At 42.2% G+C, this 288,358-nt stretch overlaps 6 protein-coding genes and 2 long non-coding RNA genes across 20 annotated transcripts in view; 5 read left to right on the forward strand and 3 right to left on the reverse strand.

Moving 5' to 3' along the window:
• Positions 1-4,735: 4,735 nt before the first annotated feature.
• SRGAP2 (SLIT-ROBO Rho GTPase activating protein 2) lies at positions 4,736-206,249 on the reverse strand. Of its 8 annotated transcripts, XM_083745470.1 has the most exons (24): positions 205,996-206,119; positions 202,666-203,231; positions 145,866-146,058; positions 116,340-116,502; positions 90,370-90,432; positions 79,188-79,403; positions 78,513-78,641; positions 67,780-68,004; positions 63,762-63,863; positions 63,127-63,324; positions 52,830-52,914; positions 49,942-49,969; positions 44,770-44,797; positions 41,733-41,793; positions 35,162-35,239; positions 33,355-33,489; positions 31,179-31,284; positions 27,363-27,587; positions 20,883-20,962; positions 17,440-17,620; positions 16,145-16,291; positions 15,173-15,500; positions 14,866-14,932; positions 7,249-10,705 (listed from the first exon to the last, which is right to left on the reverse strand). In XM_083745470.1, the coding sequence occupies exons 2-23, from the start codon at positions 202,730-202,732 to the stop codon at positions 14,867-14,869; spliced, it is 2,904 nt and encodes a 967-aa protein (XP_083601596.1). In that variant the 5' UTR covers positions 202,733-203,231; positions 205,996-206,119; the 3' UTR covers positions 7,249-10,705; position 14,866. The 8 variants fall into 8 exon arrangements, with proteins under 8 accessions (XP_083601595.1, XP_083601594.1, XP_083601593.1 ...); XM_083745469.1 differs by lacking the exon at positions 14,866-14,932 and having other exon boundaries at positions 4,736-10,705; positions 44,770-44,794; positions 67,780-68,001; positions 205,996-206,120; XM_083745468.1 differs by lacking the exon at positions 14,866-14,932 and having other exon boundaries at positions 4,736-10,705; positions 44,770-44,794; positions 205,996-206,120.
• LOC310847667 lies at positions 17,627-19,668 on the forward strand. Its single transcript, XR_014565957.1, has 2 exons — positions 17,627-18,315; positions 18,417-19,668. It is a non-coding gene; the product is annotated as an uncharacterized lncRNA (long non-coding RNA).
• Positions 205,066-220,243, forward strand: FAM72A (family with sequence similarity 72 member A). 6 transcript variants are annotated; one of them, XM_083745644.1, is made up of 5 exons: positions 205,066-205,101; positions 207,351-207,550; positions 212,602-212,679; positions 213,912-214,036; positions 216,108-219,324. In XM_083745644.1, the coding sequence occupies exons 1-5, from the start codon at positions 205,081-205,083 to the stop codon at positions 216,200-216,202; spliced, it is 519 nt and encodes a 172-aa protein (XP_083601770.1). In that variant the 5' UTR covers positions 205,066-205,080; the 3' UTR covers positions 216,203-219,324. The 6 variants fall into 6 exon arrangements, 3 of the variants coding, with proteins under 3 accessions (XP_083601770.1, XP_083601771.1, XP_083601769.1); XM_083745645.1 differs by having other exon boundaries at positions 205,079-205,101; positions 207,455-207,550; XM_083745643.1 differs by lacking the exon at positions 205,066-205,101 and adding an exon at positions 206,390-206,628 and having other exon boundaries at positions 207,455-207,550.
• Positions 220,244-249,092: 28,849 nt separating this feature from the next.
• Positions 249,093-252,259, forward strand: AVPR1B (arginine vasopressin receptor 1B; the record flags this gene model as incomplete). The annotated part of the gene is made up of 2 exons (XM_083745287.1): positions 249,093-250,065; positions 251,511-252,259. 2 exons carry the CDS (start codon positions 249,093-249,095, stop codon positions 251,831-251,833), a joined length of 1,296 nt encoding a protein of 431 aa, XP_083601413.1. The 3' UTR covers positions 251,834-252,259.
• Positions 252,260-255,355: 3,096 nt separating this feature from the next.
• On the reverse strand, positions 255,356-267,462 carry LOC310847641 (uncharacterized protein). Its single transcript, XM_083745653.1, has 6 exons — positions 267,308-267,462; positions 263,796-263,870; positions 259,674-259,774; positions 257,139-257,340; positions 256,340-256,376; positions 255,356-255,633 (listed from the first exon to the last, which is right to left on the reverse strand). The coding sequence occupies exons 2-6, from the start codon at positions 263,804-263,806 to the stop codon at positions 255,487-255,489; spliced, it is 498 nt and encodes a 165-aa protein (XP_083601779.1). The 5' UTR covers positions 263,807-263,870; positions 267,308-267,462; the 3' UTR covers positions 255,356-255,486.
• Positions 267,463-269,948: 2,486 nt separating this feature from the next.
• Positions 269,949-283,060, forward strand: CTSE (cathepsin E). The gene is made up of 9 exons (XM_083745607.1): positions 269,949-270,042; positions 270,581-270,737; positions 271,766-271,883; positions 274,300-274,418; positions 275,224-275,423; positions 276,481-276,603; positions 278,490-278,631; positions 280,452-280,550; positions 281,623-283,060. The coding sequence occupies exons 1-9, from the start codon at positions 269,987-269,989 to the stop codon at positions 281,785-281,787; spliced, it is 1,179 nt and encodes a 392-aa protein (XP_083601733.1). The 5' UTR covers positions 269,949-269,986; the 3' UTR covers positions 281,788-283,060.
• Positions 278,464-280,445, reverse strand: LOC310847649. The gene is made up of 3 exons (XR_014565935.1): positions 280,294-280,445; positions 278,661-278,850; positions 278,464-278,575 (listed from the first exon to the last, which is right to left on the reverse strand). It is a non-coding gene; the product is annotated as an uncharacterized lncRNA (long non-coding RNA).
• Positions 283,061-287,949: 4,889 nt separating the features above from the next.
• The window catches only part of RAB7B (RAB7B, member RAS oncogene family), a 14,271-nt gene continuing 13,862 nt past the window's right edge, over positions 287,950-288,358 (forward strand). The window contains exon 1 of the mRNA XM_083745648.1: positions 287,950-288,291. The gene's annotated coding sequence lies outside the window, so the exon portion shown is untranslated. The remainder of the gene's footprint in view (positions 288,292-288,358) is intronic.

Genomic DNA, 288,358 nt, shown 5'->3' on the forward strand with positions numbered 1-288,358 from the left:
AGGAATGGGAAGAAAGCTCTGCGTCCACATTTTGTTAAGATGGTGCACGTGTGAAAGTCTCTGGAGTGCCCAGATACCTTAACATTGACAAGAAGGGCCTGTTCAGATGGTAGCCTTCCTTGTGGCTGGTTTTGTGTTGTAGAATGAAATTGGAAAAGTGTGTGTGTGTGTGTGTGTGTGTGTGTGTGTGTGTGTGTTGGGGCAACTGTCCCAGAAAAACCAGGACATCCTGATTTTTCCCATGAGAGCATAGCAGCCATTTTGGGTGCCATGATCTTGCCCTGAAAAGGTGTTTTTGGGGTGCCATCTTGTGTGGCACTCATTCTGGGGCACTGTGTCCAAATTTCTGGAGCTGCAATCTCACACAGATCATGTGACTCATGTAGGAATGTGGCGCTGGAATATGGCGTCCCTGTTTTCTCCCGAGTCATGTTGGAGGTTATGCAAGGTCGTGTTGGAGGTTATGTGCCACCTTAGAGGAAATGACTAATTCCCACTACCAGTTAAAAGGTGACATATGAGGTTTTCTTTTATTGTATTAATCATATTTATTCCCCATCCTTCACCCTAAGGTCCCAGGGCAGGTTACAGCACTGAAACACAATATTAAAAACAATTTAGAACAACCCGTTTCTTATGGCTCACAGGTAACCCATCAGAAGGCAGATTAACACAAAGCCCTTCACAGACATTCGATTTATGTTTATTAAACTGGTATATCACATCCCACTAGAAAGTCCCAAACTAAAACACAAGCAAGTAAAAATAAAATAAAATAAGAAGACAACACTCAAAACCCTTTTGTCCTGGAAGCAACCCCAGAGGTGATTCATCTAGACAAGTATAAACTCACACCTGGAGGGATAGATGTGGTTAAATAGTTTGAAATGTAGCCACAGAAACATTTTACATTTTAAATTATAATATCAAATTGAAGCTCTATCAGTCATACAGTAATAATAATACAGTAATAAGTAATAAATTTTGACATTGCACAAACTGTAAACATGCCACTATCATCACAAACAGGAAGTGATGTCAAAAATTGTTCTGTCTCTTATCAATTATGGTTGAGATCAGTCTAAACATCTGGATGGCATCAGGTTGGGGAAAGCTAGTTTAGACCTATCACAGTCTTACAGTGCAAAATCATTGTTCACCTCTGTCTTTTTAGAAGTACGTATTATTAAATATTTGATTAACTCTAAATAATAATAAAAGAATCCTTCTCTTCCTCCTAAAGTTACTTTTCCTTCCAAGTACTTCTCAAGCCCTCTGGTCTTCCTCTATTTTACAGCAGAGAAAAATGTGCTTTTAACTCATGTTACAGTCTGTGTTTTGAAAATTCCCTAGCCATAAAATATTTGACAGCTCTTCAGGGCTTATCACAGTTCAACAGCTAAGACACACTGGGGGTGAGGGGGGAGAGTGAGTTGTAAAGCAAAATCCTGATTCTTTTTTTTTTTTAAAGGACACACAGGAGCAAAATATCTTCCTTATTTCAGCAGAACCCAGAATACCCTTCCACGTCAGCTTTGTCCTATTCAAAAGTGAAAGGCATTTTTGAGACAAGGAAATCCTAGTTAACATATTTGAGATTATACATGAAGGGAAGCTACTTGGAAGTAAACTCCATCAATAGCAGTGAAACCTCCATGTAGGGTAGAATTAGGGTCTACAACAAAATGTTGCAGCAGTGGCGTAGCGTGGGGGGGTGCAGGGGGGGCCGGCCGCACCGGGCGCAACATCTGGGGGTTAGGGTTAGGGGGCGCAAATCCACGGGTTAAGGGGCGCAAATCCACGGGTTAGGGGGCGCAAATTACTTGCCTTGCCCCGGGTGCTGACAACCCACGCTACGCCACTGTGTTGCAGCATATATTCCCAGTTCCCACCCACTAAAAAGGAATGCTCTTGTTCAGGGCTGTCGTCAGCCTTGATGTCTTTGCTTCTTAGAGTGGGGAAAATTTTAGGAGAGGAAAAAGGGAGAAAGGGATACTGCTTTCTTGGCTGTGCTTTACAGCACTATAGCGCTTTAGACTGGGGACTGGCTGCTGACCCCAAACTTGAGCATTTTAGAACTATAAAGCAGGAAGGAAGCTGGTTCTCAAGAGTGAGAAAGGAAAGCAGTGCCTTATTTATTTTTCTTCCTCCCCAAATTCCCCTGTATAATGCAAGGAGGGAATTTTTTAAACCATACAGCATGGATTCCCAACCATAGATATAAATGATAAACTCACACAGCTTCTGGTCTCTTAGGTGGAAGTTAAGTGTTTCCCGACAGAAAACCATGCAAACCCCCCCCCCAACAACAAAAGATAGCAAGAAAGACAGGTGGTTTCTGTCTTTGACATTCAATATGAACCTGGAAATTCCATTTCCAAACAATTAGGTGAGTTAAGATTTCCTATCTCTATACACTTAATATCAACAGTCTAAATGATCATGCATTTTCCTCTGGCCATTCTGGCATTTCAAATATTTTCTCCCTTAATTAACTCATGAGTATACTTCTGAATACCAAGGGAGCTTTTCCTTGCATATGTAGAAACATACTAACTCACTTGGGGGTAGGGACACTTTGCACTGACTCATCCATGTTTGCTATTGGACATTATAATTCCAATGAATATGTAAGACTTATTCTCCTTGTAAGAAATGGGCTTTCCTGGCTTAGGACTAAAGAACAGCGACACACAGGATAGTACAGGAGGTCATGGAGACAGAGCAGTGGGGGTCATTGCGGTTGGGGAACCAGAATAGGAGTGCTAATATGAAGGTCATCAAATCCTTTCTCCCTGGACGTTCAAATCTTCATTAAATGTTCTCAGATTTCAACCAAGAATGATTAGGGCTTAAATGTTTGTTTTTAAATATGTTGCAGTCCTTTCTGAAGCAAGTGATTAACAAGTAATAATAATAATAATAATAATAATAATAATACCTTCAGTGTGAAATTCAGCTTTCCTTTTTACCCCCTGGCAAAGTCAGCTCCATCTTGGATTCTCAGAACACAAAGGGATGCTTTTTCGGTGTCCTCCCACCTGGGAATAATTTATGATTGACAACTCCTGCATGGCTGGGTGAACCCATGAATGACCCATCTCCCATAGGACTGGAATGGGTAGGAGCAATCACACAAGCCTCTCCAAAGAAACTGGCACCCTGCTGGAAAGACCTCCATCAACAGGCTCTGCCAAGTAGTTGAATCATGTAAGCATTATCCAAGCCACTGTAGGAGCTTCTCAACCATAAGCCACATGAACCATTTGTTGACACAGAAGATCAAAGAAGCCTGATATGCTAAGCCATCCCTGAAGGATTGCCTTCAGGAGTGGGATTTTGTTAATGCATTTGATTTATTTGATTAATTTTTCTCTTGCCCTCTCGGGGCTGTTTTAGGTGGTTTCCCCTTCGGTTGCAGGTCATGTCTAGCCCTGCTGAGCTTCAAACACGGAAGAACATCAGTTGTCTTCAGATCAATTTCCCTGTATTTCCCCACTGCCACCCTGCTCCAGAATCTTGCTGATTCCGTCTCCCCAACTCATCTGTTTTTCCTTTATGTGGATCATGCTGACAGTATCTCCCTGCGGGCTTCTGTTAACAAACACCTAGCTGAGTTTCCCCACAAAACAATGCCAGTCATTTTCCTCTTATGGATGGCTGCCTTCCATGCCACATGGGGATTCACCCTCCAGTTCTCAGAATGCTTAAAGCAGGACTGAAGCAGGAAGCAGATTGCAGCTGTGCGAGGCAAAGCAGACATTGGTTTAGCATGGTTGCAAATCCCATCTCATATGAATGTATTGGCAGTTTATCTGTGTGTGAATCATCAGAAGGAACTCAGTGGAAATAATAGCAGCAGATTCATAGCCAGTTGTTGGGGCCTCACTGAAGACGCAGTGGGAAGAGAAAGTAAGATGCCCATGGGTTATATCTTTAGATATTTTTAAACTGCATTGCCAACTCAGAGGAGAGAAGCATATGGACAATTCTTTGGTTAGTTATCTTCCATACAGTCACATCACTGTGCAACCAACATGCAACATGGGGGCTGCTTCTCCCCCTACATCTTTACAGAAGTGGTTGCTCACCCCCCCCCTTGCCACTACCTCTTGATCTATGGTCAAGATGTAAATACATTGCACAAAGGTAAGATCCAAAAATTAGGTCCATGAGTGCCGTGACCAGAGGTCTTGCTTGTAGCTCCAATTAGTAGCCCTTCTGTTTCAGCAAAGCAGAGCTAATCCATGGGTTGAGATCCCCACTCAGACAGTTACTGTCTCTTAGCCTATCCTATCTGCAGCGCAAACTATGATATTGCTACAAGGGTAGTGAATGCCATCAACTTGGATGGCTTAAAAAGAGAATTGTACACATTCATGGAGCGCAAAGTGATCAATGGCTATGTTCTACCTTCACTGTTGAAGGCAGGAAGGCTCTAACTGCCAGTCGCTGGGAATCGTAGCTGGGGAGTGTGTTGTTGAGCTCAGCTGCTGCTTCCTGGCTTCCCATAGGCATCTGGTTGGACACTATGAGAACAATGGCCCAGGATGGGCCATTGGTTTGATCCAGCAGCCCCTCTTATGCTCTCATGTGCCTCACAGGATTGGGGTGAAGATAAAATGGGAAACTGGAAAACCTTATCTCCCACCTTGAGCACCTTGGAGGAAAGGCGGGTTGTGAATGTAATAGTAAATAAACAAACATATTTCACACAGAACAGACATCAGACAGGTTTGTCTGTAGGCCAGCACTTCCACCATACCCAAACATTTATTTTTCCAAAACTATTGCTAATGACAACAGATATATTTGTTTCCCCTTAGCACGGATTTAACAGTTCCAACACATTTACTCCTCTAATACTGTACAATACTGTACCAAAAAGAAAGAAGAGATGTACCTCCAATATTGTACATAGTAGTATATATACAAAGTACAATTTTACAATTTGCTTGGGTTTTTTTTCTTTTTCTTTTTACTTTGAAAGGAAAATATATACACCATATATATAGATTGGTGTAGAAGATAAACAAACAAATGGAAAATTGCTTTTAAAACAAGAACATTTCATTCCAAACCCATTAAAACAACAGTTGTTAATTTAAAAACAACAACAACCCATATAATCTAATGCACTGAATGGACCCAAACCTGATTTTGCAGGATTAGATTTTAAAACATAAAAATTGAAGACTGTTAGACTGTGCAACTGAACTGTGTTACATACAGTAGAATAAAGACATCACTGCGATTCCTTTTCCAAATATATATATGTGTTAGCATTTTGGCTACATGGATTACTGTCTTTTACGTCACCTGTTCATATTTTAAGTATATTGCTCTAGCAATTTGGCACCCGCAGAGCCCAATCCAGGAAGCTCTGTTTAGGCAGATTATAGCCTTCAACTTCCAGAGAGAGAAATCTTGCTAGTCCCACTATAACTTGAAGCTTTATTTCCATCATATGGACCATCTCACTTGTAAAGAAGAAAACACAGTCTGAAAGATATTGGTTCAAAGGCGATTCTAAGATTGCATTTTTTTAAATAAAAAAAATTGGAAATATTTGCATTGGAAGCTCACATATTGTTTATTATTTTATTTTAAAGAAGCAATAACCCAGACCCTTAAATAGACTCCCTCATGCTTGCCAGATCAACTATGATGGAAATTTCTATTACATTTTGCTTCTTTTGCATTTAAGCATTCAAACAGGAAAAGTTGTTGAAACCTTCGAAAAGCAGCTACTGCACGTGCATATTTGGTTGTGCGCTATGCAGCAGAGAGGCAAGATTGACTTTTCCAAAGCATTGTGCGGTCCAAGCTTCATTCATAATTATCTGAGGTGGGAAAACATTTCTAGAAGCTATTCATAAAGCTATAAGCAAGGCAGAATTCTTCCCAGGAATACAAATTTTTAGGACCCATCTTTCCTAGCCATGTCTGAGACAATTTAGCACCACATTTACATCCAAACCATTTGCTTGACACACACATATGTGTTGGTCTTTTGAGAAATTGCATCCTAAAAGACACTCAAGCCAGAGACTTTCTGGGTAAACATGTCTCATATATGACTTTGCAGGCTTATAAGCAAAGAGAAACTTGGTTCTCAGTTTCCTCCCTGTGTCTTAGGTACGTATTTCATTATAGTTTTGTAGCTACCCTAATGAAAGCTTGCTGTATTTTAAAGCACAGTATACATTACACCCTAGAAAAGTCAGTGAAAGGAAAGATTAGTCCTGAAAGGTGTTCAGCCCTTTGGACTGTGACCCAGAAAACAGCTAAAATTTGTTATCAAAGAGAACGGCTACATTCATGAGGCTCTAGTGTTTTCCATGCAACAGGGCCAGATACCAGAATCGGGAGATACCAGCACCTTAGGAGCGAAGTCCAAACCAGTGAAGGATATGATCAGACAAACTCTTTCCCTTTCCTCTTGAAACAATCCAGAAGCAGACCAGATGAAGGCATAGGAGGCAGACATGTTAGAGGAAATGAGAGACCCTGGACTCCTTAGCAAACTCCGAAGGGAGAATGATACTTGGGGGGGGGGGGGTCAACTGTGGAGGGTCTCTCTTCTCCCTGGTATGCTCCTCCTGTTTCAGATCATTAATAGGGGAGCAATTTGGAGAAGATGGGCAACTAATGTCACCTGCAGCCCAAAATCAGAAAGACAGTTGAGATGCAATTGTGCTGGTCTTAAATAACAGTGCTCTGTTCAAGTGAAAAGTTACAGAGAGTTACAGATACAGACGTTATGCACTGTTATGCAGAGACATAAATCTTTGGAGGACTGAACCTTGTGGGCAGCAATGGCAGCTTCAGGGAAATTCTGACTTTCGCCCAGCCAGGGGGCCCAACCTTCGTGGAGGCTCATCAAAAGAAAGCAAAATGCCATTGGCCATGGCTGTAGGAAGAGCAAAAGCCCCTGCTTTGTTTCACATCTGGCATTTCTACTTTCTATTGGGGGTGGGGCAGGAAGTTACCTGAACAGAATATTATTCAAACAACTGTATACTTGTAAGAGAATGAGGGTTTGGGGGATTCCCGCCCCCCTCAATAAGTATGTAAAGGATAGATTTGTTCATGATCACAGTGTTATTTAATATCCAGTGCTTCACCATTCAGTCAGTAGAGATATAAGGGAAACGCGATGTTTTAGCATTGGGGTGTGTGGAAACTGAATGGGACTACAGCATTAAAATCAGGTTTTGGTGGTGTTGGGTTTTTTTGTTTTTTAAAAAGTCATGCCCTCTTTCCAGTGAACCTGAGTATCTGTATGTTGTGTATGGGCATGTTTGTAATGAAGATATGCCCTAAATCAGAATTTGCCAACCTGGTACCCTCCAGATGTTTTGGTCTGCAACTCCATGGGCTGGCTGGGGCAGATGGGAGTTGTAGTTCAAAGCATTTGGAGGACACTGGGTTGGCAAAGGCTGCCCTAACCACAGTAATTCATGTACCAGAGATATGTGGGAAGCGCCCTTTCCATTAACGCAAGGGCATGAAAATCTATGCAAGAGAAACTGATCCAAATTGCCTAACTTAGAGATTTTAAACTAAGCAATTTAAGCAATTTTTAAATATAAAAAAATAATGAACATTCCTTGGAGCTTGCCTGTGGAAAGTTGTTTTCACATATACATGTTCAATATAGATCATGGTGCATGTTTTAAAATTCCGGTTGGATAGCATATGATATGGTGTACATCCTTTGACATTTCTACTTCCTTTTTAGTAGGTCCTCCCTAGTGCTGAGTTCAGCCAAAAAAAAGGGGGGGGAAGCAAGTTATATACAGAAAGGTCATAAAAATATCAAGCCATTAATCATTATTTTTTTACCAGTTTGCACCCATATACCAAAACACTTTGAAGACTTGAAATCTCATTTTGTTCCAATGTGCCTTGGGTGGTCGGCATGCCCTTCACTGGTACAAGGCATGGTATAAAACCTAGACAAAATAAGGCATTGCTAGCATGTGCTCAATAGCTTTCCTATGAATAAATTCTGCCTCCATCCCTGCACCCCACCTTGGGTAGCGACATAACACTAGGCCTGCTAATGCCTTGTGCTAAAGGGAGCCCCATGTGCCTTCCAATGACACTAGTTAAAGTGTGCTGCAGGAAAGGGAAAGGTTGCACCTAACTAAACTGTCACGTTGCTGCTATAGGCACAGAAGCCCTGCTCTGGCCAAGAAGCTGGAAACCCTAACATGAACTTACAAAACTAAAAAAAACAGTAGTTTTGCCTGAGTGAAACACTATTCTCTTAAAAAAAAGCAGAAGAAGAAGCAGCAATAATAAAGAATTAAGATTCCTGGATTAGAAGTCTGTCCCATCCTGAGAATGAATGATCTGGTTGCAGCGCTCAGGTCTTTCACTTGAGCTGGCCAAGGTCCAAGATGCAGAGGTAATGTGCACACACATACCAGGGAGTGAGGTGGGTGGGTGGGTGATGTCTGTGTATTTAAAAGGCAACAGCTAGTAAAATGTTAAGGAACAGAACTGCCCCTCCATTAAAAAAATGCAAAAAACATTTTACATGGTTTTGTTTCTACCACCGTTTGTGAGATTGTCAAGTCTTTCTAGACATAATTTAAAAAAAACAACACAATTTCCCCCTAACTTGTAGGGAGCTTAAAAGAAAATGTCTGACTAACAACCTTAGATTAATCTGAAGACTACTGCAATTTTGTTTACATAAGATTAAGTATTTTGCTTCTATTAAAATATCAAATACCAACGATTTCATTCATAAAACCACAAGAAAACAGACTGCAGTTCAGACCTAGCGAATGAAAGAAAACACATTTCAGTTCCTTATCTTGCCCTCAGCTGAGGATCAAAGAAGGGTGATGGAATCCATATTAATTCATTGTTCCTTTGGTTGGTGGTGATAGAGGCAGCAGAGAAATTCCCAGTTGCTTATGAAGTCTGCATTTCTTCTTTTTTAAAATGGTTACCCTCTTGAAAAATATATTCCCATTCAATGCAAACATGAGTCCATACAGTCTGTTGGAATTCAGAACAATTGCAGTCCATCACTGTAAATGCCAGATGTAAAGATGATTCATTTTACTGTCTGTACTTATAGACATGGTGACCTGGCACAGAAATATGCTGAATACTGGACTATGTCCATGTCCCACAACAGCTTTTAATTTATTTGCCCTATGCTGCCATATTAGAAGCTCATAGGAGACTGAGCCACAAGCTGAGGAGGGGGTGGGATGTGGGGCAGAGAAGAGAGAGACAGAGACAAGCAGGGTCAAGCTGCTAACTAGGATTACCAGATCTTGAGTCTATGATTGTTCAGAACTGGAGTGGTTGGCCTGAAACTATCTCATTTTGCAAAGACGATTAAAGATGTACACACTTGGAAATGCCAGAAGAGAGACAGAGAAAGACTGATCAGTAGTAGCTGGTTTTCAAAATTTAACCTATGTTTTCAGTTTTGTCTCCTGGGTGCCCATGAAAGTGCAGAGAGGCTGTTCTAGAGACACTGTTTGAAAATCTCCTTTCAAAAGCATTCGCGCTGCTTTTAGATCTGGAAGCACCAAGCAAAGATATAAGTAGGGGATGTTTAACCATGCAAGCTCTAATGCTCTTTATTTCCCCTGCAATATCAGTTTAACTTTAAATGAACACATGCATATGTGCATGTAATATGCCTCATTTAAACCAAGGCTAAGCTTGTGCGCTTTTCATGATTTCTTTTTTAAACACAGGACAGAAAACGTATGTCTGAGAACATGGACCCCTGAAAAAAAATGATGCAGGCTGTAATGGAAACTGACCTGACCTTGTGTGGCACCATTATGCACTGTAATAGTGCACAAAAATACGCCCCAGGCATACCCAGCCATCTAAACCAGTGAGATCAAAAACATCCATGGGTGAACAATATTGTATTGTATCCCTGTAGTGGTTGAAGCACAGAAGTCTTTTCTGCTAACCTCTAAAAGATGACCCTGACGGTTTCCCTTAGTGACCAGACGCTCAAACAAGGCATTGACTGTTTACCACTCAGTTCTGTCTTTTCCTCACTGATTTCACAGCAACCTGATACAAGACTTTCTATGTCTCGGGCTACACAGAGCTGTGATGTCCTAGCATCACAGGTGATGGGAGGTGCAAAATGAGACTTAATTAGTTGGGGCTTTCCTGTCGGGAGAATCCCTGGCGTGGTAACTTCCAAACTAATCTTTAGCAGAAGTTCAATACTAATTAAATAGAAATTTCTAACATCTCCTTAACAGGGTCCCGTCATCTGAAACAAAACAAAAAAAATTGCTATATTCACAGTAGGCTTTCAAGTTCAGACAGTACAGGACTTGTCAGTAGACTGTTGAGATGCTGAGGCAACCACAGGGCTTGTGGTGTTTGTTTTGGGGAAAACCGCAGGCTTTGGCCTGGTTGCTGGAGGTTTGACCGGGGCGGCCATTTTGACGGACTTTGCTGGCCTGAAGGCGCAGGGAATGTCGCTTGCTGTGCTGGCACTCCGCTGGAAAGCTGGTTCAGAGTCTTTGAGGATCTGAGTATGCAATGGGCTGGAAGGCTCCGAGGTGGGGGCCACAACAGGGGAGGTTTTCAACGGCTCCAGGGTGTCCAGGACAACATCTGGCGCGTGCTTCACGCTGCTTTGCCTTTCCAGCTCCCGCAGCTCATTCAGAGCAGAGTTCATAGTAGCTTCAATATCCTGCAAAAGAGAGACGTTGGAAGCAATTAAAGGAGCTAGAAAACAGCTCGACTAATTCTCTGTGGTGTCTCAAAAATATTAAGCAAAAGCAGACAGTGGCAGATGCTGCTCCTGTCGTAAGAGGAATAATATGGCATGGAAAATCTCTTCCTAGTGGCATGACCAGTCCCACTATCACCCTTCCCTGCAAGGTAATATGGACAGGGTGGGAAACTATGTGGCCAGAGGACCAGCCTGTTGCTAACTGTATGAGGCCAGGCATCCAACCAACTAAAAAACTATTGTATTTAGAGTTGAAGACTTTAGCTAGATTATACATACAGCTTATACATATATAAGCTGCATGGGTGGACTGGAGCTATATCCTCCTTCCTTTCCGATCATCAATTCCCTTCTCTTTGAAACCTTAAGAACTAGAGCTCAGCAAACCAAGAGGCCTCTATGATCTTATTCTGAGCTTGGTGCCTTTTATCATTGGTAGGGATGTTGGCTTTATGTGTGGTACTCAAGACAAATTGCTGCGGAATTTCAGTCCAGAGTGCATTCCAGGTAATAACACTTTTCTTTAAACCTTTTCCCTGGTCGGATGGCTGGTAGGAAATGACTGAAACACTGGTAGATAATAGCTTGGAAAGCAAGGAGATGGATAAGAGGAACAAGAATGATGCCTGAGAAAACAGACTCCTCAAAAAGTGTAGAAACCCATTTTGCTGCTAACTATGTGGCAAATGAGCAATATGCAACTCTAAATCTGGAACGTGACACATATCAGCATTTCCTCACTGAAGCCACTTGCTATTCTAAAGTGTTTTTAAAAGATATATGAAAAAAGGTTGCTTATATGACACTTCATTCTTGCTTCACATGAAAGATGCAGGAAATAATGCAAAGGTCACAATTAGGAACAAGCATCAAGTCCTTTGTTTTTTTTAAGATCTTGGCTGGATCATGACCTAAGTTTGCTTAGAAGTTCAGCTGTAGATGTGGCCTTGACTGGTGCAATATGATTCTTGGAGAGCTCAAATGATTTAGCGTTTCCATGACTCACATCTTGGCTACAACATTTTCGTTTCCTCATAGGCATTTTAAGGCACACATGGAGGTAAATCAGTCAAGGAGGAGGACGAACCAAAGACGGTAACCAGATTCCTCCCATCACAGTCTGAAAAGATCTTAAAGCAAAACACAGATTTCAGAGATACTGGTGTCAAATGCAAGAGGTGTAGCTCACACTGTTTGAAATGACACCTGAGAGTACATGAAAGGGGAGCTCTAATTTAATGCAGCCCATTTTTCTTTTATTGAGTGTATTTCCCTATGGAAACAATAAATTACATAAGGGCAAAAAGAGGAGGGTGGATAAAAGCAGAATTTAACTGAAAGGCAAGAGAGGCTGCTATATGTCATTCAAAGCATTGCAAAAAGATATAACCCACATGCAGCCTTCTCATATAAACAAAAGGAGGAAATGCACCATAAGGGGAAAGGACAGCTTTTCAGAAGAGGACCACAATATGTATTATAGACAAGGCAGAAACTGTAGAAGCTAGATCCTGTTCCCAGGGCTGGTTAGTATAGCCAAGATCCAGCCCTAATGGTGACCTCTATTTACAATCCAATCTGTGGTGTCCAAGAATCTGAAATGCCTTATGAAAAGTTCAGCATCAACTCCAGCATGAATCATATGCTATTGAAACAGGTGAGATGAGAATGCATGATGGGCACAGGATTGCAGCCCAAATGGTAAATGACTTGGTGGTTGGTTCTGCTCTTATTGAGTGCCTTACAACAAATAACTGGACAGGAAAAGAAATCTGTCTCATGCCCCACACCCCAATGGGTGGCATGGAACAACAGATAAAGACAATGTGTGCCTGCTTATTTCCAAGACCAGATTTCTGGATGCTGTGATAATGGGCTTCAAGGAATTATCTATTAGTATTCGAAGGGACTTTATTCTCTGATGTTTTAATACAGTTTCTTTCTCTCCCTTTAGAATTAAGTGGTTATATAGTTCCCCCCCCCTTTAAAGTGAGTGGGGTGTGTGTGTGTGTGTGTGTGTGTGTGTGTGTGTGTGTGTGTGTATCTATCTCTATCTCTATACACCTGCCCTAAGGCAGAATAAACAATGAAATAAAAGTAATTGCACACAACCAGGAGGTATAAAAGCCAAACATTCAAACAACAGCAGCATCGGATAGCCTAGTGAGTTCCTTCACCCCGTTTCTTTTCTTGGAATGCCCAACTTTGTAATATGAGATTCAAGTGCGTGTGAGCTTTTGACAGATTCATCACATAGTGAAAAGCAGAAGACCTGGCCAAGCATGTAAGTGCAGTACACCTACAGCTGGAGAGGAAACCAAGAACCAAAACCTTCTCTGAGCACACAGCATAGCACTGACAGACTTAGATGGATTGCCATTTCTGAAGAGTGGCAGAATACTTCAAGTCTCGAGCAGCTTTAAACAAATGATTTCTAATATATTCTGCAACTGCAGACACATGATGAGATTTTTTTTTTTGTAGTGAACCAGTTTTGCACTGAAGAGAAACTCCCGCTCGGTTTTTAGAAGGTGAAAACACATTATGTGGCTATGGAGTAGTTAATTGAGAAAAAAAATTATGCAAGGCTTCCTTAGTGGTCCAAAAGAACACATTTTTGTGGGCTTGTGTTCCACTCTGGACCAATGTCGCACTATCAAGCTTCTTTGAAAACAGTGCTCATTTCAAAAATTAGAGGAGGAGGGGAATCACATGATGGCTTTACGCTAACATGGTCTAAAAGTCTCAGCGCCCACATCCAACCACAGCTGTGTACACACCAGTGAAACCATCCCCTATCACTGCCAACAGAAACAATCACTGCCAACAGAAACGACGAGATGTGCTTTGTTTGAAGGTAGCTCCTTATCACTGACTGAAACTGAGAAGAAAGAGCAAAGCTACTACAAAAATTCCATGGAAACAGGATAGATTGTTGTGTTCTTTTCATGATCCCTTAACCTCTAAGTGCAGTTAAACAAACTCACAGATCTGGGCTGTGGGTTCAAAACAGAGGCAACAAAAACTCAGTTTTTCAAAAATCCTGGGCTTTGAGATTCTAACACAGATTCCTGAAAGCATAGAATATTAACACTGCATATAGCTCTGTTTTCACCAAAGCCTTTGCCAACATTTATCCCAAATGATTTAGGGGAAACAGAGTTAGATGATGAGGATGATGACAATAAGTGGAAAGAGCATACAGTGAAGAAATAAAATGTGATTTTTAATTCAGATAAAAAACAGGACTGGGGAGAGTGGTTATGATGGTGTTATGGCCCTCATTCCCTGACTGTTAGTTTCAGCAAGGTCCAACATTATCAACTGTAGAAACAGAACAGTAGGAAAAAGGATATATAGTGTTAAAGCAGGTATGTTTCCATGCACTTTTCACCAAGGTGTATCCCTTGGGTGGCAAGAGATTTGAGTGTATTATACAAGATGATAAAACTCAATGGAACAGGTATACACCATATAAAAATGCAGGAGTTCTAGACAGTCTGTGGTCCCTTTCACATTTGTATCTCAAAGTCCTGGGTGAGCAGAAAAAGACACAGTTAAATGGCTTTCTGCTTACCTTAGAGGACTTCTGTTTCTCAAAGCACAGGAATCTAGCCAGATCCCTCTGTTCTACATTGCCTATGAAAACTGCTTATGTTTTCTAAAACCATAATCATGGGAGTTGTAGTCCAAACATCTGGAGGACACCAGATTGGGGAAGACTGTCTAAAACTAACAGGAAACATACTCTGCCGTTAGTATTTTGCTATGGGTTAAACTAAGAGCACTAAATTCCCATGGCTTTATCCATTTCTACGTTTTAGCAATTTCCTCATGGACATGTGAAGAGCAGAAACTCAAAGTTTAAGTGAGTCACATGTGATCAAAATTTGGTCATGTAGCCAAGGTTCTCAATCAAATGCATCTTAACTGGGATGCTTTGATGCAGGTAGTTTCTAACCCTTATGAATCTTTGAAAATTGGTCTCAAGTTGATTAAACATAGGCGCTGTTCCATGCTTTTTTGATTGACTAGGCATGCAGCAATCACAAACCGAGCTGATGTTTTAGAACTGAACAGAAATTTAAATGTTCGAATTTTAAAAATTCAGAGGTTACCTCAGAATTCAAAACTTGACTTGTTTTGATCACCTCTAAGGGGACGCTTCCTGATCTGAAGCAAATACTGAAGCAAAATATAAAATATTGATATCAAATAACACATGTTGCTAAATATACAACATTCACAGAACAGCTGGAACATATTTGAGTATTAGATGAATGTTTTAGTGAAAAGTCAACATCAAAATTCACAAAGGAGATTTTTTTTTTTAACAGAATGGGTAACATGGGCTGGAGATATTTGTTTACCACTGTATGCAAGTTAAGCCCCATCTTACCTCAACCTGGCCTAGCTTCTTATTACCTGTGCAATGACTTCAGGGTCCATGGGCCGGTGGTTATTAAAGCTCTTTGACCTTCCAGTGGTCACATTTTTCCGGATGTGGGGGCTATCTATCCTGTTCTTCAGAGAGGCATGTCGGCTGAGCGAATTGAGGCTCCCATGGCCACTGATGGAAGATGCATCTGGTACCTCTTTCGGGAGACTTTGGCTCATAATGGGTTGTGAGGAGGGACGTGAACTGGCCACAGCTCCTGGTGGGACTGGTTCTCCCAGGGAGCTGGGCAGCCCGTGGCTGTCACTTTGACGGAAAGCTCTTCGTATGCTGCCAGACTCTGGTCTCTTTCTTTGCCTGTCACCATAAAAGAAGCAGGAGGTGGGGTGGGTGGGGATCACGTGTTATTGAAGTTGCATTTCAACACAGGAATCCCAGAAAGGCAATGAAAGGATACTGAAATTGCAAAATAAACATTCTGAACTAAATCACCTTTTCCACTCTGCTTATAATAACAAGCCACCATGAAGGTTAGCGCGTCAGAACAGAAACAGGAAGGACCCAGGTTCTACTCTCCACTTAGCCACAAATCTCACTGGGTGATTTGAAGCCAGCCAGCTTCCCTCAGCCCACTTTATAGGGTTATTTACTTTATAGGGTTATTACAGGGGGAAAGCAGGGCAGGAATCAGGCACACTGCTTTGGGTTACTTGAAGGGAAGGTGGGCTAGAAATGTAAAATATAAATGATTGATTGAAACAAACAGTTTCAACATTATTGGCAGCCAAATGGGAAGTGTTTCAGTACTGCGAAATGTTGGCCTACTGACCTGGATGTCAGAGCTGCAACTAGTAGTATACCCCCCGGTGCGACAAAACATTACATAAAACAATACAAATAAGCTAAACTAGTTCAACAGCTCAAAACTAAACAAAAGGGAAAAACCAAAGCTCAACACATACATTAAAGAGTAGTAATACAAAACCGATATTAACTCTTACTTATTGATATTTGCAAGATAAATGTCTGCAACATGGCTCCCACTTGGGCAGTTGGAACCAGCTCTGGCAGTCACCTTTTCTTCCGGTGGCTCTGAATTTACTTCTATTTCAGATTTTGGGCTTGATCTTTCTGATACTCCATCCTCACTAGAGAAGAAAAGAGCCACAACCACAAAACCTATGTTACATCCTCAAGGTAAGCCACAGTAGAAGTCGCAATAGCCGGAACAATTTTATCATCAGGTTTTTTTAATGCTCTCAAATTACAAGATCTCATTTTAATGCTTTACTTAAAGGCTGGGTGGTGTTCTTGGATCCTGAGAGCAGTCATAATGCAGCTGGTAAAACTAAGATGCTCTTTTCTTGGGGGGGGGGCGTGATGTTGACTATATGATCACATGAAGCAGCTGAGCATGTGTATAGGGCAGCATTGAGGGATCTGGAAACCAACTATGAGGAATAGTTGGAAGACCTGGGCATGCCTAGCCTCAAAAAGGTTAAGGGGGGGGGGCGGACTTTGGTAATATGGTAATATGAGTGAAGATAAAATCCCCCCAATCCCTTTTGGTACAGTTGTTTTTTAGAAACTTTTTTACTTTTAATATTATGTTGCGCCCCCTTGGCTTAGCACCCTGTGCGAGGGAACCACCCACACTGCCCTAAATCTGGTGCTGAAAGGAGGCATGATAGGCACCTTGTATTATCTGAAGGGCTGCTATGCAGCAGATGAAGCTGACCTATTCTCTGTTGCTCCCGAGGGCAGAATTAGAACGCATGGGTGGAAATGATAGGGAAGCAGATTTCGGTGACACTTCCTAACAGCTAGAGCTGTCTGATGGGAAGTGGTGTACCCTCCTTCCTTGGAGGTATTTAAACAGAGGCTGGATGCTAATCTGCCAGGAATGTTATGTTTGCGAAATCCTGTATTAAAGCATGGGGGTTGGACTAGATCAGCGCTTTGCAAACTTTTGATGTCAGTGACGCACTTTTTAGACACACAAAATTTCATGACACAGTAATTCAGTTTGACTAGCAAACTGGGGGTTAAACTAACCCTTTTCCAGTCCTGGGAGCAGCACGGGGAGTGTTCACACTACGCACTGCTACCAGTACGCACTAACACGTTGCGACAAACAGTTTGGAAAGCTCCGGGCTAGATCCTTCCCAACTCTTTGTTCCTAATACTTTAAGGCGCAAATAGACATTACTAGACATCCTCTTCCTCAGAAGCAAAATTAAATCTGAGCCCTGTTTATCCAAGTACCATGCCCCAATGGTCTTAAGAGGTAACATACGTGTCCTGGACAACGATGTATTGATGGGGGATCAGGCCATCAATTCCATTGTGACGGCCCTCCCACCAGTCGTCAGAGGCCCGGTGATAAAGCAGGAGGGAAGCCCCCTTTTTAAAAGAGAGCTCACGTGCTGTTCGGCCGCTGTAGTCAAATTTGGCTATTGCTTCAATAGGTTCACATTCTGCAGGAAAAATAAACAACATTTCAATGAATTTGCATATCAGTATTTAAACCATTCACCTTAAAAAGTAAAATAAAAGTGAGGAATTCAAATATCTATATATGTTGTCAGCTGAGATACTGGAGGTCAAATGCACCTGGCAAATGAGGCCAGGCCATTTAGAAGCACGTTATACACCCTCCAAAGCTTTAGAGGTCTACTGCTACCAGTGAAATGTTCACGGATGCTTATCTCTATGGTGAACTCAACATAACTGTCCTGGCAGCTGAGGACAGGTGGGCTGGTCCACAGGATTTCCAGACACACAGTATTTTCTGTACTATGCAAAGAATTGCTCAGATGGGAGTAGTCAGGTCAGAAAATGGTAGAGCCTGTTGAGACCTTAATGGCTTCTTAGGATCTGGATCATGCTGGGCCTGAAAGTGGCAGTAGAACAACTTGCCAACTGCTGCATGAGGGGAAGTTAAATGAGGCACAAGGGGTTCACAATCCACATGAAGCTAAGGTATGTACAGGCCTTTGGTCTGACTTGTCGTCAGGGTGGCATGAGATTGTGAGATGCTTTAGTTGAGATTCCTGTTTTGCAGAGGGTTGGACTAGATGGCCCTTGGGGTCCCTTCCAATTCTACAATTCTACAGTTCTATGCTTATTGACAAAGTAAAGGCTCTAAGGGTTTCTTCACCTAGGTGTGCACGTAAGAGTACACACACACACACACACACACACACACACACACACACATCCTCTTCAGTGGATACCTAAATATATGCAGTCTAAATAAACGTTGTGAAGAAGATGCTTGGAAACTGTATTGTAATAGGTACACCAGGGACCCAAGAATGCCTGCAGCTCCCTGCAGAGTATACAGTTAGTGGCAAAAACAGGTTTGTTTCTGCACAGTGGAATGGCCTGCTGGACATACTCCTCCACAGGGTGGAAGTTATTCCAAATTATTATGTTCCCAAGCAATGAATCCCAATAAGGATCATGAGCAGAGTCTCCCTGCACTGAGGTCCCCCCCCCCCCGCCTTTGTAATCCAGTCCATGGTTCTCGTCTACACTCTAATTCTTTGGGGGGAATTCAACATCATGCTAAGTGGGTTGTTCCATTTGCACAAGCATTTTGGCTTCCCGAATGAAGTGATCCCACCTCTCCTAAACTTCCTGAGCCAATTTCAGGGGAAATACCGGGTACTCAGGGGGTGGGGAGGAAAGTCCTGTTGCATATGCAGAAGTCCATGTGGAAGGCATCTGCTGACAGGACTCATTAGTTGAATCCCACCCACTGTATTCTACCTCTGCCTCTCTTTCTTGACTGGTTATCCCACTTCTTTCTACCTTACCACCTCTGATGACCTCTACAATTGACCTCTCAGTCTTGATCCTTGCTCTTTCCTCCCTTCCTAGTCTTGGCAAATTTTGCTTGGCTCAGATGAACACACTCATTCAAAAAGACATTTTTATTATTACTGAATTCACTCTCCATTTGGATAGCCTTTCTCCTTGGCTGATTTTCATTATGCAATAAGTCACTACCTAAAAGCCCAACAGCATGAATCAGGCAAAAACTTAAGTTATGCCTCAGAAAAGTTGCTTGTTCGAAGAGGAAGCCCTTCTTTGGGGAAAGACAATTGTGATCTGGGTAGGCTCTCTCAGGAAGTACAGGGTGAATGTGTCTGAGACAAAGAGACTTCAGCACCGCTGCCTTTGGAGCCCCTCGAACCAAGAAACTGAGCTTTACCCCCAAGGCTGCAAAGTACAGAGACTGGCTGAAGGCCAAGCAAGCACATCTGTAAGACTGAAAATCCAGTAATGGATTTTCCAGAAAGAGAAAGAGTTATCTGAACTATGCATTGCAAAGTAGTTTGTAGACAGAGAGCTCGAGTAATCAGCTCACACTAGTTAACAAGGTTTTACCTGGGTAACAAATCATGGTTGTTTTTAGCTGGGTTGGAGTGTTTTTTTAAATGAATACTCCTTGAATTGTGTGCTTCCCTGTTTTCCTCTTGCTTGTTTAGTTTCTGGCACCAACTAACACATTTCTTTTTTTTTTTTAAAAAAGGGCCTCCATTGTGCGTTTTATTACCAGCTAGGGAATTGTATATTTCAAATAGCAATTGTTTATTATACCAAAATCAGCAGGCCACTTAACTTCCAATATTCCCTTTTGGAATTTAGCCTTTAGCTTGGTGAGGGATAATGACCTCTAATGCCCAGCAGGCCTGCACTACAGCTGGGGGATAAAGATAAAAAATAGCTACTGGTCCTCCTTTCAACCTTGAACCTGTTGTTGTTGTTTAGTCATTTAGTTGTGTCCGACTCTTCGTGATCCCATGGACCAGAGCATGCCAGGCACTCCTGTCTTCCACTGGCTCCCGCAGTTTGGTCAAACTCATTATTAGCTTCGAGAACACTGTCCAACCGTCTCATCCTCTGTTGCCCCCTTCTCCTTGTGCCCTCCATCTTTCCCAATATCAGGGTCTTTTCCAGGGAGTCTTCTCTTCCCATGAGGTGGCCAAAGTATTGGAGCCTCAGCTTCAGGATCTGTCCAAAAAGCCAGTGATCCTCCTCTCAACTTTGAACCTAGGCGTGGCCTATTAGTCTTTGTCCATTAATTATCATTCAATGGACCAGGAAAGGCTCCAACATTATTGCAATTCACACTTGACATAGCAAGAGACAATGGAATTGTCCATCTAATCCAATTCTCAGTCTTAAGGCACGACTGTTAAACCTATTAACATAAACTTCATGATTACCTGATGATTACAGCTAGGATGGCTTACAGATTATAGTTAAGATGCTTTAACACAGAGTTAAGATGGTTTAATATCATAGGCAGGAAAACAGGAGTAAAAAAGAGCCCCATGCCAGAGGCCAACACAGCCTAATTACTAAAACTGTGCACTTGGATTTCCAGATAGTTCAAGTAAGCAAGTCATAGAGATGTTAACAAGAGAAATTCAGAGACCACAGCCCTTCTCCTGTAGTACATCTCCATCTTGCTACCTTGACAACAGCTCACTGAAATCTTTGTGATCAGTGAAGTATTAAAACTGGCATACCAGATTTGTGGCTCTAGCTAAGAAACATGAGGAAATATCTTAAACCCACCTTGCCTTGCTGGTAATTTCTGTTTTGTCCAATAAGCCTATATACACAGGGATGACACCCACCTGCCGAAACAGCTTTCCCATCTCATGCCAAGCTTGAAAGTAAATGGGCAGCCAGCTTTGAAACAGCTGTCAAACAACTTCTTACCATCATCGCTGGTATGGTGTTCAGTGACCATATCCTGAGCTGCATCTTCTGTGGAGGCTGTCTCTCCATGGGGGCTTTCACTGCAAGAAGAAAGACAGAGAGGGCTACGTTGACGGGGCATGTTTTCCTGGTTTTTTTTCCAAAAAAGAAAAGAACTGGCTGGTAAATGGTATGTGGCACCAGGGGTATCCCAATGACACTTGAACTTTTGGGTGGAAGAGCAATGTACTTTACTTTATCACTTTATTCTACTTACTTTACTTGAAGAGCAATGTTTGATGGAGACATGCAAAGTATGTAGTTTGGAGAGTAGCAACCTTTTGAGGCTTGGGTGGCAATAGTAACTTCTCTCCTTAAGCTTAACTCTGCAGGGGGGGGGGGGGACAAAAGCTCCTACACCACACAGACGTGTCATAGATGGGGCTTTTGAAATAGGTCAGAAGATGGGAGGCACATGTCCTGGTCCTACATCCCGAAGAATATGTGGTGGTCCATCTACTCCAGCACAGGTCAACATGTGAAGTTGCCTTACGGTGAATCTGACTCTTGGTCCACCTAACCCAATATAGTTTACTCGGATTTGCAGCAGCTTTCCAGGGTCTCTGCTACCTGATCCTTTTACCTGAATATGCTGGTGATTAAACTTGGAATCGTCTGCATGTGCTGTACTACGGAGCTATGGGCCCTCCTAACAGTTTAGCTGGTGCCATGAAATGCTTGAAAAACATGGGGCATGAGGTGTGTTGTGTGAGAGCTGGGAACAAAGGCTTGAAGGTCTATCAGCGGGTGCCACATGAGGTGACGTTCACATTGCTAAGCTCTGAATGGGACCTGTCTAAGATGTAAATTCTTTGCAAGTTTTGTGACATGGTAGAAAAAGTTCTTAATTAAATAACTAAAGTCCCCCTTGCCTGTCTCACAATGGCTTCTCTACAAACAATTTAAAATGATAGCTTTGACTCCTACACTGCTTGGGATCCCCATACCTAAAGGAATGCTCCTTACCATATGTACCTACCCAGGCCCTGAGGTCATCGGTGGAGTCCCTTCTTCAAGTTCCCTCTCAGAATGGAGGGTAATTCCAAGGGAGATGGCCTTTTCAGTAGTGGCCTCCCCTTCGTGGAATGCTCTTGCTAGAAAAACTTATCTAAAGTTTTGTCTACTTTATAAGATCTTATTAATTAATTAATTTTGTATATGGCCTTCCGTCTGTAGATCTCAGGTCAATTCACAAAGGTTTGACATCAGGAAAAGACTTTTTTTTGTTCACTGGGGCTTTATTATTTATTATTGTTTTATTATAGTATTTGTCGAATGGTGGCATTATGTTCAGATTTTAGCTTTTGTAGCTGGGCTGTATTTTGTGGCTTTGTGTCTATCTTGGATTGTGTGACTGGATTTAAACCAATGTGGGTCAGTTTTACTGATTTATGTCTTTATTGAGTGGTTTCTTTTACACCCCCCCAATTTTACTGTGTATGCCATCTAGATAGTATTTTTGTCAGGCAGTTCATAAACTGAACTGAACTGAACCAGCAAAATAAACACATTTTGTTCCATATACTCTGCGTCAGGCCCAAGGCTCAGGATAGACAAGTAAATACTTTAGTTATGTTGGTTCAAATTTCAATCCCCCAACTCAAAAGGACATCAGTCATTCTGCAGCAGTAGATTTCTTGCATCATTAGGAGTCTGGACTAGAAGATCTTTGAAGTCCCTGTCAACTCTGTGGGTGGGATTCACCTAAACAGCCCCAGAAGTCAAAGCCTACTCAAGGACTTTTGTTCATGCAACAGGGTTTCCCCATATTATGTGATCCAAAATTGCCTGGGGGAACATGTTCAAGAGAGGGGCAAGCTGCAATGCTTGCAGAAACAGAACAATAAATTCCACATTATGATTCTGTCTGGAAAAACTAGATGCTTTCCTACTGTTTAGTTTCCCCCTCCTGCACAATTTTTCTTTCCTTTTTAAAAAATTCACCAAGCTGCCCCCACCATTAAGCCTCAAAAGCTCTTCCAGATACAGATGGCACTTGGCACAAGTTGTGAAAATATATCAGACCACTAAAATAATAGTTGCTGTGTATTTTTTATCTAGCCTGCCATAGGTGCTGTGCACTCAATGCAGACACATCCAGAGATAGGGCGTAACAGAGCTTTGTTCCCCTGAATGAGAAGACCAGGATATAATAGGAACTAGACAGCTTCTGTACACTTCCATAACCGGACTTAGCTTTCCACCAAATCCCTTGGTCAAGGCAGCAAGATAAGGGGAGTGGGTGCATGTGTAGAACCTAGAGAGGAAGCCACAGTGGTGGCTGGTGCCAGTTGGGAGTGGTGGGGGAGAAAGTAGGGAGGCAAATGGTGGGTGGAGGCAAAGGCAGAGACAGCAAATTCTAGTTTTGTCCTCCTCCTCCCTGCTTAGTTCTACAAAGGCAAAACTGAGACTAAGGAGGAAGAAACCATTGACCAGGGCCATCCCCTGGGGGAGGTGGATTTGGCTGAACACAGACTGAAGTTGGGGGGGCAGTGCCCCATTTACCCTAATGAATCAGCCTCCACTGTCCTCCCATTCTCTCCCCCCCCCCAGTAAGTAGATGTCTGACATGCTAAGTACCCATACAGTACATCTGGAAGGAAAGATAGGATTTGTTATGCCACCCTACCCCTCATTTTGGGGTAGATCTGGAAATGTAAGAAGCTGTTGTGGATGCCACAAAATAACCAATTCACAGAATTAAAACTGGTGATGTTCAGAACCCCCCCCAAACAGGGGCCCTCACCCCAATAAAGTAGACAAAAAAGCAAGCAACCGCCCCTCCCAGCCCCCCAAAAGGTACACTTTGAACTGAACAACCACCCACACCCAAAAATCCATTAAAAATAACTGGGAGGGAAAGGGGACCTTAGTGGGCACAGAATTCTTCTGTGATTGAGCATGACACCTGCAGTAGACTATATTTAGCCTTGTAGCTTACTAGATCAGAAATGGGAAATAGATAAGACAATTTAGACATTTACAGAGACTTCAGTATTAATCAAAAGGCACGATTTTGCCCTATTATGATTATACCAATATCAACTGGGTGGCTGGGGAAACCCAGCCAGATGGGCGGGGTATAAAAAAATAAAAAATTACTTGTTTGTGTACAGTTGTAGACTGATTTTTGGTCTCTCTAAAATCCTCAGATTTCTTCACAGTGGGATGCTTTGTATCATCTTTTTTAGGAATTAACTGACCGCCATTTTTAATAAAAGTGTGTGTATGCATATGCATGTTGAACAAAATGGAACATCTCATTACAGTTAATCTATATGAAACCCCAGCTTTTGAGTTGCATCCAGAATCTGCATCTTAGGAGATGACAGGCAGTCCTCCTATATTTATCAAAGCATGGTAAGTAAGACATTTAAAGGCAATGGCGAACATTTCAGATTTTGAGATAATGAAGCTTATTATAAATATGTACTGATGTACAGTGCAAAGATATGATCCCATGACATTCCTGCCCCCACCCACAAGCTCAATTCTCATTCAGAATTAATTTCCTTGGTTGAAAGAGATATTGTTTTTCTAACTCTTATGTGGCCATTTATGTACTGTACTACAATGAGGCAGAACACTAGAAGAAATTTACGATGAGAAATACTGTTACAATATGTTGAGAGAACTAGCTTAGCCGCTAGGGGATCCCTATGCCATGTATGGTAGAAACCTCTGAGGTTCAGAGCCCTCCACACACTATGACTTAATCCTATGATACTTATGAAGCAAAGGTTGTATTTCTCCTAGCTTAATTACTCTGAACATAAGATGATGAACTGAACTCCTTTGCCTTCAAGGGAAGAAATGTCTGGTGAACTCACATGACCTAGTGTTTTTTCTAGAAACACAATCATTCCTATCACCTTGTGTTGGATAAATGGTCTTGTGGTGTGTGCAGGCCAATTTGTTTCCCAATGTTTCACAAAATCAAAACTTCTCACTACACTTTGTCCCCAAAATGTTGAACCATGCACAAGGGTTGTGGTGCACATGGACATCCGAAGTGAATGGAAATTAAGTTCATGGTAGAAAATTAAATGGGCACTCAAAGTCCATTTAAGACAAATAGATTTGAGATAAATAGATGTCGAAAAGAATGAAAGGAAACCCCAGAACACCTGCAATGTATAAGGTATTCTTCACATTCATACTGAAAAGGATGAGGAGCATCTGCCCAGCAATCAAAGACATGTTCAATGAAAACTGAACAAGATACATGTTACACAATGGAAACAGAATGTATGAACAATTGCTTTATCTGAGATACTAAGAGGGTACATGTCCTGAATAATGCATTTTTCTAAAACACTCAAATAAACATCCTGATGATTGGCGCCCACTGACGATGCATTAGTCTTCTGTTAAGGGGGGAGGAGGGTGGGAATGGGGAAAAACCAATTGTTCTGTTGATGTCATGTTTATATTTTTGAAAACTAATACAAATCTTTTAAAAAGAAAAAAGAAAGGTGGGCAAGATAGCAAGGTTACTGCTATTTTTTTTAGTTCAGCAGGCTACATATCTGAGGTACTCTTCAGGCAATACTTTGCTCTGCCACCATTTCTCTCTCTCTCTCTCACACACACACACACACACACACAGAGAGAGAGAGAGAGAGAGAGAGAGAGAGAGAGAGAGAGCACAGAAAGATTAGAAGGAAACCTCAGGCTTGAATACTCTGTCCCTTACTCTCTTTACCACAAGATGAAAACACTCAAATTGAGAGCTCCCTGCATTATTTGAATCTGTTATCTTCTTTGATCCAGGAACTTTAAAACTCTCCTTAAAATATTGTTCATTGCCCCACATCCCACCTTGTACTGTTTATGATTTTGGGACAGCAATCATATTGTGACAAGAGAGGGGGGGAGGGAGAGAGGATGCAATGAGACATAGCCACTGCAAATTGCTTCAGGACTGAAATGTGAAAATCTTAAGTGAAAGGCATAAACCTGGCCTAATCCATGGAGAATAATGGAACCAGATGGCTTCTGAAGCAGCCTTTCATACGGAGTTTGTTTGCAAGCCATACAAAGTGCATAATGTTAGGTATATTATACTTATCATATTATATTTCCATCATTATTTATTTTATATAACAATTTTTATTTTCATAAAAATAAAATAGAAATATTGATACAGATAATATCTGTCCAGAAAGAAGGTTACAACCATAAAATTCATGATACAACATTTAGGATTTCTTGGCAAATTCTTTCATTCCAGTACAAGAAGGATCTTCAACTGTCCATGACTGTAGGTTGTATAATTTCACAAAGTCTTTTAACACAAGTAATTTTTTTTATCATCACCAAGGTCTGCTGGGCACTTCAGAGCCCATTGTCCAAAGTCAGCAAGTTTGATTTCTTCAAACATTTTCCATAATTTTTGATGCTCTTTTAAACACCAGCTGCTGAAATACCAATAAACTAGTTTCTATACCTCTTTCCCAGCTGCAAATACCACTGTGTGGTATCTTGAAAACTCTAAGTAAAGGCACTAATGGAGGCACATATTTTCATATAGTATTGTAGTCATTTTGCGACCAAGAGTAAATAGCAAAAGGGGCTTAACTAAACAAAATAAAATTAAGATCAGTAGCAAACGAAAGCAAAGAAAGGCTCCACTTTTTGGAAGTATGAATACAGTACGAGAATGTGCTGTGTGGCCTTGCAGTCTGGGGTTCAGTGTCTGCACTGTGCATAGTAGCTGAGAGGAAAGGGGTTGTTCTGATGAAGATGCAACCAAGCGGGTTATTTTCACATTCTTCTTTTCAGGTAAAATAGTGGGGCAAGCTGCTCCACCACTACAACTCCCCCCCCCCCCCGCCACCAATCTAATGACAGGAGCTGCTCTGGCTGAATTGTTTGCAGATGTGGGCTTCAGACTAAATGCGCAGCCAGGCCCCCTGTGCACTGGGCAGGAGAGAAAGGAAGGCTTCAAGTTTCCCCCACTTGTTGCTGCTGCCCTGAAATTAACCCATGCTGCAGCTTCCTAAGTTCAGCTGCTACTGACCTTGTCTCTGAAGCAAAGTCGCTCAAGACATGTGGAAAAATGAGAAGAATGTCAGCGATGAATTCAGGCTATGTGTCTGCTGTGCAGCTTTCGCCAGCAGATTACGGTAATTACCATAACACCCTTATGGACAGTTTCATGGGCATTATCCTTTGGTATAATGAAGTGCAGTCATGCAATGTGCTTTCTGAATCTTCGGGGCCTGCAGGTTTAGGGTGGGGAAAATCTGTTGCACTCAGGACTGTGAACCTCACCAATCTTGCCTCTGCTCAGTATGTGACTCACAATCGGGATAAGTTCTGGGGCCAGCATTTGAAACGGGGAAACGATAGCATTGTCGAAATATGCAATTTACTAGTCAGACTACAATCTAGCGCTATATACCCCCTTCACTCGTTACCCATTATCTCCTACCGTACCAGTAATCCTCAGTGCTTCCACCCCTGGTGTATATAGGGCCCTCCAGCTCTCTTGGTCCTGGGAAGACATTCTCGTGTTGTATGATTATAGTTTTGATGAGCTCATTGACATGGGCTTGGCAGGAGACCTGATCATGGCCTTCAGGCACTGACATCAGCGTGGGCCCAAAGCAGATGGCTAAATTGTAGGGGTCCATCATGTTGTCTTCACTGAACTGAGATAAACTGCAGAAGACAGGAAGGAATGAGAGGAAGAGGGTGAATTAGGAGCAATGATACCTACAGTACAGAGCGAATTGTTAAAATGGAGGGAGGTTAGCTCTGCTTGCTCGGATTTTAAAACTTGATCTCATGTGGCAAGAATGTCTTGAGGCTACTTAGGGAAAAAGGACCACCACCCTCAACAGTAATGGTATTTACCAAAAGAACGGCGAGTTTTTCTGGCTGTACCGCTTTGGATCAAATTCAGTTTTGTTTGCATAGATGGTGCTTCTCTGAACATTTGCACTGAATGCATATTCAGAGCACTTCCCTGCTGACTAGCGCATTGATTTCTTTATTAAGCAGCCAGCCTCTTTTCCATTTTCTGAACATCCCTTCAATTAACACGTAGGGCATTTGTTAAAAGCGTGTGTGCATGTGTTGGGAAGAGTCATCATCATCTAGCTCCCTTTTAAGGAGGCTTATTCTCCGTGCCGATTGAATGCTGTTGCCAGGGATTTATTTCTTGGCATGTCGTTCAGTGCACCCTGCCTGGATAGCAGCTGCAGAAGCAACACCTCCTATCCAGCCAAGAAACAGATGAAAGTGTGACTGAGCCACGGTGCCGCATGGTTCACAGCACAAGGCTGCAAAGAACCTGGCAACCAGCACACCCCTCTGGCTTTTTCCATTTGCACCCTTCCTCACAGCCAACATTTATCTCTCTTTCAGCTGCCCAAGAACTGCTGAGAATGCTAAAATGCCATGCCAACATTCAAAATGGAATGTCAGTCATGGGTATTTTGAGCATCTGTCAGTGTAACGCAGTGAAAATGTTTGAAGTTAAACAAGGCTCAGAGGGACAACTTTGCTTTGAAAGGTTGGGGGATCTCACAAACCCCACCTTACTGTGGCTGCCTGGGGTATTATGTTTGCCACTGCCAAGAGCATGCAATTCAAGTGCTGCTGTTTAACCCCTGTAACCCACCAAAAGGCAAAAGAAAAGGCCTCTCTGCCCCACACTTACGTCATTTAAACAATTTATATGCCGCTTAGCTACAAGAGTCGTTTGCAAAGAATGCAACACGGAAAATAAAAACCAGTTAAAATTAAACTTCAATTTAAATGGCTGCTGGAACAACAAAATAGGCAGGGCCTCCCTAACCTCATCTGCAAGGGAGTTCCATGAAACTGGCCCTACAATACTAAACGATATAGCTTCTGGTGGATATGAGCTGGGCATCTGAGCCATGACTCCACAATGATCAGGCAGGGACAAAAGAGATTAGGCAATTCTTGAGGTACCCTGGGCTCCGATTGTTAAAGGCCTTGTAAATTAATAAAAAAAAATTTAATTTTTTGGCCTGGTAGTGTATGGGCAACCAATGCAGACTTCTGAGCACTGAAATTGCGTGTTTGCGATAGTTTGTCCCCATTGACAATTTAGCTGCAGCATTTTTCACCAGCTAGAGCCTCTGGACTAGGCCCAAGAGTAACCTCACGTAGAACACAATAATCAAGTCTTGCCACTGCATTGATCACTGTAGCCAGACTATCCTTGTCCAATGAAAGCTGTATGCAGTTCTCTTTCCACCAAGGCCCATCAAAACTCTTTTACAAGCATTCATCTGAACATGTGAGGCTTAAAAAATGTGTAGAACGGTGCGGGACACATATGCAAACTAAGATCCCCAAGAACTCGGGCTCCTCCAAGACCTTTGTGTGTTTGGCTGAACATGCATAGGAACCTTGTCACGATAAGGAACCCTGCCTTATTACTGCTCTTCACTGGGCAAAGGCTTCTAAGCATGATCATCCAAATCGCACATGGACATCTGTGCTGAATGCACAAAGGTTGGAAAGGAATCCACATGCAGGGCTGGGGACACAGGGTGGGGCTTGCAGGCATGACTACATCCTCTACACAATTTTAACTGTCACATGTTCAAGCAAATGCCGAAAGGAGGCTGGAGTCTCAGTTTCCTTTGCAAGCATTTAATTAAGTTTCTGGAAATAAGGTTTTAAGTGGGGGAAAGAGTTATAGAATAAAGCTTGATTTTTAACCAGATATGTTATCACATACTTCATTCCTTCCAACATATCTTACTGATAAAAAATGTAAAGGACCGCTGACAGTTAAGTCAAGTCGCGGATGACTCTGGGGTTGCGGTGCTCATCTTGCTCTATAGCCCGAGGGAGCCGGCGTTTGCCCACAGACAGTTTTTCCAGGTCATGTGGCCAACATGACTAAGCCGCTTCTGGCAAAACCAGAGCAGCTCACGGAAACACCGTTTACCTTCCCGCTGAGGCGGTACCTATTTATCTACTTGCACTTTTTGATGTGCTTTTGAACTGCTAGGTGGGCAGGAGCTGGGACCAAACAATGGAAGCTCACCCTGTTGTGGGGATTCAAACCACCGACCTTCCGATCAGCAAGCCCAAGGCTCAGTGGTTTACACCACAGCGCCTCCTGCATCATATTTAGAGCAAGCTAAATATGAACTCTGCTATATGAACAAAATATGAACTCTGCTAGCTAGCAACATCCAGTGGCTGGCACCTGCTTTTTTAGCCCCTCATGTTCATACACGGGATTCTCAAAACCAAACTCCTTCCCTCCAATGTTGGGATTGTCCCCTGTTTAGAACCCCTCCAAAGCTATATATTTGCCAAATTAAAATGCAAAGTGAGAAGAGTGAGTGTCCTCCGTGGCAATACAGTTTTCTAAACGGTCAGGTTTGTGTGATTAAATCTTAAAAGCAAATTGCATCAGTTTGGGCATTTCAGGGCACCAAGTTAATGGTTAAGCACAAAACAGGGTTATTTGATGCCTGGACAATTCTTCTTGAAACAAACACAGTTTTCCAGTCCAGTTCTTTGAATAATGAGACACTATTAAGGGCGGAAGCAGCCATTCACTTCAGTGACTTAGAAGCGGCATCTGAGGGAAGGGAATCCCAAGGCATGGAAGAATTTCCTAACACTGCTGTGGAAAGTTCTGTTCCTGAGCTGCAGGAAGTGGGGTCTTTCCTATCTAACAGTATCTGGAGGGGTGGCAGGACAATGACACACTGTGTGGGGATATGGTTTTGAATTTTCCAGGCCGCAATCAAGACCTCATTGTTTTCCAGAGCAATACTACAGGAAGTCTCAAGACAGGCCTTATTTCATCCGAACAAAAATTCTCCAGTACCCTGAAATGATGGCTGTCCCTAAAAGGTAGCTCTTTTAGCAAGATTTCCCCTTAGAAACAGGAACAGCAATACTGGTCATGGTGATTTTTGCCAACAGAATGCTACCTGAACAAGAAAAAAAAGCCCACAGGTTGGCAGTAAAAATACAAGTGACATTCAGAGATGAGCTCAAGCACAGGCTCCAACTAAAAAGAAACAAATGCTTTACACTTAAGTGATCAGGAACTCAGTTCTGTGCAGAATCTGAATGACTGGGAGAGCCTCTTTCTTGCAGGTCTCATGGAAGCCTTCACACAAAGGGTGGAGAGTCATCTCTTGAGGCTTCTGGACTCCTTGAACCAAGCAAGGCCCATCAACTTTATGATTCTTACTTGGCAAATCAACACTACAGACCTATCTGTTGTGCTTGAGGAATACTTACTGATTGAGGAATGCAAAGAGGTATCTCATTACAATCAAAGTGGTTTTAGGCAAAGTCAGGAGGACTTTCCGGATGTGTAGAGCTCTCTCCTGCAAATTGTCCATTGCTGGGAGGAAGGAGAAAAAAGAGAAGCAGCTGCTGTTTAATCACACAATAAGTGGCATTGCAATATCTATGGAAACTTTACATTGCTACTTTTGAGTACTGTTTCATATTTATATGGGTGCAGGAAAAATCCAATGCATGAAGACTGTGCCAGAGTCTATTTTATCACATGGGAAGTGAGAACTTACTGCCACCTGTAGCCCCTCAAGATGACACATGAAGTAAAACAGAAACGTGACTTCAGTGTCATTTGTGAAATGACCCTTAATTTGGGGTGGGATGGGGGGGGGAAAGGCAACAAAAGCAACTTGGAAGGAAAGGGTCTGAGCAGTTCTTGAAAACATTCATGAAGCCCTGCACAGAAGATGACAGAGGCATGATTTCCTATCTGTTATGAAAAAGGTCCTTCAAAGCAGATGAGAAATTTATCTTCAAGGTCCATGCAGTGCGGGTGAATTGAGTGTTGTATGTTGCACAAGCCGCAACACAATAGCCCATTAAAGTTAGCTCTGTAAAGTGGGTGTCTTAAGCGAAACCTTTGGCACAGTATTCCACAGATAGATTAACATAACTGGAGGGTGAGGTAAAGAGCTCTGTCTGCAGCAGTCTAATGGGAAAAAGTGGGCAGCATATATCCTTGGCTCTGGAAGCCCAGAATTATTTGGCAACAGACTGCTCTTTTCATCTAACAGGAGTAAAACTGTGTAGACTAATTTGCAGGGAGAATGAAACCACAGATCCTTTTAAAAGGAGCTCTCCTACATGCTACTTCAAAGGCTGCTTCCATCACTGACATTCTTACACTCGGACAATGGATTCATTGTTTGCTCTCTGAATGAGTCAGGGGGAGTTCATTGCAAACTTGAAGTCATAAGAACATTAAAAAGCACCCTTGAAATGATAAAGTTGTACGTTAACAGCTTAACTAGTTGAAAGTCATTTTCTATGTTCTGTACAGAAACACCATAAGGAATTGACTCTTATGGTTATGGAAGGTACCCGGCCAAAAAAAGACACAGCTGCTGGGTTTCTAAATATACATACAGCCCAAGACACATTGCAACTACTGTGTCTTCAAACAGGATAGACAGCACGTTCTCCCCCCCCCCCCGCCTTTTCTTTCTTTTTTTAAGGGTGAGTCAACTAGGAGACTTCCTGTACTGCTTGTCGGTCAGTTTCTCTTTAACATAGTATTTCCCTGATGTTTCATTAGTAGTTCTAATCTGTTAATTGCTATGGAATTCTGGGCTGAAAGGCAATATAGAAAACATTTTAAATGAATTAATACAATAGACATATTGATGACTTAACTGTCAACAGGCCTTGGCTAATGAGAAGCAAACAGAAAGAGGTCCTCTTTCCAACTCTTGTTCTGCGTTTAATGTTGCCACCTCAGCAACAAACTGGGGCATCAAATTATAGTGGGTTCTAATACAACCTTGTACAATTCCGGTTTCTTCCTCATTTTCCTTGAGATACTATCAAAGTATCAGGGAATGTTCTAAGAAGCCAGCAGCATGGTTTTAGAGAGATAGCTGAAGTCTTACAAGTGCTGGGGGGGGGGGTGTAAAGAGGGGAGATTTGTGTAGACACAGAGGATGGATAATGAGCAAGTTCCCACAGATATATAAAAAAGGCTGAACTATGTAAGATGTTATCATTAACTGACTTTTATGGGGGCAGAGGGCACAGAGAGAAAAATGTCAGAAGGTGCAAGAATCTTTATTATATGTATTATAGAAAATGTGCTTTGTGCCAGATATATTAAGAATTCTGTCTGAAGAAGAGCGCGTTCAATTTTTGTTGGGGTTAGATTTTGCATTGGTGAATGGCATTAACATTTTGATTATTGTTTTCATGCATTAAAATTGTCATTTTAACATATCTCCTGAAGAAAAACATTTCCACTTCAATGCACATTAGAATATGTGTTACCTTCTACGTTAAATATTTTTACACCTTTGTGGTTTGCTACTCATTCTGTCACTCGACAGGGGCAGCTATCTCCTTGTGTTGTGTTTCTTTGCATGCCTTATCTTCAACTGACTCATTTCATCCTTGTGCTACTTACTGACACAGGCAATCAGGTCATGAAAGATTTCCTTGGGGAAGAGGGGATGCTCTAGCCCACGAAAGTAGAGCTTTAGTACACCTGCTATTGAGTCCATATCATGGTCATTTTGATCTCCAGCCAGTGGATCCTCCCCTGGTTATCACAAAACAAGAATGACAAGAGAACAGACAGAAAAGGTGCATATTAACAAAATAAAATAAGTAGTAATCTATCAGAAGCTTGAACCTCACAGAAGGAGAAATAACAGGCAGGAGCCCAAGCGGCTCATAATATGTAACCTATAATGACTTCAAACCCCTCCCCTCCCCCCCCCCAAATAGGTATCCAACAAAAGATTCTATGTAAGTACATTGGGTAAGCAACACCTCTCAGCAGCCCCAACTCCTATCCAAAGACAGACAACAAAAGGTTAACATATGTACATGGGGCAACAGGAGACAGCATGGCGCAGATAACACCAAGGTTGCAGGTTTGATCCCCGTATGCAATAGCTGCATATTCCTGCATTGCAGGGGGTTGGACTAGATGATCCTCAGGGTCCCTTCCAACTCTACAGTTCTATGATTCTAAGTTGCAACATGAAGGCCCTTCTGTCTTTCAGCAGAGCTGAGTTGCTGTGCTTCCAGTAAAGCCTTACATGCAACTGATGGAGAGCTTGATCACCAGCCTGCTCAGCTTCAAAGGCAGGTGGTGCTAGACTAGCAAAGCTAATGAAGTGCACAAGCACACAGGTCTCTGGTGTGACTCGTAATCTACTGGAGTTTATAGGTTTGGTTTTGGCCAAAGACAAAGGAAAGATTTGCACCGAAGCAGAAAGTCCCAAAGGAGAACTTGCTGTTGGACCTAATCAGATTTGATGATGGGGCAAGCCTTCTCTCTTGCTCTCACAGAGATATCCAGAGAGAAATAGTCAAGGAACAGCTATTATCTTAACACCACAGAGTATAATAAATAGGCAACTATGAATTAGAGCATTATCCCCAATATTAACTGTCACCAAGGGCTCTTGATGAAGTAATAAACTCACATACATTAAGGTTAACTTCATTAGTTTAGTACCTCACTGGATTTGAGGCCATGAGCGATGAAATGGGAAAAAATCAATGTTATGAATGCAAAGATACTAAAACAGTTATCTATTTTCTCTAAGCAGCCTTCCATAAATGCTCCATAAAGTGTGACCTTTTGCATCTGACATCCGCCCACCACAAAACAGAATTCCACGAACCCTTATTGATCATCTCTTATTCTCAGGCAAAGGACAAATCCACAGCAATCTCCATAACCTCACGACTGATAAAGTTACACACATACGCACTGTTAGCTAGAGGCCCTTTGACATGGGTTGGACATGCTGCTCTGCTTTTAATAGGCAGATAATTTGAAGGTAAAATATTGTGTGATATCAAGACCAGCCTTCCAAGCTGACTGGAGAATACAGGTGCCATGTTTTGGAAAGAAGAGAATGGTGACTTGAAAGCACCACTCTGTTTTAATGATAATGGGCTTAAGGTATAGTATATATGATTCTAAGGTAACTAAGGACAACTAAAGGCTCTGTTTTCTGCTTCCCCTTGCAGCCACCTGTGCCCTCCCAAACTCTTCAGCGTGTTGGGGGTCTACTTAAACAATCTGAGATGCAGTGTGTGGGAACCGCTGGGGGAAGTGGGAATTGCCTAAGATTGGGCAGACCTTTGAAGTCTTCATTTATGACTTCAGTCTCAACTCGCTTAAACTAATAACCCAGAAGCATGAAGACACATTGCAGAGAATTGTGCAATACAAAAAACCCAACTACTCTTACCTCTCTCAAATGCATTTTTTATATCATTCACCTCAACCTGAGATCCTGACACCCTGAATATCCCTTCATGCTGCAGCCCTGCAAAGAAAATAAGAGAAATCCATGAAAACAGAAATACCTAAGGAAGTACACTTACAACATTCTTACAATCCTTCCTTCAGTCACTGAAATTCAGTTATCTGTCAAATTCAACAACATGATGATATAAGAACACGCTAATCCAAATCGAGATGACATATCATTACCCGACCGTTAATCCAACTTGTTTGACAGCTAAAATTAATTAAAAGTGGCACACCAGCACTGGTGTAATTAAATCCACAGCAATAAGTTGGCACAATTCATACGTTGCTAAAAAGTATTCGTTTAATTTTTTAAAATTCACTTTAGCATTTAGGAAGCCAATAAGACTGATTTTAATGGCTTCTAAAAGACACACAGCACTGAGGAAGCATCCATGGTTCCTAGAACAACGGGGCTCTTAGGGTAGCAATTCTGGAATGAGACAGATTCTAGAGAGAGAAAGGAAGGGGGCGAGGAATGACATCAAGGCTTGCTAAACTTATCTTGGCCTGAAAGAGAAACAGATGGCGCACATTTGCACACAGATTGTGCTCTATTAGAAGCAATTCCAAGGAACTACTTTCAGGACGACAAATAACATGTTTGACTCTTATAGATGGTGGTGCCTTCATGGGACATTTCCCGCTCCCAGAAGTTTGAAGTAATCACTGTACTTTAGAGTGTACTAAGGCATTTACTGTATTTTTTGCACCATAACACTCACTTTTTTCCTCCTAAAAAGAAAGGGGAAATGTCTGTGCGTGTTATGGAGGGAATGCCTACGGGTAGCATGCCTACGGATTTTCCTCCTCTAAAAACTATGTGCGTGTTATGGTCAGGTGCGTGTTATAGAGCGAAAAATACGGTACTTTATCATTTTCAAGCATATGAGAGGCGATTCTGTGAAAGATTAGGCCTGGGGAGAAAGGGAGCAAGTGATCATGTGTGTGTCTTTCCTGAGTGTGTCCTGCATGCGCACCATCACGTGGCTGCAATGGGATGGAGCTTTGTCAACAAATTCTAAATCAGCAAGCCCCAAAAGAACACCGGTCACCAGCCCCAGCCCTACTCTGCCCCCTTAGGGCCTTTCTCCAACTTGGCATTGACTTCTTCCTTCCTGTCAGGAATCCACCTCCTGCCTGCTTGTAGGAGTCAGATGATGCTGGAGGCAAAAGCCTGCAGCTTTTCTCTGATGCTTCAAAAGGGTGAGATGGGAGGAGAATCACTTGCAATCTTGTCCAGTGCCGGCGATGCTCCTCCAATGATGACTGAGTGTTCCTGAGACCAACAGAAATCACAGAAGAGAGAACACTGGGTGGTTTGTTTGGGTTTTCTTCATTGCTGCCAACACCACCACAGCCAGGCTGTTATAAAAGACAATGGAACATTGGCGCAACAAAGGAAATTGGGCGGTTGACTTTCTTCTGCTTTGGTGCAGCTGTTGCTGCTGCCAAGAAAATCAGCAGAAGGCTGTTGGGCTTTACAGACCACTTGCCTACCCCTGCTCTAATTCTGCATTTCCTGGACAACCAGCGTCTTAACGATAGTGTAATGTGTCTTCTAAATTAATAATAATTAAGCAATTGTTCAAGAAGTGTTATATACTAACACTACCATCATTGAAAGAGGATTTTTGGTAGCATCAATAAATTTTCACAATGCAAGATGAATTAGATGGCAGTTTTTCAAATGGGGTTCACTCAGACTAGAAAATCAAATTAAGATAAGATTTTGTTGAATCAGCGGCTTGCTTTGGACACCACACTAAGCCAAACCATGGCTTAGCTGCAAATGTGCAGGTTCCGGGAGAGGAGATTGTGAGTGCTGTGCTCCTCTCTGGCAATTCTACTGTTGTTGTGCTAAGCCGTGGTTTGACTTAGCACATTGTCCGAACCTGGGGTCATGATTTAGCTCTTCCGGAGAACCCATTAGCCTTAAATCATAGTACAAACCTTGGTGGGAATGTGGTGCTGAATCAGAATCCTGTGCCTTTCCATGCAGAGCCTTAAAAAAACAAAAGGCTAAGCATAGAGAAACAACAGTGCCAAGTCAATTAAGATGACCGATTTTCTAGACAAAGGTCACACTTCAGGTCATTTAATTAAGATCAATTGTCAAGGCAGAAATTCTAGGGGAATCTATCAAATGGTTTATAGAAAATATGTTGCTACATAGTATGAAAGAAAAGCAAATCATAGTGATGGTGGTCCTAAGGCGTTAGGGTAAGGAGCTCTCTACTAGGAAGGATAATCCCTCATCACATATCAAGTGCAGACGCTTGTTTGATTCTTCATAATATTTTAGTACCAAAAACAAGAAGGGGATGATAACAGCAGCAGAGGAAATTCATATTATCTCCAGTGTAGACAAATCTTGCTTTTATTTAAAGATTACTTAAACCAATGCTAAAAGGAAACAATAAAGGAGATCAGTAGTTTGCTTTCTTATATATGAATCCCATAACTGTATAGGAATAATTTTACTGCCCAGGAGTAATCACTAGAGAAATGTTTCTATTCTTACATATGTCCATCCCTAGGCCAGATAAGCCTCCAGGGAAAATCCCCTTGAGGAAGTAGAAAAGAGAGACTAGAGAAAACTAATAAGAAGAAGAGCTTAAGATAGCTAGATAGACTCACCTGGAACACAGCTGGTGGGATAACTAAAATAGTACTTAATTTTAATGTTGGATAGTATAATTACAAATATTGTTATCCAGGGAACAGGCTTATGTGAAAGGAGAATTCTCATCACTATAAATGGGGAATTATTACTGTTATAAATCCGATTAAACCTTTTCAATACTCAGATCCATACTGAATGAGGGAGAATCTTGGGTGGAAAATCTGGAGGTGACAGCTAATACCATACCTAATGTTACTTTTTCACAGGAGACAACCACCTACGTTCTACAAACAGCTTAGGAAGTTGAGGTTTGGGGCATGGTGGGCAAGGATGGGCCAGAAGCTGTTCAGAATTGTTTCTTTAAGACCTTCAACACTATACACCAGTGTGATGCCTTGATGCCTTCCAGATGTTGCTGGACTCCAACTCCCATCAGCCCCAGCCAGCATGGGCCAAATTGACAGGACTTTTAGTCCCAACACCATCTGGTGGATGCCACTTTGGCCATTTATACACCCTTCTTCTTCTTCTTCTTCTTCTTCTTCTTCTTCTTCTTCTTCTTCTTCGTCTTCTTCTTCTTCTTCTTCGGTGATCACTCGTAGCCGAGTAAGATTGTCTTCCATAAACAAGGTTTTAACAATGAGTCCGTAATCTCGCCCAACTCTTGCATTAAAATCACCCAGGAGGCTAATTTTATCTTCCTTAGGCATCTCTGATAGGACGGTATCCAGCTGAGAGTAACATTCTTCTTTAATTACAGATAGGTAGCCGTGTTGGTCTGCCATAGTCAAAAAAAAAAAAAAATCCTTCCAGTAGCACCTTAAAGACCAACTAAGTTAGTTCTTGGTATGAGCTTTCGTATGCTTGGTATGAGTTTTCGTATCTGAAGAAGTGTGCATGCACATGAAAGCTCATACCAAGAACTAACTTAGTTGGTCTTTAAGGTGCTACTGGAAGGAATTTTTTTTGTTTATTCTTCTTTAATGTCTTCATCAGCATCCAGTGTTGGTGCATATGCGCTTATAATAGTAGCCTGTTGGTTCTTGGTGAGCTTTATTTGAAGGGTTGAGAGTCGCTCATTAATGCAGGTAGGGACTTCTGACAGGAGCTTCACAAGGTCGTTTTTGATAGCAAAGCCTACCCCATGTATTCAATGTTCTTGTTCAGATAGACCTTTCCAGAAAAATGTGTAGCCTTCTTTTTCTTCCTTCAGTTGTCCCTCACCTGCTCTTCGAGTCTCTTGAAGCGCTGCAATATTGATGTTAAAACGTCACAGCTCTCTTGCAATGATGGCAGTTCTGTGTTCAAGACGTTCGCTGTCTGTGTTATTTGACAATGACAATATTCCATGTTCCAAAGTTCACCGCTAGGTGGTGACTCCACTGGGCACGCTAATCCAGTCAGGGGAAAAGGGAGGCAGACTATGTTTAGGGCACCTTTTCTAGCCCCTCCCCCCCCTTTTGGGGTGAGCAGAGTGGATCCTAAAAAGGGATGCTCAGTCATGGATACAGCTGCCGAGCTGCTCAATTGCCTTGTCCCTTGAGTCAGAACAACTGAATCTGTGGCCTGGGACTATTGGGAAAGAAGGAGTTGGCAACAGCAACCAGAACGGAACTTATACACCCACAACCATGATGAAAACCAAGAACAGTTTTATACTATAAAGATCTAAGCCCATCGTACCTTGCTATCATATTGGCTGATGTTGCATAGAGGAAGCAGGGTTACAAAAGACCTGCCACTAGAGCAACTTGCAAAAAAAAGCACCCAGAATAACTGAGCCAAGAAATCTGAAACTTATTTAAAATTCTGAAACAGATGTAAAATGTAATGTTTATTTTAAATTATAAGTTAGTTCCAGATGAACTGAAAGATTTAACTGTTAATGTGGGCAGGAAGCAGGTCCCAAATTTGATAACATCAGGATGTTCAATTGGATATGGAATATATTTTTACCTTGCCATCCGCAGAAGTGGTACAACTTCTTAAAAATATGCTCAGACATCCTATTTAACCACCTATCCCAAATGAAGGCTTCTAGACTATACCCAGGGAACCTCGTCTGGCACTGTCGTTGGGTACCTTTAGGAGCCAGGTAAAAGCATTCCTGTTCTCCCAGGCCTTTGGGCAATTGAACAATCTGTAGCTTTTTAAACTGTGTGTGTTGGGACGGCAGTGTGTGGGGGGGTACTGTTTGTTACTAAGGTATGTATTTTTGTGTTTTTATATTGTAAACTGCCCTGTGGTTCTCAGATAAAGGGCAGTATAGAAATGTAGGTAGTAAGTTAAAATACCAGCAGCATAACTGAAAAGATGTGTCAAAACTTCTATTAATAAATTGTTTGCATATATATGGTGAGCAATTTTTGAAGACTGTAGTGCATTATGTTATTCTACCATATATGGGTTGGATCCAAAATCTTTGGTCTTTGAATAGAAGGGCCCTTTGATGAGCAGTGGGGAATTTCCATTCATGGAGCAAAGACTGGATCTGACTCTATGTTCCCTAAGGAACACTTCTTTCATAGATCATTTTCAGAAATGCAGCCTGTAATGACTTGGGAGAAAATCTGCTATTTGTTATCAGATAACAAAATGTCTCTTACACATAAAGTATGTTTGTGTTCGCTAGAAGAAGATAGGGGTGTGGAGGGGGGGATCAGCAACATGCAAAGCTTTGATCTAGAGCCATTTATGTTAACATATCATATAGCCAAAGATAAATTAATTATCTTAGAGTATACCTTATTTCCTGTGGAACAGTGTTTATTTCATAAATCTTTTAAATTGTGGTAATTATGATTTTTGAACAAATAATCTTGCTGAGACTAAGCATGTCTGGGTCAGTGATTGGATGAGTAACCACACAAATCTTGGGTCTCATGGTGGAAAAAAGGCATAATACAAATGGAAGAACATAAATAGATAAATGATATAAATACATAGAGTAGCATCTTCCTGATACATGTTTCCTGATCCAATGAAGGCTTCCATCTCCACAATGTGAGAGAGGAATTCCCCCTATGTGCACCCAAATTCTGTTCCAGAGGGTTGGGAAAACCTTTCTGGAACAGAGTTAGAAGTGACATGAAAGGCTGCAGGCAGGAGGAAGACTTGGCAGAACTATGACAAAACAACCCTAAATAGACAAAATAGCCTTCTGATAGAACAAGGGATACCATTCCACTCTGACTAAAAGTTCAGCAATACACAGGACGTGCCTGCTGAAATCTCAGAACTCATAAGGTGAAGGAAAAGATAGATTTGAAAGGAATAAAGAAGCAACACCTTAATGCTAAGAGAGAGCAAACAGGAAGAAAAAGAATCACGTATCAGAATTCCAGAAGGACCAAACATATAATATGTGTGTATACCTTTGGCTCCTGTGTCACAGTTCAGAAAACAGAATGGCTCCATAAAATATTATTACCCATTTATTAAATACTTATGTAAATTTATTAATACAAATGTATTAAGTTATTGATTAAATTTTTAAAATAAGAATGCAGTTAGCTCGAGTGGAAAAATCACCGTATGCAAACTTTACAGATTTATTTAAAACATTTCTATACTTTAATTCAAAATGTCCAGGGCATTTTCTAAAAGGCAGTCCTACAATCACAAGCTGTGCTCTACTTATGCATTTTGATTCTGTCCTGCCTTTTATTTCACTTATATTTCCTGCTCTTTCCAAGAGGAAACTCAAGGCAATGTCCACAGGGTTGACTGGAGGTCTCTCATCTAGGACCAAACAAGACTTAGACCAGCTTTAGCTTTAGCTGCCTCCTGTGTTTTCAGATCACAGTCCTGACTATGCTTCTACAGGCTACTCGAATACTTTGCAGAACAAACTACACTTTAGCTTGACTATATCCAAACTCACCATGTCTGCTAATGAATCGTATGCAGCTCTCCACCACCAGGGGAATCGCTTGGCTGGAATCCTGAACAACAAAAGGAGAAATATGCGATGAAAAGAATATTCAAATGATAGTGCAGCTTTAAAAAAATGATACAGTTCCGAAATGAACATTCTTCGGAAAAGGCTACAGGTGGAGGGATACTTCCCATCACAAAATTCCTACACGGCAGACACTGTGCAATATATGCTTTCTTTGTGTATCCACACACTGGGGGGAGTCATTAATAGCTATTGGATTTTCTGTATTTTAACTGCCAGAACACACTCAGTCTCTCGCACTCTCTCTCTCAAAGAAAGTCTAGGTTAAACCTGGAGTTGGAATTTATTCACCCTCATAGAGAATGCTTAAACAGGGATTATTGCCATTATTCAGTATTGTGGTTATATTGAAGGTGATAATTCCCTGCTGTTTCAGCTATCTTTTCATTATAGTACCTTAGTCTGCAATCCCCAGCATGGCTAGGGAGGACTGTGTGTATGTGGAAGGGGGCAGGAGGACAGCAATAGAAATCTCTGCACCAACCTTTGAATAGGCTCCAATCAGGCCCCATAGTGCTGCGGTGGCAGTGGGGCTGGTTGGGCATCTAGGGGATGCCAGGCTGGCTCATATATCCCTCCTCCCCCAGAATGCTCCATTTTGAGGCTTTCCATCAGCAGGCAGAAGGGGGAGCTCACTATGGGGTGGAGGGATGCTGGGAGGAGCAGAGACAGGTAGGGTGTGACAAAGAGCTCCTGTCTCTAGCCCAAGCTGCTCCTCCACCCGCAAAGGGGGATTTGCAGCATTTGGTGTGACTTGACAGAAAACAAACACTGGTGAATCCAATGAGAGATCTTAGAAGTTCTACTGAGTTTTTTTCAAGTGCGTAAACACAACCACACAGCCTCCAGAAATTAAGTGTTTCAGGTATTCAAAGATTGAGATTTGCAAGAGAAAAACACGTAGATGGCAGGAAACAACCCCCCCCCCCCATAAGGGCACTTAGAAAATAAAAGAGCCTCTAATTTGTATAGCTTGGAAGGGTGAGGCAAGTATACAAATCATGGCAAGCCTTTCCGCCATTTCCCAACCATGTGCGTTATGTAAACAAAAATAAATAAAATCAAAGGCCTTACAAATCCTTTCATTCTACTCCAAAAAAGAAGAAGAAAAAGGCTTCATGGTACAGGAGGATAAAAGCAAACATTTGCATGCAACAAGGAATTGGATTTACAACGAGAAAAAGCTCATTGGAATTTTTACATATCTTATTTGGAATATGTTATGCCAAAATATTTTGTCTTTAATTTCTTCAGTGGCAAAGGTATCATCAGTAATAGACACATGGAGCTGGTTATCCTGATATAGAATTGACTTCAAAATAGAAACAGACTACTTTATGGAGAAATTAACTTAATATTCCTGTATGCTTCAAGTTATTAACAATATAAAAACCAACTACTACATGAACAAGTGAAGCCTCAAATCAAAACTGGCCTAGAAAAAGATATCAGGTCCTCCCTGTCCCATGACAATATGACCTAGCTTCTTTATTCTTGTGCCCAAATTACAATGCTGTAAATCATCCACCAGGGACAAAAAATATATATATTGGATTTTCTCTTATTAGTGGAGCACACGTGCACATTTAACAAAATCCTATCTAGCAAAGCAGAAGAGGAAGGCAAGCTGAGCGGCCAAGAACCCTAGTAAAAAATTAGAGTAGACAGAAGCAATAAGCTGAGTAGCATAAATGTGAGTATATAGGAGAATTATGATACACTGCTTATACTGGCTAAAGCCATTAGAGGGCAATAGCTTCAAACTCAGAGGCCCCAGACAGTAGAGGATAAGGGGAGAGAACACACACACAAAGTGGGGAGGGCATGAAAGTTTTCATCTATATGAAACAGATCACACTGCTGTGTTACATCCAAGTGAGTCAAGGATAAATACTAAGCCTACAACAAAGTATACTAAAATATCATCAAGGGATGCTCTTGCCCAGGACCCTTTAGCCTGCCAAGGCCCCTCTCCCTCTCTGTGTCCCTGGAGTTCCAATGTCATGTGAAACAGCTTAGGACCACAGAGCAGCCCTGTCTATTGAACTCACTGACTATGCACTCAGTTATCTGAATACATTGTCTCAAGATGACCTGCCCACTCCAGAGCTTCCCCTGGACAATTTGAAAGCAATTGCTTTGTTTTGCTTACACTGTTTTTGAGCCAGAGTGTTGGCTTATGGCACCAGGGGTGTCCAAACTTTTTTCAAAGAGAGGCCAGATTTGATGAAGTGAACATGTGGGAGGGCCGACTGAAGTTGTTGACCTTTTTTAAACAATTTCCCCCAAAAGTTGTTGAGCTTTTTTAGGATTTTTGCCATAGAGGCTAGATTAGGCCCCCAAAACGGACTTTTGCACATGCCTCCCTCCCTCCCAAGCAAATGGATCAGAGCGGAGTCTCTTACTAAGATCTATCTTCCCCTAGCATTCGGCTCAGCAAATCTACAACATATAGTATCATCTAGAGAAAAAGGAGGGAGAAGAGGAAAAAGCAAGAGATGTAGACAATTAAATATTCCCCATCAAGTATAGGCTTGAAGTTTGGAGGCCCTTATGTATCAGATTGAGGCAGCTTGCTGTTGTATACTGTGGACATAATCACTCCCCAAAAGGGTTCAGTGTTGCTGCTAGTAATGACTAGGTCTGAGGCGTCTCTGAATAGAGAAGTGTTCATTTGGAGCTTCATAAGCTTAGTGATTTATCAAACACAAAACTAATATTGGTTTAGGTTTTTTCCTTGAAACAACAATCCATTATGCAGATTCTTTTGGGTAAGGAGGAGATTATGGGTTCCCTCCTTTGAGGACTGCACTTGGTGGCTGTCTTGATCTGGCCAAGGTAATTTGGGTTGGTCCCATCATTTCCCCCGCTATGAAATATTGGTGGCAAGAAATAACATCTGGCAATTATATAAATGGCATCAATTAATCTTTCTGTAATTGTATGAAGTCTTTATTACCTGCTTCCTTATGGTAGAACTGCGTCTGCTGTTGATCCCAAAGTCAAGACGAGCCATGATTGATCAAGGAGCAAGAAGAGGAAAAGAAAGCAAAGGCATATGTCAACATAATCACTTACAATCCAAATGCCACCTCACTTGGTATATAAATGGTTCTTCTGGGGGGGGGGGGGAGAGGAGGCAGAAAAAAACCCACTCATTTACTCCTGACTTTCAGAAACATTAAGTGGTCTAAAATAAAAGCCCAAAATGGACGCAGCAAAGCTTATTGCTAACATAAGGCTATACTTAACCTTTTACTTCCAACTGCAGAGAAACCCATTATAAACCTCCATCATTCTTGTGTCAGTTAGTGATAATTTACAGTCAGCACCACACTAAGGTAGGTGAGTTCTGCTGAGTGATTTAGAACCACAATGGGGAGGAAAAAACACAAATTTGTTTCTCTTGTGGAGATTAATATAAACCTATTAATGTTTCTTTATTAAAACAAGTGCCCAAGAAAAGGAAAGTGACAGACAGATTAAACCACACTGAAATGACAAGCTATGTTACAAATGGCCTCGTGATTACTGTTTGTGTTCTCGGATGTTGGTGTATGATCCAAAGAGGAAGGAATGTCCTTTTATGGGGTTTTTTCCGCCAAGCCTTCTCCACTAGGGAGGGAAGGAAATGAGAACCTTTTGTATCATTTCTCTGTAGACAGTTCTTGTCCTGACTGCATTTCATTTGAGGGCAGAAGCACTTCAATTCTTTGTTAAGTGCAAGGAACTATACCACCAGACGGAGCTGATAGTTAAGCAGCATACATATACCATTGCTATAAATAGTATGGGAGTAGCCTTACAAAAGAGTAAACAAGTTGTGTGATGTGCAGCCACCCATTCTGACCACATTCAGTGTGAGCTGAGGATGTTGCCTGGATAGAAAGCAATAACAGACTTTCCAGGCTGTGAATTTCTGAGGAGAAGCAGGAAGGGTACCTAGATGGTATATGCTTGGTACCAACAGAAGGACTAAGAATCCTTCTCTGGAGTCCTGAAGGTCAATGGAAGTTCAGCTAGTCCTTTGTAATTCCCTTATTTAAGGATTTTTGCATGTTCCATCTATGGAACTCAGGTACTTACTCAGCCATGTGAGTGGCTCATCCTGAGAATGTTTGAAGCTACATTTGGTGTGACTGTCTCACAGAGTTTTCTCTAACTTCTGTTGTGCCTGCTTTCATTGTAGAGAGGAACGCAGTAAGCTACCTTATATCTGTTGGAAGCTGCCCAGAGTGTCTAGGGCAACCCAGTCAGATGAGAAAAGTACATAGGAGGAGGAGGAGGAGGAGGAAGAGGAAGAGGAGGAGGAAGAGGAAGAGGAGAATCCAATCAAGCTCACTATTGTCTACAACACTGAGCAACAGTGGCTGTCCAGTTTTAGGCCAGAGATTGAACCTGAAATCTTATAGCTCTAGCTATGCCCTTCTATTTGCTTCTCATATAGTCGTACCTTGGCTTTCAAACAGCTTAGTTCTTGTACGTTTTGGCTCCCAAATGCCTCAAACATGGAAATGACTGTTACGGTTTACAAACTATTTTTGAAAGCCAAATGTCTGAAGGGGCTTCCGCTTGGCTGCAGGAGCTTCTGGCAGCCAATCAGAAGCCACACTTTGGTTTCTGAACGTTTTGGAAGTTGAATGGACTTCCAGAACAGATTCTGTTTGAATTCCAAGGTACGACTGTAGTAGTTTTAAGGATTTTTTAAAAAAAACAACCTGCCAAAGGGCAGCAGTCCACTGCATAGGAGTGGGATTTCATATTATCAAAACACACAAGTTGATAGAAGCTTCTACTCCAGTGGAAAGTGTAAATATCCCCTTAAGATATGGACAGATCCATGCATTAACAAAATCTGTTGTGGCTCAAGGGAATGTGAGGTGGTAAATGCAGAGCACAAGGGCAATGCTCTAATGCACGGGTGACCATCAGAGTGATATTCAGATGTTCTGAACTACAACGTCCACCATTCTTAACCACTGGATGTTCTTGCTCAGAAATGGAATCCACAACATCTGGAGGGCTACCTTGCCCAACCTTTATTGATCTTATGTCAAAAAACTGTCCTCAGGTATCTCTCATTCAGCTCATCCACCTGTTATGTGGGAGCATTTCTCTTTAGCCTTGAAAAGATGTTTCAAATCAGCTCTAATAGCCTTGATCCATTTGTCTTCTCTCCAGCTTTGCTTCTGATTCAGCCATTTCTGTTCTGCCAAATGAATTGCAGAAGATACAAACTACTGAAAAGTCCCTGGATCATGAAACCAAACTCCCCGCCAGGACAGATGGTTGCTGAGTCTGTGAGGAAAGCAATCTTGCTTGCACACTTAAGAATCATAATGGCACTTTTAATATTGAGGTATTCTGATGAAAAAGAAAGGATGACCAAGCTGCAGGGATGGTGTTGGGGGCAGGCGGGGGGGGGGGAGAGAGATTAATGTCACAGGAATGTAATATATTTTAAATTATCAACCCTAAATGATTCCCCAATATTTAATGTTGTTCTGCAATGAATAATATTTTATTATTACAGCTGTCAGACCCTAATTAGGACCTGTCAGCTCTGCTTTACTATGAGAAATGCAAAATGAAGTAATGACTCCAGATATGGAATAATCACCCTCCCTTTGTTAGAAAGGCTCATGTATGCGCTCACACTCTCTCCACATGTACATGACTTCTAAGCCAACACAGAAAGGCAATTTGGAGATCTGCAATGTTTCAAAGAAGGCCTCATCAAAAGTCATATTTTTCTATTATTATTTCCACATATACGGTGACATTTATGATAGCATGATTGATGCCGGGCCCAGTTATAACAAAACGTTTATTTTCTCCACTGCTGCAATCCAATTCCATGTCAGACCAGATGAGGTCAATAGGCCAAAGTGAAAGAAAACCCCTTCCATGACTGATCCCTCCCCATCCCCATTAAACAATCAAAAGCTCTTCAGGTATTTATTTCAGGGCTTTTTATCCCCCATGACAAGAGGAGTTCCAGCAGAGCACAATGTCTTCTCTAGCCTGGAAAAATGGAAGGTGTTTAGACCAGGGGAAAAAAGAAGAAAAGAGATGACAGCATATTAACTAATTGGCACACCCTTTCCAAATTGGCAAAAACCAAACCCTCTCCTCGTGTCATTGAAATATAGATATTTATATTGTTTCCCAGTTCCATTAGGCATCAAGGATGATCTCACAATGTGTGTAGATTTGCCTAAACTTTATGGGGCTGGGAGGACAATTTGACATGAGTTTCCACTTTTGGTGGCATCCCCATTGTTGTTTAGTGACAGGAGTGAGCCAGCAGTAAATCACACTGAGCATGTGGAGTTAACTCCTTAATAGCAAAAACAAGATCTGCACAGGAATGTCAGGCCTAATGAGCACAGCAACTCATCTCCAGTAGGTCTTGCCCCGATGAAGGAGTTGTTGTGACAGAGGTCCCCACTTCCCCACAGCTGCGTAAGTCCTCTCCTCTCCAGGGCTTTCCCCAAGCAATCTGAGATTTCTTCTATGTGAAGCTTACTTATCCTCCTCCCTTTTCATTCCTCTCCTGGTTCTTGGAGACCAGGGGGGGAGGGGAGCTCATCGCAGTGAGAGACACCCATGCCTCATCTCTGGTCTCATCTCTGTCTCTTGGCCTCCCTCCTCCCCTGCTTCAGCTTCTGCCTCTGGGTCTAGACTTCTTTGCCACAGACTCTCCCAGCTCACTAAACCCTGTTACCTCTTCAGCTTCTGACACCTCCTCCTCCCAGTTTTCTCCCTCTTCTCCTTCTGACCACTCATCGTCATCCCACCATCAATCCCCAGGCTCTGAGCCTTTTTCCCTTGGTGGTTCCCCAGCTGGTTCCTCCCACCATTCCTGTGCGTCCAGCCAGTTCCTGACATCTAGTATCTATTTCTGCCCTTAGACCCAAGTTAGACAGCACAACCCATGTGTAAGAATTCTCGGTAATTTATATCAATTTATCCAAATTGCCCCAGGTAAACACAGTCGTAACAACTCTACTTAAATAGCATGTCTTATTTTGGGTCCGTTCACACTTAATGCTAAGCCATGGTTTGAATGCAGTCGCTGCCATCCTGGTGTCTTCTGAATGTTTAAAACCATAACATCCAATAAACTTTGCCAGCAAGCTTTGAAAACTGGGAATTATGGTGAGAGTTGCAGCTGAAAATATGTGGAGGGCACCAGGTTAGCAAAGACTGGCTTAGTGATATGCACTCAAGCTCGAGTGAGGCCAAGGGAAGGCTTGTGGTCTCCCCGCTCCTCTCCCCTCCCTTCTGTGCAGTCAGGGGAAAGGAATTCTGAAACATTCATTTTCTGTTTCTATGAATGGTGACTTGTTACGTACGAACCAAAGACAGTGGTTTAAAACAGTCCGGCAAGTTTCAAAATAAGCCAATTTCAAGCCATCATTTATGAAGCTAGTTTGTTTTAACTAACCAGAGTTTGAACTAACTAGTGTCTGCAAACCACAACACCCAGTTCATACATAACAAGAAGCAAGGATTCATGGAAGCCATTCCCCAACATCAGACATGTCGTCTTGGGGTGGGGGTGAGGAGCATACAAGCCCAAGGTTCCATGGGCTCATTCTAGCTTATGCACATAGTGCTAAGCCACAGTTTAGCATTGCATGTGACTCAGTCCTTTCTTGTGTTGTGGTCGTTGTGTGGGAAGAAGATTTTGGATTTGATATCCCGCTTTATCACTACCCTAAGGAGTCTCAAAGCGGCTAACAATCTCCTTTCCCTTCCTCCCCCACAACAAACACTCTGTGAGGTGAGTGGGGCTGAGAGACTTCAGAGAAGTGTGACTGGCCCAAGGTCACCCAGCAGCTGCATGTGGAGGAGCGGGGAATTAAACCCGGTTCACCAGATTACGAGTCCACCGCTCTTAACCACTACACCACACCGGCTCTTCAAAGGCTTTCATATGGAAGCTTACATTTCCAGAAGCTGCATTTTTGTTTTTTGTTTTTAGGAAAAAATACAAACATAAGAAATGCCATCAAAATGAGTAGCAGTTTGAAGGAGGATTGGCAAGTGCTTTGTTTGCAAGAAAAGGACTGTTTGGGTTAGTGGAAGATACTGAAACAACAAAGCTGCTTGGAACCACACCTACCTGGCAAGAGAGCAGTCAGTCCTTTGACCTGTTAAGAGAAAAACAGCTATGTTTCAAAAAGAGAGAGACTTGTAGCAGACAGGAGGAAGGATGGGTGTGATTTCAACCTTGGTTTGGAGGCAAAAGGGACAGGGGGGCTTAAATAAATAAAGAAGTGTGACTGAGCATCCCCCCCCCCCACTCTTCGGCTGCTTCTGTTGTTATGGAGATCAAGAGAGCACGTCCCCGCAGGCAAGGCTCCTCCATGGCTGACCAGGAAATGCACAAAGCAGCTCCAAGCTGCCTGAAGACTCTTTGGAAAGCATTGTTTTCAGAAATTGGTTTTCTAGAGATGCAATAATTGTTGACTGCTACTGCCAAAGGAGAGCCACGCCACTTCTCCCTCCGACATCTTCCCAGAAGGAATCAGCAGTGAAGAGAGATTGTGTTTTATGAAACCACTTGGAGAGACTGAAAACATTCACAAATTTGCTAGCCCGCAAGCACGAGGTGCCAGCATCCCATCTATTCCAGGAGTCATGGTTTTAAATGATATTTTCTGGAATCATATTTCTATACAAAAAGAAAAAGAAAAAAAGAACCACCAATCTTCCACCAACCTTGTTATGGCTTGGAAGGAAAGGGCCCAAACCACTATGCCTAGTGCTGATACAGGCAATATTTAAAAATACTACACTGAGGGTTTAAAAAAAGGAGGACAAATTATTTGGCACATATCAGAGCTCAGACAGTTTTTAAGTTGCCTTATGCAATGGAATGTTGCTGATTTGCATCAACTAAGGACTTGGCCTCATAGCTCAAGATTAAAAATGAAGTGATGGGAATGAAGCTAATTGTTGATCATGGAAAATAAATAACCCATTTTGAACAGTCACTTTCTCCCTCCCAACATAAACCTCAATTACCCAGAATGGTGCATAATTTATAGCAGCATTATTCCAAACCAGAGTTTCTTACCATCTGTCCTACTTCCATCACAGAATATTCATATGTATAAATTACACGGCTGTGGCAGCATCAAAGGGCTATAGTATTACAGTGACAAATGCAGATGGAAGGCAGGGAAATAATTACTCGCAGATAGAGAGATCTGCTGGTACTTTTTATTAACGGAACTTGTCATCTTCAGATTAAAATAACTGGCAAATGAAGCCAAACGTCACCTTAAAGGGAAGTGGGGGGTGAGGCAAGACACAAACCCCTATCAAGTTGCTCCAAAGTTAGGCAAGTCAGGCACACTGTCAAATGACCTTTCTCAGCGCTAAAGTTGTAGAAGGATGATTCTATGATTTCAGCCACCCACTATCTACTGCAATAGCATTTATAAACTGGTTAGGATTGGGATCTAAAATTGCTTCAGTTTATAGTGTTCTGATTTGAGGTTGCAAGGAAATACATTTTTCTAAGTTCCTTGTTCTGCAATACAATTGCACCCATGTTGTTGTTGTTTTAATGGCTCAAACTCAGGGACAAAGACCTTTGCAACCACATTTCAACCCAATCCACAACAGCATTATAGAAGCAAAAGGGGCTCTCTGACATTAGAAAGCCAAAAAAGAAAGACATTTAGCTTTCTGTCTTTTTCCTCTGCAGGAGTCAGTTTGGCGGGTCAGGCAGGTTAAGAAGAGCCATACGCTGGAATGCAGAAGTCAGCTATGACCCAGGAATGTGATTCATCACAGGAGCAGCATGAGCATTATATTCAGACACTCAGAGGGAGAAAATACTCCCAGGAAATGGCATGCCTTGTTCTACTTTTTTGATAGACAAATAGTTTCTTGTGCCAGAAAACCTGGAAAATGTGTCCATTGCTTCATTTCACTTCCTATGGATCAGAGTCGATTTAAAAATAACAAACAGCTTTATCCAACAAATTTGTGGATTCAGAATGCAAAGCACTTTCCAAACTATTCACATTCATGTTCATAGGCACACGTAGATGATTTGAAGAAATAAAAAATGTCATGTCACTGTATTCATTGTACCAATACGATGCTGTACTCAAAGCAGCTAATTCTGGGCCAGAGGCATTCAGCCATATGGCTCAGAGCAGATTTCGCAAGAATGAAAGGAAGTGTTTGCAAAAAGACTTTTATAACGTATTACAGTTCAGAACAAACCCTCTGATTTAGCTCCTTTCCCCAAAGACCTGAATCCTGTAAATGGGAAACAGATCAACAAAGACAGCTATAATGAAAGCCGGAGCTGGTCTTTGTTGTGATATGAACAGATAATTCTATCAAGTCTAGGATTGCCTTGCCTTGCCCTTCCCCAGAAGCTGGACAGATGGGTTTTTCATGGGCAGTCAGATACATAAACTTCTGGTGGCACCTTGGTTCAACGTCAGTGTCATAGACAACTAATCATTCCAGCTCCAGCTGCTGGTGGTCCAAGTAGTTTAATGAAGTTACAACAGGCTTTGCACTGGTAGAATGGTTACCTCCAGATCTACCTAGGAATACCTCTTTTATCCTGGATTTCTTAAAAGAGTCCACACAGAGATGAAAGGCAAGCAAGTCCATGGGGGGAAAAAATTTCCTTAAACGATAAGAATATTTGCATGCTAGGAGAAACAAAGTAATTACTAGGATTACCCCAATTTGATTCTGTGGGATTGTTATAATCGATAGGGAAAGCGGGGGGGGGGGGGGGAGAGGAAATAGGCATATGCTTCAGTTAAACAAATAGATGATGCACATTATTGGCTCATTAAGCACTTCCCTTTCATCATTACTTAAGCAGTGCAGTAGGGATTGAATAATAAATTCATAAAACATGACTTTGTCCACTTAGCATTGATAATCCAAGTCTGTTATGCTCAGTCAGCTGCCTAATTCAGTAATTACGAAGGATGGGCTGACACAATGACAAGTGATTCCCAGACTTACTTTCTCCCAGAGTCTTCTGAAGGAGGTCATGTTTTGCCTGAAGCTTGGTGATGAGGTTCCGCCCTTCCAGATACTCCTTCAACTTCTGTTGGAGCAAAAAGAAGCCAAGGATCAGCATCTATGTCTAGGACACAGGAGGACTATGGACCAAGAGACTGGAACGGACCAAGATACCCCCTGTGTGACAAAGAGCATCATGGTTCCCATGCAATAACTAAATAAGAGCTAAATAACCGTGACCCTTCACAAAAGCACACACAACCTAACACAGAGCAGCTCAGTAGAATGAAGGAGCTTTCACAAATACAGTGGTACCTCAGGTTACATACGCTTCAGGTTACAGACTCCGCTAACCCAGAAATAGTGCTTCAGGCTAAGAACTTTCCTTCAAGATGAGAACAGAAATCGTGCTCCGGTGGTGCGGCGGCAGCAGGAGGCCCCATTAGCTAAAGTGGTGCTTCAGGTTAAGAACAGTTTCAGGTTAAGAACAGACCTCCAGAACGAATTAAGTACTTAATCCGAGGTACCACTGTAATTATCATTGTGGTTGTGCATCAAATGAAAAGTAGTATCAGCCAACACAAGTATCATTCATAGCTCTGGCCTAACCTCTCTGAATGATACCATAGCCTGTCTCTTTGTCATCTTATGGATTTTAAAACAATACCTTTTGGACTAGCAATCAGATTGTACTGCAAATCTGGGGTAGTGCTGGCAGAAGAATCTGTGTGGGGCTCAGCCTACTGAAGAGAACATTTAAAACAAGCCATTCAAAAAACCCAAGGACTTTATCCATTTCTGGCGCCATATAGAGACATGAGATCTATAGAATTTTTAAGGGTGAAAGTGGAAGAGCACTCATCCCTACTGCAATTTCCAGAAACTGGCATTCAGAAGCAAACTTCCGGTGTGGTGTAGTGGTTAAGAGTGGTAGTCTCATAATCTGGTGAACCGGGTTCGTGACTTTGAACATCAACTGCTGGGTGACCTTAGGCCAGTCACACTTCTTTGAAGTCTCTCAGCCCCATTCACCTCACAGAGTGTTTGTTGTGGGGGAGGAAGGGAAAGGAGAATGTTAGCCGCTTTGAGACTCCTTAGGGTAGTGATAAAGCGGGATATCAAATCCAAACTCTTCTTCTTCTACAACTGCAGTGGCACAGAACTGCCATCATGGCTAGCAATCACTGATAGCCTTTAATAGATCCCTTCAGCTTTGCACTACGTACTGAAGTTACAAATATGCTTGGGACTTAGGGTACCTCATTTGATTGGCTCATGGCCCTCAGCCCTGCTCCCTATGAATATCCTGTCCATTTTGTGGTGGGAAACATAGGAATTCCATGCCTGGCAGTGGCTGGAATCAAATCCATCTATTGCCTCAGATAGCTCCTCTCCTTAAGTAACACAATACTTTAAAGTGTTTGTCCCCAAGGGACTATATTGTTCCATGTGCTCCGTTTCCAAGGGTCTTTCCTCATTCTGACTATTTGAAGCCAATTCAGCCTATCCAGGTTAACAGTCTCACGAGAACTTCCCTTGGATGGTTTGCTACAACATCAGCTAGAGCTCCTTTCCTTGCTTCATCTCTGTGTTTGTTGCTCTCCTTGGGTTAGTCAGGAACCTTAATAAGACATGAGACCCTGTGTTCTCCCTTAAAGAAACTATAGCCATGGGACTGGTTTGGGTTCCAGCAGATACCAAACTGGTAACCCACCCATTTTCTCTGCCTCTGGAATGCCCCACTGGCTACGCCAGTGAGAATCCTGCAGTAGTACTTTTGCCTTCCCACACATTTGGCATGCAGGAGAAGCTCTGCCCTGGTGGCAGCTGGCAGGAAGTATGCTTAGCAGGCAAAAGTGGGCAGGGCAGAGGGACACCTGCACCCAATCCAACATGTACCTCTCACCCTCCAACCCAGTGTGTGTTATATGCTGAATTATTCTGCAACAGAAACTTGAAAAATTCAAAGGACAACTCTTAGGCCCCTTAAGCAGCACATTATCAGGGAAAGGTCTTTATTTTCAGGGGAAATGTCTAGCTATCATTGTGACATTTTCACATTTACTTCTTACTTCATTTTAACTTCAAATGTTTTTATTTCAGTGTCCTAGCTCATTACAGTGTTACGGATTACAACTCTGTGCAGTTAAAATAAGCAGTGTTAAATTCCCCACTTTAAAGGGCAAAGCTTTCAAAAATCAACGTAATGGGGGGAAAGGGGGAGGAAGGGAGGAAAAATTAATATCAAGTATTACCAATGCTGATTTAATAGGGGGGAAAAATCCAGAAAACAGATTGTCCATAAATTCTCAAGAAGCCTTAAAATTAAGAGCATTGTATAGCACAAAACTAATACAACTGCAAATAAATTTAGGATTTAAATGAGCAGTCAAACCAACCCACACTCTCCTAAAAAGTGGAGGAACACAATGCCAAAGCACAGTGTCATTAGAGAAACCTTTCCTTGCAAGCATGTTCACAGTTCAGTGGTTTGCTCCCTGCTGTCAGTCAAGGCCCCATTAAAATAAATAACCACTTGATAATAAGACATGACAGATTGCCTGCCTGGAGCCAATTTAAACCTGAAGATGAGACTCTGAGCCCTAAACTATTAGATAGCTATATGCAGATTACAAAATAAAATAAAATAAGGTCCAATATGCAGCCCAATGATTAGAACTAACAGTTCAATCCCATATTAATATTGGCGTTTAGAAAATTATAGTATGCAGCATTTGGACGTAATGGCAAACTATGTTTCACCACTCATTAGAAGTGGACTGATCTAATCATTTCCCCTTCTGTGCAGAGGAAAGGAAGAAGGGAACAAGCAAGCCCAAACCTACTGCTACATACTCCTGATCCTCCAAACTAGGATTTGGAGATTGGTTAAATGCAGCTACAGGCATGAAACAATGCAGCTGATAGGTTTATTGTTCAATGCAAAGGCCATGACAAATTTGTATTAAGCAACACATGGAGGCCCACTCTATTTGTTACAAACCTATTATTGTCACTCAAAAGAAACCATGCATGTATGAACAAAGGTTAACAGATAATGAGTGATGTCTTTCACCTGTGGCTGACCACAAATATGAAGTCTGTCTGCGTATGGGATCTTGTTGTAGCATCCATCTAAGACTTCAGTGGGCATCACTGAGAAATACAGCTCAATAAAGGCATTTCTTACTGCAGCTGGTGAGAGCTTGGTCAGATAACTAGCTCTAAAAAGCTCTGCTCTCAAGAGTGGACAACAATGGGGAAATTTGGTGTCTCTAATTAGTTGTAGGTCCCTTTTGGACTCTTTCTAGAAGAGCCAATCCTTTAATAGACACTTAATCAAGGTCAAAGCAAAGCTCAGTTCTGGAAAATAATAATAGTCTAAACATCTTAACGAGCTGCTTTCCAGAGCTGATTATCATGCAACTCCATATAGCACAGAGCAGGAAAACACTCAATAGGCATAGTAGCAATTTTTAAAATATACTTTAACTGAGCGCAGTCCGCTCTTGCCTCAAGTGTTGGCCACCTGGACTCTGTACAAAGTGCTGCTGAAATTCCTGATGGTAAAGAGCATAGCGTCGTGTAACAGAACTTTATCAATGCCCCTATGGTTTTCTGTACTTTGACTTTCACTGCTTCCATATGAAACCTTCCAAGAGAGGGTTTCACTAATGAGTATACCCAGGTGTCTAATAGACTACGTTTGTTCTATAAGCACCATTTATACCTAGGACTGTGTTTGCCAAAAATCATAATCATTGTCTTAGAGTATTTTATAGACAGACTTTCCTGTTAACAGTATGTGCCAAACACCTCCAAGAGATTTTTGAGCCCAATCTGGAAGGAGAGAGGAGCGCCAAATCATCTGCATACATCAAAATTGAGATATTTCTGTTCCTAATTATTGGAGGGGAGAGTCTGCATTGGCTAAATATGGCACCAAATCATTAATTTGGGGTAAGAATGCAACCTTGCATTCCTCGTGATGTTTTAAAAAGCATCAGTCATACCATCATTTAAAAACTACTCTGACCCTCATTTCTGCATAGTTCTTGGATCAATAGCAGAAATCTGCAGTTGATGTTGGCAATTTGAAATTTCTCCCACACTCTGTATTGATTAACAAAGTCGAATGCAGCAGAAAGATCAATAAAGGCTACATAAAGATTATTCTTAATGTTCTTAGTATATTTCCTTATAATATGGTTCAGAGTAAAACACTGATCAATGGGACTGTGCCCTTCTCTGAATCCCACTTGTACTTCATGAATAATGTTGCTACTCTGCAACCAGTCGGATAAATTTTTGAAGGCGATACTGCTCATATAGCTTTGAGGAGTTGTATAACAAGCTAACTGGCAGATAGTTTTGCAGGTCATTCCTACTGCCTTTCTTATAAACTGGGAAAAGAATACTAATGCCATCCGAGGGCATTTGGCCTATGTTGTTTATGGTGGTAAATAAGCCAGCCAGGATAGGCACCCACTATTCTATGTATTCCTTACATAGGAATATAGAGATCCAGGAGCTTTATTTGATTTCAGAAAGGACATAAGGACCTTTCTCTCATTACGGGAGACTGGTTGCCATTCAGGTAGGTGGATAAATCATTCTATGCTACTGGTATATATGATTGTCCAGGCAGGAATTGAGGCTTTTGTGATGGTCTCGCTTCATTTAAACCCTGGGCCACCAAGTCCCAGAGTTTGTTTTCCCTCTGTTCCATTTCTGCTAGTCCCAATTCCTGCCATGGGGTTATCGAATATCCAGCTTTCTTGTTTTGGAGCAGACTCTTGTATTCCAATTTAGGTCCATGGATTCCTCTGACGGATTCTTATTCAAATCTCTAATTGCTTTAGCCAGAGTTTTCTTACACTTCACATTGACTGTCAACCAGCTATGGCATGTTGGTGGAAAACCAACTTCATGGGCTGAAGGATGTTGTTGTAGTAGTAGTAGTAGTTGTTGTTGTTGTTTAGTCGTGTCTGACTCTTTGTGACCCCATGGACCAGAGCACGCCAGGCACTCCTATCTTCCACTGCCTCCCACAGTTTCATCAAATTCATGTTGGTAGTTTCGAGAACACTGTCTACCTTCACCCAATCCAATATGCACCCTGCCCTCCAACCCTGTGTCTGGTGTGTGATGGGGTCTTAGGCAGTGGAATCAGCACATTATCATAAAAAGTTATTTAAATACCAAAGTGCCTAGCTGTCAATGTGACATTTTCACATTTATTTATTACTTCATATTGGCTTCAAATATTTTTATTTCAGTGTAATGCGTACTAACTGTGAAGTTAAAATAAGCAGTGTTAAACTCACCATTTTAAAGGGCAAAACTATCACAGTAATGGGGGAAAGGGGTAAGAAGGAAAGAAAAATTAATGATTCATAATGCTACATCCTACCTTGAAAATTGGTAGCACCAGCCACTTTTGTCCTATTCAAGTTGCACTCCCACCTCTGAGCAATTACAAGCGACTTAATGACAAACTGCTGCACCAGCTTTCCAGCATATAAGTCACTGTGCCTGAGGGCCTACCTCCTGCATGCTACAGTCAACAGGTAAGTATACAGGTAAGCCTCTATGTGAACTAGTGCTGATGTGGGCACTCACAGCATTGGGCTATAAGCCGCTTGTTTTAATTCCATCATCTGCAGCATCAGTCCAATTTGTTTTGACCATCAACGACAAGTATTTCCACTGAAAAGCCATTGTATGCCTGTGCATACAAACCAAGTTAACATTTTGAAATAAATACAATGCCACCTTAAGACGATAGCACTTCTGGCCCAGGTACAATACATTAGAAGTCCTATACCAGGAACCAAAAGGCAGCCTAAAATCACAGTGCTGTTTCTGTACTGCCAACTTCTCTGATGAAAGAATGTGTTACTCTATACCAGAGGAATCTTAACGGTGCTCCCTCTCCCCACCCTAACGCTAACCCACAACTGCACAACTATGAACGCTATCTCCTACCTTGGTATTTACCAGTAAGAAGCAGCTGTCAAGAGAAAAACATAATAGGTTAATGTGCAACCCAATCTAGGTCTTCCTGCCTTGCTGGCAAAGCAAGAGTGTTACGCTTTCGAGGCTGTATGGAAATACCTTCTGTCATATGTCTCATATCCTTAACCCTCTCTCAGGAATCCCAATCACTCAGCTCATTTTTGAAAAAGCAACATCAAAGCTGATGCAGGCATTCAGCTTGAGGAGAGATATTCCCAGAATGCACTGGGGGAGGGGAAGGAAATCGGGAGCACCACAGTGCTACTGTTGATGATTAAAAAGGGAGAAAGAACAGCACGTTGATAAAAAGCAGCATGGCACTGATTACAGGCAAGGTTATAAATAATATTTTCATAAGTCTCACGGATTTTGTGCAGATTAACAAAGTATTTCTGCCAAGCACTTTGAAGATGAAGGACTCCATAGTGGCTTGATATTTTTAACAAGTGATAGCAGTTAGCTGTAAACTACATCCTTTCTTCAGATGTCTTACTTATTTTGCTACATGTATACCTCCCTCACCATACCAGCACCTCAATTTCATGTGCTTATTCTAACGGCCATTGTGAAGTGTGAAAACTCTCTTAACCTTGTTTTACAAAAGAGATACCGAAGCACAGAAAACAAGCAATAGGGTTATGGTAGGATCAGAAGTGGGGATTATGGGAACCCAAGGATTGTGCACCAGCCACCAATATTTCCTCTCTCCCCCTTCAGTAATAATAGTCATTGTCTTCCCTACAAACTAAAAATTGGTGTTAAATGTACTGCATCTACCAGAAAACATCTCCCAAGAAAATCAATGCTAAAACTGGCTGTGAAAAGGATTGCTTGAATCACAGAATAAAGCAGCAATTCAATGTTATTTTGTCTTTGACATTTTATAATGGAAGTTTAAAAGTGTGGGGGCGCATAGAGAAATGTGTTGCATGCATTCTATATTTCTTGTTCTGAGGGTACTAAAGAGACAAGGATTGGGTTTACATAAGGAACACATAGTGTGAGCTGCTAATGTGAAGTGTCAATCCATTTCCCCTTTTGCACCTTGTTCCATCACACTTCCCTGAGAGGGAGCAGTTTTGTGTGGAGAATAGAGCAGTAAGCACATACAATTTGAGTGTTTGCTCCTGAAGGGAAAGAGGTTTTCCAGATATATTTGTAAGATTAATGGTCCTCCTTCACTCCCTCTGCTGCTGCAATGCCTTCAATAAATGGGAAGGGTGGGTGAGAAAGTATTTTCCATCCTGGGGATTCTTGTAGTCTTGCCTTTTTCCTATGTTCCTGCGGTACCTGCGTCAACCTGCTGATATTTGAAACCTACTAGCATTTTATTATGGTTTTTTAAAAATGACAATCTGTACAAGAGAGCCTTTATCTGTGATTGATGTTTCTGGATACTACTGTAATGGACAGGAAAACAACAGCAACAATTTATAAAGGGGGACTACAGTATATTGAAGTTACTTCCATTGCCACATACCTATGAACATCCTATTGCCCCAATAATTCTCCATAAGAACCACAAGTCTGTACTTAAAATGAGCCACACAAGAATTACTTACAAGCATTCAAGCTAGCGCAATAAACAACAAGCCGAGTCATTTTCTTCAGAAGGGATTGACCAGTGAAAAAAGCACAAATCTACACAGTGACATGACAGGAACCTATCCTAACAAGCAGCCATCTTCTGCCTAGCTAATTACAGTGGTACCTCCTGTTATGAACTTAATCTGTTCTGGAGGTCCGTTTGTAACCCGAAACCGTTCTTAACATGAGGTGCGCTTTTGCTAATGGGGCCTCCTGCTGCTGCCGTGCGACTTCCGCTCGCATTCCGGGGCAAAGTTCGCTACCGGGAGACCTACTTCCAGGTTAGTGGAGTTTGTTACCTGAAGCGTTTGTAAGGAGGACGGTACGTAACCTGGGTTCCACTGTACAGAGTTTGGAAGAAACAGCTCAGTTCTTTTTCTCCCTCCCCCTTAGCACAAGGGTTGCTTGCAACTTGCCACCAGAAATAGCTGGCCAGGGTGTCCATGAGTTTTCAGAATATGCCCCCTATGCCACTTCAAGAGGCAGGCCTGCTTGTAACAACATTTCTAGCATCAAGCCTACCCAGACTGGATTAATGAAGAGGAGGTGCTTCTTTAAAATATGACAAAACCCAGAACTGGAGCCCTACTCATGATCAACCCTGGCTGCATGAGCTGATCCAACGACATATTTTGAGGAAATTAAAATCGACAAGATATGCAAGTGTTGTTGTTTGACAGATCAAGCCTCAGGATAATTTAGGTGTCTGCTGAAAATATCCCGAGTTAGGTGGTGGCACGCCTGTAGAGCCATTGCAGACAAGCATGTAAAAAGCTCCCATAATGCACTAGAGTTAGACAGGAGGAGAAAAGTGCAAAATGAAAAAAGACCTTTCCGATGTCAAGTTTCTAACATCTAATTTAGACCCACCCCAGGATGCTGCAAATATCTTCAAAGCGGTGCATCTTTTGTGTCCTGCCAAACTTATGTCATATGAAAATGCAGTTCTACTGATGGTTTACCTTTGTTCCCTGCATTTCCTCCCTTCATTAACAGGAATGCTCAGCCATTACCCATTTTTATGTCAAGAAACCCCAATCTAATTGTTTAAAATCAAAGCCTCAAATTCTTATTAAGGTTATTTATAAGTCTCTCACATAGCAGATCTATCAAGTGTTTGAACTAATAAGAAAAAAGGCTGTTTATACAACAGCCTCTTTCAATCCCCACTTCTTTATCCTGGGTACATGTATATGACATGACAAACTCCACTTTTATTCCCTGGAGACAAAAGTCTAATATTTTTGGCACGGGTTGTGGGTAAGCATGGTACAAATGAAAACAAAGCATCGTGCATGGGTAAAATTAGTATGTGCTTGTTAGAAAAGAGAATATGTTTTCTCTAGAAAAAGAAGACCTGCAAGTTCAATTAAATAGCCATTTGCACAGCCAGGGAAGTCAATTGCTTCTTAATTGAATCACTTTCCCCACCCACATTTTTCTGATAAATTCTCTTTCTAAGCAGACCTTTTAATTTAATGCGGCATTTGAAGTATTTTGAGTGCTTGCCTAAGGGAGTAATACACTCTCCGGTAAACCTATTTATAGGCAAGACTCAACATAAACCATCCTGCCCAAAGTAATTTACCTAATATATAGCATTTATTCATGAACACTATCATTCTTTTAAGAGGAATAAAAATCTTTTAAATACTGCAAAATTCATTAAGAAGGGCAAGTTTTTATTTAAAAAAGAAAAACCTTCTATATACATGCCCTGATCCAAATGAATGCCCATGGAGTCCTGTTTTTAGAATCTAAAATATCACTAGTCAGCTGTTAGTCATGGAAAATGGAATGGGGCTGGGGATAGAAGCGTCCCGAGCAGCCAATGATCAGGGTTTTAGGTAAAAAAACATTAAAAGGAGACTCCATGTGTACAACTCGGGTTGTTAGAATGGAGAAGGCAACTGTGCCACATGGCTTCTCATCCAGTTAATACACATGCTGATGGCAGGGAACGATAAGGAAGGGTAGTAGGTCAATGGGAGGCATTTGCAGAAGAACCCAGGTTTAGTTCCTGGCATCTACCAGTAGAGCTGGGAATGTGCTCATCTGAAACCCAGCAGAACTGCTGCCAGTCAGTGAAGACAATACTGAGCTAGATGAACCAATGGTCTGACTCTGTATAAGGCAGTTTCCTATGTTCCTTCCATGTTTCTTATGGTCCTAGCTGTAATTTCATCCACTTTTCAGGAAAGCTTTGAGGAAATGTGTACTGAAACAATGGATAAACCGATGAACAATTTTCAGTGAAAGATTTTTTTCTTTCACTGCAAAACTCCATCCTGAAATCAAATCAACCCCAGATTTAACTTTATCAACCTGTAAGCTTATAAAGTGATAGAGGAACAAAGACACCTTATTGTGATGTGTAGTTTAGATGCAATGTTATTTTTGCTTACATTCCACTTAACAAGACGCAAACAATATTAACAACGAAGAGCTCTGTGGCTACTTAAAGACCAACAAATTCATTATGGTGAAAGCTTTCATGGATGAACATAGGCTTTCAAAGGGGTGGGGGGAGATAATCACACAGACACTGAACTTGTAGGTGGGCCATTCTCATTATTCCTCTCAAGAATTATGCTGACAGCTTGTTAGCCAGAACTGCAGACGACACATACAGTTTTCCAGCTGCAACACATATCAGCTTTGCTGCAAGCGTGTTAAAAGTCAGGTCTCTTACCGTGAAGTAGAACTGTTCTGTCTCCTGCTGATTTGCCCGTCTCTTAGCAATGCTTGGCTTGCTCATGAAGGTTTCAGAGACTGTTGATTTTACAGACTCCATCGAGTTGCTATACTGGAAGCAGTCAGAGACATCGAAATCCTCAATGGTGACGATATCCTGGATAGTCTGCAGTGTGGCTTCCATTGTTTTCTTAACCTGACAGAGTGAACACAAGAGAGGAATTATAAAGGGGGGGAGGGAGAAGAGCGAAGGTGAGAATGCAGAGGAAAATGCCTTGTTATCACTCGGTTTGTCATTTACTGCAACTGAGGGTCTGTGATTCTCAAACATAACACAACACAAGAACAGGGTCTACAGAGAAAAGTGGCTGAGAGGAGACTGAGGATTTAATCTTATGCACACTTTCAGTTAACATTATAGCATAGGTGGAACAAATTCATGAAACTTGGACCAAAACGTACACAACTGTACATCTAACATTTGCTGTTTGGTTGCCTTAAAAAATTGTGCCTGAACAGAAGCTTATATGTTTTTATCTTCTCAGCTGCCTTTACTTTCCTCCAACATATTGTCCAGACTATGGTAAAACAGCAAGGGAAAAGACCAATAAAAAATGGAATTTGTTAGCTTACCTCTTCATTTTCTATCTTCAGCGTGGATAGCCTAGACTGCAGCTGCTGACACCTCTGCACTAACTCACTCTGCACGGGCTGCTGGGCACACAGCTGGGACACCTGGAAAAGAAATGGAACTTTCTAGACATTTGATTCTTCAGCTCTGCACAAGCATGAGAGGTGTGGACTGGGCCACGGAACAAATGGAGTCCTAGGGTTTCATAGGAGAAACGGCTCAGGAACGCAATATCTCAAGAACTGCAGCTCTCCATATGAACCTACCCAGAACATGAGATCATCTTCTGAGGCCCTTCTTTGTGCACCTCCTCCATGAGAGGTCTTGAGGGTGGCAACACGAGAATGGGCCTTTTCTGCAGTGGCTCCCCATTTGTGGAATGCTCTCCCTACGGAGGTTTGCTTGGTACCCTCATTACACACCAGGTGAAAACATTCCTCTTTAAACAGGCCTTGGGTTGACTTGACACTGAATGTCCTTTTCAAATGTGCTGTAGAAGGGGTTTTATTGGTTTGCTTCTGTTCTAAGTTTTGTTATGTATTTTATATTTTTTATATTGTAATGATATGTTGTGTAAACTGCCCTGAAATCTACAGGTGTAGGGTGGTATACAAATTTAATAAACAAACAAACAAACAAACAAACAAACAAACAAACAAACATTTCAGTGCAGGGGCTTTTCCTTGGGCAATGGAACAATCTCTCCATCTCCTCACCATGTACCTCCCTAAATTCGTTCTGGATTTTCCTTCAACCCTCCAGATTAGATTTGGGACTGGTGAGAGGAGATAGGGAGGGAAGTCATTTTGTGCTAGCATAAATATTTAATGCATACTGCATATAGCTTTTCTTGAACCAGCATTGACCTGTGAGCAAGGATGAGAGACAGGGTCAAAACTGTCCCTAAAAAGGATTGTGGAGATACATGTAACATGTAGGTGAACCCAAAGACTATGCCAGGCTTTCTCAACCTCGGCCCTCCAGATTTTTTGAGACTACCATTCCCATCATCCCTGACTACTGGTCCTGCTAGCTAGGGATCATGGGAGTTGTAGGCCAAAAACATCTGGAGGGCCAAGGCTGAGGACCATGCTGTTTGGTTCAAGCAAGATTTCTACCCATTATTAACAAAGATAATTAAATATTTAAGCAAATTTAATATATTATAAGGAAACACAAGGGACAAGGACTCACAAAAAAATTCCATCCACACAAAAACTGCCGAGGACATGATTGGCTTGGGTTGGTTGATTTATCTTGGCTTAATAAACTGAGGTATGAGCCTTTCACCTGTATTCACAGGCCTCTTCTTTCTGCCCTTTGCACAACTCATGATCAAACCATGATGAAGTCTTGAATTAAACATAGTTTCCTGTTTTGTCCTAAGTGGGAAAACATGCTTACCAGTTTCAGACAAGCAACGATCTTAAAGCAATTCCAAACCATGGTTGAAATTCTGCTTCTTACTGAAGCTGGTAACTATAACTTCCCAGTTGGGATGAAATGGCAAACTGTGATTAAATTCCTGGTTTAATCGTGGTTTATAACAAGCAAGAAGAGATGGGACTGATGTGCTGAAGAAGAAAAAGCTTAACTTATGAAGCCAAGATATGATTATCCCAATGTAGTAGCTTAATCTTCCATTCCCTGCTCAAACCTGTTACATTAAGGGTAACTCAATATCTGCATGCTCAAATTTAAAGAAGCAGCCTATTTTTATTTTTTATTTTTAATCCTGAACTTCAAAATACATTGTTGGAGGAGAGTTTCTTTCAAGCTTTGATTGCCAGTTAAATCCACTGCTGGATGTGCATCTAGCCCTTGGGCAGATTTCAAAGCAACAAGATGATGCTATAAAAAAGACAAAAATCCAATACAGCTCTGTGGGGGGTAAAAATCAATGGAAGGTTCATCATTTGCTCCAACATTTGAACATATTTCAGAACCACCGTAAGTCTCTATTATTGGGACAAATATGGGGGCTGATGGCTACATGAACTACTGTATTTTCAGATTTCACTGAAGTATTAGAATATTAGAATATATTAGGATATTTTACATTTGCTTATAATCTTGGGACACCCAAATTCAAATCCTTACTCAGCCAGGAAGCTCAATGAGTGACTCTGGGCCATCTCTTAGCCTAACCTTTCTCACATGGTGGTTGTGATGATAAAATGGTAGAGGGAAGAACTATACATGCCACCATAAACTTGGAGGAAAATTGGGATGTAATTGTAATAATAATCATAAATTTTAGGTTATAGCATATACATGAGATTACAATTACCAGAGCAGATATGGAATTTAATGAATTTTATAGTATAAAACAGAACTCTTGATGGTACCTGCATCACTGAGATATTCTCACTTCCCAATGAATGCAGACATACAACAACAAATTTAACATTAAGTAATAAAGATTTTCTAACACTTTTGTTCTCCATAATAGTGACATGAATCAAGATAAGAGATTGTGCCCCTTTGAATAAAGTTGTAACACCCTGCATGGGATCCAATGGTGCTTGCTTCTTCAACAACATGAACTCTAATATATCGCAGCTGTGTGCAACAGCTAAGAAAATTCCATGGATAAGAACACTGAAAAAAGACCTAATGCAAAGCATCTGTGATAACAGTCTCTTGGGAGTAGATACACTAGATGAAGGAAACATGCAATAAATACCAGAGGAATATGCAATGAAATACCAGGCTTCAGTTTTATGGCTCACCATCCAGCATGCACAATTATCTGCCTTTACAAGGTATCTTGTTATATAGGCAGAGCTTGGGGGAGAGGGGGGACAAAAATGGATGACTTTGCTATTCTTAGTTGGCACGTTAAATTCAGTGACAGGTTTTACAGAGGATTCTGTTTCCTATGCTGTGAATTAGTGGGGGGAAACTCAACTTGGGTGACCCACTGGATATATAATGCAAACAGTCAGAGTTTTACATGCAGATATTAAGGGGGAAAGTCTCAAGAAACAAAAAACTAACTTACAGGTTGGGATGAAACATGTTGATACCCACCTTTGAATTACCCTAACTCTTGTATATTTTCAGTAGGGCACAAAGACTCCTTTTTCCCCGGTGGCTTTTAATAGTTAATATAAACTGGGGTTATAAATTGGGGCTATTGTGCTATGGTCTGTAGTTTATCTCAACGATGGATTTATTTATTTTTTCCTTTAGTATTACTATGAAATTGATATTTTTAAAGTTTTTTATATTGTACTTGGATTTGTATTTTTGTATATACAAAAAGTGGCCTATAAATCCATTCAATAAATAATAAATTAAAGCACTGAATTTGAGAGCTCATTTCTCAGGCCTGATTCACAGCCATTTTCCAACATTTGAACAACAGTGATCACCATGAGGAGACAGATTCACAAGACAATAGTTGTACAAGTTAGGTCTTAGAGAAGCGAAAGAGTCTCTTATGAAGGAAGGAGACCAGCTTGAAGAGGATATCATTAGAGCAACCAGCATAGAAAACATATAACTAAATAAATTAATGGCCAACAGAGCAGAGTTTGTACTACTGAGTTTTCCAAGAGAGCCACCAAAAAGATATGCAATGAAATACCAACCTTCACTTTTATGGTTCACAATTCAGTGAGCGATTCCTGTACATACTACACAGTAATGACATTGAGCTTCAACTCTCTTATTTATCATGGTGCTAGGAAATACTGACAATCTCTACAGTAAATTATTTCCCCAATTAATTTTATTCTAAGGGTGAAGCAAGTGGATCATTTCTTTTCTAAGAAGCCATCATTATTACAAATGAGAAGATACCACAAACTGATACTACAAATTCACTTTCTCTTCTTACCCATTAAGATATATAATTAGGACATTCTTCCAGAATTTGATGCCCAGGCTGAAGGCCAAGATGCCAAGTCACTGACCAATTCAAGACAATTTGCTTGATTCCCCTCCACAATCCTTATTGTGACTGGACTGGAAATTCCATTAAATGCTTATTTATGAAAAAAGAATAAAACTAACCATGTCTCCCATGTGCGGCTGAAACTCAAACTTCATGGGTGGGCAGAAGACATTGTTACACATCTCCATGAGGCGCTGCTTGTCGCTGTTGGCATCCAAGTTCTCCACAGCATTCTCAATGGCATCCAGGCCCTCGTGCTTTGATTGTTCTAAGTTCAGCTCTGCTGACAGGAATGTCCTGAGTGCCCTACCCAGGCTGGCATGATATCCCAGGTCACAGCACTGCTGGAAAATAAAAATAAAAAAGAAAGGCCATCTGAAACTCAAGAAGCTCTACAGGACACAGAGGTTATAATTTATCAATGTTTTTACATGCATTACTCAACACGTTTATTTCGGTCTCAGAAGGTCCAATCCACCACACAAGAAACATGAAACTGATGTCCAGAGCTACGTAATTTATGTTTGTACCAAAAGCTTAAAATCTTGTTTAATAGTTACACCATGTTTAAAAGTTACACCATGCAGCCAATTTTGGATTGTATCAAATTTTCTCATGTGATTGAGCAAGTCTTAAACTGCCAACATGGGTTTCTTTGGCTGCTTATCAGGTAGAATCAATGAAATGGACCCAGCTCAATTAAACAATCTAGAACTCTCTGCTTAATATTGATCTGCCTTACCAAGTCTAACTCACACTTGCAGATGTACTCCAGCATTCTGGATTGGTACCATTGTGTGTGTTTCTCTCCTGCTCTCAGGTCTTTCAGACTCACTCCCTCTCTGGATGTTGGCCCTGACTGCTGGGTAATTATGCTCATCTTGCAACTCTGATCTGTTAAGCCTGGGTGACCTGATTTACCAGCTCCTGCTCATATCCTAGCTGGATTGCTGCTGTTTCTTTTCCCAAATGCCAGAAAGCAATATGAGCTTAGGCTCCTCTTTAAATAAACTGTACTTGTTGGCGACAATGGAGAAGAGTCTCTGAAGAGGATCTTAAGTAAGCTCTGCAAGGGATTGGACCTTCTCAGTGGCAATGACCAAGCTTTGCAACATCCTTGTACATACTTGCCTGACAGCAACTTGGTTAACTTTCAGTTACTAAAGTCCACATGCCTTTAATGATAACTATTTGGAGACTCCATTGAATTGTTTTCAATACCTTGTTTCTACTGTTCTATCCAGGAGTACCAACTTCAATAAAATGGGGGGGGGGGAGCCCCACCCTGCATAATCAATCACATGACACAGTGCATACAAACCATTTGAATGGCAATGACCATCAACTTGGGGGGAGGTGGCCCCCTCAAATATTTTATTGGGGGGGTGAAGGCCCCTCAGCCCCTAGGAGTTTGCTCCTATGGTTCTACCCACTGCTTTGGGGTGTATGAGATGTTAGGGGAGGGATATTGCTCTTTCTGGGGTAGTTTGACAACCTTTCCCCACCCTGTACTTAGCTCACACCTGTGGCTCCTAAAATCTGTCAGCATGTGACAGCACCCACACCCAGGGAATAGCTTTGGCTGGCTTGCTAAACCAGGTGTGGATAGCCAATGGGTCTCAAACCCTTGGTGTGTTGAGTACTTCCATTGCATGTGAAGACAGGCTCCAGTGGATTGAGTGGATGAGACCAATAGCAGTCAAAAAGGTGGTTTCTGCATGTGCTGTAGAAGGAAGTGAGGGGCAGATGGGGTTCATCAACCCGGGAAGGTAGCCCATCTAGGAAAAGGAAAATTCTGGTCCTCCACTGCCTTGAGGGACATCTTTGGGAGAAGAAAAGGCTAAGGAGCAAACCCTACACAAATCAGATGTGGAGTCCTTAAGATGGTTGGATGGCACCTTGTATGACTCCTTCCAGAAACTTCGGCAGCCAAGCTGGTGCCTAACCACTGCTTTCCTTTGGACCACATGAGGAAGGCTGGGGGGAAGGGGTCCTCATCGTCAGGGCTGCCCTAGGCCTCAATATCCACTACCCAGGCTTGAGTCCTGGGGAGGTCACTTTGGTGCTGCTAACACAGCAGTTTGACTTCGCCCCTGGAGGCACACTCAAGTGTCCCTTGAGACAGACAGATGCCAACAACAACATTCAACTACTTTTATTGTCAGCTTATCATACTCCTGTACTTTATTGTGTGAAGGGTAGGAATGCAATATATGAAACAAATACTAAAATGTTCACTCAGATTTTGCAGATCGAAGGAAAGAAAGTGAAGAAAAACTTTTAAAAGGAATCCCTTTAGTCAAGCTCTTCCCGCACTTCTGACAACTTTAGCATATTGTTCTTGAAAGCCAATCTGCTATCCAAACCAAATCATATTACTTATGGGGAAGAAGCTCCTGCCATTTCTTCATCAGAAGCAGATTTGATTCTCCCACCCTCTTAAAAGAAACCAGTAGACCAAAATAAAAAAGAGAGAGCGTGAGCAAAAATTAAATATGCTAGGAAGCCATCCAAAAGGAGGAAGAGCCCATCTGCTTGATGGATGCCCTGCTCTGGAACTGAAATCAATAGACTCTCCTCCTCCTGCATAATTATTTTGAGCATGGGAGAGGCAGGGCATGAAAATAAATGGGAGAAAAAGAAGGGGAGGATGGAAAAGGGGAAAGGGAAGGGAAGAACTGCAACCCGAGCCACCTTCCAACGCTTTTGAAACAAGCCTTGCCATGGCCTGCCACAAGATGCCTGGGTACAGTGCCAAGAGGCTGTGGAGTGTGGCAGGTGTCAAGCTCTTATAAAGCAGCAGCAGTTGCTGGCTTTACTGGAAGCGCACAATGGAAGGACGTTCAATTCAATCAAGATGCACAAAGACCAAGCACAAAAACAAAGGCAGCTTGATTGAGAATTTGCACATGCAGAGGGTGGTTCATTGGGTAAAAAAGCCGTTCAAGCAGTTGCAGCTCTGCTGTCGCACTAAAAGTCCATGTTTTACACAGCACAACTGGAGGAAAACTGGCTTCAAGTGAGAATTAGAACCCTCTTAAGAGGTCAAAACTTAAGAGAAGCACATGGGTCAATCTACTATGAATCTCCCATTGTGGATGGATCCCCCTTGGATACAGTTGGCAAAATACATCCACAGTATTTGGATTCATCTTTATAAGGAAGACCAGAGAGTCAGCCAGTCAGTCTCTCTGTCTCTGTCTCTGTCTCTCTCTCTCTCTCTCTCTCTCTCTCTCTCTCTCTGTGTGTGTGTGTGTGTGTGTGTACCTGGCTGCATGTCTCCATCCACAGAATGAAAGAGGAAAACAGTTATTAATATTTTATAAGCCACTTCCATACAAAATCTGGAGGATTATATTAAGACAACAGCAATGTTTTCCATCTTTATAGCAACTGTTGGCAGTAAACATTTTTCAGCACTCCTTCCCCATCCATAACATTTACAAATGTGCAAAATAACATATTTATAAGTGTGTCTGTCTCACTGGACTTTTCTAGGTTATATAAATGTTTGATGGAAACGTTCTCCAAGGAAATCAATGTTTTATAAGAATTTAATGATAGCTCATCCAAATTCACTTCTCAGCGTGACAGCTGATTAACCCATTACTAGCTAGGAGACTTTAAAAGTGCTAACCTGGAAGGCCAAAGGCCAAGAAAATACTCTGCACTTCAAAATTCAATTCAGAATACTCCATAGCTGGTCACTAGGGAAAAAATGCTGAAGAGAGGGGCCATAATGAGTATAAATGCAGCAGTGCTAGATACTGTGAATGGCTAAAATAAATCAGTACTAGGAAGATCTCGATTTTTGTATTTTATTTTTTACCAGTAGTTCTTAAGCATCACTGATGGGAGGAATACTCTTCAGGTTTTCTTGTTTTCTGCAGGTAAGCTTCTATTCTTTCCTTACCACCACTAGACAGGAGGATGCCTGAACAATTATGCAAATTAAATCTTAATGGCTGCATTTGTCTTCTATGGCAGTCAGCCAATAAGCTATGCAGGAGAGTCATGCACACCCCTCCACTGCAGTTGCTTCCTGGGCTAAAGAGACCAGCCTCTCCATCCACTGCAGTGCCACAGTCTGGATGAATATCATTCTATCTCCTTGCTCATCAGGTTGATAATGGAGCAAGGGATGGTTAAAGAATGAGTTAATTCTCCATAAGTTGGTACAAAAAGGGTTTTTCTTCAAGATGCAGTTGGAGAGTACTCATGACTGTCTTATTTCTGTTGCTGTGCAGACTGGCACAGAATGATGGCTGTGTTGGATCAGAAGCTCCAATTTACAACATTCTGAGGGTGTGAAGAATTTTGGTGGTGAATAGTGTAGAAGAATTGTTGGAGACAGAACTGGAAAGACTTGCAAAGCAGAAACAGAAGGCTGAAGTTGCAGGACTTTGGCAACTTCGAACTTTTTGGACTTGCTGAGAACTTTAAGCAAGGACTCTGAAAGTTGAAAACCCTCTCTGGGCTCAGAGAGAGAAGCCTTCCTGAAGCAACTGTGTATAGTTTATATGTATAGTGCATTTTGTGTTTACTACACTTTGTCTGCTGTGGGGAGTTTAATTGCATTGCTGAACTTCTAACTGTGCATAGTCACCCAAAAGGTTATTACGTACAAACATGCAACAGAGAGCAATCTGCATCTGCAGCCATGATCTAGATTGGGCTGCACAACCTGCAGCCTTCCAGATGTTGTTAGACTACACCTCCCATCATCCTTGATCACTGGCTATGCTGTTTGGGGCTGATGGGAGTTGTAGTCCAGAAACATCTGGAGGGCCACAGGTTGTGCACCCCTGATCTAGATGAACACTGGCTGGTGCTCTGCATTTCCTCAACCTATTCACACCATATTGGGTAGGTGGGGTCTGGGCTTTGGTGGACCACCAGTGAAGCTTGGAGGGCAACCTCTGATTCAAAACAGGAATTTTAAGCACCCAATCAGATTGGGATACAAATCTGGGGTCTCAATGGGCTGGATCCAGACTGAAGGTAGCCACACCTGCTGTAAATGGTACTAAATAGTAACAGTCATTATAAAGCAATAAAATGCCCAGTGCATTTGGTTGATGACAACTTTCCTCAAAGGACATTGATAGCACATATAAATAAATAAAAAATAGCCATAATTCAGACAATTATAAACAAAGATTGAAATATTTTTAACTGTTCTAATTAAGTTCTTGTTTTCTCTGTAATTAAAAAGTGGATTGTAGTGTGCTTGCATTACTCTTAATTTCTTTATCTTGCTAATTCCTTCCTGTTTTTCATGTACTATAAAGATCCATAGACTGTATTTTTTAATCAAGTGTGCCTTCTTTTAAGAACTTGATTATGTTGTAAATCCTTTCATATGCCTGTTTTTCCAACAAGGAGGTTAGAAAGCTTCATTTTATATATCTACATATTATCTATCCAATATTGTGCAGAACACAAGTGTGTCTAATGACAGTTTATATTATGATCAGTTGAGGTTACAAGGTTTATTCCATGTTTAATGAATTTTATTGTCATGGGTTGTTCTACTGTAATTACTGCCCACATTTATAAACATAACATTGCCATTCATTTGTGATTGTATTTCATTTTTATGAAAGCCACTTTGTGAGGACATTTGTGAGCTAAGGATGCATCTCTTTCCCCCTTTGCCTTTGATACCTGAGATGAGTGTTTTGAAGGCCCATCTAGTCATGTTACCTTTTTAACTGTTTTTTTATTATTATTTTAAAATTGTTGTAACCTGCCCTGGAACCAGTTTGTGAAGGACAGGTAACAAATTTACTAAATATTTTAAATAACAATTATGTACATTATGGCCATCATTTTATATTTGTTCTTTCAGTGCTGTCATCTACCAAAAAGCAGTCAGGATTTTATTGTTTTGCCTCTCATTTTCCTTCCTTCCTTCCATCCTTCCTTCCTTCCCCTCACCTCCTTACTTTTTATTCTGCGAAATACCCCACCCAAACCCAGGAGCTGGTGTTTTGGCAATACATACGTAATACCAGCCAAATAACATAAATTCTTATCTCAAACTACTTCCTTGCCTCAGTCTCAAGAGCCATCTAAAACTGCACTAGAGATCACCGTCCAAGTTTAAAAGCCACCATAGCAGAGGTTTAGAAATATGATTGGTGTTTTTTATATTTTAGGGTTGTCTAGACATAGAGGCCAACATCTCAGTGTCCACCCCAGCAGTTCCCCACTGGAATTTTCACCAGCTTAATGCCAGTCTTATTAGCCAGCTGAGCTCTATGGCTGAGCCAACCCCTGCCCCTCCACAAGCATCCTCAGCTAGACAAACCCATTTTTCCATTAGTGCAATATTTATTTAGCATAAAGGATTAGCATCAGTTCAAAGGGTTTCAGCGAATTCAAAACCATCAGGGAATTGTTACAACTGAATGACTGCATTAAAACCTCCAGTTGTTCTGATTAACAATGAATTCAGCCTGCAGTTCTAAACAGTCCAAGTGCGTCTTTCATTGGTATGGGTGGGCTTTTGCAATTTATGCTTTCTTAATTCTGAGTGGATGGCTTCTGCACAAAGAAGAACAGCATGGAACAGTTAGGCCAAGGGAGCCAACTTTTGGTTTGCTTTTACATTTTTCAAATACTGCTTGAACACTTATTGTTAGAATATGGTTTCCCCAAACATTAAACCTGATTTTTATACTTACTGTCTCAACAGATTTAACATGTGATGTGAATGCAAGGGCAGTAGCGCGGTGGTAGAGCACATGCAGAGAGTCCAAGGCCCAAGGTACTGCCAGGTAGGACGACTTGGAGAGACTCATCTGAAACCCTGGAGAGCTATTGCCAGTCATTGTAATGAGTTAGATGGACCAACGATCTGACTATGTCCCTCTGTTTCTCTTTTCCTGGCCTGAGTCACCTCAGCTAAGTCACACAACTCTCTCCTGTCTTAGAGCGTATTTTAACATAACAGCACTCACAGGGATGATCCAACAGTATTCTTCTGATAACTCACCTATGGAAAAATGTCAAGCCCTGGGCCCCTGCTTACCAGCTTTGTGCCATCATATGGCGATGGGAGGGAGCAAAGAGGGCAATTCCTTCCTGGGTGCAGCTGATGGCATGTTCACACAGAGGCTGCCATGCCATGCTCCTCTACCCCAGGAACCAGTAAGTTGGGCTTTCCAACTGCTGTGGGAGGGGGCAAGCAGATCTTAATTTTCTTCCTTTGGTTTGCTTCTAGGGCACAAATTATAGACCCCCATATGTCTCGGGCAATACGCCATTGTTGACTTATCCACCCACTCTTCCTAAGTTCTAGAGTTTTTTCCCTTGCCAAGATCAGAGGTGAGCCACCAAGCTGACAGGTCTACGAAGCAATTTTAAACAGAGTGCAATATTGTTATTATATATTTATTTATATCCCACCTTTTCACTTCGATAGGGCTCTGCAACGCAAGGTTTTTGCCATTGGCACAGCAATGCTGCCAGTTTGTTGACCGATTGCATGGTCTAATTTTACTGTCACAACTCTGTTCTTGGCTGATAAGGCAATGGGCCAGATTCACATCTGGAGTCAGCAGGGGTGGGAAGCCCACTCCCAAAAGGACAGTCCCCCTAAGGCCCACCTATGGAGCTGGCATGGTTGCCTCACATTCAGGTCATCAGACTGGTCCATGGTATTGGTTTGGACTGCGGTCATTCCTATATACCTGCCATTCCCATCAGCATTAACCTAGCAAGTGAGCTGGGATGGCTGCATCAGCCAACAGTCGTGTTTTCCTTCCCCTATGCCCTGCCAAACTTTGTGAGCTGTAACCAATAAAGATGTATGGCCTTCTGACTTGACCTCAGCCTATGTAAACCTCTAGCTACCAGACACCTGCTCCCCGCCCTGCCACTCCACAGCACAACAGCACAGTAGTTGTTGCAACCCCTTCCAAAATGTGAAGCGCAATCAATTCAGTGAGACTCACTAGAAGGTGTTATTTAGGATTGCAGAATAAAAGTACTATCAAGCACAGCAAACTCTTTATATAGTTAAAAGATTGGATGAAAGCCTCTCGCGTGAGCTGGCTCTCTCAGCACTCAGAAATAGCAAACAGTGATGCATTGCTGAAACTAATGCTTTTGCCTGGCACCGGTGTATAACCAGACAGCTGTGCCAGTAGAGCAGCCTTAGGGCTCCTGGGGAGAAGCGTTATCCTGTAATCTGGATAAATGATGGCGCTTATCTCAACTCCTTCAGATTACCGCTCTGTGTTTAAAGAAGAGTTAAGGATTTATTAAGGAAATCCAAACGAGCTCTAACAAGATTCCTCCCAACGCATGCCTCAGGGAAGCTTTCTAATGGCACAGAAAGTGAAAATTGTGAATAGACATTGGCAGGGGTAGCTATCCCATATTTCATGGCATTTTACTATGATCGCATCAGCCTTCTCCTTTAGTTCTTCCATTAGTTCCCTGGTGTTAATAATCTAGTCGTTTTTAACTCTGACTATAGCTTGTCCCACATCTCCCTTTAACTGTGATTATAATCTGGTCCCATATCCCCCTTTAAACTCCTCACTCCTTTTGCAACAAATTTATCTGCTGTTGGTTGCCTTTGTCTTCCATCTCTGTGCTTTCTGTCATGCCTGGAATGATTTCCTATTTACTTATCAAGCCATCTCCCCCTCCTCCTTCCTCAATATCCAGTTGCTTATTAGCCCAGCCCAACCAAGCAACCCAAGTCTCACCTGATGCTGAAGAGTCAGATTCCATGGCTTTAGCCAACATTCCTAGACTGTGGTACCCAACTCTCCCCTCCCATTCTACCAGCCAAACTGACTGCTCCCTCATTCTTGACTCACCTGCTTAATATAGGCTCTAAGGCTGTCCTAGAGTTATAGATAATGTCACACCTGCATATTGCTGGCACTATATAAAACATTAAAGAAAGAAGCTCAGCATCAGCAGTTCTAGCACCAGGCGTAGCCCCTAGAAAATTATCCTTCTCATAAAAAAACCAAACCAAACCAAACCAAACTGTACATGTTCAGAAAAAGCAACGTTAGAGCCTTCATGGACCTCTACCACTTCAAAATGCACGTAGAAGAATCAGATTTTTAAAAATAATTCTCAATGTAAGGTGTTCTTAAAATCTAGGAAAAGGCTAATCAAAAACATTTTTTCTCTAAGATGCTAGTTTTCTATCAACAGGGAGTTTTACACAGGAGAAGCACTGAAGCAAATCACTAACTTGCATGCTAAAATTATATTCTGATGAAGGTGGTACCACATAATTTGTATGAACATGTACATCTCCCCTTAGTAAGTCAAATGTAATTACCATGCATCTCATGCATAGCCTTAAGAAAACAGGATGACTTCACTTGATGCCCTCTAGATCATTCAGATAAATTAAATGGTGGGTGTTTAAGGAGCATTACAGAACAGATCTCGTTTACGTGTAATTCGTAAGTACTTTGAAATCAGGCAACAGCCAACATACAAAAGCAAAAGAAAATAGAAGGTATCCACAGGGTGATATGATTCTATAACAGGACAACTATTCTCCACCAAGACAACACAGGGTTTCCTAGTATTGCTAAGGCTTGCGCTTCACAGCAGAAAGAACAGTAAAGTCCTCCAATAAATACTTGAAGTGAGCTGAAGTGAGCATGACCTGTTTGATTTTATGACTGGCTGAACAAGGAACAGTGGAGAGCAAGCAAAGACGATAAATTAATTTGCTTGTTTGGAGGCCCCTTCCCCCCAACCCCAAAATTACCTTTAGGGCTCCCCAATGGCTATTTTTAACTTTGATTACAGGACGCTATTACAGCTGCCACCAAAAAGCAGAGAAAGCAGTGTTCAGCAGTAATCAGCTCAATATAGTCACTGCATCAGTCCTCTCGGATGAAAGTAGAGAATCCACACAGCAGATAATGTTTTATTTAACCACACTCTGATAGACTTGGATCACTTTTCAGTATTAGCTACTTAATCACTTAAGAATGTAAAACGCTGCAATTTGTCCTACCAGCTTTTTAGCTTAAGTCACAGTGGTCCACAATCCTGCTTCCCATGGTCGCTATGGTAAGCAGTTCCACTGCCCTATGGGGCAAGGGCAATAGGAGCTCCACTTCTCTATCCAGCTTGCAGTTGGGGACAAGGAAGGAACTGAGTTGCCCTGAGATTTGGACAGTTCAATACAGCTACACTGAATGTTCTAATACTCCCCTTTCATACCATCCCATGCCACAACAACTCTATACTTTGTTCCTGTCCTAGAGGGAAAGACTAGAGATGGCAGTGTGGGCACCCAGTTGTAGAGGCACACTGGGATGCTCAGCACTGAAACAAACCACAGCTTGGGGAGAGGAGAATGGAATTGTCCCTGAACTCACACAGAGATGCAACATGAGATCAGGAATGAAAAATTCTAACCCAATGCATGTCTGCTCCAAAGTCACACCCACTGAGTTCCGTGATGTGTGCATCGGCTTACTTCCAAGACTGAAATTTCTGTGCACACTTATCTGGAAGTAAACGCCATTGAAAACAGTGAAATTTACTTCAGAGTAGGCATGTATAAGATTGTGCTGAAGGAAGCACAACAACCTGGAAATCACAAATTTTGGCCTGACTAGCAAGGTCAGCCAAAGGTTTTGAACCCCCACATAATGAATTCCATGTTCACAAACAACTGCCCTAGCACTGTTGATCTCATGCAATTGCCTGAGACACCACTCTGTACACAGGTACACAGATAATCCTGAATTGTACAATGATGGTCGACCACACAGAGTTTATGAGGAGAGTGACATAATGAGGTTTACAGCAGCAAACATCAGTGCATGGGCCCAAACAACAGTGTACTTACATCAATGAGATCAGACAGGTCATGGATGTAATACTTGAACACAGATGCATTGGTGGCCTCCAGAGCCAGCAGATACTCATTTCTTGCCTTAATCGCCTTCAGTTTATTTTCTGTGTATTTTGCCTGGCGCTGAAAATAAACCAAAAGGAGTTTATTAGAAAGAAAAACAACGAAGAGAAGAAAAAGAAGTGTGGGTCTCACGCAAAGAACACATAGCATTCTTCGACTCTCAACATTCCTCACTGTTGGACCTGAGCTCTGTGAAATCTTCAATACTTTTAGACAAAATAAAAGCATCCTGTAAGTAGTATGTAAACCGCATACTTCTTTGGTGATGCAGGGACACAAAGGCCAATTGACACCCCGTGGGAACATCACTGCATAGGATTATTTGGTCTAGTCCCACAACTCTACTTTTAGTTCTCTATGCTGAACACACTACGGAGTATTACTTGGCTTTGGCACCAAGGAACTATGCGAGACACTGAAGGCCTGAAAACCAAAGCTTCCAGATTCCCTGGAAGGATGTCAACATTTCCCTGACAAAGCAAACAAAAGCCATCCACTTATTAATTTATTGATTTCTCCATATTTGGCTCTGTCTCCTTAATACCCCTATAGATACCGCATTTTGCAGTCACCCAGCAGTTTAATCCCATCATGCTGCTCACACACCTTTTCTTTCATTTTCTCAATCTTCTTGACTGAGCTTCGCCGGACATGTTTTTCTTCAAACTTGACACTGGAGGCTGAATCAGGGGAGCGTGGGGTTTGCTTATCCTCTTGCTTCACAGACTTGCCAATCTGCTTCTCCTCCTGCTTCTCTGCCTCTTTCAGCTTGCTCTGAGCACTGATGCTGTCGGCATTGTACATGTGGTAGGTCTTCATCACCTGCAAGAGACAATTGTCCAGCAGTTGAGCATAGGCATTATACCTGCCCTGAAGGGAAAGGCATGACTTTCACTCACCCGTCAGCATACCAAGGCTTCTACTTTACACTTTTAAATATTTCAATTCTGCTGTGCTAATCCACAAATATACTGTTTTATATGGTTCGTGGAACTGCACGGACCTCCAAGGGTTAGTATTCGGAAAGGTTTCAGAACATTCTAAATGTGTTTAGCTTATGTAAAGTGATACAGTGGTACCTTGGGTTACAAACACTTCAGGTTACAGACTCTGCTAACCCAGAAGTAGTACCTCGGGTTAAGAACTTTACCTCAGGATGAGAACAGAAATCATGCGGCGGCAGCGGGACGCCCCATTAGCTAAAGTGATACCTCAGCTTAAGAACGGTTTCAGGTTAAGAACGGATCTCCAGAACAAATTACGTTTGTAACCAGAGGTACCACTGTACAACACATTATAAAAGCACAGAGAAAATAGCAAGGAAGAACAAGAGATGTGTGTAAGCATATTTATATTTCTGGTTGGAATATGACAATGCAATGAACAGTGCAATTAAGAATATAAAAGCATCTATTTGGAATTAGGAAAATAACAGTCTTTAAATGTGATTCAATGGTTCTATATTTCTCCAGGATATACATTGTTTTTTTATTAAGGAAGTATGAACAACTGCCAGGGGAAACACCAAAAGTGGACCAAAACTGACTTGTTCCTTTCCTTGCTTGCAATGCTTCCAGGTGGCCACATGCTAAATATAAGTGAGCTTTAGCAGTGTGCTTCACATACGTATGAGCATGCTTGGTGGCTACTTCCCACTTTGGGGAGGCTAAGTATGATAAAGTTGGAGAATCTTTGACCAGGGCTTCAACCTTAGACCTCTATTAAACACAGACACTCTGATCTCCACCTCAGCATCTCCTTAGCCCAGCTTTCTCCTCATCCACTTTTCTAAAATGTGATGAACATATACCGTATTTTTTGCTCTATAAGACTTACTTTTTCCCTCCTAAAAAGTAAGGGGAAATGTGTGTGCGTCTTGTGGAGCGAATGCAGGCTGCGCAGCTATCCCAGAAGCCAGAACAGCAAGAGGGATTGCTGCTTTCGCTGCGCAGCGATCCCTCTTGCTGTTCTGGCTTCTGAGATTCAGAATATTTTTTTTCTTGTTTTCCTCCTCCAAAAACTAGGTGCGTCTTGTGATCTAGTGCGTCTTATAGAGCAAAAAATATGGTGACTTCTGCATTTTACTGGGGCAAGAGAAAGAGAAAGACATAGGCCAGTGGCAAATGCATTATGGTTTAGTTATTGAAAGTCTTTTTTCCCTTGCCTTTCCACGTATTGTGTTCATGGTGGCTTGCCATAATGAAGTTGGAAAACAGATTGTTATTTTAAAAGTTTATGAGGTCTCCAAATGTTGTCATGCTCCCCCATCCCCAAAGTGTCTTAGATATTCAATACTAACTGGATTGTAAACACGCTCAGCAGTGAGCAGATATCTGTTCCAGCTTTGAAATCCTGACACAAGCCAAACTCCCGCCTCAAGTTCTTTCAATTTTTTGGCACAAAGCTATTGACTTTTGTTTCACCTCAGTTTGAACCTGGCTATATTTTTTGTTAAATCGAATACGCTCCCACTCCCTCTCCTTCTCTATGTGTCTCTCCTCCTGTAGCAATTAAGCAATGCTTCTTGGTTACAGAAAGAAGCCGCAGTTAAAAATGCAAGCCCGGTCAGTGTTAAAGTGATGTGCTGAATAATTTACATGCCAACGTGGAGCTATCATATATGAAAAGATGAAAGGAGGCAGCTAGAATAATAGCTTTAAACAGGGCAGAGAATTAGTCTCTCCTGCCTCCTTCCATTGAGGGAAAGAGACCCAGCCCACAAACTGGTTATCTCCATGCTGGAACTGAAATAATAGTTGGCTTCTAATTATGTTAGTATCATGGTCAAGGATCATATCAACTACATGAAGACCCAGGACAGAAACATAGCTGCTGTAAACACCACACAAACAGAGGATGTTATAGGTCACCCTTTTCTTCACCACTCTCAACACCACCTGGAGTCACCCTTGGAAGAGGAAACTGATGTGGGCCTCTTGAGACATAGGCCATATTGCTGTAAAGCTGAGTGTAGGCAGATTAGAATCACAGCCCCTTCTCTCAGACTAGCAATTGCCAAATTCTCAGGCTGTAGAGGCAGCAGAAGCATCACATTTCTGATAACTCCATGCTTTGTTTAAAAACACACATTTGTTGCTAAACTAGAGATAAAGGAGGAAACTTGAGTTTTATGTTGTAAATCCAGCTCCCAAATGCAGGAAACAGATGGTGCATCATGCTTTTCCTGTACATTGGGCCTTGAGCACATGCATTGTGCGTCTTATAGAGGCAATTGATTCTGAGGAAGATGCTGTGTCTTCTACTATAGCTACTATCACTAATCATGGGATGAAGGAATTCTATGACATCTTAAAGGGATTAATGAATAATCAGATCAATAGAATGACTAAGAGGTTTAACGTGCAACCCAAAAAAACACTGTAACTGTATGTACAATTTCAGTTGCCAGGTAGATTGCTCTGTCAGACAGAGATGTTCCTGAAGTGGAAAAGATTTTCTAATTGTAAGCATCACTGGAGTGATTTTTTTTAAAAAAATAAAAAATATTCCCATCACTTTAACAGACTATTAGTCAGCACAGGCTTTACATTTAAAACAAATTCTCTCTCTCTCTCTCTCTCTCTGCCTGAAAGAACTGGAAAGTACTCTCACAAGTGTTCAAAATCCCAATGGGTTAAAGCCATTATTTTACCCAGGGATACATGAAGTCCCTGCCCCTCCTTCCGCCTGCAAATGATTCATCGCCCTTTTGAGATCATTTTCTGATTTCCCAAACTGTAATAGCTGACAAAGCTTTTTATGTAGCCGTGGCGTATTGTTCTTTCACAGTTAGGCATCTAGATTTCTAGTACCCATTTCTTTGGGTGAGTGGGTGGGAGCAGCAACTGCTAAAAACAAAAGACAGCACCTCAATAACAGGATGAATGAGCATTGGGTTTTCAAATGGCTGAGTCATGTTCCACAAGTGAGCCACAACCAGCTAAGATGGGCTGTACTAGTACCACCTCCACCATTTGAGGCCTCCTGCACTTTGCTATTGGTCATTATGGAAGAAATTGGATTGCACTGGAAAAATTATGCATGGTGTAGGTTAAGAAATCTAAAATGACTGCCTGTCAGTACATGCCTATGTACGCAAAATTGACTGGACTAATAGATGCAATTTTAAAATATTTAAAATGCGGGAGGCAGTGGAGGACACTGCAGGAGGCAGTGGAGGACAGAGGTGCCTGCCGTTCTCTGGTTCATGGGGTCACGAAGAGTCGGACACAACTAAACGACTAAACAACAACAATAGATGCAATGTGGGCTGAGTTGAATAAGGCAGAGAAGCAGTAAGAAGGGAGAGAGGAATGGAAGGTGAGGTCTGTGATTAACACTGAGGCTACGGGAAGGTCTCTGGCCTGGAAAGATCAAATGCCACTAGCTTAGAAGCCAGGTTTATATCTATCTGGGATTGGTCAGATTTTAGAAACCTTTCTTTACTGGCACCTCATCAGTTTGCTACTAGCAACAACTCTTCACTATCTCTTTTTGCCATTTGAAATTGGTATGGTTAGGTCAGTAAATGTGCATTCCCTCAAATTATGCCGTAATTATAGAATTTTAAGAATAGGATCATGGGTCAACAAAAATTATGGGCCTTGACTTTATGGAGTAGATCGCGGTAGTCAATCTTTTTTATACCTACCGCCCACTAATGCATCTTCCTTGATGGTAAATTTTCCTTCCACCCACCAGTGCTCGATGGAAGGAGAATTCAGCTTGTGCCGTAGAACCCCCTACCGCCCACCTAGAATCCTGAAACGCCCACTAGTGGGCGGTAGGGACCAGGTTGACAATCCCTGGAGTAGATACACAATTTTAAATATTTTTAAAGGCTCAGTAATGGCAGTCGTAGTCAGAGCAAATGCCCATGCCCTGCTTCTAAAACAGTTACAACAAAATATCCTTGGTCAAAGAAGAAAGAAACCAAAAAGTGAAGCAAACAGTGGAAACAACAGCATACCCCTAAAATGGCATAGTGCTGTATTATGGTTTGTTTCTGCTATTTGTCAGAACCCGATATTTAGATGCTGGAGAGAAGCATGCAACATCAGCATAATGAGCAATTATTTTATCTGGAACACAACTCTCCCGATTTTCACATTACTGTTTGCTCTGAACTTGAAAGAATGTTAGAAGTGAATTGCAGTAATGTATAGGAAGTTCAAGTGGTGTGTGTGTGTGTGTGTGTGTGTGTGTGTACACACACACACACAAACACGCACACACATTATATATATATATATATATATATATATATATGCAGGTTTTGGTGTCCTCGGGTGTCTTCCCGTGTAAAAGTTGGGGTGTCTAGGCGACGTTTCGACGAGGTCTCACTCGTCATCTTCAGGCTGGTGCTTTCGGCTTCTTGTTACTGGAACAGAGCGGGATCTCAATGTTTGAGTTCCTATAAATACTGTAGAGGGGGTGTGGTGTCTAGCCTCCAATGTTCTGGGCAGAGAGGAAGTTCCCAGGCTAGTGTGCCTTTTCTTCTTTTGTTCCTTAATTACTTGAGAGATACCTTGAGTGATTTCTTGAGTGATATCCTGAGTACCACTTAGGTGGGTCATTAGGTGTGGATTAGTTGCTAAAGTCTTTGTGTCTTGACCTCTTGAACTTTGTGAAGAGTTTTCCTGAGAAGATGGCTGTATTGCACTTAGTTGTGCTTTGGCTTGGCTTCGTGTATAGGGGCGAGCTGTGGTTTTGTGGCTTGTGTCAGCCAGATCTGTGTAGGGATTGCAGGGGGGTGCAGCATCCGGAGGTGCCACCATGGATTGGCTACTGGATGGTGTCAGTAATTCATCTGTGGAGAGGGTCTGGGTTTGGGTCTGGTGTGGTTGATTGGTGTTGGCGTTCTGTGTGCCTCTGGATCTGGTGTCAGTTTTTGTGGAGAGGGCTAATTTCCAGATGTCTGGCAAGCGGGATGTGTCGTCACGCTTGTTCATGTTGTGAGGGTGTTTCTCTATCTCGATGGCTTCCATGATTATTCTCTTGTGGTGATGTTCCGTGTTAAAGAGCAATTTGGAATCTGCAAAATTAATTTCGTGTCCTGTTTCTTTCATGTGTTGGAAAAGAGAGGAAGTTTTTTCTTCTTTTTTGACGGCATTCTTGTGTTCTGCGATACGTGCATTTATTCGTCTGTTTGTTTGTCCAATGTACGTGGCTGGGCAGACTTTGCAGGGTATTTCATAGATCCCTTGGTTTTCCAACTGGATTTTATCCTTGGGGTTTCTGAGGATATTGGCTATTTTTTGGTTGGTGCAAAAGGCTGTTTTGATATTGTGTTTATGGAGGATTTTGCTAATTTTATCTGTAGTGCCCTTGATATAAGGAAGGAGGGCCATGCCATTGTTTTCTTCTGTGTCTTGGTTTTTGGGGGGTGTTTCCTTTTGGATTAGCTTCGTAATCCTGTTTTGCTGGTATCCATTGGCAATTAACACATTTGAGAGATTCTGTAACTCAGTTGTCAAGTGGTCTTTGTCAGCCAGGCGTTTGGTTCTGGAGATGAGAGTCTTGGCTACGGAGTTTATTTGTGCAGGGTGGTGGTGTGATTGTGCATGTAAGTAGCGGTTGGTGTGTGTTTTTTTCTGGTAGATAGTGTGTCCTAGGGAGCCATCAGGTTTTTTTGTAGATTAGGACGTCAAGGAAGGGAAGTTGGTTGTTGGCTTCTATTTCCATAGTGAATTGTATTTTGGGGTGTAAGTTGTTGAGATGTGTGAGGAAGCTATCCAGTTTTTCCTTCCCGTGTGGCCAAATTACAAAGGTGTCGTCAACATATCTGAGCCAAAGTTTGGGTTTGTGTTCTGACTTGTCTAAAGCATTGGTTTCAAAGTGTTCCATGTACAGGTTTGCGATGACCGGTGAGAGGGGTGATCCCATAGGTGCTCCTTCTATCTGTTTGTATCTTTGTCCATTGTGGATGAAGTACGTGTTGGTTAGGCAGTGGTTGGTCAGGTCCAAGATGTATTCGGGGGGATTGTATTTGTTTTGAATAGCTGTCAAGGCTTCATTAATGGGCACTTGTGTGAAGAGAGATACAACATCGAAGCTCACAAGTAGGTCATTAGGATGTAGGTTTTGCTTCTTTATTGTTTCTATGAACTGGAAGGAGTTTGGTACGTGTGAAGAGATGGATTCTGCATAGGGCTGAAGTTGCTTGGCGAGAAATTTAGCGAGATTTTGTAGAGGTGAGCCTATGGAGCTGACTATTGGTCTGAGTGGTGTTCCTTCTTTGTGTATCTTGGGGAGGCCGTAGAGTTTGGGGCATCTGGATGATTTTTCTCTGGGGATGATTCTTAGCTGTACCCGTGAAAATCTACGAAAGCATATATATATATATATATATATATACACACACACACACACACATCAGTACATTGTGGTTTCTCCAGACAAGAGCATATGATAGAGGGAGTCAATACGGTGCCTTCCAGATATTGTAGAACACCAGCTCCCAGCTTCCCCAACTAGCATGGCCAAAGGCCAGGGACAATGAAGGACACAGTGCAATAACATCTGGAGGCAACCACACTGGTTATCTCAGGCACAAAGTAATGTTATGAAATGATTCTACACACATTTCCTGGTACATTGGGTCCTCCAAAACACTGCCTTGTCTCCATTAAAGTATTCCACTAATACCCAGTTAAAATTAAAATTAGATGGTTGTAGATGTTCACTGTGATGCACGAATGTCATGTATGAAAGACAGGAGAAAATTAAATGATGCAGCTCAACAGCATTCTTTCAAGAGAACTATGGCCTGGTGATACACCACCACACAATTTAGTGCTATTTTCCTTTCTCAGTATAGTTCTGTCCAGAAAGTATGCAAGTCCCTGTAACTCTCACTTTAAATAATGCTAAATACGCAACAGCTAGGGTGGCCAAGTTAAACACTTGGCAGTCACTATCCACATTTTTAAAACAGTTATCCTAAGCTCCTCACAATCACACCACACTGCTGCTTAGTAATCGCAATGACCTAATGACATTGTTGCAAATCAGCACAAACTTTTTCCTATAGGAATATGCTTGTGGATTTAGCAAGGCTAACTATTCCCATTTTCCAGGAAGCGAGCTAAAAACCGCAAGCCGGACGCACCCTCCAGTCTCCTGCAGAGTGCTGCTGTTATGTCGCCACACCAGCCTAGCGCTCAAAATGCTAAACATCTGCAGCTGGAATTTAGCTAAGTACTAAAAATTCCATTGCACCACACCAGGCAGTAAAGGTCCTGAAATGCAGCTTTAAAAAGGCATTTCCAAACATTTGGCCACAATAAAACATAACCTCTATTCCTCTGTAATTTGCTGATTCATATTGGTTCTGCAAAATCATTCTGGATCTAAACTTAGTGTTTAATAACCCCCGCTCTGTGTTAGGGTCAATGTGCTTCGGGTAACAAGAGCATTCCTAAAGCATCTTTTCACAGATTGTGTGGAGAAAAGACTTTGGCACTGCAGCAACCCCTGTTGACTAGGTAGAATCCAAGAGCACCCCCTCTTTTGAGCAGCAACCCCAAAGAAAACATTTGTATGACTGTTTCCAAAAATAGAGGCAATTTGGTCACAGTTGCTGTGTAGACAGATTTAATCAACGCCGAACATATCCCATTCAGCTGTGCAAGAAGAAATGTCTTGCATGGGGGACTTTTATTAACACTTTCTTCTTTCTCTCCAGGCAATGACTCTTCCTTGTTCCTCTTACTAGCTATACTGCTGAGCAGAAAGGCATTAAAACAGAAAGCTGGTTGCGTAACAGCTAAGCATACAAACTGTGAGCCTGAAGATCCTGGCTCAAATGTTGCCGCAGCTCATCAGCAGGCCTCAAACCAGAGAGAGAGAAGGAGAGAGAGAGAGTTTTTTGCCTAAGTCCCAAGGAATGGCCAGAAGACATGGAAAGCCACCAACTTCCTGCAGCCAAGCAGATCCAGATCTAGTTAGTATCTGGATGACATGTGTATGCTGCCTTAGTCTGCATGTTGGAACAAAAGCAGGATATTAACGTAAGGAAATAAACAATTCAGGGATGCACAGACTTCTGGCTTGCAACGTCTATGTTTTGTTTACTAGAACCCTGAGAGGCACCAATCAGAGTCAGATACAAAATAGTAGGTGGGGCGGGGGATTTTGCTCTTAGAATTAAGCAAAATGATGCTTTTGGGCACATACCCAGCATAGGAATTTGTTTTCAGTACAAGAACAAACCTCACAGTGAAACAAAAATCTGCTTCTCTCCCCGCTGCTGACTTTCTTGATCTCAGCAGTTTCATTTAGAGCGGATGTGGGTTGGGGGAACCTTTTCGTTGCTGCTACCGTGAAACCATCAGTAGACTGAAACCTTGCCGATCTGCTATAAATCACTCTACATTGGTACATCCCCATCTACCTTCTCGCCACCCGAGCCTAAGTAACCATCAGAAATTGCTGAAAAATGACAGCATGTGTGACACTAGTTGATGTGGAGACAAATGAACCCTCGATAATGCAGTTGATGCTGTCTGACCCAGTGATTGTGCTGCAGAGTAAATGAAAGGACAGGGTAGGCACTGATGTGTGTTTCAGGCTTTTGCTCCCTGACGTAGCTCTCTGTTGCTTTTCAGCAGCTGCAGATCTACTAGCAGCTTCAAGTTAAGAGGCTGTATGTAAGCAGGAACACCAGACTGCACTGGCAAAGCAGCAGGGCCACCAGAAATCATCAGGTTCTATTAATTTATTTATTAAAGAAGGATTGGGGTTTTTTTTAAAAAAAAAATCAAGACAACCTTTTCGTCTATGAAGACAGCAGGGTTCTAAATCAGAAGGTAACAACAAACAAAAAACCAATACAATACACTCATAAATAAAACAACATTCTAGATATAGAAACTGTAAAGCAGGAGTACCATCCATATCAACCAAACACGGCATCACGGTAGTCAGGGAACACTCAGGTCTGGGGGTCCTCACCTGCAGAGGGGAGTAGTTACTGTCCAACTAAACAGAGAAGTAGTCAGATCATGATACTGTGGCTACAGAAAGCCCTCCCCGCAATGAATTTCCAACTCATTAGCCCCCACTATGTTGAAAAAACTAGATCAATAGTGTGACCTGATAAATGTGTGGGATCAATTATATTCTGAGGCAGCCCTGTGGTTATCATGGCAGCCGTGAAGTCCTGAGCTGGACCCCCAAAGTAATCTCCATGTGGCTATTGAAATCCCCAAGGGGTTCACCAACAGAACACACACTGGACCACCTCAGCCAGGGAGAATGATGGGCAGCAGGATTGCCAGTTTACCAGAAGAATCACTGACATGTCTCTCTGGCCCACCACCAGATGCTAATAGAGGCATAGGCAAACTCGGCTCTCCAGATGTTTTGGGACTACAACTCCCATGATCCCTAGCTAACAGGACCAGTGGTCAGGGATGATGGGAATTAGTCCCAAAACATCTGGAGGGCAGAGTTTGCCTATGCCTGTGCTAACACAATACCAAATAAGACGGGTCTCCTGGTACAAGACATGGATTTTTCATAGACAGCTTTAACTCCCCTTCACCAGTGCCAGAATGAATGGAGTACTCCAAAATGAAAAACATAATTATGGTACCAGACAAGCTTTCTTTGTAAGATTTTCACTAGTGGTTGTGTTATCAGTTGTGCTTATATATTGATTTGATTGGCTCATTAAATTTATATCTTGCCCTTCCAAAGGAGGCCCATGGCAGCAATGATAATGAAGGGAATAACCTTTGAAGGTCTTTTTCAATAGTGGATTTGTGGATCACATAGGTGTAGGCTAAAATTAGTGCAAAAATTCAATTAAATTAAGAAAATGAAAAATTACCAAATACATATGTACAGAGTCCACATTGCAAGGTGCTGGTTTGGGAAAGATTTCCCCCCTATGTACAATAACTGTGTGAACTTTACCATAAGGTTACCAGATTTTTTTCAATGAATCCGGGGACACTTTTCAACTTCAATGGATTTTGTATGGGGACTGATTTGTAAATCTGGGGACTGTCCCCGGGAAACGGGGATGTCTGGTAACCTTACTTTACCATCGATCTATAGTATAGAGATAATACATCTGGCATGTCTCTGGGCTTAAACTAGTCTATTTTATTATTAAGATACATTTGGATAACATTTCTGAAGGCTCGTATGCACTGAACTGACAGCAAGGCTGTGTCTTTGCAGACTCTCTAGTTTTATCCACGCTGGGGTCCAGGTACAGAACTACAGCTAATGAAGCATGTTGAGTTGTAATAAACATTACTGCCTTGATATATTTAAGAAATCTAAAACCTGCTGCCACCCTGCCTTCTAAGAATGCAGACTTAAAGCAGTAAGTGATATGCAAGCATCTACTATAAATCATCATTGTGGAAATATTACTGCATGACGAAGTTAGTGAATAGTGCATTCCTGCACATGGAATGAATGGAACCAATTGTATGTGGCATGCTTGCAACCAAAGCTGATCTCAGAGCTGCAGTTATTATACTGTGCACAGTCTCAATGATGCACCCCGAGTCTCCACTAGCCTGATGTGGAACGTAATCAGACGACATGAGGAAAAGCAATAGAGATGCAGGAAGAGGATAACAATGAAACAAAAAGGAAAAAAAAGAAATTTACAGTACATAACCAACTAGCAAATAACACACCACTTCAGTACAGACTGCAGCCATTTATCACTTCCAATGCTTGATTGCTGCTATTGCAGCAGGCAGGGTAAAGTCAAACATTTCTTTCCTACTTTCTGAAAAGGAGCCAAGAAAGCAACTTGATTTACCGTGTAGAGCTCATTCAGGACCTTCATCAAGTCTTCCTGTAGCTGCTGCCCCACTTCTTTGCTCTGAAATACAAAAGAACCAGAAAAGGTTAACTGGAAGAAAAGAGAGAAAAACAGGGGGAAGGTGGTGGTGACGGCTACAAACATGCCATGATGTTCACAATAATTCAGACACAATTGATCGTCATTATTCACACTGGCAAATCCAATAAACACTCAGCTTAGATCCAATTACATTCAAATTAAACAACCTACTTTAATAAAATGCAATAGGCTGCACACAAAGCCAGCCAAATGCTGGTAGTGTGTGGTCGAAGCAAGCATTCATCTCTGCAAAGGAAACTCTGGCTGCTGTCAGGGGTAGCACTTGGCTATGCTAGCATCCAATGCTTTCTTCTTCTCTTTTCTTTTTTTGAAAGCTGGATCCACATAAGCTGCCAACAAATTGGAATTGTGGGAAGAGTACAGTCAGATAAGATGAAGAGCCTGGCCATTAGAAGATTTCAGGCCTTATTTCAAAGGTGTGTTTCAATTGGGGGGGGGGGGGGAGGAAGAATGGTGTGCCAAGGTGGGAGGCTGGAAAGTACATTTCCCTTTGTTTTTATGTAAATCATTCTTTGACATTTGGAGCAAGGGGAAAGCTGTGTTAAATAATGGCTTTTCTGCAGCTTGAGAGCTGTTGTGCTCAGGTCCCGCTTGCGGCTTCTGATAGGCACTATGATAACAGGACGCTAGACTTGTTGAGTCTTTGGTCTGATCCAGCAGGGCTTTTCTTATGGCCATATGCTTAGCGATAAGTTCCAATGAATATGACCACCAAACCCGAAAAAGGAAGCTTTGCTTTGTCACAACCTGTGCAAACTACATTTACTCTTATTTTAGAATCCACACTCAGTGCCAAGAGAGAAGACAAAAGAAACCACACCCAAGGCACTTCACATCCACACACAGTCAAGTCTCAGCATGCGCCAAGGGCCCAGATGTGAGATTTTCCTCCACTGACAATACACTTATCTATTTTTAAACAGAAAAGAACCACAAGGCACTTGTATCTGTATTGACATACTATACTCCATAATAGGAGGCACTTGGGTAACTGAGCCACCAAGTTAAACCCCATACAATGTGACTCATGAATTTGCTCGCTTTAGTAGGATTTATTAGCACCAGAAACAAATAAAGGAAAGCCACAAGCCTATGTGATGGACTGTCAAACTGGGCTGTAGCTGGATCCATTCACTCTTTATTTTAAAGTATGTATTTATTCATTTAAAACTGGCACATGGCAACCGTCAGGGTTTTTTGGGTCGGGGGGTGGTCTTAAACAGCAATATACCCATATTGAAAGAGATGTGCCACACTTGTCAAATAGTTTACAAGAGCTAAGCAAAGAAGCATAAACCGCTTCCACAAACAATACCAGTGAGCATCTCATCATTGCATTGGCCTTCACCGTCTTCAACCTATCCAGTCATTTGCTTTTTACTTCTAAGTTGCTGCAAATTCTTGTCTTCCAGAGTCTGCATTCCATTCCTCCCACTGTCTTTCCCACAATAGGTTGGCAATCTGTAATCTCGTTAAGATGGGTATTTGTATTGGTCCTCACTGTATGAATTGTTAAAGAAGAAAGAATTATGAATTCAACACACTAAGGACCTGTTGATTTGTAGCTGTTGAACCATGGATATATCCATGTAAGATATATCATTAAGGTGAGTATAAATAATAGTCACCTGATTGGGGGTGGGGTGACTGGCTTCTGAACAGAAAACTATAATCACAGACTTGCTTACTACTTCTGCTGCTGGCCAACGCATTGTCCTTTGCTTTCCTTCCACAGCTGTTTAACATCCTAAAATAGTATTTTCACTTTCTAAACAGAAAAGTAGTAGTGCCAGGGATCAAGAGAAGTCTCTTTACATTTATTGCACAACAGAATATAATAGTTGCACAATTATGCAATTGCATGGCTCAATACATCACAATGGGGAGAGAATAAAACCAATAAAATGACAATTATATCCAGGCAGATGTTTCCTTTCTTCCCAACAACCGTTCTAAGAAGGGATGTATCAAACAGCATCCTTGTTTATTTGAACAGGCTGTTGAAATGATTGTGACTTACTGCTTCAGCCATGGCTCCCTATGGAGACTGGTATTGTACTTCATAAGCCAAGTGAAACTCTACACTGTTTAAAATGAAAGGGGCCTTTGGAAACCCAAAGCATTGCCGACACAGAGGCCCAGTTAACAATCGTAGTCTTGTAATGCTCACCCAAGATTACTATGGTGCGTAAAGGAAGCTGGAACAGTGGCTCTCTGATCTAGAGTGCCCTACATTACACCCTTTTAAAAAAATGTAATTAGCTGCCTGAAAGCATGACAGAGAAGGAAACTGGGCATGTCAGGGGGAAATTCCCCGACTAAAAACCTGACCAGGAGGACAAAGAGACAATTATTTATCATGTGAAACCTGGTATGACTCTCACCCCTGTTTCCACTCCCCCAAAAGCTGTTTCTTCCCCACAAACCTATACTGTACAATGAGAAGAAATTTGGGGGAGGGGAGGCGAAACAAAACTCCATCACAAGCAAATGCAGTCCATTTTATTTTAAAGAAGAATGTTCTCAACAGCTTACCAGGAAACTGTCTAGCTAGGGAAATGATCCTGGGCCTGTAGCAGATGGTTTGATGAAATTGTTAATTCAGTATGTGACAGCTATGAAAAAGGTGAATTCCATGCCAGGCATTATTATATAAAACCAACAAGAATCATGACTTCATAAAAACTGACAGTGAGGCCACATGTGTAATATTGCATAATGTTTTGGTGGTCCCAACTAAGAAACTATAATGTAAAATCAGAAGTCGGCAGCCATGATGCGAGCAGCAAAGTGGCCAAGTTTGCTGACTAAGTTGCTCAGGGTTATTAAAACAAAAAAGGATTGCAAAATGCTCCAAAAGGATCTCTCTGTACTGTGTGAATGGGCCATAAAATCGCAGATACAATTCAACATGTGTTTATTTTGCATGTTGGGGCAAAAAATAAATAAATCTTAACTTCACATACATGCTCATGGGGTCATAGTGAAGAAGAAGATGTTGGCCCAGTGTGCAGCAGCTGTGAAAGGGGCAAATTCTATGTTGTGGATCATTAGGAACAAAACTTTAAGCTTCTTAACGCAAGTTGTGGAAACCAAGTGCTCTTGCACTTGAGACCTGCTTGCAGGCTTCCCAAAGACACCTGGTTTGTAAGTGTGAGATCATGATGCTGGACCAGATAGGTCACTGGGCTGATCTAGCAGATTCTTCTCATATTCTTAACAAGGTGCTGGGAGTACCTTCCAGTTTAAAGACCTTTTTGATTAGAAAAAATACACTTAAGGGTAGAGGAAAGATGATAGATGTTTATAACAGTTACATGGTGTGGAGAAAATGGATAGTGACAAATTTTCCATGCTCTCATAATTCTAGAACTCCAAGTCATCTACAGTGGTACCTCGGGTTAAGAATTCAATTCGTTATGGAGGTCTGTTCTTAACCTTGAAACTGTTCTTAACCTGAGGTACCACTTTAGCTAATGGGGCTCCCGCTGCCACCACACCATGCTGCGTGATTTCTGTTCTCATCCTGAAGCAAAGTTCTTAACCCGAGGTACTATTTCTGGGTTAGCGGAATTTGTAGCCTGAAGCATCTGTAACCTGAGGTACCACTGTACTGACATTGATTAGCAAAAGATCCAGGAAGCAGTTCTTGAAGTATGAAGTAGGATGCTAGAGCAAAACAGCCTCACCAACCTCTGTGCCCGTGTGAATGAATCCAGTCTTAAAGCAAACGATATATTTTTCATTTAGAGGTAAATGAGCACTGGAAGTTTTAGTCCAAAACATGTGAAGGGCATTAAATTGACACAGGTAGACATAGATGGGCATTTAGTCTGAGCTAACAAGACTCCTCTTAGTCCTCTAAGTGGAAAATTTACTGCTTGCTATGAAAAGGATTCCCCTCTCTATCACTGACACACACACACACACACACACACACACACTTTTAGCCTTTAAGAGGCAGTTTCAGACATTTGTGTCTGTTATCCTTGTTAAACAAATACTTTGAAGGCACTGTTCCAAATTTTAACACTGTCTGTTTATTGGTTTTTATTTTTCAATGCGATAGATTCTGACATGATCTTAATAATTAAGATAATTAATTTTATGGTTTTGTTATTGTTAAGAATCTTGAGCATGACTTATGGATGCCAGGATATAAATATTTATCCAAAATAAAAGTTCACTTTCCTCCTTCTCTTATCAGAATCCTGACCTATTGCTATACCAAGGTTTTGTCTACATTTTCGTTGGAGGGGATGAAAACTTCAAGCAATAAAACAATCTCTTACTGTGTTGTATATTTATGTTTAATTTCTTGCAAAGCTGAAGTTCCACTAAGACCGTAGGGAATTTTGAACCAAAAGATCTCAGTCAATTAGAATTATTGTTTTCATGATTGTTTTAAGTAGAACTTCCAAGTTTATATTTGCTTCTATCTAGACAGCCATACTGTAATTGTCTAATTGCATCTGTATCTGCATTCCATGCCAAATGTTACCCAGAAGAAAACCTGCCAAATGTGCAGCTTTAGCACTTGAGTCTTTCTTAACATCTTAATTCCTCTATCAGCCTTTTTATAACTGAGTTTACTTAGATGCAAACATCAGGCCAAAGCCAATGTGAATCTTTCTACTTTTCATGAGTATAAAATGAAAGATTAAAGGAATAAATGGTTAGGAATATAAAATGGGAGGGGGGATTGGAGAGGGTAGCCAAATTCCAACTTGCTTTCTTAGCATTCATAAGCACACACGGCACTCAGTCACAATTTAAACTTTTCTAAACAAGGAACTGTGACTCAATTTACTTCAACATAAAGCAAAGAAGATTTTAGCCAGCTTAAGTATTTAATGCATTCAAAGGTTATTGAATCAGCACTATTCATGCATTTAAAATTAAAGCTGTATCATGATTTTTAAGATGAAATCCAATTTTCTAGGTTTATACATTTCAGTTACAGCTTAGAAGCCCAGAAGCATTCCCTCCTCTCTGGAAACTGCCATCAACAATGGCATTTTTTAAAGAAAGCTCACTGGCTGGAGGCGGTTGGAGGATGGATGGCGGCTAATGGATTAAAGTTGAATCCTGACAAGACAGAAGTACTGTTTTTGGGGGACAGGGGGAGGGCTGGTGTGGAGGACTCCTGCAGCGCACCCAAGCCACATGTCTCTCCTAGGAGTGATGCGGTGGATCAAGCCCCGCGATGCCGGAAACGGCAGCATGGGGTTTGTGTCTGCCAGGCAGACTCTGTGGGCAGCTCACCACATCCTCCTATGGGCAGATCGCCACGCCGCCCCTGTGGGCAGATCGCTGCACCGCGCCTTGGCACAGATTGCCACCCCTCCCCGTGACCTACGCCCCTGAATGGAGCTAATGTTCGCACCTGAATATTGACACTAGCAAGATGGAGCAAAGTTACAGGTAGGTAGCCGTGTTGGTCTGCCATAGTTGAAACAAAACAAAACAAAACAAACAAACAAACAAATAAATTTTCTGAAGAAGTGTGCATGCACACGAAAGCTCATACTAATAACTAACTTACTTAGTCTCTAAGGTGCTGCTGAAAGGAATATTTTTTAAATTTTTATTTTATTTTATTTTATTTATTTTGTTTTGAAGATGGAGCAAAGTTTGTAGCCTCTGAAAAAATGACAGAGTGTGTAACCAGCATAGACACATTGTTTTGATATCCCTACAGAGAAAGACAATTGACAGCTCTTTTTCAGAAATGCTTCACTGTCCCATCTCAAGCAAGAAAGTGGAGAACCGTAAAACTGTCCAGAACCAAGAAGAATCTGGAATGAAAGGGACTGGGGAGAAATATTGCACTCTATTATAAACTCATAGGGGAGAAAGAAGGTGGGTACTTTTCAAAGATGGGGACTATCAATGCACACCATGCTTAAACCTAAGGTCCAATGTTGCTGGAAGTTTCTGATTAATGTTGCTAGAAGTGAGAGGAAGAATTGGGCACCCACAGCCTGGCACAGGGTGCCAGCTGCCAGCACTGATTGTAATGCAGTAGTTGTTGCTTTGGTTATGCATCCAATATTGGGGTCAGCGGGGAGCAAATGATGACAAGAGCACAGAAAATGGCTTTACTTGAAGTCATTTTAGCTTTCCCTCTGTTCCAACAAGGCAGGTATATATGCCCACTGTCAAATCTGAGTCACTTCAATGATATGATCCACCTACTTTGTGTGACTTTTATACAGGGAATATGAGAAACAAAGCAGAAAAGGCAACACAATGCCGGCTATGGTTTGCATTCAAAGTAATTTATTCAGATCCCTGAGGGAGGGCAGCACATAACAGGGCTGTGAGTGGCAAGTTTGCCAAGCCTGCTGAAACATGCTCTTTGACATAATATTTGGTTATAAGCTGTTTCTTGTTCAGAGGCATGCAATATGCACTCCCCAGGATACTCAACTTCTTAAATAATGTCTTAATTTCAATGCTCTGGAACATTCACGCACGGGAAGCCACATTAACTGGCATTACAAGAACACTACCATGTATTTATAAACTGTAGTCACCTATGCACTGATTTTTTTTTATTGAATTATGTCAATTAAACATATATAAAAACAATGCCTACAACATATCTATGCCCATAACTCCTTCTTTGCATGGTCCAAAAGTTCCCCATTTCTACTTATGGAAACTGGAGTCCAACAACATCTGGAAGGCCAGAAGTCTCCCCACACCCGTCTTATCTGATTAAGAAAACTCATAATTTCCCCTTTGCTTGAATAGCAGTTAATTATAAATATAATTGACTGGGAACCATCTCGAGATGCTTGTGTGCAACTCTGGTGCTGAAACAAAGCAAAACCCAGTTCTAGCCCAGAATTCTGCTGCTCAGATGGTTCACCTCTCAACATTCTGTCCATGTGATGCCTCTCCTCAAATACCTACATTGATTTCCCATCCACTTCTGCACTGGCACAAAGTCCTTATGCCTTAAAGTTCCCCACTGCTTTGGTCCCAATCTCTGCCCACATATCCAGATATATAATCCTGTCCATGGCCATCACTGCTCCAAATCTGATCTCCCTCAGATACCTGAAAGCCTCCTTATACAGCCCCACCCTTCCTTATGGTGGCCTCCTACATGACAAGTATATGAGGGTGTGAAAATTGCCCCAGTAGAAAATTGTGATTTAGCACTAAACACCAGTGCAGAGTTAATTGGAGTTAGTTCCAGAAGTGGAAAGAGGGAAAATACCAACAAAAGGAAAGAGAAAGTAGGAAAGAAACCCACAAGCTTCTGATTGCTAACCAGGGTTAGGTAAACAGGCCACATTTAATCTGCAGCACAGCAATGAAAAGATGTGTATGACCCAACCCCTTACTCTGAAATCAAAGCATCAAGTTATGAAAAAGAAAGCAGTCAATTGACTAAGGGTTTCCTAACACAATTTAGTTCAGAAAATCCAAAGACAGAAACATTAACAAGGAACAGTGGGGGAACAAAATGTAATCTAATTGTAAATGATTTTTCTGATTGATCACCTCCCTGTAGAACAAGCAGGAGAAAGGCCTTTGAAACTGGCTACATTCTTTGTTTCAGAAGAATTCCCACAACAGATGAAAGTGGTAATCCATAGTGTTCATTAATCTGCATTTAACAGAAGCTAGTTCTAATTAGATAGAGCAACAAGAAATCTAGAAATGGTCAGTTTTTTTAACTTACATGCATTAATTTATTTGCTTTATTTTGCTTTCACAATGCACCCAAACAAGTTCTCTTATCAACTGGGCAACAAAGGCTAATCATTAATGAGGAAACTTGAGCACTTTTTTGTCTGCCAGTAAACGTACAAAGAATGAACACCCTGGAAAGTAACCAACATTGAAATGGGCTACATGGTAATTCTCTACATTACACTTCCCTCTTTGAATAACCCAACAAATTATTATTTCATTCTACAACATCATTATGACAAGTGCTACTTTTTAAAAAGTGTACTTAATTTGACATGAGTCCTGATCTCAGCCTTCATATAGAGTCCTCTTACCAATTTATGAAACAGCTGGTGTTATTCAATAGTTATGCCTCGAAGTATTATTGCATGAGTAAGCAAACAAGAAAGCAAGCAGAATGATCAGGACGTTCAAATGGCTTGAGTTTCCACGCACTAGTTCAACTCATGCCCCCAAGTTTCACACCACCATCCTTGGGTGGCCAGATGCATTGCCAAGTAAATAAACCAAGTCCTGAAGCCTGACAAAGAAAAGCATTCTGCTCTTATAATTGCTAGATTTAGAAAGGAAAAGATCCAACAGCCCCCAACTGAGGATTTTCAGCAATATTCTCCAATACTTTTTCAGAACAAAGGTGGTCCCTGTTGTGAAGAGCACCATCTATTATAATAGTCATTTTCTTAATCTGAATTCTCAAGACAGGCAAATGGCAAAAGTCTATCCTGGTCTGTGACCATAATAAAGTTCATTCATTCACTCACTCAAAAGTGCCCCAAACTTTACTGACCAAAATGTTTAGTAATTAGTATTGTATCAGTAGGGGATATATATCACTGAGACCCTGCGTTTCTGAGTGAATCCCAGTCCTCTCCATTTACTACTTTGAAATTGGTGTAGGAGATGGACCCTACAGGCAAACTAAAAAATTCTCAATGGCTTAAGATCTGGTTGGCTTGAGGTCCATGCTTCCTAACATTACGGAGAATTCTTTGAAGATGGTCCACCACTGGTTTTTAAACCAGGTCAGACTTGCTCACATTGTAAGATCTGGTCCCCCATTATGCTGGTGGGGTTGTAAGGTACAAGGCACATATTGGCACATATGGTGGGGGTACACAAGTTCTGGAAGCAGGTTGCAATGGAGACTGGTGTAATTGTTATCTTAGCATCCAAGGTGACCTGCTTGCTATTTCTCTTATCCATTTTTGATGGTGCCAATGCTGGACTTACTTCTCAACGATTAATTCTATATTTGTTGGTTGTCGCTTGTCTAGTGATCTCTCAAGGGTGAAAGGGTGCATATTGTTATCCTATGGACCTATGGTTTAAAAACGTCATGCTCATTGCCTTTTCTGAAAAACTGACTCATAAAATATGTGCCACCAGGAGTGATGAAGACCCCTTCCGACTTTGCTTCTGCTTGGGGGCACCTTGAGATTTATATGACCAAACTTGCCATTTGGCAACATTCAGGAATGTTTGGTAGAAATATGAACCTTGTCACTATGGAAGATATTTTACGCCATCCATTCTTTTTAAAGCCTTCTAAGATTATTATGAACATTATCTTTTTTATCTTGCAATTTTATCCTTCCTGTTTTTATGACTGCTTGCCACTGTTTCCACAATCAGTCCTTTGGAACTTTCTTCTCTGATAGGGCCATTTACTTTTAAGGAAAGAACGGTGCTGTGATGCTTTTATTGTAATGATCAGTACATGGTATTTCAAATGCATATATTTTTATTCTACTAATGTTTAATTGTTTAAATAATATATATGTGTGTATTAAATGTTCACTATTGTGCTTCATTTCAGAGTAATTATCCACAGTGTCCTTTCAGAACATGGTTAGTTTCATACCATGTACTACTTGTAGATATTTATAGGTCATGCAAATTTGTGCAGGGAGCAATTGTGTAAGGACCTGTAGAAGATCAGCATGCTTGATGTTTCTGAGCTGAAAGGTCAGGTTGAAGAGGAAAGAAGAAATGTCTAAAAGGAAGGAAGGCAAACTGACAGATTATGCTTAATTAAAAGGAGAGTATAAGTAGCAGAGAAAGTCAAGTAGGAAACATCACAGTCACAAAAGCAAATGTGATTTCAGAAGTTCCAAATCATAGCAACTCCCAATACAACCAGTGGGTGAGGCTCATTAAAAGAGGTTAAAAATGGCTAACTAAAAACCTTTCTGAATTAAGAGGATAGGGAGCCATAAGCAATGGAAAGACAAAAGGGAAATGCCTAATGATGTTGACGGAAAACATTCACTGAGTAAAGATGAGAGTCTGGATGTCTCTGAGTGCAATGGAACCAGACGGGGCTGATCATAACCCAAATGCACAAGCAGGGAAAGACTATGGCCAGTAAGGCTACAATTAAAGTTTCTCCAGGGCATTTGCCAAACATGAGGGGATTCTGAAAAAAGGCTAGTACCCAATCCTCTCATCATTTAATGATACATTTGAGTGCTATAGTAACAAAGGAAATGTCTCCCTCGCAAGGTTGTGGGCTCTCCTTCCTTGGAGGTTCTTAAAGCAGGGGTTGGATGGCCATCTATCATGGATGCTTTAGCTGAGATTCCTGCATCGCAGAAGGCTGGACTAGATAACTCTCAGGATCGCTTCAAACTCTGCAATTCTATGATTCTATGAAAGGAAACATAAGTGGGGGAACTTTTTCAGCCCAACAATCAACACCCCCCTCACACACACAAGGGGACCTTCTGAGGGCCACATGCCAGTAATGTGTGGGGTCAGAAGCAAAAGTGGACCAGGCAATTTATTTAATGCTCATTTGTACAAGAAGCTACATTCCAGTCACGTAAAACGCAGAAGTTTCTACACACACACACACACACACACACACACACACACACACACCACTTTCCATTGAGCACATTCAAGGAAGTCAAAAGCACTTTGTTTGTTCCAGGGGGGAGGGCTGGATAGGGAGGTCTGGAGATGTGGTCCTCAGCTGTGAGGTTTCCCACCTCAGTGTACAATGATTGATTTCACAGAGGCTTAGAATCTGGCACACAAGGACCCTTCTAACTGAACTAATAATGACCAAGGGCAAATTCAGCTGTACATGCATTGCAGATGACCACTGCTTGGAGGTCATGAAAGAGTTACATAGTAGAGCTGAAAAACCTAAACTTCAGCCTAACAGGTCCATATGCTTAGCATTAAGAAAGCAACGCTGGCTGAAGGGCAAACTATTACATGGCTGCCTTGCCTCAAGATCAATATCTTGCTTTCTTGCTGCCTTAGTGTAACATCCCCCCCCCATCAAAAAGGACTAGAAAAGCAAAAGTAGCCACAAATGTGTGCATGAAAACACACACACTGCCTCCTCCGATCTCATACACATAGGCACACTCACGCAGTCTTTTGCTTGCTACCTTTGGGTCTGTGCATGAATCACATGCAGAGCCGTAGGTCACTGCCACAGTTAACTGGAACATTAACTCTCAGAATACCACAGCAGGCTACTCAAGGCTCTCTTTGTGCTGTTCCCACCCCCCACCCCACCCCCACCCGCCTAACCCAGCCTCCGTCTAATTTAATCAAGATTTTTGGGATCTATGGCAATGCTTACTTGGTTGTTCCGCATTCCACTGAAAATTACAGCTGCAGCTTCAAAATATTTAGGGCACTAATAAAAAAGGCAAGTTAGATACGCTGTCAACATTTTATGGCCTAAATATAACATACCCTCTAAACGTAGTTAGAGAGTCCTGGGGAGAAGACACAGCTTGTTGCTTCAAAATAACTACTTTAAAAATCAGCATGGTCTACTCTGTTGCTAAAAACTGAAGTCAAAATGATATTTTGTTCATTTTTCATGTATCAACAGGGAAATTAGGTAGTCCTTTTGCTACTTTTTTGTCCATACAATCAATATAGTTACAAGTTCTGAGTCGCTCTCTATCCAGACTTTAAAAGGCAGAAATACCAAACCACCAACTACCAGTATAATCTATGGATTAGACAGATTTTAGGGGTCCCTAGAACCACTTATTTTGAATGCTTACACTATGGAAAATAAGAATTGAAATGCATTTTCATTCAAGAACCTCAATTGTCTCTTATTAGTATTTTCTAATAACTAAACTGAGCTACATTAAAATGCACCTAGAGAATAACTTTAGACACAAAAGTGTATTGATGCAGAAAGTGCATTTTACATGGCAAACCAAGCATATGTGTATGGTCCGAAGGCTTCCTTCTAAAGCTAAGCAAGGGACATGGCAATGGGCCCCGGATGTGTGCTATGGCCTCATTTGAGGTAACGGTTTCACAATCACCCCTGTATAACCTCTCCTATTCGCTGGGCTCCTGGCACTCTGTCAAACTCTGTTGGGGGGGGGGGTGACATCCCTTGTCAGCAGTTGCCCAGTCTCTTTGGTTTGGCCCCAAGGTTTCATGTGTCACCTGTTCCCACCTAATCTGCAGCACATAGTCCAAGTAGGGGTGTATAAACTCCCACTGCCTTGAGGGACATCTTTGGGGGAAGAAAAGGCTCAAGGAGCAAAACCTACACAAATCAGGTGTGGAGTCCTTAAGATGGTTAGATGGCACCTCATATGACTCAGTGGCGTAGCATCGGTTGTCAGCACCCGGGGCAAGGCAAGTAATTTGCACCCCCTAACCCATGGATTTGCGCCCCCTAACCCTACCCCCCAGATGTTGCGCCCGGTGCGGCCGGCCCCCCCCTGCACCCCCCACGCTACGCCACTGGTATGACTCCTTCCAGAAACTCCTGCAGCCAAGCTGGTGCCTAATGTATTGCTCTTCTTTCCTTTGGACCACATCAGGGAAGCTGAGGGGGGCGGGTCTCATTGTCTGGGCAGCCCTAGGCCTCCATATCCACTGCCCAGGCTTGAGTCCTGGGGAGGTCACTTTGGTGCTGCTAACACGGTATTTTGACTTTGCCCCCTGAGGTGCACTCCGTTGTCTCTCAAGATGGATGGATGGATGACGACAACAACAACAACAAATATCACAGCATTGGGAAGAATCTGCCATTGCTTTGGCAAGCAGACTGCCACTCACTGCCACATCCTCACTGCCAAGAGAACTAGATGGTTACATCCTCATCCTCTGCGTGATCCTGCCTCAATTTCCCTTTGCCCCTGGCCACCAACTAGATTGTTACACACACACACACACACACACACACACACACATATCTTTGGCTTCAGCAGAGTCAGACCTGCAAACAGTACTGAGCTAGATGGGCCAATAGTTCCCTACGTTTCTGAGTAAGACTATCTATCCTATGTTCAGGCTAGAACAATGACTTGCAAGAGGGCAAGGGGGCCAGCAACATTCACCTATAGAGGCCTACCTGTAGAGGCTTGGTTTTTAAAGGCAACTACACAGCAATTAAGCAGGTGCAGTTTGTTCTAACCAATGAAGTAAAAGGGACTCTTTCACACTAACAGAGTGCCATTCCTAAATTTCACTACAATCTAGATTTTAATCTCGTATAACGGTGAGGTGCATTTCTCCTCAGTTATGACAAACTAATTCACCTCCATTCTAGGTCAAAACAGCACTACTGTATAATTCTTTGGCTCACAAATTTGGCTTCCAAATAACCCTTTCCTGTCATCTTAAATGCTGTCAAGCCTCAGTCATCAGATTCTCTGTGAAACTACCAATATTGCTTTGCCTTTCAAAACGAAATGGAAGCATGGATATGGCTTCAATAGATGACCCACTCTGCCAGCTGCCTGCAAAGGCCTGTGAGGTATTGGAAGTAATGCCCTATACTCCATCTTGCACAATTTCAATGCCACTCATGACAGGTTCATGCACCCTACCTTCGCTGATGCTCTTTCTCAAACCCCTAGGAAAATATTTTCTTGACATGGTTAGCTGCAGGCACCGCAGCTGGATGACCAACCTGCCATCCTCAAGCTGCTGTTGCCCATTTCTTAGATGACCTGAATATAATCCATTGCAAAGAATGGCAAACACCAAGCAAAATGTTTTTAAAGTGATCAACATCAATTCTGTGAATAAATATAGGGAAGGAGAGCTACAGATGACCACTTCCTCATATAGCCCTAGGCACCTAGACTGCAAGTTTCAAAACAGTTAACTGTGGTTCCAAGACAATCTGATTACCCTCCTCCTAAGCCTGCAGTTCATTTCCAAACTACAATACTCCCTTGTTGGACTAGCAATCATATGGCTCCTGGCCATTGGAATCTTCATTTACTTTGACTGCAGCAATGACTCTTTTTTTAATAAAAAGCTCAACAATTGAACTATCTCCCAGTACTTAATTAGCAATTAGATACAGAGTATGTTACCATGATCATAGGTTATTCAAAACACAGATGTCAGACAGAAAAATGCTTATAACTGAGTTTCTGAAGGACGCAGATTAAGTGACATCTAGGATCTCTCCAATTCTAAAGTTTCAGATAATTTAGAGTCTTAAATTTCTTGTCTCTTCACTTCTTATGCACTTGTTTAATGCAGTTCAGAACCTTTTCTGCCAATCTTATTTGTAGTCTTATAGAGCAAAAGGTCTGAATACAACCTTTTATGAGAATTATATCCTTCAGCAAGCCAATATTACAAAATTGTTTAATTGATCATTTGAAAATGTCTCCTGCATTTTATAGATTTCCACTTTTTATCAAATACAGCACAAAACAGGATGAGCTACCAGCACCTTTCATGACCAAATCCCCTATAGCTCTACATAGCAAAGCTAGTACAAGAACTCAGAAGTTATGGGAAGATGGTGTATCTGCATATCCTGCTCACAAACATGACTGAACTGGATCATTGGATAGAGCTGACAAAGTGGTAAACTTTGGTGAATTAACAACAAGAGTAGATGTGAGTAAAAGGATCCATAAGAGAGGGGAAGCTTAAAAAAACATTGACTAAATAGATTTAAACAGTTCGGTTAATGTATTTACATATGGCAAAAAAAACCCTTAAATTTCCAAGTCTTTTATTATGAAATAATGTTAATGATGTCCAAAGGGGATCAAAACAAAGAAGTATGGGGAAGCAATTCCAGACTAAATATTAGTTGTGGGGGGGGGGGGAATCTCTTATTTGTACAAGCATTTGGCTGGTGGAGCAAACTGCCCATGAAAGCTACAGAACTTCCTTGTCATTAGGAAGTTCCTTACCACCACCAAGGTGAGTGAAAGCATCCCTTGTCAACAATCTTTTTAACTAAAACTAAGAAAGCAGAAGGTGAAATTTAGTGTTCTAAGTGGAGGGTGGCGGCTTGGAAGTATACAGAACTGACCAAAAGGAAGATGTGCAAGTTTGATTATCCATCTTGTCATGAACAGACACCAAGCCATGAAAATTGCCCCACAGAAAGTCACGGAATCTTTCCTTGCTGCCAATCGCTCGAGCAGGTAAGCAGTAAAAACTGTTCTCTGTTACGTTGCAACATTTAAGACAACAGTCTTTTCAAATGGAGCTCATGGAATAGCTGAAGTAGATGCACAGATTCCATGCAGACATGCACATGACCGTGCTGTCATACACAGGATGCCTTCCTCTATTTTTGTCTTTTTTTTTTCTTCACTCATTTTTTAGAGATAAGGAAGAAGGAGGAGAAGCAATAAGAAAGTGGAAGTGAGAAAGAAGAACAGGACTCTGAAGTACAATTCCAGAGCTGCACACAATCCCTTAGTGGCAAAGGGGACAGGAGTTCAGAATGATGTCCAGCAAGTACGTCACAGCCTCACAGATTCTTGCAACAGCAAGAAAAGAAAACCTCCCAGAGTTGCCTTCTCACAATGAACATAAGCCACTAGATGAGCATATAGAGGAAACCATGTCATGGGAAGAAAGATTCTCCTGCCCTAGAAGACTCCAGCAAAGGAAATGGATGCAGAGAAAAGCACACTTAGGAGATTAGCTTAGTTTCCTCACAGATATATATAATATAGATCTGTATTTCTTGGCACTATCTCAACATTTACCTTTCACCCCAGCTGATAATATGCCTAAAGAGGCCAGCTGCACATAAAAATAAATTGCACAGAATCAAGAAGAAGGCTGTTTAAACATTTCAGTTCTCAGATTTCTCTTCTTGTTACTCTGAGCTGCAGTCAAGGAGCTAAAGGAACCAGAAGAAAATTTGTCTGTTCAGAAACTAGCCAGAACAGAAAGGGGGGGGGGGAATCCTACATGGTTAGGTAATACAGATTTGTTAACCTCCGGAGTACATCATTTCTGTCTAGCAGGCAGACCCTATTTCATGTGCAACACAAAATTCTTTAATGAGCTGAAATACGAACGCATAGCTTGCTGCTTCATGCCAAAAACTGCTACACACATAAGAGATTCATAAAACATGTCAAAATTGGTTTGACTCAGAGACATCTCTCTCTTCTATCGCAATTGGCAAGGAGTGGCGATGAAGGAGACTAAATTACAAGGGCCTCTTCCGTAAAAAGAGGCCATATGTGTAAATAACATCAGCAGGAGAAGATCTGGAAATCTTGCTAAAAATATGATGGTGTCGCCATGCAGAGAATTATGAGCGCACACAGAAACTTAAAGGAAAACAGAATAGTTAGAAGGGGGTAGGAATCCAAGGACTGGGCTCCTTTTCATAACACTGTTTTATCTGAAGATACCGTAATAAATTTAAACAGAAGAGAGTTAAAAAGGAGCACACTCAAAGCTCGAAATACAGAGGAATCAAAGATATGTACTGCACAAAGAGAAAAGCAAGAAATCAAAAGAAACCTGAAAAAGAAGAATAGAAGCAATATCAAAGCACCCTACCCTCCTGAGATTTGCAAGGAGAGGATCAGAACTCCACGTGAGCCAATGTGTAGGGCTCACACCTCAACTTCATTAGAATTCATACAGGGAAATGTAATATAATTAGTTATAGGCAAGGCAAAAACCATGTATTCTTCCCTAGAAGTGCCAATCTCTGCATTATTTTGACTAAGGCTTGCAATCCCCTCTCATCAGATTATTATTTCTATTTGAAAGCAAAGCCTCTGTTGTTTTTCTTAAAGTGCTATAGATTCCACAGTTTTCGAACGGCCCAATTTTCATGGAATGTGGTCCCTGCTACGGAACGGAACAGCATCCACAGATTTATGTAGAATCCCCTTAAAAAGAAAAGCATGTATCCTAAGAGAACTTTGAGTCAGCCTGCTTGTTCAGGCATATGGTGCTTTCTCTCCTGGGGCTGAATACATGGCAGCCAATGCTTGAATGCTCCCACACCCAACCTAACCGCTCCCCCCGCTCCCTCCTCCTTCCCTTAGAGAGCTAACTGAAGCAAGAAGGGCTTCTAACCTAGCCTTCTCCTTTATATGCTAAGGCTTCTAAGCTTCTTTATTTATTTATTTTCTTTCACATGTGGGAACACGGTTCCAGAGGGGTTGCAGAAATGTACGACCAGTGCCATTCTTAGCAGAGCCAAATAATGCTGGTCCAGTTTATTTTTGCATGTGTCCCCACCCCCTGCACAATACTGAGCTGAGATTTTCACATACCCATGCAAAGAGCTATTTCTCCTCTCTTTACTGCAAGCCACAATTAAACCTGGAAATCTCTAACTAACCATAGATTCCCATTTTACTTGAACCAGTTTCAGAACCGTGGTAAACTAGAGGCTCCCTTTGCTCATGAGCCATGACAAAAGGGATCTGTTCACAAGGCTCGTGCGTATCTTGCCTTAATAAGCTGAGCTACAACAGCCTGAATTGGCCCTATATTTTCACACAACCAATTTGATAGAACAATTCCAGTCTGCGTTGCAAGCAACGGCCAATTCTGTAGTCAGAATTAAACAAAAACAAGTAGATTCTCATAGGACTGGGAACCAGGAATTCCTGAAGTGGCAGATTCCGACTGCTGAACATCAAGGGTGGTGAATCATGTTCCACCACTTGATGCGAAAAGGGAAGGGCCGCCCTGCTCTACCCCTACCTAGCTGCTCCTTACACCACTGCACATCCTGCCACATTTGCCACTGGCGGAGAAGCGCCATTGCCATCAGTGCTGATTTCTGACAAGATGGTGCCAGTTTGGGGTGAGATCTCGCCCCAAAGATAGATAGCTATAGACTTTATTTGCGTAGCCGACAGGCCATAGCATCAAAGGACAAACACCGACAAAAATACATTACGAATATAGTTACCATAACATCTTATGACCTATTAAAACCCTAGGTAGAAGCTGGATTATCATTCATCCATGACCCTCTGTCCCATGGGCGGCGGCCTTTTCTCTGGTAGATTGTTCCAGGTCGGTTAAGTGAATAGACCAGCCAAATTGAAAGATTATAAATTTAGTGCCCCAAAGTGACATGATCTTGCCAAAAATTGGCACCAGTGGTGGTGGTGATTCTCCATCTGACGGAAGTGGTGGGGCAGGTAGGTTGCCAGTGTGAGTGCTACCTGGCAGGGCGGGGGACTCCTGGTGCCTAAGGCAGCGGTCTCACCCTCCCTAATGGCTGGCCCAGCTTTGTTAAACATTCAGGGGCTTATGTACAACCAATATATAGTGAGAAATTTGTTTTTTCAAGAATAAGAGTTTGGATTTGATATCCCGCTTTATCACTACTTTAAGTAGTCTTGAAGTGGCTAACAATCTCCTTTTCCCTTCCTCCCCCACAACCAGTGGCGTAGCGTGGGGGGTGCAGGGGGGCCGGCCGCACCGGGTGCAACATCTGGGGGTTAGGGTTAGGGGGCGCAAATCCACGGGTTAGGGAGCGCAAATCCATGGGTTAGGGGGCACAAATTACTTGCCTTGCCCCAGGTGCTGACAACCCACGCTAAGCCACTGCCCACAACAAGCACTCTGTGAGGTGAGTGGGGCTGAGAGACTTCAGAGAAGTATGACTAGCCCAAGGTCACCCAGAGCTGCATGTGGAGGAGCGGAGACGTGTTGCTATCAAAGGGTTAAAGGGTAGCAGAAACGCTCTAATCACTGAGCAGCTGGAGGTCATTAGGCTTCCAGGAACATGAGTTTGTATAAATAGTCTCCTGTGTGTTTGTTCTTCCCTTTCTCCCCCTTTTTGGGCGTGTTTGCTGAGATGTGTGGTTCTTCGCCAGGGTTGTTTTTTGTTTTTGTAAAGAAACCTTATCTTTGAGTTACAAACCGCATGCTCCAAGACTCCTCTTTGAAAAGATACTGCCTCTCCTGCCCTTCTTCAACTGCTGTGCGAAATACTCTGCTGTAGTGGGACTTGTGACGATGGAAGCGCACTGGGCATTTACATTAAACTAATTAAAGTTTAATGGGACAAGACGCGAACCCGGTTCACCAGATTACAAGTCTACCACTCTTAACCACTACACCACGCTGGCTCTCAGTGTGCAGGTACTTCAACACAAAGTACCTGCAAATCTTTGGGTTGTATCCAGCCAAGTAATTTCGTAAGTAGAACAACTTCTGCTTAAACAACGGAGCTTCTGCCAGAGCAGATTTTGGGATATGTGAGGGTGGATGCAAATTTTGTTGCAGAAGTCATTCCACTCACACAGTGACTTAGTTGACTTCAGCCTGTTGCTCCTTGGCATTTAAACCCACCCCATTTTCTCATTCCCTTGTTGCATGAAGTGGTTCCAGAATCGCTTCCATCTTGAATGCCCCCCCCCCAAATATTGCTGCTTGTAGCCTTGGGAGGGCACTAAAGCCCCTCTAGCAGCCAGTCAGAAATGTTAGCAACACACTCGTATCTCAGACCGTTGGCTTTGGCAGCAAACCTGACTTCCCTTATCAGCAAAGATACCTTTGAAGTGGTTGGCAGGCTTCCATCCACTGCTCAAACAAATGAGACCCTTCCCCATATCACAGCCCTGAAAAGGATCTCTTCATCGTGAGATAGGAAGAGAAAAACTTAATTAGATTAAGTCAGACCATATTGCAGGCTTCTTGCAACAGCAGCAGAACTTGACAGCCGAGGCTGAGAACGACAGACATCTGAAAAGCTTCAAAAAAAACCCCAAATATAAATTGCTTCTGGAAGTTTGGAAGTTAATCATATTACAGACAAACATGCCAGAGCCTGACAGGCAGAAATGCCTGCACCATCCTTGTAAGACCTTCCCTTCAAAACAAGAAGAATCTTGCAGGAAAAGACAAGAGGATTTGTTGTGGCCTGCACATTTCTCACTGGAGGGCTGGGCTACCTACTTCCACACATTTCACAGAAAAGTCACAGCTGCTTTTTGCTATGAAGTGCATAAAAAGGCAGGACCCTTCTTTATGGGATCTGTTGCGATGTCAGGATTCACAGACAATAGCTGTGACAGGATGCATCTTCCAGGCTCTGAGAAAATGACCACAGGCTGTGACTGTGCCTCACGCAGACCTTATCACAGCTACACAGGCCTATGTAGCCAGAAGGGTAGATTATAGTGGCAGGCTTCTCTTCTAACTATCCTTGAAAGGGGGCTTTGCTCCAGCGGGTGCAGAATGCAGCAGCTCATCTCTCGAGTGAAACGCGCCCTTTGCAATTTGTCACAACCCAGCTTCAATTCCAGCACTTTGTGCATCTGGAAACCATCCCCAAATGAATCAGAATGAGCTTTTCGAATCTGGTAAGCTAGATACAGTGACCAGCCTTCTCCCTTCCAGGATATGTCACTTTTGTCCCCATTTGGAAAATACATGCATGCATCTTTAATTGTGCATGCACATTACTTTATATGAAAGCGTGCTATTTATTAAATTTATATGCCGCCCCTCCTCCCAAAAGAGTCCCCACAGCAAGCACATCTGTGATAAAGCAATACAATTAAAAGTAACATAAAAATTCAGCAGGTGTAGACTGTTTTCAGTTAAAGCAGTGTAACAAAAGCACCTGGTCAAATGTAAACAGGCAATGAGTTGTAAACTGGTTTCATGTAAATGGGAGCAGATGCTGTCACACTAAAGCAGTAACTCATATCATAAATGCATGTTTCTCCCCCTTGCTTTCTGCAGATCCACTGCTAGAGGGACTTCTCTTGTGCACATTGCCTATAAATTACAGTTGTACCTTGGATCCCGAACGCTTTGGTACTCAGACATTTTGGCATTCAACGCCGCAAACCCGGAAGTGAGTGCTCCAGTTTGCGAATGTCCTTTGGAACCCGAACGTCTGATGGGGCTTCCGATTGGCTGCAGGACCTTCTTGCAGCCAATCAGAAGCTGCGCTTTGGTTTCTGAATGTTTTGGACGTCGAACGGACTTCCGGAATGGATTCTGTTTGACTTCCAAGGTACGGCTGTACAGGCTTTTCGCCACACCTATGGGGTGGGGGGTGGGGTGGGATTGGAATTCTTGCAAAGCCGTACTCCGCCCCCCCCCCATGGGGGTGGGAAGAAGCCTACATTTTACAGGCAGTGTGCGCAGGGCCAGATTTAGCTTTGATGAGACCCTAAGCTACTGAAGGTAATGGGGCCCTTTATGTGTGATATTTTAGGGAGCCGGCTAGCAGACGGGGCCCATTACTTAAATAATAGGAGCCTACACAACACAAAACACTGTTGCTGTATGTAGGTTTTATTTTATTTGCTTTTTATCTTATATTTTGGAAATGTACATCCAGGTTTTTTTTCTTTAAATTTTTTTGGGGCCCCCAAAAGAGTGGGGCCCTAAGCTATAGCTTGTTTAGCTTATATGTAAATCCATCACTAAGTGTGTGTGAGTCCTTCCAGCAGTGGATCTGCATTTTTGCAGAACTGCTGCTGGAGCAACTCCTCACATGTGATGCCTTCTTTCTCCTCCTCCCCTTCCCCACCCTAGGGCAGAAAAAAGCACTTCCTCCACCCCACCCCACCCCTTAAATGACCAACGTTAGAGATTTAAAAGTCATTCGTGCACTATCGCATGAATAGTTATGGACAGGTAGGTGGCTGCACCCATCTGCAGAATTTGGCCTGTGAGGCCGATCCTGTTAAGGATCTGGCCCATGAACCCAAAAAAGTTTCTCATCCCTGCATTAAGGGATTTATATACCAATTGTAACACCCTGAACAATTCTCGGTAGCAAATCAGAATTAGTGCAGATCACTGGGCGCAGTTGTAATATGCTGTCAGCAATCATGCTACAGCATTTTACATGAATTGCAGCTTCCAAATTAAGTGTGAGCAAAGCACCATATTGTAGTAATCCCCTTTGGAAGGTACCAATGCCTGAATCACTGTGGTCAAGCTGTCCCAGTCCAGGAACAGTCAAAACTGTCTTAAAAGTCAAAGCCTGGTAAGTGAAAGGCACTCCTAGCCATTGAGGCCACTTGGGCTTCCAGCGACAATGCTGAATCTCGAAACCCCCAAGCTGATCCTTCAGAGGGAGTGCAAGCCCATCCGGAACAGGCAACCAGCTAATTTCTGGGACCCACAGAGAACAGCTAATTTTCGCCTTGTGCGACATGCATCTTGATATTTTTCTTCACCGTGGATTGCTCTTAGATCACTGAATCATAGAGTTTGAAGGGACCATGAGGGCCATCTAGTCCAACCCCCTGCAATGCAGGAATCTTTTGCCCAAGGTCTGGCTCAAACCCACAACCCTGAAATTGTCTCATGCTCTGCCAACTGAGCTAACTTTTGGAAATCATTCATGCGTTAGGGCACAGATACCCGTAAGACTGAATATTGTGATCAGTTGACTTCTGCAACTAGCCCCTAGGTAAACAATTAAAATACTTTCTTTGCAGCCACACTCACCCAGTGGCTGCAAAAGCATGGATCTCTTGTTTAACAAAAATTACAAATATCAACATTGTTTATGTGCTGGATTTGAAGTACGCAATCTTGCAACAACAACAAAATGAAGTTGGAACAAATTGCAATTTAATGTCTAGTCCATTTGCAAAACAGCTGGAAATCAACTATCTTATTTCCCTTGAATAATATCTGAAGGGGTTATTTTTTTTAAATAACAGCTGCTTTCAGACATTTAGATGGCATGTAGTAAGTACAATTATACATACTAAATGAAGCACTTAGAAATGGTGCGGTACCTACAGTGCTGCTTTCTTTCATAATTCTACATTTAGACACTGGCTATTTGCTGGTTAACAAATCTGCCCCTTAAGCGCTTTGATATTTGGGCTTTATCAGTAGTCTTGTGCTAGTTCACACTTGTCAGGTTGATTGGGATGCAGGAAATTGAGAGAGCTTTCCAGCAAAGAGCACAATCACCAGTGGCTCTGGGTTCAGTCACAAACTATTTCCATTCCGCATATCACATGTCAGTCTGAGAAAGGTTCCCCAGGAGGGACTGGTGCAAAGAATTATGTGCTAGTGACACATAGCAAGCATAAAGAGAGTTAACAGAAGAAACTATCCTGGCATTTGACCAACTTGGCAATCCTGTTATCTGGATACTAAATTCTAACAAGTAACAGCTCCTGTCTTTGCAAAACCTGAGGCAAAACAACAGAGCTCTGCTTGTGGAAAACAAACCAAGATATATTTTTTTAAGTGCCATTTAAAATCATGTTATCTATATTAATTTTCTATTCCCATAGTAGGCTACTTCATTGTTGTACTTTTTCTTAGAAATGTAACTATTAGCTTCCTTCCTGTCCGCCATTTCATGCTTCATTAAAAAAAAAAAAAAAAGTAGGAGAGGGAGGGTAATTCAATTTCCCCTTGCTACTAGACCTAACGTAGTGGGTGGGGGGGCTAGAACAGCCTTTTCCAACTTGATACGTTCCAGAATTTTAAAAAAAAACTACTGTTCCCATTGTCCCTGACCACTGGCCAGGCTAGCCAGAGCTGCTGGGAGTTGGAGTGCAACAACATATGAGCAGCGCCCAGTAGGGAAGACTGCCCTAGAATGTGCAGTGCAGGGCAACCTATACAGAAGCCTCTGGCAGGCTGCAGAGGTGCAAACTGGTGGCATCATGAGCAAAGCAGCCCCAACCTCACAGCACAGTTCAGACGTAGCTGTTCAGAAGTAACTGGACCTCATCTCTTTGGCTTCTGCACAGTGTTGACCAAAAGAGCATTCAATAGCATGTTGCCACTACTGCCAGAAAAAATGCACACGCTCTATGTAGATTTTTCAATAGAGAGGATTTAAGCATAGACTTAATCCCAAGAAAGCATGCACTGGATTGTAGCCTGAGTCACTCATTTTTCCATACAATATGTATTTCAGTCAAACCTCAGATCCTGAACACCTCAGTTTCAGAACGTTTTGGCTCCCAAACACTGAAAACCCAGAAGTCAATGTTCTGGTTTTCGAACATTTTTCGGAAGCCGAACATCCAACGCAGCTTCTGCTAAGTGCAGGAAACTCCTGCAACCAATTGGAGGCCATTACTCGGTTATCAAACATTTCAGAAGCCGAACAGGCTTCTGGAACAGATTACGTTTGACAACCAGGGTTTGACTGTAACTAATAAGAGTGTAGCCAAAGAATGCCATTTTACTTTGAATGGCAGCTACACAGTTAAAACTACAGAAGCCTTTGTGGAAGTGTAGGCAAAGTTAAAGAAATAATCAAACTTGATTTATTTGCTACTTTTTATTTTAGCTATCCTCCAAGATGCTCAAGGTGGCAAACATCATTCTCCCAAGTGAGGCTAAGAGAGAATGACTGCTCCAATATCACCTAGTCAATTGATGTAGAGTTTTGAACCCAGGGATGGGGGTCAAGGGATAATGGGAGTTGGGTCCAACAACATCTGGAGAGCCGCAGGTTCTCCATCCCTGCTTTAATCAGCAATGCACATGGGTCACCAAATTACAGTGAAATTAACCAAGAGGGGGTGGGGACAATGCTTCCAGCCAAGTGACTGTGTTATATTAGAACACCTTCCCAAAGAAATCCTTTGTGCTTGCCAGTCAGCCAATTTGTTTTTCATGTTGTCCTCAAGAGTATAATGTAGAAACATTACTTATCCTCTACGAAGATTAAGGGAAACGAAAGGGTCCCTGTTACTCAATAATCCCTTCTAAGTACTTAATCAATGATAATTTAATTAGCAAAAAGTTTTAGAAGGTCAAATAAAGCTGTTACTTTCACATTACTTGGAAACAAATGGTACTGCCATCTCTGCTTCAGGAGCACCACACAAATACAGGCATTTCAGAATGTAAAATGAACATATAGGCCTGAAGGGTGCTAGACATACCCTTAAACATTCCTGATAGGATTATAGGGCAATGCAATGCCTTTAAGTATCCTCTGCTACTAGGGTTTCTGAATAATTATGCTATCTGTAATTCCCCCCCCCCCCCGTATTTGTTTATTGTTATTTTAGTTCTTTTTTCTGGTTAGCCAGCTTTTTAGAAAACGCAGGATGTGCATGTTTAAACCAAAAAAATAAAGAAGTATCAGGTAACGCACATACCCATAGGCAGTGACTTCATAAACACTCGTTATCACTATTAAACTTTTCCAGATGGTTTAAAAAAGGGGGAAAGTTGGACATGATCCCATGCATGCCAACCCTGATCTAGAGGCTGCCACACCATACCTAGCCATATTTAATAAATGGAAGGGATAATCCATTTAATTCCATTTTTCCCTTTTAAAATGAAGCAATGATAAGGGGAAGAGGTAGTTTTGGAGAAGTCTGTATCCCTGCTCAGCGCCCTGCTTTGTAAAGAGCTACTTAACCACTGCCATGATTACATTTTATAGAAAAGGAGCGCTCTGCCTGATTATAAAACATGTATAATAGTCACAGAGAGGTCCTGGCCTCAAAGTATTGCCCACTGGGTGCAATAGGATCACTCCGAAAGCCACTTGCATTTGAGAAGCACAGCAGGACCCCAGTGGAAGAAATTACACTATTGTAATCTTGATTCTCTTGTGCTAGGAGGCTGCTGTTAGGGTAACCCTTGCTCACTTAGGATTCTGCCAGGACAAGTATCTCAAAATGCTCGGGTCCTAAACCATTTGGGTCTTTAAAAAGATCAAAACCAGCACTTTGAATTGAGCTCAGAAGCTAATTAGTAAGGCAATGAAAAACAGAACATCTGAGTGACATGTTTGACCTATGTGCCCAAATCAACAGCCTGCTAGCTTCATCAACTATAATTCCTAACCAGTCTTTAGACGCAGCTCCACATACAGCACATAACAGTAATCTAATTCAGATGCAACGAGGGGACAAATTCACTTGTGTTATGTCACCAAAAGCCATGAAGTTATGAAATAATGCATGTAGCAATAAAAGCATTACCTTTTTGAAAAGTCGCCCAGAATCTTCACTGACTTGAACAAACCGAGGGATGATGTTGTTCAGGTAGATGTCACTTAAGGTGGTGTGGTCCCTGCTCTCCCGCTTCACCTGGTTTAAAAGGAGGTTCCAGCAATTGACAGGTGAAAGAACATTCTGATCCTTCCTGCGGGGAAAGCAGAACCAAAATATTATTTTTATCCTCGTCTTTTTCCATAGGAGAGGCAAAGGTGATGCAATACATATATTGACCTTTTCTAATGTACCATTGTATAGTAATAATGTATATGTACTATGAAACATTGAAGTTTTCAAAATGCAAAAATTGAGGCAGTTATCAGGAATTAAAGCACAACTTTACAACAATTTACAATTCCAGTTGCTGGAAACTATGAGAGGGGAGATTGCTTTTGTGCTCATGTTGTGATCCCTGGCTTCTGACAGGCATCTGGACGGCCAACGTAAGAAAAAAATACTGGACTAGATGGGCCATTGGCCTGATCCAGCAGGATATTTGTATGTTCTTATGTACACAACCTGCTGCTGCCCTGAGTGCTGGAAGGAAGACCGCTCCCTGCTGCAAGGCCCATTTTCACCTGGCCCAGACTCACCCTGAACAGCTAAAAGCCTCCTGGGAGTCCACTGGGACATTGCTAGAACAACTCTTGGGTTGGGGCAACTGGCTAAAATGTTTTAAAAGTTTTAAACAGTTCTAATTTTGGTTCCTCTGTTTCATTTTTGTTGGGTTGTTGATGGTTAAATGTTTAGTTGGAGTTGGCGGTTACTTTAATTTGGGTATATCTGTAAACTGTTATTATTATTGTTATTTTTATTGTTATTGGTTTTTATTGATGTACTGGTTTGTTTGCTGCTTGTATAAAATATCTTGTTTTGTAATGTTTGATGTTTTGTTGTTTTATATGTTGTAAGCTGCCCAGAGTGGCTAGGGAAACTCAGCCTGATGGGCGGGAGATATAGAGATATAGATGATAGATATAGATAGATACGGATATATAGATATAAAACTTATTTAAAGACTATTGTTCTTTGTTATTTATACGTGATTTTTCACCAGAAAGGTCTTAAATTAGTTCCCAGTGATGATAAAACCCAACCTAAGATTGCACTGTAAGCCACTAAACCCTGCAAAATTAAGCCAAATAAGATAAAAATACAATAAAATTTAAAATATTGTTTCATTCTGTTTCAGAATGATCATCTTCAGGGGGAAGTATCACTAAAGCTCCTGATGGCTTTGCCAGCAGTCTCTTTCCACCGATCTGTACAAACCAAATTTCAACAAGATCATATCCGTAAATCAACCCTAGTAGAGAAATATTAGATGACAAGCTGAGAGAAAGCTACAGGTCTGCTACTTGAGGACCTTGTGAACTGTAGCCTTCCAGAAACTGAATGTTCAATATCAGGGAACAGAAAGCAGGGCGGTAACTTTCTCAGAACAATGACCGCAATCACTTCTCCTCGGAGCAGCCACGAGGTGCATCTCACGACAGGATGTTTAACAAATGCTCACTAACTCACCATTTATCCTTACAGCAAAGTATTAATAAAAATAACAGGGCTTTTAAATATAACAAACCACTGGCCTGTATAAATAAACAACTTCTCTGGGCTCTCTTAGGACACTATGATTCTTTTTCTTTGAAAGGAAAATGGTTGCACAGCACCTCACAATAATCTATGTTGAATTTTTCAAAAACAACAGCTATGACATTACATAGCTAGAATTACAACAGCTAGACTTACATAGTGTCAAAACCTCTTGCTCTATTCTCCTATAACATGTTCTCCTCATTGCTACGGCCTCCCAAAAAATCTTAGCAGAAAAGACACAAATGAAGATTAGGGCTGCACTACTCACTTATCTGGGAGCCCACTTAGGCACTAGGTCAAGACCCTTTTTAATTTTCAGTTACAAAAATTAAATGACAACAGAGTGGGGAATAAGTCCAATCCTCTCTCATTTGCCATCACTTATTAGTGAGACAACCACAGTCGTAGTGGGGATCTGATTCAGAACTTTTTTTTTTTTTTTTTTGGCCAAAAGTCCATAGTCCACCCTGGCATCCATGGATTATCAGAGGTGCAATTCACAGCAGGGGTCAAGCAGCAGCCAGGGGTGAATGCTGCCAGTGATATCTTCTCCCCAAGGTGCTGAAGACAAAATCAAACGCAAAACTATGCATGTTCTGTGTTCCTCTCGCACATCAAAATTCTGCACAAATGAAGCCTCAGTTCATTGATGGGGTTGCATTATGCAAAGTTAGTAAGTGTACATATATATATATTGCAACATTTTCTTTCTTTCAAGAGAAGTTTTTCCATCCACTCTCTATAATAATATAATATATATTATATTCTCTCCATGTCCTGCATGATTATCATGTCACTTCTGACTTGCCTTTTCTCTAAACCAGGGGTGGCCAACTCCCAAGAGACTGCGATCTACTCACAGAGTTAAAAACTGGCAGTGATCTACCCCCTTTTGGGGGGTTCAGCTCAAAGTTGCTGAGCTTTTTTTTAGGAAGGGGGAAGGCCCATTTTTGGGGTGCAGGGCAAAAATGTTGAGCTTTTTTAGGGGAGCCAAACTTGTTGAGCTTCTTTGGGGAGGGAGACAGTGATCTACCACAGACATCCAGTGATCTACTGGTAGATCAATCAATCAATCAATTTCCTTTATTCGACCGATAGTCAGAAATAAAACACAGAAATAAAACACAATACAGAATTATGAACTGGTAGATCACGATCTACCTGTTGGATGTGCCCGCTCTAAACTAAAAAGACCCAAATGCTGAAACCTTTCCTCTCACAGGGAAGTCGTTCCATCCCCTTAATCATTTGGGGGCTCTATTCCTGTCCCTTTGAAAGGCCCAAGGCAGGTCCGGGCAGCCCAGTCATTCAAGGTCTTCTGTGCCACCATAAGGGCGGAAAACTCACTATTCTAAAATTAAAGCAGAGATTTGAAAGATGCCATTTTATGCATGCACAGCAAATGTGTAGAAAACATATAACCCTGTAAGTAGGCAAAGAAAAATGGGTAGGGAGAACTCAGTGTAAAAGGCAGGAGGAATGAAGCAAAATCTCATGAGGGTAAAGGAGTAGCTCGACTGTAGACAACAGGGATGAAGGGCTGCTAAAAGTAAAAAAAGGAGCAAATGGGGACTGGGATGCAGGGCACATCAGGGGACTCTGTAGCAGACTTGGAATAATCCAGGGATTAAGGGGATATTTGTAGTGCTGAAAGAACAGCCTCTGCTTTTGGATTCGTTCAGCAACTATAAGCAGGTGTTATAAAAATCACTGAGAATACAGGATCTTTACTGGATTATTCCAAGGCAGCTACAAGAAGTAGTTCAAGGCAATTATTTTTTCCAAAGGGTTATCTGAATGGTATGATCATCTCAGTTTTAAGTCTGTTTGGGGTTTAAATGTCTGTGCAAGGAGAGAATTTTTTGTACACAAATGAGTTTGCTTTACTATCCAGAGAACCAGAACATACTTAGGATAATGTGCAATAGAAAGAGATTTTGATAATTAATATGCTTTCTTATTGTTAGAATTCTTATATTCAAACTTATATTATTATTTCCTTAGTAAAGCAGAAACCTAGAATTAGCCATGATTTTGTAAATAATTAAGTTGGAATCATAGAACTGTAGCATTTGAAGGGATCCCAAGGGTCTTTTAGTCCAACTTCCTGCAATGCAGGAATCTCAACTAGATCATACATGACAGATGGCCATCCAACCTCTGCTTAAACAATAAGCCACCTTTAGCTCTGCTTTATACTCTGAATTTATTTTCCCTTCTAGAAAGCGAAAAACAAAAGAACATCTCTTAGGAGGCTGTGGGCAGTTGTGAGAAAAAAATCCATGTAGGCTGTTGAAGAATAAAATCCTTATTTTTTTCAGCATCCTGAGACCTCATTTTGGATGCGCTTCAGTTTTTACATTTCTCCTTATCTTTCTTGAAAACCAACACATAAGCAGTGGGGCCACCACAGATGTAACTGTGAACTATGGGTTTAAGGCAAACTAAGGCCCAGATCCGGCCCAATCGCCTTCTAGATGCGGCCTGCGGACAGTCCAGGAATCAGCATGTTTTTACATGAGTAGAATGTGTGCTTTTATTTAAAATGCATCTCTGGGTTATTTGCGTTCATATTTTTTTACAAAATATAGTCCAACCCTCCACATGGTCTGAGGGATGGTGGACCGGCCCATGGCTGAAAAAGGTTGCTGACCCCTGGTTTAAGGATTGGGTCAAATAATTTCATACTTCCCTTTCCTCTCTGACTCACCAACAAGAAAATGCTCTTGGTTCCTCCTCCCACATTTCCCATTCTGGTTTTGCAGCACCATCTGACTACTGGTAACTCTGGTTTGGGGTAATCTTAAAGTTCAATTCAGGATCTGGGCAAATCCTGCAGTCCGTTCATAATCAACATTCCTAAACAACTATCTGAATTTTAGAAGACATCTGAAGGCAGCCCTGTTTAGGAAAGCTTTTAATATGTGATGAATTATAGTATTTTAATATTTTGCTGGAAGCTGCCCAGAGTGGCTGGGTAAACCCAGCCAGATGGGTGGGGTATGTATGGATAGATGGATAGATGGATAGATAGATAAAAATAATTATTACCCCCAAGCCATGAATAATGACAGATCTACAATTTTTCACTGGCCTTGCACGCCAAATAAATAAATAAATAAATAAATAAATAAATAAATAAAGTGCAGTCACTAGGCCCCTTCCCCACCTGTCAAGTCCTTATAGCTTTTGTCAGTGGGAAAGGCTTGGGTGGAACTGAGGCCTGCTGGTTTAGCCCTTCATGACTAAGCCTCTCTGAGGGCCTTAGCCATGCAGCTGCCAAACAGTCCTTGGTTGTCCTCTCAGCTCTTGAGCTAGAGGGTTGTCAGGGATCTGCAACAGACAATTTTATCCGTCTAGCTTTGAAGTTAAGGAGAAAGTCAGCTACTCACCCCACTTTTTGGAGGGCTGTGTTGCACTTGAGTGGCGAGCAGATATGCTGGAGCTCCTTCTTTGGAAGTTGTGGTCTTTATCTGCTGTGGCTGCCATCTTTGTTATTCTACACATGTGCTAAATATGCACATTTGTGGAGAGAGGGGCGTTTAAGGCTGCCTGCCAGCTGAAGAACCCTTTTTCTACACATACTACTTTGAAAAGATACTGCAACCTGTCGGCAACAAAAACTATGGAGGAGGCCAGGTATTACAAACACAAGATGTATACTGCTTTGCTAAAGCAAGAGCAGTAACTCAGATAATAGCAGGTGGGAAGGTCACCTACAAGTCTCAATGAACTGTGCCAGTGTGGTGTTGTGGTTAGAGTGCTGGACTAGAACCTGGGAGACAAGAGTTCAAATCCCCACTCAGCCACAAAGTTCGCTGTGTGAGCCTAGGCCAGTCACTGCCTCTCAGCCTAGCCTACATCACAGGGTTGTTGTGAGGTGAAAATTGAGCGGAGGTGAAGTATGTAAACCCCCTTGAGCTTTGTAAAAGGAGTTGTCATCAGACAACTTTCCAGGAGATTGTATTTCTGATTTTCTAACTTGCCTAGATTACCGGTACTTAGTTTCCTTTTATCATTTGTTTACATGCACTCTTTTTTCCACTGTATTGTGTAATACTTGGAAGGGACAATAATAAAAATATTGTTTTAAGCCAGACTATGGCAGGAATGTTTCCAACAGCTGTAGAATTCACGTTAAAGCTCATCTGGAATTAAACAGAGGAGGGTGTTTCTCCCCACGAAAGCAAGCCACACAAAATCTTCCTTTTAAAAACGGGAAAGGGGGTGGGAAGAGAACAGTTGGGCATCCAAATCAGAGGACACAATTATCAAACAGGCTGATTCATCCTAAAGATCATGAGGATAGCTGGCAACACACACTTCCACTGGCGCACAGCCATGCTTTCTGGTAATACAGAAAGTATGAAACTCATTTGCGGGGTTGCCTTCTTTGCATACGGATGGGACATGCCACATGTAGAAGCCTCTGGCTCAAGAGAAGAAAAGAGCCTTCCACAACTCAATATAGAAAGAACACCCAGCGAGTCTTCCGACTCCTGACTAAAAGCAGATAAAGAGCGCATAGCTGCCAATTCAGCAATTACAAAACTATTACAAAAGACCATTGAGCACAGTGTTCCAACTCAGCATTTCCACATGGTTCATCAGGAACCATTAGTGCTGCATGGGAAGCTGTAGTGGGGGCATCAGTGGGGGATGTGGGAGATGCAGAGAGCACCCCCCCCATATTCTGCTTCCAGGACCAGGTGTGCTGATGGCACCAGAAATATAGCAGCAAAGGTGGACTAATTCTCAAGACCACACTATTTACACTATCAACTAGAACTGATATGATAAAGGGCAGGGGTAGATCATAACTGCTCTCCTCTACAATTCCCATCCTGGCCTTCCTAGTTGGAGTTGATGGTTATTGGAGTCCAACGACATATGAAGGACCACAGGTTCCCCACAGCTGGTATACTAGTGGACTAGGACCAATGACACCTGGGTTTAAATCCCTGCATGTGTATGTAGCATATTGGGAGTTTATGGACTCATTATTCTCTATCTATCTATCTATCTCTCTCCCTCTCCCCCTCTCTCCCTCTCTCTCTCTTTCTCTCTCTCTCTCTCATTCTAATCCAGCAGTTCTCAACCTGTGGGTCCCCAGATGTTGTTGGACTACAACTCCCATCATCCCTGAGCTCTGGCCTTACTAGCTAGGGGTGATGGGAGTTGTAGTTCAACAACATCTGGGGACCCACAGGTTGAGAAAGGCTGTAACTCATAAGGTTACTATAATGATAAAATAGAGGGGCATATCCTCCTGATCTTTTCAGAAGGGAGCTAAGGTAAACATGTATAAAGAACAACAAATAGTTTGCACCTCTGAACCAGTATAAACTGTTCACACACGCATACACAATAAGATAGCAGTTCCTCTACTACAGTACATGCACAGAATAACCAGCTTTTAAGCCAAGATTTATAATTATTCTTCTGTGTATTTTACTTCATGTTTCAGCTTCTAGGGTATATTTTCCACTGTGGTGCAAATGCAGCACCATCTTCCTGATGGAGTAGGATGCAGTCCCAAAAAACAAATCCCTTATTCCATTGTCAGAAGATAACAGAAGTTTCCTGCCAGAAAAACGCTGTTAACTTTCCTAGAAATGTTAAGAATACAGATTACTGTTGACTTCCATTGTTCTTTCCATAGACGGGGAGGGCGAAGCCGGGGGGGGGGGGGAGAGAAAGATTGGATCTGTAGTAAGAAACAGATTATAGTTTCATTTAAAGAACAAAACACAAGAATGGCACTTTCAAAGCAGCTGATCTGGCAGAGTTTCTTGCCCTGTGAAAAATATCACAGGAAATGACTGAAGTTTGCAATCTGGATTGTTTCAAGGTTCAGTGTGTAAGGGAAGTGAGAGAGCCAGGGTGAAGCAAAACTACTTACTACTTAGCTTGGCTTGCCAAGGAAAGCCAGCACGTACAAGAGGGGAAAATGTTCACATTCCCTGGACTTGTGTATGTATGCTGCTACAACAGACAAAAAAGCCAACAAAAGGATCAAAAGGCCGCACTCCTCAAACTTGACAATAAGCTGGCTGGGACACACAGGCTCTTTCTTCTTATATAAAAATAGCAAGAGGTCTGCCAGTCTAATGGACTGTACTTATGCTACCCCATAAAGTTTACAGGCTTTGCATTTCTTTAGCCACCTGGCTATGCATTTTCATATGACACTGTGCTAGTGCAAAAGAGCTCGCAGGGGGTCATCTTACAGCAAGTGGTCGATCTGCTCCAATACAACCATGGTCAAGATCTATTTTAGCTGCTGTAACATCACAGGCGGATTAAGCAGCCTGGGGCTATACCATCAAGAATTAAGGGAAACTGGGAACACATGGGAAGTTGCCTATACACTGTGGGCTTTCAAATAATACTTTCCTTGGTGCAAATTGAGTGGAACAGCCATTGGGTACCAAGACCAACATTTTTGTGTGTATAAAATCCACTTGTTTCTTTTTGGTGTCAGGAGAGACTCTTAGTAGCACTATGTGCTCCTGAAGCTCATCCTTACGCCTACCCTACCAAGACCAGCAGGGCCTTTAGTGTGATTGTGCCTGCCCCTTGGAACATGCTTCCAAGGACCCTCAGTCAGGCAACTGCAGTATTGGCATTTAGGTGCCTGCTTAAAAGTAATCCTTGCCAAACCCGGCACAAGGGTCCATTTATTAATTTTGTATGCTGCCCCACCCTTCATCTGTAGATCTTGGGGCAGTTCAAAGCATAAAGATACAAGATAAATACACAAAATACATAATAAAAACAAAAGCAAAACAAAACAATAGCACTCCTCCCTTCTCCTCCCCGCCCAAGCTGGAAGCATTTAATATATTATATAAATAAAGTACCATATTTTTCTGTCTGTAAGAGGCTCCCATGTATAAGACGCCCCATATTTTGGGGGATTCAGATTTAAGAAAATGGCCTTGGCACTATCTACATATAAGACACCCCCAAATTTTTGACCTAATTTATTAGGGGGGAAAACCTAGTCTTATACACGAAAAAATACGGTGTGTGTAATATATATATATTATACACACGCATATATATAATATAATATAAATATATGTAGTAACTGACAAGCAAGTATCGTGTCCTGGGTTTATTGAAGAAGGGGCAGGGTGCAAATGTAAATAGTACAATTGATACTACACATGGTAGCCTGAAATGCAGGCAGAACTGATGTATCACTGGCCACAAGAGGTGGTTGGAAGCTGTGCTCTGATTATGCTTCTGAAATTCTCAGGAGCACCTGTCAGAGACAGAATATGTTTGCACTCTTTAAACTTTATTTGGGAAATCCGTTAATATCCCATAGAAAGGAGTTTTAGATAATATTTACAGATCAGAAACCTTTCCTTCTAAAACATCGAAAGAGCAGTTCTGTATTCCCATTGTGCTCTCAGAAAAGTGTTTTTTTCTTCTTTGCAAAACAAGCTACACATTTTAATAGCTTTAAAACGTCAGATACTAAAGCTGGAAGAAAGGAATATAATCCCCAACCCACACAAAGCAAGAATGAGGATGGCAGAAGTTTCATTCAAATTTCAACAAAACAAGAGGCACAGCATGGGAGTAGAGTTATAAAAATCACTCCTGTTTGGGAAACGAAACAAGGCAGGATTTTTTTTAAAAAAGCTCTCCAAGAACCCATACAGCACTCAGTGTCTCATTTTTGGCCAGAGTAGTGGGGGACTCTTGAGCTGAGCTCGTTTGGAACATCTTACCTCATGTGCCTTAAGGGATTTACATTGTATTTGATGATCTAATCAAAGAACGGGTTAGAACAAACAATGTTAAGACTGACCTTGATACCAGATGTTCTAAGAATGTGACCTGTTAATAAAACCAGAATAACTTTGCACATACATAAATGGCATGACGAAGATTCAGAATGTCAGCGTTAGCAGGTAAGGGAAATCATGCAGCTTCCTTGGGTCAAGGACACTAAAATGTGAAGCCCTAAGTCCACCTTCTAGGGCAGTGTGTGCTATCTGGGACTGATGGGAACTGCAGTCCAAATTTCAAAAGCTTGGCACAAGTTTGTGACCTTTTGGTTGATCCTAATTAAGCAATTACCTAGTTGTGGATTTCAGATATTTTTCTTATGGACCAATACAGCTAACTTTACTATCTCATTCCCACTCTGGCCCATTCATGAATGTTTCCAAAACAGCAAGTGGCCCGTGAACTCCACTTCAGGCAAGAGACAGACCCAAGACTCTGTTAAGTGTTGTACAGTTTTACCTTGGATCCCGAATGCCTTGCAAGTTGAACGCTTTGGCTCCCAAACACCGCAAACCCGGAAGTGAGTGTTCTGGTTTGCAAACTTTCTTTGGAACCCGAACGTCCAATGCAGCTTTCGCGACTTCCAACTGGCTGCAGGAGCTTCCTGCAGCCAATCAGAAGCTGCGTCTTGGTGTCCACACGTTTTGGAAGTTGAACGGACTTCCGGAAAGGATTCCGTTGGACTTCTGAGGTACGACTTTATTTCCAGAATGTCACGGAGGAACCGCTTTTGTTTCTTAGTCCTAACAGCCTTCAACGCAGTCTGAAAAGCCATTTTAGCACCCAGCAGAGTCTAATCTAATTATGTCTGCACCACAACTGCTGGAATCCATTTTAAGATTGTTTCCATCTGCTGATGTCATGCCAGCTTTCCCCTTCTCCTTACTTCTCCACCCCCTGTTTTAACACCTGGCTTGAGTGAAGCTTTCTGGAAAGCTCCAACACTTATTTACTACTTTGTGACATTTTTCAAGGGTCCTTATAAAGGTATTTCCCTATTGTGTGCTTTGGATCCCTTCCCCCTGAAGGACCAAGCAGGCTATCTTTAGCTTCTGCAGGCATTCATCCTGAACACAGAAGGGCAAAAAGTATGCAGGGGGCTGGCTTCGCCCCCAATGTCCTCACATGCACTTGCCCCATGCCCTACACACCCAAAGTTCATGTGTTTAGTCCAAGGGTCTGAAGGAGGCTTCTACGTGTGTTTGATTGAACACGCTGAGAGAAGCCTCCCTGTGATCAGAAACCCTGCATTATCAGGATTCCAGGCACTGAGGTAGCTTCAAAGCATGTCCATCCAGACTTCTTCAGATGCTCAGACTAAATATGTGAAAGGGTGCAGCAGGTGTACACACTGGGAGTGGCATGCACACACTTCCCCCCTCTTGAGTTCATGAACTCCTGAAGACGGCTTATGGTTCCCCAGCCACCCTGGCATATCTAGTGTAGGTTGGGAAGGTGGAACAAGGCATCTATTTCAGTAGGCATTGTCATATATTCCCGCAAACATGATCTTCTTCCTCTAATTGTGATATTTTGCCCATAAATAAAGCTAGCAAAACATTTCCTCAAACCTGGCCTTCATGCCTCTGAGCCAAAGAACAGTGTGACGTTGGAAAAACAGGTAGAGGAGTTTATTCACGGCCAGCCTCCTGAGCAGCAACTTGTCATCATGGAAAGCTGGCACAGTAACACATTTTTATTAAAAAGGAGAGGGAGGGAAGGAGAGCTTACTAGAAGAAACTAAGGACACACCACAGTTTGTTTAAAGATCTACCCCACCTTTGTACAATATGAAGTCCTCAGGGCAGCTTACCACTTTAGTTTGGGGTTGTTTTGTTTTAATTATTTAAAAAGCATTAACATAATATTAAAAGCAAGTAAAAAGCAAACAAGGGCAGTTACAGTAAAGGTCTTAAAGACTTGGTCTAATAACAACAACAACAACAACAACAACAACAACAACAACAACAACAACAACATACCTAATTGACATAACCTAGTACCAAAAAGCTAACAATGGTTGTGCCAAGCAAACATGTTTAGAGAGAGAATTGCTCCAAGACAACCTTTTTATGGAGGTCAAAGGTCTCTTTTCATCAAAATGCTTCCCCCCTTTTTTGGGAGGGCGGTGGCGGTGGTAAAAACAACTAGTTCTCCTTTTGTTTCTTCTCAGCAGTTGCCACAAAGCTGGAGTTCCTCCTTACACCCAGTCCAGCTGGACTGCCATACTAAGGGTCCACTTCCATATGTGAACTATGAAGACTTGCTCGCTTCTCATGTCCTGCAACTGAATTCCCAAAACTGTCAAGAATTAATATGTTATGAGCCAAACCAAGGCACACCACAGGCAACACCTAGAAAGTGCCCGCCACCAGAACAGGAGGACTGAAAGCAGCATTCTCCAGTTCTTTAGAGTTGCCTACCTAAGCCCCATGCCAACTGATATGGCTTAGATGACATGGTTCTCCCCACCCACCCCGCCAAAAAGAGAGAGAGAGAATGCAAGAAGAGCACAGCATGAAAATCTCCTTTAAACCAAAGGAAAATATATGGACATTAAAGAGTTAAGAGAGACAATTCTCAGCTGTCCAAACTACTGCGCCACAATTCACAAAGCTATTCCAAAGTGGTGCATAGCAGAAATACCAAGGGCCCACAGAAATATGGCAAGTAGAACCACTGGTGTCTGGTGGCGCCAGTTTGCATGTTGACATACCGCATGAGGTTACACATGAAAGGCCATAGGGCAGGAGGGGGGAATATGATTAAGCAAAGCACCATTCTAATTTCTGTCTGGGACTGTCACCTCAGTCAGTCCACGCCCAAATCTCAGCCTCACGCAGTCGGGACACATGTCTTGGGAACCCACTTTAGATATAGCATTATAACCATGAGGGCTCCCCTCGACCCCTATTTAATCCAGGAACAATAAGGCCGCCTTTCTTGTTTTTGCACCCTTTATCTCAAAGAGATTTTACAAAATAAACAGACTATTTACATAATTTTTATTTAACACAGGCAGCTCAGCATTGAGAAGCATTTGCAGAGATAAGGACTAACCCTACAGTAAAGAGATCGCAATCTGAAAAAGACAGACAAGACAGACAGGATATTCTGGGAAAGAGAAGAGCAGAGGTGGAGGTTAAAAAGAAGGGTTTTGCTTTCATAAAAATTAAAAACTCACTCAATGATAGCCATGCATACACAAGAACTGTCACTTATAACTGGAGGGTGATAGCCTCTGAGGGAATTTCATGGAAGGGAAGCTAATAGCATTTCTAACTAAAACTACAAAGGAATTTAAGCACCACTAAATGCAGCTACTGTACCATGCAGGCTGACTTTTGCTGTGAAAGTGGTGAATGCTCTGATTTAGATTTATGACCACCCAAGGAGAAGGCTTCAAACGTGCAGTGCTCAAAAGGGATCCCTTCATGTAGATCAAACATCGACTCCAATTCATTACTTCTGGTTGGATATTATTGCTCCAATGCCTCAGTGTGAAAAGGATTAAAGGATGATATTTCCCCAAAGACTGGAGCTGGTTCAACTATACCAGGTTGCTTGTGCTCAAATACAAATACTTCCCCTCTCCAAAAAAAGATATTAAAAAATCAGCATAGACTCGTGAAGTTTGGTAAGAAGACCCATTTTTTTCTTATTTAATGCCTGCTTCCCAAACAATGGTGCTAAACCAGGAAGCAAAGCCGAGGGGAAGAGAGAGAAGTTCGGGCTTCTGCTTTCGGCTCAGTTGGTAGAGCACGGGACTCTTAATGTCAGGGTCATGGGTTTGAGTCCCACACTGCACAAAAGATTCCTGCATTACAGGGGGCTGGACTAGATGACCCCTGTGGACCCTTTCCAACTCTCCAGTTCTATGATTCTAAGTATGTCAAAATGAGAGGCAATAATTTTGGCACAACCATTTCTGGTTTTTTGTGACAGTTGCTATGCTTATGTTGAGACACATTACCTAGCCCAGATCTAAGCTGCTGTTAACAGTGGTAAGTTCACCATGGTAGGTAAAAGTGCCTACAACCGTCAAGATATAAGCATGTTGTTGTGACACAAAGTATTTCGATGACTTGTTACTAACTGAATCATTTCACAGTCAGTGGCTTACATCGAGCTTTCATTATTAAAAAAAACTCAGGTCAGGGTTGAAACAAAAAGGTTCCTGTTCACTTTCCACTGAACAACTGCATAAAAGCTGCAAATAGATGGAGCTATGAAAATTTTTAATAATCCCAGATGTAATGCAAGCCTTTGACATTGACTCTTAAGTTATGTATTCAGCAATATTGGGGATTCTCTGCCTGTGGCAAGAGGGTCAGAGGTTAAAACATTATACCTCAGGCAGCAAGTAGGACAGGGTTTGCACTACCTGATAAGCTATTTTGGATCAGCACGGCTGCCTGTTAAACTAGTTTACAGACCCAATTTACAGGTTTGATGTTAAGAAGTAGAATTTCAACCATTTACAGTACAATTCTATACTTGTATAGTACACTTAGAAGAAAGTCCCATTTAATTCAGTGAGGATTCTTCCCAGGTATAGGATTACACTCTTAAGCACCCTGGTGAACTTTCCAATCAGAACTTTCCTCATCCTCTGAAGGCTTTCAAAATTTATGTTGAAATGGGATGTATCTGAACATTTGCAGGACCAATTCAATAAGGCAAAATCAACTGGCATTCCTAGTGTTTTGATTTACAAAACAGGCCCACTGAGTCGCTGTTGAGTAATTCAAACAAAGGCTAGGGAGTAAAGCAGGTCTCTCAAAAACGCATATGCCAAATACACACCTAGGATCATGGGGAGGAAAGTAAAAGTTCTGAATAGTTTAACACGGCCGTTTACCATATTTAAAATACAAACACACACAAGATAAAAGACGGCACTTTAGAGGTTGATATTAATTTTTCAAATCTAATGACTGATATTTAGGAGTTTAGCCCTCAGTAGCTTGCAATGAGATTTAAGTACTAAAATACAACAGCTTTTAGATTTAATTCCCAGATCTTAACATCTGTTACAAGATGAAAGTACTTAGGAAATAGAATATCAAAAAGATATTTCTAATTAAAACTAGTTATAAAGAATCACAATAAAAAGGTAAATAGACATTATTTACCTTTTTCTTGTGATTGTTTATAATCCACCCTGCCACTGAACATACCCAGACACAAGATAGAGGATATCAAACAAAATGTAACATGCAACAATAAAACTACAACAAAATCTTAATAAAAACATCAATATCCTTCTTTTTCTTGCTGTGATTAATCAATGTTTTCATTAATGGCACATATTCTTTTTATATTAAATATATGCATCCTTTTTGTATTAAAATATTCAATAAATCCATTTCATCATTAATGGCATGCTGAAATTTAACAATCCACACACTCCATAGTACAAGGTATTCTTAGATCACTTAGGAAAATGCCCAAGTGATAATAGAATTTTCAAGGTTTAGCACTGTTACAAGGCTTATTTCTTTCAAACCACTTAAAGTCATAATGCACTCTTTATTCTAATTATATACTTTTAAGATTTTCAAGCAGTGGTGATCTCTAGGCTCATTTCCCCCACACCTCAAGTCCTTTAAAAAAAACCCACCACAATCACCACCCAATATTCTAGTTGTGAACATCTGTTGTTTACAAGTGCTCAGCCTGAAGGCTGCCAGGCTTGTTCTGCATCCTCTTCGGCACACAGGCAGCCAAAAAGTCGCCTGAACTTCATGCTGGGATGTCCTGGCTGCTCTGATAGTTGGAAGTTGACAATTACTGCTTAGCATCTCACTTCCGAAGATTATCCTCATTTTCTAAAGCCATTTTATCATCCTGTCTTAAAATAGGCCGCAGTGTTACTTTTGTTTAGCTGCTTGGTAAGATATGGCAGAGAACATGCTTTGTATATAGACTGTTTCAAGGTCTCTGGCAGGTCTAGTTAAAGGAACCCGGGCAAGACGACTTAGAAAAGTCTCTCACCCAGGCCACGCAGAGCTGCTGACAGTATCATCACCGCCACCCAAAGAATACCAGGATAGCAAACAACAAACTACAAAAATAATTAAAGGGGGGGAAAACATCCTCACAACTACTAATTTCAAAGTTGCCAGAAACAATGTCTTTCAACCACCATGTGCCTCGGTGAACAGGAATGCTTTAAAATTCCACCTAAACATTAACACTGAGGGAGACAGACACACCTCACCAGGAAAAATGTTCCACAAATGGGAAAGTCATATCAAGAAGGTTCTGTTATGAGTCAGTGCCAACCAGGCAGCCTCCAGAGACAGCACCCCCAACAGGATCTCCCCTGTAGACTGTAAGAACTGAGATGGTTGATACTGGTGGAGGTGCTCTTTTGGATATTTGGGTGCCAAGCCATTTAGGGCAAATGTTAACAGCTTGAGTTGGGCATGGTAGCTCACTAGGAGCCACACACAGTGCTTTCAGGACTGGTGACCTGTGGTCCCATTGGGCTAAACCAGGGGTCAGCAACCTTTTTCAGCAAGGGGCCGGTCCACTGTCCCTCAGACCTTGCTGGGGGCCGGACTATATTTTTTTGGGGGGGGGGGGATGAACGAATTCCTATGCTCCACAAATAACCCAGAGATGCATTTTAAATAAAAGGACACATTCTACTCATGTAAAAACACGTCGATTCCCGGACCATCCACGGGCCAGATTGAGAAGGCGATTGGGCTGCATTTGGCCCCCGGGCCTTAGGTTGCCTACCCCTGGGCTAAACCATTCACCAACCTGTACCAGCTGCAGATTCCGGACAGGAGGACCCCTGAAGCCAGACTTTCCCAGTCCAAGAATGGCTATAGCTAGTGGACCAGCCTGAGCTGGGCATAATTACCGTATTTTTCACTCTATAACACGCACCCGACCATAACACGCACATAGTTTTTAGAGGAGGAAAACAAGGAAAAAAATTCTAAACGAAACAGTGGATGTATGATTTTTGTGGTTCATGCTGTGGCCACAGACATGTGATCTGACGGTGAGCTTGGGGTAGCCCAATGCAAAAATCCTGAGGATCCATGTAGATCCATGCTTTGTAACAACGAGGAGGGAAGGAAGGGGAACCATGGATCCTCTGCTCACGACTGCAGCAGATCCCCCCGCCATCCGTAGGCATTCGCTCCATAACATGCACAGACATTTCCCCTTACTTTCTAGGAGGAAAAAAGTGAGTGTTTTGGAGCAAAAAATACGGTACTCCTAGCCACAGAGGCCACTTGGACAGATATGACATCAATGAGTCATCCCAGGCTATGAACATTTTCCTTCAGGGGGAGTGCAGCCACTCCCAAAACATCATCTACCTAATTCCCTGATATGAGAGCTGACTACCCACGAGCACCTCCATCTTTTCAGGGTTCGGTTTCACTTTCTTGGCCCCAATCCGGCCCATCACTGCTTCCAGGCACCAGTCCAACACCTCCACAGTCTCTCCTGATTCAGATGGAATGCACAGATAGAGCTGCATATCATCAGTATACTGGTGACACCATGCTCCTCCTTGAAAACAAATGTAATTAAGCATTTTGGAGGTTGAGCAGGCCATAGGTGTAATTTTGCAAGACAATGTATAGCTATAGCGCAGGTAATAAATGATAGAACAGATCAGAGTTACAAATGTCAGGAAAAAGTTGCTTCACTGTAGGACATTCAGTTCTCTAACCTTCATATAGGTAGTTCATTACAAATTATTATTATTATTATTATTATTTAGGATGCAGCTGCGCGGAAAGCCAGAAGTGGGCCTCATCCCTGAAATCTATGCTGAACTCTCCCTTTAGCACATGCAAGCTCCTGACTCAACTACACTCAACTACAGGCAGGAGGGTGTAATAGACTTGCCAATAAGAGCATTGTTAGCATTGGCTCCTTCCATGCCACATAGCTCCTGCTTCAGCAATAAGAGAAAACAGTGGCATCAGAAGCTTCCCCTGCAGGTAAATCCATTGTTCTGCATCCATTGCAGAGAGTTTGGGACTTGGAGCCAGATTTCAAACCATCTGCTACCCTGAAATAGTTCTGCTAAAGAATAAAATCTCTTGGGGCTTCCAAAGTGTTTGATTCAAAGCTGCAGTTTGAGGCTTCGGTGTCTGTTTTCCTGCATGTTTAGCAGCACCATGACAAATTCAATATTCTTCTCCCTTCACGTCAATGACCAGAAAAAGTAGCTTATTTATATATAATGGCTACAAGTGCCTGAGCTCTTCTAATGTCATGTTGGACCCGTGTGGTAGACACAGAATAAACAATGCTTCTCTGACTTCCATTCCTATAGCAGCTCATGGACTGGGAGAAACTTATGTTTCTGGAGCCACTTTGGGTAAAGTAAACCTGTTACAAAGGGGCTGACAGGTTCCCCACCTTCCTTTCAAGGTAGGACAAACTTGGAGGTGACCTTTGTGTTATTTACTCACACATACACTCCACACTATGGCCTGAACATGTGTGAAATTGGAAGACACGGATCCAAGTCAGCTCCCTTTTAGTAACCACATGGCATTAGAAACCCCAACTGTGATTGAGAGTCAATTTGAGACTGTGAATAAGTAAAGCTGTTTAATCTACACCACATTTCGAATTCAGGATGTGTGATTAAAGGATTCAAGATAAAGAAGTAAGAGATATCAGAAACTGCAAAAAAGAAAATGAAGCAGTAATTTTTCTTACTAATCCGTCCTCTAATATAGTCCCTGCATTATTAGTTTTATGGCTTACATAAAGCTGCAGCAGCATCCTTCTTACATGCAGTTAGATGCACAGGACCTGCTGAGGCAAGGGAGACAAACAACCCCATTGTGCTTCAAGGGGAGTGAGTGGGGAAAGGGGAAATGGAAGTGTGGGGGACCAGCATGTTGTCTGAATCCCAAGGGCCTTAAATCCTGTCATTCATTGGAAACAGGAAAGGAGAGAGGTAAATTGGGGATATTGCCCTTTTGGTCCCCTGTCAAATGGGCTTATTAACAGGTGAAGAACATCCTTGTGAGTGTTCCTATACTGCACAATGCCTACATGTGTTGCTTGCTCTGCCTTTACAGAAGAAGAGTTTTAGAAGACATGAAAAAAATTCAAGAGAGACAGAACGATGCTGCTATTCTCACAAAGAATTGCAGCACAGGCCTTCAAGTGCCATCTCTCTTGTTTCAAACTGGAGGCTTTTGTGGAACGCCACGGGTGACAGACAGATGGCAGGTGACACAAACAGCTGAGATGGAAAGTAGAGGCATTTGAAGGGTCTCAGACTGATCTTCAGATGAGAGGATTCCTGAGTAGCAAGAAGGAACATGACTTATAGTTACAAGCATTTCAAAAATCCATATTAGGGGAATACCTTTAAACTGGCCAACCGTGTGTGTGTGTGTGTGTGTGTGTGTGTGTGTGTTGGTGTGCAAGTGTTTTGCGTTCTCCTAAGCTCTTCATCAGGCTAGAAAGTAAAATAAAGCAAAGTGAGAGAGGAGAGAAAAATTGTCACACCGTATGGTAAGGAGAGCTTGACTAGCAGGTATTGCTATTAGGTATTGCCCTGAGATGAATTCTGGTATTGTTTTTTATGAACAAACACAGCTACCTTTCATTTGGCTAGGAATATACCAAATTTAGCCATTAAACAGCAGAAGTGGAAGAAGAGGGTCTTCTATCACCTGAAGATAAAACATGATTCTCTGAGGGAACATTTCCTGCAGCTGTTAGGTAAAGTTACCAAATTTGCTTCTATTGACGTTTAGGCACACGACCAAAAATTAATCTCTACTTGTTGTTGCTGATTGTATTTTCTCCCTAGTTTCTTTTTATTACTGTTTTCCACCTATGATGGAAATTCTGTGTCTTACCCAAAAGGTAAAGGGACAAACGTGGGATTAACAGTTGATTTTTGTAATTCCAGAGTTGAGGAATCAGTCTTTGCTATTTTTCTCCTTCCCCTGAAGGCTTTGGTGCAACCTGATACCTGTGTGGCACATAAAGGAGTTTCATCTGAATGCCTGCTACTTCCTTCCCCATTCTGCATTAAAATTCATCCCAGTTATAGACTCGTGGCATCATCACCAGCAGTTTTTATCCCTGCCCCAACTTTGCTTTGCTTACCTCCTACCCTGGTGAAAAGTTCAGCAGCACTCAAAAGCTTGCATGCTATTTTGTGATACTTCAGTAGGCCTATCAAAAAGACATTACACTAATACAGATTTTGGAGTTCTTCTTATGAGCCAACATATCTACCTTTACTTTTTGTACAACTTAGAATAAACAAAGATCACCAGTGTTGAAGCAATGATTCTTTAACATCAACTTCGTTGGACTGGCCATGTTGTTCGGATGCCTGATTATCATCTTCCAAAGCAACTACTCCCAACTTAAGAATGGAAAGAGAAATACCAGAGGAAAACAAAAGAGGTTTAAAGACACTCTCAAGGCAAATCTTTAAAAATGTAGTATAAGCACTGGTAACTTGGGAACACTGACCTGCAAGCGCTCCAATTGGTGAACAGCCTTTACCAAAGGTGCCATGAACTTTGTAGAAGCACAAACTCAGGATGAAAAGAAGAAACGTGCTAAGAGGTAGGCACGTTTGGCAAACCCTCACCATGATAAACTCCCGCCCAGAAACCTATGTCCCCACTGTGGAAAGACGTGTGGATCCAGAATTGGCCTCCACTGTCACTTACGGACTCATTGTTAAGACTGTGTTCATGGAAGACAATCTTACTCGTGATTGCCAAAGAAGACGAAGAAGAGACAACTTGGAACTTTCAAAGCTGCAAACAGTGATATTAGCCTATAATCACTACTGGCTAGGGAAAAATTGATCACACCACTGCAAAACAAGTAGCTTAAAAGCCGCTGGTGCCAGCAGGTAAACCACCAAAATAGCATCTATAAGATGCAAACACTGAAACAGGAAAAGCTGCTCATGACAGAACTCTGGTCCCCAACAACCTATGAATATTAGCCCAAAACACAGGTTTAATGGGTTGTGAAAATTTTGCTGTAGGGATGGGTGAGAATCAGTGCTAGGAAACTGGTTATTTCCGTAACTTAAAAGGTTGTGTACTCCAAATTAGAACAACGGATCATATTCACCATTTTATCTACTTTCGATACTCATCATGCTTCAGGCTATAATCTTACGGGAAACCAAGACACTCTGCTTTAACAAACAAAATTTCACCCATGAACAGAAAGAAAAAAAGTAATCTGCTACAACTGTTCCCCAACACTTCTGAGTAACACACACTGCAGCATTAATTAAAAGCCTGCTGGCTAGCTTAACAACTTCCATATCAAATGTTCAACTGAAACACCCAACAGAAGGAAAGCAGCAGCTATAGGCAAAATGTCTCTAATGAGAGAGCATTTCCACTAGGGAAATTTGACACCATCATTAAACAGAAGTTTATTCTTGCACTTATCACTGGAAAAACCTAGGGGTTGTGCATTTGGACTATGCAAGAACTAACAACTACCCAAAACTGAAATTTCTCTTTAACGGCACACAGAGTGCAGATCTAAAGCATTTTTAAAGCCTCCCGCTGTTGATGGAAAATGGCAGACAAAAAATATTCAAGACACAATTATAGTTCTATAAATATGAGAAGGACACTTACAACTCTCTTTATTGGCTATGCTTAGGGGATCAGACTTTGGTAGTGATGTAGCGCAGTGTATGTCTTAATGAGGATGTTTGCATTAAGTATCAGTCAGGGGGAGAACAAAAGGTGAACCACTTCAAAGCTGTATAAAAAGGAAGCCAAAGGGTGAAAAGTTAATGGCTTTCAGAGGAAGACTTTCTAGTAAAAAGGAAGGTTGCATCTCCCATCACAGCCAAACCGTATTCCCAAACACAGCAATTAAATCGAGTAATAAAAACAAAGCATTCTAATCCCTCAATGGCTGGAAATTAAACAAACTGAATTTAGGATGCAGGCTCACCCAGATGGATCTTTTCTCCCGAGAACAGGCTGAATATTCTGGAGCAGATATTATTGTGATCCCAACACAAATTTTACATCAAGCTGCCATCCCAGCTGCTGTCCCAACAACACAATTTGACAGGCTTTGCACATTATCGAGCTATGCAGCAGAAGTTAGGAAGGTTCACTTCTCCCTGTAGTCCAATACAGACAACAAGCAGGGCCTTTCCCCTTTTCCAGAGATGGGCATCTTATCCATCTGAAAGCAATACTAGATCTCATAATGAGCCAGAAAGCCATGTCAGGACTTCCGGAGGCGGCGCGAACGGTAATGGCTGCCCTTTCCTAACTGGGAGAGGGAAGCTCCGCTGGAAAAGGGTCGTCCGCTACGGCGAAGCGGAGACCCATTCTGGAAAACCGCAGGCAGCGGAAGCCTGCGGTCTCGGGACCCGGCGGGCGCCAGGAGCAACCCCCGAAACGTTGAGGGAACCCCGTAAGGGGCTCCGGATCGCAGAGGGGGCAGCGGCGCTGTGGGTCTATGCGCATTCAGCGGAGCGAAGCCGCGCTGCCGTTGCCGGTGAGCGCCGACCTTTCTTCCTGCAACACAAGATCCTAAAATGCAACAACCCGTGAGTAACTGAGGACTTTATTAAATTTTGGGACTAAAAATATTGAAAATAAGCTGAAAGCGGAGAGACGAGGAAAAGGAAGTCCGTCTTCCGCAGCCATTGACCTTTAAAGCAAAGAGCAGGAGGAGTGGAGGCATAGAGAGAACTTTTGACAGCTCAGATTGAGCACCCGCAGAAATTACTTTCAATCCCTTTAAAGACTGTAAGCAACTGAATTTTGGACTTTGATCAGGACTTATATATTCTCTTCTTTGTGGATTACAATTTTATTTAAGAAGCCCAGGTGTCAGAACTGCGTGAGCAGTAGAACTGTCAGACTGCAAATTTGGATACATTGTACTTAAACTTTGAGACAGTCTGAGGGAGTTCAGAATGGTTACGTTCTTGCATTATGGAATTCCAGTAAGCACAACTTGAAATATTGTGGCAAACCTAAAACCAACTCTGCTAAAACTACTTTTGTGAAGATCCCTAAGTATTGGTTCAGATTTCGTATGATTGGAATGGACTCTTCTTCTTAGGACATTTTATGCTCCCCCTAGAGGATTGAGGATTTATAACAAAAACATTGTTTTACTTTCTGTTTCCCGGCCCTCTGTTTGACTGTTACCATCTGGGCCGTAGCTTTCTCATGGGAACAACTCAGCTTGACCTTGACTGCTAGATAACTTTGGAATGAGTGGCGCAAAAAGAAAGGGATTAAGAACTAGACAAACAACTCTGACAACCTTAACTGCAGCCTCACAAACACGTAGATCATCTGTGCCTACTTTGCCCTCGGAGGAAAAAGCTACCTCCCTGTCACAGGCAGGGGAGGGAGAAACTGAGGAATTACAACTAGAAGAGATGGCTTCAGGAGGATCTGGTTCTGTATTAGAGAGAATTCTTGAGAAATTGGAATCTTTGGACAGGAAAGTTGACCAACAAACTGCGAAAATTGACCTTAATACAGAAACTTTAAACAAATTATCTGGGCAAGTTGCACAGAATGCACAAGCAATCGGACAACTGAAGGAGGCTGCAGGTGAAAATCAGAAACTGGCCGAAGAGACCAGCCAAAGAGTGGGAGAGTTGGAAAAAGAAGTAAGGCCGCTCAGCAAGCAGGTTGGGGAACACCAGACCTACCTCTCTATGTTGGAACTTCGGAACAGGGAGACTAACTTAAGGATAAGATCGATACCAGAAGTGGAAGAAGGTAATCTAGCTGAGTTTTTGACCAAAGAATTCTCCAAGTTCTGGGGTCTAGAGGAGGAAGACTTTAAAATTGTGTCAGCCTTCAGACTTGGAAGACTTACAAAGAGAGAAAAGCCCAGAGACTGTTTGATTACGTTGAGATCAAAGGAGGAAAGGGACAAGATTTTGGGCCTGCACTACGGAAGATCTCTGAACATTTCGGACAAAAGAATTGAGATTTTTAAGGACATTCCTAAACAGCTGTTGGATCTCAGATCTGAATATTTAGACTTAGTAAAACTGTTGAGAAGCAACTCAATCATCTTTAGGTGGGACTTTCCCCAAGGATTATCCTTTACCTTTAGAGGGAAGAAGATTAAAATTAGAACTTTGGAAGATAGGGATAAGTTTTTGACTGCCTACGGAGAGGACCTTCATAAAGGACTTGAACTACCCTCAGGGCCTGAACCACCACAGGTACCTGTACCTCAGAACTCTGAAGACTCACAGAACAAAACACCATCCCAAGGAAACTAAACAGATTTATCCAGGATGTCTCTGCAACTTTTAAGCTGGAACATAAATGGCTGTAACAGCCCGGAAAAAAGGAAGAAAATCTTTCACATATTAAAGAAGGAGCAACTAGACATCACTTGTCTACAAGAAACACATGTGACTAGGCTCCACAGAAAAATATTGGTAAATAAAAGGTTAGGCCAAGAATTTATATCTTCGGATTCAGTTAAGAAGAGAGGAGTGGTGATATATGCAAAGGAGAGCCTCTCACCAAAATTTCTATTTAAAGATGAACATGGAAGAATTTTGGCAATTGAAATACAGCACCAAGGAGAGAAAATTTTGATATTAGGAATCTACGCTCCAAATGAAGGGAAATCAGAATTCTACAAGAAGTTGCATGAGATTATGCTGGATTATCTGGACTATGATAACATCATCATGATGGGAGATATGAATGGGATCGTTTCAACGAATATGGATAGGTCACAAAGCCAAAAGGTTACTAAAGATGGCAGACTACCAAAGACATTTTTCGAAATGACAGACAACATGGACTGGATTGATATATGGAGGACAAAGAACCCCTTGGGGAAAGAAGGAACATTTTTCTCTGAAGCCCAACTGACTTGGACAAGAATTGACCAAATATGGATTTCTAGAGGTCTGGCTCCTAAGGTGAAGAAAGTGGAAATCTGCCCAAAGACCTGCTCCGATCATAATGCGTTGAAAATGGACATGACATTATTACCAACCGGCTCCTTTAGATGGAAGATGAATGACAACTTGTTTAGAGATCAGGAGATTATTAAGAAGGCCAAAAAAACAATAAAGGACTACTTTGAGATAAATTTGAACACTGCTGTGGAAAAAAGAACAATCTGGGACGCAAGCAAAGCTGTGATGAGAGGGTTCTTGATACAACAGAACGCCATAAAGAAAAGACTACAAAATGAGAAAAAGGACAAGATTTTGGGGAAAATTAAAGAGTTAGAGAAGAAACTAAGAGTAAACCCGAAGTCACAGCCGATCTTGAGAGAAATTAAACTTCATCAGGCACAATATTCCAAACTGATAAATCAGGAAATAGAATGGAAGATTAAATTAATGAAACAAAAAACATTTGAATCGGCTAACAAATGTGGGAAACTGCTGGCTTGGCAGTTGAAGAAGAGACAAAAGTTGAACATAGTAACAAATTTGGAAATAGAAGGAAGATATATTCAGAACCCGGTGGAAATTAGAAAATGTTTCCAGAAATATTTTAAGAAATTATACACTCAAGGGCCACAAAATGAGGAAGAGATTGCAAAATTTTTGGAGAAAAATGGACTTAAAAAACTATCACAAGAAAATAGATCACTCCTGAATAGTAAAATAACACGTTTAGAGATAGAACATGCCATTCAGAATATGAAGCTGGGCAAGTCTCCAGGGCCAGATGGCTTGACCTCCAAGTATTATAAGACATTAAGTGACTTTTTGATTCAACCACTGATGGAGGTCAGCAATGAAATTATGGAGGGAAAGAAGGCGCCTGAATCGTGGAAGGAAGCTTTCATCACATTGATACCAAAATCAGAAACTGAAAAGACACAACTTAAGAACTACCGTCCCATCTCCCTTTTAAATGTGGATTATAAAATATTTGCTGACGTTTTGGCAGGAAGACTCAAAAGAGTTTTAAATGAGATAATTCATAAAGACCAGGCAGGCTTTCTCCCAGGAAGACACTTGTTTGCTAATACAAGGAACATTATTGACATTTTGGAACTTTTGCAAACAAATATTAACACTAAAGCAGCTTTAATTTTTATAGACGCGGAGAAGGCCTTCGATAACATCTCTTGGAAATTTATGAAGGGGAATTTAAAAGAAATGGGAGTGGGGCGGGGTTTTGAAAATGGGATTGACGCCATTTATTCAGAACAAAAGGCAAAACTGATAGTCAACAATGTGGTTACAGAAGAGTTTAAGATTGAAAAAGGGACACGACAGGGCTGCCCGATTTCCCCCTTGCTGTTTATTTCTGTCCTGGAGGTGCTCTTGAACTTGATTAGAGGGGACCGGTTGGTGCAAGGGATTCAGATCGGAGCGAAACAATATAAACTTAAAGCTTTCGCAGATGACCTTGTTTTGACATTGCAAGAGCCAGAATCTAGCACAAAAAGAGTGTTACAATTGATTCAGGACTTTGGTCGGGTAGCGGGCTTCAAACTAAATAAACAGAAAACTAAGGTGTTGGGAAAAAACTTGACAGATGCAGAGTCAGAACGGTTTCAGAGAGAAACAGAACTAACTGTGGTTAAAAAAGTAAAGTACCTAGGGGTAAACATAACAGCAAAAAATCTGAGTCTATTTAAGGACAATTATGAAAAATGTTGGTCTGAAATTAAGAGAGACTTGGACAGTTGGTCAAAATTGAAGCTTTCTTTGTTAGGCCGAATTGCTGCTATTAAGATGAATGTATTGCCTAAGATGTTGTTTTTGTTTCAAACATTGCAAATTGTGGACAAGACGGAGTGTTTCAGGAAGTGGCAGAGAGATATTTCTAAATTTGTCTGGCAGGGCAAAAAGCCCAGAATTAAGTTTAAGATATTAACTGATGCGAAAGAAAGAGGGGGCTTTGCCCTGCCAGACCTAAGGTTGTACTATGAAGCCGCAGCTTTCTGCTGGCTAAAAGACTGGCTACTTCTAGAGGACACCGATGTGTTAGACTTAGAAGGTTTTAACAATGCATTTGGTTGGCATGCATACTTATGGTATGACAAAGTTAAGATCAATAAGGCCTTTAAGAACCATATTGTCAGGAAAGCAGTGTTTAATGTCTGGACAAAATACAAAGACCTATTGGAAAATAAAACTCCAAGATGGCTATCACCTCTGGAGGCTAAGGCCCGAAAAAGACCCAATATGGAGGCCAAATGGCCGAAATATTGGGAAATAATAGAGAAAGAGGGCAATAATTGGAAATTGCAGAGTTTGGAAAAAATGAAAGACAAAGTGCGAGACTGGTTACATTACGCTCAGATTCAAGAAATTTTTAAAAAGGATAAAAAGTTAGGATTCCAGGTGGAGAAATCGAAGTTGGAAACAGAATTGTTAGAACCTAAGACTAAAGTACTCTCAAGAATGTATAACTTGCTGTTGAAATGGAATACACAAGATGAAATGGTTAAGTCGGCCATGATAAAGTGGGCACAGGATATTGGGCATAATATTATGTTTGAGGACTGGGAAAGGTTGTGGACCACGGGGATGAACTTCACGGCATGTAATGCTCTGAAGGAAAATGTAATGAAAATGATATATAGGTGGTACATGACCCCAGTTAAACTTGCCAAAATATGCCATGTGCCAGACAATAAATGTTGGAAATGTAAGGAAAATGAAGGAACATTCTTTCACCTCTGGTGGACTTGTCCCAGGGTGAAGGTCTTCTGGGAAATGATATATAATGAGCTGAAAAAGGTATTTAAGTATACCTTCCTTAAGAAACCAGAGGCCTTCCTCCTGGGCATTGTCGGCCAGATGGTGCCAAAGAAGGATCGAACATTCTTTTTGTACGCAACAGCAGCAGCAAGGATACTTATCGCCAAGAAGTGGAAAACTCAAGATCTACCCACTCTGGAAGAATGGCAGATGCAGCTGATGGACTATATGCAACTGGCTGAGATGACTGGCAGAATTCGAGACCTGGGAGAAGAGAGGGTTGAAGAAGATTGGAGGAAATTTAAGACTTATTTACAAAAATATTGTGATTTGGTGGAAGTTAAGTAGGATGTTTGATCATAAATAATTGGCCACCACAAAATCGGATCGGAATGGGATGTAAAGTAAGATTAAGAGAAATTAATTTGCAGAGGATTATATTTAAATAAGTGGTTATAAAATTTGCAAATTAGATGATAAATTGCATGGAAAAAAAAAATCTATGATGATGAAAATGGTAGCGGGAGATGTGAGGAAGTCCAAAGAAGTTATGAAACTCTGTTAAAAGTAAGGTTGTTTATTGTCTTTGTACTTTATTCTGTAAAAACCCCTAATAAAAATTATATTAAAAAAAAAAACAGAAAGCCATGTCTAATTTACACATCATTTGCATTTCTTGCATGGCATTCCCATGAGTCTTGGAACTGCAAAACTACAAGAGGTTGGCTGCATATATTCTGCCACAAAACGTATCATGAATTTGGCATTCATGAAATGTGAGAAACTTGCAACCCTGGGATCAAAAAATGTGCTAGGGATATTTTAGAAGCAGGGAAGTTTAGCACACTAACATCCATTAGATTGAGTTCTCTTGGATGCCTCCATGTTTCTGTTCTTTTAAACAATTCTATGCTATCACATGTTCATACACATCTCTGAAAATGTATATGCTAGGAACATTTTAAGATGAAAACAAAGTTTCTAGGATAAGAACACTGAGACATTACAGAAGCACCTTCGCCATGTGGTAGAATTCATGGGCAATGCATTTCCATTCTGTTCCAAAATACTGGTATCCTACATAAAATGTTGCACAATAGGCAGATTAGCAGGGATATTGCTCAATGCAATGAAGGATTAGTGCATTTGCACAGAGTATCTTGGCCACCTTTAAGTTTGCAAAGCAAACAAACACAGTCTTGAGGGGATACATAGTATTAGAAACCAGGTTTTTATTCAAATATCAATTTTTAAAATGAAACATGTAACTCACCAGAGCCATGGAGCTATGGGATAAAAGATCATGCCCTACTGAGACAATGAAAATGCAGAGGACTGTCCCATTTGGCTCACAATTTGGGGGGGGGGGGCAGTTCCCTTTAAAAGCACCATCTTCAAGTGCATACATGCAGCTCCAGAAATAAATGTAGCTGGCAGAGGAAGCAAGAATAAATCATGATCACATATACTCCCTAAGATCTCACTTATGACTTTGATACAAAAGCAGCTTCTCTCTCTCTTTATCCCCTCCCCCCTCAAACTGTGTGGCTGTCAGACATAGATGGTGACCCACTCTGACTGCTGTCCTTCAGGCTTGAAGGACGCAGCTATACAATACTGAGCCCCCTTCCTTTGACATTGATGTCAAACAGCCTTCCATTCATTTTCAGAGGATTCGCAATCCATATCCATTCTCAAAGCCAATATAAGCAGCAGGAGAGGCTCATTTCCTCTTCTCCTTTTGCACATCCTGTCATTGACACCAGTGATTATCATAACAGAGAATGGGAGGAGCCCCTGCTAGCAACCCATGGCAAATAGGTGGGAAATGCTGGTGCTGCTTGCATGTGTGAAACCTCTCACAGGCATCAAAGCTGAAGCATTTCAAACAAAGTCGCAGCAGCCACAGTTCACAAAGATCAGCAACAAGCTACAGTGGCACAGCTTTAGGAAGAATCCTTGCCTTCCAATGGCCACACTTTATACTCACAAACACCAGTTATGTGTTAGATTTGCATACTCCACTCTGGGGTCCTTGTCTTTAACGCACAAAGAGGAGGGAAGGAAGCAGTAACAGAGGACATAAAAGTACCAGATTTCACAGGAGACTGTGCATCTTCCCACTGGGCAAGCAACCAAGAGATGAGCACAAGTGCTGTGATGCTGCAGAGATCACATACGCTGACACAACACATTTGAGTGCCCCACCCTTCCAAGCTAAATCTGGAAGGAGGAGCAGGATAAAACTACTCTTCAGCTTTAGGAAGACAGGAAAAAACAGGAAAAAACCAGACAGGAAGAAGAAAACACCATGTACTTTGTTATACACATTCATTCATTCATAAATAGATAGGTTTTCATGTTATTTGTTTGTTTGCTTTACCCCCTCCCTTGTGCAAGAAAGAACACTTTACTTGAATTGCTGGTCTTTGGTGCTCCTTGTTTTTGCCAGAAATCGTTCAGCTAGCTTCTCCAAGTTCCTGGAGTAATCCATCTCGATCTCAGCCTTTTTGCGGAAAAAATCCTGCAGGTCCTGGAGCAGCTGGACTCTAAGCTCACATTGCTGATCAAGACATTTCAGTTGTTCAATAAGCTGGGCTCGGATCTCTGTAAAACAAAGGGGGAGGGAAGCCACACACTGAGTGTTAAAACAGATTCTTAAAAAGAGCATAAAATATAACAAGATGTCTGGTGGTCATAGTGCTAGAACATTGGTTAAAACGATGCAGGCATCAGGTAAGAAACTGCCTAAGAGAGCCATGTCAACAACTTTGAGCTACCTAAAGAAGAGCCAAAATTGTACAATCATACAGTGTAGTACCAGATAGCGTTATATATAAGTATATAATTGGAGGCAGTGTTAGAAACTTGTATAGAGAAGCTAGGTTGCAGGCGCCAAAACATAATGTCTATTAGTCACTTGGGGGAGGGAGGGTGGGAAACACTCTTTATTATTTTCATAAGCATGAACCAATCTGCAATTCATATAAGTGATACAATGTTAATATCACATTTTTAACAGAAATTGTTTATACATGTTTAATTTGGTGTTTACAATAAAAACATTGGTACCATACTTCAGTTTTCAAAATACTCTACTCTTTATTGTTAAACTCCTTAACATATTGTCTATCCTTAACATACACTTTGAAGTTTCAAAGCACATACATTTCAGTAATCCCTGAGTGTCAGCCAGACGCAAAAAATGGCACCCAGACTTTTTGAGGCGCTCACAAAGGGAGAATCTTTAGGAATGAAATGCGCCTGGTGCCCTGCTAATTTCGAACCCTGACTGAAGGACCTGGATTTCAAACCAATTCAGAATACATATTGGATGGCCTTAGCTTACACACACAGGGCCTAAGCTGGATAGCTCAGTTGGTTAGAGCTGATAATGCCAAAGTTGCAGGTTCGATCCCCATATGGAACAGCTGCATATTCCTGCATTGCAGGGGGTAGGACTGGATGATCCTTAGGGTCCCTTCCAACTGTGATTCTATGCTTCTCAAACCACATGCTCCACTTTTTGTTTTACTTCCAATCACAATGTGGTTCTCTAACATTTCATGTCAGGCATGGGGAGTGACTAGAAATGCATGGACAGTGCGTGGAGAGATTTTTAAATCTCCCCAACCACTGGTGACAAAATAAATCCATCCCACATTACAAATATGGGGGTGTCCCATGAGAGTGTCTTTTCCACCCCAAAGCCTAACTGTAGCAAAGGAGACAATTTTGACTGCTGTCTGGCAAGAATGAGTTAAGCCCTCCCACTCCATTCCCAATTAAAATCACTCTCCGTAATTATATTTTTAAAAGAACACACAATATAATTGGGAATAATGCAATTAGCATTATATGTATTTTAGCCCCACTGTGTAACCCACTTCACAAGGCTACTGAGAATGAAAATGTGATGGCCCTATGTATGCTGCCCTTCACTCTTTGGAGAAAGAGCAGGATATGAATGCTATAAATATTATGTACAAGCCAGTTAGTAAAATCAAGGCTAAAATTGCTCCCCATGCCTCTCACTTCCCCTCTGGCCTCTAACCAACCTCAATGTCAGCAAAAGCTCTCCATGATTAACTGTGCCTGTAGACAGAAAAATAACTATAATTGTGTTTTGGACACTGTGGCCAAGGGATAACAAAGCAACTTGGAACCCAATACAGTTCACTTACAAGGAAGGCTTTTACTGCTGAAGATTCTATCAATCAGCAGTGCCAAGGGCACATTTGGCATCCCAACGAAGCGGTCATTGTCCAAAAATGTACTGAATCTCTCTAGATAAGGGCCACAGGGCCAGCTAACACTGAAATTCCCCGTGTTAGCTCAAATTCCCCCCAGAGATTCTCCATCAAATTCCTTTGCAGGCTATTCCTAGGGCAAAACCAAAGCACTGATCATGCCGGGCATTCCCAGAAGACACCAATTTGGGATTATTCAATTAGCTGCTGGGACTCCAGCTGCGCCACTGCAATTAAATGCAGCACATCAAATTGAGAATACTTTGCCTTTGGAAGGTCCAACTGATTCGCATTCCCAATTGGAAAAGGTCACAAGACTGTTTCATTTTTCATGAAAAGGATGTCTTTGGGCAAAATTTTCGGGCAGATTCCTTTCGCCTGCACAGAGAGTGGTTTTAGCATAGATGACACGGCTGTTAATATACCATTTTTACTACTTGGGCAGATAAATGTTTTATTAAGACCACCCAATGCTTGCAATAGCCTTTGGAAGTATAAAACTATATATTTCTGACCCATGGGAAAGCTAAACAAGTGACATCACATCTGGCAAGTAAAAGTACCATTCTCAGTTATTATATCAAACCCCACCAACCTACGGCCTTTGGCTACTGAGCTATTAAATAAGTTGGTTGCAGATCCATTAATAATGCCTCTGCCTCAGCCACCTAAATGCCCAAGAAAATGATCAGCTATGCATTTTCCTCCAAAACTCTCTGGACATTTGAAAAGCTAATTAGAACTGCCTGCTATGTCTGTGGCCCATCTCAGTTATTTATATAACAGTCTCATTCCCAGATCAAATTGATACCAAACAACATAAATAAGCAAATGCAACATTTAGCATTCACTGAGCTTCTGTCTTTTCTTTACGACTCTGGATCATTTGGATACAAAACTCAGTGCAAGCAGCACTAGAGCAAGAGGGCTTTTGCAAGTGTTTATTTTTTAAATGGCCCATTTTATATGCACACAAACTACAGACAAAGAAGCAAGGATAAAATCCAACATCACACCGGCTGCTGAGACTTCCCCAGTCCTTCTCCTTCCCCCACTGCTCCCATGTCCCCCCCATTTGCTCCAAAGCCCCCACCCCTCCACAACCCTCTAAGCATATTAGGGAGCAAGGATGAATGCTGCAGCTAAGTCCCTATTTATGCAAGGGTGCCATAACTGGATATAGCATCAAAACGAGGAAAAACTACTGACTGAAAAAAGGAACCTACAGGTAGGTCAGTAACTGAAACCACATTGTTCAGAGCAATATTCAGAGGTCTAAAAGCTTTCCCTTGGAAAAGCTGAAAGAATCATCTTAACCTTCAAGCGTCACACTGAACTGGGCCAACGATTAGGCAATGAAAGAAAAAGAAAATGCATTTTATACATCACTTCATTTTTATGAGCAATCAGATCAGATATGCCGAGCACCTTCAAGTTTCCACGTGGTAGATTCAACTTCATAGCTACTTTATCCGAAACTGTTCAGGGGACCCAAACAACTGCATGGAGCCTTCATGTGTCCTATCCATCACATGAATAGAATATATACTAATAATAATCTTCAGCATTTGAACCCAAAACATATTTAACTCAACCTCCAAACACAGGACTCACTCTTAATAGTTTTACCATATAACCCTTCCCCCTCTTCTCTTAAAGCAGCTTTTAAAAACAATGATGCAATGGTTTTGCTACTGCAAGTCACCTTTTTAAAAAAGGGCATCACTCAGTTTGGACACTTCACAACCCAGTGACTGAAGACCAATGGGGTGGGTGGGTGGGTGTATACAGTATATTTAATCCAATTAGCTGCTTTATAGTGTTCCAGTTAATTCCACAGAAAATTTTAGATGCAGTACAACAGCTCTTCTCAGATAGGTATACAAAGACTCAGACTCAAAAACTTTTAAAAGGTGGTAGAAATGGTTTTAAAAATGTTCCACAGATGCACATGGGTGCAGCTGCACAGCAGAATACAAATGTATAAGTAAGTAAGAAAGAAGCCTTATGGGGGTGGGTAGGTGTTGCCCCCCTGGAGAGATAATGTCAATACATGTCTTTCACTCACCACAGCTTCCCATTCCTGCTTGCTTTTCATTGATTTCTTAGGAAGGCTGGGAGTACAGAAAATCCAGTAGTTTCTATAGCAATCATGACACTTACACCTGCTGAGGAAATAATTTTTGCAGCTTTGGGGGCAGGTAGCGATGGCAGCCTTGAGAGCTAGTTCTGAGACAGCAAAATCCCACAGGGAATGTAAGGTGCTGAAACAGCCAGCCTGTAGTAGGAGAAATCAAGAGTACTGGTCTTCTGGGACCTGTGAGGGAAGCAAGGTCTAAAGCAGGCATCCCCAAACTCGGCCCTCCAGAAGTTTTGGGACTACAACTCCCATCATCCCTAGCTAACAGGACTAGCTAACAGGACCAGTGGTCAGGGATGATGGGAATTGTAGTCCCAAAACATGAGGAGGGCTGAGTTTGGGGATGCCTGGTCTAAAGAGACCAATGAATAAGAATCTGATCGCTTGCTATATGCCGCCTAATTAGCTTTTCCCATAATTATTTTTCTCTGTCAGATAAAACAAGCTCCCGTAATATTTTCAGTTGCTCTTTGTAGGAAGAATTCACTGTGTTCAAAGCACACCACCATACTCTGAAACCCAGCCAACTGATTGGTAGTGTTCTACGTGAAGACGCTTTTAAGTATTCTGATGAGGATCAAACATTTTTTGTCATCTGGGCATATCAGGGACCTATAGAACAAGCCAAAAACATTTTTTTGCAGAAAGAAACCAGATTTATTTTTCCACTCAACACTTTACATCCTTCAGGCTTGAATACAGAATTAGATTACAGTTGTTTTTTATGAGTTAATATGTGGTTAATATCTTAAAGGAATATTATCAATTTCTTTAAACATTTATTTATGGTTTATAGTTACAATATGGTCTCTTTGAGAAGCATTTACGGAAATTATAGTCTCCTGTAGTTGTAGTCAGTATTGCCTCTCTCTATATAAAGAGGCATTAGGTTAATGGTCGTGATGACTGAATCCATTATGTTCCATGTCTCTGATATACAAGAATACGGTATGTAAATTTATTGTTTAGTATGTGTGTTATTTTACTTGGTTTTGTATAAAATTACATCACTTTATGTTCGTTTATATAATCCAGAGTATGCACAGCTGACGAAGCTTGGTTGGGTGAAACATGCGATTATCCTGGAATCATTGTCTTATTTTCTGCATGTGCCAGGTTAAGTACTTAATTCATTCCGGAGGTCCGTACTTAACCTGAAACTGTTCTTAACCTGAAGCACCGCTTTAGCTAATAGGGCCTCCTGCTGCCACCGCGCTGACAGAACACAATTTCTGTTCTCATCCTGAAGCAAAGTTCTTAACCTGAAGCACTATTTCTGGGTTAGCGGAGTCTGTAACCTGAAGCGTATGTAACCTGAGGTACCACTGTACAAGAAACGCTAGAATTCTTAACAGCATCTTCATTTGGAACACTACAAGATTGATATCCATGGATATTGCCAATATAAGAACTGAATAGATTGTATTTCCTGATCAATCTGCTGGACTTTAATTTCTCATAATATGTTTCGTTTATATGATAAATTGTTCTACAGAACCATATATTTTGATATGATATGTTGAATCACATTTAAAAAGAATTTATATAGTTACACATAGCCTGTTACGTTGTTTGTGTTGTTATGAGCTATCATGAGGAAGGACTGCTATGCTCAGTAAAACCAAACTGGGCCAAGCAAGCTAACAACTATGTCACACCCTGCAAGCCACAGTCAATGGTTCCTCCCTTTTGTTTCTGCAGATATGTGCTACATCAGGACCAGTGCTCTGCAGTTTCCACAGGACTGCATTTCCATTGGAGGGAAAGCAGTAGCTGATTGGGTTTGCTGGCACTGGGGAACAATAGTTCATTGATGGCCCAAGTGCCCCTTTCTGTTAGGGTTTTGCAGGTTTTTAGTTGTTGTGACTGCAAATAAAATGACGTCAAGAATGCAGGAATTTCCTGAAGGCCAGAAAGTTTTCCAAGGCTATACAATGTATTCCTGTTATCCAATCCCAATCCTTACACAAGCAAAGGGTTCCCCACCACCACCACCTCCTGTCAGAACATACTAAGGCACAGTGGGCCACTGTATTACAGCACAGCTTACCAAAAGAAACTGCAGATGCAATAAATATACTGAAAGGACTGGTGACTCCTAAACTACTTACTCTGAATTACAGGCCACAACCAATTTAGTCTGGAATTTAACACTTCTTTTAAAAAATATGTATCTTCATTCACTTGAAGGGTATCATTTCAACCTGTATAATCCCAAAACCACAGTGCACCACAAGCAGAGAACAAATGGGGGGGGGGGGAGGGCGCTACCATCCAATTTCCGCAACAAAACTTAACACAGAGACCACTGGGAGGAGGTCAGAATACATTATCAGTAGCCTGCCTTAACTAGGGAAAGTTTTTTTCCTGCAAGGTTGATAACTTGATAGAAAACTCACAGTGCATCTCTGTGCCATGAGCTGAGTCAAGCTTTTGTCTTATCTTCACAATTTGAATGGCAACAGCTTTCGAAACAGCCATTGTTCTAGGCACGTTTTGCAACAGAGAATGTCATTAATCCAAGCAGTTTCTGAGCTCTGGGTGCAGTACTGAGCCTAAGATTTCATATTAAAACTGCCCCTGTTGGAAGAAAAGGAAGACCCTTATCTGCCTCCCCACTTCCAGCCACTCTCTGAAGACAGGAGAAGGGACCCTCATAAGAATATAAGGGGGGGGGCAGGCAGGGGAAGTATGGCTTTGGGTTGTTTTTGCAGCCTTCTGATGAAGACTAGACCATGTGGAAAATGAACATAAGATTTTAGCTGCAGTTCACTCATTTTCAGCTTTGCATTTTTGTTATAAACCGCACCAAGACACTCCATTGCGGTGGCCATAACCTAGGATTAAGGTGCCATTTAGCTCCTATCTTTCATATCTCAGTTTCTAACACTGAATGGCAGACATCACTACCAACACATTAAACACTGGCTCTCCTGAGCAACTTGTCCTTCCCTTCATACTTCACGTGGGCCATTCATGTGTTGTTGTTTTAAAAAAACATGCCTGTTTAATCTACCATTAAAATGCAACTTAAAATAACTATGTTAAAAACAAAGGACCAGACCAAAAAATATTTTGCAGGTAAATGAAAAGGTCTTCTCCAGATGTCAAAAAGAACCAGGAAGATATACCAAGTAACCTTTTCTGGCACCCCCCCCCACCTCATGGTGAGCCACTTCATTTTGCTTGGTGAGGCACTTGGGGCTGTGCCTCTGAAAAAGATCTTAAGGTTTGGGTAAGAACCTCATATATGTTTATATGTTAATATTTTATCTGTTAACATCTGGTAATATGTTCACCTTATTTTTAAAAAAGAGATCATAGGGTGTTGTTGTTTTTAAAGGAAACCCATCCAGAGATTTGGGGGGGGGGGGCTGTTCACTGTAAACTTGCAAAAATGTTTTCACCACCCCCTCAAATCAGAATCCTGAAAAGGGAAAAATGTGTGTTTGGGGCAAAGACACTGCAATATTTTTAGAACAGCGAGTCTAATTTAGAAGCATCCTCACAGCATGCACTCTGCCACATGCAGACACCAGCGAGTATCTGCAAGGCTCATTCCAAGCCCTCATGGAGCTTCCCTGTAAATTTAACTTGAGGGGCTTAAAAAAATATCTTACAATTAAAGAAACAGTTCAGCAGCACTCTGCATTCTCAATTTTTCTTTGAAAATTCACATTCTCGGATGGTCACGTAAGAAATCTCACAAAAGAGTAACATTTTTGTATGAGAACCTCTAACAGAACTAAGCCAGAAACAATGAGGAGATAACATAAATTGCAGAGCCAGCCCGATTCATCTTCCTTATTTATTTAACAAGCCAAACATAAAATATACTGAATTAACAACCCCTTATCTGCTGTAGCCACCAAAAGACCAACCTACATAAGGAGAATTTGCATTGCTTTCAGGCTTGCTGAAGGCTTAGTACATGCTACAGTCTGCAGCTGACCCAACAGGGAGCCTGTCACCTAGAATCGCTTAATAGAAGCACGAAGTGTGGGAGACAATTTTCCTTCCCTGCAGCACCATAAAACACAGAAAAATATTTGAAGCATAGGAGGTGAAGTAAGAGATGAGAAAACCAGGCTCAACCTTAGCTTGACGGACGAGCTTAACTGCAAGTTACAATGATGGGTTTTTATCATCCTTGTAGAGCACATGAAGTGTGGAGCTTCAGAAATTATAACTCTGAAGTCTGACAACTCAACACTTTGAGGATCATGAAGAAATGTAAAGAACATTCAGATCTCCAAGTTCCAAAAAAAACTTAGGGAGCCATAGATCGAAACCAGCACCTTAAAGTCAGCCTTAAGGAACTGCAGCATCAATTTAATGTGCTCTCCAGTGCAGGTTAATATGCTCTCATGCGGCTCGGTGGCATTTCACCACCTTTTAAAAGAACCTTCAGGACACATGCATCATGAGACATTAATGAAGGCTCCAGATTCCTAGGGTAAAATAATAGTCAATCATTCTAAACCAAAGATAAATCAACTTTCAATGCAAAAATATTGGCCTTGGTGCTTTGAATATAATTTTGGCAAATCAGCTACAAAGAGTACTTTTACCAAAGGTTTTAACTTTCTCTTTCAACAGGAATGGTTGTGGGTTTTCTATTTCTTCATATCATTTTTATATTCAATACATTTTTATAAAAGCACAGAAAGAGTGGCTGGGGAAACCAGATGGGCGGGGTACAAATATATTATTATTATTATTATTATTATTATTATTATTATTATTATTATTATAAACTTCAGTTTGGTATGAAGGGGACAAGATGAAAACTTGCATCTCTTGCACTAGCTGAAGAACAGGTGATACTATTCTGAGTGCCACACCCTGCAAGAGATAGATTCAGCAAGCTATTTTATTTCACACTTACAAAAGAGACAGAGACAGATTTTTTTTTTATAAAAAGAAAACTTCTCATAATTACTGAAGAACTGAATAATAAACAGATGCTATCTTCGTAAGCAATAATCCCCACAGTAGTAAATCCAGAGACTAAACAAGATTTTTCTTTTTATGTTTTCTCTCCTCCACCAATGCCAACCGCTCTTCCTTAACATACCTTAACTCTAACTAACCCTTCCCCCCTCCATATGCTAACTGCCTTAGGATGCTCCTTGTTAATCACAAGCAACTCATCACTATTCTAAAAGAGCTGGGGTATTACATTTGCATAAAGCCGAGTCACAAAGCCCTAATCCTTTAACCCAATATTTAGTCCAAGATGATTCCATTATGACAGTATTTTTTAAAACAAACTCAAGGCGCGCACACACAAACACCATTTCCAACAGAGGTTAAAAAGCAGCAGCAATTACCAAGATTGTATCCACACAAGTTTGAGCAGGCATAATGCCAACTCTTGGATGTATCGATGCTTTGCAGCTGCTAATTATAATTAAGGAACTCCAACTGGTATACAGCACAAAAGAAGAAAGAATTAATTCTGAACAGCAACCCCCATACGGGATCAAACCAACAGCACATTTTCCCTTTTACTGAAATTCATAGGAAAATATTGGCTTGCCTACACTTTTTGCCCTATTGTGGACAGCAGGAAAGCATTCATTCTTTTGGAACAGTTATTACTTTGTAACACATGGAGAACAAAGCTCTCGCTCATATAGATGCAAGCCCCCATGCCGACACCTGAACGTTGCTGGAGGGCTCATGACCCAGTGGGAATCTGGTGGAGGCTTCGTAGAACCTCTCCATGAGGACTGTCAACACAGCCTGTACCATTTGGACCATCAGGATGGCATCATGTGAATGGAAGGGTCAGCAGAGATTGCCCCATATGGTGGCACTGGCTGATAAAACCGATGCATCCACCCGGTTCTCACTAGGCCACCAGTCCACAAAAACCCAAAAGAAACATAGCAGGGCTGTGTTCTTTTCTTTTCTTTCTTTTTTTTTTTAAGAGCCAAGTGTGAGTAACATTTTGCCCATAAGAGTCACAATGCAATTTGAAAAACAGAGATAAATAATGCAATATGGATTCAAATCACAAGCAAGGAGATTCCAACTAAACCTTAGGAAGAACTTTCTGACAGAACTGATCAACGGTGCAACAGGCTCCCATGAAAGGTGGTAGACTCTTTTTCACTGGGTGTTTTTAAGCAAAGGTTGGGTGTCCATCTGTCAGAGATGCTTTAGCTTTTGATTCTTGCACTGCAGAGGGTTGGACTAAATGACCCTCGGGGTTCCTTCATTTATATGATTCTATGAATGCTGGTGTTTTAAAGTAACTGATACCTTTTCCCTTTTTTGCAGAGTACTAATTTAACTAACTTATGGTATCCTCTTGGAAGCTCCACTGCTTAAGGAATGTACATACTTTATCACAAGAGCGCTTACATGCCTGACTAAACCTTGGTATCCAGCAGGTTCAAAACTCTGACATCTTCGCTGAGGCTATATCAGGTAAGACTTACTATATAGGCTGACCAATGCTGAACTAATATGGCTGCAATGCTGGTCATTAATCATGTTTAGGGAAATTAGCCTGTGCACAAGCTGCATTCTAGTGCACACAGTTTAAGCAGTCCCTTAAGCAGCTAGAGCAGGCTTCCTCAACCTTGGCCCTCCAGATGTTTTGAGACTACAGTTCCCATCATTCCCGACCACTGGTCCTGCTAGCTAGGGATCATGGGAGTTGTAGGCCAAAAACATCTGGAGGGCTGAGGTTGAGGAAGCCTGAGCTAGAATGAGGGAAATAAACCACAGAGCAACAGGCTTAGCAAATGAATATTAACCAGTGCTGTTGGTTTGTTTCTCTCAAACAAACTATGACTGGGGTGCCAAAAACAAACCTTGGCTTATGATCATGGTTTCCTGGAAGGAAAACAAAATACAAGCACTGATTCATAGCTAAGCTAACACTGAGTTAGTCACTCTATAGTTTGTTTCCCCATTCCACTATACAGTGGTACCTCGGGTTACATACGCTTCAGGTTACAGACTCCTCTAACCCAGAAAAAGTACCTCGGGTTAAGAACTTTGCTTCAGGATGAGAACAGAAATCGTGTTCCGGCGGCATGGCAGCAGCAGGAGGCCCTATTAGCTAAAGTGGTGCTTCAAGTTAAGAACAGTTTCAGGTTGAGAACGGACCTCCGGAACGAATTAAGTACTTAACCTGAGGTACCACTGTAGTTTGTTTCCCCATTCTAGGAAGGAAGGAGCAAAGGAGGAACTACTCAAGCTATATGCACCAGCTAAGGTCCCCAACCACTGTTTCTGACCAGTGTTACATGCCAACACGGCCACATTTTATTTATTAAAACACACCTTTCTGCAGTACCTTAGTAGTCATTTGGTCATTGACTAGGAAAGCTTATAGTTCAGTAAACCAAACAGAAAGATGACCTTGACTAGAAGGATATTCAGAAAATAGTGAACTACCCTGCGGACCAGAGCTTGATCATTGCACACACTCCTGCTTCATCTTGCAAACATCTCATACATCCAGACATTCAACTGTCTTGAACTCTCTCCCTCATCTCTTAAAATACAAAGGCCTCTTGCTACAGGGCAGCTGTACTTACTCTCACTTTCTTTTCTTTTCTTTTTAAAAAGGCTGCTGTTATGTTTTTAGCCAGCTGTGAGAAATACCAACAATAATCTCAGGAATCCAAAGGGAAATGAAATACCTTTGCTCTGCTGATTGTAGAGGTCTACAATTGTTTGCGTCCTCATAGATTTGCTATTCATCTCTTCTTTTTCCTACCTCTTATCTCTGCTTTAATCTGCCTCACTTGGCACAAACGCCTCAGCATCTAATTTAACTGCTCATAAAAAGACACGATGCTGCATTACTTTACATTTAGGATTTCCACTTTACATGGGATGAGATCATCTGCTTCCCAGTTGCTGAATTCGCTAGAAACCAGTGAGACAGAGGTTTTGTTTTTAATATGTATTGTTATGAGCTTTCATTTATAAAACGGGAAGTTGGTTGAATCTGTGTTCACGTGCTTCTCAATAATACGTTTCCCAACAGATCAACGGATTTGAAGAAATCCCCCGGAAAAATCTATGGCAGTTTTTTTTTTTTTCAAAAGATGACAAACTTCAGGGGAAATTCTGTTGTTGAGAAAGCAAAAGCAGACCACGTATGTAGCTCTGAAAGGAAGAAACTGCAAGAACTTGCTTGGCATTTTTTTTCAGGCACAGAAACTTGTAACATTTAAAAACAACCTTATCATTTTCAGATGAACAAAAGGATCCAAATTCCTGTCCCACCCTTTCTGCCCATGAGCCCTCAAACCTATTACCTGCCTCTGAAATCGGATGATATATCTCTCCCATCTCCCTAATGCTTGGTACAATGCTGGGGGAGCATCTCAAGCATCCGGAGTTTCTGATACATTGCCATAGCAACATTCTAAGCACAAGGAAAGGAGCCTCTGATAACAGAGACAAGTAAAAGGAGCTCCTTCGCCAGCTTAGTTTGTAATTTAAGCTGTGAAAGAAGCCCCTTTTACCTGTCTGTGTTAGCAGGGACCCCCTTACTGGTGCTTAGAACACCTACAGCCATTTGAGATGGTCTATTTCAGAATACAAGAGTCCTTTCGGAATGTGCCAATTTGCATTCCAAACCAAGTAACTGCAATATCACTGGCGCACAGTGTATACGCACTCCTCCACAGTGATGCCACTACTGTTTAACTTATGTGAGAGCGCATGATTGCAAACCAGCCCTTATAGTGTAATTTCTGGTTTTCTTTTATTATGCAGATTAAAAAATAATTCATTTTAAATACCTGTCTGAACCAATGGGATTTGGCACGTTACAAATACATATTGCATTCTATTATGAGCAACCAAATGGGAGCCCTAGCCCTTTGTGTCCTCCTAAGATGGAGAAAAAAGAGAAATAAACAAAGCGTTCTGGGAGGAAAGCCAAGATTTCCTTGGCACCCATCTACCTTATCACAGCACAGACTTCCAAGATGCTTTTCTCCTATTCCCAAATGCCAAGCAATTTAAAATGATAAGAGACTGAGGAGAGGAATAACACAAACCCATACCAAGGGTCCACTCACAGTACTAAAAAAATCAGTAAGAGATGTTTTGACCACCCACGTGGATCAAGTTAACAGGCAGAGAAACTCTTGCCAGTCTTTGTGAAAATCAAACATAGTAAGATTCATGGTGATTTGACACGAGTGATGGTCTTCTTTCACGCTGGAGACTTCGAAGTCCAAGCCATCTTTTTCCAGAGGGAGCCTTCTCTGTAGAATATGCTGTATGTCACACGCAGATACCTCTTCCCTCAGAACTAACTGGATCTCCAAACTATTTTAGATATATGAAATACATGCCAGCACACATTGAAATCAAGGACAAGACGGGCTAGGCTATGGAAGGAAGGAAGCAAGGAGGGTTGCCAGAAATTTCAACTGCAGCCAAACAGTTAACAAATTTTATAGCCCTCAAATGAATTAATGGAAAGTTGACTATATAAAGCTACCTAAACAAAACAGAAACCCAAACTTTAATTAGCAGTGTGGCTGAGCTAGTATCTTTTCTCTTTCAAGTGACTCAGCAGCAGGTCAAAAACAAAATGCTCCAGAATGAACACAGAGTCACATTTATGCAGTCAGCTGAAGTAGTAATTTTAGATCCTAGACCGCATCTGCAATCAACCTCTAAACTAAAACAGAAACTCCTGTCTCATAAAGCTACAATTAACTTGTGTTTTGAATGTTATTCAAGTGGAGCTTACAATAATGCACCCTTTCGCTGGTTAGTTCACTAGACTCTCTTGCCGGTTTAGGGTGTTCTGCTTCAGCGTGAAACGTAAATCTCAAACTCACTCTGTGAGCAAACCAAGCACTTTTTTCTTGTTATTTGTACGAATAAAAAATAAATGTAAAAACAGCAGTTCTGGAAATATATAGTTTGAATTGCCAAGTTAGCAGGTGGAAGATTCAGGCCACCTCATGTCTCAAGTCACTCTGAACCTCTGAGTGTAACAGAGTAGAGACTGCATCACCATGGAGTATCGGCATGCATGGGGGAACCCTAGATTTGCTCAACAATGAATCTTTAGGAAAGAAAAAACTATGTGGGCATTCCCCACTACAAAACCAAAGCAGAAACCCAGCCCAATCCTGGCTGGCACACTGAACAAAAGCATTCCACTCTACAACATTCTGTTGCCCTTGCAACAAAAGAGGTTCTACTTGCCTCCACACACAAAAACGAACCAGTTTTCGGAAATTAAGGATAAGTGCTCATTTAGAGAGGGATGTCAACCCAGACAAACCAATTTACAAAGGTGTGGCGGTTGCAGGTTCATGTGCACACAGGTATATCCATCCATATCTATATGTTCAAATGCCCTGCTGCCATGGTTGTTTTAGAATTATTACAGGGGTGATAAATTTAAGCGTGCACTTTTTGGGGGGATTCAGCAGCTAGTTGTAAAATTGCTTCAAGGTGCACTTTGATTATCAGATTCAAACAAAGCATCAGGAAGACAAACATTGTCATATGGCTTTGCCACCAACAGACATCCAGGTTCTACTTACTGGTGCTTTCCTAACACCGATTTCACCAAGATACTTTTCAGAGCACACACTAAAATGAGGGGCGATACAATATTTGTGTGAGCACAAAGGCTAAAGAGGCCAGCCAACAAGCGTGTAATGCATTTCTCTTCACCCCCACCCCCAGACAAGCGTTTCAGATGCTTGCCTGGATCGAATACATGCTTCCTACAGAATGACATGCTTCCTACAGAATGGCATTACAGCGGAAGATTTAGCAGCTTCCATCCTGCCACGTCAACGGCTCTTGTCATACTTGCTGGCAGAATTCCATAACAGGAAAAATGAAGGGTGACAGGGGGAATGAACTTTCCCCCTCTCCGCTCTAATATAGGGTTAAAGACACAATGGCAGGGAAGGCGGCACTCCTACCAGCTGAGCTACATATCTCCCCCCCCCCCAACCCTTTGATAAAAGGCTTCAGTGTTCAAGAATGTCAATCTGGCATCTTTCACTTGCATTCTAGTCCCTTTAAAAGGCATATAAATAAAAGGTTACACAGGGATTGATGTCAGGTGTAAGAGACAGAAAGATATTCTCACTGAGACAGCTCCCAGAGTCTACGTTTCATTGATTAGGTAACAAAGGATCTTTGAATATTTGATCCTCTCTCTTTAGTTGTCTTGCAGCAGTCTGCTCAGATAACACACAGCTCTCCACTAAAATTCTATTAAGTGGCAAAATGTCCTTTTCAAAGAATCGTAGAGTTGGAAGGGACCCTGAGGGTCATCTAGTCCAACCCCCTGCAATGCAGGAATAATAGATTTTTCTAACAGTGTCTGTTGAATAAGCTGCATGGGGGGGCGGGGCGGATATGTTCCAAGGTATTTAAGTCTGTCCCACACACACATATATGCACACACTATTTTCCTTCCCCCATTCAGTGTTGTTGTTTTTAATTAAATCGCAGAGGGAAAGAATTTGCCCAACGTTCTTCCATTACAGGGCCTAAATTTATGAAATGAAAGCAACAGGAATCAGTCAAGATTATGATGTATGGCTAAGGGTCAACATATTTTGGCTGACTTTGGCTTCCAAAAGTCAATGCAATACAGAGATTAACCCTATCCTTTTCCTAAATTGCATCATCAGAGAAGGGCAGAAGCTTGCCCCTAAAGTTGCACTCGAAGCTCTACAACAAAACCCCCATCCTTTGCCCAGATTCCAGGCTTGAAAGCAGGAAAGGGCTTGTCCCTCTGGTTATGCTGACTTTGAGAAAGTCCCCTGCTCTCAATTCCTCCAACAGTCCAACGTGAGGTCCCAGATGAGTCCCCAACAATCACTCTTGTCGGCCTGAGACAGGCAGTCCACAGTGAGATATGACAAGAAACTGACAAGTTGAAGAGCACATTTGTGGAGCCCTGTATGGCCTTATTTGTAGAAGTGCAAATGAATTTTGCATCATTACCTTTTATTTTAAAAAAGAGAGAGAAAATGGTATTTAAAAAGCATATACGATTACGGGAATTTTCTTCTCATCCTTCCAGCTTTATCTGAGGTTTACTGTTCATTCTTCAGTGATAAAGTAGGTTCAGGCTTCTGATTCAAAGCCTCAACCAGACACTCTCTCACCTTCCTCTGAGGCTACTTGAAAACCTTTGTGCCCAGTGAGAAGCCCAGGCTGTGGGGCTAATGACATCAGAAAATTGCAAGGTGGAAGATGAACAGCAATGAGCTCCAAAAATTACAGTCAGTGATAATAAGAGCTTAAATATATGTTAAATGGGCACCTTGCTGATTGCTAATTTCCAGTCTACTACTGTAAAGGTGCCCACTTAACATATACCTAATTATCACTCGCTGTAATTTTTGCATCTTATTGTCATCCAACCTCCACCATACAATTGTATCCTTTTACTATTACCAAATAAGCCAATGGCTGATTTCTCCTTTATATACCTGTAAACTAAGATTTCATCACTTCATATATCTGATGAAGTAGGGCCAAGTCCATAAAAGTTTGCGCCATAGTAAAACTGTTAGTTTTTAGGATGCCACAAGACTATCCTAATTTTTAGGCTCTATCTATTCAAAAATTTGAGAAGTTTTCTTGCTGGGTTTGAGCACTGTTGGTGTTTTATAGACAGCAACAGTTCATTATTACAAAGGTGAAAGCATGGAAATCTTCTTGTTCAGTGGTACCTTGGTTCTCAAACGTGGGGCTAGTTTGCTTTTTGACCACAGGTAATCTTTTGTCTCTTTAAAATTACATAGAATAAAAAGTGTGGGCAGTGACCTTCCCCCACCCTATTTCTCCCAAAAAACCAATCAGTCCAGAGGGCTGGCATTCCACCACAAACACTATTAATTCATACCGAATGACTGACGCTCAGAACTGCTCTAAAGGTCTTCAGAATAAATTCTGCAATTCTCCCATTCTCCACTCAACCCTTAGAGAAATCATTCTCGTTTATCTGAAAGGAAGATAATCCCCTGCCTCAGGAATCTTCAACAAAATCAAGGTTCAAATTGTCCTGGGAAATGATAAACACGATGCATTATTGGGTATTGAACTATTTTGTCTGCTAGTCAGAAATTCAATATCTTGACTCTCTACATGAAAGCTTGTCTTTTATAATGGTGAAAATGGCCTTTGCAGGGAGCGGATGGGGAGGGTGGGGGAGGAGATAATAGAATCTACATAATATACCTAGGCAATTCACCCTAGGCAGTAGATAAAATCCAAAAGTCGCTTTGCAAACAAATCTGTTAGTAGCTAGGAAAGATTTTCTACCAGCATCACTTATTAGTATCGAACCAGCAAAAAACATCCAAAGGGTAAAATGCATTCTTTGTAAATTGCTCATGTTCAGTTTCCCCTGCCCCTTGCACGACTTCATTTTTGTACAGCAAATAATGCTCACGAGCAGCTTAAACTCGCATCACTCCTCCTTCTTGGCTAATCCTTCAAAGTGTACATGTTGAAGGGCTGCTCCTTATAAACATTTTAAGGCTGTATCCTTCATCTCCGTTCAACAGAGAACACATTCACACCCAACGTTTGCTATGTCTTTATGCAGCAGAGAAAAATATTTCTTAGTTCAGATCCCACCAGCAAAGCCATTGGAATTAATATACACAAAAGAGGGCCTGTGCAAGAAATGCTGCCAGCACATTGCACTCAATGCCAAGTATTTTCACAGGCCAACCTAAGGGATGCTAAAACACTCCGGGATGCGTAGTGAGGGTTTAACCAATCCCAAACCTTTATTCTAAAGCCAATACAAGGCATTCTTTAACTCACAAGTATGTAACACTTATTGGAAAGAGTTCAATGAGCTCAAGGGGTTCTCCATTTAGGCACTATTACTAAATAAGCCAACGGCTGTTTTCTAGCTTTCAATCAATTCCAGAGGAGGGCATAAGGCAGTATTTCCGCTTCCTAGCTCTGCAACTACCTCAGTCTAGAGCTCTGCCAAGCTAAGCTCCTGTGTGACTTAAGAAATAGAAGACTTCTAATATTTAAGCTGAGTTTTAGTAGTGGTAGAAATCTGAGTATTTAAGCTGCATGTTTTAATATGCATTCTCAGAGGCACTTTCAGTAATGTAGCCTCATCTGTTTGTTCAATATTCTTATTTTTACTTTATAGCAATCTAAGTCAGATTAAATCAGCGGCTTAGGAAAAAGCTAAATCTGAATTACACCAAGTCAGACCATTGCGCTATCCATTGAAGTATTGTCAAGCCTATTTGGCAGTTGCTACGCGGGTGGCGCTGTGGTCTAAACCACAGAGCCTAGGGGTTGCCAATTGGAAGGTCAGCGGTTTGAATCCCCATGACGGGGTGAGCTCCCGTTGTTTGGTCCCTGCTCCTGCCAACCTAGCAGTTTGAAAGCATGTCAAAGTGCAAGTAGATAAATAGGTATCGCTCCGGCAGGAAGGTAAATGGTGTTTCCGTGCGCTGCTCTGTTTCGCCAGAAGCAGCTCAATCATGCTGGCCACATGGCCCAGAAGCTGTACGCCGGCTCCTTCGGCCAGTAAAGCGAGATGAGCGCCGCAACCCCAGAGTCGTCCGTGACTGGACCTAATGGCCAGGGGTCCCTTACCTTTACCTAGGGTCTCAGGCAGTCTCAGCTACCTCTTCCCCTCCTCAACTGGATTGGATTTGATATCCCACTTTATCATTACCCGAAGGAGTCTCAAAGCGGCTAACATTCTCCTTTACCTTCCTCCCCCACAACAAACACTTTGTGAGGTGAGTGGGGCTGAGAGATTCCAAAGAAGTGTGACTAGCCCAAGGTCACCCTGCAGCTGTATGTGGAGGACCGGAGATGCAAACCCAGTTCCCCAGATTACGAGACTACCGTTCTTAACCACTACACCACACTGGCTCTCCAGGGATTGAACCTGGTGCCTTCTCCATGCAATGCATGGGTCTTACCACTACGCTACAATCCCACCATGTTTGATTGAATCAACTGACAAAAAGAAGTGTTTGTTTATAGAGCTGACAAAAAGAAGTGTTTGTTTATACAGCTGGGGCAGGGTGTCCATATTTCTGCAGTAAAGCTCGTGTGAAGCATGAGGCCCTCAATATCAGCCCCATGAATCTCTCAGGTAGCACAATTGTTGAAGGCCTTTTAAGAGCTGTTGTCAATGGAAAGTAGACCAATGGTTCCTGAACTTTGCCCTACTAGCAACTTGAAAAATTCTGAGGGTCTGGGCAGTCCACTAAATGATTTAGAACTAATAAAATCTTAGTTGCCTATTTTAAGTGCAATATAACTTTAAATATTTGAAATACAGTTCAGTATTATCAGGGCTACCAATTTTTTCTCTCTCTCATGTGCATTTCTGTTTCATTTCCATGCTGCTTTTGGTGTAACTCTCCTTCAGTTCTTCTCACAGAAAACATAGGGTAGCAGCAAAAGAAACAGTGCTGAGACAATGGTGAGCTTCACCACTGAACTTAATCCAGTGGGTGGTCAAGTTACTCAAGTTTTGGAACACAAACCAACTCAAGTTGCTACCTAGGGAAAGCCAACATTTTGCTGCCAATTTGATTATTATGACTAGGGGAAGGATCACTCAGACCAATAAATACATTTTAAAGCTATAACTTCAATCACCAGCTATTCACAATAGCTAAATGGAAACCCCTATTTCGAGAGAGTGTGCTACCTTTGAAAACCAGGTGTTGGGAAGAGGAAGCTGACTGACTTTTGGTGAATCCAGGAGGGTCATTCTTAAGTTCTGAACTATGTGTACATCAAAGGTGGGAAGTCACTCCAGATTTTGTTGGACTCCATTCCCATCAACTCTAGACAGCATGGCCCGAGATGATGCAGACCAACAACACCTGAAGGGCCACATGTTCTCCATCACTGGCATAGTAAAAAGGCAAGCAAGAAAATATAAATGGAGCACATGGAAACCTAATACAAAAAAGAAAAAAACTATACTGGGCCAATTTTCAAGTACTAGAAAGGCTCATTTATCATGTTGCTTTGGTTGGGAGTATATTAGAAATCTTCAGTGGAAGGCTAATCCCTTGAGTACCATGTGGCTGAGCTACAAATGCAATGCCTGATTTCAGTTTGTGATCCACTATCAACTCAGGACCTCTTTTTATGGTAACTGACATATTAAAACTGTGAAAGTGATTAAGTGTAGAAAGAGGAATTGCTAAAATGTTAACAGCTTCTATGGAAAGACATGACATGAAGGGATATTCACAATAAGCTCTAATTAAATACTTTGGTTGCCATAGGGAGAAGGGAAAAAAGGCTGTTCCAAGCATATTGCCCCTCAACACACCAGCAATTAAAGGATCTTGCCCCTCATTTTGGTCATTGTTTAGTCAATCTGAACACAGTACTTCCTTTAACATTCCAACAGATACAAGAACACAGATGGTAATAGGTTTCCTTATAAGCTGTGTGTCTTTGGAAAGATAACCTCAAGCCACTTCCACTACTCTGTATGAGTTCTTGCTGCTATGGCAACCAACTCTTTTAGCTGATTCTGTCAGTGTTTTCTCTTCTCCACAAAATCTTCCTTGATTTACTACCACTGTTAGAAACCACTCAAGGCGTCATAAAACTAGATTCCCTCTTAAATCTCACTAGTAGAAGACTAAATTTTATTTTGTCCCAGTATTCCTTCAAGAACAGTAAAGAGATATTCTTAAAAAGCTTCAGGCAATTGGTGGTCAATCCAAAGGTCTGCAACTCTTTCCCCCAAAGGCTTTTTTCTCCTCCTTACCAATTCAATGATTTTGACATACCTAGAGCTGCCATACATCTGGATTTTCTCAGAGATTACTAGGATTTCAAAGGCAGAATTGACGTCCAGGGGGAATTTCCTAAATGTGGCGCTTTGTCCTGGGTGTATCAAAAAAGCACCTTTTTGGCATTTTTGTAAAAATAATTTTTTTAAAAAAGCTCAAAGCTCAACAACTTTTGGGTTGTGCTGGTTTTTACTTTTTGAAATCTGGCAACCCTTGACATGCCTGATATAAATTTCAGTGAATCAAAGAATGAAGAAACGGGGGGGGCACCTATCAATTATTTCCCATCTCATATCTGATCTGAAACAGACAAAATTGCTTATCATCCATTTATTTTATAGTCAGTAATGAAAGTCCTTTGCATGTACTTTGAGAAACTGCAAAGTCATTAGTCCTCACAATGCCAGCCTTTAAGAATATTGTTAATTCCCATTTACAAGAGAAGCTAAAAGGCTGGAAAAGGACAGTTTGCTCTGCCCAAATCAGATGTGCAAATCCATAAAGAGCCAATTCCCTTCCCCATTATGGTTTTTTTCCTCCCTTACAACAATACCCAAGGCAGCCATTAATTACAATCAGCTGTATTAATCTGTTTCAGTGAGTCTTTATGCAATAATTCCCAAGCCAATTAAAAATCAGTTTTGGAACATTTAGACAAGAGATCAAAATGAAAGCTGCTTTTAACTCAAATATAGGATTTCCATTTTACAGATGATTTATTGGAACATGGGATAAGAGACCACACCACCAAACTTTGTACTCATCATAAAGTTAAGCTCTGTATCTCCTCTCCTCAAGTAGAGTCCAAAGTCTCTATCTAAGTTTACATGTACCACATGCTTATATTCTGAGAGGTCCTGGAGTCTATGGGGAAATACATGGAACATCCAAATTAAGAGAGAAGTTTCCATTTCTTTCTGTAGTTACCCATACGTTCTACACACCAAAACCTCAATAAATCTATTTTGAGGCGTCCGTTTAGCTCATGTCCAATACACTGTGCATACACATGTGTCATTTCCCCCTAAATATCTTTGAACTTCTGAGTAGAGGAACCACACAAGACAAGCCTTAACACACTGGGTGAAAATCAAATGTCACATAATTACAAACGTTCCATCTGCACAAGTACCGGTATATCAGTTTGCCAGATGGAACTAGAACTATCTCTCCTCCCCACACGTGCTGTTCTGGGGGCTCACTTGACCTCCCCACCCACCCACCCAGTCCTGCCCCATGACTGCAATGGGAGTGACAATATCTTACAAAAATTTAAGAACTGCCAAAATAAATTCATACTTATTAGCAACTTATTGTGCTTTCAAAGTAACAAGCAGATCCAGTACGTTCCTTACAGCTAAGAACTTTGCTTCAGGATGAGAACAGAAACCGCACGGCAGCAGCGGGAGGCCCCATTAGCTAAAGTGGTACCTCAGGTTAAGAACAGTTTCAGGTTAAGAATGGACCTCCAGAACAAATTAAGTTCTTAACCCAAGGTACCACTGTATTAGCAGTCAGCTTCCAGATATAAAACAGTACCTTTGTTAGCCTGTGCAAGTAATGTACAACTTTTTCATCTACAAGCATCTCCTAGTTTAGCTGAATGTCATCCTGAAGCTGTCACCCTAACCAGAGAACCATACTGCAGCTCTGCTACAGTTCCTGCATTTCTTTGTAACTTATATCCCGCATGCTAAGCAGCTGAAGTTCCAGAAAGTGCCAGTCAAAAGATCTTAACCAGTTAGACTGTGTCACAAGGCATCTTTTTCAGGGAGTGGTTAATTCCTTTGATGCAGTAAGCCGATACCAAACAGCAGTGCATTTAAATTTGTGGGCTATTTTTCATTATCCCCAGTGGCAGATGATTGTACCCTAGCTCATTAACTACAAAATTAAAATGTGTGTGATAATTTAATTTTAGTTTGAGCTTCCTCCTGCAAGGGCAGTGGTGTCCAAACTTTTTTCTAAGAGGGCCAGATTTGATGAAGACCAAAGTTGTTGACCTTCTTTTAGGATTGGTTGTTGAGGGGCAGGGTTCAACTGACCCCAGGACCCGAAACAGACTTTGGACATGCCTGTGCAAGGGTGTTTCAAAACTAACAACATTTTCTCATGCAGACAATAGTTGCGTTCTCACATTACAGTAAATCATGATTAATAGTTTACCCTGAAGGCACAGAATGCTCCTGCTTCATTGCTCCTCACCGGCGTAGCAACCCCAACCAGTGCCTGGGGCAGGGCGGGGGGTACATGAACACAACCCCCACACCATAGGGTCAAGGAATCCAAGTGGGCAGAGTGCCCCACCTGAGCAATGCATCCCTCCTGGGAGGGAAGCAACTAGTATGCACCACCCCAGCACTGTTGGAAAAAAACATTGAGGGGTGTGCCGCTTGGAGGGCGGCTGGGACTCGGGAGGGAAACCTGAAGGCCGGCACATGCCAGCCATGCCGCTCCCAGGTGTCCCTCCCAGCGGCACGCCTCACGCTGCTTTTTCCAATGGGTAACTGGCTTGTCTAAAATTAATTAGGTGAACATGGCTATGATCTCACCCGTTCTGAAGACCACTTCACAAGTTAAGGCTTTATATTAACATGTTTAAAAACAAATGCATGTGTGTTGTAGGTGCAAGCACTAGTGAGCCAAAGCAGACTATAACACCCGACCATAGAGTGTGTGAAGCAGTCCTGAGATATTGTAAGATTTAAAGTTGTATTAAATCAAGGGGGCGGGGAGAGAGAGAGAAAGAACAAGTGACACACACAATAGCAAACACTAACAGTGCTATTATTTTTTTCTAAAAAATTGAGTCAAATAAGCCAACTTAGCATCGCTTGTTCTTTTCTCAGAAAAGCTCAGCAGACATTTAGTTTTTCCTATGGAGATTTACTTCCTAATTAGCCAAAAGATATATAACTCTTCATGGGCTTTTATGTAGGCCAGCCATAATATTAAGCAGAGACAATCCAGCAGCTTCTATTTACGGTTCATACCCTGATTAAGATGCAGAAGCACTCCTGGCACAGACACACACTGACAAGAATTTAATGCACATGCTGCTGAAAGAAAAACAAAAAAGTGACAGTCAAAGCTCTTAAAGGCATACTTTGAATTCTAAGCCAAATCTCTTTATCTGCATTACAAACCCTTCAAGTTCTCAAAAAGCTTTTAAACGCTATTTCATATTTTCAATGGCCTTTAATTCTCCCTTCCCCTTTCATCATCATTTTGGGAAAGCTAGAGGGGAAAACCAGTTAAACGTGAAGTGCATGCCGCTGGTTATCACATGGTTTTGGGTTTGTTTATTTGTTTACAATAAGCACAATCCACAGACAACCTTTAGGCACGCCTAAGGGCTTGGGCAAGCCATCAGAATTTTTGCATTAAATATACACAAAAACATCTCACATGTTGCATTTCAAACCACTTTGAAATTCATCCCTAAGTAGCAAACACTGTTTGTGTCCCATCCCGTCCCCCACCCGACATTTCGTTTGGGTGGCTATAGTGGTGGTCAACCATTCTGAAACTTCCTCTAGGCAAGAAAAAAACAGCAGTAAAGAACGTGTTTTCTTTTGCTTGTTGAACCCACCATCATGTGAGGGCCTGGTGGAAAAGGTGTGTTCAGGTCTGTGGCGTTTCAGCCTGATTTGGTACAAAGTTGAGCTTCCCATGTATGATGTGGGATGACTTCTGCCGCTTGAGGGAGATGCACAGGAGAATTTGGACCCTAAATGGTCCTGGATCTCTAAATGGTTTTTGATACGGTCAGCTTACAGAGATGCTGTTCAAACTGGAGATTAGGAGCACTTCTCTCCAGAGGTTCTGCTTATACCTGGATGGCTATTTGAAAGTGGTGCAGGATTTCTGCTCAGCACTGTGACATTAGTGTTCCACATGGTTTATTATGACCCCTCATGCTATTAAATATCTATAGAAAACTGCTGAGTGAGGTCTCTGGAGATTAAGAGTGAGATGTCATCAATACTCAGCTCTATTTCTCCTTTTCACCAAACTCAGGTGAGGCAGCAGGAGTGCTAAATCAGCACCTGAATGCAGTAATAGACTGAACAAAGGCCAATTAACTGAAGCACAATCCAGACAACATGGTGGTACTGTTAAGGCTTGGTTTATCTGCTCTGGTCAGTTGTGTTCAACCAGTTCTGAAGGGAGCTGCATTCTGCCATAAATGCCATAAATGCCCACGTTTGTGGTCTTGGTATGCTCTTTGATACTGTGTTAGTGGATGCACAACTAGCTTCTGTGATCCAGATAATATTTTACTAGTTTAGGAGAGTACACTACCTATAACACTACCTGGATAAGGATAATCTTCCCTTCAGTTATAGCTGTCCTGCTAACCTTCCATTTCGATTACTGCAATATAAATAACACATAGGACTGCCTTTGGCTGACGGATGACTATCTAGAACCGGGTGATATAAACATATTAGGCCAGTGTTTCATTGTCCATTTTCAGGTCCTAGTCAGAGTGCTAATTTTGTGTTTATGAACTTTCGTGGGTTGCTACCAAAGTACCTGAATGTACTTCCCACTAGTGCAAGTGCATTTTTAATAGTGCCACCTATTTATGGAATGCCCTCCCTAGAAAGGCTGAACTGGCACCTAATCTATTGGCTTTTTCAGTTCCGGTCTAATCCCTTTTTATTTTCCTTTTTTTTTTTACTGCGTACTTTTAAATCTATTTTAGGTCTTTTAATTTCTTGTGTCTGATGCTGAGTTTTGCTTCACATCATCACATAGAATTTTCTGAGAGGTAGAGAGAAAAAACATTACAGAAAAGAAACCAAGAGAACCCACAACAGCCCAATGCTAAACATGTTGAGTTGCCAAAGAATACTGACATGATAAATTTATACTACTACTACTACCACTACTAAATATTATTATTATTCTTCTTCATCATCATCATCATCATCATCATTATTTAAAAGGAGGTTTCAGAAAATAATGGCAAGACAGTAGCCTGCAACCTCTCTCAAAAATTGCCCCCAAAATGAGGAACCAGGCTTGCAAATCATGACCTGCCCATAAATTGTAGCTAGTAAAAGAGTCCACAAATATGGTTTCCTAGTATGACCCTATATTAAACTATGACAACCACCTAGGAAATTTATCACACCAATCATTTGTTATATATAGTGGAAAAATATAAATTTAATGCAATCTAAGAGAATGGTGACCTTTGGCACAATGTTAAAGGGCTAATGCTATCATGACACATGGCTTTACTCAGAAGAAACTCAATGAAATATATGAACCTAATTTAATCATGTGCATTAATTTCCATGGATCTAGTCTTAGTAAAACTTAGTTGAATGCCACCCTTTGAGTCCTTACATACAAATGACTTGACAGTGACATTAAAATATGTGATAACTATTGGCTATACAATGAAGAAACACATCCAAATGGCTGACAACATTAAACTTATTTCTTCATATGCTTAAAGCGTTGAACTCTACTCCTTATCAGCGGAACAGCTGATAAGCGGCTTAGCGGCTTAAGAAAAGGGCGAAAAAAGCGGGGGGGGGGGAAACCGCGGGGGGATGCAAGATTTTTTTCGTCTTGCGAAGCAACCCCATAGGGTAATTCGTTTTGCAAAGCGCCTCCAAAACGGAAAACCCTTTCGTCTAGCGGGTTTTTCGTCTTGCGAGGCGTTCGTCTTGCGGGGCACCACTGTAGGTTGTATTCAGTGCAGTGTTAAGTTGCTAGTTTAATCATGCAAGGATTCCTCAGTATGCAATGGAATGTTTCCCCCCTCTCCGCCCATCATGCACCCCTAAATCTGATCTGGAGACTGCACAGGGTGTGCATGGGGTAGGGTGGAATGTACCAGTTGAATCCCACCCCCTGCTCCTTCCCAAAGAAACATTCCCTCACTAGGTACTAAGTACAAAAGTGCCATACATGCTTCCACTCTGTGGAGCAGCAAGTCGACAGTCGTCTCATTCACTGGCTATTTTAAACAATGCTTGACTACCAAGTCAAGCCAAATTTGCTGGACCCCACCCCCCACCCCCCGGATGAGTGTCATAGTCCCAAGGTAAAGCAGACACATTTTTTATGTCAACAGCAAGAGGAGGTTAGTGGTTCTTTCCTTTCAAGCCATTCATATCCCACAACTGACTAAAACATAGCTATTTGTATTGATTTATTTGCGAGGCAATGAGGTACCACAAGATGCTTGAGGGGGAAAGGGGGTGGAGGAGGGAATGTCTCTTTGCATCTGACAAAATCCAAGTATGATGTGTTCGATTCATTCTCACTAAAAGCTATTTTTCTTTTGTGGCAGGTCACGACAGCTTCTGCTTTTTTCATATTTCAAGAGGATAAAGATGATTTATTTTAAGGTAAAGGTGGCTTAGAACTTTGAGCACACTTTGAAGTGTTTCCACACACTCTTCCCACTTTTTCCTTTCTAGCAATATAATGGCACAACAGGACCTTAATGTGAGGTTTGCATGGAAGCCTATTAACCATTTACAGTACGGGGACACTCTCTATCTCTCTCTCTCTCTCTCACACACACACACACACACAGAGAGAGAGAGAGAGAGAGAGAGAGAGAGAGATCATCTTGTATGACCACAAGGAGGAGGAGTGTGGTGTTCAATGCCAAGAGAAATGATAAAGAGGACCTGGCTTTGCCCTTAAGGAACAGGAAGCAGAGAAGGGAGCAGGATTAGGTCCTCTGCACTGCAAAACATATCACTCATCAACTTCCTCTGTGCTGTACAAGAAAAAGCATGATCCTCTCTTAAAAATAAAAATCAGTATCTTACAATCTGACTCATACCGTTACCATCTGGAAGAGACATTGAGGCCTAAAGAGCTTTAAAAATATTTTAAAGGCTTTAAAGAGACTTGCTCCTAGACAGGCTCAAATTAAAAAAGTGAAGGGGGGGAGGAATGACCTATCTAACTCGTGAGAGATTGCCAGAAAATCTTTGAAAGAAGACAAAGTATAGGAATTGTGTATCCCTTAGGATATACTAACTGATTTTTAGAAGTTTCAGCATTTTCAGACACATAGGCCATAGAAAAATAATGGATATGGAATTACAGAGAGCACATATGGCCCTCATCTCCCAGGTTGAATGGTCTAATCAGCCAAAGTGTCAAGACCAGCTGCTTTAAGAAACATAATTTATATGGAATCATGCAACAGCAAAAAGAAGTGGTTGAAGGCTGAATCAAACACCATTGTGAGTCTATTTGTACTTTAAGAACAGTTGTTCCCCTAAAAATTCCCTGGGTCATATATTTCCGATGAACTTGCAAATAAATTGCTTTCCTTCTAGCAAGTGAACTTGTGGATTTTGTATCAGTCATGTTCCTACATGTAACAAGTAGAAGCACATGCATCTGCTTTCATGTGACCATGGTTCTGCAGGGAGTCTGGACAGGTTGACTCCTGCCCTTCCCAGCTCTTTGAAAAGGAATTGAATTGGTCAGGAATTTAATACGGAGGGGGGGGGGATTACTTTTCTACTAGTAATGTGGGGTAGCTACTTTAACTCCCAATCTATTCCGTGGTAATAATCAGTAATCATTACTTCTACCTCTTCTTCAAAGAGATCTGTCTTACACATTGGTACCATTCCACTTCCATGAATCATTTCTTCAGACCAATGAGGAAGTAAATAGGACCAAGTAAGTAGGCAAGGCTCCTTGAAATCAGTTTGCTCATTGCAGAAATTGTGGCCTCGTGGTATTTGCTTTGTACATGGAGCATATTTCCTTTTACAGTGGTACCTGAAGTTACAAACACTTCAGGTTACAGACTCCGTTAGCCCAGAAATAGTACCTCAGGTTAAGAACTTTGCTTCAGGATGAGAACAGAAATCATGTGGCGGCAGCAGGAGGCCCCATTAGCTAAAGTGAGCTGAGCTAAATCAAAGTTTGGCTTAGCATGTTATCCAAACCCAGGCTTGCAGTTAAGCTCTCTCATTGAGAACCATGAGCTGTAGCCAAGGTTTGAACAACAAACTAAGCTGTACATTGGTGTAGCACAGTGCAGAAGTCAAAAAAGGTTGGGGAGCAGCAAAACTGCTCTTGGAAGAAGACATATCACATATTAGGATTTTAAGGAATGAAGATGGAGGTGAGGAAAAGAGAAAGGAGGGTAATGGGATTGTTTGGATTTACAGTCATACCTTGGAAGTCAAAAAGAATCCATTCTGGAAGTCCAAAAACCAAAGTGCGGCTTCTGATTGGCCGCAGGAAGCTCCTGAAGCCAATCGCAAGCCCTGCCGGATGTTCGGCTTCCAAAAATAGTTTGCAAACCAGAACATGCACTTCCGGGTTTGTGACGTTCGGGAGCCAAAATGTTTGAGAACTAAGCTGTTCGAAAACCAAGGTACGACTGTATTTCTTTACACACACACCCCACTATCCACTTCGTATTCTTTACTCATAAATAGATTTAAAATACAGATTTACTCACACAAAGGGATGGTCCATATTTAATAGCTAAATGCTGTTTGGTGGTTTCAAACTCATACAGCTCCCCACCCCCGGCCAATCAAATGCTTAGGTTATCATCCTCACTTCCTTGTTTGCAAAAGCCATTGTTTGCCTATTTGTATTAAATGTCCAATCATGATTCATGCAAACAAGGTAATGGAGCATCTAAAGGCAAGAGGCAAGGAGAAATGAATTAACCCAAGGCTCAGATGTGAACAGCCAAATTATGTTTGCTATTGCGTGTGAATTAGTCCAATATGAACACAGCTTGTGTTTTAAGTCTTAGTATTAAAAAATCTTGACAAGAAGTGCTGAAGTTTCCTGGACATAATGTGTGTTCAGACTTGGACAAATGCAATCCAAGAAAAAGCCAATAAACTATGAGAGAGGTAGATACAGTCAGGTTAGAAACAGAGAAGCAAAGTTTTAACCACCAAAGTAACACATGGTAGTATGAAGGATAACAATAAATATTCTGGCAGACTAGCAAGCATGTCTGTTGGGAAAACTATCCAGAAGATATCTGGGTATTTGGCAAATAACGTAAGATGTTCTATATTAACTCTTTGGTTTTAAACTGGTTTTATTTTGTTTAAAGCTTATTTAGATATCAATTTTCAGTATTACACAGTGACCGAGCAGCTTTCTGGAACAGGCAGAAATAGAGTTTATGCTGTGCAGCAGTTTCCTGGATACATAGGTTTGGTTTTTGCAAAAGACTATTTAAAAAGCTTGTGGGAGAACAGCTCTCTCTTGCTGTAACCACAGCGTTAGCAAGGCCAACAGCCAAGATGCTACTCTACTTTCAGCTTTGAACCTTCTAGTTTGATTTAAAACAACAACATCAACAACAACCATTTACAACAGCATCTAAATGGGGGTTGTTTTCTTCCCCAAAGCAATGCAGGACTCCCCTGCTTTGTGTGCAGTCAGATTGAAACAATTGAACTCAATCATTTGCCCTCATTGTCCGGCTGCTACAAAGCAGACCTGGAGGGCTAAGAACCATTTAAGCAGTAGGAGGCACTTGACCCTAAGCCATGATAAATCAGTCTGGCCATTTTAACAGGACATCAAGAGGATTTAGTCTTCCTTGACTTCCACATCGCTTTCCTATTTTTAACTCTGGGAACCTGTATCTAGCCATATGCACCACCCATCCAGCCCTCATCAGAGGACAAAGTATAAAAATGTGGATGAACAGGCAGCAGAAAACCATGACAAACAGAATCAGGTATTTCAGCTAGCTATTTTAGTTACGTTATGCATTTTCCATCTTGAGGCAGGGAGACTTTTTCTTTCAAACCCTTTTTTTTTCTGTGGAAAATTTTGCATTTCGTAAGTTCATAAGCAACAATGGATGGGTGCCCATTGCACGTGCAATATTAGGCAAGTTTGGCATTTTCAACATTTTTAGCTTTGTTTATTAGACACACACACACACACACACACACACACACACACAAACTAGCTCAGGCATCAGAAAGTTTCCCAAGGCAAACTTCCGTTGGGTCAAACGGGTTCCCCACCCTAATGTAGAGAAACAAACATCTGAAGAGGGTTGATATTTTGAACACATCACTATTTTAACAAGGCGAGAATTTAAGGCTCCTCTAGAACAATGGCCATTTTGCAGCTCTGGGCTGTTAAGGACCTTTCTGACCTTTACTGAAGAAAAACAAGACTAGATTCCAAAAAACTGGTAGCACAAAGAAGGAGCCTGTGAGGCTTCTAAATATCAGAATTAAAAACGCATCATATCCATTCGATCGTTCTAGTGTGCAATGCAGTAGCTACGGCATTCCGTTCCCGTTATTGTGATCTAATAATAGAACTGCAAAGCCAACATAATCAAGCAGTCTCCACAGTATTGTGTTTTCTCACTATCCGCATTGCCATCTGAGGGCTATTTAAAGTGCAGACCAGCAAGTTTGTCTTTCAGCATCTGTTTCTACACAGAAAGCTAGCCTAAATAATAGCTCTGAAATTGCCAGATTTCAGAAAGATTCTGCCAATTCTGAAATAGGCAAAACGTGTCATTGTGCGTAGAGACAAACTGATTTATTGTGGTATGATTTTTCATAGGCCATAACCTACTTAACGATGCACAGACACGGCTCAGTTGCATTGTTTTAGATCCAACGTTTAAGATACTGTGATAAAAAAAATTAAAATTCAAAAGCATAAATACATCGCCATGAAAAATAAAACGTCAACTTGGCTCATGAGTACAATGTATTCTTTAAATAGAAAAAATCAGAAGATACCACAAATTAGTCATGGTTAATACAAAAAAGTGCTATAAGTCAAATCTAGAAGTCTGTATGGCTGTAATCATGATCTAGCATGGAAAATATGGTCTAACTTGGGGTGTGTTGGCTGCCACCGAAACCAGAACTTTTCAGTTAAAGAGATGCAATTCTAAATATCACCATCATGGGGAAATGGAAAATATACAGATCAGCTAAGCATTTAAAAATAGAGCAGATGTGGAGACATCCAAAATTTTCGTTGAAAATTACATGCTATTATGGATTTACATTATCAGTTGAATAAGTATTAGGAAGGATTCGGTTAGCCTGCCCACAGTCAAGTTAATGGGGAATGGCCATCGCTCAGTGATAGAGGGGCATTAAAAAAACTTTCAAAGCTTTCAGCTACCTTTCAATAATATTATCTCTTGTAAAGACACTAAATACAACACAATACAGTCTGGGTGTGATACTATCTATGATACAATATTAAAAGCATTCTCCAAGTCTCTGGTATTCTTGCTCTCCTGACATGGCCTGCAGTGAGTCTTATGAACAGGCTGTTGAAGAAAACCTGCTTGCAATAAAATTATATATAGTTTTTATTGAAAGGAAAAAGTCAATACCAGCTCTTCAATCACCTTTTACCTAAACCAAATTCACTTGGACCTCTGACCTCACAGGCGATAATTCTATTGGTATATAAGATCTGACAATGATTCAGTATACACGAACAATGGCACATTCACCTTTTTGCTAAAAACAACAGCAATTAAGGAGTTTACAAACCACTTAGCTTTGGGTTTACTGGTCTACACTGAAGGCTGTAAATTAATGTTGAAATTTGCATAATCCTTCTTAGCTGGCTCCCCTACCAGGTTTATAACTAAGAATAGTGAGGAGATACCCCCCACCATTTCTCTGTTTTTTCTTTCCATCATAAAATATTTTACATGTAAAAATGTGAAGTTACAATCCAAATCACAATTGCCAAGTGGAGTGGCATGTAATGTCAAATACAAAGCCAAAAAAAATCACTAAAGTATTCTATACAATAAATCAAATGCAAATGGCAATGATTTTATTTGGAGACTTATCTCCCAAGATAGGTTGTCACTGCTGCTTTTGAAATGCTTAAAAAAAAGAAGAAATCTGCACAGAAGAAGTTTATTTTAAGCCACTCAAACATGTCAGGAACTCTTTGAAAAGCAACCAGCGCAGTAAAACTGGTTGGACATGCTGCAGCTCTGCAACACCTTTGAAACGCTCATCACATCTTCAGGGCTGGGCATACTCTGTACCAAGAAAATTCCAATTCATGGAGGAAATCCATCTACATACAATTAAGGCTACAGCTCTGCACACTTACGAGGGAGTAAGTCCTACTGCACTTTGCAAGCAGGACTTCTGAGTAAACATAAACAAGACTGTGCAGTAAAAGTCAGTAATTCAGATTTGTGCATTGGCCCAGTCTGGGTTTCTGCAGAAGGCTCTGGCAAGGACTGGGTATCAATCAATGAGACATGGCTACTGGGAACAGTACTGAGAAAGCAAAAAATCAGAATGTTGCATTTTTTTATTTCTGAAGTTGAGGTGAATCCACCCAATAAAAAAATGGCAGTACCTCTAAAACAACAAGCATGTTTCCATAATTTTGATCTTCAATGTACTACATCTAGAAATTCTGACATACTAATGAGTAGACAGACATCCAGGAACACTAAAAAGATAGAAGGTGTCACTGGTAACATACACAAGCTTGAACAACTGGATCTCCTTTCTTAATTCTTCCTTAGCTGTAAGCATCACCCACAAAGTTCTCTTGACCTTGACAACAGGGCAGTTTCTCCCACCATTTCATGGGCATGAGTCTTTTTCACAGAGATGATAAGTGTGGGGATTATTTCAAGGTGGATGAAATTTTCAAGTGCAAAAATTCTGAACACTGAATGAAAGTTCTCCAGAGCAGCTATAGCTATTCTGCCTTAAAAAGAGAGAGAGAGAGATACCAACTGCCAGTGGTATTTGGGGTTTATAAAGGTTAAGCTACCCCAGATTGGTTTTCTATCCAAGTGTATCTGGCAGAGATTTGGCAGGAAGAGTCTCACTGAGGTGAGACTTGTAACAATTTTTTAAAGTATTCCTGCTGAAATGCAGACCATACAGTAATACAAGAGCCTAGCTGCATGTATCTAGGGCTGGCTCCAGAGTTCCCACTTTAAAATGTTCTGCCTTTATGCAAGCATTGGGGGGGGGTGTAAATTGGAGCAGGCCAATTTCTGAAAGCAACTCAAAGAAAAAACTGAGTTAACTTATCCTGAGCTATATGTACACAACAAAGAAACATCCCAAGTAATTAAAGAAGGGGTCTTTCCAGCCAATAAACATAATACTGTGTGATCAAAAGTAAGAGTCCTATCAGTACTTCTACAGAACTGCAACACCACTGTCCTTTAGTGTGATCAGTATGTCAGATGGCAATACTCAGTTTTACAATAGGTACAACCTTCAGTTGAGGGTTAGGAAAAAGGCGGGGGGGGGGGAGTGTTCAGCTGCTGAGTTGATGGACCCAAGCCAGCAACTATCATTTTGTATTTTATATAGAGCTCAAATTACAGGCATAAAACTAAAAAATAATCCAGGTATTTGGATGTTGTTAACCATCTAAATGCTAGTTCTGTCCTGAGGTTTAAAACCTCTGCCCTGTTTAAATACATCTTAGTAAGAGCTATGTAAAGCTAAAGTTAAAGGTACCCCTGCCCGTATGGGCCAGTCGTGTCTGACTCTGGGGTTGCGTGCTCATCTCACTCTAGAGGCCGTGAGCCGGCGCTGTCCGAAGACACTTCCGGGTCACATGGCCAGCGTGATGAAGCTGCTCTGGCGAGCCAGCACTAGCGCAGCACACGGAAATGCCTTTTACCTTCCCGCTATAAAGCGGTACCTATTTATCTACTTGCACTTAAGGGTGCTTTCGAACTGCTAGGTGGGCAGGAGCTGGGACCGAACAACGGGAGCTCACCCTGCGGCGGGGATTCGAACCGCCGACCATACGATTGGCAAGTCCTAAGCACTGAGGTTTTACCCACAGCGCCACCCGCGTCCCAAGAGCTATGTAGTCGCAAACAAAACTATGATACATAGAAAATGAAGGTCTGTAAAGTAACTAAGCACCAAACCCAATAATTACTTATTCCTTATGGCTCTCACCTCCTATCCCAATTCATCACTTCTCAGAGTTATGTGTAAATTTCCTTTGGATCACTTCTCTTCTTTGAACAAGGAAAGGAAAGGAGAGTGCATGAGTGTTTCATCATAGATTAGTAGTGTAAGGTTGCAGTGGCTGCTTGCAAACAAAGCCTCTTATAACCTGCATTTGTCAAGAATAGGCACAAAATCAAAGTCCCTCTGGCTGATCAGCTTTCTACCAATGCAAACTTGCACCAGTAAAATGAAGAGAGGGGAAAAGGGAACACAGCATAAATGTTCCCAGAAATATCCCTTAGCAAGAAGGCAAGGAATCAAGACTTCCTATTGAACCCCCTTGTCTGCTTGTTCTGACAGCAATAACCCTTATGTCCACATTAGCATCTAAAGCAAGCCTTCAAGTCTGGTTTAACAAGTGCACTCCAACAAATAAAGAGCACTTTAAATAAAAAGGACACAATATAACCTCTCAAGTAGTTTGCTCTTGTTGACATGTCTTGCCTATTCTGCTTTCAGGAAGGAGTTTGAATTTGACAAAACGTCTTTCCCCAGTTCAAGTGAAAAGCTGCACAAACAAGTCCACACCTCTATAACAAGACCAAGGTAAACATCATTTCCAGGCAACGTGACACCTGATCTCTTCACCCCATTATTTATTGTTTTGTGAGAAGTTTTTTGGACAACACAGAGTACTACCTACATGCCAATGGCATCCTGCTGCATCTGTGCACCCTAGACCTTCCCTGCCAGGTCCAGTATACTCCTCCACCTTCCTGTTCAATAGTCAGTCTTCAAGTCACTTGACCAATTGCCAACATGTGATGCTTGCCTCCCACCCCACAATATGCCCAAACCCTGCCCATTCATCTTGGTCCCTTCAGCTATAACTCCATTTCATGCTCTGATCATCTTTGCCTCCACTACTGAAACCTTCTTTTCTCTGGCCTTCCACTTTTATTATCCACTTCTGAGCCCAGCAAAAAACTCCTTAGGTGGAATTAAATGCTTTGCTATTATAAACGTTCCACCTGCACTAATGTGGATTGCCAGAGCGGACAATTCTCCCGCTCCTCCTGCTGCACGTTGCTCTTGGGGTTCTCCCAGACCTTACCAAGCCAATTTTGGGGATTTGAGGGGACAATTGGAATTCCTTGCGCAGGGCTTCTGCTGATGGTGTATGTTAAATGAATCCCGTCCCAATCTTTCCATTGCATAACCATAAACCCGGCTTCTATGCCCATCCTGCAACTTCTGCTCCTCCATCTCCACAACCCTCACCCAACCCAAGGTCTCCCGCACCCATTTCCCCTTACTGCTCCCTACACATAGAACCACCTCCATAAATAAATACGGTACTTGGAACAGCTTCTCCTGTCCTCATTGTATTCTTCTTACAAATCCACCATTTGAAATGCTGAAGTGTTTTATTAAAGCTGAAAGTTATTTGCTGGGTGTGTGGACACGATAAAAGAAAACTAAATTTCTCTTGCTTCAGATTCCCTTTGAATTGATAAAAGTCTAATCTATTCAATGCAGTTGGGGGAGAGCCTATAAAGTGAACATGTCACAGATTTTATAGTCTTAGCAGATATATTTTCTTGGCAGACTGCAGCTAAAAAAAATTAAGTCACACATTTGATATCTAGGGCTTTCACCCACTCATCTTTTGCTGGTATTAAAATTCACTTAAGCTTTTATCTTTTCTAAACCTTTGAGGGGGATTGTCTTCATAGCTTTGTTCTCACAGGTGCAAAAGGAACATTTATACAGGAAAGTTTTTTTAAAAATTTGCATACTACTCACACGGGGAATAAAAGTTGTATTATTAGTTAAACACATACAATCAGATTCACACAGGCATCCGTGTGAATTACTGGCAAACCTATCCTAAACTTGTTTTGCTATTGGTCCTGGTTTAAGAGAAATGAGAGCTCAGTCCAGCCTGAGGTGTCAGATAACCAACTTGCGAGTACCAGCATGCCCTGGGGAGAAAACCTGCTAACAGAAAAACAAACATCTGAATTAACTTAAGTGTTTGATCACAAACCAAGTTTGAACAAGATATAATTTATTCAAGGGATTTTATGTAATTGATGCTCCTCTCACAGCAGCTTACCCAACTTTCACATGCACTTTCTTATTTCAATTCAATCTGAATGGGCTTGTGCTTGGGTATTCAAATACCACACCAAATATCCGGATTACTGGTATATCGAAGTGTGACAGATAGCATTATGTTGCGGGGGGGGGGGGTTTACACAAATTAAAGATAACTAGAGGAGAAACTTTTTGTTGGTGTTTGGTGTGATTTTATTACTTCTACAAATAAAGCAGAACACCACCACTCTGTTCCCATGATTCATCACACTGTGTGTTTACAATAAAAACATAATGCCAAAACTCTTCTGTATATTTTTGTATTGATTTAATGATACAAATTTTCCCCTTTTCTTATTCCCCGTGCTCCTTAAAATACTTGGAAGTAAGGTGCTTTGTTGTCGTTTTATGTTATTGTCTCACAGTATTTTTAATCACTTTATATTTGAAAAATCAAAGAAAATCACGCAAAAGAAAATTACTGAACACTCAATGCATAAGGACAACAACTCTACAGTGGTACCTTGGGTTAAGAACTTAATTTGTTCCAGAGGTCCATTCTTAACCTGAAACCATTCTTAACCTGAGGTACCACTTCAGCTAATGTGGCCTCCCGCTGCTGCCATGCCGCGCAATTTCTGTTCTCATCCTAAATCAAAGTTATTAACCTGAGGTACTATTTCTGGGTTAGCAGAGTCCGTAACCTGAAGCGTCTGTAACCCGAGATACCACTGTATTCTGATGTGCAACCAAATGCAGAGTTCGCCCATCCACGCTGCATTATGTTCAATGTCCTTCACATAAATAGTCCCCATCTACTTTTTGCCTAACAAGTAACCTAAATGTGTGCCTAACTTGGGGGGGGGGGGATTTTCCTGAAGGCATAGCACAGAAGGGAGATTCCCTGTCATGTCTGAAGGAATAGTGATTTCTGTTTTGTTTGACTTGAAGGGAATATTACAAGCAGAGGAATATTAAAAACTGCATCCAATTGATACTCTGTGCTACACATGAAGACCAAGACCTTGGTTTTTTCCCCAAGTACCATTCTGAAATGGTAACTGGGAATACTCATCCTGTAGCCGCTATACTTACAAAATGGTGCTTGAAAAGGATACACGGAGGCAAAAAAAGAAAGAAGTAGTCTCTCTCTGCAAGTAATACAAGTAAGCACATTCTTGGTAATTGCTCCTCAGCTGTGGAGCTCCAACACCTGAGGCATTCATTCAGGCCTGAACTTTGGTAGCATTCCTAAATGACAAACTTTTACACTTGGATCATTATAGGGTAGTCTTAAGGAAAATTTTACTGTACGGGTATCTGTGTTACTCGTACAGTAAAATTTTCCTTAAGACTACCCTATACTGTACTGTACGGGTATCTGTGTTACTGGGACGCAGGTGGCGCTGTGGGTAAAAGCCTCAGCACCTAGGGCTTGCCGATCGAAAGGTCGGCGGTTCGAATCCCCGCGGCGGGGTGCGCTCCCATTACTCGGTCCCAGCGCCTGCCAACCTAGCAGTTCGAAAGCACCCTCGGATGCAAGTAGATAAATAGGGACCGCTTTCTAGCGGGAAGGTAAACGGCGTTTCCGTGTGCAGCTCTGGCTCGGCAGAGCAGCGATGTCACGCTGGCCACGTGACCCGGAAGTGTCTTTGGACAGCGCTGGCCCATGGCCTCTTGAGTGAGATGGGCGCACAACCCGAGTCTGGCAAGACTGGCCCGTACGGGCAGGGGTACCTTTACCTTTTATCTGTGTTACTAGGATAAGTACTTAATGATAAAACTTAATGATACATTCAAGCTGCAATTCTACATATATTTACCTTTGAGTAAGTCCAATTAAACTCAATGGGGCTTACTTCCAAATATTTACCTTTGAGTAAGTTCAATTAAACTCAATGGGGCTTACTTCCAAATACAGTGGTACCTCGGTTTACAAACATAATCCGTTCCGGAAGTCCGTTCTTAAACTGAAACTGTTCTTAAACTGAGGCACGCTTTCTCTAAGGAGGCCTCCCGCCGCTGGTGCCCTTCCACCGTTCAAATTCTGTTCTTAGACCGAGGTAAAGTTTGCAAACCGGGACACTACTTCCAGTTTTGCAGAGTTCGTAAACCAAATCATTCGTAAACAGGGCTGTTCTTAAACCGAGGTACCACTGTAGACTTGAATATGATAGTGCTGCATAAATCCTTCAACCACTCATCAAAACCTGGGAAGAAAAAAATGCTTACTTATCTTTTCTTCAAAGCTGAATGAGCAGAACAGAATACAATTTAAACAACATATTCTCAGCACAAAAAGAGGAAACTGTTTTTTCAGAACTTCCTCTGACGTAAAAGGCTATCTGGGTGATTAATGAAGTTGCATAACTGACACAATGCAATACACAAAGTTTTGCTGTGGGATGCAGAGAATAATTTCGGACAGGAATACATTTTAAAAAGTTGTGTAATTAATATATATTGCTCCTTTGTGACTACATACAGTGATCCTACATACATCATTCAAATACTTGCGTATGCAGTTCTGAGGCTGTTCAGATTTTCTCCTCAAATACATTTCACTTCCACAGGTCTGGGAGAGTGCTAGCTTGGGGACCTACAGGCAAGAATAACTTCGTAGTAATCCCTACACACAGAATGAAAACAGAAGCCAAAACGGAGGGTGTCATACCCAACATGTGCCATGAGTCAGTGAGGGACTGTAGTGCATTGACAGAGCACTTGCTTGGCATGCAGAAGGTCTGAGGTTCATTCCCTGGCATCAATAAAGGATCAAGTAGCAGGCAATGTGAAAGACCTCGACTTGTGGGCCCTGGACAGCTGCTGCCAGTCAAAGCAGAAAATACAAGACAAGAAGTCTGCCCTAGTATAAAGAAGCTCCCTGTGTTCCTATGACAGTGACCCAGCTATGGTGATGAATTTAGTGGAGCTGGAGTATGCAGCACCCAAATAATAAAGTCCATGGTTAAAATGTGCTTTTAAAGAATTGGGTTTTTTAGGGGGGAAATGGTTCTTATATGATGACTAATAAATTATCTTCCTCACAACACTACTCCTTTATTGTAGAAACTGAGAATGCACACTGAAGACAGGTTTTTTAAAAGATACAAGCAATTGTGCTTATGCTTGTGTTTCTTTACATAAATCAAACTGCTTGTTTTTAGAAAGGAACCACTGAAGCAGCAGCAGCCGAAAAAGGAGGAGGCAGTTTCCTCATATACCAGAAAGCCCTTTGTCTATTCAGAGATGGATTTATTTTTACCACTTGTCAAAGAGTCCAAGTCATTCTGAAAGCACCATTTAACCTTCTCACAAGAAACAACATGGGTCAAGTTGGTTAAATGCCAAACAGTTAAGAAGATCAGCTGACTTTTCCTACAGACAGATGCAGCATCCCTTAGTGGATTCTTTCTATTTTATATAGCGAACACCTTCTGCATAATGAAAGATCACTTAGGAAACAGTCACTTTAAAAATGGAGAGATCCTTCTTCCTCCCACTTCCACTTGACAGAAAGAAACTACTAAGGGGATTGAATACATTTTAGCATAACAGAACCCTAAGTAAAACTGGTAAGAGTGCAAATAGTTCAGATGCATTTCTGAATTTCATTTTAGCTGGGCATTGTGGGCAAATCCTTTGCCCAGTATTTTCTAAAGACTGGAAATTAATCTCAATTCTGATCAATCACTAGTTCTGCCTCCTACTATTGAGGACAGAACCTAAAACACATTGTGACAGAGCCTATAATCTGGATGCAAACAGTCCCAAGATTCAATCCCTAGCAACCCACAGTTCAAGATCTCTACTTGAAAAACCTATAGAGAAAAACAAGAGCCCAGGAAAGTTGCTGCCAATCTGCTTAGATGTACAGATACTGTGAAAAGATTCATTCTCCCTCAACCGTCTGAAGAACACATAAGATGTGTGTATTCATCTTTACATGCAAAACGTTTGAGAATGTTTCCTCATAGTAATCCAGGACCACAACTCTGCAGTCACCCTCTCATGGATAATGTGAATATGAGTAACCAGCGCTGAGACCTCTCCATATTATCTCAATCATGCAGGGTAATCAAGGACATCTGTATTTAGAGCACACCCCAAAGCTCACTGACGTAATCCTGGAGGAGTGGGACTAAGATGCAAAACAATGCTGTACTTTATGAAGAGCACAAAAGTATGTTACAGTCACTTGCCCACGTGCACACCCAGCAGTGTTAATATACTCTGCTCGCTTTAAACTGGCGAAGAAGCCAGACAATACCATATTTACTTGAGTCTAATGCACCATCAAATCTAATGCGCATCTTAATTTTCGCAACATAATTTGGCCAAAAAGGGGGAGTATTAGATTCGAGTAAATACGGTATTGTAGCCAAGCTATTTTGGTGTAGGCTAAGGAACCATCTTTCATAAAACAGAAAAGGATCCAAAAAACCTGAAGATCTCAAAATAAATTGAATAAATGCTTCAAAAGGCAGCTTCGGATAACAAAACACCAACCAGAATGATTCCTTAACTTCACATATACACCAAGAAGAGTTGAATTGATGGTGACTGACCAGGAACGAGATCTTGGGTTGTAGGAGACAGTTCAATTCTGCAACTATGAAAAGGGCAAACTCCATGCTAGGGATCATTAGAGAAACGGCTAAAAATAAAACTCCCCAAAATAATGCTGCTATACAAATCTATGCATGACCATACCTGGAATACAGGCATAGCACTGGTTGCCTCACCTCAAAAAGGGTATTTCAGAGCTGGAAAGAGTTCAGGGGGAAAAGGCAACCCAAACGTTCAAAGAGTTGGAGCAATTACCCTATGAGAGAAGATTAGATTTGGGACTTTTTAGTTTAAAGGTGAATAAGAGGTAACATAATAAGGGTGTGTAAGATTATGCATGGAGAAAGTGGATAGATAAAAGTTTTGCCCTGTTTCACATAACATTAGAATCTGGGGACAATGAAGCTGAATATTGGAGGATTTGGGACAGACAAAATAAAGTACTTATTCATATAGGGCAGGCATGACCAAACTTGGCCATCCAGCTGTTTTGGGACTACAGTTCCCATCATCTCTGACCACTGGTCCTGCTACCTAGGGATGATGGGAGTTGTAGTCCCAAAACAGCTGGAGGGCCAAATTTTGGCCATGCCTAATATAGGGCATAGTTAAACTATGGAATTTTCTCCCACAAGGTATAGGAAATGGCATCAGCTTAAATGGCTTTAAAGGGGGATTAGTGTTATCCTCCATGAATTTGTCTATCAATGACTACTCGCCATGATGCGTATTCCAGAATTAGATACTGTATGTGTCTGAATACCAGATAATGGAAATGACAAGCGGGGAGAGTGCTGTTGAGCTCAGGACCTGTTTGCAGGCATCTGGCTGGCCACTGTGGAAAAAAAATGTGAAACTAGATGGGCTTTTGGCCTGATCCAGCAGACTTCTTGCTATGTATACCTAGCCACATACCAATTATTCAATCAGAACACTCTAGGGCCACAGCAGCCATGGAGGCATGTGCTGATTAGGCCCTCCCTAGCACATATTCACCCACTTGAGCAGAATAGGGTTGATTCAAATTGAGCAAGTCACGGGTTGCAGAATCCCTGAATGCTACCATACTGAAGCTCCCACAATACTGTCCCATCCTGAACAGCCCACACCTGCACAGGTATATAGTGGGTTTTATAGTGATCTGTAATCATCACCAGTTGGCTCAAGCACCTTCTGACCTGGAGTTTGCATGTTAAAAATCGGACTCTCTCTGCTGACAGTTAATGGGGACATTAATGTCACCAAGGAATTAGCTAGGTTCCCTTGTGCCCTTGGCAAGGAGCTGTATCAGGGTTCCCCTCTCCTTTCACCCAGCCACCCAGAGCAGCAAGGGAACAGCCCACAGGGAATGCAGAGACAGGCGGGTGGGCTCCTAGCCCCTGAATGTCACTGATCATTGCATGCCAATAATATCATCTTGTCCCTTCACCACAAACTGTCCAACATGAATGCCTCTCCAGCTCTAGAAAATCAGGCACTCCACTTTGGGAAATCTAACATACAGGAACACATCCACTACAAGTGTTCTGTCATTATGAACACAACTTGTACTGCTAGCCCAGGCCAAAGACAAAAGTCCTAGCCTTTCTTCCACAACTAGAAGCATCCTACTAGTAGGCCCGAGCTTACACTGTGAGAAAGGTATGAAAACAAGTACTCATGCCCTTTAGAAATTCAACCCCACTGGGAAAAGTGAGTGCACTTTTTCATTCACAGCAGAGTTAAGTTTCCATCCAAACATCCATCTTATATCCTGTGGCCTTTGTAATGCTTTAGTTGTCCTTTCCTTTATACAGTCAAAGAGCCTTTCTCCTCCCACTCCAGATGTACAGTATTTGACTTTAAAAGAAGCACAAAAACCCAAGTCTTTTGTTCATATTATAGCTTCTTCCTGCAGTCCTCTGGAGTCAGCCCTATTGAGACATTACATGGATAATAGCAGGCTGATTGCACAAAAGCAGACCAAAAAGGCGGGGAAAATTACAGGAAGCACACTGACTTTGAAGGCTGATTGGGGAAACGGGCCCCCTTTTTGCCAACTTAAGAATAATTACAATTGAGAGGGGAAAAGTGAATATTTTGTTAAAAATGAACGTGAAGGAGGGGCTAAAGTCTGCATTTCAAAACCATTTGTGGTTCATGAGGAATAGGGACTTGCTAAACACAGGAAGTGTTTGGGAGGAGGGAAGAAGAGAGAAAGGCCAGAAGAAATCTGCTGAAAAGCACAAGGAATCTAACTTCAAAGGATAAACACCCAAGCCAGGTAACTACTGAGATGCTGCTGAACAAATGGCCTGGAGGGAAATGAAAAAATAAGGAAAGATTTTGCAACTGAATAAGGTGGCAACCCACTCCTAATCAGTTAAACCATGACCTTTAATAATGGCTTCATTGTAGGTCTCTGATAGCAAACAACAGTAGGACAACTAAAGCATGACAGCTAGGGAGTAAGTTAATCACTAAATATGAACACAAGATTAAAACTGTCATGTGACTTATGCAACCTTCTCCCACCCCAGATCTTGTGACATAAGATGTAAAGAGCCTCTATCAGCCAGTATGTGCTTGGATCCTATTCACTCAGGTTGACAGTTTTTAGCCTAGCTACAAACACTGGTTTAAAACAGGAACGGGAAACTTGGTGCCATCCAGATATACAGTGGCAACTCAGAAGTAATAAATGTTTTTAGCCAGCTGCATACAGCTGTTTGAAACACACATAAAACAAGTTAAAACAAATTGAAATACATGACCTCAATACTTCTAGCAATAGAGGTTCTCACATTTGTAGAGCCATCATGTCACCAAAGTAAAATCGGGAAGGGATAAAAAACCCTAGAGGTGATACAACATTTGCTTCACTTGAGCCTGCCTCATGGAAGCAAAGGTAGATTTTTTATTATTGAGAAATCTGAACATTTAACTCCCCCCCAGCTACTATTACTCTCTTTTCCCCCCCTTTCTTTTCCTTCTCCTCCTGCGATGAGGCTACATTTTAATATTTTAATGTTCCATTATTTTAATGTTGTATTTTATTTTTGTTTTTAAGTTGTAACCATTCATCTTGTTTTTATTATTGCTTGTAAGCCGCTCTGAGCCCGGCCTTGGCTGGGGAGGGCGGGGTATAAATAAAAAATTATTATTATTATTATTATTATTATTATTATTATTATTATTATTATGTTGAAAGGAATCCATTCTGGAAGTCTGTCCAACTTCCAAAAACATTTCGAAACCAAGGTGCGGCTTCCGATTGGCTGCAGGAAGCTCCTGCAGCCAATCGGAAACCACGGAAGCCACGTTGGACATTCAGGTTCCAAAGAACGTTCGCAAACCAGAACACTCACTTCCAGGTTTGCGGCATTCGGGAGCCAAAATGTTTGAGTCGTAAGGCATTTGTCAACCAAAGTACGACTGTATTTAGAGTACAACTCCCAACTTCACTGGCAATTTGCAATGCTGGTTGAGGCTGACAGGAGATGGAGTCTTAACTTATATCAGGGTCCCTTCCAACTCTACAATTCTATGATCTGGGGAGCCACATGTTCCCCATCCCTGGTTTAACAGATAGGATTAGCCTTAGGTAATCAGCCTATACAACTAACTTCTCTTCCAATTCAGCTCACACCAGTTCTACCATATCACTCCTCTTTTTTCAAGGTTTGAAAGTCAAAGCCACCTTTAACTTTCTAGGAAGGTAGAGGAGGTCCCGGGCTACCCATGATCAACTACTTTGCAGCACTCTGAACTGACACATACCCTTTGGAAGAACTAACATGCTCCTATCAAAATTTAGGATGGGGGCTGTAAAAGAGGAAAACGTGATTAGGAGACCATCACCTTTTATTATTTATTTTATTTTCTATAATGTGTGCACAGCTTGATTGTACAAATATATACCTCAAAGTAGTTTACAAAAAATAAAACAGTAAAACCAAGGAAAAAATCACAACCATACTTTAAAAACTACAAAAGTTAAATTATAACAGCAGCTTAAAATTACCTTAACTTTTGAAGCATCAGGGAAGGCTTGCCTAAACAAGAACTATTTTAGCAGGCCCCAAAAGGAATATAATGAAAGCATTTGCTTGATATCAATAGGCAGGGAGTTCCAAAGTGTAGGTGCCACCACACTAAACAATAGAGTTCTTACAAATGCAGAATAGGTATTATGTGGCACTGGGAGTAGTGCCAATCGAAGCGGTCAGGTGTGTACATGTGGGGTAAGGTGATCTTGGAGGTAAACTGGTCCCAAGTCTTTAAGGGCTTTATATACCAATAGTAACACATTGAACCTGGCCTGGTTTAACTGCTATAACATCACTGAGTCTATCTCAAATGGAGAGGTAAATTAAATGAGACCAACTCAGTCACCAAGAGCCGATCACCCAGTTTCTAGGAGATGAGAGCCAACGAGTTTCCTCTTTTATCTTTTGATGACAAGCCCCCTTAAGGCATCAATGATCAGAGGAGAAAATCATAGCAGATGTGGTTTCCCAAAATGCTTTTAAAAGGCAGTACAACTTTACAGCATAGAAGCCAACCAAGGATTTGTAGTTGCTAGGGCCACAGTGCTGAAAAACTGTCATTTATTACAGAAAGCCTGCTACTTGCAAGGGGGTTACGTTTCAGGGATTACTTTTAAGGATAACAGGGTACTTCAAAACTATTGGACTACAGAAATTAGAGCATCCTCAAAGCCTTCATAAAAATCTGTCTCCACCTGGACAAAGTCCCACTGCAAATTGGTCAGGTGGCACTGTAATATAATTTTATCTTCTCTATCAAGAAGGGCAGCAAACATTTGAAACATCTTGTGCTGCAGAAGATATTAAGTAATAACCTTACAGCCCCATTTGCGCAGGCAACCAGGCTGATAGGCTTGGGTCAACTCCGTTGAGCTCCAAGTTGGCAAATAGCAAAATAACTGCAGAGAATTCTTGAGATGAGGGTGAATAAATTAACTAGATAAACCTTTGGACTTTATCCACACACAAGGGAAGAGAAAAGAATGGGGATGGGGATGTATAACTGTATTTTTAGAAGACACGCTGGATTTCTGGATGATTCTCCTTTCATACCTTTTCCTCCAAATATTCTAATGTAGCATACATTGCCCCCATCCCGAATATTGCTGCATCTGCACACTCCGCAATATTGCTCCATGAGCTACAGTGAGTCCCGGCTGACAAAGCATCAAGGCAAGTTAAACAACAAAGCAACAAGAGGACAAGAAACACCCCTCCTTTTTTTAATAAAGCTCAGACTAATTATTTAATTAAAGCAGCTCAGACTAATAAGGGCACTGTAAGGTCACTGTGTGCTAGGAGCCAAATCCTGTAATAATGTATAACTCATGAGCTAAGGGGGAGGGAGGAGGCCAGTGAAGAAAGGCTTCACTTGAACCAGGATGCAACCAGATACGGTGGTACCTTGGGTTAAGAACTTAATTCCTTCTAGAGGTCTGTTCTTAACCTGAAACTGTTCTTAACCTGAAGCACCACTTTAGCTAATGGGGCCTCCTGCTGCCGCCGCACCACGATTTCTGTTCTCATCCTGAAGCAAAGTTCTTAACCTGAGGTAATATTTCTGGGTTCGCGGAGTCTGTAACCTAAAGAGTATGTAACCCGAGGTACCACTGTAGTTGCTGCTTAAAATTTAAAAGATGGCAGAACAACTTTTAAACCGGTGGCGGGCAGCAGGGGAAGGAAGTTGATAGGAGCTTATGAGGGAAGCAATCTCCCTTCTCCCCTACCTGAATGAAGATGGAAATAAATATGAAAATTCAAATGGAGGCAGTAGAGAACTAGGCACTGAAAGCACAGTGGCACAAGATAGCAATTGAGAGGACAAATACAACTCAATGTAATCAAATGTGAGGTGATGCATATATGGACAAAGTGTCCTAATTTCACATATACCTCATAGGGTGCTGACTGAACAGGAGCAAGACCTTTGAGCTCATAGCTGATAGCTCAGTGCTGAAAACTACAGGTGGGGAATAGTACTGGTGCACTCAGGTCCTGCTTTCGGACTTCCTAAGGGCACCTGGCTGGCAACTGTGTGAACAAGATGCTGGACTGGATAGGTTTGAAGGCAGATCCAGTAGGCTCTTCTTACATTCTCAAGTGGGAACCTTGAGTGTGGAAGATCTGTGCATCTATATCAATAGGTGCCTTCTTTTAGATCTTTGTCTCTACATACTGGGTTTGTGTCAACCGGAGAAAGCATTACCAGGGGAGGTGCCAGCAACATGATCCCTTCCTCCTACATGCATTGACTGCATGTGTGTCAAAGTTATGAAAGAAGTTTAAATAAAAGAATGCTGCAGACACTTCTGTGCCCAGAGATGAAGTCTTTAGAACTTCAAAAGGATAGGGTAGCTAGCAATTGCCACTTGCTTTGTACCATGCTACTGGCTGGCTTCTTCAGCACCAAGCACGTTGTTTTGGAACTCACCCTTAAAATCATTTTCAGCTTTCAAACTACAAACCTAGGAATGGAAAGCCTATTTGTCTCATACTGCACTGGAACGTACAACATAAGACGAAGAGAGACACATTTTTCAACAAGACTGTACAATTGTACAAAAATATAGATGTTATAGCACATAGTTTGTATGATGGCAGATGACGTGCATATGAAGTGGGACATATGGACTGACCCCTGCCATATAATCCCCTTACTGTAAACATACTGTAAAGAAGAACTGATAAAAAGCCCACAGGATGAGGCACACTCTGAAGCGAAGGGGCACACTCTGTATAGATGACGCTTGTGTTGAGATCCTACATCCTTGCATGCATTGCTGAAAAGCAAGATAGTACTATTTGGAGGTAAACCTTGAAGGAGCATACAAAGAAAAAGAATCCCACTGTGAACCTAAGCAATTAAACAATGGAAAACCTCTGCCTTAGAAGCTATCAATAAACAACACCTAACATCAGAACCCTACTTTAAGAGGCAAATTTTTGAGGTCCAGGGTCAGGGGTGCAAAGAGAAATGCTAGGGCACAGAAGTTTGTTAATTGCCCCTGACAATGCAAGCGCTGGCATTTTCATTCCTCATTACAAAAATGTGCCAACACTACAGAAATATTTTGATTTATCAAGCTTTAATGCTTTGACCAAAAAGGGCATTGATTCGTATGCTACTGGACAAACTGTTCAGAGATTCATGATCATACCATCAATAAAGTTATATTTATCCAGAAGGTTAAAGATAAAATGGTTTCAGAAAAAATAGTATATCTTATTCTACCATATCAACTCTAATTTTTAGGTAAGAATTGCTACCATTTAATCATAAGCTCAGACATCTGTAAATTGTTAGGTTCCTGTGATTATAATTTGCATGAAAATACATGCCCAAACAGAGATAGGAAAATACCACTTTTGAATAAATAAGGCAGTGGAATCCTCTAATATGAAAAGAATCTTAAAATTAATGCCACTCACTAAATTTCATCACAGTTTTCAATGCTCTTTTTCTAAAGATCAAAATCCTTTCTTGGAAAAAAGTTAAACCTACTTATTCAGTTAAAGACTTTCTTGCAATTTCTACAGTGAAATGCAAGTTGGTTCAGGTCAACAGGCTCTCTTTTCCCAAGTTCCATTTTTTTATAGTTATAAAATAAATTGTTCAGATCCCAGTTAAGCACTACAAATCAAGAGTAGAAGTACCTTAGTGGCATCTGAAGAAAATCGGAACACATGTCACAAATGGGGCATTAGTGACAAGGCTGATCCTGATTTGCACCCTTTTGTTTGTTGGGAACACTAAACTTTCCTGGTTCACACACCACAAGAAACTGTAAGGAGGAAGGCTAGATGCCATTGTTTCTTCTTATTCCAGACCAACCTTTGTTTGTTGGACTGGGAATATGACACCTGACTCTGATCACTGAGGCCCTGCAACTCTCCTGTCTAGCTTGCACTGCAGGTGGACCAGGTAGCATATCTGTAGATATGATACCTTGGAGACTATAGAGTTCAACATCTTACCTAACTACATAAGTTTCCAAGACTATTTCCTCAACATGTCATGGATGTGGAAACTTAGCACCACTAATGCCATCATCCTACCTTCACAGCAGGCAGGCAAGTTTCCATTAAGTCTACATGCCCATCACTCGTGTGTTCCAAATGGTTGCATTCCATTATGAGAACACCATCGCCCACTCAGAGAAGTACAGTCTATATAATCACACCTTTCAGGGGAGATGGATCCCTTCTAAGGGATTGTTTCTAATTTCCCCAGTATGATGCCCTCCTGCCACAGGCCATGTTCTCCACAAAGCTGAGTAGCTATCATCTCAGAAGCATGACCCATCCATAGTGTTCCTGAAGGAATGCATAGCAGCATACAAAGCAGGCATGTACCAGATCATATAATAGGCCTCATTGTAACCACTTTAGGGAAGTCTGCTCCCCCTCAGTTTCACATTTACATATATATTTGCTTTTGCCTTCTAGCACTGCATAAGAAATGACAAGTTGTCAGCTCATTTTACCTCGTGGCAATTTCTAACCAAGCTCTCCCTCTCTTGTTATCTAGACATACCACAGACTACATACTAGTGTTGTAACATCATGATTCCAGATTTCACTCCCAAACAATTATAAGTCTTGTAAACACAAGATCATTTTACATTCGCTTCTTAAAGAATCTTGTACTTTGCACCACCCTGCATTACATTTCTGCATCTCATACAAAGAATTATTCACTCCCATAAAACTAGTTTCAGATGCCAAATTTCAAGGCCACAAGCGATTATTAAAAGTGACGAAACACACAACACTCTAATTTTGAGAAGTGGCATTACTAAGCTCAACCCTTTAGGGGTGTGGGATTTCCTTTTGAAAATAAATGAGATTTCTAACCGCAAATTGTCTGTGCTACTAATGCACAAAGTTGCCAGTAACTTATCTCTTTATCTGTAAGAATCCTAAGAAGTGAAACTTGAACAAAACCTCTACAGAAGTCCGAAAATGACATGCATGGGGGAAATCCTATTGCCTTCAGAGATACTACTTGCAAAGTCAGTTGCTTTGGTTATCATGTTTCAAATAACTAACAAAGGCAACCATTAATTAGCTTTAGCATAGTACTGGTGTTAAATTAATGTTTAATTACATGAGTTTTGTATATATATTTCCACACTGAAGTGAAATCCAGAAATGAAGCATGTTTTCTTTTATGAAGCATAAAAGCAAACTGTTGTGTGTTGTTTCAAAGTTGAACAACTGGAATTGGTGTTTTTTTTTAATATAGAAAGTTTCAAGAGTAAGCTTTATGCTTAATTTCTATTCAATAAGTCCTCTTTTCACACATGTCTGCTTAAAGCTTTGGGCGTCTGGTTGAATTTAATTATTAAACCATTTCCTTAAACTTCTTGATGCTTGTGTTATTATTGGCTCTTCCAAGAAAAATGTTTGTGCACCATCGATGAGCAGTGTTCCCCAGACCCCATTCTATATCCTACCATCATCAAGTATGTTTTATCAGGTAGCTGGTAGCAATGAATTACTGTATATCTACATCAGGGCTGGGGGCTTTTGTTGATGGGGGTTTGTTGCCATTGGTTTTTTGTATCTTTATTTTAGATCTTGTGATTTATGTGGAAATTGTCCAGTTTGGTTGTGTGTTTTTTGATGTTTTATTTATTGTTTGTGACTACTTTGGTAATGTTGCAATAGTGTACTTTTTCATGTTGTAAAACTCCTTAGCATGATCTGAAATGTGGAAGGCCAGCATACAAATAAAATTATGTGTGTATGTATGTATTAATGCTCAACAACATTAGCCCAAACTACAGTTTGTTAAACCCTTCTAACTATGGTTGAAAAGAGAATATTTGTAACAATAATTGAATTTCTGCTGCACTAAGCCTCACTTATAAAAGTTTGAAGAAGTGTCAAGCAGACTGAATGGGTGACCAAGTTTATCCTGTACACCATTTTCATCCCCATTGTATAGATTAGTTTGAGCTTTCATAGGAACTTCACTAAATTGCTTAGGTTTGCTGGAAGCTTTCTTCCAGCTCTTCCCCCCCGCCCAAGGTAAATTATCCCTGCAATAAAAACATGCAAACATTCAAGAATTTACTCCACCTTTAAGGAAATCAATTAAATGTAACAATTCATCAGAATGTGAGGTGGGAAAGAAAGTGTAGCATCCTGGTTCTTTGTCCTTATTCCCAGTGTATCTAGATGGCATTAGGTAAAAAGGTAAAGGAACCCTGGACAGTTAAGTCCAGTCAAAGGCAACTATGGGGTGCAGTGTTCATCTCACTTCAGGCCGAGGGAGTCGGCATTTGTCCACAGGCAGCTTTCGGGGTCATGTAGCCAGCATGACTAAACCGCATCAGGTGCAACGGAACACCGTGACGGAAGCAAGAGCACGCAGAAATGCCGTTTACCTTCCGACCGCAGCGGTACCTATTTATCTACTTGCACCAGTATGCTTTCAGCGCCACCTTCCATTAACACAATTAAGCCACAAATAATAGTGGTACTCTTAACCTGGGCATAGACATGGGGGGCAGGGAGGGGCAGCTGTCCCCCCCAAAATCAGCTGCCCCAACAAAAATCGTGACTACACCCATGACTCTTAAGACAGTCCAATAAGCATTCATGGAAATCATACCATCACGCATAGCTTGGTGGTATAACAAATACAGGGTTCATTCATTTACACATGGTGTTTATTGAGATAATTGTCCTGGTTATAATGCTAGCACTTCTGTCCCAATTTCTAACATTCCTTTTATGCTGCATTACCTGTTGTGTGAGGGAGCTGTAGCTTTCTGGTTGATATAGCACCATGCCATGCTCAGTTTCATTCATACCAGTGGGCATGGTTTGACACAACAACGGATATAGGATATGTCACCACCCTTTATGCGCATGTGCGCTTCTGTTCCCCCAAGAAAATAGTGGAAAGAACTGTGTGCCAGAATACCACCCAAAATTTCATAACGTAAGCAGCAGAGGCATGATCCATAAAAACCATGAGAATATTAAAAGTGCAAAACATTCTTTTTTTCTGGGTTCACAGGGTTACAAATTGATTTTTTTCTGGGAGCAATCAAATCAGGAAAGAGCGATAAACTTCTACTAGTTTTCTAGAAGTGGATTTTATTTCATGTGAAAGATCACATAAAAACAAAAATCATCAAGCAAGGAAACACTGAAGAAAAGGAATAAAGTGTTGAATAGATGGATCTGTGGTTGCATTCAGACAGAACAAGGAACTCGTATTATTGAGGGTTCCATATGGAAGTGATGGTTCTCTCCCTTCTAGCTTTGCGGAACTCTTTATCTTCAAAGAAGGACAACATTCTCCTTCCTGGCTCCCATTTCAGCTATTCAACATATTCCATCATCCAATACACCATGTATTTTTAATCACAGTCTTCCATGACACAGGAGATACCAAAATTACAGTGATAGATGGGTTAACAAGCCATAGATGGGTTTACACTTCAACAGCTGCAAAAATTTTCATGATCATCAATGTAACAGAGAAAGCTTGGAGTTTCTCGTACAACATCTGTTGTAATGTACATAGCTCACACCTCTTATACTCCCTAAGTTTACAGCTAACCAGCAGATAGAAACCTCTGACTTTCAGTAATATCAATTGTGCAAGTAAGTGGTTAGCTACCATGTATTCCAACTGATAGAGCATTTATGTTAAGGTTTTAGTAAGGTAGTTTCAAAAAAGCTACTAGAACTTGAGGTTTCATTTGCAGAGTCTGACATCTTGATAGCTCACTAACGCAAGGTATTAATGTGAAGTATTCACACATCACTAAAAACAGTGGTTTCCTCCACTAATTAACCATCACAATAAACTTCACATGTATACTTTAATTGCAACATGTTTTTCCGCAATGACAAAAGAACCCAAACAAACCACTTCTGATTTTTTCAGTTCAACCATATGATAAAAAGCTCCTTACCACCAGACAGAAAAGGAAAAATCAAGGTGCCCTAGAAGCTTAAAATTTGGTCTGGTGACTGAGTTGCCAATCAGGTAATACTATGAAGAGCATTCATGAGCATAAGCAGAGTACTTTGCCCTCATGAGAAGTAGCCACTCATTGGAAGATGTTCAAAGAAGCTTAAACTATGACAGCTCTCAATTACCTGGAAGGAAGCCAGCAAGAAACTTGTCCACTTAGTTCTATGACTCTTTCCCTTCAAGAAATGTCTGCCAGACTCCTGAGTTTTACACACACACACACACACACACACACACTCTTCACGAGATACTAGAAAATTTGGATTGTTTTATACAGTGGTACCTCTGGTTACATGCTTAATTCGTTCCGGAGGTCCGTTCTTTACCTGAAACTGTTCTTAACCTGAAGCACCACTTTAGCTAATGGGGCCTCCTGTTGCCGCCGCACCGCCGGAGCACAATTTCTGTTCTCATCCTGAAGCAAAGTTCTTAACCCGAGGTAATATTTTGGGGTTCGCGGAGTCTGTAACCTGAAGCGTATGCAACCCGAGGTACCACTGTATTAGCATCACAATATTCTAATAGGGAAGCAATCTCAAGAAAAATGCTGCACCTGAATGGCATGTTGTCTAAGAAATCTAATCTAATGGCATGTTGTCTAAGAAATCTAATAAAGAAGGGGTATAGGTTTCTGAATGACCATGGATTAGTTCGAGTACTTTGGTTTAAGAACAGCTTAGTTTATGAACTAAGTTTATGAACTTGGATTAAGAACGCTGCAAACCCGCAAGTAGGTGTTTTGGTTTGTGAACTTTGCCTTGGAAGCAGAACATGTTCCGCTTCCTGTTGAGTGTGTTCCATTTGTAAATTGAGTCCCCAGCTGCTATGGGAAAGGACATCTTGGTTTAATAATGCTTTGGTTTAAGAACAAACTAAGTTACCACTGTAAATTGATGCATCAAAGTATAGAACTACGGTATAAGAAAAGTGAAGAATTGCAGGTGGAGGAAACAAACTAACATAGGAAAGTAGTGATTCACTATTCTTCCTGGGGAACCAGCCCATTTACCCAAACTCTAGCAAAAAGAAAAAGGGAAGGAAAAGTCTATGTATGTTTGAAACAGGCAGAGAACACAGTCGGACAGCTCTCTCCTCTTGCCTTGCATAGGATGACATTTTGGAAGTGGCTACTCAGGTCCAGGTAATTCCTTGAAATTGCTAGAGCCATGCTAAGAGGAGCTACCAGTCTGTTTCCCATAGAACAGCATCTCTCATCAGAAGAGATGTAACTATTCCATGAATGTTATTATTATTTTTATTACTACTACTATTTATTAAATTTCTATACCGCCCTTCATCAGAGGATCACAGGGCGGTTTGCAATATAAAAACACCACCATTTGAGTATTTGTTGTAAAACTTGGCAGTGCTCTGCTGAAAAGAAATCCTGTTTCTCAAGTTGTGTTCACTATTAAAAATGGTCTTGCCCATAATTTCCAACAGAGCTCAAGAAATAAGGAAAGCACATGGTCAGTGTCCTGTAGACTCAAAACAGAGAGAGGCTGTCCAGTAGTTGCAATGACTGGGCCAGGTGTTGTCGTTTTTCCCCTCCAGCATCCTACCACCCACCAATAGCATTTCCCCTCTTGGCAGTACTCATTCAGTGTTAGAGGATTGCATACATGGAAAGGTTTAATGTGCATGATTTAGTCCCATGTTCAAAATCAAAATTTTTAATAAGAATTTTAAATATTTTAGCAGCAGGGGACAGAGCTTCACTTTAAACCATGCTGAAACAGCAGTGGTTTTCTTAAAAAAGAAAAAGTAACAATACTTTTTCATCAGAGTTCCTATCCAAATGCCAAGCTCTATTTACCACTACAACTGCAAACAGACTGCTAAAATAAGCAGACTTTTCTTTTTTCCCCCTGCATACCTGAAATCCTTTCCCTAAATACAGACCACCATGTAGAATGGAAGCTACAATACTTGAGCAGTAGGTTGAGTCACTAAGAACAGAACAAATGCCTTTTGCATTGTTCAACAAGCTGGAAGAGGGAACCCTCCCTGCTGTATCCTGAAACAAAGGAAATCCAAGTCTCTACATATATTTGGAAAACTGCATTTTTAAGACCACCTACTCTTCCAGCCCAGACAGCAATCTATTGCTGGATGGATACCATGCTTTTCTGAATCAATGCCTCCTGTTGGCTATTGGAATTCCTAAAACCTTGGTTGCTAGCTTGGCCAAGCAAAAGATTACATTACCATTGGTGGGGGGAGTGGAAGACAAAAATGCTTTCACTGGCTACTGCCTCCAACGCAGGAATCCCAGAACACTTTTATTAAAAAGCCATATTTAGTCCAAGCAGCAGAACCTATTTTTAAAAAGTCTTGCTTTTTGTATGTTAAAACATGGTGAAGACAGTGATCTCTCTCAGATCATATCAAATCAAGAGGCCACGAATCCACAATAGCTCTGCAATTACTTAAATGAGAGCAGAAAAGCCCTTGAGCACATGTAGTTCACAATTAGAAGCCAGTTAATTTTCCACAAACTCAAAATCACTCTCTCATGCCATCCTACACAGTCAAGCAGATCAAGGACTTCTCATTAAAATGACTACTTCAAAGTTCCCCTATCAAGAAGCATTGTGTCAGGCTATACACGTGCAGAAATGAGGTCTCACTATGAACACATGTATGAAGTAATGCTGAAAACTCTGCAGACACAAAAGGGTTAGGCAAGCGTCTCCTAACAGTGTCACTCAGGACATGTGAGGATGTGAAACCAAACCCACTTGCCTAATGTCACCAAGGTATTTTTTGCATGGAGCACGCCTATCAAGTTGTTGCCATTGCAAACATAGAACAGCCTTTAATGGACATCTTGCAAAAAGAGCACAGAATCACCAAAACACTTTATCATTGAATATATGCCGTTTCAATTGAAGGGCACTGCAACCAGCTGCCAGAGGTGTGTGGAACAGGCACACACAGAAGGCGGTGATGAAGAGTGAAAGCCTTTTGGTGCATACAGCTGTAAAAGAGCTCCTCTAAGCTGAAATTCAACAAAGCTTCTTAGGCTAATACATACATTTCCCCAAGGGGAGGGGGCATTTACGATCAAAATTGATTTTTAAAAAATACAAATGTATGTTCTATATTCCTCTAGCCTACTCGCAAGCAAAAAAGTGCCATAAAATGAAAGCTAGATATAAAAAAGATAGTGGGGTGGATACACCAAGAACCCACCCAAAGAAGCAACAATCACTGTCAATCCCTTCTAACACTGCACTATAGAGAAGCACTGCAAATTCCTGGCGATCTGCAAATGCTTTCCCCTTCCACACCCAAAAATGTAGCATGAGCGCCTGCATATGCAACTGCAGACTGAAAGACACACAGAAACACACCATGTTCACATTAAAGAATATATATATGCTTACCTTTGACTTGAGTGTCATATTCAGCTATGATCTCCTTATCCTTTTTGAATTTCGCTGGCGACGTCATGTTTTCCTTCCCCCCCCCAGCAAAAAAAAGATTATCCTCAGAGCAGATCCTCCAAAATACGACAAAATAAATGCAATTTGCGTTCCTTCCAAAAACAATCACTTGGCCAGGCTCGTCTTCCCTCAACAGCAATCAGTCCATGGAGAGAGGGTGGGAGATGGCGTGTGTGTGAGCAGCAGAGACATGCAGATGTGAAGAGCTCAGCGGACAGAAAAGGCAGCAGTTTGGATTCCCTGCACCAAAACCCTTAGCAGCAGTGGTGGTGGCGGTGGCGGCAGCAGCAGCATCAGACTACAGAGAATCTGCAGCCCCCAAAGGCTTTTCCTGATTGCTAACATTAATAGCACAGCCAGGGAGTGGAAGTCTTTCTGCGCAACAACATGTTGTGTGTGGGTTTGACTTTTTCTTTTTCTTTTTATAGAGCCAGAGATGATGCAAATTAAATCCCAAATGGTAGAAGAGATGAAAGCTCCAAAGTCACTTTCTTCAGTTCAACTGCCTGCAAATTCAAATACGTAATTGACTCTCAACCAGTTACAGGCATATACAAAACAACAAATGTGACTGAAAGCTAGAAATGCAAAGTACAAATGCAAGCTACTCAAACTGCAGCATAAAAAAATGCCTCCAATTGAAGAAAAGGGTACAATAGTTACATTTTAGGTAGAGAGCTGGGGGGATGGGGTTAATATCATTAGAACCTCCTAAATCCAAGAAAATAGGGAGATGGGGAGACAAAGGAAAACAGCCCCTGCAAAAGCAGTTTTGTGTTCCCTCTTGTTAGTTTAAACAGCAACTGGAGACAGAGCAATATGATATACTAAAAAGGGAAGTCAGACCCAAATCCTCAAATTACTTGAACTACAGGAGCTCAAAAATGAATCCACAAGCCATTGTATAAACAAGACTAATCCCCTTTGGTGTAGCTAAAGCTGCAGATCTTGGTCCAGCCAACAGACCAGCTTTAGGTATTTTTTTTATTATCATCATTGTTAATTTTAGAGGATTGAACCCCAAAACGCTGGCAAATTAAAGAGGGAGGGAGGGATACATGTATCCGCTGTAGACATCAAAGCTGATGTGGAGCCTGGGGAAACAGGGCAGTATGTGCAAGAGAGATGCAAGCAGAGGAAAGTAAGGACAAAACTTCTTTTTCTGAATTACAAGCTACTGTTGGCAGCAAATGTAAAGAAAAGGGGATTCGAAAAACCTGGATCCACATCCAAAGAGAGAAACAATGTGGCCAGCAGACAGGAAATGGTAATGGCTCACTGACGAAGGAATAACAGTGTAATCCTAACCATGTCTACTCTGGTGTAAATCCTACTAAATTCAATGGGGTTTATTCCCAAGCAACTGGAGTTAGGATGAAGAGCTACAGCATGAAAACACAATCGAAATCTGGCATATTTCTGCCCAGTGCTAGCACATTCTGTCAGCCAGCTGTGAAGTAACTATGCAAACACATTTAAAGCCCTCCCTGAAATACAAAGAGAAATCACTAAAACCTTGTAGACCATCCCAATAGCTCCTTGCAAGGTCAAAAACCATATTAGGGAAATACCTTTACTAAGCCAACCAAAATATCACAAAATAGTTTGCAAGCTTTCGAATTATCCAGTATTCTTCATCAGAGTAAAATTAATGATGGTGATGCCCATGAGTGAGAGCCTCAAGGGAGAATGTGGAAATAGACAGCAGACATTCAATGAGGCATTTTAGGTGTCATAGATGTTATCAGATTCTAACAAGACTGGCTGGGAAGAAGAAGCATAACCATAGCCACCATCCCAAGTCTACCCTGACGTAGTGTTCTGAAGAACTCAAAACCTTGCACACTGTTTTGTGATATTTTGGTTGGCCTAATAAAAGTATTGGGCTAATATGCTTTTTGAATTTTTCTCATAGTACAATACAGCTACCTTTACTTTTTGCAAGCTCAAGGCTGTGCTTTCTCCTTTACAAGAAGTTAGCTGTTCAATTCAAAAGTCAAAAAATGCAGCAACATTTGAAGGATATATGCTGTTTTCCTCTGTCCTTATTTACGTCATAGGCTTGCACAACTTGTGACCCACCAAGCTGAAAACATTCAATTAGTTGGTTCAAGTGCTTGAGAATCTGGCATCTGCCACCCGCCCAATAGTCCCAAGCAAAACCAGAAGGTTTACTGAGTCCACAGCAAACCATTGCACATGGGTGGTGAGCTGTATTCAGCTTGGTGGATCACAGTAAGTGTACAGATCTGATCTACGGGAAGTTAGGAATCCAGCCCTGCCTTTCCTTCTTGGTGCTGCACTTTTCAGGGAGATGATGTAAAGAGGAAATGCATCAGACTAGGAAAAGAGTTTATGGCCTGGGAGGATGAGAAGGTAGGTATATTATTGTCTGGCAAGTAACACTAGACAACTGGCTTAATGGGGCAAGGGAATCCCTCCACGGGAGCTGCTCACCCAGGAATATTACGAACTAAGACCTATATTTGAGAAGGAGGAATACGCTGCTATGGGACTATATTCTGGGAATCTGAGTATCGCGGACTTAGTTCGGGAAGGACCCTCGCTCAGCCGCAGAGCACACGCTTCGCATGCCAGATGCTCCAGGTTCGATCCGCTGCGTCTCCAGGCAGGGCCAGGAAGGAAAGGTTCCCGCCTGAAAGCTCGCAGAGCCGCTGCCAGTCTGTGTCGACGCCGCTGAGCTTCGTAGCTTGGACCGACTGTCTGATCTGGAATGAAACCGCTTCAAGGCTCGTTTGCGAGCGCAGAGAACTGCCTTCTCCGGGGATGCGTGAGGATCCCTTTAAAAAGAGCTGGGCTTCGACGGGGCTGTGGCTATTTGTGGAGGAATGCTTCTCCCTCGGGACGAGTACGGGATGCAGGGAGTCCGGCTCCCCCCACCCCCCCGCTTGCCGCAGTGGGGAATATTATGGGATGGATGGGACACCGACCCTCTCCCGGTGGACTGGAGCACGGGACGGCTCGGGCAGGGCGCCTGTGCTCGCTGCGGGCTACCAAGGGAACCAGGCAGACAAGACACACGCGCGCGGGAAGAGTATTATAGGATGGAGACTGCTGCTGTACAGCCTTCTGGAAGGAGTGGGCTTCCTTGTGCTGGCGGGAGGCTAGCATTACACGAATTGCAGCCAAGTTGGAAAAGGCGGGCGGATCCCGCTAAGGGGATATTATGGGATAGGGGATCTACCGCAGGGAATCTGCCACGGGCTCACCCTGAACTCGGGATTCCTCCGTCCCGGACGCGACTGTTACCTGCAGTGCTGCTGCTCGGACGGCGAGTCCTTTTCCCCCATGAGGCGCGTTCCTCAGGCCACCCGCTGCTCCCACGGTCCGCTCCCCTCCGCAGCCCCGCTCCAGCGCCCCCGCCCATTCCACAGAGGAGCACCAATCGGGAGGGGAGGTTCCGAAAGCTGGCGGGCGCTCCAGCCAATAGCCGCGCCCCGCCTCCCTCCTTCCTCAGCCTCGGTCCCGCCACTTTTCCGTATTGGCACCGCCCACCCAGGACCGAGACGGGGCCACTCAGAACGCTCGGAGGGGACAGAAGCGGGTTGTGACCACGAAGGGGCGGGGCATGCAAATACGAGCCCCGTGTGGACCAATGGGAAGCAAGGGGGCGCGTCCTCATGCCCCGCACGTAGGTAGGAACGAGAGATGGTCAGTTTATCCAATGGCAAGCGGGGAGACGTGGGTTGTTGTCTTTTTTACAAATCAGGTGCCGGAGGCGGGCCAGATTTCCCCCAATGGGAGGCAAAGCCGCAGATTCAAACTGACAGGGGACTGGGAGGCGACGCGAGGTCTTGCTTCTGAGCATCCCTCGCGCACTAAAGAAAGGAGCCGTCCAGGTTGGGGTCGCTGGCAGGAGGCAGGGGAATCCGGAGTCAGTCAGTGAGTGGCTGAGGTGGAATTAAAGAATCCTAAATTGGGGGCAGTAGGATTAATTGGGAGGCGGGCATGTTTCCTGCCCTCGGTGGTTGGGGAGGAGGGAATGATAGGAAGGACCCCGGGGTGTAGGGAGTGAAATAAAGCAGAATTAGCACTACTGCCGGTGCCACATAACACCCGTTCCGCATTTGGCAGCAACTAAACTTTGGAACTCCCTGCCAGTTGATATCAACCAGGTCCTTTCGCTGTCTTCCTTTCCCGGCCAGCTAAAATAGTTCTTGTCTGCGCAAGCTTTCACAGATGCTTAGAAATGCTGGTGTGGATTTCAATCAGGTCTAGCATTTCTGGATGTTTTAAAACATTGGAATTTTTTTATTGATTTTACTATCTTATCTTTTTGTATATCCCTTTTTTCTTTGCAATCAAGAGGCATATAAATTTGAAGAAATAGATATTGCTAAATAAGGGAAACAGTCTTGGATTGGGGGAGGGAGAAAATCACCCTCAATTTAATAATTAATATTGTTTAATGCTGATTAGATAGCCCCCAGTAGAGATTGGAAGGACCATCACCACACTTGATAAGGGTTTTAAACTGTGTGGGTAACAAGGAACGAAGAAGGTTGGTAGTCAAAGCTGATAAACTAAGAGTGCCAGTAAGTCCTGTTGGGGAGAAGGACCTTGCTGGCCCCAGAAGACAAATTATTTTTCTACCCTGCTGAAAGAAGCACAGGGGCGCCCTGGAATCTCCTCTGGATCAGACTGGCCTTGCCATGTCCACCAGCAGCTGCAGTTTTGCAGACAGATGTGTGACTGTGCTGTGCTGCAGGTTTTGCCAGCAAGTGCTAAGTTCCCGGGGCATGAAAGCTGTTCTCCTGGCTGACACAGAGACAGATCTCTACTCCACAGACATCCCTCCCACCAGGTGAGTCAACACAAGGAGACTCAGAGAATCTTGAATTGGCTGTAATTTTCTGTCCCGCAGTAAGTATTTTGCTTGGCATATCTCTCACATTTTTTAAAAAACAACAACCTCAAGGATATACAGTGGTATCTCGGGTTACAGACACTTTAGGTTACAGACTCCGCTAACCCAGAAATAGTACCTCTGGTTAAGAACGTTGATTCAGGATGGAAACAGAAATCACACAGTGGCGCAGCAGCAGCGGGAGGCCCCATTAGCTAAAGTGGTATCTCAGGTTAAGAACAGTTTCAGGTTAAGAACGGACCTCCAGAATGAATTAAGTTCTTAACCTGAGGTACCACTGTACTTCATTGTCCCTGAACCATAGTGACTTATCTGCATTAGTTCTAAGGTCCTGTTTTGGTGGTCTTTCTCATTCTTAACTCAGTATAGTGTAATGGTTAAGGTGCTGGACTACGATCTGGCACACAAAATTCAGTGTAGCCATAATGACAAACCTTGGGCCAGTCACTGTCTCTTGACCAAACCTACCTCACAGGGTTGTTGTGAGGTTGAAAAGGGTACAGGAAGACCCCTGTATGCCACCTTGAGCTAGGAGGAAAAGTGGGATATAAATGTAATAAATAAAAATAATACTAATGAAGGGTCTTGGCAGAATACACTGCAGTAAAGGTAAAGGTACCCCTGCCCGTATGGGCCAGTCTTGACAGACTCTAGGGTTGTGCGCTCATCTCACTCTAGAGGCCGGGAGCCAGCACTGTCCGCAGACACTTCCAGGTCACATGGCCAGCGTGACAAGCTGCATCTGGCGAGCCAGCGCAACACACGGAAACACCGTTTACCTTCCCGCTGGTAAGCGGTCCCTATTTATCTACTTGCACCCGGGGTGTTTTCGAACTGCTAGGTTGGCAGGCGCAGGGACCGAACGACGGGAGCGCACCCCGCTGCGGGGATTCGAACTGCCGACCATGCAATCGGCAAGTCCTAGGCACTGAGGTTTTACCCACAGCACCACCCGCGTCCCTTATACACTACACTACAATCACCTAAATTGATCTGCCAAGTTGCTGATGCTGTGGCTGCTATCCTAACTCACATGTGTGCATGGACTATGAAAAGAGGTATGTCTTAACCTTTTCTGTCCTTCTGGGTCTTTCATGCACTCATGTGGCATACAGCCCTTATAATATCTGCCATAATGTAGGAAAATATTTTCATTTTGTAAAAATGCAGAATCCAAGACTTGAGGTCAAAATAAAATATTCAGAACATGGGCTTTCTAAAGCAGGCCTGCACAACTTCTGTTATGTTCAGCTCTGGAAATCACAGCAGCCTGTGTAGTCTGTCTTCCTTAATCATCTTAAATTATGAAAGCGGGGCATGATTCTAATATTAGAATAGCACCACCAACGCTGTAACAGTAGGAGAACTTAGTGGCATGCTAGAACTGTCACTTTCACTTCTCTTAATAGTCAGTTTCTGGTCTACAGTATTTGTTGTGGTAACAGTCAAAAGCACAATGGGGGGTATTGTATAAACCACAAGAAGACATAGTATCTGCTTTCCTACATCCTCAGTGATGGTGAATCAAAGTGCAACTTTCAAGCATGAGAAAAGGAAGGAAGGAGTGTTGGAAGATGGCGGCAAGTTTCATTGGTGACGACATTAATATACTGTACATGTAGAAAATCATAATCATATTTAATCAAAACTTCTTAAGGGAACCCTAAACTAATGTCACAGAGAGCTAGTGCCATCAGGGTGCCTTACTCAAGCTTCAGCAATATGATTGCACATTCAGTAATTCATATGGATAAAAAGATGGCCTATCCTTGGGGGTGGAAGGCTTAATGTTTCTGACAAACAATAGAATAATATAATCATATAGTTGGAAAGGACCCAAGGGCCATCTAGTCCAATAATGTATAATGCAGGAATCTTAGCTAGATCATACATGACAGGTGGCCATCCAACCTCTCATTAAAAACCTCCAAGGAGAGTCTACCACCTTATGGGAATCTGCTCCACTGTCAAACAGCTTTTACTGTCAGAAAGTTCTTCCTGATGTTTAGTCAGAATCTCCTTCCTTGTAACTCAAATCCATTAGTGTGGGCAACAAGGAACAAAGAGGGTTGGTGGTCCTACCCTCCAGAACCAGAGAAAACAAGTGTTTTTCCATCTGACAGCCCTTTAGAATCTAATTTTTACTATCATTATTAACTGAGTTCCCAGAGAGTAAAATGGTCAGCCAATACTGCTGATAATTTATTTGAGAAGATATACAACAGGCATCCCCAACCTTCGGCCCTCCAGATGTTTTGGACTACAATTCCCATCATTCCTGACCACTGGTCCTGTTAGCTAGGGATCATGGGAGTTGTAGGCCAAAACATTGGGTGGGCTGCAGGTCAGGGATGCCTGATATACAAGGCCAAAGGGAACTCCACTTGGCTTTCAGGTGGGTAGAACTGGAAATTTATTATTTTTAAAAATATACATAGGAATCTGTTTTACATGGACTCAAAAGAGATGAACAGACATAGAAGACATTGGTCTAGCTCAGTATTGTCTACACCAAGGTAGCCAACTCTGATTAGCCCCAGGCAGCATGGTCAGTGGTCACAATGAGGGGGCATCTGGAACACACAGTTGGCCAACACTGGTCTATAAGGATGGGCAGTGGCTATCCTAGGTTTCAGAGTCTTTCCTAGCCCTACCTGCATATGCTGGGGAGTGAACCTGGGATCTTCTGCATGAGAAGCTTGTGCTCTAGTACTGAGCTATTATCTCTCCTGCCCCATACGTAATAGTTGTATATCAGTGCTCTGGGAAATGTACAGATTTCAAGAGAGCAAATATAAAATCAAAGAGTAAAATAATTTTGAACTGCAAAGTGTAAAACGAGTTGTTAAAAACGACACAAAACAGCTTGAAATTACAAGTCTTCCAAAAGCCAACATCAAGATTCATCCAATACAAGTAAATATATACTTTAATCAAATGACAGAAATGTTTCTTAGCTGAGACTTTCCCCACACTTCGATATTATATGGTATAAATGTTAAGTAACTGACAAAACCTTAATTGAATTTATTCTGTGTGGTTACAAATGGCATTTCTATGATAATGTTGAACAATGAAACAACGCTGACTATTGCTATTACAGAAATGTGTTAATGGAATTCAGCAAACCTCTTACTTCAAACTGAGATATTAAAAGGAAAGCTATGTTTTAGTGCCTCGGGAAATTATTTATCATGATTGGTTTCTTTATAATGTAATAATTGATTAGCATGGCAGCCGGGGGTACGGTACTCTGTTAGGGCTGAGCGGTTAAGGGAGAGCTTAAATGTTGAGGAGCATCTACATTTTGAAACTCTAAATAAAACATGGCAACACTATAACTGATTATTGGTCGTAGCTGCCTGCCACCTGAATCCTATCTACCATGGCAACTCCCAGGGATAGTTTTTAATTTTCTGTCTAATATAGATCAGCTCTGGGAAGAGGTCTGTCTGCTGTGAATTATACAGAAAAACTGTTTAATCCTGTCAGGAATGCAGTAATGATCAGACTGCTTCATTTGTAAGCAAAGGAACACACATCCAAGAGCAAACACAGATTAATGGTTGTTGAAAACTATTCAGTTGCAGGTGCCGATGGAATGATTGGTTGTCGCTTCCTCTGTTGTACAGGATGCTGTCGGCACTCTTAATAAGTCTTCTACACCTGTTCATCTCATTCTGTTGCTATGATTCATGGCTAGCGATAGGTAAAGTGGCTCTGGGCTGCAACGCTGATGGAATGGTCACGCTTGGCTGTAGAGCCCATACCTCCCTCTGCTTCATCATGAGAACCAGAAACGAAATTGCTGTATTGAGTAACAAATATCAACAGACTAATTCTTGGACAGAAGCTCTATGGTAACATATTGCACTGGCTGGTACGATGCTTCCACCTGGCTGGCTACACCAGGAGGCTGGGTCACACAATTTGGAGATGTTTTTAGGATTGAAGCAGACTAATCTATTGTTACTAAAGAGCAATAGTGATTCTCTTAGCTATTGTGGAATGAACTACAGGGTTCAAACTGCTTTTGCGCCAAAGGCAGTTTTGACCTCTTATCTGATATGCTCCTTTTGCAAGCTTAGGCAACAATCCTGAAACCTCTTAGTGTCATGTGGTGCAATCCTTTAAACTAATGGAGCTTTTGTAGGAAAATTTGCTTCAGAACTAGGCCCACTTTGGAAGAAAATTGCTTTCTTACAATGTGATCTTATGCATGTTTAGTTGGAAGTAAATGCCACTGAGTGGACTGGGATTTGTTTTCTGGTAAATATGAAGAGGATTATAGCCTGATCCAAACTTTCCCTTTAACCCCTTACCTAGACAAGTGAGAGGACTGCTAAGAGGCAGAAGGACAGAGCACTTTGTCTGTCCCTCCAGCAACCCCCTGTATTTCTGCCTGTGAAGGACACTTGGACTCTTCCATGCCAAGCACTGCTTCCTGTCCCTCTCTGTCTCCTGCAGCTCCCTACACTACTACTCAGAGTGTGGAGTGGTGATCATTGGCCATGTTTCTTGAGGCTGATAAGAGTTGGAATTCATCAGCATCTCATGGGCCAAGAGTTTCCCCTCCTTGCAACATAGGAGCCAATAACTAATGCCTCTTGTCTTAATTAGAGTGAAACAGCATTTCATATACCGGTAAGTCATGGGCATCACAACTTTATAGGGTTTGCTAAAGTGTTTTCTCCAACAGGCAACTCAGCTCGATCATTTTTGAAGAGACAATGCAAGGAAAAGACTACCTATCAAAACTCATTAAACTAAAAGCTGGATCAATGTACAGTTATGTCGTATATTGCCTTGCTTACAATGGCTGTTAGCAAAGGGAGGTTTACAATGGCTGTTGGCACATATAGATTTGTAAACTAACAATAAACAAAGGGAATAGCGTTCTGCTGGAACTTTTATTGCTACAATACTTCACATTGTGAAACTGTGATCAAGTTCATTTTTAACTACCCTCAGTCTATTTCTCCCCCCAGTACTGTCGGATTCATTGGAAACTGCTATTTCACAGAAATCTGCAAATGTAAACTGAAGAATGTGGCCTGTTTGAAATGGTAAGTAAGTAATGCTGCAGTTTAACTTAGCATAATGTTTGGAACAGCTGTGCGGCCGCTACCTCTTCATTCATTTGTGTGCAAGAGCCTGAAGCGGACCTGATTATCTAACATTCACTTGAATTTAACTATCAATCATCACAGAAGTCCTTGGCTGACAATGTCCAGGATAAATTCCAGCAATAAAATGGTTGGCATAAAGAGCTCTCAGATTTACTTGGGATGACTGGACTGTTCTGATATCCTCAGGATTTCCAAACTATGGTAGTACAAAGCAGAATAGGTTGCAGTATTGGCATGTGTTATTTTCACTTGTAGTGCTGCCCACCTTTTTCCTGGCTTTCATTCTGTGCTTTAATAGCAGTCAGACAGGCAGAAATGTGGCAGGTGAAGATTTTCATTGTGCAGAGAGGGAAGGAGTTTTTCCTCCTTAATTTCTGCATCTCAGTATGCTGTTGATGGAACAGGGACAGGGTTAAAATAGGGAGGGGGCAGTAGTAGCTGAAATACATAAACCCAAAGGAATTTGACTACAATACTGCACACATCAAGGTAGCTAGATTGCCAGTGGGACATAAGATAGCCTTCTCTGTGGCCGCTTATTAGATATTTATGAAACAGCACAATAATTAGCAAATCATGATTTTACCCTGTGGCTTGTGTCCCCCAGCCCCAAATCAGAGAAAATGTAGAGAAGTTCAGTATAGATTCATATCTATTCAATTTTCTTCAATTTAATGGCTTTTATTCTAAAAATCTATCAGCTACCATAAAATGGTCCTGGTTTTAGTCATCTCTGTGTGAATTTGTCATGACATCAATAATCATTATATGCCATGCTTTCTAGAGCCACAGGGATCAGTAGGTCAGTATTTTCCCATTTTTGTGATATGAGGTGAGGTGAGCTTATGTTCTATAAAATAGTTTTTATATTTAAGAACAGGCAACATCTGTTGTTAATACATTCATAATATAGATGCCCATTTGGGGGTTAAAAAGAAAGTTTCAGGCTGAACATACAGGCTATTTCTGGACTGTTTCCCAAAGGCATCTTGCTCAGTATTTAGTCAAACATTCACAACTAGTTTTACTGGATGGGGTGGGATCCTGTTTTATTAACTTGCTGTTTACCATGAGGACATTCATTTTACTGTTGATTTTAGAGCTTACTCTTCTGTCTACTCTTTCACCTAAGAAGCTGTGTGTCAGATACCCTTTGTTTGCTTTTCTAGTGGGAATGTCGTAGGATACCATGTGATCGCTCCATGCAAACCTTGTTTGCTGTCCTGCAACAATGGGCACTTCTGGATGTTTCACAGCCAGACTGTTTTTGGAATCAACAGGCTCGATTCTTCCGGTATGGAAAATTTCATTCCACGCACAAAGTTTATTGTTCTTATCCCCTTGGAGTGTTCTGTTCCAAAGCTTGTACTACAGTGAATTGGGTGCCTCTTAGAAAATGTATACCAAGAGAGTTAGACATACTTCAGGCTTGTTGGACCTACTTTAATTTTTATTAAAACGTCATCATACTCAGGGGTTTTACACACTTCCAAGTTAAGGAACAGGGTGCCTCTGACCACAAGCACTCAGCCCGGGAATTTTGTTTTTAGCACCAGATCTGAGTTCACAGTTCATAAAATAGCAATCCAAAGGGGGAAAGCATGAATTAAAAAGAAGTGATAAATACTCAGGCAAAAACCATCTTGAACTGCCATGTTTGAGAACAAGGCCTCAGATATATAACAGAAGCATAGAATCATAGCATCATAGTCTCATTTCTGAGCAACAATGTGCAGAGCTGAGTGGAGTGGGAGGCCAGCCAACCAGAAGAGTCTCTCAGGTATACTTGCCTGGAGGTAGAGTCAGCATCCAAAGTCTGGTCCGTTCCTAGGGTTGTGCGAACAGCAATTCACATGGTCAGAGGGGTCAGGGAATTCGATGATCATGGGGTCAAGATGAGCAGGAACCAGCAAGGTAGGGCCAGAAACTACAAACATTGTTACCAGCATCTGGCTGCTGCTGGGAGCTCTGCTTAAGGCAGCTGAATCAAGCTGGTTCTCACCAGTGCCTTCTCCTCTGTGCTCTTGAAGGCTGATCAGCTGCAGGTAGAGTCACTCTGCCTTCTCCCCCTTCAGGCTGATGTTCAGGTGAAGCTGACTTCTAGTCCATGATGCACAGAGTTAGAATTGGACCCCAGGGGTCATCTAGTCTCACCCCTTGCAATGCAGGAATGTCAACTAAAGCATTTATGACAGAGCATGTGGGAAAGAACTGAATGGAAGCACATACCACCCACAAGCCACACACTTCACCACTGCCTGCAACAGAAACACTTCCCTGCTGTTCACAAGTTCAGCCGCTATGCGAAAGGGCTCTATATGTGTGTACTGATTTCTGCACAACAGGCTTCAGATGGACACTGCCCCAGTCAGCATTTCTGCTGCATGCAGTGATGGCAAGGTGTGTCACTGAGGAATATACCCAGAGTGGGGCCAGGTCCTGTGACACCCCACCACCGGTGTCCTTTTCACATGTAGTGGTGGGTTGTGCAAACCTCTCTCATTTAAACTACCTTATAGTGAAGGAAGGCTGTTATAGAACTTGTTTTCTTGAGAAAGAAACTGTCCCTGCTGCAGCAGTAGGACCGCTTTTAACAGGGGTGAGGAAAACCTTTGGTCCACCAGATGATGCTGAACTATAACTCTCATCAGCCCTGGCAAGCCTGGCCAGTGGCCTAAGTTGGCAGGAATTGCAGTTCAGCAACATTTGGAGGGCCAACCGTTTCCCAAACCTGTTTTAAAAGAGGAGATTTTGGTAGTTGTTGCTCTTCAAAGCTCTTCCGCTCTGTGACATAAGAAGCTACAACTTGCTTTCATATCAGGTTGGGGAACCTCAGGCACAGCGACTGAATGCATCCACCCATGCCTATCTCTGGCCTTCAGGACTCTCCACAAAGTTCACACTGACCCGTGCCCTTCTTGAGTACTATTGCCTGGTTGGAAATCAGCTGTGATAATGCATGGTTTGTACAACCCTCTGGCTTTTGTATGGCTGGAATGTAGCTTAATGTGTAAAGGCTAAGATCTGTCGTCATTTTACCACCCACTTCTGCTTCACTGCCCCACCCACCACTAGCATTAATTAGGCCCTCAGAAGAGGACATGGCCCTTGGGCTACAGAAGGCTCCCTACCCCTAGTTTATAGGAACCTAGAAGTTGGAAGGTTGACTGGCCCCACTCTAGAATGTGGCATTTAAATACGGAGGTGGAATTATAGGCTTAAATTGCATGTTCATGTTACTTTGTTTATTAGCCTTTATCTATGGCTAGGGTTGTAGTTTCCTTTGGCAACGTGTTTTGCTTCATTAGCATGAGATCCTGGTCAGAGAGAGTGCAATGGAAGTTTTTTTGCCTTTTCTTTTTAAGGTACAAACTTACTGCTTTGGGGCAACTTGCCAGATTCAGAAGAAAGCACGGATGAAGACGCGTCCAGCATCTCTGAAGACGAGTACATCCGATAAATGTCATCAACAATGTGCTGCATGGTGCGCCTCTCACACGGACAAGAAACATGATGTGCAAATCCCAGCAAGGCAGAGGGAAAGCACTTCAAAGGGTAATAATACCTGTTGACCTTACACCGTCTGATCTGCTGGGCATCCTGTTGTACAGGACGACTAGGATTTGAACGTCAAAAGGCAGCCCTTGCTCCCTTTCCAGAGAGCTGCCCCCCATGCCCCCTTGGCTTCCGCAACTGCTTGCTATTGCCCATGTCCTACAGGATGGCGTTTATGTACAGAAGATCAAGGAATGAGCTCCACATTGCCATCACTCATGGTTGCACTAAAAAAGGTCTAGAAGTGACACGGGGAAAGATCCAGTGGTGTTTGATGCGGCAAGTTATCTGTTGGCCTGCATGACTCCTTTTCCCTGTTTTGCTGGCTGAGTCAGGGGTTGTGCATAGCCTCTAGGAACCACAGTTAATGCTGCTACAGAGCGCCGGCTGTGAATACTGACTCTGTGCTGTTGGCTGCCTTCCAGAATCCCATGTTTGCATAACATATTGGGAAGCTCTTAAATCTAGGTATTTCTGCTTCCCTCGTGCAAGCGCAGCACAATGTTTGGTTCTGCTCAAAGGCCAGATTTCGAGGAAACCTACTGAATAGCTTTTTCTCTGCCAGCGCACATACGGCCAACAAGTGTGAGGACATCGCCTGGAAACTGGCATGCTTCCCTGCTCCTGATGGAAGGAGAAGATGCAAAGAAATGCTAACAAAAGAAAACAGAGACCCCAGCTTCTGGACCTGCAGATATCCCCTTTAATGCGTGCAATCAAGAAACAAAGAGGCTTAAAAGAATAGTGTCCAAGAGACAGCATTTGTAACTGTGTTTGCCTGTTTCTCCAGTTGTTTACAAGAAATAACAAGCAGTGAGAGTGATGCTGAAAGAGAATGTAGTAAATGCAGGGCCAGGTTAAAAAAAAAATTCCTTCTGGTTTCTCTACTGCTGGCACAAGAGTATTCCCTATGTAGCTAGTGGCACAGTGCCTTTTGGAAAGAAGGTAGCAACCAGGCATGGCTTGAATTGCATCTAGCCAGTGGTGCACTGAAGTCTAAAGTAGCAGAAGCAGTTAAGTAGCTGCAGGTAGAACATTACGCTTTTTCAGAATGATGTAAGTGTTATCTGGAGCATGATTTTTTAAAAAGTGTACTAATATCTTCTTTGGAAGAAGGAAAAAATATGAGAATTTTCAAGCTGTGTTGATACTTTCAGCACACTAGTTTATAGGGCACTTTAGGGCCTGGTGCAGATCCAGAATCTTTGCTGTGGTGAGCCTACAACTCTAGTCCCCACATTGCTTTCATTCACTTGAATGGAGCTAGTCATAAGTTCAGGGAGCAGCTTATTCCAAATGCTTCCTGGATTTTGCTGGTGCTGTTGGTGTTTGCAAGATAGCTTGGGGAAGATGGTGCTGAATGAATTTCCAGAAGTCGGTTATGTTTTTATGTTTTCTTGGTGTGTAGGTGTGATCATTATGTGAAACCCTCCAAAAGTTATAGACTGAGTTATTCATAACAGTGGAAGTGTCTGTTAGTAAGTGGTGCAGTGAGGTAATTTAGACTTTCAATTTAATGAGTGTTCTCTCTCTCTCTCTCTCTCTCACACACACACACACACACACACACACTTTGGATCAGGGGTGAAAAGCCTCCAAATCTGGTCCTCATAGTTCTCTAGGTCACAATTCTCACTTTTACACTGATTATTTTTGCATGGTTGGTATGCGTCCTTGAACTCAGATGCCTCCTACTTTTCTAGGTAGATGATAGAGAAGTGTGTGTGTGTGTGTGTGTGTGTGTGTGTGTGTGTGTGTTGGTCTAGCCCACTGCACAAAAGTAGCTTTTACATTTGTTGTTCCACCCATTTTTGCTGCTGGCCTCAGCCACCACTAGCAGGTGGCCTCAAAGGGAACGAGGCCTTCAGGCTGCAAAGGGTTCTCTATTCTTGCTTCCTATGGTGTAAATTACTTTGCTTACTTCAAAATGTGGTACGCCAGCCCTGCTGTACTTTCTATGAGCCCTCCTGCTCATTCTGCTGAGTGAGGGCCTCACCTTCTGCCCCAAAATGCCTCCCTGCCAACTCCTTTGCTACCAGTTTGCAGCAGGTTCAAATGTCTATCAGCTATACGAGCTGTATATAGTAATAGTCGGTGTGCTGTGTGTATTCTTCGGTTCCACAAGAACAGAATTCAGTGTTTGGAGATTCTCACCTTTTATTTATTTTTAAAACTGCTTTCTAGCTGTTAAGGCTTCCAATATAAGCCTGGTGAAATCTCTGATCCAAAACAGGGGGCTTAAGCTGCTGCTTTCCTCCCAGCCAGCAGAAGCAAAGCAAATAGCGAGCATCGTTTACCCAGGTTATGGAACTCAACTTCTCATGGAACTGACTTCAGTTTAATACCATCTTATTTAAAGCACAAAATATTTGCAGCTTTAATAAGAGCACCCTTTGTATACACAAAATCTGCTAAGGTAACGCCTGTCCTAAAAAAAATAATCACAAAATTCACTCTGAGAATGTGTTTTAAAGTGAGAAATTGACTTAAAATGTCAGAAAGATCAAGACCTTCAGTTGTAAAATAAGAAAGGCAAAAGGTGGGGGAACAGCACTCCCAACAAATCAGTTGTGCAGTAGGATCCTGACCATGTTTACTCAAAAGTAAGACCTACTGAGTTCAAAGGACATTGCTCCCTACTAGTAAATTAGTTTAGGATCAGGTGACACCCGAATGGGGTATGGGTAACTGCAGAACATTATGGAAGGGAAGCTCAATGCACCACTGCCAGATTTAAGTGGCAGCTAAGTATTTTGAAGAACATCTAGCTTAGCCATTAGAACAATTGCATTTTGTTTATTTGTTGTGTGTGTGTGTGTGTGTGTGTATACACACAAACAGTGAAAAAGCAGCACCATGTGTTACTTAGTTAAGCACAAATATTAAAAATCCTGTGATTCTTGTAGCTACCCTAGGACATAAAGATTATAAACACCTGTTACTTTGTTCAGTGTTTGCACTCAGCATCTCCTGAAAAGAAGCCTCAAATAAACAAGCAACACCATGCATATCTGATGCAGAATGTGAGACTTTGGCAGTGGAGTATTATTTTTATTCTACGAATTGGGAAGTAGAGGTGTAGATCTATGGAACCAGGGGAGCAATGACCCTCTAGATGCTGTTGCACTCCAATTCTCGTCAGGCCAGTATGACCAGTGATCAGGAGTTGGTGGGAGCTAGAGACCAGCAACACCTGGAGAGTTATGGGTCCCACCACCCCACCTAACCCTAACCCTTGCTCTAAAGCAACTTTCAGAACATATGCTGGACCTTTAAAAGGAGTCATGAGTGTCTTCACATGGAAGCATTGTGTAGGGTTCAGCCATCCATGCCAGAAGTATTGGAGAGGGCCTAGGTTCAATCAATAGCATCTGTTGTCAAATGATCTGGAGTAGCAGGGCTGTGAAAGACAGCAGGCAGTGCTGGGCTAAATGGACTTACAATCTGATTCACTATGAGAGCTTAATGGGAGCTTGTAAAAGATAAGAAACAATTTTGGGAAACCATCTGGGTTGTGTAAGCAAACTGTTGCAGGCAAAGGATGATAACAATCCTTCCAAACTCCACGGATAATCAGTCGGATGCTGCATAGGAAGAAAAATCCAATGAGAAAATTAGGATGCAATCCTAAGTCCTTGTCTATGCATTAACGCTATTGAATTCATGGACCTTACCTCTGAGTAAACCTGTATTGGATTGCGCTGTTAGAGGTACTCCAAATGAAAAAGAAAGTGTGCATGATTCAACAGAATCCATGACTCAAAAGTGCTTAGTTCAGCTGAATTATGTCTCTAAGTTTAGCTCTTGCCGGTCTGTCTGCTGTCAAGCCACCCCAATTATAACACTGCTTTGATCAAAGATGCACAAGGCTAATATTCACTAAAGTTTCGGTAGTAATATTAAAATACAATGTGGGCATAAGCAATAAACTGATTTATTTGTTGTCCGTCATACTGCGAGGTAATAGTTCATAAATTTTCAGCATAGTGTGGATTAAATTACTTTTCATTGTACAGGCCCTAATCCTGCTGTGAATGCAACTGGTTGTGTATGTTATATTTATAAATGGCAATATTCGAGCACAGGGAGGTCAAAGTAATGCTGCTTGTTGAACTCCAAAAACCCGAGTACATAAACTACTATTGAAAGTGTGTGTGTGTATGTCGCTAAAACAAGGCATGCAGGCATATATGCATACTTGTTGCAGTGGAGAAGAAGAATCAAATAACTGTCCTCAGAATTTCAGGGGGGGGGAATATCCTGATTCTGCACCTGCTTAAACTAGAGCGCTCTCTCTCTCTCTCTCTCTCTCACACACACACACACACACACACACACACAGTGAGCACATACATACAAACAAGTGGCCTATTTGGGTTTTGAATTTGAGACAATGTGAAATGCAGAGGCTTGCCGTACCCAAATTGGATGGCACGAGAAGAGCCATATAAAATCTGAATTCCAATAAAAGCAAGGGCACTTGCTTTCCCTCAGGTCTGTTTTAAGGTGCCGCACACTTGTGTGCAACAATATCAGTGTTAATGGTGATGCATTTTCTTTTCTTTTCTATGATGCATTATTCAACACCAAGCGTAGCTGGCTGCACAGGTTGAACAGAAGGAAGGAAGAGGGGAAAAGTCACAGCAAGACAACGATAAATCATTTCAGCTTCTTCCCAAAAGGAACTGTGTTAAGAAGGGGGAGGGATCATATCAATTCCCCCCATTTTTCCAGTATAATTTAATGTATAACCTCTAAAAAGCATACGCTGAGCACATGTATTGGTTTCCACTGAAAGGCAGCCATTGCTGTGATACAAGAGGCCAGCTCACAAATGCCACATTGCAAGGACACCGGAACAAAAGGCTGCCTGTAATAATTAATGATGCCTTTTTCTGCCTATGAGGCAAGCTGAGTGTGATGGAATTAAAACCTACAGCAACTAGAACTGGACTCTCACTCTTTAGCCCACTAAAATTGCACCTGGCCATCTGGGTGCATGTTATCCAAGAGGATGACTTTGAACAGTAGAGCCTTCCATAAATGCAGGATCCATGATGCAGTGCTATTATGCAGGCAGCAGTATGTCCATATCTTGCTGTAGGCAAATAGCTCACTCATATGTGTGGTTTCTGTTTGAAAGAGGACACGGGTGGGGGGGAAGGGTGGAAAGTGTTCTAACAGGCATGTTTTGTCTGCTCTTCCCATGAACTCTATAACCAGCTTGCCAAAAGCAGCAGCCACATCTCAATGGTATCTTGTGTGCAAACATTCCTAAGTCTTTCATCAATGCTCCTTGTCAAAATGTATGCTTTAAACTAAAAGTGGTTGCACTCCTCATTGATTTCTTTTACTCAAACGGAGCTAATTTTGGACAGCAGTAAAAGAAAACAAGATGCCCAGGTCTGGACTCTTCAAAAGAAATCTCACGCTTCATGTGGTTTTGGCAGCTGTTTGCCCATCATCTGTGGTTCTTCAAAATACTGACAATTTGATGTCTCTGGGTAACATCATACTCCAGGAAAATTAGCTCAAAATGACTCCTACTGGCTTCCATCTGTATGTCGGTGTACACAGGAACTTGTACGTAAGCTTGAGAAGCCAGGAGCTTTCTCAATAAGGAAGCATCATGCTGCTTCTCTCCAACAACACAATTCTTTTAAAGTTCATATTAAAACCCTACTGAACATTACACATCACTATTTTTGCAATTATGCCGCCTCCTTTAATCATATTCTGATATTGGATGCAACACTGCAAATTGTATAAAATGTGTGCACATCATTCTTTCAAGGAACCCAGAACCACAAGATGTGCATAAGCATGACCACAGATTTCCAGAGCACAATTGCACCTACCGATCTGTCTATTTAGATGTATATTGGTGAGTAGGGGCTTATGTATGCACAAACACACACACACACACTCAGGGAAATTGCATTAAAACAAACATCAATACCAGGCCCCCTTCACGTGCCACTCATTTAAGAGGGCAGCACAGATATGAAGGGGCTGCTGGGCCATTTGTTTAACCCCCCTCTGAGGATGCACAGCTCCTGCTAGCCCCTCACCTGCTGATGTTTGAATCAGGAAGTCTTTTCTGTCTATGTAAGCTGCCTGCATGATTTAAAACTCTGTTACTAAAACATGGGGAACCACTAGGGAGAGAAAAGGCTCCTTGCTTTAGACATTTATTCTTCAACGGGTGAGGGGTTGGGGGAAGCTGCGCATCTTTGGCGGTGGGCTAAACAAATGGCCCCGGAACCTATTTACATGAGTAGCATGCACAGAGTACTCTAGCTGAAAGCAGGCCACTGATGTCATTGTCTGTTGTACTCAGTGGAATTGGCTGCAGTAGTGGATAGAATTGTTATAGAATAGGATCTACTAACCACATGCCTGAAGGTATTCATTCATCTTATCTCAGCTTTGCTCCTACTGGTGGAAGATGTACCAACAGACAGCCAAGATGGTGGAGAAAGTATTGGACTAAGTTTAGGGAACGTACAGTCTTACATTTGGGAGGGAACTGCCTCAAATGTCTCCCCCTCCAGCCAGCACAATGAGAATATTACTGCGTCCCCCTGTGTTAGCACTTTGTGACATCAGCGGAAATACACCAATTCCCACCCCCATCTCACACCTATTTGCATGTGTACCAATGGACAGGGCATCAGGGCTTTGTTTGTTCCAGAGCTTAGCATCAGCATTTATTTTCAGTGTCATGGTCTGTTCCTGAAAGGAACGAGGTGTTACTGAACAGATTCAGAGCATTGTCACTAAGAGGGAGCCTCCACACAACCAGGATGAGAAGAGTTTCCAGATCAGATGTTTCTGTTTCCAGACAGACCTGAACCTCAGCATTTCTTCTTTAGAAATTAAGTACTGTACTCATTAAGAAGGAATGTGGGCATACTTTCACCACCAACCCAGCTATTCAATACACACTTCCACCATTTGGTGGACATTTTGTTAGGAGTAAAACCATAATTTGGAGCCTTTGGATCGCAGTGTCCAGTAGCTGAAATGAAGCATGACACAGTTTTATGGGGGAAGAGTGAATGGAGGACAGACTGCGGAGATGGGTGGGTAACCTTGAAACTTTCTTGTTCTGTCAAAAGAATCAGACTGAGATTTATTCACACCTTCAAAAATTAACCTGATGTGCTTAAAGAGAGGGTGAGTCTTGAAGCAAAAACATCTGGGCTCTCCCTTTTTTCGCCTGCAGAGGATGGGAGAGGCTCCCCTGTGCAGAGGCAGTGAAGTCTGGGCATGTCAGTCTGTCAGATTTATTTATTCAGTCACCCAGACTGGAGTAGTTGCTTTTATCTTAGCAGACAACTGTTCCACCTAGTTGAGGTAATTCTTCCTGTTATGAGGAGTGCCCACAAATACGTTCATAAGCCAAATGGCAGCTTCCTCAAGAAATAATTCCCTGTTCATGTCCAGCATGCTCTCAGCTGATGCGTGAGATCTGACCATTTCTGACATGCCGCACTGTCATTTGATGTCATAAGAGAAGAAGCTAGGGCAAGGTTGGCCAATTGGTGTTATATTTGCCAAAGCACCTGTAGTTCTTAAATGCCTGAGGCAGGTCCCCAATAGATAGCAATCCTTAATATGGGATGTTGTGTCCAACCGAATTCTACTCAGAGTAGATTCAGATTGAAATTGATGGACTTTGGTTAGTCATGTCAATTAATGTTGATGGTGATCAAGGGAAGGATGAGGACTCATTGCTGGAGAAGAAAAACGGGCTAAGCGTAAGCTGAACCAAACATTGCCAGTGTTGTGAAACACCATACATCAGCAGTGGCCAACCCAAGGCCTTCCATATTTTGCTGGACTCCCAACTCCCATCATTTCTGACCACTGACTGTGCTAGCTGGCTCTGCGATAGTCCAACAATATCTGGAAGGCACCATGTTGGCTACACATGTGTCACAGATGTACTATCAGCAAGAAGTATTTATCAGCTATTTACTTTAATATTAATAATCAACCAGCTATATTGATTATTCTTTTTGGCTTATGCTGTCTATTCCTTGCACAGATTTGCAACTATGGCCATGCCTTGTTTCTGTTGCTGAATGGTAGGGAGGCTTGCTTAGCACCTTCATTACATACAGTATCTTTAGGCACCAGGCAAAAAGGTTTCTCTTCAACCAGGCCTTTGGCTAATTAACAATCTACAGATTTTTAAATATTTTTTGTGGGAGGGGAGTTATTGGTTTGTTTGTGTTTGATTATGTATTTTGTGTTCTCATTTTGTATTTTTATGTTGTGAACCACCCTGTAATCTTTGGATGAAGGGCTGTATATTTAATAAATAATAATATATATTTCTTTATTTTTTTAATAAATAAATAATAATGAAAATATTAATAGCCTGTGGGGATTCTGGATCAATGAATCAGAGCTCTTGAAACCCCCATGCTGGCATGTCCTATGTGATACATCCTGAGAACACCAAGAAACCAAAGGTTTTCAGTTTGATTTGATTTGATATGGCAAGAAAAGACTTGCAAAAGCCAGTCAAATTGAAAGAATGAGACACACTGCATCAGAGAAAGGATTTATTATCAGAAAGCTGCCTAAAATACAGGTTATGGAATGGAAAAAGATAAATACCCATGGAGAATAGAAGAGACACTGGTATTTTGAAACATTCACCTTTAGGTTAGGAACAGCATATTGTAGACTGGAACATGCATGGTATCCTTGGGAACCAAGAAGTAGATAATAAATCAGCGGTGTCAGTGTTTATCAGAAACCTCAGCTAATCAAAGATGCAGTTATTGTAGGAACAAAGAAACTCCAGGATTAGTCCCGGAACCCCTACAATGGTATCCCAGTAGGGTTTAACCTGGAAAGAAAAAGGTTCTTTAATTATATTAGTCTATCTGATTCCCTCCCCCCTTCCGAGATAACCAATGCCTGGATTATCAAAGGAAGGATGCACATTAAAACATAGGCCAAGTGGAGCAAATGTAATATCCCAGTATCATTTACTGTCAAGCACCAATCCTAATGGGAAGCAAAGTTTCCCAAATCTATAACAGTTTGCAGTTTTGTGGTCTATATTGTCAACCCTTTGCCACAGAAAGTCAACAATAAAATAAACACTGCAGTGAAACAGTCTCTTGGAAAGAAAGATGAGAAGGTGCAATTAAAAAGACAGTCACTCTGCATCTGTCATAGAGGAAAATGTATCTTATCTTGACATTTTCACACAATTTACATCCATTTTCTAATTGTTGGAAACTTCTTAGCACACCTGCTAATTTCAGGAATGATGGAAAATTTACTCTGCTCCAGGTGGGTAATTTCCAGTGAAAAACTAGTTCAGGAAAAGGTACTGCTAGTAAACACTTGCATTATCAGATTTCAAAAACCTGATACTCATGCTTTACTGCTAAAGCAAAGTAGTGAAAATCATAGTTTGAAAACAGTATCACAATCATATGGGTGGTTTAATATATTGGCCAAACTCCTTCATCTAAAATATTCAAGAAAAATGTCAGCTGAGGGAGGAGAGTGAAAAACCCTTTGTAAAGCAGTCGTTGCTTAGCAACCTCCCTCCTCAACTTTCAGCCATCTTTTCTCACATTTAAATTAGAAGGGCTTCCTTTTCCAAAATTATTATTCTCTGCTGCAGAATACTGCACGGCCAAATGAACCCGAGCTGGTAATCTGCAACTCTGTGTGATTCCGATTGCATAATGCTTTGTGCTTTCATAAACACAAACACATGCCGGTCTTACTAGGTGGTATGGAATGTCCACGTGATTTTGTTCAGATCATTCCTGGTTCCAGAACTGAACAGCCTGACAATCATATCCTGCCCACCCAGCCCCCACTCCAAAATGACAGCTAGCTCCAAGGATAGCAAGGACCTGAGGCAATTGCCGAAAAAGCTCCTTTGGGGAAGAAAAAGACTGGCAAAGACCATTATCCAGGAAGCAAAGATTTAATCCATGCAACAGCATAACTTCATGGGCTGTAAATGAAAATTTAGGGAATGTGGAGAGTGGCAGGAAATATTGGGAGGGAGTGCCCACTACCTTTTGGAGTCATTCCATGTGGCAGGAGTGCCAACTTGGCCCCACAACCGTGAGTGCCTCGGGCTGTGGGTGCCATGCAATGTGCATGGCCCTGGCATTGAAATTTGTGGGTGCCTGGCGTCTTCATGGGGAATTTTGTGGGTGCTCAGGCACCCAGGGCCCCAGGGAGTTGGCACCTATGCCACTTGAGGACCAAGTCTCCCAAACAAATTACCCCGCTACTCTCAGTTCTTCCTACAATGCGTTTTAGTAATGCCGTTCAACATAATTTGATGCAATGCTTTTAAGCTTTTTTCAGACCTTTTCTGAAAAATTCATGTGGCTTTTCACATGTATGCTTCCCTGGATGGCGTGGGGGAGAAGAATACAAAGCAAAGCAGACTTGTGGAGCAAAACAGTGCATTGTAGAAAGGCCAGCCTGGGAGGAAAGAGGCAAAAAGAAATGTTTCATTCACCCAACTCCCACACTGTCAGAGGAAGTGCTAAAAACTTTAAAATAAAAACCAACATAAGGTAGAAAGGCTGCACAATCCCTCTCTACATTATCTACACCATGCATAATTTTATACACTTCTATCATGCCCCCTGCCCCCTTTTACTTACCTGTTTTTGTTGGGGGGGGGTTAAGTTAAAAAGACCTTGCAAAATTTTCTCATTGGGGAGTTGCTCCCCTTTCCCAGTTCTACAATGGCTCCAGTATAAGGGTCAGGCAAGGAGAAAGGGCAGAGTTGTTTACGGTAGCAGGACATCTGTGTATGTCTGAGAGTGGTTTAGCCAAAGGAATGAAGAGCAGGCATTGGAGGGTGGGCAGGAGTAGGCCATTGGGTGGTTTGAAGGACATGGAGTTTCTGCAAGATCTGAGAGGGGACAGGAGAACAGCATAGGAACTTGGGAAGGGGTGTCACTGCCATCTAAGATGTGGCTTTCTCAAGTGTTGAAAGCACTGCAAAAGGCTGCTCCACATGGCTGCTAAATACATGGCTGGCAGAAGGCCTGGTTTGTGCCTGTGTCCTTGGTGGGGATGGTGTTAACTGGCATGACTCCACAAACCTTTCACACATCCTTCCAATCTATCTGTGAGGTTCATGTGAACCTTCCTATGGTCTGAGCACCAAGAGAAATGATCTATTTTTGCCTCACTGTGCCTAAATGGGCAGAATATGCCCAATAAATTACCATAGGGGTGTGCCATAATGTCCTAGTAATATTGCAATGTATTAATCCTTTCAGGGATAATTGCTGTTAATTATAGGATAAAGGTGGGTGTTTGGCTGGCACTTACACTGATGGATCGATCACAGAGGTAATAATCAAGATGTGTGCACTTATCACATGCCAGTCATTGTGCCAGTTGGGAGGCACCCTGTAAAATGAGATAAGACACATGAGAGCAGTTCCATATACAGGAGTGATGGGAAGTAAACAAGTTGTCCAAAGCTCATTCTATAATGCCATCAATTAGAAGGGTGTGTGTGAAACTAGAATGTACGGATTACATTTCCATACAAATGCGAAAGAACAAAAACATCAATCTCATATTCCTAGGAATTAAAAAAAAAAAAAATGGGTCATAGGAAGCTTCCTGATACCAAGTCAAATCATTGGTACATCTACTTCAGTATTGTCAATAATGACTGGCAGTTGGTTCTCCAGGGTTTCTGGCAAGAGAGTTTCACAGCCCTACCTGGATGGATTTATTTTTCCTTCCATGAGCTCTTCTGTTCCATGTGAAAGCCTGGAAAAGACAACACATTATCAAAGCAAGCCTAGGAAATGATCACACCAAAAATACATTCTTAGGACTGCTGCTTTTGTTGCTGCAGATCAGCTGGTTGAGATGACTTACTACTCCCAAGAACTAGTCTCATGGTTAATGGAAGTTTATTAGTCAATCACAGGCCAAGTATGCACACAATGCTATGTCCAACCATGGCTTAGAATGTACATGCGGATATGCTGACTCCTGAGTAGGAGACTTGCTTCATGTACAGCTAAGCTAAGGTTTGGTTTATTGTTGGGCTTAAAATGTAATCTGAACCCAGGATCGTGGTTAGTGTACTTTCTCCTTAACCACAATCAATAGCCAAGGTGTTGTTGTTGTTTAAATTTATATACCACCCTTCATCCAAAGACTGTAGGGTGGTTTACAACAAAAAACACATAATGCATAATATAATAATCGGAAACCAACACCCATCATCCCACCCCCCTCACAACCCACATTTAAAAGGCCAGAGATAGTATAACAGCCAAAGGGTTGGTTGAATAAGTCTGTTGTTGTTTTTCTGGTGCCTAACTATATGTAATGGTTTGTTCTTGGATACAGATTATGGTAAGGAGGAGAAACCTTAAGCACTATCCTAGGTTTGAACAGGTTTCCAGTGAACCACCTGTCCAAGTATTTGATTCTTTAGTCTAATACACACATCTCATAACAAACTGCTGAAATTCCATCTTCTGCACAACTATTAAAGGCCACCGTACTAGTTACACATTACATTTGGTGCACACCAAAGAAGTTTTAAAACACACACCTGAAAATGTTGCAGTTACAGATAGGTAGCCGTGTTGGTCTGCCATAGTCAAAACTAAAAAAATTCCTTCCAGTAGCACCTTAAAGACCAACTAAGTCAGTTCTTGGTATGAGCTTGGTATGAAAATGTTGAAAATGGATGTGGCAAATGCATGTCTGCAAACATGAATATAATATAGAGGCTCCTATCAGGGAGCCCCAGCCAGCTGGTTTTTTTGAGACAAGTGTTTGGCTTGTGCTAAAAATGCTGCCAAGCTTGTAATATGTGAAATTACGCTTGCAGCCAGAGGCTTAGGAAGGGGGGTGGGTGAGGGCGCATCGCCCTGGGTGACCTCACTGGGGGGGGGGGGAGTGACATTCAGCACACCGCCCGCCCACTACTCCCCATAGCTGTCATCCCTTATTTGAAGGGACAGTCCCTTATTCCAGGGCCATGTCCCACTGCTGTCCCTTATTGATGGATGTCTCTTAAATGTCCCTTAAATGATGTCCCTTAAATTTCAAAGGAAGCAGCTCCTCTCCCTCCCTCCCTGCCAGCCAGGGAGGAGGGAGGCTCCAACTGTGTTGCTTGGCTGTGTTGCTCACCCAATAAGAAGTCAAAGAACGACTGGGGGGGGGGGTGGAGCTTGCTTGCCTTGTGTGTGGCTAGTTAATGCAAGCTGAGGGGGGGGGGTTGAATGCTGGACGCCATTTTGTTGCATGTGCTGCTGCAAACTTTGCAGTGCAAAGCCAGGCTGGGCAGCCATCTTAATTTGAGGCTGCATAGGCCTTGTGGTGCATGTGATTCAGATTCTATTCAGTTGAACCTCTGGTTACAAAGTTGGTTGGACAGTGTTCTCGAAGCTACCCAGCCTGAGTTTGACCAGACTGCAGGAGGACAGGAAGACTGGAGTGCCTGAAACAGGTGAGGCTGCAGGTCCCTTATTTTGGCTGCTGGTCCCTTATTTTCAAATCTGTAAGTTGACAGCTATGCTACTCCCAAGCCTACTCTGAGCCGTTGGGACAAGGGGGAGAGCTGTGCCGCTTTAGGGGAGCCTTGGGAGTTGTGGGCAGGTGGTGCGCCAAATGTCCGCCATGGGCGGCTTGTCCCGCCCCTTGCTGCAGGGCACATGCGCTGCTCTGGGCACCCAAGTGGCTATCCCATGGCTGGGAGGACACCCACCACGCCACGCCCCCCTCGGAGCACGACTGCCCTAGGCAGCGCGGGCATATGCTCCGCCACTGCTTGCAGTCCAATCCTTCATGTGTTTACTTAGCAGAAAGTACCCACTAAGCTGAAAGAGGTTTACACCTGAGTAGCAGTGCACTTTTACGCAGAAAGTAAGCCCCATTAAGCTCAGTCAAGCCTACTCCCTGGTTTGCAGCACCAGAGTGTTTGGAGAGCCATGGAGAGGACGTGGTAACTTTGCCAAGCTGTTTCATGTACCTGATTCTATGTTTTCTAACATTTTCATGTAATGTTTATTAGAAATTAAAGCCAGTTGCCTACAACCTGCTGCTTTTCTCCTCTTTCCACCACCCGCTTTCCTCCCTGTCAAGTCTATAGAAAAATTATATGAACGTTGCATATGCTCCCCACATTTCTGTAGCCTGGAAACATCACTTTGAAACCTCAACACCATGTGTGCTTCAGAGGGAACAGACACTCAAGGGGAATTCCCTTGCCACTTGTGGTGGAGAGAGAGGCACAAAATGGATCTGAAATGGCTCTTCTCTTCCTGAAAATAACAAGGTCGGGCTGCCTCAGCTTGTCTTAACACCATTCTCCCTCCCTTCTTTATTATCTGTCACTTGCCTAGCTTAATGAATAATTTTTAACTTGTCAACCAGATGTTGTGTACAGTGAGACAACCTCAGGCCATAATTGCATCCTGAAAGTTAAGTCCACCTTACTCTGGGCGGTTTGTATCAGGCTATAAATCACAGCCCATCCGTGAAGATCCGCTCCTACACACTGATGTGGAAACTAACACTGCATCGCCACCTGCTGCACAATAAGAAGACGCCTTAGTAAAGATGAAAGGCACAAAAAGCAAATCTAGGGTGTTGTCCCAAGCGACTCTCTTTTGTCCTTCATCTTGAGCCGGTGCTGGTAACTAGGATGAAACTACATTTAACTGGTTTTAACCCCCACCAGTTCCACATCTTGGCTTAACACAATATAATCTAGATGGGGTTGCATTAAAAAAAATGCAATGATATGTCAGCCCTGTTCACCTTTTGGAATACCCTCACACTTCATTTCTAGTAATTGCAATGTGATGATAAGGTCAAGTTTGGAGTACTTGCTCTATAATATAAACATGCTCCTAGTTGCTTTCCTCCAGTTAAACGTTAACTGGAAGAACAGAACCTGGAGGCTTGCTTATGCAAAGCAAGTGTATAATCTCAGATAGCAGCATGTGAAGGTCTCTTTGCTTCAGATCCTGAAGAGCTGCTACCTCTCAGAGTTGACAATACTGGGATCAATGGCTTCCTCAGTATCTGACAGCTTCTTAGGCTCATGTGCTCTCACAACCTCGATCACACATACAAAAGTGGTGTGTCCTATCTGTTCACTTGCCTTCTTTATATTGTTGTCCCACTTTTCAGATAAAAACAATAAGTCTCTCAAAGCAGATCAGAGCATTAACTAAAAATTGTGTACATTGCTGGGGTCTACATACAGCGGTTAAAGTTAGTTTGGAGCCTCCAAGTTCGTTAAATATTATTTCCTTCAGCGAGCTCCATCCACTAGAGGGCAATATTTTACCATAAGGAACTGTCTAGTTTAGATAATGTATTAATAGCAAGGTACAACAGCAGACCACCTTTGTGCTGATTTGGACTGAGCTTTTGTAATATTACTCCCCCCGCCAAAAATCGTATCTTTCTAAACATTACCAACACGACACACTGGACACCAGTAAGTTGGCTGAACACCACTTTCCAGAGCACATAATGGCCTTACCACAATCCAGTTTTGGGGCAGATCTAGATAGCGAACTTTAAACAGCAGTGTTACTGTGTATGTGCCATTAGACCCAGGACACAGACAGTTTGGAATCTTTTTAATTTTTACATGGGGAATGCAAAGATACCAGGATGAACACAACCTGGGGTCTCCCTTTGCAAGAGAATATAAGGACATATAACCAGACCATATATGAAGGTTCAAAGCTTTATTTGTTAACCATATTTACACAGCTTAGGACCTTTTTCTCCCTTGTAAAGAAAAAGTCATGGAAGAGGGGAATAGAGATTGGAGTGAAGGAATTTCCCTGCCTAGCACACTAACCCTAAATTCATATCTACAGAGGGTGAAACACACTCTCACGCACACACATGCCAAAGACATGGGCTACGGATTCTGTAACAAGCAAAAATAGGGAAAAGGTGAGGCCTGCAGAAGTGTGTTACCTCTTTAGATTTCTGTTTTTTAAGTCTTCTTTGAATTCCCATACATTTCCCAATTGGCTTCTGCCAATCCACATTCTCGGAGTTGGTCTTGGTGGTTCTGCTGTGTTTTCTCTGCTCCTTATTGCCTTATCTGAGTTGGTATTGTGAGGGAACTGTTTTTATAGTCACATGTCCCACTGAATCAAAGCTCTTTCCCAAAGTATCCGTAATGCTAATTGACTTATGAAAACAGCATCCATTCCTCTCTGCTGAGATCCAGGTTTGAATTTTCTCGATATGGTTATCTCCACATGCATGGGCACATCCTAGTTTCAAAGTCTGCAGCAAAGTCCAGATGGATGACACCACAAATATTGCCAGCGTCTTTGCTTCTTGACTCCCTGTACATAAACAGCCCCACCCACCTAACTGTTCTCTTCTTGTTGCTATGCAGTCACTAAGGCTAATAAAAGTTGATACATTCTGATCTACAAAGCTCACAAGTTTTAAATCCAAATGAGTTCAATGCAAATTTACTTATTTTTTTTAAAGGATATAATAGAACACAGAGGTATGATACATGTTTTTAAAGCATTTTATGTGAACATACCTTAAGGATAAATGTCTCTAATAAACGTAGCTTCCTAGATTGCCAAATACACAACTTGGCCCTAGTGCTTCAGCTTACTAAAACCATGTGTAAAAATGCATTTTAATCACAACAGCCTGAGAACCATAACATATACGGGTTCAGCTAGTCAGGTATGGACTAGAGGGACTATAAAGCCTCACTCACTGGCACTAAAATTCCTACCTAACTCCTGTCCTTCTGGTTCCTAGATTTTACTAAGTATTCTCCACACTCTTTCAAGCCTGTCTCTGCAGCCATGTGGGTAATAAGATTTAATTTATAAAAATAAATAGGAGACCCTCTGGATGGTTTATTCTGGGCCCAATATCAAATCCCATTCTTGCACTGATTTGCAGAATATATGGATCCCTACATAAGGATTGCCATAGCAACCATTTTTTCTTGCTCTTAAAAAAAACCACCAGACAGCAGATATAGCAAATGTAGCAGAGTTTCCTCCCATTACAAGAGCCTGAAAAACTCTGTTTTGTCAGATGTTGAGTGATGGGGGAGGGCGGAACAGACTCATTCAGTTCTATAAGGCCAATTTTAAAATATCCAATTCCTCATTCAAAACTGACTGAATTTAATGGCTGTTCCTTGCATACATTTCAAAGGTGGAATTTCGGTGGTTTCCTAAAAAAAACCAACCCAAAACCCCTCAACCCTATCCTTGCAGCAAAAACAGAAGCCTGTTTAGCTCAAACAGTTGAGCCTGTTTAGCTCAAACAGTTGGATGAAGAGAATGGATGAAGAGAATGAAGAGCTGTTGAGCTAAACAGTTGAGCCTGTTTAGCTCAAACAGTTGGATGAAGAGAATTTGGGCACAGATCAGTGACAACACTGGGAACATCTACACATAAAGCTAAACTGTGGTTGGGACTAAAGCTCACAGCAAGTGGGGCTGAAGCACACACACAGAGGCACATATTCTCTCTCTCTCTCTCTCTCTCTCTCTCTCTCTCTCTCTCTCTCTCTCTCTCTCTCCCCATCACACATACCCAGTAGAGAGCGACAACACAATTGCCAAGGGATAAAGCTAGTTTATAGAAATGTGTTGATGAGGACTGTGCTTTAAATTCAGCTCTGAGTCTGGAGAGCATTGAAATGCAGGGTTTGGTTTAATCTCACTGCCACTCTGCAAATAAAATGCAAACAATCCACTAGCTTTGATGCTGCTCGGAGATGTGAGGAACCAAGTTCAAATCTCAGCTATAGTTCTCTTGCAGCGCAAGATTTGGGGATGGGCGTATGTGTATATGGGTGTATGGGTGTATGTGGGGGGTGAGTGTTTTTTTACCAAAGATGCAAACACCAGCTTTGTTCTCTCTCCCCCCCCCCAATAAATACATAATATGGAACAATTCCCTATTACTGTACAGTCTGTTTGTTTATCCATCTCAGACCACTAGCTGCACTATTCTGTACAAGTTTATTCATATGTAAGTCCACTGAATTCAAGCCACTAGCAGCACAGTCTACTCATTGAGTTCAATAGGCATATTCCTAAATAAATGGGAATTGGGTTGTAACTTAGAGGTCATCCACACCTTTGTTTGCCCCAGTGCTTTCTCTCGGGAAAACTCTGGCAATCAGATTTTCTGCAGATTGCCATTTGTTCCAATTCAGCACCAAAGAGCAGTTTTTTCTGGGGGAAAGCAGTGGGGCAAAACCCCTCAGACCCATGCTTTCTAGGCACAGGACAAGAGAAAGTGTGGACAAGCCCTCAAGCTTGATTTTTGTTTGCAGCTATTAGAATATGAATCTTAACTGTGCTGCCACATAATGCAATTCAGCATTAGCCAGTATTCCTGTATTCCATTATTCCTCTATTTTACATTGGCCTGTTGGAGTTTTTATACCTTAATAAACTTGAGAATTTTTTTCTGCCACTTTCTTAATGGTTGTCCTACAACATATAGCAGCAATAGCTGCAACAAATGGAAAAATGAAGGAATTCATGTAATTTTAACAGAGGCTATGCAGAAAAACCACAAAAGGTTCAATTTAGTCCAATCCAATATTAATTTTCTTTGCCTATTTGAATTTAATTTCTTTTGTTAATATGCATTCTTAACTTTTTCTTCTATCATAGATAGGCATATTTTTTTACAAAAAAACTTTCATAAAAATTAAAAATAATAATTAGAAAGTCCTGTTTGATCAAGAAGAATGTGTGGCCCAATTGACTGAGTTAACTGCAACTCTTGACCTTTTTTTACTGGAAACCAAATAACTATTGATTTGCTAAGGGGGGGTTTTCCAGTTTATCAATCCCAGGCCTAGACAGCATCTTGAGAAGTAGAGACATCACCTTGCCAACAAAGGTTCGTATAGTTAAAGCTATGGTTTTCCCAGTAGTGATGTATGGAAGTGAGAGCTGGACCATAAAGAAGGCTGATCGCCGAAGAATTGATGCTTTTGAATTATGGTGCTGGAGGAGACTCTTGAGAGTCCCATGGACTGCAAGAAGATCAAACCTCTCCATACTGAAGGAAATCAACCCTGAGTGCTCACTGGAAGGACAGATTGTGAAGCTGAGGCTCCAGTACTTTGGCCACCTCATGAGAAGAGAAGACTCCCTGGAGAAGACCCTGATGTTGGGAAAGATGGAGGGCACAAGGAGAAGGGGACGGCAGAGGACGAGATGGTTGGATAGTGTTTTCGAGGTTACCTGCATGAGTTTGACCAAACTGCGGGAGGCAGTGGAGGACAGAGGTGCCTGGCGTTCTCTGGTCCATGGGGTCACGAAGAGTCGGACACGACTAAACGACTAAACAACAACAACAACAACAGGATAGCTCAGATGGTAGAGCATGAGACTCTTAATCTCAAGGTCGTGGGTTCAAGTCCCAGGTTGCACAAAAAGTTTCCTGCGTTGCAGGGGGTTGGACTAGAAGACTTTTATAGACCCTTTTGCTATTTATGATAGCAAAAGCATAAACTGTGCCCTTTAGTAGAAGATTCAAGTATGGTACATCTTAACTGCAGACACCAGATGGTGGTGTTGCTTCTTCTACAATCCTACATGTCTTTATTCAGAAGTTAGTCCCCCTAGGTAATGATGGAGAATAATTTTGTTTAGTCTGCAATATAAAGCAAGCTTACCTAATGACAGCAGCCAAGAAATTAATAGACGCCTGCTTCTTGGGAGAAAAGCAATGACAAACCTAGACAGCATCCTAAAAAGCAGAGACATCACCTTGCCAACAAAGGTCCATATAGTAAAAGCTATGGTTTTCCCAGTAGTGATGTATGGAAGTGAGAGCTGGACTATAAAGAAGGCTGATTGCCGAAGAATTGATGCTTTTGAATTATGGTGCTGGAGGAGACTCTTGAGAGTCCCATGGACTGCAAGAAGATCAAACCTATCCATTCTTAAGGAAACCAGCCCTGAGTGCTCACTGGAAGGGCAGATCCTGAAGCTGAGGTTCCAATACTTTGGCCACCTCATGAGAAGAGAAGACTCCCTGGAAAAGACCCTGATGTTGGGAAAGATAGAGGGCACAAGGAGAAGGGGACGACAGAGGATGAGATGGTTGGATAGTGTTCTTGAAGCTACCAGCATGAGTTTGACTAAACTGCGGGAGGCAGTGGAAGACAGAAGTGCTCTGGTCCATGGGGTCCCGAAGAGTCGGACACGACTAAACGACTAAACAACAATACCTAATTTTTACCTCTCCAACTAACACATGAATCAGAACGTTGGTGTGCCTACATAGCCCTGACCTCCATCATTCCCATCCCCTGCACTATCCTGGTAAGCTGAAAGAAACATGGTGTGCCTGGAGGACCAGATTGGCAGCAGTTCCCCCTGTGCTGGCCACTCCTGAATCTAATCTCTTTAAAACTCTTATTCCCACCAGCACCCTCCTTGTTTGCTTCTCCCATTCCTCATACTCCAAAGCAGAATTTGTGACAGTGATCATCTTGGCTGATGAGCACTGAAATGGCTCATGATGTAGAGAGCCTTAGTCACAACTTGCCGGACCTTGGTACTGAAAGGACTGAAGAGTCAATGCTTATTCTGGTTTAGGCATTGCTCCAGTTTAGCGTGATTAACGCTGAATAATTTGCGTCCTTGTTAAATGACCCAGAGTGCTTCTGAGCAGGGAGGAAGCATCCTAATGGTGTGACCTCAGTGACCTCACCTCTTCCAATCTCTTGGGTCAGAGAAAACACTGCTGTGGTATAGTAGAAATTGTGGGCCCGTTGGCCGCTCCTCCGACTGAAGTCTCATTAGTCCCCTATTTTTCTCTGTTGCAGTCATCAGAGTAAATTAATATCACTGCCTCTGACAGGGACGAGCATTCTGGCTTTCAAAGGCTTTCAAGCTTCAAAGGAAGTTTTCGGCCTTTCTGGGTTGGGCTTACTCTATGTTGTTTTTCAAGCAAGTGTCTTTTTATTTTTATTTTTAAGAGACATTCATGTTCATATAACCATACAGTGGTACCTCTGGTTACGAACTCAATTCGTTCCGGAGGTCCGTTCTTAACCTGAAACCGTTCTTAACCTGAGGTACCACTTTAGCTAATGGGGCCTTCCGCTGCCGCCACGCTGCGAGCATGCGATTTCTGTTCCCATCCTGCGGTAAAGTTCTTAACCTGAGGGTTAGCGGAGTTTGTAACCCGAGGTGTTTGTAACCCGAGGCACCACTGTAGTTAACATTTTAATTTATGCTGCGTGTTCCTGTAGTCAGTTCTACACCATTTCTTCTCCGAGTCTTAACAGTTGCCGTCTGCTGCAACTGTTTGCAATTGAAATAGGATTGCTTTTGACAATGTATCAGCCCAGCAATGGAAAAGTCCCATTCTAAGCATTTGCTTAGTGGTGCAAGACGGCTTCGGATTTTGCTGCTACCGTGCAAACAGATTGCTTTGAAATATCATTCCACTCCTAGTGTTCAGATGGGGCACAGAGACAAAAAGCTTGCCATTGGCCCAAAGCCATACAGAGAGTAGAGGCTGGTCCAGCGGTGGAGGAAGCCGTTTGGGCATCTGGGGCAGCACACCCAGGGACAGGGTAAGCTGCCAATAGGGGCAGGGTGCACCGTGGGGCCTCCCGAGTCTGCCTGCCTCCTCCCACTCAGCCGCCCTACAGCTGGGGGGGGTAGCGGGCGGACCGTTTGGGGCAGCGCAGAGCCTGCAGGCGCCCAAGCCACCGCGTCTCTCCCAGGAGAGATGTGTGGCTTGGGCGTGCTGCAGGCCCCGCGGTGAGTGCCGCCCGGCATTTTGTCACCCCCCTCAGTGGTGACACCCAGGGCAGACAGCACCCACTGCACCCCCTTCCTCCACCCCTGGGCTGGTCCAGTTGGACAAAGAGGGCACTGCCACACCAACCTCAGTCAGCGCCAGCCATCCCCCCCCTTCTTATTTCCAGCCTGCCATGGGCTTTGACTCCACCTACTGGGACCTTTTGATCGTTTATCCTTTACCTCGATAACCGAATTCCTCAGGTCCCTGCCCTGTGGAACTCCTTGCCAGTACAGGTTTGGCAGCAACCATTCCTCCCTTATTTCAAACATCTTCTGAGATCTACACAGCTCGGACAGGCCTTTGTGATGTAAATTTTCTCTTTCCAACCAATCTGTAAATACTGATGCTTTATAGAGGCTTTAAATGATGTTTTTGTAGATGCCTTTGTCTGATTTCATTTTTATATGTTGTATACCACCTTGATATATTTTTTCCAATGAAAGTGTGGATTATAAATATGCAAATAAATAAATATCATTGTGCTCCCTTCGACCCCCGGCTTCTGCCTATCATTCCCAATGGTCACCAGTCATCACTAAGTGTGATGGCTGCTTTACAGTCAGGGCATTGCTCGCAGAGGTGGGTTCTGCAAGTCCTTCTGCTGGACTGAATTGGTTAGGAGTCATGGAATACAGAAAACAGCCCTGTGTTGTGCAATTTTCTTGGAAGAGCAAATGAGGATCTTTTTGCTAGGGATTTCAGCTGTGAGTCTTGGTAGATAGGTACTGCCTTGTCTAGGGGTTCTTGGGAGAGATGCAGGATTCCAGAGTTACAGTGACACCAAGGGCTGTGTACATCCACTCTGATAAATATCAACATTAAATGTTAAAGCACTTTAAAATAGACAAGGCCTTCTAAAGAGAGGGGAAACATTGGAAAGGCCATGAATTTAAAATATACTCTGCCCCCCTCTTCTTGGTTCTACCTCACTTTGTATGTAAAATTTGAAGCAACACATCAAAACAAACATTGGGCTATCCCTGGTGTTACAGCAGCCTGTGTTTCCTTGAAAGCCTCAGAGCCTCTCCTTTCTCCTGTGTATCATTTCATATTTAGTTCACCATATCAATTCTGCCTCTCTGCATAATAGTTCTTAAGGATGTGCATAATTTGTTGAATCCAGAGACTTGCTGAGAGATAAACGTAAGTCTGCAATCCTGTTAATTAACTTGGTGCTGTTCATTAATTTTGCAAAGAGAGGCAGGATATTGTTTTCACACCAACTCATCTGCTGATCTGCAAGCTTGGGCATCTCAAATCCACCTCCTCTTCACCACCTTTCAGTAAAATCTCTGTTCCTTTTGTACCTCTCATTCTTGCACATTCTGGTAGGTACTTTTCAGCTGTGGGCACTGTTGCTAGCAAGCAATGTTATTTTATTTGATTGTTCCAAATTACTCAGAAGAAAAATAAGCTGGTACTTAGCTTGACAAATGCAGTTCTGCCCATGGTTCATCAAAGCCGTATGTTCCTAAATTTGTATTGCAGGATTAAATGCATCTTTAATTACCCGAAAATAGCAGTGAATTGCATCAACAGAGCTAATGAAAAAAGAATACCTGAGGGCACAGAGTGACATAACAGGTAGGCTCTGTTCTTCTGGCTTTGTTGGACTAAAGGTGAACAGAGGCTTTAGTAGTGCTTGCTTGTATATCTGTCTCACCTAGCAGGTAGCTGTAAATCTCCCCATTGCTGCCTCACCTCCTTGTGGCAGGTCATGAGATGTTCTGGCAAGGGAATCTGATAGTCAGCGTGGGCAGATCAGAATGGCTGAGCAATGTGTGTGTCCCAAAATGCAGCATCACCACAAAAAGTTCTTGTACTCTGAAGCTACCATGCAAAACAAAAACTAATTCCTTCAGACATCTTGTGAAGGCTGTATTCTTGCTCAGGCTTTTCCTGATGCATAAGATTTTGGTTTTTGAGTCTTCTAGATTTCTGTTTTATTGGCTCATAAGTTTTTTTATACTGCCATTTTATTGGGTCTAGGTTGTTTATAACACATTTTAACATTATAATTGAATCATAGAATCATAGAATAGAATCATAGAATCATAGAGTTGGAAGAGACCACAAGGGCCATCGAGTCCAACCCCCTGCCAAGCAGGAAAATTGACCTGTGTAGTCCCTGGCCTGCTCTATCTGAGGCTTCATTGGTGTCATGTTGGTCAGCATCTCATCTTTGACTGAGAGCTGCAGGATTAGACCCCCTTAGCTTATGCCTATTAGCTTGGGAAAGTGGAAGAAAAAAGAAAAAGGCCATTGTGTTAAATTCTTTGGAATTCTGATGGCAATAGGTTTGGAGATGTGCCCTTTTTAATTCAAAGCCATAATTGCAATCAAGTCTTTCTTTTCTACATATTAGAATGTATATTTAATGGGATACACACATGCATACAACACAGAGACAAAATATTAAATATCCTATTATAGATTGCTATCAAAGGCTTAGAGAACACACCAGTCAGGAAGCTGGACAATAATTTTTTTCCCTCTCAGCTGCAACAGGAAGTTCCTGACTTCATCCAGATACAACTAAATCCAGTGCCACCTAGCAGGGGTGCCAACTTGAATAAAATATTGTTGGGGGCACAGGTAAGCCCTTCCCCGCATAATTGATCACATCATGCAGTGCGCACACATCATTTAAATGAGAATGCTCATCAACTTTGCAGGGGCCTGGCCCCCTCAAAGTTGGCTCCTATGCCATCTAGATATTGAATGATACTCTCCATACATAGATAATCAGAGATCAAACAAGCAAGAATCATTACTGGTCTGCAACCTAATCTGTTAGGAACAAGGAGGAATGTTCATGAAAATCTAGATCTCCTTCGGATTAGCAAATGAAAACATTAAGTTTTCCTATGCCACGAAATCTGTGTGATCTCCCCCAGCACTTCCTGTAAGTCACCAGCACCATCAAAAAGTAAAAGGAAAGTGGGTGGACCTGTCTGCAGCCAGGACTCTGTCTGTCTGGGCAGCAAATGCTTCTGCACCAGTGATGGCAGCTGGGTGTTGAACTAATGACTAAAAGCAAGGGTTTGCAGACAGTGGCTAGAGCAATAAACAAGAGTACAGAGGAGACATCCTCAGACATCTCTCTAAAAACTCCTTCCCTCCATACATTTGTCTTTGACTTTCCTGAACAGCCTGTCAAATTCTGTGACAGAATGGCCATTAGGAATTAGTCCAATAAACAGCTTCATTAGCATTATGATCTTGGTAACCCCCTGATGTACTTTTCGAAGACTGTTAATGCCAGGTTGCATTGAGTCTGTGCAATTTCCCCAGTTCATCAAAACCTGCTGGTATTGCCAGGCCTACTTACTGCATGCACCTATTGCCAATCAGTGGCTGGGTTAAGAACATAGAGTCATTGCACAAGAATGGAAAAACTGAATATGTATATAAGCATACATAAGGAAACACCTTTGAAAAGCCTGTCTTCCCAAACCAGGCTGCGGCAGGTGAGGGGGCAGTAATATAGGAAGCTGCCATATACCAGGACATACTATTTGCCAACACACCCAGTTCTTAGCTGGCGCAACTCCATGGCACAGCTCTTTGCCCCCTGGCCTCACATTTTTGAAACACACTGCTCTAATGCCTGCCCAACCTGAACTAAGAAACTTTGCAAGGCCACTTGTTATCAGTGGACCCAGCTGTTATAAAGAGCACCCACTGCAGCTTGTCCAGGAAATGTGTTGCTCTTCCATATGTATGACTGATAAAAGGGAAAATGCTCCACTGGGTGGTAATTGCCAGAAGGTTGCATCTTGCTTTATGCTTTCTTGTGCCTTGCTATCTTCCTCAGTGTCGAGGCCCATAATGGAAGAGGGAGTCAAGTCATAAGGCCTTCATGGTGTAAGAGATTTTTGTGCTTTCAAAAGTTAGACAAATTCTGGGACTTGAAATCTCTGATCCATTAAGAAAAAAAGCAAAAACCTCCCAAGAGCCTTTATGAAGATCAGAATAACCTACACAAATTAAGCATGTTTCTTTTGTTGCAAAGAGTACCTAAATTGGAGCATATACTGTACAGATAATATTGCTATCTAAAGTGGCTTAAAAGGTCTGAGATAACATTTTAGCAAGGGGGGAGGGCTGCCCCTGAGGATGGAAAACTTACATTCTAGCTCTCTGAACCTCCTTTCAACAAGAGGACCCTAATGTTTCATACCTGAGTAGCACCAGGAAATTCAGAATTATGGGGGAAAGGAAGCAGAATGCAAGCCAAGCATTAAGAGCAGTGCTTTTTTTCTAAATAAATGTTTAGGGGTACTCTCATTTTCCTACTCATATTGAAATACTGCCCCTCAATGAGGCCAAACTTAGATTCACAAAATGTTTATGGGTATGCGTACCCCTGCGCACCCCCCAGATTAAGAGCATAAATGGAGACTTGCAGAGCAACCCTATATGTATCTACTTGTATTGATAGGATTGCTGCATTGGACTGTGATGGCAACCTGGAGACACAAAACATTACAAACACAATTCTGCAATATGTTATGTGTGTAGATGTATACACTGGCTTGCATCTGACTTCATGTGAGAAACTGATGCGAACAAAGCCAGAGCATACTATACCAAAGCAAAGTAAGAAGGGGTATGGCAGGAAAACAAAAGTTCCAGGAAGTCTTATTTTCAGATCTCTCATACTGCATCTAGTTTGGCCCTGAACAGTGAAAATTCCAGCCCCAGATGTAGGCCCCAGATTCAAGCTTTGTGTTCCTTGCTCCTTGAACAAACGAGTTCACACAACAGCACACACCTCCGCAAAATCAACAGTAAGCTGGCAAATGGCCATTTTCCACCTAATTAGGTCCTTGATTTAATTAGGCCCCATACTAAGGACAGTCCAAGCCTGTAGGGAGATGAAGAAACAAGAGCTGTAGCTGAGCTAGCATCATTCAGTTAGGCTTCTTCCTGGAGTGACAACAGATACTGTGCAGCTGGCTGATAAATAAATAGATCAGTCTGAATGCACTCTTGGGGCTTCAGCTGATTTCATTATATTTTCTTTCAAACAAACAGAAAAGAAGCACTTGCGAGTGGAGATGGAAAGAAAACCAGGAAACAAATTGCCCGCCATGCAAACAGACATGGTTGTATCTGCAGAATAATAGCTTCTTAATAGGGTAGTGAATCATTGCAGCAGGTCAATACTGCCTCTGGGAGATGAGCGGTAGGATACAAATCAGCATTGTTCGCTTAGCCATTGGAATTATTTCATTAGCACATGCCAATAAATAGTCCCCCAACCCCCTTGACACAGTTTTATATATATACTTTACTCTTTCAGATATCTGCTGTTAGGGAGGGTAATTGCCTAACGCCTTTTGAAAAATGCACCTTGTTTAAAAGCTGATGATAAAAACCAAGATTCTAAACTCAGATTCTAAACCCTGGGCAATAATTCTTCAGGTACCTGGTGTAGTATGACAAGGTAACTCTAGTCTCTTGCCTGAGCAAAACTAAAAGCAAAGAAGAGAAGGAATTTTATTATATTTCAGAATTCTCACACCATTTGCAAAGGGAACACCCCTAAATTCACAACTGCCCACAACTCGTACTCCCAAAGATATAGTATATAATGCTGTTGGTGGTGGGGGTACATGACCAGTTGTCAGGCTGGGGCCTAGTTTGCAAAAGACCACCACAAGGTCTGACATGGTCTAAGACAGCCCTCCATTATTTTAGACTACAACACCCATCAGTCCCATGCAACACAGTTGCGCTAACTGGAGTTGATGGGAGTTATAGTCCCAAACTTGTGGAGGGCACCACAAGTTATTATCTTTCAGGGTAACTCTCTAAACAGTAGATATTCCACATACAGTCCCAGACATTAGGTCCAAACTAGCACATCCTTCCCAATGGAGCCTGCCATTGTATCTTGCTGGCCGGGTGTCAGGCCTGGGTAGGCTTGAGAGAGAGAAAGCAGTAAAGGTTGATTGCTGGCCATCTTGAATCCGAGAGTCAGGCTCATGGTTTAAAGCACCAAATGATTTGATAGCTTAATTAAATGGAAAACAATAATGCGAGAGCTCTAATTACCGTATTTTTCGCTCCATAAGACGCACCCTTTTCCTCCTAAAAAGTAAGGGAAAATGTCTTTGCATCTTATGGAGGAAATGCGTGGTCCCTGGAGTTGAATTGCCCATAGGCAAAAAGCAGATTGTGCTCTCTTTTTTTGAAAGAGGGAAGGGGGTGTTGAAACAAAGCCACTGAGCAGCTTATCAGGAAGCGATCAGGAGGGTAGATAAGGGACTCTAGCGATAAAGAAGGCTGCCGGGGAAAAGGGAAGGTAAAAGCACATGGATCCTCAGTGTTATGTACTGAAGTTCTCACCCTGGGCCAGCAGGGGGATACTGTAGATAGTTATGCAAATGAAGGATCGAAAGTGACGTTCAGTGATTGGATAGTTTTAGAAAGTTGCTACAGTTACGTTGTTCTGGAGCTCTATATAAGCAGGCTGACTGAGCTCAGTTCAGTTCTGTTCTGGCCTTTGAATAAACAAGAGCTGTTTGAAGAATCGCTGTGTCGTCTGATATGTTCACCCACAACTTAACACTCAGGATTTTTGCATTAGGTCAACCCAAATTCTCCAACAGATCACATAGCATGTCCATGGCTACAGCCTGCACTAAAAGGCACACACATCCACTGTTTCGTGGGGCTGCAGTGGTGCAAAAATGTGGTTACAAAGCACGGATCCACATGGATCCTCAGGATTTTTGCATTGGACTACCCCAAACTCACCGTCAAATCACATATCATGTCTGTGGCCACAGCATGAACCACAAAAATCTTATATCCACTGTTTCTTTCAGAATATTCTTTTTCTTGTTTTCCTCCTCTAAAAACTAGGTGTGTCTTATGGAGCGAAAAATATTGTAAGTAGAAACAAATAATGGCAGTCAGACTCTAGGAACAGGCAGTGACATGGCTTTAAAGGAGCACAATTGTGCACCAGGCATAACCAGTTGTCATTTTTGCTGTTGATTCTAATAAGATAAAGAGCAGGAAAGGGCTTTTCTTTCTCTTCTATAGAACAATAGTAGACCACTCTTCTCCTTGCCATCAAGTTTTCTATATGGGGTTTTTTTTTGTATAGAAGATCAGGCAATGATGCCGGCCAACCTTCAGCTTCAAGTGATCCTGCCTTGACACAGATTTATTACTCCAGTGAGAACAAATCCTTAGTCATACTGCTGATAATGATTGTGTGAGCAAGGAGCGGCTTCAAGCACATAATTTAGTACTCCTTTTCAGAGCCCGGTGGTGTGGAAATGAGATGCAGCTTGTGATATTGTAGTGTCCCTTGTACAAGGGCAGCTCCAGATCTGAGAAGGCCCTTGGCCTTTTTAGCGCAGCATCCTGTTCTCACAGCAGCTAACCAGTGGCAAAAGCCACTTGTGATTCCCAGCCACTGCCATTCCAAGGCATACTACCTCTGACGGAACATAGGTGTTATGTACTGAAGTTCTCACCCTGGGCCAGCAGGGGGATACTGTAGATAGTTCAGGTCCACATATGCAAATAAGGGATCGAAAGTGACGTTCAGTGATTGGATAGTTACAGAAAGTTGTTACAGTTACGTTGTACTGGAGCTCTATATAAGCAGGATGGCTGAACCCTTCAGTTCAGTTCTGTTCTGGACTGTGAATAAACAAGAGCTGTTTGGAGAATTGCTGTGTCATCTGATATGTTCACCCACAACTTAACAAGTCATTGATAACCTTACCCTCCAGGGAGCTGCCCTCTCTGATTGGTTCTTGCCATCTGGCTCTATTGTTTCCTCTGTTGCTGTGCTAGAATCTGAAGAGAGTCTCCTGCTTAATACAACATGCACAACAAACACACACACAGGTGGGTGTCTTTTCTTTCTTGACCAAAGAAAGAGATTTTATTTCTTTCTTTCTTTCTTTCTTTATTTATTTATTTTAAAACCCATTTGCTTCTATGACTCCAAAGTGAAGATCTTTGGGCATCTAGATGGCACAGGGTGTTTTGGGGGCAGTTGTGAAATAGCAGCAGATTGTAGTTTTTGAAGTAAGACCCAGGCCACAATGAAAGAGCATGGTAAGCTGGCTGAAGGGTGCAGTGACTACTAATATGGGATAGTGGGTCTGTGGCCTGCTAGGATTGCCTGCTGTTTGCCTATATTTGTAAATAAGGCAATTATTTTGAAAGTTAAATCTTAGCTGCTGTCTCATCCAAAGCAAACCCTCCCATTCGTCTTCCTCCTTCCGGGAGTGGGGATGGTTTAGCAGTCTTATTAAAGTAACTGCACTTTATTGCAGAATAGGCTGTTATGAAATAGGTAGTTTTTGCATCAACTGCTGAAACCATGGCGATAGCCTGCTACAGGAAGAAACCCTTTCAATCTCCCTTCCTTATCAGAATCTTTTTACAGAGTATAGGATATTGCTATTATATCAAAATAATGTATAATCTACCTGCCCAGAAAGATGTACTCCCAGGAATCTGATTTCCATTCCACTTCTACATTCAATTGGGTTTCATTTCTGCTTTTAATTTTATTTCACATTTTAGTAAACTGCCAGGAAATCAGACAGTCTGACTGTGGTAAAGAAGAATATTATTCCGTGCAATGCTTCTCTTTCCCCACAACAAGTCCATGATGACTTCAGTCATTTCTACAGGATGGTGCAGCCATATATTCACAAGATCATTTGTGCTAATTTCTGGTTGACCTATACAGTCTTTTTCATGTGTTTGCATGGCGAATTGACTGTCAGTCCCTACTAAGGGAAGAAAAGCAAACACACATAGCTCAGACACTGCAAATACCCCAGGCTGTAGCAGTTTGCCTCCTGAAGAAAACTAATTCTGAAGAAAACCCATATTATTTGGGAAGCTGCTTTTCGTTTTCCTCCAAGGAGTAGCAGCCAAGTTAGCTTTTGAAGGCAATACGTGATGTTAATGTTTAAAAATCCAAAATGATCACTCCTTGGAAACAAAGGACACTTTTCTATTATAAACTCCATAGCCAAAATACACCTGCAATAAAGATATTCTATTGGGGCAACGCATCACTGTAATGGTGTATTCTATACCACAGTGTTCTTAGGAAGTGCTTAGGATCACTGAAAATTATTCACAGCTGCTGATTTCATCAGGTTTGGCTGTAGCCAGTGGGCCAGCCAGTCAAATTTATTTGTTAGAACCCTTGGGCCATCACAAAATACAAACAGTGTAGAAGTACATATACTTCTCCAGCACATGGGACCCCAAGCTTATAATAAAATTCTGTTGGATCCTTGATCCTTTGAGCAGCTAAGGCAAACATAAATACATGTAGTGTTTTTCTCCTGAACCATCAACAAATAGCAGATTTTCTCTGTATTATTCAAAGATGAAACTCTCTGTAATATAGTTTTGTTCATGATTTCACATAGATAGTTCTATCAATAATTCTCAAATCTTTCTGAAGTGTCTGGAAAGTAACAATTTTGTTAAATTTGTGTTTAACAGCATTACTTAAAAAGAGCACTGAACTACAAAAAAAAATCCATAAGAAACTCTTTCAAAATAACCACAGAAACTGTTTATCACAATCTCTAATGCCAAATTTGACTCTGTTCCTAAGGATTCCAGAATTGTCCATGATTGCAATCTTGTGGATATTTGCTAGCCAGCCTCTGGGGAATGTGAAGAAAAAACAGCTGATGATAGGATTCAATGAAGCAAAAAGGTAGATCGTAAACAAGACATATTTTCATCGACTTTCCATTCTATACTGTTCAATTATAATCACAAACTTTGACCACCTTGTGAATAAAGAGAGAATTCTGAGGGAGAGACTTTTCTGGATATGGAGTCATTAACGGATAGGAGGAAAGGGAGGAATATTGCAAATCGGCACACTTCTGCAGAATATATTAGCACTCACGGCGAAACTAATGAAGTTTCCCCCCAAAAAACACCCCATACCATCTGGACGCCCAGAAGATCTTCACTTGGGAGCAAAATGGTGGTTGTTTTTTTTAAAAAAGAAATATTTGATCTATTTCTTCACTCAAGAAAGAAAAGACACTCACCTCTGTGTATGTGTGTGTGTGTGTGTGTTTGTATGCATGTTGTATTAAGCAGGAGACTCTCTTCAGATTCTAGCTCAGCAACAGAGGAGACAATAGAGCCAGATGGTAAGGACCAACCAGAGAGGGCAGCTCCCTGTCTATAAAACCCAGATTGAAGCAGCAGGCAGTTCACACAGCCTGGGGAATCAGCTGCGTTCAGATTTAGCATCTACCACCGGCACTCAAAAAGAGATCCAGGACCTTGGCATTTTGATTGATTTGCAAATGCTTATCTTCATTCAGTTTACTACGTAGGCAAAAAATCTGTGCCTGATGGTGGGATTTTAGTTATTTTAATTGTTGTTGTTTTTTCCTGAGACTTCTATAAAAGACTCTGAAAATTAATAGTAGTGCTGTCTGAGCTGGTCAGTGCAGAGAGGAAAGGGGGAAAAGATCTAATGGATCCCGAGAGAAAAAGGAACTAGGAAAGAAGTGAGGGGAGTGAGAGAAGAGAGACCATAAAATTCAACGAGCTATCGGATCCCAAAGCAAAGCAGGGGTGTTGATGGGCTTAGAAGAGGGAAATGAAAACTGAGCAAGATATATTGTAAACAATTCATATTCATAAAAAAGTTTTGCAGCTTTCCAGGCAAATTAGAAAAGGGGATTTAAGACAAATTATATTGTTAGCTGAATCTGCCTCACCTCGTGATGATAAATAGCCAGGCCAAATATTAAGGGGAGAGGGAACAGTTAATCTGGCTTCTACAGATCTACAGTCATGAGGAGAGTGCTATTAATCTAACTACCTGATCTCTCAGAGAGTCTCATATTGCAGAACTTACTTTTCGGAAATCACCGCACTTCTTCGAATCCTAGTCAATGGGGAAGAATAGCACTGACCATAGCAGCTTTGTGAACAGATCTTTTCTGGAGAGCACCAGACTCTTTGAGCCAAAGGATGGAGACGGCAACCAGACTATCCTCCACACCCGAGACGAAGAACTCGCCAAGGCTGAGATTGGGGTCCTGGCAGCCATCCTGGTGGTGACCCTGGTGGGGAACCTGGGCGTCCTTCTGGCCATGTACCGGCTAAGGAAGAAGATGAGCCGCATGCACCTTTTCATCCTGCACCTGGGCCTGACCGACCTCGGGGTGGCGCTCTTCCAGGTCCTCCCGCAAATGATCTGGGAGGTGACCTATCGCTTCCAGGGGCCGGATCCTCTTTGCAAGGCTGTCAAGTACCTGCAGGTGCTCAGCATGTTTGCCTCCACCTACATGCTCATTGCTATGACGCTGGACCGCTATATGGCGGTGTGCCACCCGCTGCGCACCCTGCAGCAGCCCAGCTGCCAGGCTTACCAGATGATCGGGGTCACTTGGCTGCTCAGCTGCCTGCTCAGCTTGCCTCAGATCTTCATCTTCTCTCTCAGAGAAGTGCAGCAAGGCTCTGGCGTGCTGGACTGCTGGGCGGAATTCAAGTATCCCTGGGGGGCTAAAGCCTACATTACATGGATGACCTTGTGCGTCTTCGTGCTGCCGGTGGCCATCCTCACCGTCTGCTACAGCCTCATTTGCCACAAGATCTGCAAGAACCTTCGAGGGAAGACGCAGAGCTGCGGTCCTTGTCCTGCCCCTACGACTGCGGCTGCTGCTATTTCTTATACAGCCACCGTTCAGAAGGGAGCAGAGTGCCAGTCTGGCTCCCGGGTCAGCAGCGTGCGCACCATCTCGAGGGCAAAGATCCGCACTGTGAAGATGACCTTTGTCATAGTGCTGGCCTACGTCGCTTGCTGGGCTCCCTTCTTCAGCATGCAGATGTGGTCGGTGTGGGACAGGAATGCCCCGAATGACGGTGAGTGTCTTTGAGGAGGAAAGAGAGGGTCAGGATTCAAAGACTCACCCTGCTTCCCACATCACAGTCAGTGCAAGCTCTGGACCTTAGTCGGGCCTCCATGTGGTGATCAAGTATAGCTTTTTCTTTCATATCCATCCCACGGCGGGTGGGGAAGTGCTCTTCTGATTAGATGAGTAAAACCACCCAGAAGAAAACAGATTTAATGCAACACTCACAAATAGGTATACAGTACGGACACACTTCAGTGACTCCCTGTCTCTCGCAGCAAATGCACACCAGCTCCTGATTTGCACATGTAACCTGGGAGAAGGAAATCTATCATTCATTCATTCACTCACTCACTCACTCACTCACTCACTCACATCAGGCAAGAAATGTTTTCCTCGACACACACCTACCTACATCTCACCCACCAGCATAGTAAGATGCAATGTCTAGGCTGATCTCTGTCACAAACAGACATTTACAACTTGTACTGTATTCTAGTAGCAACTGCATTGCTCTGCATCTCCATCTAGCTTTCATTAATGCAACACGGAAACGACTGTTTTCTAAAAGATTTGTATGTGGTGGGAGAGAGGGGGTGATTTTGCCTGTACATTATTATTTTCATTACGGTTACAAGATACGTCTACAATTATGGTTTTGAAGTAAAATAATAACATCACACGCTGTTGAAAAATTGGTTGCTAAAACAGAAATGCAGATGTGTGAACTTATAAGCCATCATGATTGTAGGATATACCGTCATGGTGTTTAATTTCCCTATTTTGAGTTCTTTACAGAACATGGAATCAAATTATGCTTGGAATTGTTACCTAGATAAAGATTATATAGATGTTCAAATAATACTTTTTTTTTAAAGCAAGCAAGAGAGAGAATCATTAAAAGAACTGAGCACGAGAGCATCATCCCTGGCCTGGAGGATTTAAAATGAAACCCAAACAGTGTGGTCAACTAATCAATAGCTGAGGGTTGGTAGATAGTGGAGTCATTAGAGTGCCGGGTTTAGACTCTCAAAGACCTGAGTTCTAATCCTCCTTCAGGCACAGTCTATCCTATTTTACACATTGCATGCTGGCTCCTATGTTGAGAATCAAAGCCAGTTCCAACTACCTGCCACATATTACCTGTAGAATACTAGCAGTGTGACAAATGTCACACCCACACCTTCAGTATAATCCTTCCCTATGCAGGCACAGTGATTTCTGAACAGGACTTAACAGAGCCCTGTATCTTACTCAGTTTCAAGCCACACTCGCACACCCCTCTCTATCCTCTACGCAGACAATTAAGAGGCATATTTCACATTTAAGGACACCATTATTACATGCAATTGTATTTTACATGTCTACATCTGCCAGAGACATACCACACATTTTTTATTTGCATGGAGTTGGTGGGGGGTAAATTAACTGCCATTGTTTCCCTCTCCATTTCAGAGTCCAGCAATGCAACTTACACCATCACCATGTTACTCGCCAGCCTCAGCAGCTGCTGCAACCCCTGGATTTACATGTTCTTCAGCGGACATCTTGTTCATGATATCATGCACTTTTTCTCCTGCTGTGGGAACCTTCACTCCAACCTCAAGAGGCAATTCTCCAATGGCAGCCTCTGCAGCCGGAAAACCACTATCTTGACTCACAGCCCGCAGAGCACCCTGATTGCGGCTGGTGCCGGTGTTCAGATGCAACTGGAGAGCTTGAAAGATTTCTACCAGCCCTATGAGGAGGACACAGTGACTGAATCAAGGGAGCTCTAGAGTATAAGCTTGGGCCACTGTATGGTAGTTACTCTGTGCCAGGAGCTCCGAATGGTAATGGAGAGCAGGGGAACTTGATGGTCTTATCATGTATGGGATTTAAGTCTATCTTTCTGCAAGAGCTTTGTTCTGCAGAAACTAGAGAGTTGGCAAAGAATACCTGCATCCCATTTATACTTATGTGTAATATATTGTGGATTTCTAGGTAGTCCCTGTGAGAACACAGTTCTGAGCCAGGTAGATCTCTGGTCAGATCCAGCAAGGATCTCCTTATGTTCTTACCTGTCACTATGGCTTTTCTATCAGACCTGAGCCATTTATTTCTCAAGAATGCTGGTTGCAAACAAGCTGCTCAGTGGTAAGCTGATACCTTTCTGTGCTCCAGCTATGGCTGCATACACAGTATAGCACATTTGAAACACATTTTTCCCCCTTAAAGAATTCTGGGCACTGTAGTTTACCCCTCACAGAGTTACAATCCCAAGCAATCCTACAGTGGCCAGAATTCTGTGAGGAAGGAAATATGTTTCGAATGTGCTTTAGGCTGAAGGTGCTCAGCCTAGATGTGTGCAAAGTACCCACCGGCGGAACAAATGGTTTTGTACAGGACACAAATCCAGTTGTAACACCTCCCAGTCCCAGCCCCTCCCTCACTCCCTCACTGCTGCTTTCTCCCTCACCTCCCTAGTAACAGCAAGCATGACTCTTATTGCCCTCCACAATAGCAGGAGAAAAGAGTAGGCAGAAATAAAAATAAAAATGCTTGACCACTAGAGAGGTGGCATTGCTCTTGAACTGCTGCTCCGCCCACATTCCCCTCTGGCCACACCCACACCTGTCATCTTGTCTTGCCCACTTTTGCCTTTGGTCCCAGCCACCATTGGCAGAAGGATGCCTAGGAGAGAATGCAACCCTCAAGCTGAAGAAGATTCCTTACCCCTGACTTCATGCTCCACCATGATAGCAGGAGGCAAGTTATTACCAAGTGCAGGAGGGTTTGCTTATGCCCTAGTTCCCTTCTCTGGTCTCCCTTTCCTCCACCACCCCTTTATAATTGGAAGACGGAAAAGTGAGGTGAAAGTGACAGCCATACTTTGAACGCCACATCAGCCTCACCATCAGTCAGAATCATGTGGTGTAAAAATTCATGTTCTTTCTAAGCGGGGACAAACCAAGGTTTTGAGCTCCCCTAGAAGAATTCAAACTAAGCCTTAATGTAATAATTCATAATTATGGAGTTAAATATTGCATCCAGTTATTTTGGGTTGGAGCTAAGACTCCATCTTGTAGCTTGCTATTGTGGTTACTTTCATTTTCCTATGTTGTTGTTGTGTTGACCTGTTCATCAATAAACAACCTCTTGTTCTGGGCTTACAAAGTGAGTAAACTTGACTTATATTAAATAAATAAGAACGTAACATATTCTAACAGTATTTTCTCACAGAACAATTAGAAGTGTTTATGGACACTCCAGCTATTACAGCTTCTCAGTCAATTTGTGTCAATGGCTTCACTGCCTCAAGCACAAAGCAATACTATAAGGATTGACTTTAAATACTATACAAAACACCTACCGGTAAGTCCATACCCATTCCCCAGCCTTTGCTGTCCCACGTGTAATGAAATACTACATTACCCTAGCATACATGGTTTATTTTATTTTATTTTTTTCAGAAAAAGGGGAGGGGGGTACAATGCAAGAGAGACCAAAGCTTTTTACTTTATGACAATATATTTCTATCAAGCTTTATATGTCATGTTATAATAGTTTATGAAGAAAGGCCATTTTTTGGCAATGCATTTTTATTGGGGGGGGGGGCAATTGCAGAGCTGTCACTCCTTCTGTACATTGCATTGACTAGCTTTTCAATCTTGGCTACATTTTAGGATTGAGGAAATGAATGTAAGCTTTAGGTTTTTACAGTATCTGCCCTGGACTGGCTTTTCAGAGATTATTAAATTCATTATAAATTGCAGCTGTTTGGAATCTATTCAATTAAATCGGATTAAAAAGATTAAATAAAATTAATCGTGGATTTAAATCCATTCAAGTTTCACTATTATAACAATGTAGCATCCAATAAGTATAAGCTATCCATCAGCCCTGCCATGAAGCATATGGAGCAGATCTGCAAAAGGATATTACACTTCCAATATTTGCAATATGTTTCTGAAAACATCTCACTAAGCTTCGTGGGTGGCAGATGCCATCTAAATAGTCATTTATACTGTGCCTCTCCAAGCAAGAAACTTAATGGTATCCTTTTGCCAGTTAGCATACATGACATGTTTAAATGAAGGCTAAGGTTTCTGACTATGAAGCCAGCTTCAGCAGGCTGGAATGAGATTTTTTAGCATTTTTTTTAGGCTAGCCATCACAGACAATTCCTTTGCCCTGCCATGGGTATCACTCCCAAAGTAAAAGATGGAGATGCAAGAGGTTTGAAGGATAGTGCTGACCCATTCGGTTTCAAACAAAATATTGTATTTTGGAGTTGACTTCCCCATTGACATTGCAAAAAGCATGAACAACATACATTTAAAGCACATGACTTCCCTCAAAATCGTAACCCTGTGAAGGGAAAATTACAGTTACCGATATTCTTTGGGGAAGTGTGTATGGTGTATGGTGTGTACACAGCCAAAATTATTTGGGAAGGCCTGGCTTGTATTTGGTAACAGCTTAAGCACCAAATGAAAATGAAGGTGGAATTTCCTTTTTACAGAGAGCAAGACTCCCCGTAGGAATACAACACAAATAGCAAAGGGTCAAGCTTTCGATTTCCCAAACTAAAATATGAAACTACAATACTACAATACACACAGATCCTCTGTGTTGTTTACAGACAGAATTAAAGATATAAAAATAGGGAGTTTTGGTCATTATTTTTACTCATTTTAAATAAATAGAAATGTCACTTTTTATTTGACGTCTACTTTGCAATTTTCTCTTTTATATATCGGCCAGAAAAGATTTCACTTTGTGCATCTGATGAAATGCATAGCTGTCAAGTGTCCCTTATTTGAAGGGACAGTCCCTTATTCCAGTGCCATGTCCCGCTGCTGTCCCTTATTGATGGATGTCCCTTAAATGTCCCTTAAATGATGTCCCTTAAATTTCAAAGGAAGCAGCTCCTCTCCCTCCCTCCCTGCCAGCCAGTGTGTGTGGCTAGTTAATGCAAGCTGAGGGGGGTTTTGAATGCTGGATGCCATTTTGTTGCATGTGCTGCTGCAAACTTTGCAGTGCAAAGCCAGGCTGGGCAGCCATCTTAAGTTGAGGCTGCATAGGCCTTGTGGTGCATGTGATTCAGATTCTATTCAGTTGAACCTCTGGTTACAAAGTTGGTTGGACAGTGTTCTCGAAGCTACCAGCATGAGTTTGACCAGACTGCAGGAGGACAGGAAGACTGGAGTGCCTGGAACAGGTGAGGCTGCAGGTCCCTTATTTTGGCTGCAGGTCCCTTATTTTCAAGGCTGCTAGTCCCTTATTTTCAAATCTGTAAGTTGATAGCTATGGATGAAATGGGCTTGAGTTCATAAAAGCTTATGCCTTCATCTGTACTGAAGAAGGCAATGCATGAACAGCTGGTCCTACTTAGGTCCGAATGAGAAGCAAGGGGGCAAGAGCGTGATCAGAAACCAGCTTTTCTTTCCTAGGGAGACACATTCTCATAGTGTCTGTGATCGCTTAGATCTTCATTGCTTCTTCCCGAGCTGGTGCCATTCATGGGATCTTGGAACACAATGGTTGTATAATTGATTTCATCTGACCCGGAATGCTGAAGTACAGGTAAAGCATGCTGAAATTCAAACATACAGGGTAATAGTCAATTGCGGGTCAAGAATACCAACATACAGTCACTCTGTACCACTGTGTGATTATGCCAATCCCCTGTATTATGCAAGAGCTGGTATAGCATAGTGATGACTAGACCATTAGAGAACGGTAAGGATTAAGAATGTAAGATGTTAGTAGCACAAGCCATCATGGCAAAGAAGTACTGTCTTTTGTCTCTTCTGAATCATCTAACATGCAGCTTCCTTGGATGACTCTAGCTTCTAGGACTGAGAGAGACATAGGCCCACAATGACTCTCTCTTTAGATCTTTTCAGACGACTTCGCTATTTGTTCCGCCAGCTAGTGAAGTGATTCCCTTTGAGGTACACAATAACATTTCAATTATCTCCACTTTGACTACCTCGATCTCCTGATTCTATATTCACAGTATACATCAGAGCCTGTACCATCTCATGTAATCAATAGCCTTGTTTATATGAATATTTTGGGATGTCCTCTAATACTGTATATTGTTTCGTTTTACTACATCTCTGAAAGATAAATAAAATCTTAACCATTATTTTTAAGAATAAAGGAATGATTCGTTGCGAAATATCCATGCAATTTGCACAACAAGCCTCTAAGTCATGATAGACTAACTTAAGATTAGCATCAGCATAGCAATCGTTGCAATTCAGATGAGATGCAGCTGAAGGAAACGCCATTACCTTTCTAGCAAGAGAGCACAGTGAGCTTTCTGAGCTGCTACCTATGACAAAGAAAAAACATTATTGCCATAACAGTTTAAGTACGGTATTTGAGATAGGCAGAAGGGAGATTGGATTTGAAAGCAGAGATAGAAACAGCTATGCTATGGGTGGGATTCAACATTCATAGGGGAGGTGTTTGACTTGCATACTGTGAAACAAGATGAGAGTGAATTTCATGCATAGATGTGGGGAAAATGAAGAACAACCAACTCCCTCTGTCCACAGGTGAATGAAGGGCAGTTTTATAGATTTTAAATAAATGCAATATACTTCCTGATGAATGTCCTTAGGATCTATAAGATTCTAGGCTGCTTGCCAAGCTTTGTCTAAGGTACAGTTTCAGAGATCCCTACTTCTAATACCTTCTGACCAGAGAAAGGGTTTTTGTGGTTCCTAGCAAATCAGATCACCCTGGCCCCAAGAGATCTTATAACCTTTGGATCCCATCCCAAAGTTTATTAAGCAATTCAGCTTTTGTCTGAAGGACCATAGGGACTATCTACAGCTACCAGCATTTGACTGTGGCTAGAGATATTAATTGATTTTGTATTTTAGCACCTGGCACACCTGCCAACGTATGTTGGTGGTATCTGTGAGTTCTTGGAAAGGGATGGGTCTGGCAGAGCAAGCTTTGGCTGAAAAAATAATACGTTAGAAAAGGAAATGCTTTTTGGTCAGTGTGTATACATTTTGCCATTTCAGACAAGGGGACAACTGTTGATTGTCACACTGGAAGATTCTTTTCCAAGCTGAGGACTTGCCTGCCATGCAACTGTCTATTTGAAAATGTGGTCCTTGTCCCTGCTGGGCTTGGCTTGGGTTTCTCGGCCACGGAGAGGGCAACTCCAGCTGAGAGGATGGCATATTCCCAGCTAAGGCATTCCCAGCTAAGGCATTGTTGGGCTTCTTTGCTCTGAACCCAGGCTGTCTTCTTCCATGGTGTTTATAGGCATGTTGCTCTGAAACAGAGAGTGCAGTCCTAGTTAGGATAATACTCCAGTAAGAAACTAGGAGTCCCCCTCATCAGTGCTCTACACTCCTCAGAGGCTTCTGCTCCCATCTCACCATGGCACACACATGGTCAGGGTCAGCATCAGACCCACCACTGATCTCATGAGTTTGCCCCCGGGCCCCTTCTTGCTCTTACAAGCAATGGGGGAGATATGGTCTTATCTGCTAGACCAGGTCAGGACAATGGGAAGCAGTGCTACTATTGAGAAGTATTGAATGAAACCTCACTAAGGGCATCTCACCCAAGTCCCATTGCTTTCAGTGGAGCTACTCTGAACAGAACTCGAATCTGGATCCAACATATAAGGCCTTATAGACCCAAACCAACTCTAGTCTATTGTGCATATGGGATCAGCACTGTGCACAGTTCAAGGTCATCAGCATAAAACAAGGCAGCTACAACAATTTAAACAAGTTCAGACAAGCATAAAATCGTGCCAGGGAGAATTTGGTGCAAAGACTAAAGTACCTAGTGGGCTGCAACAGAAAGGCATGGGAGAATGAGGCGGTCTTCACCTGGTGCCTAAGATATCATAGTGTGGGTGCCAGGCAAGCCTCTCTGGGGAAAGCATTCCTAAGTGGGACCCTCTCCTTGGTAACCACCTGCCTCAGGTGAACCTGTATAGGTGAACCTGTACAAGGATTTCTAAAAGAGATATCAAGGGCAGGATGCCAGTGGTGGGTTGGGTTAGAGGCAGAAGTGGATGGGGACTGTTTCCTCTGCACAGTAGACTACATTCCACACAAATCAGAGTTTTCTGTTCATCCATCCTCCCATTCTTAAGATTCCTTACCTGCTTCCATTACCATAGTAATGGACCATTAGGTCCAGTCGTGACCGACTCTGGGGTTGCGGCGCTCATCTCGCTTTATTGGCCAAGGGAGCCGGCGTACAACTTCCGTGTCATGTGGCCAGCATGACTAAGCCGCTTCTGGCGAACCAGAGCAGCACATGCAAACGCCGTTTACCTTCCCGCTAGAGTGGTACCTATTTATCTACTTGCACTTTGATGTGCTTTCAAATTGCTAGGTTGGCAGGAGCAGGGTGTGATGGCCTGGGATTCCGATTCAGAGGACGAACCAGAGGAATCCCAGCCTGCACAGGAGTCCCCGCCTCCAGGGCCGGCTGAACTGGGGCAAGGCCTAGATGCTGAAGAGCCTGCACCTGTGGCAGAGCACCAGGAGCTGGCCCCAGGTGAAACCCTTCTGGCCCCAGAGGGGCTTGAGGACTCAGTGGCTACAGGTGAGCCTCCTCCAGGGCCCAGTAACCCTTCGGCCTCTCCTGATCTGCAGAGGCTTAGGGCAGAGAGGCGAAGGGAACTGGTTGCTCCCAGGAGGAGTGCTCACCTTAAGGTCAGAGGAGGCGGGGCTCCTGGGGGCCGGGACTGCCCCTGGCCTTAGAAGAGGATAAAAGCCCAGTCAGCCCGGCCCCAGGTTGCGGGAGCAACGTCGTTGTTGGCTTCGGACCTTCCTGTGTTCCTGATCCCTGCTCGGCCTCCTGTTCCTGACCATCCGGTGCTCCTGTTCCCTGCTCGGCCTCCTGTTCCTGACCATCCGGTGTTCCTGTTCCCTGCTCGGCCTCCTGTTCCAGCGTTCCTGTTCCCCACCCGGCTCTCCACCTCGGACCTCGCCCCTCTTCGTGTGGACTCTGCTTACGCCCACGGTACCTTACCCCCGGGTCCAGCACACAGGGACCGAACAACAGGAGCTCACCCCGTCGCAAGGATTCGAACCGCTGACCTTCTGATCGGCAAGTCCTAGGCTCTGTGGTTTAACCCACAGTGCCACCCACGTCCCTCCATTACCATAAGGTCTTCATAAAATATACTAGTATAAAAAAACAAAAAAGTGTAAAAATAATTTAAAAGAGTTTGACATCCACACAACTCTTTGTTGAGGTGAGCAAGAGATGTTATCACAGTTCAAGGAGACCTTCCAGCCCAGCAAAAGCAGTTGAGGGCAACTGGGCCTGTTGTGGGTCGTGTCCAGGACCACATATTGCCCATGGGCTTCAGGTGCTCCACCCCTAAAGTAGGATCATCAGGTTTCCTCTGTTCATTCATGGTACAAATCTTCCATATATGAATGGGATGGTGATGATCCAAGAGAACTGCTACATAGGGTGCATTAAAGTAGCAAATAGACGAATTACAGAAAACTAGTGAAGGGTTGTCATTATGCTAAGCAGGACAGCTGCATCAAAAGTAAAAAGCCCAGGAATGGAATAGAACAGACCAAGGCTGAGCTCATATAAATTAAAACTTGTACAGGACAGTGTTACCTATTTTCCTGCAGAGTTTGGCATAGACTAGTACAACCACAGCAACACAGACTATGGAGGTTACGGTAGATATGACAATGCTTTCCCACAGCTTGGTACATCTAAGAAGAAGAACAGATTGATATTGTTAAGGCTCACAAGGCAGGGTGGTTGATACATAACTGCAGCAAGAACATTGTTTTTTGTGCCTGATCCAAAGTTCCAATGCACACCAGGCATAGAGTTCCATGAACTGGCATCTCCATGTATTAGACAGAAGCCCTGCACCATATTTCTCCATGAAGATCCTATAATTTAACAGCTCTCCAGATTTTAAGAAGCAAGATCCCTGTCTTTGAGAAAAGCTGTCTTTCTATACAGTGCAATGCTGGCCCCACTAAATTTTACAGCAGGAGTGGGGAAGCTGTGGTCCTCCAGATGCTACTGAACTACAACTCCTATCATCCCTAAAACTGGCCATCCTGGCTGGGGCTGATGGGAATTGGAGTCCAACACCATCTGGAGGGCTACCGGTTCCCCTCTCCTGTTTCAGAGAAACAGTGAGGAAGGTTCCATACATTATCATTCTAAGGACAAAAAAACAGGATTGTTTTGAACTACTTTGGAATAATTATACACATCTATACAATTATATATGAGACTTACAGTGCATTCCAAACCCAAGATCCGCTGGGATAAACAAGTTCAAACTAGGCAGATCTTGAGCTGTTCTGGGGATACACTGGTATTGACTACACAATCCAGCAGAATTGGAGCTATGATGGCTCAGCTGGGACTCAGCCAATGGAACATGAGCTGGCAGAATTTACACGAGCAAAAGTCCGCAAAAGGGAGCATTTCAGGGGTGTGGCATATTCATTGCGACTGGTAGGGTAGAAAGCAAGGAGGTTGAAAGTAGGTGGTGCCAGAGTCAGTGACAGGCAGGGCAACACTGAGATTAAGGAGGAGGAAGATGATACACAGTGCCAACCCCTGGACTGGTTGTAAGTAAAAAGTCAGGGCAGGTGGGGGCTAGCTAAGGGTGGGTTGAGGTTGGTGGGGCAGTACCCCATTAACCCCAGTTGGCCAGCCTCCACAGCTTACACCTACTGCAAACCTCTTTCAGCTCAGCCATGTGACCTGGCAACCTGGAGGATTTCCCCCTGGCCCAAAAGGTGCTGTAAATGGTGCTCGGGACTTCGTGGAAAGCATGGCCTCCATGGGGCTGTCCCTGAATAAGTCTGGCCCAACCCATAGCCGCGGACATGCCTTGGACCTGGTGTTTACCTCTACGGATGTTGGTGATTTGACACTAAGTAAAAGCGAAACGAAAGAAGTGCCATGGTCAGACCACTTCCTGGTGCAACTGGACTTCTCTGCGACCCATCCCCTCTGCAGGGAGGTGGGATCGATTCGGATGGTCCGCCCCCGCCACTTAATGGATCCAAATGGTTTCCAGAGAGTGGTTGGGGATGCTTTATCCCATGTTGATGGCCTTTCAGCCGATTCCCTGGTGGCCCGCTGGAATGTGGAGTTAACCAGGGCTATTGACTGTTTGGCTCCGAAGCGCCCTCTCCGATTGCATGAAGCCCGGAGAGCTCCGTGGTTTTCCACGGATCTGAGGGCAATGAAACAATCGTTGAGACAGCTAGAGCGCCGGTGGCGGATAACTCATTCTGAATCTGACCGGACACGGGTTAGAGCTCAACGTCGAGCCTACCAAGTGGCGATAGCGACGGCGAAGAAGACTTTCTTCACCGCCTCTATTGCATCTGCAGAAAACAGCAGCAGGAGACTCTTTCAGGTGGTTCGCAATTTAGCGGAACCACCTGTAACATCGGGGCCCAGTACGGGCCACATGTTCTCCTGCAATGATTTTGCAAATTTTTTTGCAGATAAAATCGCTCAGATTCGGGAAGAAGTAGACTCCACCGTGGGAGCAGGGCCGGGGCGGGAGAGTGCTAGAGTCCTGTCTGGTCAAGTTGTGTGGGATCAATTTCAATCTGTTACCTCCGAGGATGTGGACAGGCTGCTTGGACGAGTGAAGCCAACCACCTGTCTCCTGGATCTTTGCCCATCCTGGCTTATAAAAGCTAGCCGGGAAGGACTGGGCGATGGTGGAAGGGGGTGGTGAATGCTTCCCTCCGTGAGGGAGCCTTCCCAGACCCGCTGAAAGAGGCGGTTATTAAACCGCTTATTAAAAAACCATCTTTAGATGCGGCCACGATGGCCAATTATCGCCCAGTCTCAAACCTTCCATTCTTGGGCAAGGTGATTGAGCGAGTGGTTGCTGAACAACTCCAGGCACGCCTGGAAGAAGCGGACCATTTGGATCCCTTCCAGTCGGGATTCAGGCCTCATCATGGGACTGAAACTGCCTTGGTCGCACTGGTTGATGATCTCCGGCGGGCTAGGGACAAAGGTGAGAGCTGTTTCCTAGTTCTGCTGGATCTCTCAGCGGCGTTTGATACCATCGACCATGACATCCTTCTGGACCGTCTTGAGGGGCTGGGAGCTGGGGGCACTGTCATACAGTGGTTCCGCTCCTTCCTCCTGGGCCGTGTTCAGAAAGTGGTGGTGGGGGATGAGTGTTCAGACCCCTGGCCGCTCACTTGTGGGGTGCCTCAGGGTTCTGTCCTCTCCCCCATGCTTTTCAACATCTACATGCAGCCGCTGGGAGGGATCATCAGGAGGTTTGGGCTGGGTGTTCATCAGTATGCAGATGATACCCAGCTCTACCTCTCTTTTAAATCAGAACCAGTGAAGGCGGTAAAGGTCCTGTGTGAGTGTCTGGAAGCGGTTGGGGGATGGATGGCGGCTAACAGATTGAGGTTGAATCCTGACAAGACAGAAGTACTGTTTTTGGGGGACAGGAGGCGGGCAGGTGTGGAGGATTCCCTGGTCCTGAATGGGGTAACTGTGCCCCTGAAGGACCAGGTGCGCAGCCTGGGAGTCATTTTGGACTCACAGCTGTCCATGGAGGCACAGGTCAAATCTGTATCCAGGGCAGCTGTTTACCAGCTCCATCTGGTACGTAGGCTGAGACCCTATCTGCCTGCGGACTGTCTCGCCAGAGTGGTACATGCTCTGGTTATCTCCCGCTTGGACTACTGCAATGCGCTCTACGTGGGGCTACCTTTGAAGGTGACCCGGAAACTACAACTAATCCAGAATGCGGCAGCTAGACTGGTGACTGGGAGCGGCCGCCGAGACCATATAACACCGGTCTTGAAAGACCTACATTGGCTCCCAGTACGTTTCCGAGCACAATTCAAAGTGTTGGTGCTGACCTTTAAAGCCCTAAATGGCCTCGGTCCAGTATATCTGAAGGAGCGTCTCCTCCCCCATCGTTCTGCCTGGACACTGAGGTCCAGCTCCGAGGGCCTTCTGGTGGTTCCCTCACTGCGAGAGGCCAAGTTGCAGGGAATCAGGCAGAGGGCCTTCTCGGTGGTGGCGCCCGCCCTGTGGAATGCCCTCCCATCGGATGTCAAGGCGATGGACAACTACCTGACATTCAGAAGACATCTGAAGGCAGCCCTGTTCAGGGAAGTTTTTAATATGTGACATTTTAGTGTATTTTTTATCTCTGTTGGAAGCCGCCCAGAGTGGCTGGGGAAACCCAGCCAGATGGGCGGGGTACAAATAATAAATTATTATTATTATATTATATAAATCAAACTCTGTTTTAAAGGCTTGTTTAAATCTGAACTTATGAAATGGTTTATCACTGTTGATCATGGTGTAAGAATAAGACTGACATAACTTAAACACGGCATGGGATTCTCCATCTTGAACCTTGCTTGACCTTGGTACAAGCCTGATACCAGCCTCCTCTTAGGAAATACTTCACACCTTGTAAAAGTCAACACATGCCAATCAAGTCGCTAGCAAAGTCTATTCAAACTCCTGAATGGGCTGCCCTGCACTAGGACAATGGGGATTCCACCCACCCACCCAAATTGGTCTTGGGGCTTAGGAGAAGCACATAGGGGGGAGAAGAGCGGAGATCATAATGTGTGGTGGTGTTTGTGCTGACAGAACGATCATAGTAGTGCCACACTGAATTCTACCAAATAGCAAGAGTTATCCAAGAGGATTTCTGTGACGATCTGTGCAATAACTCCTTGACACAAACTAACTTACTCCTCACTCATTCTTTTGGCAAAGTGTCTGGACAAGCCCACAGCTCCTCCCGCAACTGCTGAGTTGCTCAGACTCCTATCAAGAAAAAGAAGATGCATCAAAACAAACATACGTGCTTGTAGTTAGCTCTGAAATTGATAGAACTAATTCAAACTGTTACACATTGTCCCACCGATGTGCCCGGCCCTTGCTTGTGCCTTTAAGAATATCCACTGGGCCTCCATCATGTCTAAGTGGAGAGGTGACTTTTCTCACTCCCCCAGCCTGGCCATGTCTAGATATACAAGCTAAGGAATGCTCATGGCCTAGCAGGGACCACTTGGAGAGTACCGTATTTTTCTGTGTATAAGACTAGGGTTTTTTACCAAAAAAAGGCTTAAAATTGCGGCCGTCTTATAGGGGTAGTGCTGAGGGGTGTTTTCTTAATCTGGAGTCCCCCAAAATAGGGGCTGTCTTATACATGGTGGCATCTTATACACAGAAAAATATGGTAATTAAGATTTTGATGGCCCCCATCTTCTTGCCATTGACACACATACCATAAATTAAAAACCCCAAGAATATGGGAACTGTGGTTTGTTAAGGGTGTTGTAACTCTGTGAACACTCAGGCATTACATGCATGAGATAGCACTGGTGGAAATTAGCACTAAACGTTCCTTTACATTTTCCCATTCTGCTTTGTTGGCTCCCAGCCTTTGAGAAGACAAAATAGATAATTGCATTTTAAGGAGCATATAATAATTGCCAAACACATTCATCAAAACTGAATATTCATGTACTGAGATAACATTTTGAAACTTCTGAGAGAATCACGAGGGAAATCAATTTGATCTTAAATTATTTTAAGTGATCCTCAGTTAACAGAAAATTTGCTTCCTTTTTCAAGCTATAGTGATGGATACAGTGGCTAGCTAATGCATCTTCATTCATGCTTCATTTATAGAAAAGGCTGACACACATAGAATGTGGAATTTTTCAACCTGTCTAAATTCAGTGTTTATTGGACTGGGCCTTCCTATGTTTTCACCCTGATTGAGCCAATCCATCTGTTCACAGTCACCCTGTAATATTAGAGGGCTTTCTCCTCTGCAGAATACCCTCACTTCTGAGATATTACTGGCACCAACCCTGATTTTCTTTTGATTCCAGATTAAGACCTGGTTGCTTTGACAGTCATTAGGGATTTTTAATTGTTCAACATAGTCTGGTAATTTTAAGATTGCTGATGTTACCTAAGGATTTTATCTTTTTTGTTAAAATTGTGTTTTAGATGGAATTATTGTACCCCACCATGAGACCAATATGATACTTTTAATAAATAAAAACGATTAAAAATGATATGTGAAAGAAGGGTTGCTGTTTGATGTGTTGACTTACAAATCCTAAATGTTAGAATTAGTGAATCAGGACATCAAACATAGTGGCTGGGGAAACCCAGCCAGATGGGCAGGGTATAAATAATAAAATTATTATTATTATTATTATTACTCTTCTTTCCAAACCCAAAGCACAGAGACTGTGCACCAACAATTTGGCTTGTTCAGGATGAAATTATATGTGTGAACAGCAGTAATATTGGACCATGAGGCAGTTGGATTTGCGTTCCATGAAAGGAAAGGAAAAGGTTAGTTATCTAACTTACTGTGGTATTTGTACTCCCAATCTCTAATTTTAATGTAACTGTTTTAATAAATATATTTATTAACCACTTAATACCAAAATATTTAAGAGCCAGAGAAAGCCTTTCTGAACAGATGTGTATGCAATTTGAAGTTCATCACAGTTAGTGCCTGCAAGTGGGAGAATATTTATGAGGGTCAGTGCCCTGCTACTAAGAAAGGATTAAACAATAATCTACCAGTGATGGCATAGTCAGTAAGGTCTTCCCTGAAGATCTTAAGGTTCATTTGTTCTTGCTTGGGAATGTTACATCCCAGTTCAGCCAGGTTTAGCAGAAAGCATCTTGTAGATGAGGTGCTACTCTCAACTGACACTTTCAGCCATCAGGAACCTGATTGTGACCATCCATTGGCCTTATGCATGTTACTGCTTTCTGCAGAAGTATACTGGGCTTTGAAGCTAATGAGAGAGAATTTTTTTGTGAATAGTGCCCACTGCTATGCATAACTGGTTCTTTCTTGAGTTTGGCCTTTGACTTCTGAACCAAAAATTCAGCTTTGACTGCTCTTGGGTTCTGATGTTGTCACCTAGTGAGGATGATAAAGGATCTTAGGCAGCTCTGGATGAAGATGAAGATGGGGGAATGGACACATAATTTCTTTTTCTTAATATTTGTCATGACAGCCAAAAAAAAAAAAAATTGTATCCCGAAGAAAATGAAGAGCTTCTTTAATGTGTGATGGCTCATCACAGTTTATATGCTGCTATTAATTATAATGTAATTTTACCATGGCATTTGCTTCCATTTATCAGTGACTATCTCAAGATCTCTACAGAACAGAGAGTCTTCCATTTATCACACTGAAAGAATCTTGCTGCCGATGGAAAGGGAGGTTTTGTTTTATTTGATTCGGTTTCAACATTTTGTATGCAATGCTCATTGCAACTTTCCCAACAATTACATTTTTCTCTGGGAGTTTAACTGGTGAGCACCATGCAGCTCCACTGTGGTGCTCTTGCCATTAGTTCTTGCCTTAAATTAGAATTTTAGGGGATCCTCGTTTCAGTGTACATTTTCCATCTTGGCTCCTCAAATGCTTTAGTGCTAATTGTAATTATTATCCAGAATTTTGTTTCTCAAAAGCCTCACTTCCTGTTCAACTGCATCAGGGTTTCGAAAGCAAAATGAAAACTACTTCTTTATTCTGTACTATTCAGACCACATCTGAAGCACCACATCTAACTGGAATCAATAGCAAATGTTGCCTTTCGCCCACAAATTTCACTGCACTGAAAGTGCAAAACACAATCAACCAAACACCATTTCTGCATAAGCCACTTCCAATAGGAGGTTTGTTTTCAACTTGTGTTATCTCCTGGATTTCAGCTGCATTTTGTGATTCGTTACGCATTACATCTTTGCGATGAAGAAATCTGATGTGGAGGATTATTTGGGGTAATACAAAACTTCCCAGGTTCATTAGAGATAGGAAACACCTCTGTTTGAAACCATTGAGAGGTCCTGCCAGCCAGTATAGGCAGGGGATGAGGAACCAGCAGTCCTCCACATGTCGTTGGGCTCCAGCCCCAGTCAGCATGGCTAGTGGATGATGGGAGTTGCAGTTCAGCAACATTTAGAGAGGCATGGGCTCTGCATCCCTGGTACAGTCAATACTGAACGAGATGGACCAATGGTCCAATTTGATATAAAGTAGCTTCCCACATACGTTGTGGGGAGATGGATCAGTACATAGATAAATAAACAGATATGCAATGAAACTGATTACACTTCATATAAAAATGGAAAATATTATACCCAAAGCTGTTGCAGAGAGCATTCACATAGAAATCCATTTCCTTTCCTTTTAGACTCCTTCAGATTCTACTTACCCACTGAGTTAGGCAATCTTCACTCTAGAATACCATTCACTGCTAGCTGTATCATGAATAATTCCATTTTGTAGTGATTCCTTCCCGCAAGGATCCTTCTGCAGTGGCAGTCATCTGCAGTTGATTCATTTCCTACTGCAGCGTGAAAGCTACTATTCTGGCTGATAATGATCACAGAAATGTGGAAATGTGCAAGAGGAAATTACAAAGACCCCCTATCCAAAGATCAGTCACAGGCAGCTTTGCATAGCTGCTTAACGTTAGATTACAAAATGAGATTGGGGGGGGACGGGACCGCTAGTCATATAAGGAGATATGAAATCTGCCCACCCAGTTCTCAGAAGTTGTCTTGACTTGAGGAAGAGGCTTCGGTTTTAATTCCCTATTCTCAGAGCACCTTAGCATTTCAGTGGGTGCAGGGTTTGGGTGCTATGCTATGATTGTAGCGGTGAGAGCAGGGGTTGCCAACCTTTCTGAGCCTATGGACACATTTACCAACCAGAGAAATTGTTGTGGGCACCACCATCCCACACACTGCAAGCTGTTCTAGTAGCTGCAACAGAATGCTAATTTCAGAAGGGGAAGGGAGCGGACCCTTTGGGCACCAAGGAAGGCCTCTGCAGGCCCATGGGGTTGTTGAGTGTCAGACCAGGGCTGGGGTGATCTGGGTTCAAATCCCCACTCTGCTATGAAGCTCACAGTTACCTTTTCTCAGCCTAACAGACCTCACAGGGTTGTTGGGAGAATAAAAGTCAGGCAGTGGGGGGCGCGGAGAGAGAGAAGCATGTATAAATCAACCTGTTAGGAAGATTAGGATAACAGTGTCAAGGGTGCAAATATGTGGGTCTTCTGTCTGTCAACCATTTTCATTGTCTGTGTGACAACCAGGAATGCTATGAGTGGTCCTCGCCACCCCCCCAAGTTCTGGATTCTCTTTCTTTAACACTGCATAGTGTAGGTTACTTAGAAGATAAAATGCTTTCTTTTCTTTTTATGCTCTCTTTCTAATTCTCCCTGATGCTTAAGCTTTCGTAATAGAGCATATTAGTTTGGAATGTGGGCTTGGTGCTCCCTGTGTGGTAGATCACTGGTTCATGCTGTGTGCTCTGGTCCCTGGGAGGCAATGGGAAAACGGGCTGGGATGGTATTACCTAGACAGATTTAGCTGTTGATTGCTCTCCCAGGTAAAAACTTACAAATCTTGGAGCCCCCCACTACCACCACTACTCAACATATTGGGTAGACAGTGGGATGGTAGCAGTAAACATACATGTGAGGAAGATGTGCTGCAGGTCCGGTGGGTCCATTTGCCACAAGAAAACAGCAATGTTAAAAGAACAGCACAGCACAACACAGGAATATATAAAGCTGCTTTAAATGCAACAGTTGCAATTTTAGCCTTTCCCTGGAACATATTCAGCAAAAGGCACATAGACACACATTTCACCATCCATGAATGTTGGGCCTCCAATGGATAGCCCATTGTTTGGGTAGCGAAGGGCCTGCCTCCTCCTTGCCTGCATAGGGAGAGGAGAGTGTTTTGCAAATGAGGAGCCTGTTGCATCTGTAAGGGAATATTGAATAGATGATGCTCTTTGATTGCTTGATGTTAGATTGGGTGATTTTTCAGTTCATCTACCTCTCTAAGATCCTGTAATGCAAGAGGCAATATATTTGCTTGACAGTGACGGCAATGAAGGCCACATTGCATCAGAGGGTTCGTAATCTGATGCTTTGCTATCAGAACTGTTCTTTTTCCTGTGTAGCCTCATGACTTCCTTTGGTATTTTGTTTCCTGATACTGATGAAACTTGGATGCCAGCTGAAGGCTATTTTCAGATGAGATGAATGACAAAGGATGTTGTGAATAAGATCACAGAGTAGGTCTTCAAGACACATTTTATAAGCAAAAACTATGCTTCAACTACAAACCCATTAAAGAATCATTATATCAAACATCAGCATACCAAAAATAGTCATATGAAAGAGAACCGCACTATAGGGCCAACTACATTTTGACATTTGAGGCTTTGAATATCTGTAGGGCTGGTCTTGTACTTCAACTTTGCACAGACATTATTTGTATCTGTCAGGACAGATAAACTGTGGTTGAGATATGGGTGGGGAAATCTGCCAATTTTGACTTCTCTCGGTTTCTCATTTTTCCAATCTTAAATTCAGTTCTCTGCATTTCTACATATGTCCTTTAAAAAAAGTCATTGTGAAAATTCATCAGCATTTCAATGTACAAAAGTATGCATGTTTTTGCACACAATTTTGCCTATTGCATGCATGTACAAAAGTAATAAAAAGTGCAGTGACACCATAAAGACTAAGGGCTACTTCATATATATTCAATTTCAGAAACTCTATACACACAGATGAGACATTGGTGCCTTTATCTATACACACCTATAACCAGTGGGTGCCATTATTCCTCCCCTTTCCTGATTGTGTCCAGAAATCACCTAATCTTTTGTCGCTGGAATGGCACACAGGTCCAATGACTCATTTCTCTTCCAAGGTGTTATATTGACATTAAGTGGTGTGGCCTTTTTGCTGTATATTTTTCTTCAGCTTTATCACAGGGGCTGGGCTGGGCTGGGCATGTGGGTATAAGTACAAAACCTTTGTTCAGTTATTACAAGTCAAGGAAAGCATAAGACCTGTACTGCCAGGATGAAGCTGTTGATCCTTTTCATGTTTTGCATTTGGCTGGCCAGTGGATTTCACAGGTAAGCACATTTCCTTGGCTTTATTTTTTCTTCTTTCAAGCAGTAGACATTGCCCAGTCACAAGGCTTAGCTGTGAGGCTCAATCCTGCAAACGGCAGGACACTTAAAACTAGCGCCCCAAATTTGTTACAGCACACAGACTTCCAACACTGGCAAACAAGTGCCCCAAGAATGTGTGGTGAATGATGCTCCAAAGCAAAGGCGCATGGTGATCAAATCTCACACTGTGTGGAGCATTGCTAATGGGATCCACAGAGTGCATAACAATACATGGCAAATAATGACCAACTGCAGAAAACGTATTTGCCACTTCATCTAGGTTGGCTTTCTATTGATATCAGGCAATAACTATCTCATGGTAACAACAACAAAGCCAGCGGTGAACTCTTAAGAAATACGCCATGGACAGAGTTCTAAAGATATGAGCAATAAAAACCATAGAGTTGGTGGCAACTGCTGTATAGTTTTTCCTCATAAGAATGCTTTTCTTAGTTTTTACAGTGCAGCATTACTTATATTTTCTTCTGCTTTCCCTCAGAGTTCCCCTGAGAAGACATAAATCTTTGAGGAAGACTTTGAGGGAACGTGGGCAACTGTCTCAGTTCTGGAAGGCCCACAAGTTGGATATGATCCAGTACACCCAGGATTGCTCAGCTATCCAGGAAGCCAACGAGCCACTCCTCAACTATTTTGATGTAAGTTAAGAGCTGCTGAAGCGGAACCATGAGAAGCAGCAATATGGCAACGACAAAGGAGACAGATGTTGCATTGTTGTTGTTGTGTGTGGTTTTTGCATGAAGGACCTTTAGACAAGCTCCCTGTCTCCCACTTCAACCGAATCTATACAAATTCAGAAATTAGATAATATATGGCACCTTGCCATATATCTGCTCTGCAAGCTGTTGGCTTATTCGTTTTCTTTTTGATGGGCCACTTTGAAAAGCAGCTCTGGTCTTAGACAAAGGGTTCTATTCAGTATATGCATATATGTAATGAATCCAATTATTTCTACATTTTACTTCCCTTATGTGGGGAAGAACATCATTATAATTTTATGTACTCCCCACTTCCTCCAAGCAACAAGAAGTTCCAAGGGCAGCACTTAACCCAGCTTTGGTTTCCTTTGGAGGAGAGATCACTGGAGACTTAAGGCATTTACAAATGTACAAGTTCAGCACAGAAGGAAGCAAAGCACAGCTACAAGCAGGAAATCCCCTGCTGCATATCAGATCACAAACCCCACCCGGATACCATCTAATTCTGTGCCTCTCTTTCAGTCCTGCCAGACTGGTGTTTATCTCACCGTTCCTCTAGTATATTCTGCAACCTGTCCCTGGTGCAATAATAGTGCATTAGTGATGGATTTATACTGGATTTATAGCTTTGTTAGCTATTCTGCGATGCTTCCCCAATGTTGTTGCATTATTGCTATCTGAAGGGGCATTGTGGGGAAAGAATCACATTCTTTCCACCAATAAGATGTTCTAGTTAGAAAGCTGGGATGGTATATCACATTAGCTGTGTACTTCTAGGTCAAGATACAGAGCTAAAGTTCAGATCTCTTTTTCCAAGTCCCTAATTCCATATGTCTCTGCAAAGGGGCATATTGTAAATGCTGAATGGGCAAAGGTTGGGAAAGGCTTCTGCTTTTCTGTGGCTGTGCTGAGTATTTCTCCATCACAATACCTGGAAAAGAAATGTTGTTTTTTCCCCTTTCTGCTAGGTAGAATATTTTGGACGGATCTCCATCGGGAATCCTCCTCAGAATTTCACTGTGCTCTTTGACACAGGTTCCTCCAACCTCTGGGTGCCATCCGTTTACTGTGTCAGCAAAGCTTGCGGTATGGATGGGGGTGGGAGGAGAGGAATGGGCTGTGGGTGGACTTTGGTTGTGTTTAAAGAGTAAATTCACTATAAGCTGCAAAAAAAGTGATATGTAAGGGTCAACTCCCTGAGTCGAAGGCAGGGGTCAGGTTCCTTGGTTACAAAGCGCTTTGTATCCTGATGTACGAATCACATCTTGATTTTACATATCATGGAGACCCATGAAGAACCTACTTTAAACTGTGCTCTGTGCAAACTGTTACCATGCAGTTCAGAGGTGGTGAACCTCAGGCCTTCCAGAGCTCTCTTATCTTGCCCTCAGGGGACACCCCTGCTCCACACTCATCCTCGAGTGCTTTGCCCAGCCAGAACTTGTTTCTGAATTGTGATCAGGCCTCTTGCTTCCCTGGTTGGAGGGATGTCTGTGTAAACCTCTGCTTTGCATGGAGCTGACTGTACAGAGATAAGACTCCCTTGTTTCTCCACCTGCTTCTTCACCTCTGCCCACCTGCCACTGGCATATGGCCCCTGAAAGATTGCTTATGAGGAAATGTGGCCCTCAGGGCAAGCTGTGTTTGATGGAAAGCTTTAATAAAACCTTATTTTAAAAACACACACACTCAGGCCCTTCATCATAGGGTCAGGCAATTCCCCCTACACCTGCCACCAATCTTTCCATACGGCTGTTTGTGGTAACTTGATACTTGGATATAGATCACATCACATCATGGCTTCTGTGTGATACAAAGTAAAGTGGGCTCCGTCTGGTGGCTGCGATATGTAAGCTGTACTTTATCCCATCTGTAAAATGGGAGTCAAATTATCTTCCTCCCCTGCTGATTGTGTTGCAAGTTACTCTCTTGTGATTGGAAAGTGTTTACTATAAAATGAATATGAGCACAGGAAGAATCTGTTGTAAAGAAGGGAAAAAAGAGGAACAGTCCAGAGGGGAAATGATTAGCCATGAAAATCTTTGAGTTAAGTCTTACTTCTTCTTGCTTGTCAGGGTGTGATCATGATTTCACCACAGGGAGGCGCATTTACTATGATAAATGATGAAAAAAAGAATACATTCAGACAGATTCTCTGACGAATGGTGATAGGAAAAAGCAGCTTGGGGCGATTTTTCTAAGTAAAAAATTATTGTGTAAATAAGCGAAGCGCTGGAAGAATTGTCGAATAGTGAATGCAAAATAATTGACTGTCGTTTTCTGCATGTTAACTCAGGAGTAAGTCTTGCTGTGTTCAGTGAGACCAAGGTCGTTTCCACACAGCAATTTTTGGGGGAAATGGTGCTGCATAAAAGTATCCACATGGTGTCATCCACATCAGAATTGCATCTCATATCCCCCCCCCCTCAAGTTAATATGGACAGATTTTTTTGGGGGGATGCTACTTTTTGGATTTTCCCAGACATACCTGGAATACTATGAGAAGCAGTGCCTGGGTGGAAATCAGCAAAATATCTGGGATGTATGGCAACGCATATCGGCAGTGCCAAAAAAAAAAGTCAACAAAATATGTGGCTGCCTTTGGATTTGGACTGTGTCATGTGGATACTGTGCAAAACCACTAAGCAAGGGAATGCAAAACCCAACCTCAAAAGGTCCATTAAGGCACAAAATTGGGTACAATAAATATTAATTTCTGACAAAACTGGAAAACTTAGGCTAGTGAAAAAATGTTTTTAGGAAACTAATCAATCATATCCACAGAATTCTTGTGCATATATGGTATGCCTGGATATGTATAGGGCAATGCAGAATATGGTGTTTTACATTTACCCAAATAGCAATAATAGATGATGCCAAAACACAAGCAAACTCAGTTTTAACAAAGCAATAAAGCAACCCACAATAATTAATACAATATTTCTGGGCACTCACAATGCGTATTTCTAGGGCATTCTTCAGGTTTCTGGTTATCAAATGTCACCTATCCACACTGATTAATACAGGCCCCAATAACTCAGGTGTTACTCTAAGATATAATTACTGACTGTGTATTGTCATCCTGAAAAGGCAGTAACAAATATCACCTGATTCACCCCAGTACTTTTCATTGGAATCTATCTGCATCATTGCACTAGATTCTTGTTTGAAAGAAAGACCGATTGAACACAATGGCACTTCTGAGGGTAAGCATGTGCTGGGCTGGGCAATGAGGGTTCATGCCACTATGGTTCCATATTGTTCCTCATATGCCTGTTATGGCGTGCCATTAATTTGATTTTAATTAATTTTATAATGAATGTTTTTAGAATGCTGGACTATTTTGATTGTTGTTAGCCGCCCTGAGCCCAGCTTCGGCAGGGGAGGGCGGGATATAAATAAAATTATTTATTATTATTATTATTATTATTATTATTATTATTATTATTATTATTATTCCTGCAGTGTTCTCACAATTCCCCCCCTTAAAAACCCCCCACAGCTGCACACTCCAGGTATCAGCCATCACAATCCAGCACCTACAGCGAAGTGGGGACTGCTTTTTCCATTCAATATGGCACAGGTAGCTTGACGGGAATAATTGGAATGGATCAAGTGACTGTGAGTAGAAAACCCACTTCTTTCTTTTATGCTTCTCAAAGCCTTCTTATCATATCCTGTTCTCCTTTGAGATGATGAAGTGTTACCTGGACAAGACAGGGCCACACATTAACACCTTTTAGGGGGCAGAGGGCATCCTTGTTTTTCTCAGGGTTTCAAGTCCAGAACTCTTCCTAGCTCCAAAAGACCTGATCTTAGAAGATGCTCAGCACTCCTAGTTCATATAAATCAGGATGTTCAAAGAAAATTACTACTATGTCTTGGGCCTTAAGAGATTCTCCTGTAATACTTACTGCATCTTGAGCATATGAAACTGCCTCACATTGATTGAGACTATTAGTCTTTACATCCCAGTATATGGTATACTTTAAACTGGCACCAGCCCAGAGTGGCTGGGGCAACACAGTCAGATGGGCAGGGTACAATTATTATTATTATTATTATTATTATTATTATTATTATTATTATTAGTCCAAGGCCTTGGTTGAGTCTGTGTAGTCAGGCATCAACTCCAGTCTTTTCTCATGTTTCCTTGTTATATCTTTCATTGTACATAATTTCGGAATTTTAAGTTTGGCTTTAAACTTTTTTTTTACTATTGTGTTTTGATATTAACATTGTGTTTTAATTGTTGTAACTAGCCCTAAAACATTAAGATGAATGACAGGTAATAAATTTTAATAATAATAATAATAATATCCCAAATGTTTCCTTCTCTCTGAACTTTACCTTCTGGGTTTCACCATAACTGGTTTCTTACATGACCATAGGATGAGAAATAATGTGTAGGACTTCTGCCCTCCAGGTTGAAGGAATCACTGTAGCCAATCAGCAGTTTGCAGAGAGTGTCAATGAGCCTGGCAACACCTTTCTGGATTCAGAATTTGATGGGATCCTTGGTCTGGCCTACCCATCCCTGGCGGTGGATGGAGTCACCCCCGTCTTTGATAATATGATGGCTCAAAACTTGGTGAACTTGCCAATATTCTCTGTTTACCTGAACAGGTATGAGAACATGACCAACAATACCAGTCACTGGCTTGTCTTTCAAGGCCAGCATCTGCATTAAATAAAATAAATGAAAACTGAGACCAAAAGGCAAGCAGATGGTGACTATTTATACACAGTGGCGTAGCGTGGGGGGTGCAAGGGGTGCCAGCCGCACCGGGCGCAACATTTTTGGGGGCGCACTCGGAGCTCTCTGCCCCTACCTGGTCCTGGCTCACTCTCTCTCACAGTGCTGGCTGTGCGAATCTGATCCGAGCTGCCGGGTCGCCGCCCACTGTGGAGGGGGAGGGTGCCAGGCGTGCGTTGCGGAGCGGAGAGAGAGCGAGGGAGGGACTATCTGGGGGAGGGAAAATGCAGCGGCCGCCCAGCGCAGAGCTGAGCGCGGGAGAGAACTACATCCGACCAGCCCAGTTTTGGAGGGAAGGTGTTAGTTGCGGCGGAGCCCTGGCGCCCCGGGAGGCTGGCCGGGCCGGTAATGGGGCTGGCCGGTGGCGCCGCTGCCATCCTGCGGACAAAAGGGCTGCCGCCCCCGGCCGAGCCCCCCCCCCCCCGCGAAACCAGGAGCAGCTCTCTGGTGCTCGAGGGCTTCGCAGGCCCTTCATCCCCCCTCCATTGGCGCCTCAGCCCCCAGCCCTGCCTGCGCGGCTCCTGCGTCTGGGGGCGCGCTCGCGCGGATGGGGTGCCGCTCCCCGCTTGCAAATGGTGCCCGTAAGGCCACATCAGAGACGCCCCCGGGACCCAGTTGCTGCCTTCTTCCCCGCCATGTGATTAAGCCTCGCACTACTTTGTGGCAGTGGTGTAGCGTGGGGGGTGCAGGGGGGGCCGGCCGCACCGGCCACAACATCTGGGGGTTAGGGTTAGGGGGCGCAAATCCACGGGTTAGGGGGCGCAAATTACTTGCCTTGCCCCGGGTGCTGACAACCCACGCTACGCCACTGTTTATACATGCAGAGATTTAAAAAACGCAGGGAATTCATGTGAAATATCAGTGGAGTAAAGTGGAATTACACTGATGGAAAGGCCCACATCAAAGGAAATCCCAATTCTTTTCCAGGAACCCAGATTCTTCTATAGGAGGGGAACTGATCTTTGGTGGCTTTGATCCTTCCCATTTTAGTGGAAGCCTCAACTGGATTCCAGTCACTAAACAGGGATACTGGCAGATTCTACTGGATAAGTAAGTGCCTCTTATTTCTTGGTGTGTGTGGTGTAGTGGTTAAGAGCAGTAGTCTCGTAATCTGGGGAACCGGGTTCGCGTCTCCGCTCCTCCACATGCAGCTGCTGGGTGACCTTGGGCCAGTCACACTTCTTTGAAGTCTCTCAGCCCCACTCACCTCACAGAGTGTTTGTTGTGGGGGAGGAAGGGAAAGGAGAATGTTAGCCGCTTTGAGACTCCTTAAAGGGAGTGAAAGGCGGGATATCAAATCCAAACTCTTCTTCTTCTTCTGAAATGACAGCACAGAAAAAGATGGGAAAGTTTGTAGAGAGAAGGCTGTAATGAAAATCAGTAATATGCTTTCCTGACATCAACATAGGCCAAAATCCAGGGAACTGAGGGCAGTATCCAACTAGCATGCTCTGTCATCACACAAGGATATCTGCTTGTGCAATGGAAATTCCCCACTTCTCTCCCCATGGGTGCCTTGTGCCCTTCCCAAATCTGCTCCGGAGGGTTGGGAGAAACCCCAGAACAGGTGGGGGGAGGGGGGAAGTTCTGTTGTACAAGCAGATATCCTTGCACTGATGGAAAGTGTTATTAGACCATTTCCTTGGGTGCAGAAATTCCAGGCTACCTTCCCCAGTTATGTAAAGGAGGCAACTGCTGCCTGTAGTTTTGAAGCTTAGTAGCTCATTGCTTGGGTGATATCTATTATAGTCTTGGAATTCCAATATGCAGCCATGGGGGTCCTCCAGTCCAGACTGGGACCATGATGTGGTCCTTTCCCCTGTAACATCCAAAGCTGCCATTAGTCTCCAAAACAGATAAAGACAAAAATGGCAGCTTCAGGAGGTGATTCTCAATGGGAAAACAGAGCAAGAGAAAGGGTTAAATCCCCTGCATGCCATACTCCTCAGAATACAAAGATGCATTTGAAGCATTATCTTGTTTGTCTCTTATGGATCTTCTGATCTTTACCAGCTGCCCAGGGCCTAGATCAGGGGTCAGCAAACCTTTTCAGCAGGGGGTCAGTCCACTGTCCCTCAGACCTTGTTGGGGGCAGACTATATTTTTTTGGGGGGGGGGTTGAACAAATTCCTATGCCCCATAAATAACCCAGAGATGCATTTTAAATAAAAGCACACATTCTACTCATGTCAAAACACCAGGCAGGCTTCACAAATAACCCAGAGATGCATTTCAAATAAAAGGACACATTATACTCATGTAAAAACACACTGATTCCCGGACGGTCCGCGGGCCAGATTGAGAAGGCGATTGGGCCGGATCCGGCCCCTGGGCCTTAGTTTGCCTACCCATGGCCTAGATGGCTACAGCTGCAAAGAGCGAAAAGCCAAGAGGAAAATGGCAGCCATTAAAAATGAAAAGAGTATTCTGGTCTGTCGGAACATGCCCACGCAGCTCCCGGAATGAGACAGACCTCTCCAGGCATCTTCCTGATGAAGTGCAGCCTGGGACATGCGCACCAGCAACACATATCAAAAGACTATGTGCACGCTCATGGCAGAAACACTCATAGCAGAAACACTCATAGCAGAAACGACGCGGAGTGTAGGTGTGTGCATTCTAAGTATTTATTAAGCAATATATACAGGACAAAGCAATCATGGCGTCCTTTCACTTCTTCTCCAAAAGAGAGAGAGTAAAGAAGTACAAAAGAACAGTACAAATGGAAGAGATAAGACCGGCTTCCGTTCTCACACTTTCCAAGCCTGGAAAGTAAACACAGACATGTGATATAGCAGTCACACATCCAGGAAAAGAGTATTCTGGTCAGGTTACCATATAATAAGATGGGCAATAAGGGCAGCAATGCAGTTCTGCTGGAGCAGCAACCATCCACACCCTTTATTCAGGGCTGATTTCATTGTCCTTCTTTTCAGTATCCAGGTGGGTGGAACAATTGAATTTTGTGCAGAAGGATGCCAAGCTATAGTGGACACAGGGACTTCTCTCATCACAGGTCCTTCTAAAGATATAAAGCGAATGCAGACATTAATTGGAGCAGTACCTATGGATGGGGAGGTAGGTTCTGATTTGGAAAAGAAACTCACCACAGCATCTCAGATGGAGTGGCACACATCTAGGGCAAGCTCTATACTTTTCTCTTTGCACGTCTATTTTACTTTTTGCTGGTTTTAGGGCTTCCTGGTCCTCCTTTGCTTTTCTTCCTTCGTCATTAGGCATTGGGGGGTTGGGATTTGGCCCAGTTCACATTTAAAGGTGAATTGACCTGATTGGCACCTTCCAAAAGAGCATGAATCAGAAACACAGGCATCCTTTTTTGAATTCAACACTTCTCTGAATTTTGCAATGCAGTTTTGCGACCTCGTGTTATATATCGTCCCCCCTTGAGAATGCTGCAGGTTACGAACTCTGCTAACCCGGAAGTAGATGCTCCCGGTTGCAACCTTTGCCCCAGATGTGAGCGGAAGTCACGCGCTGGCAGGATGGCAGCAGCAGGAGGCTCCATTACCAAAAGCAAGCCTCATATTACGAGCGGTTTCAGGTTACAAACGGACCTCCGGAATGGATTAAGTTCGTAACCGGAGGTATCACTGTAATGTGTATGAAAATGCACATACTAGTATAAAGTGTGCTTATAAATGCATCCATTAGTGAAAATAACATGCAAAGATGCATGATATTGGGGAAAACTGCTTTGCAAAAATATATATCTTAAACAAATTACACAGAAAAATGTGTATGTTGGGGGAAATTCTCACTAAAATCTTGATGGCTTTTCATGAGGGCTAATTAATTTGTTATTGTTTGTTTGCAAACTGATAGAAACTGAAATTGACTGATCTGCCCATCCGTATTAATACCCATCTAGGTGTTTTTTGTTGTTGTTTACTTTGTACTGCATTTGGCATCCCACTTTAAGTACTCGTAAGGGGCCCCTGACCATTAGGTCCAGTCATGACCGACTCTGGGGTTGCGGCGCGCATCTCGCTTTATTGGCCGAGGGAGCCGGTGTTTGTCCGCAGACAGCGGGTCATGTGGCCAGCATGACTAAGCCGCTTCTGGCAAACCAGAGCAGCACACGGAAACGCCGTTTACCTTCCCGCTGGAGCGGTACCTATTTACCTACTTGCACCTGACATGCTTTCGAACTGCTAGGTTGGCAGGAGCAGGGACCGAGCAACGGGAGCTCACCCCGTCACGGGGATTCGAACCGCCGACCTTCTGATTGGCAAGTCCTAGGCTCTGTGGTTTAGCCTGCAGCGCCACCCGCGTCAAGTACTCATAAGTGTCTGCTAAATACAGTTTCCAAGCGAGGGTCTCTTTTTGGAGGAAGGAGATGGTTTTTGCGGGTGAGTTCTCTGAAATGACAGCCCAGATGAATTTAGGAAGTTCTTTGGGAGAAAGCTGTCATGAAAATCAGTCAGATACCTGAAATTGAAAATGGCCAAAACCCAGGGAATCATGCAGCTTGGTCTAATATTTCACAGCTGAAAATAGGGATATGCTTGTAACCCCCTAATTCTCATATTGAGGATCACTTCATGAGCCTCATTCCTCCACTGCCACATGCTGCTGAAATACAGATGGGGAGAAAGGGGGCTGTGTAACGTTTTCACTGACAGCAGTTTTTTCTGCTATAACTCATTACTTCCAAGCTTTCCCCCCTCTTATTCAGTTTGAAATGCATATTTATGAGGCAATGCCTTTACATGCACATACCTTTAAATGACCCAGTGCAAGAAAGAATGCATCCAGTTGTTTCTTCTCCTGTATGTAGACTTCCCTTCCCCAAATTGCATAGGTGGGTTCTTTCGTTGGTTGGTTTTACTTCAAAAATCTGTATTTGGACCATTGCAAGCATCTCCATTGTTTTGCAGTATGCCATGGAATGCAGCAACCTGAACGTAATGCCTACCGTTACTTTCACAATCAATGGGATCCCTTACACTCTTTCCCCAGAGGCCTACACCATCCAGGTAAGTCCTCTTTCTCTTGGGTCCTCTTCTGCGAGACAAGAATGCCTGCCATTTGTGAGGAAGTATGGGCTAGTTTTGTGAGATCTTTCTTTAGCTCCACATTGAGGAAAGAGGCACGAGAACAGTTCTTCTTTCGGAATAATAGTTTCCTCGTTAAGAAACTTTTCCATGAACTCAGATTCAGAAAACTCTGGACATGGATCATGCGTCAGAGAGGTCAAAACAAAACAAAACTGTGGCAGAACTCCTAGGGCTGCATAGCTTGGATTGTGTAATGACAATTGGTTACCTATTAACCCTCTTTAATTGAACTCTACAATCAAAACAGTTTAAGAAGGGAGGAAAGGGCCACAGCTTCCATGCATGCTTGTTACTTATATGTCAAGGGGGAATTTTAATCTGTACAAGTAAATGATGATACATAATAATTCACAAGGTGTGGGCATGTGCACACACAATTAAGAGTGTGTGTTTGTGGCAAGGCGCCCTTGCCATTGAAAGGATGCATAAGGAAGATTGAGTTTGGAAGGCAACCCTAGCTCCCTTTGGATCCTTTTATCAGTGATAGGGAAACCCCCTTCCTAGTGAAAGGATACCAGGAGGAACGTGATTGGCTTGAAGGGTGTCAGAGGACACAGCATGCATTCTCTGAGTCCAGTTGCCTCACTTCTCTCTAGCTTAGGCAAATGAAATACAGCAAAACATGTAGAACCCAAACTGAAGGAAAGAAAGCTCCAGGCAACTTACTTTCCTTTATCCTGTCTAACTCCCAACCCATGAGCATGAGGACCTTGTGGGTTGTGTTGCAGATAGGAACCAGAAACTACCAGTAGGGTTTCAAACTGGCCATCAGGATTTGTCCTTGCCTTGTGGTGCTCTCAGTGCTTCCACTTTATTTGCCTTTTAAAAATATAAAATGGTAAATACAGTCTGTAGCAAAGCATTTTCAGTTCAATGGATGAAACTCCTATTCTGTGTACAGAATGTTGGCATCCTGGATTGGGAATGATTTGCTCCCTGATAAATTAATATTGTTTGCCCTCACATCTATAATTGTTTCTTTCCCCATTAGGAGAATAGCGATGGGATGGCTCTCTGCACCAGTGGATTCCAGGGCTTGGACATGCAACCCCCAGCTGGACCGCTCTGGATTCTGGGCGATGTTTTCATTGGCCAATACTACTCTGTCTTTGACCGTGGAAATAACAGAGTGGGGTTGGCTCCTGCTGTCCTGTAAGACACTTGGGAAGTATGGGAGTCAACGCACCAGGCTCTAATTTATGTCACTTGAAGGTTTTCTTTTCTATTTTTGAACAAACACTTTGATCAATACTAGATTCAGATTCTAGTGTCACAATCACTGATTGACCTGTTCGCATGAGATTCCCGTTCCCTTCCTTCTCATGCAACAAAGAGAAAATGAGACTGTGCCCTTAATTACTTAAACTGGCATGCCTTTTTGCTTTGCTGTTGTTCTTCGGATTTATTACTGTAAAAGAAAATGTGGAGGGTAGGTAGTTAATTTTTAACTGGCAGCATTGTGTTCATTACATTGTAAGTTCTTGAACTGTTCATATCACTTTGTTCAATATTTCAAAAGGCACCTTATAGTAAAGTTTTCACAATATGCAACTGTTTTTAAATTTATACAGATAAACAAAAAACAGGGGATTAATTAACAATTCTTTAATCAACAGAGTCCCCTTATAAAGTGCTTTCTGTCTTCCTGAAATAATACTTGGTTCCTGCAATGCTGATGTTATCTAGGTGTTTTTCTGGAAAGGAAGAATAGTACAGGGCTAGATGAAGTTATCACAATTCAACACCTAATTTAAATTTGTTGCATTCACTGTAGCACTAAGGAGAACATTCCATAAGTTCAAAGATTTCTTCTTGGGCAGTGGAATGTTCTCTCCCTCTTCTCCCTCTTAATCTGCACCTTCTAAATTTATTTTGGGAATTCCCCCAAAGCAGATTTGGGGGTGGTGTGTTCTGGGCTGAAGGGGAAGAAGATGGGGCAAAGTCCTGCTGTGCTAGCACTAATATTTGCACTGCTGGAAAAAAATATAGTTGAATACCAACAGATGGTTTTAATTTTGCTACATGGCAAGGAACAACTGGTCAACATCAGTGTTTATAACTTGGACTTTTGAGAAATACTTTGGCTTCTATAAACATTTTATTTACATACATACATACATACATACATACATACATACATACATACATTGATATCCTGCCTATCTTCTCTCATGGGACCCAAGGTGGCATTCATGTGGTTCATGGGCAGTCACCCATTCAGATACAGACCATCTCCTTATTTGGAAGTAACATGTCAGGCCCAGACCAGTTACTGGTGTTGCTGCTTCAGATTCTGCTATGATTATAATGACTTTAATGTTTTAGTTAAAATACTGTGGTTTTTTCATTATTGAATTTGGTTGGGGCCACCATATTTGCTCTGCAGGTAATGAACATAACAAATAAATGAATAAAATTGCCAAGAATAATTTTGTAACAGTTTTATTGTAATTTAACTTGCATCTTAGCACATCTTTAAAACATCTAATGACAGCAAGGTATGTTGGCCTAAATATAAAAGAATTGCTTGCTTGATTATTTGCTTCATAACATTTCTACACCACTTGATCTTAAATTAAAATTCCAAGTGGTTTATAAAAAAATATGTTTAAAAATGCTAATGTTCTTCAAGGGGCTAACTAGCACCCAGGATTGAAGAATGCTATTTCTCACATTTCAAAAGCAGAAGAAAGATAAGATGGGAATTTACTGTTATACTGCAGGATGATATGCAGGAAAGATGTAAGATGTAAGAGTTTTGACACCTAATTGCTTAGCAATAGGAACAACAAATGGGCTTAAAAAAATTTTAGGCACTTAAAATCAAGAAAGCTTGTGAATGAGGAATTCTAGCTCAGTTCTAAATGCTGATCTACTATTTTGCATCTGACTCTAGCAGGTGGACTTTGAGCGTGTTAATATATTTACTAGTGTGTGCATCCCTGATTTATACAACAACTCCTAAGAGTTTGGTCTGATGCTAAAGTCAAGGATTACTCTTGTGTTAAGAAAGTGTACATGACACAAAAGCAGGACACATCTTGGGAATATCACAGAAGGCAGCAGATAAGGAACTAAGGCCCGATAGATATGAAGCTGAATGTGTAGCCTGCACTTTTGCCTTTGATTCTATTTAACTACTGGCATTTCCTTTCCTTTGAAATTGGGACCAGAGGAAAGGCAGGCTTATTGTTCCCCTGATAACCCTATCAGGTTGAAAATCCACCTCACCGACTCCCATGACAATGAGGTATACAGAAAGCTTCTGTTCATGACATGACAAGCTTATTTAAAGAGATTTTGGGTGGCATTTGACTAAATTTTATTCAGAGCAGACCTATTGAAATTAACATGATTAAGTTAGGCCCATTAGTTTCAAGGTCTGCTATGAGTAAAACTTAACTGACTGCTACCCTTTTATTGTTGCACATCATTATGAGGCTATATTTATTTTTCCCAAAGGATTCCTTTTCCAGAAATGGATCAACATAAGGCTCAGATCTCGATACTTTCAAGGACCACATGTCCAGGCTTCAACTGAAATACTATCAGTATAGCACTTCCACCCGATGCCTCACCCCCATCAGTGTACTGCCAGGCACTGTACTCATCTTCTCTTTGTTATCTTCACCAAATGTTTTGTGCAGATACCTGCTCACACATGGTCTACCCCTTTAAAGACTGCAGTTCAGTTTCTGGGTGTACTTGAAAAATCATCCTTAAGCAAACTGAACTGCAACCTTCTGTGAGTTCTGCTCCAGTGGACAGGTACACTGTGTGCTCACATGAGCAGTTAAATACACAAGAGAGCAGCAGCTGGGGCCCTTCTATGCTACATAGAATTTTGGAGTGCACCTCTCCAGTAAAGGCAGTGCCAGCACTTGAGAGAGCAAAGCGTCTTTGGCTCAGCCATGCTCCTGGGAGTGGGAGCAGGTCATCTGTCCCTAACAACATATGGGAGGATGAACAGTTATTACAGAGATAGCCCCACACAGAGTACAATGCAGTAGTCCAAGCAGAAGATAACCAAGGCATGTACCAATCTAGTGAGACAGTCTGCAGCCCCGTAGGGTCTCAGCCTGCGTACCAGATGGAGCTGGTAGACAGCTGCCCTGGACACAGAATTAACCTGTACCTCCATGGACAGCTATGAGTCCAAAATGACTCCCAGGCTGCGCACCTGGTCCTTTAGTGGCATAGTTACACCATTTGGGAACAGGGAGTCCCCCACAGCTGCCCATCCTCTGTCCCCCAGAAACAATAACTTCTATCTTGTCAGGATTCGACCTCAATCCATTAGCCGCCATCCATCCTTCCACTGCCTCTAGACACATAGGACATTCACTGCCTTCACTGGGAAGTGAAGCTGCATGTTACTGGGAAACAGAAGTGAGTTTATTGCAAATCACTTCTGGTTCTGTCCTTAAGAGAATCAGAAGCTCAAAGAGGAAGTGAGATTGAAGGCTTTCATGACTCTTCAGTAATCCTCACGTCAAAACATATAACTACTGTGATTCACAGCTGCAATCTGCCTCTTCAGCAACCTATAGCAGAACATGTGATTTCATAGTCAAAGAGCCAATTCAGAAGTTTTTTAAAAAACAGACACCTAGATAACAATGGTAAAGAGGTGATGGGTTTCTTCTGCATGTTTGTATCAGCTCATAACCCATATACATAATACCACTGATATCTCCTTCAGCATAATACTTTTCAAAGGAAGAAATCTACATGTTTACCTGCCTGCAAGTTATCAATGCAGATGCAGTATATATATAATTATTTTTATACTGCTCTCCCTTTAAAAAATATAACTAAAATGCAACAGATATAGAAATGGGGTGAGCTGAACGTAAGACTGGAAAACTGAGGGAAAACTGAAAGTGACTGATTTGTTCACCATGTCTCTATGAAATCTTGGAGAGCGGCTGCCAATCAGTGTAAACCAGTCTTTCCTAATCTGCTCCAGATGTTGTCACATTACAACTCCCATCATCCCTGGCCATTCATTATCCATGCTGACATGGTCTGAGGGGAGTTGGAGTCCAGGGTAGGGAAAGCTGATGCAGACAATAATGATCCGGCCATGCCAGTTATCTGATTCAATATAAGGGAGCTTCCTGTTCCCATGTGTTCAAATAACAAATTAAATTTAGTTGTAATTCCTGTAAGAAACCCCGGCAGTAAAAGCAAAGCAATTTATGAGTCAGAACTGCAAAATCATAAGATCCCATCACTCCCATCAGCCCTAGCCAACAGGGTGAATGGTCAGGGAGAATGGGAGCTTTAGTCCACAACACCTGGAGAGCCATAGGAAATCAGTTCCTGATCAACATTCAGTATACTACTCTTTTAACATTCTATATTGAGTTCATCATCAATAAAATGGAAACCAAACCTCAGCCTTGTCTCAGGTATTTTAAGGACAAATACAATCCAAATTAGGTTCCCAGAAGCAGTATCATTAAAAAGCCAGATGAGCTTATAGATAGAAATATTTGTTTTAGAAGTCTTGTGAATTTTAGGCCAATCTTATGATTTTGCAGTTCTGACTCATAAATTGCTTTGCTTTTACTGCCGGGGTTTCTTGGTATGAGAGTCACATGCCAGCACTACGCTTACTTTACTCTTTATTTCCCCAGAAGCTGAAAGTCAATAAACAAGCAAATCTACTTTGCTGTGTCTCCCAAAGATTGTGTCATTGTAATTCATAATCAGGAAAACTTCTGCAGGCTGATTGAGCAAGACAGCTATAAAAGCAAATGTAATCAGGAAGTTGAAGGATTCAACAAGAAGCAAATTTATTGACAGCTGTGTGTGACAGAGATATTCCCCCAGCCTGCTAACGGGAAGATCTGTAGAAAAGATTATTTGCATTGCTTATTGAAGAATGGGAAGAATCTTTCTTCCTACAATTTTATAGCAACACTTCAGGTATTCATCACCCAATCCTCAGAGGTCATGTGTTCAATGTTTCTCTCCTCGAATCAATTTCCAGGTAAAGGAAGTTGGCAAAATACGTATCTAAATAAAAGACAGTTTCCCAAAGGTTCACAACTATGGGAGAGGGGTTTTGGAACATGGTAGGAACTTCTCAGGTGTAAAGGAATCTGTTAGTAATCAAGTGCCTCTGGCATGAAGCCAGTCCCCTTTTCAGTAAGCACTGAAGTAGATACCTGCAGAACTTGTTTGTTATCTACTGTTGTTAGAATCTGTGTTTATGGCTGCCAACCAACCAAAAAATGTGCAGAAATCAGCAGATGGAGCTTTTTGTGGCACAGAGCTAAACGTGACCATCTTGTTGCTTAGTCCGTTTCCTACATCACTGAAGAACCACATTGGTTCTCATATGGGCTAATACCTCAGTATCAGACCTCTGAGAATGCTCCTGTTCTTCTTAAGTTATGCAGAATTAACAGGACTGGAACAAAATGTACACTGCAAGAGAGCAGTATTTTGGGAGAAAGGGAGTAACAGCGGCAAAAACAGAGTGAAAGGGATTTCTCCTCTTCCCAAATGTCAAGCCGATCCAGTGCCTCCTGGTGCCACCTTCAGGGGGAAGAGCCATAGCTCAGTGGCAGAGCTCATGCTTTGCATTCATAAAGTCCCAGTTGAGTTCCTGTCACATACAGACAGGATAGATCCAGGCTGCCAGTCAGTGTGGGAGAGGATGAACTAAGCAGAACAGTTAGCATCCTATGGTCCTGTGGCCATTGGGGTTATCAGCTTCTTATTAAAGCAAAACAAAAAAAAGCAGGTCTGGCAATGGTGGAAACTGTAAACGGGATCTCTTCTGAAAATTAGGAAATGCAACGCTAGAGTGTCAGGGCAGGAGTCAGGCACACACTGCTCAAAAGAGCTGTGGCGTTTGTATCACATTTTTATTTTTAAAAGACAGCTTTTCCACAATACAGTGGGGAAAACCCAGAAGAAACATGGGAGGATTACAAAAGGAAGGTGATGGCATCTGGACACCCCTGTCTCAGCTCCAATAAATGTGAATGAATGAACGATGGCTATTCTACAATAAATCTGGAAGCACCCCAAGAATGATAAAGGATCGTTCACTTCAAGGTCTACTGTTTGGGAAAAAAATATGAAGTATTAAAAGGACTAACACCCAGGAGAAGCGAACCTAGCCTGTGTGTGGACTGAACCACTCAACGCTCAAATCCATTTACTCCAGAAAGTAACGCAGACTGTTCTTTTGAGGCATCTCCCCCCACCTAACTTTTCTTACTGCGTTCTAGCTTATGCAGTCACCGCTGGGCAATTTCCAAGCTGGATCCTTAACCATACTTAATACCAAGAAAGCTCCAGAAAGTGGAAAAAACTTCCGAGCAAACTTGTTTTGTGCGCGTCTAAGACTCTCAACCCTCTTGCAAACTCTTGTCATGTTTGGACGGCCTCTCTCTGCCTCAACCCTCCCACTGGGGTGGGGGCTGGGAGGAAAGAGAAACGAGAGAAAAAGAAGACCCACGCTCGAGGGATCTGCGGTGGGAAGGGATCCTGCTCGGCACTCCTTCCGTCCTTTCTTCAACCCCCCCTCCCCAAAGGCGTTTCTTCTGCGCGCTCTCGGGAGGAGCCGTGAGGAGTTTGCACGGGCAGCAGACCTCGCAGCTCTGCAAAAAAGCCGGGTCACGCCAGAGGAGGAAGACCAGTAAGTCCCCTTTCTTGTTGTCCTCTAGTTATGTAAGCCTCCTTTCGAAACGGTTCGCCTGCAAGCG

This window comes from Podarcis gaigeae (assembly GCF_964106915.1).
Source record: "Podarcis gaigeae genome assembly, chromosome: 6".
NCBI classification, from domain to species: domain Eukaryota; kingdom Metazoa; phylum Chordata; class Lepidosauria; order Squamata; family Lacertidae; genus Podarcis; species Podarcis gaigeae.

Excerpts from the sequence above, each read along its gene's own strand:
- SRGAP2 (XM_083745465.1), bottom strand. The coding sequence starts at position 202,732 with ATGACGTCGCCAGCGAAATTCAAAAAGGATAAGGAGATCATAGCTGAA. Across the intron at positions 35,240-41,732 it reads ACGATTCATTAGCAGACATG|GGCTGCAGCATGAAGGGATA; the intron begins GTGAGTTTGGAT and ends TTTTCTTTGCAG. Across the intron at positions 31,285-33,354 it reads TGACCTGATTGCCTGTGTCA|CAATGGACAATTTGCAGGAG; the intron begins GTAAGTAGCACA and ends CCTTCCTCCCAG.
- CTSE (XM_083745607.1), top strand. The coding sequence starts at position 269,987 with ATGAAGCTGTTGATCCTTTTCATGTTTTGCATTTGGCTGGCCAGTGGA. Across the intron at positions 276,604-278,489 it reads TGGCAGATTCTACTGGATAA|TATCCAGGTGGGTGGAACAA; the intron begins GTAAGTGCCTCT and ends CCTTCTTTTCAG. Across the intron at positions 278,632-280,451 it reads CAGTACCTATGGATGGGGAG|TATGCCATGGAATGCAGCAA; the intron begins GTAGGTTCTGAT and ends ATTGTTTTGCAG.
- FAM72A (XM_083745643.1), top strand. The coding sequence starts at position 206,411 with ATGGCAAGCGGGGAGACGTGGGTTGTTGTCTTTTTTACAAATCAGGTG. Across the intron at positions 207,551-212,601 it reads ACAGACATCCCTCCCACCAG|TACTGTCGGATTCATTGGAA; the intron begins GTGAGTCAACAC and ends TTCTCCCCCCAG. Across the intron at positions 214,037-216,107 it reads CAACAGGCTCGATTCTTCCG|GTACAAACTTACTGCTTTGG; the intron begins GTATGGAAAATT and ends TTTCTTTTTAAG.
- LOC310847641 (XM_083745653.1), bottom strand. Across the intron at positions 257,341-259,673 it reads CAAACTCTGCAGGAAAATAG|AGCAACATGCCTATAAACAC; the intron begins GTAACACTGTCC and ends TCTCTGTTTCAG. Across the intron at positions 256,377-257,138 it reads GACAGTTGCATGGCAGGCAA|CAGCTCAGAAAGCTCACTGT; the intron begins GTCCTCAGCTTG and ends TGTCATAGGTAG.